Source organism: Mauremys reevesii, linkage group 15 (genome assembly GCF_016161935.1).
Source record: "Mauremys reevesii isolate NIE-2019 linkage group 15, ASM1616193v1, whole genome shotgun sequence".
NCBI classification, from domain to species: Eukaryota; Metazoa; Chordata; order Testudines; family Geoemydidae; genus Mauremys; species Mauremys reevesii.
In genome coordinates this window covers 43,081,145-43,359,002 of record NC_052637.1, presented here as the reverse complement: position 1 = coordinate 43,359,002, position 277,858 = coordinate 43,081,145, and the positions used below count along the sequence as shown (strand labels likewise).

The 277,858-nt window shown below is 51.3% G+C and overlaps 10 protein-coding genes and 1 long non-coding RNA gene across 40 annotated transcripts in view; 7 read left to right on the top strand and 4 right to left on the bottom strand.

Annotated features, from left to right (window-relative positions):
* The window catches only part of CBX2 (chromobox 2), a 15,698-nt gene extending 236 nt beyond the window's left edge, over nucleotides 1-15,462 (top strand). Inside the window, exons 2-7 of one of the 4 annotated variants that reach the window (XM_039500999.1) lie at nucleotides 1-34; nucleotides 1,282-1,347; nucleotides 2,778-2,847; nucleotides 3,393-4,768; nucleotides 9,724-10,469; nucleotides 11,841-15,462. The exon at nucleotides 1-34 is cut by the window's left edge and continues 10 nt beyond it. In XM_039500999.1, coding sequence (XP_039356933.1) covers nucleotides 1-34; nucleotides 1,282-1,347; nucleotides 2,778-2,847; nucleotides 3,393-4,760 — 1,538 coding nt within the window. In that variant the 3' untranslated portion in view covers nucleotides 4,761-4,768; nucleotides 9,724-10,469; nucleotides 11,841-15,462. Of the gene's footprint in view, nucleotides 35-1,281; nucleotides 1,348-2,777; nucleotides 2,848-3,392; nucleotides 9,582-9,698; nucleotides 10,470-11,840 lie in introns of all 4 variants that reach the window. The other 3 variants (XM_039500998.1, XM_039500997.1, XM_039500996.1) reach the window with 3 other exon arrangements.
* On the bottom strand, nucleotides 14,492-18,907 carry CBX8 (chromobox 8). Its single transcript, XM_039501004.1, has 5 exons — nucleotides 18,784-18,907; nucleotides 18,277-18,320; nucleotides 18,028-18,093; nucleotides 17,864-17,930; nucleotides 14,492-17,637 (listed from the first exon to the last, which is right to left on the bottom strand). Exons 1-5 carry the CDS (start codon nucleotides 18,850-18,852, stop codon nucleotides 16,804-16,806), a joined length of 1,080 nt encoding a protein of 359 aa, XP_039356938.1. The 5' UTR covers nucleotides 18,853-18,907; the 3' UTR covers nucleotides 14,492-16,803.
* Nucleotides 18,908-50,008: 31,101 nt separating this feature from the next.
* On the bottom strand, nucleotides 50,009-56,369 carry CBX4 (chromobox 4). 3 transcript variants are annotated; one of them, XM_039501000.1, is made up of 5 exons: nucleotides 56,211-56,369; nucleotides 56,052-56,095; nucleotides 55,152-55,217; nucleotides 53,281-53,347; nucleotides 50,009-52,284 (listed from the first exon to the last, which is right to left on the bottom strand). In XM_039501000.1, the coding sequence occupies exons 1-5, from the start codon at nucleotides 56,277-56,279 to the stop codon at nucleotides 50,950-50,952; spliced, it is 1,581 nt and encodes a 526-aa protein (XP_039356934.1). In that variant the 5' UTR covers nucleotides 56,280-56,369; the 3' UTR covers nucleotides 50,009-50,949. The 3 variants fall into 3 exon arrangements, with proteins under 3 accessions (XP_039356934.1, XP_039356937.1, XP_039356936.1); XM_039501003.1 differs by lacking the exons at nucleotides 55,152-55,217; nucleotides 56,052-56,095; nucleotides 56,211-56,369 and adding an exon at nucleotides 53,774-53,968; XM_039501002.1 differs by lacking the exons at nucleotides 53,281-53,347; nucleotides 55,152-55,217; nucleotides 56,052-56,095; nucleotides 56,211-56,369 and adding an exon at nucleotides 52,776-52,940.
* A 20,828-nt stretch (nucleotides 56,370-77,197) lies between these two features.
* LOC120382979 lies at nucleotides 77,198-82,632 on the top strand. Its single transcript, XR_005588305.1, has 3 exons — nucleotides 77,198-77,295; nucleotides 81,757-81,824; nucleotides 82,369-82,632. It is a non-coding gene; the product is annotated as an uncharacterized LOC120382979 (long non-coding RNA).
* A 19,513-nt stretch (nucleotides 82,633-102,145) lies between these two features.
* TBC1D16 (TBC1 domain family member 16) lies at nucleotides 102,146-144,861 on the bottom strand. Of its 8 annotated transcripts, none has more exons than XM_039501957.1 (12): nucleotides 144,720-144,861; nucleotides 132,710-132,949; nucleotides 130,140-130,770; nucleotides 111,664-111,861; nucleotides 110,674-110,821; nucleotides 109,277-109,444; nucleotides 108,469-108,617; nucleotides 107,915-108,049; nucleotides 106,585-106,771; nucleotides 105,152-105,331; nucleotides 103,792-103,938; nucleotides 102,684-102,929 (listed from the first exon to the last, which is right to left on the bottom strand). In XM_039501957.1, the coding sequence occupies exons 2-12, from the start codon at nucleotides 132,885-132,887 to the stop codon at nucleotides 102,684-102,686; spliced, it is 2,367 nt and encodes a 788-aa protein (XP_039357891.1). In that variant the 5' UTR covers nucleotides 132,888-132,949; nucleotides 144,720-144,861. The 8 variants fall into 8 exon arrangements, with proteins under 8 accessions (XP_039357897.1, XP_039357891.1, XP_039357898.1 ...); XM_039501964.1 differs by having other exon boundaries at nucleotides 109,277-109,441; XM_039501962.1 differs by having other exon boundaries at nucleotides 144,747-144,850.
* A 1,462-nt stretch (nucleotides 144,862-146,323) lies between these two features.
* Nucleotides 146,324-169,933, top strand: CCDC40 (coiled-coil domain containing 40). Of its 3 annotated transcripts, XM_039502420.1 has the most exons (22): nucleotides 146,324-146,405; nucleotides 147,124-147,187; nucleotides 148,490-148,618; nucleotides 150,463-150,579; nucleotides 150,628-150,843; nucleotides 151,316-151,487; nucleotides 152,061-152,248; nucleotides 152,927-153,010; nucleotides 153,097-153,316; nucleotides 154,317-154,474; nucleotides 156,179-156,301; nucleotides 158,116-158,237; nucleotides 160,614-160,857; nucleotides 160,997-161,179; nucleotides 162,779-163,024; nucleotides 163,792-164,005; nucleotides 165,739-165,908; nucleotides 166,258-166,349; nucleotides 167,141-167,261; nucleotides 167,963-168,151; nucleotides 168,918-169,076; nucleotides 169,608-169,933. In XM_039502420.1, exons 1-22 carry the CDS (start codon nucleotides 146,350-146,352, stop codon nucleotides 169,854-169,856), a joined length of 3,516 nt encoding a protein of 1,171 aa, XP_039358354.1. In that variant the 5' UTR covers nucleotides 146,324-146,349; the 3' UTR covers nucleotides 169,857-169,933. The 3 variants fall into 3 exon arrangements, with proteins under 3 accessions (XP_039358354.1, XP_039358353.1, XP_039358352.1); XM_039502419.1 differs by having other exon boundaries at nucleotides 150,463-150,843; nucleotides 156,179-156,292; XM_039502418.1 differs by having other exon boundaries at nucleotides 150,463-150,843.
* Nucleotides 169,934-170,885: 952 nt separating this feature from the next.
* Nucleotides 170,886-189,081, top strand: GAA (alpha glucosidase). Its single transcript, XM_039500848.1, has 20 exons — nucleotides 170,886-170,990; nucleotides 171,575-172,218; nucleotides 172,488-172,633; nucleotides 173,429-173,594; nucleotides 174,420-174,516; nucleotides 174,797-174,916; nucleotides 175,380-175,498; nucleotides 175,742-175,873; nucleotides 176,648-176,758; nucleotides 177,172-177,285; nucleotides 177,464-177,548; nucleotides 178,184-178,301; nucleotides 179,422-179,555; nucleotides 181,153-181,304; nucleotides 183,407-183,555; nucleotides 183,823-183,964; nucleotides 184,320-184,418; nucleotides 186,062-186,226; nucleotides 187,427-187,579; nucleotides 188,936-189,081. The coding sequence occupies exons 2-20, from the start codon at nucleotides 171,631-171,633 to the stop codon at nucleotides 188,993-188,995; spliced, it is 2,850 nt and encodes a 949-aa protein (XP_039356782.1). The 5' UTR covers nucleotides 170,886-170,990; nucleotides 171,575-171,630; the 3' UTR covers nucleotides 188,996-189,081.
* Nucleotides 189,082-190,610: 1,529 nt separating this feature from the next.
* Nucleotides 190,611-214,560, top strand: CARD14 (caspase recruitment domain family member 14). Of its 6 annotated transcripts, none has more exons than XM_039500845.1 (22): nucleotides 190,611-190,796; nucleotides 191,203-191,395; nucleotides 197,942-198,160; nucleotides 198,950-199,087; nucleotides 199,900-200,225; nucleotides 201,789-201,959; nucleotides 202,147-202,266; nucleotides 202,681-202,806; nucleotides 203,500-203,646; nucleotides 204,301-204,426; nucleotides 204,690-204,826; nucleotides 205,168-205,262; nucleotides 205,739-205,772; nucleotides 206,552-206,741; nucleotides 209,327-209,453; nucleotides 209,756-209,993; nucleotides 210,686-210,749; nucleotides 211,152-211,263; nucleotides 211,588-211,761; nucleotides 212,202-212,317; nucleotides 212,882-212,997; nucleotides 213,708-214,560. In XM_039500845.1, exons 2-22 carry the CDS (start codon nucleotides 191,338-191,340, stop codon nucleotides 213,913-213,915), a joined length of 3,042 nt encoding a protein of 1,013 aa, XP_039356779.1. In that variant the 5' UTR covers nucleotides 190,611-190,796; nucleotides 191,203-191,337; the 3' UTR covers nucleotides 213,916-214,560. The 6 variants fall into 6 exon arrangements, with proteins under 6 accessions (XP_039356779.1, XP_039356776.1, XP_039356777.1 ...); XM_039500842.1 differs by having other exon boundaries at nucleotides 205,739-205,850; XM_039500843.1 differs by lacking the exon at nucleotides 191,203-191,395 and having other exon boundaries at nucleotides 205,739-205,850.
* Nucleotides 212,165-221,793, bottom strand: SGSH (N-sulfoglucosamine sulfohydrolase). 2 transcript variants are annotated; one of them, XM_039500854.1, is made up of 8 exons: nucleotides 221,674-221,793; nucleotides 219,526-219,686; nucleotides 219,038-219,143; nucleotides 218,023-218,173; nucleotides 217,430-217,586; nucleotides 217,026-217,107; nucleotides 216,632-216,835; nucleotides 212,165-215,819 (listed from the first exon to the last, which is right to left on the bottom strand). In XM_039500854.1, the coding sequence occupies exons 3-8, from the start codon at nucleotides 219,129-219,131 to the stop codon at nucleotides 215,260-215,262; spliced, it is 1,248 nt and encodes a 415-aa protein (XP_039356788.1). In that variant the 5' UTR covers nucleotides 219,132-219,143; nucleotides 219,526-219,686; nucleotides 221,674-221,793; the 3' UTR covers nucleotides 212,165-215,259. The 2 variants fall into 2 exon arrangements, with proteins under 2 accessions (XP_039356788.1, XP_039356787.1); XM_039500853.1 differs by lacking the exon at nucleotides 221,674-221,793 and adding an exon at nucleotides 221,083-221,208.
* On the top strand, nucleotides 220,488-238,328 carry SLC26A11 (solute carrier family 26 member 11). 9 transcript variants are annotated; one of them, XR_005588358.1, is made up of 19 exons: nucleotides 221,252-221,301; nucleotides 222,746-223,112; nucleotides 224,551-224,743; nucleotides 224,934-225,019; nucleotides 226,227-226,306; nucleotides 227,783-227,925; nucleotides 228,539-228,714; nucleotides 229,102-229,174; nucleotides 229,773-229,823; nucleotides 230,102-230,162; nucleotides 230,659-230,714; nucleotides 230,933-231,073; nucleotides 232,022-232,149; nucleotides 232,465-232,564; nucleotides 233,141-233,274; nucleotides 233,844-233,916; nucleotides 234,336-234,584; nucleotides 236,049-236,165; nucleotides 236,993-238,328. XR_005588358.1 is itself a non-coding variant. In XM_039500850.1 (17 exons), exons 2-17 carry the CDS (start codon nucleotides 222,915-222,917, stop codon nucleotides 234,428-234,430), a joined length of 1,788 nt encoding a protein of 595 aa, XP_039356784.1. In that variant the 5' UTR covers nucleotides 220,488-220,544; nucleotides 222,746-222,914; the 3' UTR covers nucleotides 234,431-236,448. The 9 variants fall into 9 exon arrangements, 4 of the variants coding, with proteins under 4 accessions (XP_039356784.1, XP_039356783.1, XP_039356786.1 ...); XR_005588361.1 differs by lacking the exon at nucleotides 236,049-236,165; XR_005588357.1 differs by having other exon boundaries at nucleotides 234,336-236,165.
* A 6,741-nt stretch (nucleotides 238,329-245,069) lies between these two features.
* The window catches only part of RNF213 (ring finger protein 213), an 83,567-nt gene continuing 50,778 nt past the window's right edge, over nucleotides 245,070-277,858 (top strand). The window contains exons 1-18 of one of the 2 annotated variants that reach the window (XM_039500961.1): nucleotides 245,070-245,239; nucleotides 249,294-249,568; nucleotides 254,577-255,299; nucleotides 256,108-256,292; nucleotides 260,444-260,602; nucleotides 262,254-262,450; nucleotides 263,227-263,516; nucleotides 267,543-267,811; nucleotides 268,812-269,030; nucleotides 270,370-270,568; nucleotides 272,111-272,166; nucleotides 272,456-272,609; nucleotides 273,281-273,439; nucleotides 274,478-274,576; nucleotides 275,837-275,959; nucleotides 276,450-276,633; nucleotides 277,382-277,555; nucleotides 277,778-277,858. The exon at nucleotides 277,778-277,858 is cut by the window's right edge and continues 78 nt beyond it. In XM_039500961.1, coding sequence (XP_039356895.1) covers nucleotides 245,113-245,239; nucleotides 249,294-249,568; nucleotides 254,577-255,299; nucleotides 256,108-256,292; nucleotides 260,444-260,602; nucleotides 262,254-262,450; nucleotides 263,227-263,516; nucleotides 267,543-267,811; nucleotides 268,812-269,030; nucleotides 270,370-270,568; nucleotides 272,111-272,166; nucleotides 272,456-272,609; nucleotides 273,281-273,439; nucleotides 274,478-274,576; nucleotides 275,837-275,959; nucleotides 276,450-276,633; nucleotides 277,382-277,555; nucleotides 277,778-277,858 — 3,673 coding nt within the window. In that variant the 5' untranslated portion in view covers nucleotides 245,070-245,112. Of the gene's footprint in view, nucleotides 245,240-249,293; nucleotides 249,569-254,576; nucleotides 255,300-256,107; nucleotides 256,293-260,443; nucleotides 260,603-262,253; nucleotides 262,451-263,226; nucleotides 263,517-267,542; nucleotides 267,812-268,811; nucleotides 269,031-270,369; nucleotides 270,569-272,110; nucleotides 272,167-272,455; nucleotides 272,610-273,280; nucleotides 273,440-274,477; nucleotides 274,577-275,836; nucleotides 275,960-276,446; nucleotides 276,634-277,381; nucleotides 277,556-277,777 lie in introns of those variants that run through there. The other variant, XM_039500960.1, reaches the window with a different exon arrangement.

Sequence of the window (277,858 nt, the reverse complement as noted above, 5' to 3'; positions counted from 1 at the left end):
AGTATCTGGTGAAGTGGCGAGGCTGGTCCTCCAAGTGAGTGCGGGCGCGGGGGGCCCCGGCCCGGCCCCGGCCCCTTCCCCGCTGCTTCTGTTCGGGCGGCGCCGCCTCCCGGCCCCGGGTCCTTTTGTTTACAAATAGGAGTGTGAGTGTGTCCGTGTGAGTGAGTGTGTGTCCGTGTCCGTGTGTGTGAGTGTGTCCGTGTGAGTGTGTGAGTGTGTCCGTGTGAGAGTGTGTGTGTCCGTGTGTGAGTGTGTCCGTGTGAGTGTGTGAGTGTGTCCGTGTGAGAGTGTGTCCGTGTGTGTCCGTGTGAGTGTGTGAGTGTGTCCGTGTGTGTGTGTGTCCGTGTGTGTCCGTGGGTGTGTGTGAGTGTGTGTCCGAGTGTGTGAGTGTGTGTCCGTGTGAGTGTGTCTGTGTCCGTGTGTGTGAGTGTGTGTCCGTGTGTGTGAGTGTGTGTCCGTGTGAGTGTGTCTGTGTGTGTGAGTGTGTCCATCCCCCCAGGTCCGTCCGGCGCACGCTTCGTGCTGCTGCCCCGGCTCTCGGCCGCCCCCAGGCTGGGGCAGGCGGCTCCGAGCGGGCCCCGCTCCGGTGGGGACGGGCCGCGGGAGCTGCCTGGTGTCCACGCTTCGCCTGCCGGATGAAACCTGAGCTTCCCATTGATGCCGGTGGGGCTGCGCCGTTCCCAGAAAGGGAGGGGATCTGGCAGCCCGGAGGGGACCGGGTCTGTTTACTCCTCCCGCCAGCTGCTCCTGGAAACCCTTTTCCCTCCCGGCTTCTCCTTTCAAGCCCCCTCCCCCAGGCAGCACACACATTGTTATCCCTAATCCTTCGGCTCATCCAGGGCTTGCCCCCGTCAATCAAGGCACTTCACTTTTCTAGACCGTCCCTGTTTTCTGACCCTTGGGCAAGGGAGGGGAGGCTCCCCCCGCCCCCGCAAAAAAAAAAAAATCAAGACTCCCTTTCCAGAGTCACTTCTGGTCGTTTGTTCTCCAGAGCATATTCTGCGGTGCACTCTGATGAGAATGAGGTTTGCATCCTATGTAGTGTTGCCATTTCTGCAGCGATTGTAACAACTCCCACTTTCCCTGCCCGATCATTACTGTAGGGTTATTCGAAGATGTGGCTTTGGATGGGACAGGCGCACTGTTCTCAGAGTCAAATCGATCCCATGGGCTGTCATGTGAGCTTCTTTTGAACAGATGAGATTCCATATATTAGTCCAAACTTTTAAAAAATGCTTTCATGTTGCTACTCTCTATTATGTGTTTACTCTTCTTTACCAGACACAACAGCTGGGAACCTGAAGAGAATATTCTTGATCCAAGACTGCTCCTTGCCTTCCAAAAGAAGTGAGCAAACTAGAAATACTTTTGGTGGTGGTTGTTGGATGAACAATGTCTAATCAATCATTTGGTCTTTGGCTGTCCTGCAAACAACTTACTGAAGAGCTCATCAGGCTAAAATACAATGATACTCTAAACTGACAGTTTAGGTTCATAGACGGCTACCAAGTGTTATAAATGGGATTAATTTGGGGCCCGAGATCAGAATGTCTTTTACATAGATTATGCAGTGTGACCACACTAGCATGTGATACAGACATTTAACTTAGAAATGAGCATGTACTTGACCTCTAATCTAAGGTCTGGGCCACTGGTTGTATTTTTGTGTATGGCTGCATGCACAGGTAGAGGCAGTTTCTAGAATTACAGAAACAAACTTCTTTTGAAAATCCACGGAAAGCATACTTGTTGGAGGAGTGTGATACTTATCCCCTGGCATGATCGGGTGGCGTGGCGGGGCTAGAGAAACGGTGCTCTCTAGAAAGTTCAGTACTCGTATATGGAGCTCAGCTCTGCAATTTGATTGCGTGATTAGTTAAGGTAACTAGAACTCCTTGTGCACTGGGGTGCAGATATAGCCCTCTGGCTACGGTAGTCACAGCGCTGGCCTTTGCCTTTGCGCTAATATAAAACACTAAACTTTCTGATTGGCCTAAATTATAGCTGGTTTCTAAATCCACTTTGTTTTTTAATAAAAAATCTAGGTATTATTGTGGGTGGCACAATGAATAGGGTGCAGCGGTTAAAAAAGTGAGTAAGGTACTCTGGTGTTCAGTCAGCCATCACTTTGCTCTGGAGACACTATTCTTCTAACCTCCTCTCCATCCCATAATTGCCATTCCTATATGGCATCTTGCCTCACAGTCAGAGGGCCCTTTATGGCCTCTTATTGTCACAGGGAATCATCTGGTAGAAGACAGTGATGCCTCTTTGCCACCACACCTTGCTGGGAGCCTGTTTCTAAGAGGTCTCTTTCCTTCATCATATTGGTTTCCTTTGTGGCAGTGCAGAGCTTGGCAACTTCTGCCATGCTGCCAGCTTGGCTGCTATAAGAACTTCACACACAATCTATAGTAACAGACTTTCTATTCCAGTAACCAGCATCTGTTGCTATGGGGTAAATATTCTACATATTCCACTGCTGAGAGAGCTACTCTGTGACTCCCAGAGAGAATTCCTCCTCCCCCCGCCCCGCACTTACAGAATGACCTGGGTGCTTTCCCAAACCCATAACAAACAGTTTGGGTCAGAGTGAAATCTGTATGCTCTCCAGGAAAGAATGCTGTATGTTTGTCACAAGTATAACACTCATGAGTATCCGTTGCTGCTTGGATTAGAACTGGGTTGTGCAGCATTTCAAACAAGGGCTCTGCTGATCAGAGAGGAACTAGGCTGGCTCATGGGTGCAGCATTGTTCTCAATTGGTGTGTTTGCAGGGAACATGAGAAAGAGGTGCAGAATCGGAAGAGGGGCAAACGACCCAGAGGCAGGCCCAGGAAACATGTGGTGAGTAACAGTGGTGATGTATGGGGTGGTGGGGGTGATGCCAGTTCTTGGGACATTCTTTGCCTGAAAGGCCCTTGCAACCTCTTGTGTCATAATGTGGAGTGTTGCTGAAATGGATCATACGTCTTGGGTTTCCGTTGGAGAATGGGGGGCCACAGAGCTGCCAGGAGACACTGTTCTGAGAGCAGAATGTATCCAGGAATGTGTCTTGAGGTTGCATATAAGGGGCAGGGATAGGGGGAGCTTCTCTTTATCCAGACCCTTTGGTAATTGCTTATCAGCAATGATGGGGAGGGAAAAGCGTGAGTCACGTGGAATTTGAGGGCGATATATTAGATCTGGCCTGTGTGCAGTGGGGGCTCTTTAGCCCTTTGCAGAGTTGAGGCCTGCGCACAGGCAGGGACTGGTGCAAGTGATGCAGTGATCTGTGGGGTCACTGGGAACAAATTTGTATCTTGCTGAAGAACTTAGCCGGCAGAACTGAGTGTGGCTATCTTAATTCAGGCTGATGTTCTTCCTGCTCCCTCTTTATTTTTATTTTAAAGGAACCAGAGGTGCCTCCAAAAATCAAGTCAAGTAGCTCCTCATCCTCCACGTCTTCATCTTCTTCCTCCTCTGATGAAGAGGATGAGAGTGACCTGGAGGCAAAGAGAGGTCCCCGGTGCAGAGAGACTCACCCAGTGCCACAGAAGAAAGCTCAGATTCTGGTTGCAAAGCCGGAAATAAAAGACCCTGTCAGGAAGAAGCGTGGGCGGAAACCTCTGCCTCCGGAGCAGAAGGCAGCCAGAAGGACCATGAACCTGGCAAAGGTGCTGAAAACAACCCGAAAGGAGATGGGTGGAGGTTCTAAACTGATGGGGAAATTGCAGCCCCAACACAATGCTCAGGCCTCAGGTATTGCTGTGCTTAAATCGAATGTGAAAGAGCCCCAAAGTGCACTGAGTGGGCTTGGTTCAGGGGGCTTATCTGCTGAGAACCTGCCCAATATACTGAAGGGCCCCTCTGGGAGCCCAAGCCATGGGATCAGCTGGCAGAGTTCTATCGTGCACTACATGAACAGGATGTCCCAAAACCAGAGCTCGGCAGAGGCCCCAGCCCCAGGGAGGCTGGCACTCAAGTCACAGGCATCCACCAAGAGTAGCCTAGGACTGGACTTAAAAATGAGAAACCAGAAAGGAGCTGGGGAGCCTGGGTTGAATGTGCAAGGATCCAAAGCAGCCAAGGCACTCGGCAGTGGTGCTGGAGGGGATCAGAAATCAGGCTTCACTGCTGGGGCTCAGACCCTGCCCAACGGCAGCAAGGCATCTGTGAATTCGCCTGCCCCAGGAAGCCAGCTGACTTCCAATCAGGAGCTGAACCTTCAAGCTTTAAACTTACAGAGTATCAAAAATGGGCCGAATTCAGCAGGTGGCAGCAGCCTCCCTCGGCATGTCTGTGGAACTGTGGCCAAAAGTGCTGGCGCCGCAGCTGTGAATGTGGGGGCAGCCGCTGCCAAGGGCAGCGGGGTGGGCACAGTGCTGAATGCACAAAACACTGGGCTGCCGCCAGGCGTGGACACCTGCAAAAATGAGAAACCAATGCAAAGAGCAGCTGCTGGGGAAAGAGACGTGACAAAAAGTGGTGCCCCATGTGCGCAAGAGGGGCACCCCACAACAGAGAACCACAAGCCGGCAGCCCTGTCTGAAATGAGCACCGGCGAAGAGGAGACCAGCTCCGATTCCGATCGGGATTCTGCCTCGTTTCCTGGTATGGGCCAGAACATGTCAGTCTCCATCCAGACCAGCCAGGACTGGAAACCCACCCGCAGCCTGATCGAACACGTCTTTGTCACAGACGTGACAGCCAACCTGATTACAGTGACCGTCAAGGAGTCTCCCACCAGTGTTGGGTTTTTCAATCTTAGACATTACTGAACCAGGAGGTACGAGGTGGGGGGGATGGGTTCCCATAGTCCCTTCTGATGCCTCTTTCCCATTGGCTTTACCTGATTGTTTCATTGGGTTTTTCTTCAAGTGAATGCCAGATGGCAATGAGATTTGGGGAGGCAAAAATCAGGTGTCCCTGCCCCTATAAGCAATTGGCTATTAAACGTCACCCCGGCTTCCCCCAACAAAGTGTTCTGCCATTGCCGGTCAGCAATGTTCTTGGTGGTTCATTGTATCTGTGGAGGCTTCCTGGAGCCAATAGAGATTTTCTCTGAGGGCTGTGAGGAGTAGGATACAGTGAAACCTGTTAAGAGCTACCAAAGGGCATTCTGTTTTTCTGACCAGATGGCACCAGAGTAAGGCTAATGCAGTGGTTCTCTGGTGGGGATTAAGGCTGGCTGCTGAAAAGTGCTTAGCAAGTGACTGGTAAGCCAGGTTTCTCTATGGTTGGATTTCTTTGCTGTACAACTTGAAATGTCAGAACACCAGGTACCTGCAATACCAGAACATGCAAGTACCTGGACAGTTGGGGAGAGGGCTATGGGATCATGCAATGTAACAGGCTAAAGCTTTTCCTTAAGAAAAAGTGAGGGTTTTTTTTGGGGGGGGGTTCCTTCTAGGCATTAGCACAAGCTCCTGGGACAGTCAAACTCAATCCAAATCAGACAGCCAACTTCTGCAGTGTTCCGCATGCTGCAGGGTTGGGGGTTGCCTGTAGATGTGGGGGTTTTCAGGGGACATTAGTTTAAGCCCAGCTACCCTCCTGGGCTAGGTTGCTCTGAGCGATGAGCATGAAGTGACTGCTAGTTCTCTTGTGATGTTTTGCAAATGAAATGGAAATATTGTTTACATTTTTATACAAAATCCTCCCTTGTTCAGAAGGAAGGTGGGGGCAAGAGGGCATCAGACTAAAACTGTTGCTGCTGCTGGCAAACCCAGACCTGCTGTAGTGGGAATGGGCGGCACAGCCTGCATTCACACCACATCTGGCCCGTTTGGGGTGCACAGCTTGAGCTGGCGGCTGATCAGCAGTGTGAGCGGCTGCTGTGAATTTCTCTGTGTGCGTGAAAGAAGAGAAGTCAGGGATGAGAACCAGTCTGGACGATTTAGTGCTCTCCAAATCCAGGCCTTCTCCTTGTCCCAGTATCATCAACACTTCACCTTGCATCCATCAGCCACTAGTCCTGGCGGAGCTTCTGCAGACACCCCCACGCAGCATGTTTGGGAGCATTAAATCGCATGGTACATGCAAATACTTGTGGCAGGATTTAACTTGCTGCATGCACATGTCCTTCAGGCCTGTGTGTAGGTTTTGCAGCCTTGGGCCTAAAGCCACGTGCTACTTGGAGACCCGCTGTGAAGCTCAAGCACAATTGGAGAAAACTTTTCTCCTAGGTGTGAGGTTTGTAGGTGCCATGAGGCATGGCAGAGCAGGCAGCTTGAGGCTCTGACTTGCCATTAGCCTTGTCTTGATGCTACCACTAGGAATGAGTGAGGGTTAAAACACAGCATTTGTGGGATCCGAATTCCTGCCGAGCTCCTGATGCCAGCAAGCTTTATGAGCACTGTGGAGGCAGCGCATGCGAGGCTCACGCTGGGTGCTGCCAAGTGCCTTCAATTCACATGGATTTCAGTGGAAACCGAGGGTGCTCAAAACCTCCTAGGGTAGGACCCAATGTGGCTGGGGTGAGGACAGCGCTCACCTCACAGCCCCTCAAGCAGCAGTTCCCCACGGACAGCATTTGGCAGGTTCTGGATGGAGCCTCCTTCAGGCAGACAAGGAGACTCTTGGCGAACTCTTTGAATGCAGCCTTTGTGATTGTAGTGATCTGGAACTCTCCTGGGTGTGTGGCAGGGGCAGCCTGGTACCTTCACATGCTATAAGAACATGCCTACAAAAGGCAGCCCTTGAAAGATCTATGCAGCAGGGTGGCCGATGACTGTCTGGGCTGGCGGGTCAGTGTGTTTAGGTGCCGCTTCAAAGTGGATGGGTTCACCTACTGCATCCCTGCCCCAGTGACATGCATCTTACTCAGCCACAGTCTGGAGCACCTGCAATGGGCTACTAAAGGGATGCTGTCAACTCCTAAAGAGCCAAAGGCTGCAGCTCCACTAGGTGAATATAGGCGCACACATATTTCTTCAATTCTGTTTTACTGCTCTGATGTGGTCAGGCATTTAAAATGCTAGTTCCTTTGGGCCTGGGCTGGCTGCTATGCTGGTCTCTCAGGTGGGTAGTGAACGTCAGGGAGGTTTGATAATCTATTGCTGTTGGTACTGCGGTGTCTGGGTTGCTTGCTAGGGAAGGTTCCACTGGATTTTGTATTTAATTCATAAACCTTAATTGGTTTAGGTTTCGTTTTTAACAAACGTAAGCTTGGGTCCAATTTGAGTTGACAAGCCCTTAATCTTATGCAATGGCTCCTGCCTTGAACATAACCCTGGTGGATTAGTCTCCTCAAGTGCGTGGGACAAGAGGTCATGTGGGTCAGACCAGTTTTCTCGGCAGGAGGGTTTGTAAGGAGAGTTGGCTTTGGAGCTCCCTGGTGCCAAAAAGTAACGTCTGTTATTCAGTTGACCTCATAATTCAAATGCAGCCAAACCAACTACTATGACTTTGAGAACTTCAAATTAGCTTGTGGATTCAGAAGTTTTTGCCCCTGTGGTGGCCTTTACCATGTGTTCTGAAGCCCCAGACATGGGAATGCTGGAAGTTCCTTTCCTTCAGTAATGAGCAAGGGGGGTCTGGATATCTTAAAGGCTGTGTCTGGCTGTCTTTCCCACACACCAAATATTTACTACTTGGCCTTTGCAAATCCAGACTAAAGTAACTTACAATGTGCCTTCTGGAATGTTCTGTCCCAGCCTTGCCCATGGTAAAGATTCTGACAGCTGTCTCGCCCTTATGCAAAGCTGGGTTAATCCAGGGTCCTGTGAAAAGCAAGGACATGGGTGAGGGGCAGGGGAGAAGACCCTTCCTCCTCAGCAGGGTGGCACCCAGCATTTATGTGGACCTCCAGTTACACCTGCTTTGGTGATGGTAGCAGCTGGTGTGTATCCAAAGGGAACTGCACCCTCTTTTCTGAGGTTGGCATCTGAACACGGAGAGGAAAGAAGCTGCTTCCAACGGATGAACCGATAAATCCTTAGAATAAGGCTGGTGATGGATTTGTGTAAACAACCTCCTGGGATGGCCATTGAAAAATGGCATTTGATGCTGGTCTGGGGAGGGGCCAGTTGATAAGACGATAGAAAACTGCTTCTCCATCCCTACTCCTATAGTGTCAGTGCCTGTGTTTGTACTTTGGGGCATCAAGAGGGTTGCACTGGTGTAGATCAGGGCTTGGACTGGAGTGACTCATGGTGGGTACTGGTTTGCACAGGTGCTGCATGCCTACCTTTGTTTACAACCAGTGCAAACCACTATCTGTGTACTTACGGTGCAAAGTTCTCCAGCCTAGACAAGCTCTACCTAAGATGTCCCTGTTCAGAATTCCAGTTCTAAATTAAATTGTATTTCACATTTGGTGGCTTGGTCCCACTCAAAGGCATTCTTGCTTTCAGAGTCTGGGTGATGTTTTCTTGGGATTCTTGACTTTTGCCCTGGAAACTTGTAATACAAATGTAAACTGGCTTTTTTTCAGCACCAGCCACTTATAAAACTGGGTTTCCCCCCCCCCTCCTGTAATGGTGGGAACCTGCTTTGCCAATGCTAACATTGTGCCTTTCTGTTAACCAGCTGTTTCAATCCCAAAGTTATAAAGACTGTGAAAGTGATAATCTGGAAACTCCTTACTTTCATCTCATTCTTCCTTCCCCCTTTAATCTGGCATTAAATGTGTTGAGTCCCCTTGAGAGAGAGAGAGAGTGTGTGTGTGTGTGTGAAAGTTTAACTTTGAAATCAGCCTCTCAAAGGCAAATTGTGTGTTTTAATTTAATCTTTTGTGGACTGAAGTTTAAAAAGCTGGTGCTAATTGTGTTTACCACTAAAATTAGTCTTCAGAGTCTACCTTTTTTTAAAAATTGCTGCTATGAGTTTGTGTTTTAGTTGCATGTCAAACAACCAATTAAAGGTTTGTCACTATTTTTAGTCTTAAGGGGGTTCCCAAGGAAATAGTACTGCAGTATTTGTATATTGAATCAGTATTTTATCCTGGCATAATCTGGTGAAGTATAGGGGTTTTTCATTGGACTGGAAAAAGTGGACAATTCAGTCATCTTCCTTAGGAGTTTAGTATATTTTTATATATATATTTTGTACCAAAAAACTGGAGTTCTTGGGAGCTGCTTCTTTTTTGTTTTGCTTCTGAGACTGATATAGATGTGAAGGACTCTAGACCTAAAAAGAAGAGGTTTTACTAAAAGAAACTGAGGAGGTGTGTGTGTGAAAACAATTGTTCTTGTAACCGTGCCAATTACTGCCTGGTTTGCATTTATTATTTTTTATTATTAAAAAAGCCAAATCATTCCTGTATGCCACTTCTGATTGCTTTAAACTACAGCAATTTGTTTGCTCTTTAGAGAACAAGCATTGGATATGTTATTACCTGGGGAATGCTTGAGTTTTTTGTTGGAAACGAGACAGCAGCCCAGCCCGCATGTTAAATAAGGGCTGCCCACCTGAAGACAGGGCCTGCCCATTGAGCTTGCAGTGTGTTCCCGTCAGTGGTTGGGGTTCCTTTGGTGACCCTAGAGTTGGCTTCCTTGCATTTTGTGATGTTTTCTAGTATTTTTGGACACTAATGCTAGTGTAGACTCCAGATCTCTAGGCTGCTTTTAATTTATTTTGCAGGAAAACACTACAAGTTGGTATGTCAGACAACTTTGTATAATGTTTTTATTCATGTTAGTATATCAATAAATATTTTTTTAAACTTTTCAAATTACTGTGCAGCCTGTGATGGACTGTGTAATTGTACTTTTCAGGTGACTGTCTCACAACCTTTTTCAGACATTAAGCTTCATGGCACAGCTGAGACACATCGTATTATATGGACCTTTCCCTGTCCAGGTTACAGACGGAGTCAGTCGCAGACTAGGACTAGAACACAAGAATTGGAATTCAGTCGCCTTGCTCCAACTTCTCCCAGGCAAATCCCCTGGACTTAGCTAAGCATTATACCCTGTAGCTTTCTTTAGTGGGGAACATACCACCTTGATTAGGATGTGGAGAAAGTGTGACAGCTACCTCAGATAAGGAGTTCTGCAAAGAGAGGGAAGGGGAAAATCAGCTTTCCTGTAGCTTAGCTGTCCCTGTATCCCTGTTAGGTCACTGGCACTAGAGGTGATGTTCTGTGGGGAAGGGCTGTAGCAGGAAAAGGAACCTGCAGCCGCATGTGCCAAAGCACCTTCCACCACCCTCCCACTCATGTTGCATCATCCCCAATGCAGCTGGGGCTAAACTGTAGAGCTGCTCTAAGATGTCCCAGCCCTTGCTGGAGTTCAAGGGGAGGGGCCCACAGAGGTTGGCTTGGCATCCTGCACAACAGAAGGTATCAGTGACACGTGCTTTGTAAACCCAAGGAGGGGGGCAAGTGAGGCTCTAACCAATGTGCAGCTTTACATCCTTTTATCAGCATTTTTAGCCCCAGGAGTATGGCCTTTGCTACGCCGTGAATTCCGGGGGAAAGGCCAGTCTCCCCTCAGTTATTCAGCATGTGGAATGCACAAGAGGAGGCGTCTTTGTCCAAGATTTTGGTATGTCCCCCATCCATCATCCCAAGCCTTGTTCTGATCCCTTGTCTCTGATTAAACCCCAACCACCACCCACCTTTGCCAGTCTCTTTTACCAACCCTGACACGGGGCAGCTGCAGCACTTTGGGCCTTCTTAGGCCAGCAAGAGAGAGACAGACCCCAAACTGCCTCCCAGGACCCCCTGTGCTCTTAAAGGGGACCTGAAAAGAAAGGTGAGAGCAGGTACAGCTGCTGAGGGGTTTTATCCTTACAAGTATCAGACCCTGTTTTTGCTGGAGCAGGGAGTGCTAATCTCACGGGACAGCCTGTGTGGAGCTTTGCTAAACTCTCCCTGCAGGGTCTGTTCGCTCACCTGAGCGGGGGAAGCCTCCTGGAGCAAACAGGCACTTTGCTCCCGCCCTTCCGGGGCAGGGGGCGCCCTGACCTTACTCAGCGGCTGTTAGGAAGCACAATTTGGGGGCTGGGGGCGGAACCGCTCTGGCCCCTTTTCCCAGCCATACAAACGCCGGAGGAAGCGGCTGGGCTCGAGTCCCCCCTCCCCTGGCCGCTCGTACGCTGCGCTGGCCGCGCACAGGGCCGGGGCCCCGGGCCAGGGGCTGAGCGGCACTGGACAGTGCTCCGGGGCCCGAGGAGAGCCAGCAGCACCCCGCTGCCCCAGCCCTGGGCCGCGGCAGTACCGCGGGATTCGCGGCTCCCCCAAGTTCCTTTCCCTCTCCGGGGCGTTGGGGGAGCCTGGCCCGCGCATCTCCCACCTGCGCAGCAGCCGGAGGAGCGCGCCCCGCGTGCGCCTTCCTGTGCACCGGGCGGCTCAGCCCAGCCGGCTGCCCCCCGGGGCGGGCGGGGCTGCCGGAGAAGAGCTACTAATGCAGCGCAAGGGCGGAGAAAGCCCGCTGCGCCCCGGAGTGGGGGTAACCCTGGTGGGAGCCGGGGGCTGCCCCTGGCTGGCACCGGGCGCACACTCGGCCTTCTCTTGCACGCGCTGCGCCAGAACCCCTCTTAAAATACCCTGCCCGGGCAGCGCTGACCTTGCGCCGGGCGCAGCAGCCAAGCGAAAATGAAACCAGCCGGGAGCCCGCCGGAGCCCGGCTCAGCGGCAGAGGAGCCTGCGCAGAGAGCCTGGCCGGGCCGGGCTGTCTCTGCCCGGGGTGTGACCTCCAGTTCGCTGGCCGGTGTGGACAGAGTTCGCTCCTTCAGCCTTTGCGGCGTCTGAACGCAAGGCGGGGAGTCCTCTCCCCCCAGGCTGGCGGGGCTCCGCGGGCAGCTCCGGGCCCCGCTCTTCTGCTGGGAGGGGGTTAGGACGGAGTCGCGGCGAGCTCCCACGAAGGAAGGGGGTTGGTAACGCCGGTTTCTTGCTGTTCCTTTAACGTTTCCAGGGCCAGGGTTTGACTCGGCAACGCAGGAAGGAAACCGTCCCAGTCGCTCCCGTTTTGGACACTCTGGCCCGCAGCGTCCAGAGGAGGAAAGACCCGGGGCCCACCCCGAGCTGGCTGCAGGCTGCGAGTCAGGCCTGGTTGGAACCCTTTGCAGGTGACCTGAGCACTCCGGCACGACCAGGCCCCCCTCTCGTTCTCTGCCCCCGGGCACCTCCCCTGCCCAAATCTATCCCCTCCCCAAGGGCCCAGCGACCACTTCCCAGGCCAGTAAACGGCTCTGAAAGGCGAGTCTCCTGCTGGGACCTCCGGGAGAAAAGCCGCATTGTGCGGCCCTCCCCGCCTCGCACCACTGTTCTGCGCCCACATGCTGACAGCTACAATAATAAAGCTTTTCGCTCCTTTCACTCGGCGGAGCAGCAAAGGGAGGTTAATGAGGACACAGCTAAAAGCCCAGCCCAGCCCCTGCTTTTCTCTGGCTCCGCAGGACAGGAAGATTTGAATACAAAGGACAGATTTCTGGGCGCCCCGCGGGGAGCTCGCAGGGGAGGTTTTCAGTCTCTCTTGTGCGTTCCGGGACCCAGGCTTGGGACGCTCAAAGCCAGGCCCCATCCCCCGCGAAAGAGAGGGGGAGGGGAGCCTGGGATACAGACCGGGCAAATCGGCAGGCTGCGCCCTGTATCAGTGCCCTGGCAAAGGGGGGGGGCTGCTGAGCCCCGCACAGGGGCCCGGGAGGCGTCCATGGGCTTGTTTGCACAGTCAGCTTTCCGTGTGCCAGCCGCTTGATGCCCTCCGCCCTGCAGGAGCCCTGTGCGCCGGGCTCCCAGCGCGTACTGAGCGCGAACCCCCGCTGCCCTGGGCCTGGATTGCCTGCGAGGGGCTGGAGAGGAGCCGCCACCCCTTGAGCCCCGAAAGCCACCCTGGAAAGGCGTTTGCCTGGGCTGGCCCCCACCGAGCCAGGCCCTTTGGCTGCCTTCCCCGGCGGGGTTACAGGCACCCAGCGAGGCAGAGCAGTGCCTGCCAGGCGCCCAGTGCGGTGCTGGTTAGACGGGCGGACGCCTGAGCAGCGAGCTCATGGAGCGACCCCCCCAGCTCGGGCAGCCTCCATCTCCCCTGCAAGGCGGCCGGGTGCAGAACCTGCTGCCGGGATCCAGAGGAGAGCTGAAGTGCAGCATCTCCTGCAGGCCCCCAGGCCTCCGCAACAGGGTCTGTGCAGCGCCAGCCACGCAACATACCGCGGTGCTGGCAATTGGTGCGCGGTAATTAGGCAGCCCGGCAGCCCCCCTCTTTTAGGCGTGTTGGTGACACGCCAGAACAATGGCAAAGGGAGCCGCTTCCCGTTAACCGTGGGCTTGGTAAGACAAAGCATCACCCCAGCCCCGGCACAGCCCTCACCTGCAAGCGGGCCCGGGACGGGTTGCACCGTTCACACCCTTGTGATCAACATGTGCAATGGTGCAAATCAGGGAGACCCGGGGGTTGCCCATGCTCAGCCCTGGGAACACACAGCTGCTGCCTGGCCTGGCCCGGGCTGGGCTGGCTCCGGTTCGGTAGCACGGGGCTGAGCTGCGCTGGCAGGCACCGGCGCGTGCGGCAAAGCCAAACGCGCCCTCGGGGAGGAGATTCGGCAGCCGGGGAGCGCCGCAGGCACCGGCAGGGGGCAGCAAACCATCCCGGGTGTAACTGCCCAGCCACGTTCCTGCCCAGCCCCACGCCTGCTGCGGGGAACGAGGCGAGGCAAGCCGGGGATGCTGCGGGCAGGCCAACGCGGTCCCCGCCTTGCAGCTTTGTTCCGGTTCTGAGTCCGGCCCGCTCCGAGCTGCCATTTACACGCGGCTCAGCGCCGGGTGCGCACCGAGACACCTCCCGCCCCCCAGCACCCACGGGGGCAGCCGGGACAAGCACCGCCCTTTGCTCGCTGCTGGGGCTGGTGGGGTGTCGGGCTGCTTTCATCCACGCCCGTCACGCCGAGCGAAGGCAGACCCAGCTGCCCCTTCGGAGTGTCAGCGGGAAACGCCTCCTCCACCAGGAGCCGCCTGGCAATCTGGAAATTAACGTCCGAAACCGATTCGTGCATGCTAATGCCCGGCCGCTAGACTGTTTGCAGCCGGATTATGGACGCGGCTGCAGGGGCAGGAAAGCCCGGGAATCCCGTGCGGAGGGAACCGGCCCCAGGGGCAGGATGGAGCCAGAGCCTAGAGATGCGGGACTGGGGTTTGTCGTGTGGGTGCGAAGCACCAGCCGCTGGTGCTGGGGGAGGGACGCGGGCCCTCCCCGCGGCGGCGAAGTCAGGTCCGGCGGGTGCAAGAGGCCTCCAGCGCCCCGGCAGACAAAGGGCGAGGGAGACGGGGGCTCGTTCAGACGCCAGCGCCTGGGATCGCGCACCCAGGCAGCGGGTGGGAGGTCCGCCCCGGGCACCTTCCCTGCAGAAGCGGGCGCCAGGGCAGGTCCCATTAGGGCAATTCCTGTCTTCTCCCCGCCGCCCAGTAACAGCCAGTACCGGGGGCTTCGGGCTAATGGACGGCGAGCCCACACTCAGCGGCAGGCGGACGGGGACCGAGCCCGCCTTCCCCCGGGAATCACGCGGGGAGAGAGATGTCCCGGCTATAAACAAAGCAAGGTGGAGATTGCAGGGCGGACATAACAAGGACACGTTTCTATTTACAAAGTATATATTTAAACTCACATAAAAAGCAGGTATTATGTAGACATTCACGGTTGGCAGAAGACACGTATTTAAGCTTCACTTCGGAGACTGAGATTTAGCCAGATTTGTTTTTTTACAAGTCTTAGAATTAAATAACACACACACACACACACATCCAATATATATGTCGATATGTACATACACACAGGTATGTCTAGCTTTATATATGTGCGGATCTAGACACATATATATTGATACAGGTCTGGAGTGAAGAATGCCAAATTAAGATCACACCCTGACTTTTAGAATGAGGGGAGAGCTGCACTGTGATCTCTTTAACAAGGGGAGGTATTGTCCAGCCTTCAGATATAGAGGGTGGAGGATAGGTAGATAAATCCACATGGGAACAGACATGTCCCATGTAGGTTTAACCTGAAAACAGCATCAATATTGTTACATTCCTTGCTTCAGTTCTTTGTACAAACTAAGTTTAAAATCTTGGTTTTACAAAATATTATATTAAAAAACACACAAGCAGCTCCCTCTGTACAGCGTAAACAGAGTCCCCTTGTTTATTTTATTGGATGAAGGCGAAAGTCCCAAAGATAGAAGGGAAAGGGGTCTAAAGAGGTAGGAGGTATTATTATGGGCCTAAGAGCAGCAAAGGCTACTCCTGCCCCTTCCTCTTCCCATCAGGCCCCATGTGCTTCCATCCTACCTGCAGTCCTAAGACCTTCACTGAGCCAATCAGAGAAGATGGGAAAGGCCAGGCTCCTTTTTCCCCGGCCCTTGGGGCTGCTGGACAGTTTTGTGCTTTTGAACCAACAAAGGTGCTTAAACCAACATGTTAGGAGTGGAGAGCACCTGTTACACCTTAAAAAACAACCCCAACATCTTCCCCCTTCTCCCATAACAGGCTCAAAAAAAAAAAATAATCAACCTCTCCCTTAACTAGGTAAAGTTGGAATATGGAGTTCAGAGAGAGCAAACACACTTCTAGAATCCCCACTCGCTTTCTGCAAGGTAGCAAAAGATTTCCGGACTACGCTCGTGGATGGAAGCCGCTGCATTTTGTTCAGTCATTAAATCTCACTAAGCCTGGAGCAAAACCAACCCAACCCATTGACATATGCTTCCAAAGAGAAGGGTGCGATCAAATACTAACTGCCACCTGTGTCAGCAGCACCTACTTTGTCCCTAGTAGTAGATCTCCTCTCAGCCATTGTGAAACTGGCATAAGCCAGGGAAAATATTTATTTTCTCTAACCCCCAAGAGTGACTCTGGAATGTGTTGGGGGAGATGTGGACATTACAGAACACTGTATCTGGAGTCTCCCCGCAGTCCAAAGGGAACTGTGGCCTGGAAAAAACGCAACACTCTCTATAATAGCACGAGCCTCTAAATATGGGCAGTGACACTTTATCCTCCCAAACTTTTCTGGCATTTCAGGAATGTAAACAGATTTTTTTTTAAGTGGGTGGGGGAAAGAATCAAGCAAACAGACAAAATGAAAACAGCTTCTCAGCTCAGTTCTGTCTCCCATAACTGCTATGACAATTCTATTAAAGTGCATTTCAGTATCACTCCTTTTAGGAATCTTAAACATACAAACCTCCTCTTCATTTGCAAGAAGAGGTAATTCAAGTTAATACTTCACTAGAACAACTTTCAGTCTTTTTATGGATTTCTGCTTTTTTTGATTTTATACCAACTTTTTTTTTTTTAATTGGAAACAAAACCCAACAATACTGTAAATTCAAGTGCTTATTTCACCTGTCCAGACTGACAGGTCTGGATACAGCACACTTGATTGTACAAGCAACACCTTATATCACAATCAAGAAACCAGGGCATTTTGCCCTGAAAGGGATACAACTTCCCCACGCATCATCAAGAGCATCATATGAAAAAAACATAATTAATAAAACCCCAAAACATAATTAGCTACAAACATCATTCATTATATACACTGGCTCCTGCAACAGATACATGAACTTGTTAGTTCTGTTTTATTGTCCTTCCTAAGAGCAACTGAGCAGTCACTGTTCAGTCTCCATTTAAATAAAACAACTTAGAGTTGAAATATATATATATATATATATATATATAGATATATATATATAGGTATTTTTCTTAAATAACATATTTACATCTAATAGAAAATATAACTCTAGAGATAATCTTTCAATGAAACAGAAAACTAGAGAAAAAAATGCAAGCAGAAAGAATTAAGATAGTTTCTAGGTCCTGTCCTGGGAAAAAAAAAACCACCAAGCTCTAACCAAGCCTTTATCTCTCTGGATCTATCCTGCAAACACTCATCGCTTTTCTTTAAAGAATCCTTGGTCCGTGCTGCTCTCTTTAATTGTAACCGTCAAAAAGTTAGATGTCACATCAGTCACCACCACTTTCTCCAGATTGTTGAGAGATGGGCTCCAGGACTCCTCTTCCGGGTCCCCCAGAATCCTGGAGACAGGGATTCTGGCAATGAGGGAGGGTCTGCCAGACTGAGTCCCCACACTGTCTCGGTACAAGCTTCCCACAGAGCCCTGGTTTGCAGAGCTGTGCATGATCTTAGGGCCGCCAGGGTCCAATCCATCTTGCCTCTTGGGGTCCAAAAAGTCTGACCTGTGCTTGGTGACCCTGGGTGAGTAAGTCTCTGAGGCTCCCAGCTTCATGCCAGCCTCTGCTCTATTGGGGGTGGACATGGCACCAGAGAGGCCAGGCTCCTGCCTCCTGGCCAGCTGGATCACACTGTGTCCTGAGCCAAACTTTGCTACCCCAGGAACGGTCTCCTCTATTTTCCTGGCTTTGAGGTAGTCCCCCATCTTGTCCCCCGGCTCACATAATTTCCTCTTGGAGACATCCAGAGCCTCTGGCAAGTCCTTGTAATGCTCTTTCCTAGGCTTTGGGCCTCTCTTTTTAGGGATCTCTCCAGGTTTATCTTCCATTCTCCCAACCCGGTCCCGGATGCTCTCACCCCTCAAGGTGCTGGGACTGCCCTGGGCGGGCAGAGCTATGTTTCTCAGTCCTTCCCTTGCCCGGGAAGTGGAGCCCAGCTCCTGGGGTGATCTACCAGGATATGGCACCCGGAGCCCCCTGGCAGAGTCACTGCGGAATTCATAGGTTTTGGCTTTTGCTTTTGCCTGTGCCTGCAAAGAAGATAAATCAACTGGTGATTTTATTATCCTGCCATTCGGTTCCATAATTACAACTTCCCAGATAAGCAATGGCCTTTCCACAAGCCTTCCCCATCAGTGCTGGAGCCGGATCCTGCTATTAGCATGCTGGTTCTGATGGTCCCCATTGCAGCATGCAGCCCTCTCCACTCACCAACTGAACAATGTCAATGCACACACTAGGCTCCTGCCTCCTTACCTTTAACAGGAAGGTTTTGGGTTTGGGGCCTCGCTTTTTGGGGCCGTATAGCTCCATTTCTCGTTCCCTAGAGGTATTTAAAAAAAAATTTCAATTCTGCATTGCTACAAAACAGAGCAACGTTTTTATAAGTGTGATGTATATGACTAGCAAAGGCCTTGTACCTTTCCTCAAAGGCTGCAAGCAGCCGGGCATCCAGAATGTTTTCCTCAGGTTCCCAGGTGCTGTACCTATCAGGACATGCACAGAGATTGAGAAACAGTGTCACTTGTGAGGGGGCGGGGGACAAGATATATAAAATTAAAATAAAAAACAGGATCTAGCTTTATTTTCTATTATAATGCAAAATAAATAATAACCACCATCTTCTGAGTATTTGCTAGGCTGCATAATTGTATATATAACCTACTTACTTCTGAGACCAGCCTTTCCATTTCACGAGATATTCCATGCGCCCCTGCAGTTGCACAGAGAGAAAATAAATAGGCATGGGGGAATCAAGATAGATGCATGCAATAAAAATATGCATGTAGCAACATGCATGCAACCAAATAAGCCTGCACCATAGGCATGTCAAATATCTGCAAACGGCCAAATGCACGGAACAAAAAATATGCGTGCAGCAAATCCATGCAACCAAACAGGGATGCAGCAAAATGCATCTGGCAAAAATATGCATGCAGCAAAACGCATGCAGCAAAGCGTGCCTGCAGCATTTTTGTAAAAATGGGCATGCAGGACAAAAAAATAACCAGATGCAATGTGTGCAGTGCAAGTCCAGGGGAAGAGGCAGCTCTGAACTGCTGCTGCAAATGGGAGCAGCTGGGGGAGGGAGCAGGGCTGTCTCCGAGCCGATCTCGGCCTCCCGCAGGCCTGGGGGGCTGCATGCACGGGGGCTGGGGGGCCCAAAAGACACCTACTTTGCGGATGCGGCGCTTGAGCAGGGCCTCGGCCGCGAACACCCGCTCCCCGACGGCTGAAAGCTCCATGTTTACTCGGCCGCTGGCAGCAGAAAAGCAGCAGCCAGCACAGCCCAGACCATAATACTCCGCCCGCTGACGTCAGCCCTTCCCGTGCGCCCCCCCCCCCTTCGCCGTCCCTCCCCCCGCACTTGTTGCTGGCGGAGCCGGTGGAATATTCCGCCTGCACCGCATTGGCCAGGGCCCGGCCCCTCCTCCTCCCCCCCGCAGCCTCCGCCTCTTCTCCCCTCCCCCAGCCGCCCCCCCGCCTCCCTGCTACGTGACCCGCCTTTCAATAGCAGGGGGCGGAGCCAGAGGAGCGACGAGAGACCGGCGGGGGGCGGGGGCACTCTGGGAGGGGGGGGGGCAGAGCGGGCCTCCGCTGTCTGGCTGGGGGGGCGGGGCAGCAGAACCCCCCCCCGCGCACAGCGTCTCCATCCTGCCCCATCTTTCTAAATCACTGTCCCCCACCAGCCCCCGGGCCAGGCAGCCACCGCCGGCCCCTGCCCAGCCCGCAGCCACGGCCCGGCCCAGCTCGAGCGAAAATTCAAACCAACTTCTGTGACATCCCCAGTCACTGTCACCCCCCAGCCCCAGCAGCGCACGGGCACCCTGGCCGGACTCCCCCCCCCCCCCCGGCCCCCGGGGTGCCCCGACCCCCAGCGCTGGGGACTAGGGGGGAATCCAAGCCCCCCCCCCCCCAGCACAGCAGATGCTGCCCGCTGCGGATGAAGTGGCGCCGGGTTCCTGGGGAGTCGGTGGGTCTGTCGGACCCGGGGCCAGACTGCGCATTCTGACTGTCATTGATTTTCGTTTCCAGTGGGTAGATTTGCGCTCCGGGCTTGTGCAGGCCGGCGCGTGCTTCTCAATCAACGCGGCCCCTGTTACCAGCGCGGGGGGGGGGCCTCGGTGACAGCCCCCGGCACGTTGACTGTGCGCGCAGCGGCTGCGTTTCCTGAAAAGCTTCTGCAGCGTTTGTGCAGAGAAAGGAAATTTCAAAGCACAAAGGGCTGAAAGAGTTGAAGCAGCAGCAGAGTCTCGTCTCAGGTCTTTTTGCTGGTGGCTTTGGACTCGCGCGTTGCGGGGACTGTCGTAACCCCACTGGTTGGCGCACCGGGTCCCAGCCCTCCCGATGCACCGGTCGAAGTGTAGCAGCCGCGAGTCCAGGCTGCCCTGCTAGCGAGGTGTAAAAGAACCTACTGCTGAGCAGGGCAGGATGGTGCCTATGGAAAGCTACGTAGGGCGATGATTTCATTTGATCTGGAACTACTACAGGGCACAAACTCTAGAAGAGGACTTGGGATTTAACGTGTTCTCGCCCGGAGGCTTATTCGGAACAGACAAACCAAAACTCTGCGAACTTTGACTTCAGCGTATTGTCTGCGCGAGACGCTTTCATTTCCACATACAATCCATCTAGGGCTGTCTTTGAAATAGTAACACGTGCAAAAACGTGCCGATTGTAACAAAGAATAGTGGGAAATGACCCTGTTCCCTATTACTGATCTGTATTGATCTCTCTGCTCCTTAGGTACTGGACTATCAAAGAAGGCATGAAACAGATAGATTTGTTAGGTGCAGAGACAGAGGGCTGGGAAAAGAGAGAGAAAACTCCATTGTGGGTTAATGTAACAAAGAGAAATTGTATCTTATTAACGAAGTACTCGAAGATTACGTAAAAATCACCTCATTAGACACTATCTGCCAAGAAAGCCGTTAGTTTGGAAGCCAGCAAACGAGCAAAGTTCAGAATCATAAAAAGTCATTCACAGTAACAAATAGTTTGGTAGAGTGGTGCCAGGAGTACAGCTGTTTCTGCTTAAGTTTAAATACTTTCCAACAGTTTGGGTAGTGAAAATAAAGTAAACTTCAGCAGCCTATAATAGGAGTTTCTTGTTTCCTTACTCCAAGAACCTATGGGCTTAATTTCCCCAAGTTTGCTCAAGCAGGCGGGCGAAAGGGGTCTGGGTGGGGGATGGGGTGTCTAAGAGCAGAGGTGAGGATGTAACTAGGGTTTCACTGATTCCTGGAGCGTCAAATGACTTTTTGTATGTACGGCTACGGTAGGGTTATCTGTAAACAGAGCGACGAGGTAATTATTGCTCTCTGCAATCAGTGTTGATCACTGGGTGATTGCTGTAGCGTTCTCGGTTACCGAAGTGTGCCGCAGAATTCTCTCGTTCTCCCTCCCCCAGCCCCTTAAATCACTAATGGCTGTTGAAGAGTTTTGTTGTTTGTTTTGAGATAGTATTTCTCTGTATTTCATCCCTCAGTGATTTTACTGCCACTTACTCCCATAAGTATGTTTGCTTTAGGTGCTTTCAAAAAACGCCAGAAATGCAGGCGCTGCTGAGCTGGGGTCGGGGAGATTCCTGTCAGAAAGATTTTTCTTTCTCAAGTCACTTCCATGCGTCTGTTCAAGCAAAATTAAATCACAGCAGAAGAAACGGATTCGCTCCGATTTCATTTAGATCTGAAGTTGCGAGTTTATTTTACCTCCCTGCCTACGGCACATTTCTGTGCAGAGAGCTGTTCCTTGGGACGCAGGGAGGTGCAAACGTACCCGATCTCTCGTGAACAAACCGGGGGGGGGGGTTAGTCCAGCTGGAGCCTGGAGCGGGAAAATAAATAAAACAACAAACCCCTCAAACCTCCGCAGAGGCCGAATTTGAATGTCTCCCTCCTCCGGCGGGAGCGTCCCAGCCTCTCGCCTCGGCTCAGCGCAGACAGGTCTGGGCGCCGTCACTCACTGCCCCCCTGCCAGGGGACTTCGGACTAATGCAGGCTCCCCCGGAAGTAGGGGGTGCGCCGCCACGTGCACTGTGGGGAGCAGAGCCGGGACTGGCTTCTGGCTTCCCACCCCCCACCCCCAGCCTGGCACAACTGGGGCGCTTTGGGGTCTCTCTTCGGTGGGATTGTCCCTCCCCTTCATCCCATACCGTGGATGCTGGAGTGGAGACCAGACCCGCCCAACACCTGACCGACTTCATGCTTCAACGGCTCGTCTAGCAACGAGCAACTGGGAAACCCCCGGTGAACCCCCCCCCGAGCGGGGAAAGGTCCTGGGAGAATTCGTGTGCGTCTCCTCTCCAGTAAATAAGGTAACTGCTTCCTATTACCTAGGTTCCCATATGGCTGCAATTTGACTGTCTCAGAGAGTGGCGGGTGAAGGTAGAAATAAAACGGTCTCGTGCTGCAATTTTACGAAGAAAAACGCCGGCAGTTCCATTTCGGATTGTTACCCACGTGATACACGAGCTCTTGGCGTGTTTATTGAATGAAATACGGCTGCGGAACACCTGTTTCCCAAGGGGGGGGGGCTCTGGGTTTGCAGTGTAAATAAACTCGCTTGACGCCTCTTCGGGTGCATCAAGCGAGCCGGTGGTGGCAGGCGGTGGCTCCACTCGATCACGAGGGGCTTGTAGCTGCCGAGGCCTGGCGGGGGAGCCGGAGAGGGGGTGCCCGAGCCGCGCGCCAGGCGCAGGTGGGACGGGACGGGATGGGACGGGGAGAGGGGAGTGACCGGTTTGCTCCGGGCTCCCCTGCTGCTGAGCATCCCCCGGGGGCTGCCTGGCGGGTTGGCTCCATCCTCCCTTCGAAACAGCCACCCCCCAGCGGGCCCCGAGCGGAGGGGCCCCGAGCGGAGGGGCTCCTCCCAGCTCCGCGGAACCGGCCCTGGCCGCGTCTCGTGCGTGAGTGGGCGCGGGGCAGAGGGACAGGCTGGGGGTGTCCAGCCACACGACCGAGAACCAACTCGGGGAGGCGCTTTGCTCCGCCCCGGGCATAGCGATCGGCCCCGGGGGAGCGAGCCGAGGAGCAGACTGGCCGGGCCCAGGCGTGGGAGCCCTGGGCTCTCTCTCCCCGACGGGACGCTCTCGCACTGGGCTGTGCCCCGGGGCTGAGCCGGCCGGGTGGTGACTGGGAAACCCACCTACTTGCTCCCGTCGGCGCCGTGGGAAGCCGAGGCGATCAGGCGCCCGGGGGGGCGAGGAAGAGGCGGTTTTAGGGGGAGATGAGGGGCCAGGCACTGGGGGGGGGGACAGGAGCTGGTATTTACCGGCTCTGACAGTTTTTTTTGGGGGGGGGGGTCAGAGGTAGACCAGGGAATCCAGACTGCAGGGCGCATTGACCTGCCCCCCCCCCGCAGCCCCAGGGGCTCAGCGCCTGTCTGCTCGGGGGTTATACGGCCGCCTGTCACCACCACACCTGAGCGCCTTCCATCTAAAGCCAGTAACAGCCCAGTCCCCGGGCTCCGTGGAGCCGCTGGCTCGCCTTCATTTTGGGGGTGCAAACTCGATTGGGGGTAATTGTTTCCTTGTTACAGCGCCGCCAGGGGCTGGTGTTCGTAGGGTGCTGGCGCCAGGCTGTTTGCCACTTGACTACTCACGTTTACTTTCTTTGCCCATTCGCCCCAAAGAGGAGATAATTAATTTGCATCAGTCTCCTCTGTACATCCAACCTCTCTCTCCCGGCCCCCCTTGCTCCTCATCTTCTTTGGACCCTCACCAAAGGCTCTTACGTAAATTAAGCTGTCATGGGATAAGAGGGAAGAGCCTTTCATGGATTGAGAACTGGTTAAAGGACAGGGAACAAAGGGTAGGAATTAATGGTAAATTCTCAGAATGGAGAGGGGTAACTAGTGGTGTTCCCCAAGGGTCAGTCCTAGGACCAATCCTATTCAATTTATTCATAAATGATCTGGAGAAAGGGGTAAACAGTGAGGTGGCCAAGTTTGCAGATGATGCTAAACTGCTCAGGATAGTTGAGACCAAAGCAGAGTGTGAAGAACTTGAAAAAGATCTCACAAAACTAGGTGATTGGGCAACAAAATGGGAAATGAAATTTAATGTGGATAAATGTAAAGTAATGCACATTGGAAAAAATAACCCCAACTATACAGACAATATGATGGGGGCTAATTTAGCTACCACTAATCAGGGAAAAATCTAGGAGTCATCGTGGATAGTTCTCTGAAGATCTCCACGCAGTGTGCAGTGGCAGGTAAAAAAACAAACAGGAAGTTAGGAATCATTAAAAAGGGGATAGAGAATAAACCAGAGAATATATTATTGCCCTTATATAAATCCATGGTACGCCCACATCTCGAATACTGTGTACAGATGTGGTCTCCTCATCTCAAAAAAAAGCTATACTGGCACTAGAAAAGGTTCAGAAAAGGGCAACAAAAATGATTAGGGGTTTGGAGAGGGTCCCATACGAGGAGAAATTAAAGAGGCTAGGACTCTTCAGCTTGGAAAAGAAAGAGGAGACTAAGGGGGGATATGATAGAGGTCTATAAAATCATGAGTGATCTGGAGAAAGTGAATAAGGAAAAGTTATGTACTTGTTCCAATCATATAAGAACTAGGGGTCACCAAATGAAATTAATGGGCAGCAGGTTTAAAACAAATAAAAGGAAGTTCTTCTTCATGCAGCGCACAGTCAAGCTGTGGAACTCCTTAGCTGAGGAGATTGTGAAGGCTGGGACTAGAACTGGGTTTAAAAGAGAACTAGATCAATTCATGGAGGTTAAGTCCATTAATGGCTATTAGCCAGGATGGGTAAGGAATGGTGTCCCTAGCCTCTGTTTGTCAGAGGATGGAGCTGGATGGCAGGAGAGAGATCACTGGATCATTGCCTGTTAGGTTCACTCCCTCTGGGGCACCTGGCATTGGCCACTGTCAGCAGGCAGGACACTGGGCTGGATGGACCTTTGGTCTGACCCCTGTGGCCGTTCTTATGTTCTCCTTGACAAGCTGCTTCAGAGGCTCCCCAAATGTTATGAGCCAAAGGCTGAGGTTTCTAATGAAGGGAATTTAGAAATGAGTGCACTGGATCAGCGCCTGTGTGGACTCTCCTAGACGGCTGGGGAAGGCTCATTTAAACTCTTCAGTGTGGTTTGCACAGGAAACCTGTAGCCCCCACGTCCCCGTCAAAGTGCATGAACACCCGAGTGTACTGAGCGATCATTCCATTCCCAGCGCTGCGGAAAGCAGCAAATCTCGGACCATCTTGAATTTCCTAGACTCCTCGTTAAACATAATGACGGGACACCTCATTTTCCTGGGACCCGGGTTCCCTTCCCACCTCCAGAGGCAAACAACAACAGCGGGCTGGACTTACCTCGCCCTGGCGCCCGGGGATGGGGCGATGGTGGGGTCTCTGGCAGGAGTTAGTGGGGTTGCCAGTAAAACCAACACTTCCTGAGTTCCATCCAGAGCCCTGTTCCTAATCACCCGCCTCCCGAGAGCAAGAAGCGATAGACTGGGGGGGGGGGGTTGTCTCCTCCCTCCTCCCTCCCCCGCAGGAGGGAAGTTCTGGCACAGGCTTGCTCGGTGGGGATCCGCTGACCCTCCGTGGGGTGCGGTGTTTCGGCAGGTATAGGCAGGGTCCCAGGGCAAAAGGACGGGGTCTGAGCCGGGCGGGACGTGTCGGTCCCCAGGCTTTAACCCTCAGGCCCTGGAGACTGTCTCCTGGATAAATCCGCTCCGAGCACCCGGCCAGGGCCGCAGGAAAGGACTGCGAGCTTGCGAGGCAGCGCCGCCCACGCGTGTCACGGGCTCACAGGAGTGACACGCTTGGTTACTAATTCAGGCCAAACGGGTCGTGCGAGCTCCCTGCGCGAGCCCGGAGGGGCGGGCGGGTGACTCTGCACGAAGGGCCGGGGATACTTTCCCCAGCCCGGGCTCCCCGGGTTCCGAGGAGGCCCCCGCGTTAGGCAGCCGATAGACTGATCGAGAGGATCGATCGGGCAAAGCCGGGGCCCCGGAAGGAGCAAACAGTCCCTGGTACCGCCCGGCCAGTCCCACCCTCCCTGCGCCCCTGGGGAGCGGCCGCGGGGATGGAGGGCGCCGCGGGCAGTTCCTCTCCCTCGCAGGGGGCTGGCGGGCCCGGGAGCCCCGCACCCCGCGGAGGGGCTTGGCCGGACGCTCCTGGAAGAAGCCCCCCCGCGCCGCGCCCCGCCCTTTCTGACCCCCCCAGGAATTCCCGCTAAACAAACCCCAGGGGCGCTGCCGGAGCCCCCCCCCTTCGCGGGTACCCGGCACATCCACCCGCGCCCGCCTCCCTCGGTCCGGCTAGAGCAAGGTCCTGGCTTCCGGGAGACCCCCCGCGCCCGCTGGCCCAAGGCCACGGACAGGGTCACCCGGCCACCGGCGGGGCGGGTAGCGATTCCCCTCGATACAACTGGGCAACCGGTGCTTGCGGGTGAGTCAACCGGCCAGGTTCGGGCTGGGGACTACCCCAGCTGTGTCCCGGGGGCCCGCCGCGCACTGGCTCCCTCCCCCTGCCCCAGGGGCTCAGGCGCCGTGACTCCGAGTTTTCCTTTCTGAACCCAGGCTGCAGCCCCCGCTGGAGCGAGCGGCAGGACCCGCTGGAGGCGGCAGGAGCCGGCGGGGATGCAGAGGCAGGTGCCCTAGAGGGGAGACCCCCCACCGGTCCCTGTGCCTGAGGTGGGAAGGGGGCGGGAAGCTGCTCCGGGACAGCTGGCGGGCTGCACCTTTCCAGGGAATAAACAACTAGCTACCCGGAGGCCGGCCGGGCCACCCCGACGGGACCCTCCCACCAGCCAGGCTCCCGCCCAGCAGGGAGTAATTTGCTGACCGCCAACGATTTACTCTCAGCAGCCCGTCAGTCACTGTCCCGGCTCCGGGCCCGGGTGCGGCTGAGACCCCCCCCCCCGCGGGAAGGTGCCCAACACCATAGGCTGGCGGGGGCCGTCTAAGGTGGCGCTCAGCTCCCCTCTTGTGGAAAAATCACAGAGCAAAATATCCACGTTTCACCTCGTCCCTGATCCGAAACCAGCAGGGACTTTACCCCCGAGTGCGCCAGAAGCTGTTCTGCTCCGAATCCCTCTGGGCACCCACTGGGCTCTGATTGGCATCCCCCGGGGCTCTGCTCCGCATTCCACACCAGCTCTGGGCATCCGCTCCGCATACCACTGGTCTCTGCTCCGCATACCACTGGGCTCTGGGCGCCCCCTGGGCTCTGATCCGCATCCTCCTGGGCTCTGCTCTGTATCCCACACCGGCTCTGGGCGCCCCCTGGGCTCTGCTCCGCATCCCACACCGGCTCTGGGCGCCCGCTGGGCTCTGCTCCGCATCCCACACCGGCTCTGGGCGCCCACTGGGCTCCGCCTCCTCCCCCCCGCCACACACGGTGCTGACCATCAATCCGCCATCACTTGCCGTCACAGCCAGCCCAGGTCTGTCGCTGGCGGCGGGGGTCCCTAAGGCAGACCTCTGACGCCCTAACAGACCCAGCCTGAGGGCGCAGCGGCGGCGGTTTCCCACGAGAGAGCGCGATTCCCAGGACTGGGGGGTGGCGCCGTGCCAGGATCCTGGCAAGGGGGGGGCGGGCTTTGCAGCTGGGACAAGCAGCGAAGTGGCAGCAGGAGTCGGTCCCTGAGCCGTGCCACGGTGCGCAGAACAGATCCTGCCAGATCAGCTTCCTCTGCGGGGCGCGTCGGAGAGGGACGGCCCGAGTCCTCTGGGAATCGGCCGAAGGGAAGGGGGCTTTCCACGCGGAAGTCACACGGGAGCAGTAGTGCCGGCTCCACCGGACTGCTCTCCGACAAGCCGGATCCGGCTCTCCGAGACAGCAATACAGGGGAAACGAGCAGCCTCCCCTTCCCCTGCGCGCAGAGAATTTCTCATCTCGGGAAGTTTTGATTTCAACTTTATTTGGTTGTTTTTAAAAAATCGAATTCAGGCGCATATAAGTTTTTCCTGGACCCTTCCCAAGCCCCGCGTGTGTCGGGGTCCGGGAGGTTCCGCAGGGAACTCCCGCCTCGTAGCCGACAGCACATCGGAGCCAAAGGACCCCGTCCTCATCTCCTGGAGTCGCGTAGCACCTGCTCCTAGCCAGGGCGAGCTGGCTTGGTCCCCGTTAGGCCGGGGTGCGCACGACCCTGGACTCCGTGGCGCTTTTCTGGTCGCGCACCGAGACAGTTCGGGCCGGGAGAGCGCGCAAGCTCTTTGGGCTATTGAACCAGCTTGTTTTCTGGACTGTGCCTTTCGGAACCTCCGAGGGGTTTGTCTGAACGTTGATCTCTTACGGACTTTCCTTAAGTTTTGTTCAAATACCCCCCACCCCCCATTTCCCTTCTTCTGGAGTGTGACCCCCCGCAGCTAAGCAGCAACACTCCTGCTTGGCGGCCAGGGGAAAGCGCCTGTTTCTGGGTGATCTGTGTAAAACCGCCGTGCAGCCCGACTGGGAGGATTGCGGGGATTTTCCCGGCAACTCTCCTGGATGCCTGGTTCTGGGATTACTGGTCACGTGTTTGTTTGCAGGGAGCTTTGAGAGCGGCTCTGCCTTTCGAGCAGATCAATGGAGGAGGTGCCGAGACATTCATTTGATTTGGCGCAACCCCCCCCCCCCCCAGTATTTCTGTCGGAGCCGCGCGGCATTTTCCATTGGAGATGGAGGCAAGGCGGCTTCCTTCTCTATAGCCTGTTTCTGTCCCCACCTCCCCTATTGCGCCGTGCTAGGGAATGCGGGATATTCTCCTCTGAGCCGAACGGTTCCTGGCTGTCACTGACCCCAGCTGGGGTTCTCGCCAGACCCGCTTGGTTTTACGTGTAACACAAGCAGACACTCCAGTGTAGCAAGGACCGTGTAGCCAGGTGGAAACTGTTTTTCCAAACTGCTGCAGAAGCAACAAGGCTGCGATTCCCCCCAACCCCCTTCAACATTCGGGCTGTTCAACCAAACCCAGGGAAGCGCGCAGCGTTTGCTTTGGGCTGTGGCTTCTTTTACGGGGGAAGGCAGCGCCCCGAAGTGCAGCAGCCTTTTCAGACACCGGTGTGCACAGGTCTGGGGCAGGCAGGGGCGGTTCTAGAAAATAGGCTGCCCCAGGCAGCGCGGTGTGCTGCGCCGCCCTTCCTCGGTCCCGCGGCAGGTCCACCGGAGCCCCGGGACGAGCGGACCTGCCGCGGGCCCCCTCCGCAGTCATGCCTGCGGCAGGTCCGGTCGTCCACCGGCCCAGCCTGCCGCCCCCTAGATTTGGCCGCCCTAGGAACCAGCTTGGTTTGCTGGTGCCTAGAGCCGCCCCTGGGGGCAGGACTCGCGGTGCTCCTGGGGCTGCGGGACAACAGATTTCAGCAGAGAACTCCGATTTCTAAATAGGAATTGCCCGGCACGATAGACAGACAGACAAATAGCTAGATAGATGGATGGGGTGTAAGGATAGCTAGCTACCTAGATGGAGTGTATGGGGATGCATAGATAGATAGATAGCTAGATACAGGGGGTGTGGGGGGGATAGATACAGACAGACAAACCAGGGGAAACACTCGTTGAAATTCATGCAGCCATTTGGACTCAGAAAGGTGTTTTTGGTCCATGCCCGGACCTGCCGGTCCCCAGGCTCCGCTCCGGTTACTGTTCACACCGGGAACAGGCCGTTTTCCTGGGGAATCCAATATCCCCGATTAATTCCAGGCACCTGCTATAGGTGGCACCGTGCTACTGGAAATGGTGCTTGCCAGACATCCCCGGAGCTGCAGCGCTCCGCACCAGCAGCACAAACGCCTCATTTCCCCTGAAACTTCCTCGCGGCTCCTGCACGCCGGGAAACCGGCCGGGACAGGCGCCCGCTTCCGAGTCCCTCCATGTGCGTCCCAGCCGCCGCTGGGCTCTGAGCTCTCCGGGTTCCCTGCACAGCGGTCAGGGGCGGCTCTAGTAATCCGGCCGCCCCAAGGAGGTCCCGCGGCTTCGGGGGACGTGCCTGCGGAGGGGGCGCTGGTCCCTCGGCTCCAGTGGAGCTTCCCCGGGCATGACTGCGGAGGGTCCGCCGGACCCGCCTGCCGCCCTCCTGGGAAAATGCCGCCCCACGCGCGTGCTTGGCGCGCTGGGGTCTAGAGCCGGCCCTGAGGGCGGTGCTGTCAGCTGCCTCCCCCCTCTGCCCGGGGCGCTGCTGCTCCTCCTGCTTCTTCGCCCGGACCCACGCAGCAGCCCACGGGCCGCGCGGCTCGGATCAGGGACCGAGGATGCGGGCTCCGCAGAGCAGGTTGTGTGCGTGTAACCCGAGAACTGGACCAGGAACGCTCCGGGGTCCCGCTCTCTTACACACGCTGCTCACACCTGTGCCCGCCGGCTGCCGGCCCCGCCTGCGCCCGCGGACGGGTTAAATCTGCGCGCGCGGTGCCGCTCTGCTAGCGCAGCCGGGGCTCTGCAGAGAGGCTGCAAAGGCGCCGCGCCGTGTCCTTCATTAGCTCATTTTTAGCGTGTGCCAAAATCTAACGAGAGTCTCCAGTTATCTCACTCCCCGGGGAGGGCGCTGAACTTTCCAGGCGTCCTGCTAAACACACTCGCACAGAAAACGCTTGTGAGATAAAACTGCCACACTGGGGGGGGGGGGGGCTTTATCTGGCACGCGGCACTGCGGGCATTTCGCACAAAAGCCCGTTTGTTTCCGGGGTTTCTGAATTTGCTGATTATGTCCCTCGAGCTACGAATGTGCCTGGCTTGCAAAGGCTGGCGAAAGGGGCATCTGCCAATCCCGCGTCGGCCAATGAAATCCTGCCTTCGCAGGCGATTCCCACCTCCCCGGCTCAGGGATCTGGATCCATCTTGCCCGACTTACTCGGCTGGGTTGGTTCCAGAATTATTCATTCTCCCAAGGAAATTACTGTTGCGCCTTCAAAAGGGGGTGGGGGGACACACGTCAAAACAGCTTCCCGGGAGGGGGCAGGGCCGGTCCCTGCTCAGGCTGAATGAAAGCCCCACTCGTGGCATGTCAGCAACGTATCTGGGGCGCCAGCTGACGTCACGGCCGGGGAGCTATCAATTGGAATCTGACAGCTGCAATGAGGTGTGACTGGAACGCCTCAGCCCTCCACAGACCTCCCCTTCCTCCGCCCCGCTCCAGCCCCCCCGGCCCACCTCAGCAGCAGTTCGGCTGCGGACCCCTCCCGAGGCCCCACCCCAGCCTGACGCCCTGTACGGCGGAGACATGCCGGGGGTCCAGGCAGTTGCGTCCGGGGAGCGGAAACGAATCCGACTCTCAGAAAAGCCTCTGCCCAGCGTCTGCTTTTGCAAAGCCCCTCAGGTGAATTTCCCTGCAGCCGGGAGGGGACAGCTGCCGCCGTAGCCCCCTGGCCGCCCCATTGAGAGGGTGTCTGTCTCCCAGCCCCCACGGGGAGGGAGTCGCTCGTGCCAAGTAGCCACGTCCCTGCAGCCAGCCCCGCCCTGTCCCGGGTTATTCTTCCCCAGGTAACAAGGTAAACGCCTGGCTCCGATGTGTCCGCTCGGCTGTGACCCCCTCTGCCTTCGGCCCCCTCCCCGCTCGGCCTCAGCCTGCGGCGGCGCCCAAAGACCCGCGACTTCCCTTTTAACAAAAGCAATTCGATGTGAATCACGGTTCATTTGCATTTCACCTAATAAGCAGCCGAGAATTCATCAGGGCTGCAGAGTGGGGACTGCAACATCTGTGGCTGGAAGCCGCTCGGCCTGGCAGCAGCTGCAGCAGCCCAGCGCCTCCCCTGCCTGGGCACCCGGCCCGGCCTCTGGCCGCCGCGGCTGCTGCCTGCCTCGCTTCGGCATCGATCGCTTGCAACTTGCGCTGGGCAAAAAAAGAACAAGGTAGATACTGTATTTAGGTTCATGCCCTTATATGGTGCGGAGCGCGGCGCCCCGCAGACTCGCAGCACCATATAAGGAAGCGGTGCCAGAGCTCCGGGTGAGCTGTTGAGAGATTATTGGTCCGCTGGTATCTCAGCAACCAGCTCTCACGAGTGGAAGAGAGCCAGCAACCCCCCCCCCCTTCCCTTCTCGCTCTGATTTCATCCCTCGCCTTCTCCCTCACCCCAAATTCAGCAGCCACCAAAATGGTGGCGCGCTGGCAGGGCACTGGCAGGGGGCCGGCCCGGGAGACACGCGCCATGTAGACCCGGGTTTCCCAGCACGACAGCCGGCTGCGCTGGGCCCTGACACGGCCCGAGCGCCCCTCTCCTTCCCTTCCCTCCTCCACCCCCGGCGCTTTTCGCCCGGCTCCCTGGCCTGGCCTGCGAGAGCGTAATTAGGACAATTAGCGGGGCGCGCAGACACGCCGCGGAGCGCGACGGAGGGGCCTGGCTTGGAGAGACATAAACGCCCCACTCAATGCAACCCAGTAACAGGCTTCGGGGAGAAGCAGCCCGCTGCGGTCGCTTTCGAAGCGGGACACGATTCCCGCTGCCTCTGCCCCCCGATGGGGGTGGGGCTGTTTGGGGACTCACCCCGACCCTGCGCAACCCGGACTCGCTGGAAGTTGGGGCAGCGCCGGCGTAGCAGGCCCCCTCCCCCGGGTTACAGTGTAGGTCACTAGAGGAGATTTGCTCGTTCGGAACAACAGCGACCGTGGCCGGGACCAGCCCAGAGCCTGGCTCCTGAGGCCCCTGGCTCCGCGCTGGTAACACTGCGCGACCCCAGCTCCGGCCTGGGGCGAGGGCGGGCCAAGGGCTCCGTTTTCTGTCCGTGGGCAAACAGCTGCCAGGGGCTCCCGGCCGCGAGCGGGGGCTGGGGGGAGGCTGAGGCTCTCTCGCTCCCCCAGGTGTTCTCCGCTATCTCCGCGGCTGGCCGCGCAGCGCTCTGTCCGGCGCAGCAGGGCCCTGCGCGCCAAGCCGCGACCCGCTTTACTTCCAATACCCCCATGTCCCGGCCGGCCCGGCGGCGAGGGGCGCCAGTGGACCCTGGGCAAGCGGCGCTGAGCCCCTCGCTCGCCTGGGGCGCGCTGGCAAGGGCCGGCCCGGGACAGGGGGCTCGGCCCTCGAACTCGGGGCTCGAACCCCCGGCCCCGACCTGTGTCCGCGTTTTGTTTTGTTTCCTTTAGCATCCTGCGGCTCAGGCTGGATCCCGCCCCGCGCCCCGGTGGTAAACTGGCAACAGACACATAGACCCTCCTGCCCAGGGTTTGAATCCAGAGATGGACCCACGCGAGAGCACCGCCTCCCCCCCCATGTACAGCACACATGTTCCTGCGCTACATGCGTGTAGTGAGGAGAATACCGTGTGTGTGTGCACGCACCATTCAGGTTTGCACACACCCCCTCTGCTTCCTTCCAGCCCCTTCCAACACTGCCATATACGGGCAGCATTACCTGCTCTTTTTAGCTGTTGACATCAGCCCAAGAGCGAAGCCTTGACACAGCTCTGAGATCTCTTCCCTTGACCTGTTTAGTCCTCCCGGCAGAGGTGCTGGAACAGGGGGGCTGGGGGGCTGCCCCCCCCCGGCTTGACGTGGTTCCAGCATAGACAGGGTGTAGAGTTCGGGTCATGCTCGCAGCTCCCCCCCATACAAGTTGTCCCGGGTGAAACACCAGCCCCGAAGAGGCTCCCAGGGGTTATTCGTTCTTTCTAGCTCAGATAAAGCACCACCCCGGCCGAGTCCTCCTCCAGAGCCAGGAGCACAAATCATTTGCTTGCGGGTGGGGCTGTCTGGTTCGGACCCGGAGGGACCGGCGTCCAGTGGAGCGGGCAGCTTGGCCGGGAGTCCTAGCCAGCAGGTTGGCTGCTCTGAGCTCCCGCAGGGCTGGGGTCGCTCCCGGGAACCCGCAGGCGGGCGCGGAGCCGAATTTTCGTTGTCTTTCCTGTGCATTTTCCAGGAGAGCTCCTCTGAGAGCTGACCCGGTCCCCAACCCCCGATCCCACGCGGTGGCTTGGGTCCGCGGTCCCCTTCCTACTCCAGCGCCTCCCGTAGTTCCTCGTTGTCTTTTCCACCCGACTTTGAAATAAATCGATATCGAATCGCCCCAGTGCTGAGCAAATAGCAGCAACGACCAGCGATTATTGATCAGCCCTGGCCGGAGCTGAGCGCGGCGGGGACCGGCTCTGTCCCAAAGCCAGGCAGCTCTTCGGAGGTGTCAAACCTGGTCCTCGCTGGGGACCTCCTGACCCAGGCACGGCCCGACGCGCAGACACGCCCGGGTCCCCAGGAGATATCTGGGCTTGGGCCATGGAGCAGCACCTGCCCTTCACCTCCACCCGAGCCCCGCGGGGCCAGGCTCCTGTCACGGGTTTTATTAGTAAGGACACGCTCCGGGCACGTGGGGGTTTAGCGCATCAGGCCCCAGGGTCCCAATCCATGCGCGGGAATCATCCACCCGCCACCTGCGGACCCGAGCGAGGAGCGGGAAGCCGGGCAGGGGCACCGGGGCGGGAGACAGGTAAAGCTGCCGGAGTGACTCCCCCCCGGCGGGCTCTCTCGGGGCCGCCCTGCAGCAGCTCTGCCCGCGCCCGGGGCTCCAGCAGCCCCGCTGGGCCGCGGTGGCTCCCCGCTGCCCACGGCTCGCTGTGGGGCTGGGGCTGGGGCCGGGGCCGGGGCAGGTCGGGGGCCGGGCTGTGTTCTTGCTGCTCGCACACATGGCAGGATTCAGCTGGATCAGCCAGGCAGCCATTTTCTGCAGCTGCCTCGAGAACAGAGCCCTGCAGAGGCGGCGAGGGCAGAGGCGGGGAGGCGGCCCCGGGGGGGGGCCTGCTGCCTTGGGGGCCAGCCGCGTGCCGGGGGCCCAGCCCCTCCCCGCCGGGCAGAGGGAGCAGGGGGTGCCCCGCGTGGCGTGCCGGGGCAAGCCCACCTTTCCCCGCCATTTTGTACCGCGCTGGCGTCCCCCCAAAGCGGAGACAAAGCCGGAGCCTTGGGAACGGGGCCCCTCATGTGCGGGGGGTGCCCGCCTGCCACCCCCAATGGCGCAGGGAGCAGCTCCCCCAGAGCTGCCGCGTCTCCTTCCCGCCTGCTCTTGCAGCGGGTCCGGTGCCCTGCCCGGGTGTGAGGGGCCAGGCGCATCCCAAGGCGCCCCCTGCTCCTCAGGGCGTGGGGCTGCTGCGCCCCCAGCCGCTCTTTCCTCGAGCCCCGCCGCCGGGCCGGCCTTGGGAGCCGGCTCTTGCTGGCTGGCAGGTGCCCTTGGGAGCAGACACCAACCACCAGCCCCACCGCGGCTCTGCCACAAACGCAGCCTGCGTGCAGCTTCCTTCCGTGGGGCGGCCCGAGGCGTGCTGGCACTAGGGGAAACACACGGGCCCCTGGGCCATTCGTGCCGCCCAGCCTGGCCTTGCCTCCTGCCCGGAGCAGCCGTGACCTCCGCGCTGGGTTGGCAGCAAACCCAGCCCAGCTGTTCCGGCCCTGCAAGAACCGCGGGTTCTCGAGCCACTGGGGGGCTCGTGTCCCTCCCCCCCAGCCCCCAGCTCCAGCCCCCGGGCGCTGGGGTCCATCTCCCCGAGCCAACGAACACACGGGGTTGTCCTGTTCCACCCTCGGAGAGGGGACGCTGCTGGCCGCCTCCCCTGGGACCGGAGCAGGCTGGGCTGCCCCGCAGCGAGTCACCCCGAGTGGCCAGGCAGGGAAGGGTCCAGCGGGGTCTCCAAGGAAGCGCGTTGCTGCAGGGGGCTGGGTGCGTGGAGCTGAGGCCGCAGCCGCCTCCCTGGAAGCAATAACCCCACCCCAGCCTCTTGGCACCGGACACCCCCGTGCCAGCCGGGTGCCCAGCGGACCCCCCCAGTCCCAGCGCAGCGGGCTGGGCTCTGCGCGCAGGTGCCTTGGCGAGGCCGGGGCCGCGGCGAGTGGGGCTCGGTGTTCTCCGACAATTATTTACAAATCAAGTCTGGGGGGCGCGGGGCTCTTCGGTTCCCAGTGCGCGCAAGGCTGCCCCTGCTGCCCCGCAGGTTCCCACGCTCCCAGCCCGCCAGGCGAGTGACTTGAACCAAGGGGTGATTTTCCCTGAGGATCCAAACCGGCCCATTGCTTCTCTCGTGACCCCCGTCCGGCCGCACGGCGCCGGGTGTGCGAGGGGCTTGTTGGCATGAGACGGGGCGAGGGCAGGGGAGCCTTGGGCCTGAGTCACTCCGCTAGGTTCGGTTTTAGCGCAGCTCCTATGTCCGGACAAACACACGCGCCAGGCGTGGCTGGGAGTAAGTGGCTGCGAGGCAGCTTTTCAATCTGTTGCATTAAACGTGGCCAAAGAGACAGAGGCAGCGGGAGTCAATGGCCCTTGAACGTGCCCGAGATTGTGTGTGAACGAAGTGTCCTGGAGACAACAGACAGGTTTGTGCAGGGTGCAAGAAGCGCCAGATTCATCTCGAACAGAACCAGCGAACACGGGACTGAGGTGCGGTTGCGAGTTTTCTTAATAACATCTGGGTACCAATCACAGGTGAAGGAGGAAGAAAGGAATGGGGGGGGGGGTTTCCTGTAATGCTGCATTGCAGGTCTGAGCGGAGGGCAGAGCCCAGAGGGGGCATGGCAGTGCGGGGGAAGCCCCGCAGTGCTGGGCTGAGCTGGGGAACAGAGCACGAGGAAGGAGGTGGAGAAGGAGGAGCCCCTGTAATGCTGCAGGGCTGAGCTGAGTGCTGGCCGGGCTAAGCCGCGCAGAATAGAGCCGGTCAGAACCTCGGATGGACTCTTCTTCTGCTCGCTTTCGTTTTCCTTCCAGTATTTTTATGAACTTTCCTTTTCCCACTTAAACAGGGTGATCTTTTCTTGGTGATTAGGCCAGTCCTGGTGCTCGACTCCTGGGCATGCCACGTTGAGAGCAGCTGCTGCAGACACCTCACCTAAGCTCTACAGTTCTCCATGTCTGCCGTGTTTTGGTACATCCCCTTCCAGGCTGTTTGATCTTCTACAAATGTCTCTCTCCTTCGGGTAATATAGTCAATCGGAGTCAATGCTGAAAACATTTTGCTACAGCACCAGACATTCCTTTTACATGTTTGACATATATTCATTATCCAGTTAGAATTTGTGCTATCATGTTCTGCACACATTGTATTGTTACAGCTCATTACACCAGGCACAGGGAAAAATGCAAGGCGGTGAAGGCCTATTGTTTGCAAAAGGATATAAAGTACCTATATGGGTTATATCTATGGCTGTGTTCCTAAGTAAAAGATTTTGTGTGGGTAGCCAGAGGCACACAGACCCCCCTGCACCAGTGGGAAATACAGCCACCAGCAGGCTATTCATACAACTTTACTAATCGCTCCTACAGGGAGAGCCAATCTAGGAATAATGGATTTTAGATACAGCAACATGTGACATGCTACAACTGACTAAGCAGGTGACCGTAATATTGTATCCCTTGTCCTTCCCAACTCCATCTCTGCATTGGTTTTTCCAGTTGCTTACTGCATGAATAGACAGTTGGTTCTTAATGTTTGTCCTGTAAAGTGCCTCCCACACTTGTGGGTGTTCCACAGGTAATAAGACTGTGGGTGCACTGAGGAGTTCCCTTGGCCCTTCTGATGTTGTGTAAATATAAAGGTCTATTAATTGCCACCTGCAACAGCAATGGCCTCCTCTGGCCTCTTTGCTTAACCTCCCTCTTCCAGTCTCTACAAAATGCTGCAGAAAGCGGCCTCTTCCTACTGTCAGTCTCTGAATCCCATCACTCACTCCCCTCTTTGAATCCCTACTCTTGGTTTCCATATCGAGTCCAGGCGTCTCCTACCCACCTCGCATGCTCTGACCATGCCTGGCCCCCAGTGCCCTCTACTTCCTTCTTCTCACCCTCCTGATGCCTGGGCTTCACCAAGGCCAGGCTCCATATTGCCCTGTTAGTCTCTTTCGCCCACCACTCTTACCTCCACACCACCCTCCTGCCTCTCACCTTGTGTGTCAGACAAACACCGGTTTTACCCTTCCAATTCTTCCTTCAAACAGACCTCTCCTGCAATGTTAATCTACCAAAAGAGAAGATGTAATGTAACCGCCCTGCCCTGCACCTCCCTCTCCTGGGGAAAGGAGACAGGAACCATCTTCCTGGATGATTTTGCATTTGGTAACTATTGATCAGTGCTTAGATTCTAGAGTGACTGGCACCTTAAGACTTGCTAAAATGGCTAGGCCAGCTCCTGATAATCTGTGCATTGAATGTCTGAAAGGCACCTCCTGTCTTATTTATACTGTAAACTCACTGGGGCATGGGTTGGCCATGCCTACAAGGCTCAGTATCATGGCGGGAGTTCTCCCCTTCTTTCTGGCGACACCGGCACAAACAGCCCTCTAACACTAATGGAGTTACACTCATAGAAGGGAGACAGGATTTTATTTTCATTAGCAGGGTGAGTCATTTCTGGTTGAACAAGCCCAACCCAAATGTAACTCTGCTTCATATTGCAAGTTGGGCCAAGCTTTGGTGTCACCCTAATGAAGCTAAACCCCCGATATATCAGCCATACGTCTGCCTTCCCATCGCTCACTCACTGGCATGACCAATCCCTGCTCTTTAGAAGGATTATGAAATTAGCCAAGTTCCCAGAGGAAGTTACAATTCTGCTCTGGGAGTTTAATATAGTGTTTGTATTTAGTTTGTACATGGATAGAATTGTAATTGGAGTTCTAGGTGGTTTGTTATATTGTGAGATGACTAGAACACTATGGCAGAGATGGGCACTATACATTTTGTTTATTATGTATTTTATTCTTTTACTTGTACATACTACCAATATAGATATTATAGTGTGAGCATCTGCTGCTGCTATATTTAAGGTTGCATAATGGTTTTAATTCTAATCTCCTGTTTTCAGTTGTTCATAACTTTCTGACATTTTCACCTTGTGGGTTGAATTTTCCCAAGCAGTGATACACATCCTGCCTGAAGTGATACTGAGTGCTACTCTCTCTATGCCAGACAAATGTAATTGACAGAAAAAGTACATAGTAAAAATTTCTTACAGAAGCTACTATATATAGAGCATACCGAATACGAGTGAAAATCTACCTGCACATTTTGGACACCTAACTTCACAGTTATGTTAGATGTAGTTGACTGCCTTGTAAGTATACGCTGTGTATATGTGCAGCTAAATTATATTCCCGCCTCAGTCATTGAAGGTCACCTAATGAAAGCTGCGCTTCCAGTCACATATCTAGTACATGGCTGCTGTTGAAATTATTAGAAGATAAAATAATTTATCCTAAAAAGACTCTAAATCAGTAAAGATGTACTGAGCCAGAATGACACGGAAAATAGTATAAGCACATAAAAGAATGGGAAAATGACTACAAGAGTCAGAGCTTTTAAGCCCAGAAGGGACCATTACAATCATCTTGTCTGACCCCCTGCATAGCCTAAGCCATTCACCCAGTGAATTTTCTCATCTAGCCCAAACATGTGCTTGACTTACAGCACATCTTTTATCAAGACATCCAGTCCTGATTTAAAGACTCCAGACAATGGAGCCATTACCACACCCTTTGGAATCCAGCCGTCCATTTCCCTCTCTTCAAAATGGCACCTTATTTCCAGTTCAAATTTTGCTCACCTCAGCATCTAGACCAGTGGTTCTCCAGTGATTTACCCCTGTGGGCCACACATGCAGCTCTCTCTGTGGCACATGAGCCACATCCCCCCAATAGGTGTACTACCTGTATGGCCCTGAGGATGTCACATGAGCCGCAGCTGTGTGCTGATTGGGCCACAAGCAGCCTGCAGGCTGTGGGTTGAGAACCACTGATCTAAATACATGGTATGCCTTTGGCTGCTAAACTAAAGAGCCTTTTAGTATCTGACAGCTTCTCCAGGCGTAGATGATTATAGACTGATCAACCCAATCTCTTAACCTTCTCCTAGTAGGTTGATATTTAGTTTTTCATTGTAAGGTGGGTTTTGCAGACCTCAAAGTCATTCTTGCAGCTCTTCCTTGAATTCTAATTTTTCAATTACACTCTCAATAGTTTATAATCTCTCTACCTCATTATTTAGCATGCTACCGAATCTTAAGATCATCTGCAAACTCTGTCAGCAATGACTTATACTAGGCAATGTGTCTGTGATGTTGTACTATTTCTTAAATAACATGGTTATGTACTTAAAGAGAATATATGCACAAGGGAGCAGAGCATGTGTATACTCTGGGCTGTTTGTGTCACAAGAAAAAAAACAGGCTTAAATTACTAGTCAGAAATCAGAAAAGAAAATGTCGTGGTTTAGATTTATTTGCCAAAGGCTAGGCCAAAAGATGAGAAAGAAAAGACAGTCCTATTCCAATGCTAGTCCCTTTTGAGCCATTGTTGCTGAACCACAAATAGTCATTTGCAGTATAAACAGTGACACTGTCCCATGTTAGGTGTCTTCTTGTTGGTTTTCTCTAGACTGCATCTGGCTAAGTGTTATTTTCATGCCCTGAGAGTTAAAGAGTAGCTAAGTTCAGAGGCTTAGAATCAAACACTCTAGAAAGGGGGGAGTGTCTGTTTCAGGGTAGTTAAATGAACAGCAATAGGAAACCAGATACTATGGAGTGAGTGAAGAATTCTTTTTAAAGTAAATGGAAGAGGAAACCTAGGGAGGGTCCTTCCCACCTGGCTAAGGTTCAGATGGTTCAGGGTCGCTTTGAGCCATTAAACTCATGATGATAAGATAGCCTTTCAGCAGCTATTTGGGGAGATTATGGCATCTACAGAACTGGCAGGTCTTCTCTTTGCTTAAACCAAAGTGAGTCTAATTATCTGATCCACAGCTGGCAGCTTGGTATGCATGAAAAGAAACAGATAAGAGAAGGGAAGCCATCATGGCTGCAACTATAATACACATATAGCAAGGACAATAATGGAATAAAATTCCTGCTGTCAGAATTATTCCCTTGAAATTTGCATGCACAGACCTTGCTTCACTCAACAGAGAATGTGTGGGTGCATTCAAGGGCAGAATTTGGTCCTTTATTTCTAAAGCTCTGGGAAACTGCTGACCCATGTGATAAATTGCATTTATTTTGCACTTTTGACTGCTTCACTGGTCTTGTGCTCCCTAATTTATCTCTGACAGGATTACCTCCAACATCCCAACTTCTGGGCAGCTTTCAAATGGTTTATCATTGTTTTTTTAATTAAAAGAACCTGCCACCTCATTCTCTCCACCCCATGTGTAAGTGTTTTTCTTTCAAGTTACTTTGACTGTAAATACAGAATAGGCAATATTCAATCCTGAACCAGTGAACATTAAGGCGAGTTATCTTGTAACCCATTAGAGATGGAAAACATGCTTCCCACCCTTGGAAAGCTGAAAATGTAGACTTACTACAAACAAGACTAAATTCATTGCCAGCCCTAGGAGGTCATAAAATATTAGACCCTAAACTCATGAGATCCTGGTATACAGACAAGCTATTTTAAAGATTTTTTTAAGCTTAATAAGACCTATTTTTGTTCTTCCTAACACTACTATCATAGGTCTACAGTAACCTGACTTTGCAAGTAAAGGAGTATGAAAAATAGCCCTACAATCTAATGTAGTATAGACCATGCAGAAACAGCCACCCCCAAATCTATTAATTCTCTGAGCTGCATGGTTACCTTCTTATAGTAGCTTATTTCCCAGCATGCATTCTGGGAGATTGGCCCCTTAAATAGGGCAGAGCCAAGCAGCTGCAGCCCTAAACTAGCCATTTTGTGTCTGGTTACTACTTACTGCATGTTCCTCTCCTCTAGCTAGTAAGTACCCTCCTTTACTGCTCAGTTTTTCCTTCTCTTGTTTCCCTAGAAGATGGCATGTTCTCACAGGCACCAATAACAATCCAAAGACTGTATTATCTTTAAAATATGTGGCATAACCATAAGACATGTGGTGGTAGAAAAAGTATATTGATACTTATTTGGGATGAGTTATATGGCTCACTGGGGGATTTCCTCACTTATGAGTGAATGCAACAATTAAGTCTTGTATCACAATAAATCATCACGCCATCTCTTTCCCTACTATACAGCATGTCTGCATAATATGTTCATTATCAGTCACTAGCAGCAGCAACATGAAGGAGAGGCTGAGTTCTACTTTCCATTTTAGTCCCTTCTTTCTCTGTTGCTCATAACTTTCTTATACCGGTTCCTTGTGGGCTGAATTTTGCTATGTTTAGTCTCAATTGAGAAGTGAACTTTTATTTTTAAACTGAGTCATATTAGTTCTTCTATTTTTGAGTTTTGTAAATGGGGAACTAGTTAATTCCTGGCCCTGTTGTCCAGGTGGAGGGTTGCGAGGCGATAACCCCAAAATGGCTGAAGCTGGAAGACCCAAGCATCAGCCACAACCCTGCAAACAGCCCCATGGGGGTTCAAGGATCTCCCAGTTTGGAGCCAGCTGCAGAATCTGGGCTTTGAGTGGTTTTGAAGCCATCACTGAACAAGAATCCAAATGTGTTCAGTGATTTGGAAGTTATGGGGCCCTAGGGTCCAAAGCTGCCCCATTCCCTGGGAGAAGGATTGGGCCTTATGAGATGGGGTTTTACACATGCATATTTATAATTTCTATGTTTTGACACTTTTAAATATGTATTTTTAATCCCAGAATTAAGGCTGGTGACCTCTCAATGGAGGTGGTCTACGGTCTGTTTATAGCCAGATTCTGTACTGGTATAATTAAGTTGATTGGGGTGGAGGGGTGACTTTTTTTTAATCCACACAGCAATACCAGTAGAAGCAGTTACACTGGTATAAAAGTGCCTTATGGTAGGATAGCTTAATTCTGTCCCTGTACAGCAATGAGCTATAGCCAAGAAGCCCACTTCACTGCTATAACTGTGTCCATACTAGGACACTCTGCAGCATTAGTTACTGTAGTACGCCTTTTGGGTGTAGACAAGGCCTCAGTTCACGCCTCCTCAGAAGTGAAAGGAGCTGTAGTTTGCACTGAATTGCCCAAAGGGTGCAGTGTGATTGAGTAGCACTTTTTTCTCCTCCATCCCCTTTTTTACCCTCTTGGAAATCAAGGCAATGAAATTAAATGCCTGGTACTAGCAAGATGCAGGATTAAAGCCATGAAGTAAAGCACTTTAAAGTCAGGACATCTTGAAATTCAAGGTTTCTCCCTCTGGCTCCCAGGGCTACTGTTGTCCCTGCCTGTTTGGCTAAATAGAAACCTTAGTGTTTGTTCCACCCACACCAGGGTGCACGTGCTCCAATTGTCCATGCTGAGAAACGGTTTCTTAAGCAGGGGCCTGACAATTGTGTAGTTGAGGGATGCTGGTCTCCTGACCTCCTGAAGGGAGGCACTGACAGCACCTGCCCAGAGCAGTGTCTGAGCCGCACTGCGCTCACAGAGAGAAGAGCTCCCATGTGTTAGGTGGTGTGCAAGCCAACAGAGAGCAACAGTCCTCGCTTCAAATTACTTACAATCCAGCTAGACACAGGAGAATGGAAGTAGCCTTACCCCATTACAGATGGGAAACTGAGGCACCAACTCAGTGACTTACCCCTGGTCAGGGGTTCTCACCCTTTTTCTTTCTGAGCCCCCTCCCCTCCACTTCCCCCACATGCTATAAAACCTCCACGGCCCACCTGTGTCACAACAACTGATTTTCTGCATAGAAAAGCCAGGGCCAGTGTTAGGCGGGCAGAGAAACTGCTGGGGGCCCCATGAAGCTAAGCTGCTCAGGCTTCACCTTTCTGCCCTGGGCCCCAGCAAGTCTAATGCTGGCCCTGCTTGACAGACCCCCTGAAACCTGCTCGTGGCCCCCCAGGGGGCTCCGGACCCCTGGTTGAGAACCACTGCCCCAGGTCACAAAGAAACAGGAGTTGAACCCAGATTTCCTGAGTGCCAGTCTAAGGCCTGGGCCACAAAATCATCCTTCCTCTCATTGTAAATCAGGACTAGCTTCAGTGAAGCCTGGGGACTTACGGTGGGAGAGCAGATTGGGACCAAAAATCTCCAGTGCCAGCAATGTAGTATCAAGCCTAGTCAAGTGCAGCAGAGAGAATTTGTGAAATGCTCTGCCAGGATGGAGCATGCAAAGTCCCAGCGTGCGGCTTTCGCTGTGCCAGTGTTGCTGAGGTCGTGAGGGTGCTGGGGGCAGTTTAGGCTGTGACCTTCGCTATGGACCCTTCTCTCCCCACAGGCCAAAATTCAATGTCCTTGCATTTGTCCCTGCCTGACACATCTGCTATGCGAGAGGCTGTGAAGCTGGTCTGAATCCAAATGATCTTATCTGTGAAATAGATTGAATATGGCTCTCAGCAAGGAACTCTCAATTGTGTATTTAAGCAGACAGCTCTACCACATGGAGTGAATTGGGACGATGTGGATGCTGTGGGGAGGAGAAGGAAACCTTCTTTGCTGCAATTACCCTTCAAAAAAATGTCTCCAGCACCACCGAGCAGGTCCATGGCACTCTAGCCTTTCTCCTTCTGGTTTCATATGCTGGAGCTCATTGAGATGGCAAACTGCATAGTAAGAAGGCATTGAGGAGCTATCAGTGTGCGTTACAGACAGAAGGTCTCCACAAGGCTCAGGAATATGGCCCACTGGCAACTTTACGTCCACCCTAGAGCAGCCTGAAACCTAATCCATTTCTGGGGATGGTGTTGGGCAATGCAGGAGCAAAAATGAGACCAAAGGCACTTAATGGTCTGACTATGGCCAGGGTGCAATAGTGCACTGGGCCAGGCTCTGCTTGGGATGAACTCCTGAGTGACCGAGAAGGGTTGTTATTAGTGCCAATGCACAGAGCGAAGGTACCCAGAACACTGGCCTTTCCCTGCAGTTGGAGAACACCGTTTACATTCTACTGAAATCCAGTTCACGTAACAATGTAGTTTGGCTGCTGCTGTGTATGGAGTAACTCCTGAGTGCCTGACAGATTACAAACTGCAGGTCCTGAAAATATACTATCCTTCCCCTCTGCATCATCCAGGAACATCTTACTTCCTCCTCGGCTGCTCCGAATAGCAAGGGAAGAGATGAAGCTGATGTACCACACACCAGTTAAGTGAGGAGAGAGTGCCAGTTCCCCAGATCAAGCAGCCAATCCCCATCCCACCTTGAAAGTGGCAGCACTGGACAAAAAAGGCTTCTATGTTCTGTCCATAATTTCCCCTTGGGAGCTCTGCCACTCCCCTGCTGGGTCACAAAGCATTTTACAACCCATCCACCCCCATCTCCTACTGCAGAGTCTAGATTGCGTTCTCTCTCCCCTACTATTTTAATGCTTAGCCTCCCCCAAAACTCGAAGTTTTTTTCCTTACTCTGCATATATGACACATTTCTACTATCTGCCCAAAGGATCCCAACTCACTCCACAAACTTACACTAATATACAAACTCTGTATGGGGATCACTTCATCTGCTACTCAAATGCAGCCACCTCTGGAAAGGCACATGGCAGGTTTTCAACAGGAACAGCAATAGTGCGCAACAGTTTAAAACAGGAAGTGTACCAAATCCTCTTAAAACTACAGTGGGTTGATTTAGCAAGGAATAAAGTAAATACCAGAGACAGAATTTGGCCATGGGAGCAAGATAAGTACTGCGGGCATCTAAGACTAATATGTTCTCAAAGAGGTGGGTAGGGGGAAGTGAAAAGCAGGGCCAGGAAGTGGATTTACAACTCCTCCCTTCTCTGGACCGTGAAAATGCTTCAGCTGCACAAGTCACTGGTGGTGCCTACATTATAAACATAATAGACCTTTTAAAAAGACCCAATGTAGCTAGACAAATTGTCCTTTAAAATAAACAGGTAACACTGGCTGCCAAAAAATTCTACCAAACAACCAACCCCCCCGCCCCTTCACCTGTATATCTAACATAAGTCACTTTTTCTGAAGGAAAATAGAACAGTAACACTACATCCTGTCCAATATCCCATTTGAGGTTCAGTCTGGTGTGTCAGTGACCACCTCTCTCAATTAAACACCTCAGTAATATATATGTAAGTTTGAAGCACTTTATATAGCAAGACATGGATATAAATAAGTACTTCACATACTAAGCAAATCATTTCTTTCCTAAGCACTTGGCATACAGTAAGTAGAGTGCATCTCTTCTACCCAGGCACTGCACATCACACCTTTCACTGCACAAGAAGCTGCAGGAGTTACTTTAATAGTTGGACTGTGTTTAATGTAAGGAGTATCTGGCTATGTGGTTTCCGGGAAATGGTGCCTCAAAGAACCACAGCTACTCTGTCAAAAAGACAACAACATTTTGGGTGCTTCTGTCTCTTCTCTCTACTGGAGCAGTAGTGAGGTCACTGCAATGAGAACAGAGTGCTCCAGGCTCTGAAAGAGCCTTAAATAAGATGCAATTTAGTTTTTAAAAGTCAATAATTGCTTCAGCTAGTTGTATAACTGAACCACTAATAATTTTAAAATTAAAACAGGATATCAAAAGATTCCTCAAGAAGCAGGAAGCTGTCAGCTTGTGCTTGATGGAGTGTCTCTTCAACTTTCCAGATTACTGTACCCCTTTCAGGAGTCTGATTTGTCTTGTGTATCGCAAGTTTCACCTCGCTTAAAAAGTGCTTGCTTACAAAAATCAGAAACAAAAATACAAAAAAAGTGTCAATGCATGATTACTGACAAATCACCTTTTCCTTTTTACCATATAATTACAATAGTTCTATTCCAATCGATTTATTTTTAGGGCTGTCAATTAATCGCAGTTAACTCACGTAATTAACTCAAATTAATCGTGATTAATCGCACTATTAAACAATAAAATACCAATTGAAAAATTAAATATTTTGATGTTTTTCTACATTTTCAAATATATTGATTTCTGTTACAACACAGAATACAAAGTGTACAGTGCTCACTTTATTTTTAATTAAATATTTGCACTGTAACAATTATAAAATAGCATTTTTCAATTCACCTCATATGTACTGTGGTGCAATCTCTTTATCCTGCAAGTGTAATTTACAAATGTAGATTTTTTGTTTGTTACATAACTGCACTCAAAAACAAAACAATGTAAAACTTTCAAGCCTATAAGTCCATTCGGTCCTACTTTTTGTTCAGCCAATCGCTAAGACAAACAAGTTTGTTTACATTTACAAGAGATCCTGCTGCCTGCTTCTTATTTGAAGGGATATATGAATTTTTAGTGCATCTGGCATATAAATATCTTGCGATGCCTGCTACAACTGTGATGTGCGAACACCCGTTCTCACTTTCAGGTGACATTGTAACAAGAAGCACCGGGCAGCATTATCTCCTGCAAATTGCAACCAAATGTGTTTGTCTGAGCTTGATTCAGTGAAGTAGGACTGAGTGGACTTGTAGACTCTAAAGTTTTACATTGTTTTACTTTTGAATGCAGTAATTTTTGGACATAATTCTACATTTGTAAGTTCAACTTTCATGATAAAGAGACTGCACTACAGTACTTGTATTAGGTGACCTGAAAAATACTATTTCTTGGTTTTTACAGTGACATATTTGTATTCTGTGTTGTAATTGAAATCAATATTTGAAAATGTAGAAAACATCCAAAAATATTTAAATAATTGGTGTTATTGTTTAATCACACTTAATTGCGATTTTTTTTTAAATTGCTTGACAGACCTATTTTATGCTTACATTTCAGTGTATAGTATATAGAGCAGTATAAACAATTCATTCTCTGTAGGAAATTTTAGTTTGTGCTGACTTCGCTAGTGCTTTTTATGTAGCCTGTTGTAAAACTAGGCAAATATCTAGGCGAGTTGATGTACCCCCAGGGGTGTGCGTACCCCTGGTTGAGAGCCACTGGCTTAGGACACAGTTTGAAGAAGAGGCTATAGCCTTTGTAATTTCAAGAAGGGCGCATCCCATTTGTCAGGAATCTGGTTGTTTGCATTAAACCAGGGGTTCTCACACTTCAGTGCAATGTGACCTTCTGACAACGAACATTACTTCATGACCCCAGGAGGAGGGACCACAGCCAGAGCTCTGCTGCCCTGGGTGGGGGTAGGGGGATAATCAAAGCCTCAGCTCCACCACCCTGGGCAGGGGGGGTCAAAGCCAAAGCCCAAGGGCTTCAGCCCCAGGCAAGGGGGCCTGTAACCCGAGCCCCGACGCCCAGGGCTTCAGCCCTCAGGCTTCAGCTTCCACCCCAGTGGTGGGACTCAGGCTTCAGCCCTGGGCCCCAGAAAGTCTAATCCAGCCCTGGTGACCCCATTAACACAGGGTCCCAACCCCCAGTTTGAGAACCGCTGCATTAAACCAAAAGGTAAACCAACACATTTGTATTTTCTGCACAAGCTTTGCTAACAGAAAATGCCGGCCTTCAGCCCCCAAGAGCCTCCAGACCCACTCATGCATTTGTCAGCAAAGCAGCACTTCCTCTTGCCCAGGTCACATTCTGTGGCCCTTGAGGTGTGCTGCTACTTGCATAGCAATTTTTGTTTATGAAAAAGTTATTTTTGCAGACAAGCATTAGCTCACTTTATAAGTGAAATAGGTTATTTTCTAACTGCCAGCTGCCTGGGGCTTGGACAGTCAAACTTCATACCAAACCACCCCTAATGAAAGTTTTACAGGCCAAATTGGTTCCCAAATTATATCTGTGCAACCCCAGTGGCTTCAGATTCTACCCTCTGACACCTGTGCAACCCTATTGCCTTTCATGGCTGAGCAGCTGTAACCAATTGCAATTTAAACAATTCTGTTGCCTTGCAAGATTGATTAGAACCCTGTTAGATCTGAGGAGTCAGCACAGCTAGCAGGAGTGAAAATCATCTTTGATGCTGAATAAACACAGGCAGCCGGACGTTTGAGTAAGATGTGGTGCTTTTCTCCCTCCTCCTCTACACAGTGACTTCGCAAAGTCAGACCCACTGAGCATGGGAACGTCCAGAATGCTGCATGTCTAGAGGAACAACAGGCTGAGGTCATGTGTCCTCCTTTATCTCATGCAGGAGCAGAGGCCCAGCTATACTTGGAAACTTACAGAAATAGCCATTCTGGAATAGTTCTTTCCATGTAAAACCCTGTGCGGATGCTTTTATTCCAGAATAATTGTTCCTTTCAAAGAGGATTAAGCTAAAATCTGAAAAAGGTTCTCCATTAAAGACCATCAGCCACACGGGTTATATTGAAACAACCATTCTAGAATAGCTATTTTGTTAATTTCTAGTTAAATAGCATCTCACAGGGAAATTCCAGCATCATTCAGAAGGATATTAATGGCTGGGATTTAAAAAACAGTTTGCTAGTCAACAGTTGCTCTTATTTCCTAGTGTCTATAAATTGTGGATGTCTCAGGGGATGGGTAACTGAAAATAAAGAACCTTTCTCCTCTAGGAGAACAGGCCCAAGTCAGTCCAGATCAGTAGTGGCAAGAAGCAGTTACACTCCATCAGCTGGTGGTGATACAGAAAACTTCAATCTCAGCAGAGAAATTACTATGCTGATTGAATCACCATCTCTGTCCCTCCAGGTAAAAACTAAAGAACACTGATGGAGTGTAGTTTATGGACGCTGAGTTAACTCTCGCGTAACTTAAGTGCATTTTATGCAATCAACCAAAAAGTCTGCTATTTTCAGGCTCTAGGCACACGTACATATAAAAAATGACAATTTAACCTACAAAATCTCCTCCAAAACAGCTGAAGCAATGAAAGCCTAAGTGGATATAGAGGATATCAACAGGGTACTTTTTATAAGCACAAAATTCAAAAGAAAAATTGTTAGATTATTTCTGATACTTCTAAATAGATTTTATGACTATTAATGCCTTGTGGAATGGAAGCTTTACCTGCTCCGTGGACTGGTGATGTATTCAATTATATCAAGTGTCAAAATATTTTCAGAATCATTGTGCTGTAAGCTGTTTTAAAGCGTTACCACTTTGCAATACTCCGTAGAATCCAGTGATTGTGAAGTGAGTTCAAAACCTCTGCAAACTTAGTTAACTTTTTAGATCCACACTATTTGGGCAATTCTGCATAATGAAGTGACAGAACTTAGGTTACAGCATCCAGTAGTGATCTGCCTTTATGGACAGCAGCTGATGATTACAAGAGAAGGTTGGCTGAGCCCTCTTATAGGATCCTCCTTTTTAGATGCTGCGGAGCACCTGCCCTCTCAAAAACCAGGCTCCTGCAAGGTGCTTTGAGGTGGGCACCCACCATCACTATTTGCTTTTGAAAATGGAGGCCCGTAGTTTTAAACAGCTGGGAAAAGCAAAGTGGCCTTCTGCATATGTCGGGCTTCCATGAAGCACAGCCAGAAGGCTGGCATGGAGGGAAGACAATTTCCATTGCCTTAGTGCTGTTTTGTTTTCTCAAAAGATCAAGAAAACAAATGTACGTACAATAAGTTCCTCTTAGGCAACAAGGACTCAACTCTACCTTCTTAATAGTAGAAATATTCTACATGGCTTCAATCTTGCCTAGATAGTTAAGAAAACTACCTCAGTTCTTGCTTTAAATTGACAATACCTGTTTGGGGAAACCCAGCCATGTAAATTCACACCCACAGAGGTCTTTTCAGGACTCTGTATAAGCAGGAACAAATGCACTCCAACTTCCAGTAGTTTTTGTAAAGGTTTATAGTCCTTTGCAATGATTGCATGATACATTTTCTTCCCCCACAATACAGTCCTTAAACCAGGAAGTGCCACTGGCAGCTTAGGCCCCACCTTCTAACAGCTGGTCTTTGCAATCAGATCTATGCTAGCTGCAGAACATCAAATGCACTTTCAACATCTCCATTTAATATTTACATTCAAGCAATTAATAATAGGAAGCTTATAGTTTAGACATTTCTAGTAGCAGCAGTTTCTATAATAGCTTGTTTAGCTTTAGATAATGAACTTATTTTTCACATAGAAACAACACATGTACAGTATCAAAAAATATATACCAGGGAATGGTCCTGCAGCTCATGAAGACAGGTCAAAGGAATGAGACTAACAAATGCTGAATGGTTAAAAAGAACAGAAAATATTTGTTTGATATAGTTTATAAGGGGATCTAGGGACTCCATAAATCTAGGATTTATATTTCATTATATAAATACCTACAAATAAATATATTAGCATGGCCAGAGAGGGACCAGCTTTCAGCTCAAACAATACATTTCAATAACACCACGTACAAACGGGAGCAAGAATCACTCGACAAGTTAGCACTGTTAAAATATAATACTATGTAACTCTGTGAGTAACTGGCCGGCCCCATCCTCATGTGTCCTGATACCTGCAAGTCCTGGGCATGCCCTGGGACTGCAGGGATGGAGCAGCAGTAGAGGATACCCCCAGCATAGCAGGGGCAGAGTCACTGTGTACCACCCACCCCTCCTCTTGGGCAGGGAGGCATCTGGTGGGATTCTCCCTGCATGAGTGCTGCAGTCACCATGGTGGGGAGGGAGATGGGTGTCAGGGCAGTGACAATACCTTAGTGGGGGTCGAGGGGCAGGCAGCTCCAGGATAGTGTCAGGGTCCCTCCCCAGGGGGAGCAGCCTCTGCCCCTTCACACTGTCACATACTCCTTGAAGGTCACGGTCAGGCAGTTCGCGGTCACATCCGTGATAATTATATTTCCAAAGAAGGGCTTGAACTCCTGCAGGGGCTCTGCCTCTCCCTCCCCATCCGCCTCCTGCTGCTGCTGCTGCGGCTCAACTGCCGGCTTCTCCGTCAGCACCAGCGGCACCTCTGGCTTCACCTGCGCCACAGCCAGCTCACACTCACCCCGGGGCTTGACACAGCGCAAGTCTATGGGCTCGTCCAGGTCCGAATCCAGCAGGATGACCTCTGGCTGGGAGGTGGCTGGAAGAGGGTGCTTGGGCCTCTCTGGTGCTTGGGGGCTCAGGCAGGTGGGGGCGCTGATGCTCCGTGAGGTGAGGCGCTTCTTGCCTGGCTCCCTCTCCTCATGCGGCTCGGAGAGGCAGCGCTTCCTGGCGCCTGGGCTGGAGAGATTCAGTCCCATGGGGGCAGGGCTGTGCTCCCGGCTGGGATCCAGGGACCAGGGCACAAGGTTGGGCTTGGTGGTGAGCTGCAGGGGCTGCTCAGGGGGAGGAGGTGCTTCCTTGGCAGGGGGAGCCTTTCTGGGGCTCCCTCCAAGCTCTGTGAGGGGCTGGCCCCCCTCAAGTCCAGCTTTGCTCTTGGGGTCACTGCCTGCCACCCTCTCCTCCCCATGCTTTCGCCAGGCCTCCTGCTTTTCCTCCCCGCCCTTCCTGGGAGTCCTCTCCTCAGTGGTGCGCTTCCTGGGCGCTTCCCCGGACTTGATCTTCACTGCCTGCATGCCATTCTCCATGTACTTGCTCATGACGATCACAATGCGCCCGTTCTTGTTCTTATTCTTGACAATCTTCATTTTGCCCCCAATGCCATTGCTGGTCATGCCATCCCGGGAAGGCGGCCCAGTGCCACTAGACAGGTTCTTCTCGGCTCCATTCTTCCCCTCGGTAGCCAGGTTCTTTACTGGGCTCAGCAGGCTCTTGGCTGGGCTGTGAGCCCACTTGTCTGGATGGGCGACCAAGGAGCTTTTGCTGTGGTCCAAGCAGGCCTGGCTCTGTGGCTCCTTGCTGCTGGGCTGGTAGTGGGGCTCATACATCTTGGGGTCAGGCTGGTAGTGGTGGTGTTTCTTGCTGTTCAGCTGGTAGTAATATTTCCCTTTGCTGTGTGGCTGGTGCTTCATGCTGCTCTCCTTCCCGTTGGGCTGGTACTGGTGGTGCTTCTTGCTGTTGAGTTCGTACTGATGCTGCTGGCTCTTGCCAGAGGAGCTCAGCTCCAGCTTCGGCCTGTTGTCCACAGCAGGGTCCTGTAGTCCAGTGAGGACATTGGAGCGCCGTGCGAACGAAGGGAGCTGCAACACAAAGTCAGCAAGTTTAGCAAGAGCCCATCAAGGGACTGCTTCAGACAAGAGATCAGCACTTCTACAGGAGTCCATGCAACAAGCTTAAGCACACACAGTAAAACGGCGCAGTCACAGCAGCCGGCAGGAAGGGACACTATAGGCCTGAACATATAAAGCTGTGGCCTGTTCCTGACCTAAAGGCTCCATGTTGTTTGAGATTAATTAGAGGAAGTAAAAAGTGCCCTTCAATCAATTGTCCCTATTCGTCAAGGGTAAATCGTAGGTGAAATACACCCAAGGAAAGAGGCCAGATTGCTGAGAAGAGGGGCAGCTAAAAATGCAAACAGCGTCATCACAGCTTAAGAAAGCACTGCGTGTACAGCCACCTTCTTGCCAAAGCAAGTCTTCAGCAAGGCTTGGCATGTAACAGCACTGCATGTTACTGCACCTTCCGTCACATGAGGCAGAAGCTAAGTTTATAACCAGAGACAGATACATACAAATACAATGACAAGATGGGGAATGAGATCTGCCAGGAAAGAAATACCCAGGAACTCCCCTGCAAGGTAGCCACCAGGAAGCGTCTTCCTGCAGCAGTGGGCTCCTTCCTTCTCTTCACTTTTTTGGGGTGTGTCCCAATTTATGCTCATTGTTACACTGAGATATTGTGCATGTTTGATTGAATGATGAAGTCAGATTTGGGATGGGAGGGTGGTTGGTTGTGGAAAGGAGTGGGAGGGGCTTCATCTGGCATTTAAAATTAACAAGGGATTTGTATGTACACACTGATCCTGAGCATGATGAAACCAGCTGAAATTCTCCTCCCTGGAGACAGGAGGAAACAAGGGAGTTTATATTAAAAACAAAACTAAGTGGCTTTAATCAGTCTATTTGGAAAGATTGCCATTTAGAGATTGCATTTACTTCCCTGAGTGTGGCTATTCTCATGCCTGTGCTAAAAATGGGGTTCCTTAGGAAAAGAACATTGTGGCTTATTGAATTCACCTGAACAACCAGCGGCTTCGGTTTTGGTCCTCGTTTGCGGTATCCCATCAGCTGCTCCTGCCTCTCCCTGCAGGAACATAAAAATCAATAGCGATGCAATTACTTTCCTACAGCACGCTGGAGAATTGGGGCGGGGGTCGTTAATTCTCGGTACACATCACTTAGATAGAGGCACATTACAGTAAAGAAGAGAGGGCCAATAGTGTGTATATTTGGGCAAGCAAAGACGTGAGCTGCTGAGGCTTGTACGGGAACTTTTCCGCGAGCCAGCAGGACTTGTCTGTCCTGGGAATAGCCAGCAAGACCAAGGATTTATGCTCAGTCTCCCTCACACACGCACTAAAGACCTCCCAGAAAAAAACAAACAAGACACAGCAAATTCCTCGCTGTGCATCCACATCCTGGGGGGCTCGCTGAGGTTCAACAACCAAGCGCAGATCACAGCGAAAGAAAACGGGATTTCCAGAGAATGCCGGAGCCCAGCTGCCCTCACGCTGTGACAACGGCATCTTATGCAATAGCTGGCAACAAACTTGAGCGCCGGGCAGGGGCAGGGGCAGAGGCAGGGAGCCCGAGCCCCCCCGGCGCAGAAGGCAGGACCCTGGGAGGCCGGGCGAGGTGTGCGCGGCATGTGCCGCCCGGGACCCGCGCAGCGGCGGCGATGCTAATGATCTCATTAGGATTCACAGGACGAGCCCCGCCAGCCGTCACTCAGAATCGCTGCCTTAAAGGCCAATGTCTCCGCGGGGGGAGGGGCCGCTGGGGCTGAATCAGCCAATTGCAGGGGGGGAGGCCGGGGCCCGTCCCCCCTAGAGCGCTGGGCTCCCCGGCTCCGCGGGGCCTGGCCGGATCCTGGGCAGTGCCAGCATCACTGGCTGGCTGCCTGCCCGGGCGGGGGCCTCAAGGTGACCAGCCCCCCCCCCCAGCCCCGTGCGCCGTGGTGGGGGAGGGGCGGGACAAGTATTTGGACCCCCGTGGGAACAGGCCCTGGGCACTGCCCCGCTAGCCCAGGCCGAGAGAGGCTCGCCCGCCCGCGGCTGCAGGGCTGCAGTCAGCGCATCTGCTCCGCGCCAGTGCGCCCGGCTGTGCCTTGGCCGCGGGGTCGTGAACTCCCTCGGCAGCGCCTAGCACTTGGCCCGGCAGGACGCGCCCAGGCAAGGTCGCTCCGGAGCCGGGGAGAGGCGCTTCCCCAGCGCTAGCCGCCTGCCTGCCACGGGCTCGAGTCTACAGTTTGCGCCAAAACACCGCAGGAAATAATGCACCAAAGGCGAGCGAGGAGCAGCAGCAGCGCCGCCTCCACGCGGGGGCGTCCAGTCTCCCCCGGCAGGCGAGCGAGGGGGGCGAGCTGCGGGGACAGGCTGGGGCCGTTAGCCGAGGGTCACGCACCCTGCACCCAGCTGCTCTCCGGTGCACCCAGCGAGCTCGTCCCTTGGAAGGTGCAATCTCCGCCCCGGAGAGAGGTGGTTCTCCTCCCGCCCCGCTATCGCGCACGCGACACCCCCGCCCGGTCCCCGCAGCCGAAATGCCCGGAGCCCGCCCGCGAACCTGCCGAGCTGCGGCCCCGAAGGGGTTAAGTGAAGTTCCGTGACGCATTCACAATTGCACAATGCCAGCGAGCTGCGAGCTGCGCTCCTGCTCGGCTCTGCAAGGGGCCGGGGCCGCCAGTGCCCCGCTCGGCGCAGGGCATTCCGCCTGCAAGGCCCGGCCCCGGGCCGCCCGAGTCCTCCCCCACTAAACCCAGGCCAGGCAGGAAAGTGGCCCCACTGCCACCCGCCCCTTCCCTTCCCTTCCCCCCGAGCCCCCGCAGCGCCTGGGTTCCGCGCCTCCCTCCCCGGCTGCAGGCCGGGTCCGCGCAGGAGCGCAGCGCTCACCTGTTCTGGAACGCGATCAGCAGCCTGGGGTCCAGGATGTTTTCCTCCGGTTCCCACGTGTTATATCTTGCAAGGGGGAGAAGAAGATCCACTGAGCAACCGCCCGGGTCCCCCCCACCCCACGAAGGGAGACGGGGGTGGGGTCTCCCCTTGCCGGAGAGCTGCCAGGGGCCATCTTACAGGTTAGGCACACTGAATCCACGCGCACCTGGACCCACTGCGGAGTGCGCATTTCGAACTCCAGCTACCCGGGGGGGGGAGGGGCGGGGGAGTTTATTTAGCGCCGTTGTTATTCCCGAAGAATTCGAAGCATGTCAGGATGCGATTTCCCAAAGCCCCTGCCCAAGCCCCACTAACACCCGTGGTGCTGATCGGGGTCTAAGCAGCAGAGTCCAAACCCCAGAGCCAATGCCAGCCCCTCCCTGCAAGACTGTCATGCAAACCCCAAATACTCCGCCACCCGCAAAAATCTCCTTCTCTTCGGTGCTCAGAGGCAGGGTTTGCCTCCCCCCCGCCCCGTGGCAGCGCCCCGGTGGCAGCCCCCTGCCTCCTCCTCGGCCAAGATCGGGAGCTTGGGACCGGCGGGGCGTTTTATTTCGTGTTTTAAATTATTTTCCCCCGGCGAGGTTCTGCAATATGGAGCCTGGCTCCCGAGGAGGGAAAGGGGGAAGGAGCCATTTTCTGCTGCACATCAGTCACCGTCTGCCTCTCTCTCCCTCCCCTTGCTCGTGCCGGGCTCCCCGGTCCCCTCTGGCCTCTCCCCAGCCTCTTTTGGAGCATGCACTGGCGGTGGCATTTCCCGGAGCAGAAAGCACCGGGGTGGAGGGGGGGGGCTCTCTGCAGCTCAGGCTGGGCCGGGGATCCTGCTCCTGCCGCCCAGCTCCGCGCCTGGGTACTTACTTGGGGGACCAGCCTCTCCATTTCACCAGGTACTCGACTCTGCCCTGGGGGGGGAGGGAAAAGGGAAGGCGTCAGCTGCAGCCCCGCTGCCTCCGCGGAGCCCCGACCTCCCTCCTGCGCCCCCCGACTCCCCGCTCGCAGCCTCCCGCCCCGCCTCACCTTTCGGATCCGCTTCTTCTCGATGCTCTCCACGGCGAAGACGTGCTCCCCCACCGCGGGCAGCTCCATGCTGGGGAGGGTCCGAGCGCCCGGGCTCGCCGCACTCCGCCTCCTGCGCCCGCAGACACTGAGCTCCAGCCGCCGCGGCACCGCAACTCATGCAAATCCCGGCCGGAGACGTCAGGCGGGCGGGGCCTCCCCGGGCCGGGCTGTCCGTCAAGGGGAGACGGGGCGCGCGGATTGGCGCAGATCTGCCGGGGAGCGCGAGCGGGAGGAGACCGAGAAAGGGGCGGGGTCAGGGGACAGTGCGGGGGGGCTGTTGCGCCGCGGGCGGGGGCAGCGCAGCGCAGCGCAGTCACCGCTGCAGAGCCCCTGCCGGTAACGCGCAGCTGCGCTCAGCCGGGAGCCCCCGCAGCTCGGCGCTGCCCCGTGTCCCGCCGGCTCCGCACCGCGCTTCCAGCAGCGGGCAGCAGAGCGGCCGGGGCAGGTGTCTGCCCCCCGCCCCTTCCGCGGCCAGCGTGGGCTGAGGACCGGCGGGGGTCGGGGGCAGAACTGGGGCAAACGCGAGGCGAGGAGCAGGTCGGCCTGGAGCCCCCCAGGGAGCAGCGGCGGGGCGAGGGGCGGAGCAGGGGGGGTGTTACACGCTTTGGGTAACACTCGATGCAGAAATAATCCCAGCCCCGGGTTCCGTCCGATCCCGCCTCCCCGAGTCCTCCGGCACAGCGGCTCGGGGACACTGCGGCCGGCTGGGCTGCGCGCAGGCTGCGCGCAGAGCGCTTTGAGAGCTGCAGGGAGCGGGGGGCGAGGCGCCGCCGGGGGACCGGGAGAGAGGGCGATGGAAGGGGAGGGCAGCCCAGGGAGAGCGCAGGGCTAGAGACGTGCAGGAGCCGGGAAGATGGAGGGAAGGAATGATGCGAACGAAGGGCGCTATAGAGAAGGCGGGAGGGGACGAGAGGAGGAACCAGAAGTGCTGGGACCCGAAAAGGAAGGGCCGGGAGCTAAACCAGGTTGGCTGGGAGGGGTGGAGGGAGGAGGGCCCCACGTGGTACCGAGAACCTGACTGGGGGGGTGGAGGGGCTGAGAGAGAAAATAGGACTCGGAGAAATGGAGCCGGGGAGTGAGCCGCCGCGAAAGGAGGGGGCAGGAGGGAGGCAGAGCGCAGAGGAGGGCGGCGAGCTGTGGAAGTCGAAGGCCCAGGAGCCCTGGTCTCTCCCCTGCAGCGAGCCCGGGATCCCTGGGCTCTCCTGCACAAAACGGGGGGGTTGCTCTTTGGAGGGTTTAATGGCAACCTCGAAGGGAAGCGATGGGCACAGTCCTGCCCGCAGCTGGGGAGCTCCCGTTGCTGTCCGAGTCCACCGCATCTCTATCGAACAAATTGCCAGCGAAGCCCGGGGCAGCGTCCGCCGAGCAGGGCTGGCAGAGCCGCGCTCAGCACCAGCCGGGTGGGCACCACATGCAACCCGCGGAGCTCCTGGCAAGTGCTGAGGGATCGCAACCCCCGCCCCCTGGCCATCCGTCAGCCGCCTCGCCGCCCCCATGCCGCGGGGTGCAACTCCCTGCTCACCCCGGGACTGGGGAGGAGGGGAGCGAGCGGAGCCGGGGGGAATTCCCCAAGCCCCAGGGGCCTGGAGACAACGGAGCGCTGCAGGGGCTCCGCCCGTTTGCACTGGATCCAGGAAACGCTTCGGAGGGGAGAAACGATTTCCCTGGCCGCGCGTTTGCAGAGTGCGAGGCAGGGTCTAGCTATCTTCCCACGCGCGCCCCGGCGCTCAGAGCAGAGCTAGAATCACAACTTGCTCTCTGCCCTATGGGAAGCCAACGTGCCAGGGCTGGGGCACTGCCGAGCGACCCCTTTCTAGCCCTGCCCTGGGAACCGGGGTGCGGACGGAGCACGGGAAGCTGACCCGGGAATCTCGGGGAAAGGGGCTGTACCGCTCGGCGGGCGGAGGGAAGGCGCATCCTGCGCGCTCCGGCCCTCCAGGCACCGCACAGGACCCGCCCGTTTTCAGCTGCTCGCAGAGCTGTGCATCACTGTGTTCATTTCCCATCTACACGCAAAGGCTCGTGCGGGGCCAGCGGGGACCGGATCGTGAGAAACCAGCCCCGCAGCGCAGCGGTGCCTTCCCGGGTGCACAGCCCCGTGAGAGTGGGACCTGGGCGAGCGCTCCCATCCCCGTGTCACCCACCTGCGCGGCTGCTAGAGAGGCGGTCGGGCTGGGACATTAGCAGAGCCCCGGGCGCCCGGGTGGGACCTGGAAGTGAGGAGACCTGGCCAGAGTCCAGCGTGGAACCTGCGCCGTTGGGGAGAGTTGGCGGGGGGCTGGTCAGTGGACCTCGCCAGGTCCCCCAGCAATGGGCAACAACGTGATTCACCCGGCTGCAGAACAACGCGGGGCAGTTTGGGAACCGGGGTGGCGGGGGGCGGGGGAGAGAATTTCCAGAGCGCCTCTGTGAAATCCCCGCTCGCTGGAGCGCAATGAATCCGGGCCCTTAGGAAACACATCTCCGGACTCGAGTGCTGGGGATCCCGCGTGGGGAGCTCCCCTGGGAGCCGGATTTCTCTGCCCCAGGAGAGCCCTTCCCCCGGACGGAAATACACCGCGCAGGGTGTGTGTAACGCCAGGCCCGGGGCTAGTGCATGGGGCGGAGGGACCGCGGCTTTCGTTGCCCTTCGCCTCCCTTCTTCGCGCGGAAGGCCGGGAGCAGGAGCGGCCCGAGAGGGGTGCGCAGCCGGAGCCTTGGCGGGAGCAAACGGAGGCAGAGAAGAGCCGGTTCTAATAACGAGGGGAAACAATCACATGAGATTTCATCGCAGGGGGAGACTTTTGGTTCTTGTTTCTGTTTAAAGACAATCCCCCACCCCCCACCCCGCCGCGTGTGCGTGGCCGGACAGACTGAGGTGTGAGCGGGAGAGCCCGAGGACGGAGAGTGACAAGCAGTGGCATGCCCCGGGCTGGCGGCAGGGCGCGGCTGGCGAGTAGCGGTGGAGGAAGCGCCCGCTCTGTCCCAGCACAGAGGTTGTTTTTCGGGGAGTCCCGCGGGCTTTCCAGCCAGGGGGCGATTTCCCCACGAGCTTCAGGGTGAAAGCCTCTGCGGATCCAAATCACTCCTCCAAAAGTCCGGGGAAAGCCGGCTTCAGTCTTCCCCTGACACCAGTGGGAGCTGGGCTCGTGGGCCTCTTCCCCTGCCCACCCCACGCACGCGGTCGCGCGTTTCCCCCTTGGGGATACAATGTAGGACGTCGTGGCTCCACCTGAAGCCGAGGCGAAGCTGCGGCCGGGGACTCGCCAGGGAAGGCTCAGAAGAAAGCAGCAAATCAAAGCACGGGGCTGGCAGGTGAATCCTGCAGAGCGAAGCAAGCGCGAGGCAGCCAGGAAAATTACACTTGGCAACAGAGTCTTGCTCTGCGCAGCTTCTGACGTGTCTCGAGGCATTTCTCGGCCTGCCCCTGCCCCCAGCTGCAGGTAACTGGCACGGGCTCGGCTTTGTTCCTTGCGGGGAGCTGCGCCGCCTGCCTGCGCTCCGGGTGGCGTTCCCAGCCACTGGCCCGGGCAGTCGGTTACCGAGGGGGCCCGGCTGCGCGGCTCCCTCCAGCCGCGAGTCGGAGGAGACATTTCCCCGAAAGCGCCGTGCAGCTGGAGTCGGGCGGCACAAAGCAGGATCCCTCCACCCCAGTTAATTAAACTACCCTCCCCACGCGGGTTTTCTCGGCGCGTGGAGGCGCTTTGGGACCCGCGGAGATACCGCACCCGAGCATGATCAGTGAACGATTCAGCAGGAGGCTGAACCCCCCCCCCGCGCTTTAACATGCCCAGGAGGGCGCCCCAGAGCCCGCCCAGAGGTGCCGAAGCTGGAGCTCGGGGGTGGCTGGTGACCGGAGCAGGAAGGTCCTGGAGCTGTCCCCGCTGCCCAGGCCGGACACGCTGCCAGAGGCTCCCCTCAGGTGTGCCGGGGGGCCGGTTCCGAGAGGCCAGTGACCGCGAGGGGAGCTCCAGGGCAGGCGGGGAGACTCCCTTGGGTTATTCAGTCCCAGGGGTCTCTGCCCCGCTCAGCCTCAGGCGGCTCCTGTATTGTGAGGCGGGTTCCTGGGGGCCGAGGGTGCAGGGTCCGCAGTGACTCGGGAGAGCAGAGCAGGGATGGGCTCTGGGCCCCTTTCACAGGGGGAGGGACGGACTCTCCGGACGTCCCAGCACAGGGACTCCCCGCTCACCGCAGGGTTTGTGATGCCAGCCAGGCCGCTGGCGGCCACGTGTGAAGTGCGGTGCCTGGGTCGGAGAGCAGCGGAGCTCCAAGATACTAGGAGACGGGCCATTCGCCCCAGCCCCGCCCGCCCCATTAGCAAGTCCCGGCCGCGGCAATGAAGCGGGCTGGGAGCAGTCAAGGAGTTCTCTGCTCCTGTCTCCAGCCTTCCCGTAGGTGGGGGATCTTCAGCGCGAACCGCGTGTGAGCAGGGGCCGCGAAGCACCGGGCTGGGATGATCTGGACTTGCCCTGGTTCTCCGTGGCAAAGATATAAAAGCGCCCCCATCTCCTAGCCTCCGCCTGCAATTCACAGAGGGGCTTTCAGCCCTGCCTCCTTCCTTACAGAGGTGCGTTTGTTTTGCTAGTGAGTGGGGGGGGGGGAAGGCGATCAAATGCCCATTCATTTTCCAGCTGACAATCGATGAGCACCCTCTCCTGCGCCTGACACCCATCCATCTTCCCTACCGCTCCCGTGCAGGACAGGGAGGGAGGCGCAAAGGAAGAGGACTTTGGCAGCTAGTAGGTGGTAGCTAGCAAAAGCCGGCCAAAGAGGCCAGGATGGAAATAGTAACGATTTAAGGCGAGGGCGAGTCCTTCTGCAGAAGGAAAATGCGCAGGAGCTGCAGCGGCGCACGGAGCGCAAGGGCGGAAGAAGCCGCGCAAACGGAAGAGCGGCGCTGCGGCCCCACAGCAATCTGAGGGAGAAACAGAGGAGTCAAGGGCAGGGGGCGGGCCCGCACATCCAGCTGATCACCTCACCTTCCCCCGGCCCAGGCTCCAGCGCCCCATTGCCGTGCAGTTCGCGGAGTGACTGCTGGGGGCAGGGCTGGAGTGAGTGGAGCGGGGTATAGCTAGCAGGCTTTGCTCCTAGGCAGCTCAAGGCGCTTGTGGTCACCCTTCTCCTCCACCTGGAGCTAGCCAGAAGACTCTCCAATGCGGGGCCTCCATGTGAAACTCAGGTTTCAGAGTAGCAGCCGTGTTAGTCTGTATCTGCAAAAAAAACAGGAGTACTTGTGGCACCTTAAAGACTAACAAATTTATTTAAGCATGAGCTTTCGTGAGCTAAAGCTCACTTCTTCGGATGCATAGAATGGAACACACAGACAGGAGATATTTATACATACAGAGAACAAAAAAAAAAAAAGGTATGTATGCAATGCAAGAGAGAGATCAATTGATCAGAGATCAGCTATAGCTAGCAAAAAAAAAAAAAAAAATAATTTAGAAGTGATAATTAAGATGGCCCATGGAAAGAATAGGAAAATAGATTCAATTGGTATAATGACAATACCATTCCCACCCATTCCTTCCCCAGTCTTTGTTAAAACTGTTTTATGTGTATTCTAGTTTTAATTCAATTTCAGTCAGCTGTCTCTCTTTTTTTTGTTTTTTTTTTGTTTTTTTGTTGCAAAATTGCCACCTTCAAGTCTGTCACTGAGAGTTTAGAAAAAGGTTTTTTTTTTTTTGATGGTTTTTTTGTGTGATTTGATTCCATTTGTTGTTTTTTTGTTTCTTTTTTTTTTTTTTGTCCAACAATGGTGGCAGAGGCATGGGCAGAGGCATGGGCATTATGCATGATGGGATATCATGCAGTGTGTGGATGTGCGTGTGTCTGATGTGATGTGTGATGTGATGATTGATGTGATGTGATGTGGTGATGTGGTGGATATGATGGGACTGGCATCATCGGCAGCTATAGGTGGGTTAGTTAGTTGTTAGGTTGTATGTTTGTTGGTGGTGGCGGTTGTATTGTTGCTGGTGGGCTCAGGTTGGGAGGCTGTCTATGTCTATGTGTCCAGATCTGATGTGAGATCTGTGAGAGTGAGGAGTTCAGGATAATCTTTAAGATGATGGATTTTGGATGATTGCTTGGGTAGGCTGTAGGTAGGGGCTGGTGGTGCTAGTTTATTTTATTTTTCTGTCCCCATGGCTGCTATTGAGAACATCCTCCCACCCCGAGCCCTGGCCAAACAGGGAGTCAAGAGCAGGGTTACAACCAGAGTGCCCTGGCTTGAGAGCAGGGGCCAGGCCAGAGCAAAGCCACCTGAGAGGCAGACATGCGGAGTGGGCTGATCTGGCTGCCAGGGGAGGCTGTAACCCCTTCCTTCAACAGAATTCCTCTCCCTCACCCCAGTCCTGGTCACAAGTGGAGTTATCCCCTCTCCCTACAGCTAGCAAAGGCCAGGTCTCCCTGAAATCCTGGCTGCCTGAATCTACCTGGGGAACAAATGGACAGCGACCAAAGCAGCTGCCTAGTTGAGATGATCTCTAAATAATGCTCTTGTCTTGCAACCTCCAGGAGACTTTCCAGTAGTCACTTAACACAGGGCCTCCGCTGCCCACTCCCTCTCCTGAACAGCAAACTCCCAGACAGGCCTGATTTGCCTCAGCTTTAGAGTAAAATGAATCCCTGCCCCGAGGGAGTGTAGGAGCCATAGACATCGCTTAGGTCCTGAAAGCCTTGTGCTGGCTCTCTACCTAGACTTCAAATTCCAGACTTACACTGGTGTAAATAAGAGCAGATTGAGATCCTCCTCCTAAGTGGGTGAGTAGATTACTCTGCTCCATAGATTTAAGGGGGGAAACAATGAAACACAAAGTGAAGTTTAGTTGGAAGATTTCATTGAGCATTTAGCTGGAAAGAAAATGACAGAACAAAGAAATGGTTCGTCACTTACAGGAGGACTACTTTGTAATGAAAGGCAATGTAAGTGTATAACAAAAGGGAGTGCTGAATGTCACCTGTGTCTGTGCTATCACAGAACCGAGCCAATCAAAAGCAAACCGATATTACAATTTTGATTTCCCTGGAGGTCTGAAGGGGCTTAATGTAAGAATTATTATCCATTGGGAATAGCAGCTGAAATAAAGCACATACTGGAAGGATTATTTATTTATTTATTTATTTTTAACTAAAGAGCAATTTTCCTAAACTATATTTTCATTGACATGTATGCCCCTACAGCTCGTTAACCCCCTTTGACATGCCAACCTTCTGCTATTAGCAAAAAAGACAAGTGGAGCAAAACCAAATGTTTGCAATAAAACTAAGTGCCAAGGGAGTGGAATGCTGTGATGCAACCCCCCCAAATCTGGGTGAACTGGAAAATGTGTTCAAACATGTGCAGTTAGAAACACAGCAGAGAAATTGGGGCATCTCAGCAGTCTGGCCACACTTATCCCAAGCTGATTTCCCAGAACTTTGACTGGCTGGATGTGTTCTGAACAGCTCAGTATTTCTTCTTAAGGCACAACCGGGAACAGACAATAAAAGGGTCCAAAGCTGCCTCTCTCTATTTTTCTAAACACATTAATAAATTTATTCTGCATCTCCATGAAACCTGCCTCAGGTGCAAGATGCAGGCTATTGGCAAACTATAAAGGTGAAAACCACAGTGAGAACCAGCATTAAAAGCATTTTAATAATTCCATTTCTAACAATTCAAATAGTTCACTACCAGATCTGACACTATAGATTTCTGCAGGATGCTCATCTGGTTTCTGTTATGAGGCTGATTGCACACGATTTGACAGTAATGATTATAATAGTGGCGATTTTGTATTTTTTGCCTCACTCAAATAGTGGAGGTTCGTGAACTGATACATCCTTTCCCTTGTAGTTTCTAAAAATGATGCTTATTTCATTCCATAGACAGTGGAACCACATTAAATATCCCAAATAAAGAGAGCTGGCTCTTCTGAATATTTTGAACTGCTGTCTCCTCTTAGCCATGTGCTGGAAATATTGCAAATGTGTGAGAGAAAAAGGTTTTCAAATGTAAAGAAGTGAGAGAGATGTTGCTGCCTTTCAAATACCAGGATAATGGTAATTTAATAAAACATATTTGATTTATTATTTACTATACAGCAACAATGTGAAAATGTATTTGTCTCTAAAATACACCAGCACAAAGAGCTATTCCGATGAGTATTTATCTGTAGAACAGAGTAAATGTACACGTGTGCTCATTTTAAGAAGCTAAGCTTCTGCCCTCAACTCTACTCCAACTAGACAGAAATAGATAGAGAAATTGATTGTAGGATCCCATTTAGATTGTAAACTCCTAGGGCAGGGACTGGTTTGTATTTTATGTTTGTGCAGAGCACAGCACAGTGAGGCTCTGATCCTGATTACGGTCTCTGACTGGTATTGCAATACAAAGAATAGTAGCCAGAGACAGATGGATTTCCTGCAGGTGTTAAGGAATCAGACCAAAATCCACTTTGTTCAAATACTTTAAAGCCATGTTCCTTCCTTCTACCACTGAGCAGCTGTCTATTTGTGTTTAATATTTGAATTATTATTTATAAACATTTATCTTGAAAAAGACCTGGGCATAAGTGATGGATTTTGGGTTGAATTTTGTCTCTCTGAAAGAAAGGATGTACCATCTTCTCTTCCACCTACCATGCCAATATCTTCTGCACACCTGCTATATACTGGCTATCAAGCAGCACTGATTTCATATGCAATCATTTTTCACGTCACTTATTAGACTATATCAACAGCAGCAATTCAAACAGATTCTTTTTAAAACTCTAATCCTCCAATCCCCCAGAGAAGACACCCAGGCTATGGTATGGGTGTTCAGATTTTCTCTCTGTCCTCTACAGAAGGGCTGGTGTTATCTTGGGAACCATATGGTATCACATCAGGTTGAAGAAAAAAACAGGAAGGTACAGTAAAACCTCAGAGTTACAAACACCAGAGTTACAAACTGACTGGTCAACCACACACCTCATTTGGAACCAGAAATACATAATCAGGCAGCAGTATAGAGAAAAGAAAATAAAGCAAATACAATGCAGTTCTATGTTAAACATAAACTACTGAAAAAATAAAGGGAAAGTTTTAAAAAGATTTGACAAGGTAAGGAAACGGTGTCTGTGCTTGTTTCATTTACATTAAGATGGTTAAAAGCAGCATTTTTCTTCAGCATAGTGAAGTTTCAAAGCTGTATAAAGTCAATGTTCAGTTGTAAGCCTTCGAAAGAACAACCATAACATTTTGTTCAGAGTTATGAACATTTCAGAGTTATGAACAACCTCCATTCCTAAGGTGTTCGTAACTCTGAGGTTCTACTGTAATTCATAAATAGCTCCAATACTTCCTCCATGGGACAGTGGGCCTAACCAGCAGGCCTTGGACTCTGCAACCAGCCTTTGTTCTATGTTCTTGGAGGCCTGAGGGAGGGGATATTTCCAGCTCTCACTAGATCCCATTCATTCCCACAAGGAGTCAGGCCTGTGTAGGTGCCTTTTTGCCTTTGTCAGGCCTGGCTTGCCTTTGCTGTTGAAGCCTGGGCCAGTCTGAAACGCGGGTGATAATATCCCCTTTCCTGGGGTCACACACCAGGCTGAAGAGGGAGACAAGGAAAGGATGAGTAGGTAGGCTTAAAAAAAAATCAATAGGATGCCATGAGGTAAGACGCGCACAATGAAACCCTGCTCCAGGTTGCCAAGGCAAATCTGTCAATAGAGTATTGAACAAGCAAATCTGACTTGCAATTATTGTCTCTTTCGAAATACAACCTTTCCCTATGCCTCACAGTTCAAACCCAGTGTTAGCACTGCTGGGCTCAGCTACAGCAAGAGAGAGTTGATTTCACAATGGTGAGAAAAGAGAGAGCTCCTGCTGGAACAACAGCTGGGATTTACTCAAAATCCCATACAGGAACCCAAATCATTTTCTATAAACCAGGGGCGTGTCCCCACCACAGCTCCTTTGGCTAAAGTGACAGCCACCCATCTCCCATGAAATGGGCCTTTTACATAAGCACTTTGCCCTTAGCTTTTACCTTTTGGTGGAGGCACAAAGCATGTTGGAAAATAATCTATTCACCACAACATACCCATGTAGTAGACAAGTATTGTTATACCCATTGTTACAGAGATTAAACTGAGGCACAGAAAGGCCAAAGCATAGTCATGGTCAGAAACATGGACTGTAAAATGATATCTCCTTTCTCAAGAGAGCTGCTTTTTCCTCTCCATTCTTCCTTCTTCACACCCTATAGCCCCTGTCTTGACTGGTGCAACCTCCTCCTTTCTGGCCTTATGATTCTCCCATCACACCCCTTGAGTCTACCCAACATTCTGCAGCTAAAGCCATCTTTCTCCCCTCACTCTGGCCCCATCAAAAGCCCATCCCCCTTCAAGAATCTGTCCACCAGTGGGTGCAACAGTAGGAGCGTGTGTGCTAGCGTAGACCAGCCATTGGCCTTAAACAGCAGATCTAGACGGCACAGGGATACAATGCTGGTGGCTACTAGCACCATGTCCATGCTGGAACTCCCACCATTGTTCATCAGTGGAGTTGCACCAGTGGCAGCAACAGCAGTAAATTATAGGGGGAAAGGGCTAGTGTAGACAAAGCCATTGAGAACTGGGTCAAGTGTGAGCATCATTTGTAAAAGGAAACAACTTCACAAGCTATAAGGAAAGTTTGAAGCTTAAATTGCCTATAAGCCAGACACCTTGGCTTTGGGAGCTACCGGTCAGTTACATTTCAGAGTGGTAGCCGTATCAGCAAAAAGAACAGGCGTACTTGTGGCACCTTAGAGTTTGTTAGTCTCTAACAAGAAGTTTGTTAGTCTCTAAGGTGCCACAAGTACGCCTCGTTCTTTTTGCGGTCAGTTAAAATAAATTCTGTCTTCTTGTACTGGCTTCTCAGTGACATGGGAGAGAAAACTCTCACCCTGGCTGCATGTAAAATCCACAAGAATGAGACATTTGTGGGACGCATACAATGAACTTTTACAGACAGATTAACAAAGCACAATGGAGCTTGCTTTCATGTGGCTGATGAAGAGGCTGGGAGGCAAAACATACATGGTATAATTTGCAAGAGGAGTAATGCAGAATTTACAGATGGGGTGTGGCAGTTTGGAGGACAAAATCTGGCCAGCTAAAGCTCCTAAATCCTCCCAGTTGGTGTGATGTTCTAAAGATTTATTCCTTGTTTTGAGATGACTACATTTCATCTCTTTATTCCTGTTAATTCTCGTACTAGACAACAGGCTACTTGGGAGGAGCAGAGAAATGACAGCTCAGCTCTCTGAAGCAGGGAGTCAATGCAGGAGACTTGGGTCCTGGTAGGAAGTAAGTGTGAGAGAGACAGACTTATAAAATTGACAAATTTTGTACATGATTGAATGCAAATGCAAGAAGTCTAAACACTAAGATGGGTGAACTTGAGGGCCTGGTATTAAATGAGGATATTGATATAACAGGCAGCACAGAACCTTGGTGGAATGATGACAATCAAGAGACACAATAATAACAGGGTACAAAATATATAGGAATGACAGAGTAGGTCACGCTGATGGGTCAGTGGCACTATATGTGAAAGAGAGCACAGTGTCAAATATAGTAAAAATCTTAAATGAATAAAACTGTACCATAGAATCTCGATGGACAGAAATTCCATGGTTGAATAATAACAATATAGCAGCAGGAATATACTGCCGACCGCCTGACCAGAATGGTGACAGTGATTGTGAAAGGCCCAGGAAGATTAGAAAGGCTACAATACCAGAAAACCCAATAATAATGGGGGATTTCAACTACCCCTATATTGACTTGGAACATGTCACCTCAGGACGGAATGCAGAGATAACATTTCTAGACACCATTAATGACTGATTCTTGGAGCAGCTAGTCCTGGAACCCATGAGTGGAGAGGCAATTCTTGAGTTAGTCCTAAGTGGTACACAGGATGTGGTCCAAGAGGAGAATTTAAACAGCTAGGTGATAACGACCATAATGTAATTAAATTTAACATCCTTCTCGGGGGGAAAATACCAAAGAAACCCACCACAGTAGCATTTAACTTAAAAAAGGAGAACTACACAAAAATAAGGAGGATTGTTAAATGAGTGAAATGCCTGCAAGCTGCATGGCAAGTTTTTAAAAACACCATAATAGAGGCTCAAACTATATCCATACCTCAAATTGAAAAAAAAAAAAGGCAAGAGGACCAAAAATAATGCCACCATGGCTAATCAACAGAGTAAAAGAGGCAGTTAGAGGCAAAAAGACAAATTTGGAAGTCAAATTCGACTGAGGACTATAGAAAGGATCATGAACTCTGGCAAGTCAAGTGTAAAAGTATAACTGGGCAGGCCAAAAAATAATTTGAAGAGCAACTAGCAAAAGACAGGAAAACAAACAGCAACATTTTTAAAAATACATCAGAAGCAGAAAGGCTGCCAAACAATCAGTGGGACTACTGAACGATCAAGATGCCTAAAGGAGCATTCAAGGAAGACAAGGTTGCTGCAGAGAAGCTAAATGAATTATTTGCATCAGTTTTCATTGCAGAGGTGAGGGAGATCCTCACAACTAAGCCATTCTTTTTAGTTGACAAATCTGAGGAACTGACCCAGACTGAGGTATTGAAACAAATCAATAAATTAAACAATAATAAGTCAACAGGACCAGATGGAATTCACTCAAGAGTTCTGAAGGAACTCAAATATGAAATCGCAGAACTACTAACTGTGGTTGTAACCTACCACTTAAATTAGTCTATGTACCAGGTGACTGGCAGATGGTAACGTAACAACAATTTTTAAAAGAGGCTCCAGAGGTGATCCTGGCAATTACAGGCCAGTAACCCTAACTTCAGTACCAGCCACATTGGTTGAAAACTATAATAAAGAATAGACTTATCATATACATCAGTGGTCCCCAACCTTTTTCGTCTGGCGGGCGCTGGACGACAAGCCACCGAGGACCATGGCCGGCGGATGAGCATCCATCGAAATGCCGCCGAGAAGCAGCAACATCAATAGCTGTCGCCACCAAAATGCCGCAGACAAGCATCATCATCTACAGGCGTCACTGCCTAAATGCCGCCGAAAATCAGCAGCATTTCGGTGGTCATGCCTCTGGATGACACTGCTTCTCAGCGGCATTTCGGCGGATGCTCCTCCGCCGGACAGTACACGGGCGCACATAGATGCCCTGACGGGCACCATGGCACCCACAGGCACTGGGTTGGGGACCACTAATATACATAGATGAACATGATATGCTGGGCAAGAGTCAACACAGATTTTGCAAAAGGAAATCATGCCTCAGCAATCCATTAGAATTCGCTGAGGGGGTCAACAAGCGTATGGACAAGGGTGATCCAATGGATACAGTGGACTTTCAGAAAACCTTTGACAAGGTGTTTCACCAAAGGCTCTTAAGTAAAGTAAGCAGTCATGGGATAAAAGGGAAGATCCTCTTCTGGATTAATAATTGGTTGAAAGATAGGAAACAAAGGATAGGAGGTCAGTTTTCACAGTGGAGAGGATCTGTACTGGGATCAATGCAGTTCAACATATTCACAAATGATCTGGAAAAGGGAGTAAACATTGAGATGGCAAAGTTTGCTGATGACACAAAATTACTCAAGATAGTTAAGTCCAAACTGACTGTGACGAGTTACACAAGAATCTCACAAAACTGGGTGACTGGGCAACAAAATGGCTTCTGAAACAAGGTGTTGGTAAATGCAAAGTAATGCACATTGGAAAACATAATCACAACTATACAGACAAAATGATGGGGGTCTAAATTCACTGTTACCACTCAAGAAAGAGATCTTGGTGTCACTGTGGCTAGTTCTCGGAAAACATCCACTCAATGTGCAGCAGCAATCAAAAAAGCGAACAGAATGTTAGAACCATTAGGAAAGGGATGGATAATAAGACAGGAACTATCATAATGCCTCTATATAAATTCATGGTACGCCCACATCTTGAATACTGAGTGCAGTTCTGGTTGCCCCATCTCAAAAAAGATATATTAGAATTGGAAAAAGTAAAAAGAAGGTCAACAAAAGTACAGAGAAGGGCATAAAGTACAGAGTCTGGAACATCTTCCATATGAGGAGAGAATAAAAAGCGTGGGATGATACAGCTTTGAAAAGAGACAACTAAGGGGTGAGATGATAAAGGTGGCCTATACAATCATGACTAGTGTGCAGAAAGTGACTTGAAAGTGTAATTTACCCATTCACATAACACAAGAACCTGTGGTTACCAAATGAAATTAATAATCAGCAGGTTTAAAAAAATACGGCAGTACTTCTACACACCACGCATAGTCACCCTGTGGAACTTGTTGCCAGGAGATGTCATGAAGGCAGGGGTGCTGGAACAAATTTTATAGTGCAGGTGCTGAAAACTGTTGAACCAAACTGTAGACTCTGTATATGATGGAAACCACTTCAAGCCAGGTGTGGCAGCACCCCAGCACCCCTAGTTCCAGCATCTCTGCATGAAGGCCAAACATATAACTGGGTTCAAAAAAGAACTATAGGTTCATAGAGGATCGGCCCATCAATGGCTATTAGCCAAGATGATAATGGATGCAACCCTATGCTCTGGATGTCCCTAAACCTCTAACTGCCAGAAGTTCAGAGTGTATGCCAGAGGATGGATCACTTGATAAAAATTGCCCTGTTCTGTTCACTCCCTCTGAAGCATCTGGCACCAGCCACTGTTGGAGACAGGATCCTGGATTAGATGGACCATTGGTCTGACCTAGTATGGCCGTTCTTATGTTCTTAAATTCTGTTCATCTTGGGAGACCCATGCACATGTGGATGGGGGAAGAGAGAGTATCTTCTTTTGGGAGACTCAAGTGAGAATAATTCCCATTCCCCGAAAGCTCTGGGTCATGTTTCTCTATCCTTCCATTCCTAACTAGGGGGGAAGAGGAGTCATTAAAGGGCCCCAGAGAAGCTCTGTCTTTAATCTTCTTAGACACCTGGCAATGAAATCAGGAAAAGGGCAGGAAAATCAGATCTGGGACACATGATGGTCTGGTTATGGACTCAGGCTTTGACTCTCCTCACATCCTGCAGTATTACCTCCATTGACTTCAGTGGAGTCACTCCCGACTTACCCTGGGGTATGTGAGAGGAAGAGCAGGCCCATGATCCATTACCAGAATGCCAGGTCTGTAGGAGGAACATGGGGACCACTCCAGCAAAGCAGAGCAATGGGACACTAAGCAATGATGAAAAAGTGCTCTCACATAAAGGGGAATCTTTCCCTACTATGGAGGTTGGGGAGAGAAAGTATAAGTCTGAGGAGCTACGGGAATTCTCTTTCCCTACATGTCATAAGGAGTGGGAAGCTGGCTTGTCTGTGGGAGCTGAAAGCCTCCTGGCTTCTGCTCTCTCCCTTCTGCACCTTCCTTGATGTCTCTCTGGATATAAAGCAGCCTTAGAGAGAGGGGTGGGTGCTGGGCTCTGATATGCTGTTTATCACTTAAGCTGATACAGTTTGTTGCCAGCTGAGTATAATTATGAGATTTTCTTCTACAGAAACCCATCTGTACACGTCTCCTGCAGACACTGCACAGGCAGCAGCAGCAGGAAGCCAGTCAGCTGCTCAGTGAGTTGTGAAAGGGTTGGGGTGTTTTGCACAGGGTTTTCCAATCATCTCCATCCACTGGAATCACAAAGATTTCCATCAAAAAATAAACATGGTGCCAACGCTTACTAGAAGCCCAGAAAGCTCCACTTTCTAGCCATGCTCTAAAATCAGACAAGGGGCTGCTAGCGTCAGATTTAATTTTGGACACAAAACACTGAGCAGAACATAGTCAACAAAGGTTCATCAGCAACAAAAGCCACACCACTGGGTGGGGGGCTGGCTCCCATCTGGCCCCAAAGGAACTGGAGATGGCAACTGGATTTCCTTCCCCTTCAAGTCATCCTCCCCTTCCCCTATTCCCTTGTGTAGGTGCAGAGCAGGCACCAATATGCTGGCTCAGCCCTTGGCTGCCCGCTGTGTTAACCCTGAGGGATCTGGGAAAGAAATTGAAATGATCCCTTTGGGATTGTGAAATGCTTCATTCTCTCCACCAGTTTAAGGCTTAGAAAGTAAAATCCCCCTTGTCTTTCCTTGTCACTTGCTAGGACTTTCTCCCTCACCCAGCTCACTTTCCCCTGGCAGCCTCTCCATAATCAGTTATGGTGGCAGGCAGAAATGTTCTTGTCCTTTAGGGGCCAGGCTGAGAACACTCAACACATTTCTCATCGAAAGGGAAGGGTCAAAGGCAGCAAGGCAAAAACTTTCACCATAGCATCAAACACCAAAGTCCTGCTTCTTATCACACACTATTTTCCAAAATAAATTGACAAACTACTCCTAAGAAAGGTAGTCAAAGCACAGACCTCCTAGGTCTTCATCATATTCCATGCAGGCAAACTAAGATATTCCATCTAGTACAAACAAAGCCTTGATCTTGCAAACATATCCACACAGGTCTAATTGCAGGCGCAGGGTCTACAATATACTGAAGATTCATTCCTATCAATGACAGCTAATAATATTTCCAAATAGGGTTTTGTAGCTCTTAATAACTGTGCATACACAACACCAAAGGTGACTTTTGTCCTTTGAAAGAAGAAAGGTGTTACTTTCACACTTTGGTACCCAGAACTCAAAAGAGATTGAGCTGATTTTATACAAACTTTCTTTTAAAATGTCACCTTTGGGCTGATACTGAACATAGGAAACTTCAGCCCCCCCCAAGAAACAGTCTAAAGAACGAAAGACCCATCTCAACCTTGCCTATAATGATTGCTGCTGTTACAACTGCTGTGAAACTTGGACCCACCTCTCCCACTCTTGCTCAAGCAAGCACTTTTAAAGTGTATCCTCCTGAAATACTCCTAGATCCGGAGACCCACTCAGCTCTGCCTATGCAGCTCATTCCTGACTTGCAGCAGACCTGGGCCTCTCCTGAGCAGAGACTGCTAATCTCGCTGAATTTTGCAGTTGTTCTACAATACAGGTAAACATTTCTTGGGAGTAGGCCAAACCCCTACGTTCATTTCTCCTGGGACATGAGAGCCCTGTGAAAACTGGTGCCTAAGTCTATCTAGTGTCTCATTAAAACTCAGGGACCTGATGACCAGGGAGATCATTCCCACAAGTCCCTCTTGCCTTCCAATACCAGCAAATCAGCATAGTTGTTGCTGTGGGCTCCTCCTCGAGGTAGCATGCTTTAGGAAATCATGGCAGGTGAATTACAGTGGGGTGCTCAGTGTGTTATCCAGTGAGGTAGGTCTCGGTGCCTGTGAGCCTCCAGGCAGGGCGCACAGGAATGCAGCTTAGCAGAAGTGCCTCCATGTCATGTGCACAAACTTCTAAAGCTTCCCACCCACACAAGCAAATCCTCCCTCAAAGGCAGGTGAAGGATTAGACTTCGAGTCCTCAGTCAATCCCAGGCCTGACCCAGTTGTAAGGGAGCCAAGATGGTTGATTAAGCTATTGAAGTGCAGATATTTATTTATTTATTTTTACTAAGACTAAAAATAAAGCGGAAAAGCCTGTGCTTAGCCAGGGAGACGCGCAGCAGACTTGGGAGTGGGATGGGAACAGGAGATGGCTGGGAAGGGGGGAGGGAGGCACAACAATAGCATAAGAGATTCACTCCCAGCAGGGGCCACAGGCAGTAGCGGGGAGAGTGGGGGCCCGCTGGGGGACACCAAGGCTCACTCAGTCCTAGAACTGAAGAGTGGAGCTTCCTCCAGGGACGTACACCATCTAGGGGCACCAGCCATCACCCTCCCCTAGCCGTGGACATGCTCTTCAGGATAGGGATGATCTCTTCCTATGGGCTTGTACAGCACCTAGCACAATAGGCAGGGCCGTAACTGGGGTGGGGCAAGTGGGGCAGCCGCAGGGGCAGAAAAATAACAAAAAATCCCAAACCCTGAAGAAGGCACAAATATGCTTGCTCACCCCAGGTGCTAAAATGCCTAATTACGTTTGTGAAACAGGGCACTGATTATGGTTGGGGCCCCAGGAATATAAATACACAATAAAATACACAACTGGCCTGCACAACAGATACAGTTGCAACTGCCAGGTAGGGGAGAAAATAGTCCTTGGGCTGTAGCTGACAAGTCATATATCAGATACAGCACTAGTAACATTCTGCCACCCAGAGCAGGACCTAATCTTCCCATTGATGGGACCTCACACTGCTGAGATAACAGAAACACAAACAAATTATTATTATGGGGTTGGACTGAGCCAGTTCTGGATGAGGAAACGTCCATGGGACACATTGGTGCTGCAGGAAGTGGTTGGCTGAGTCAGTTGGTGCCTACAAATGCCAATGCCCCAGCATAGTGCTGGGGCACTGACTGTACTAGGGTTGCCATCTCTTGGAAAAGTTGCAAACCTGGGGCCTGAGCACCTCTTGTGGTCATCAGCAATTCCCAGTCCTTTAAGAGCTGATGTATTAGCACTTGTGGCTTGGCCCAACTGTATCTCACGGAATTCTATGCAGAGCCTCTGTATTCTCCCTGCAGTTTCAATTCTTCTTTACTCTCTTCCCTTCATTGTCATGCTACGTGGCTACATGATTAATAAAGAGGTATCACACTCCATCTCAGAGGTGAAGTGGTCCCTGAGCATTGTTTTTTTTAGCAGTTTTTCCAGTCCCTAAAACACCTGAGGATCCTTCTGCATGAAAGGTGCAGAGGAAATGTAAGACAGTTCATAATTACAGAGAGTGGACTGCTCCGGTGTACCGGGTGAGGTGGTGGGAAGTCATATGGCATGCAATAAGCTGGGCTGCTCTATGGTGTTAGATTGTAGGAGGGGACGTTAAAGAAAGCTGATTTCCAGGCTTGGGCTCAGATTCAGGTTCAAGTTCTGCCCTTGATCCAGGCACACAATGTCAATGGGCATGAGTGGAAGATTCTGGGATGGATTCCAATTGCCCTAAAAGATAGTGATTGTAGGGTTCTCGCTAATGGAATTAGAGGGTGTTGCCTCATTCACAAGACAGAAACATTTGGTGTTATTAAAAAATGCTGCTGCCCAGTTTCAGAATTCTTTGGGTCATGCCATCTACTTCCAATAGGGGGTGCCAGGGAGGCACAAACCTCACAGTCCATGTAAATGTAGGGGCAGGGGAGTTCCCTGCATGTACACATTCTTTTCTCTTTGCAGAGAGAGGGAGGAAGCAAGCACTCTGGTTTGTGGTGAGGCAGTTTCTCTCGTCCTTGCACCTGAATCAGTCAGCAATGCAGCTCCCCACCAGCCTTTCCTTTCAGCATTCTGCTGAGACGCAGCCCAGCCAGCTTCCTTCCGCTGACTTTGCTCTCTCAAGCATCACATTCACAGGTTCAGCCAGTGCCTGTGCACGGCTGATTGCAACATGACTTCACCAGCCCAGTAACTGCCCTGAAGCTTTATCCTCTCAGTGGATTACACCAAGTATTTATGTTTTCAGAGGTTTTGGAAAGATTCATTGGGTGCATTGGCGGCCCTCTGTGCATCACACTGTCGCTAGAAAGTTCTCTCTTATCAAGCTGCTTAGCCCAGCTCCATTAACTCTATTAGACAGTGTAAGTGTTGGGAGTGGGTGGTGGGTTTCTATTTTTGTAGTGGAACATGGGAGATTCTGGCCTCAACACTCCTCCCCTAAACCAGCATTAGGGGTTGGTTAAAACAGAATCTGGAAGTTACAGTTTAATTCCCACACTTCCTCCTACGTGAGGGATGCATGTTCTTTTAGGAAGCTGGTAAACAGCCGACTGTCCACAATGCACCTCCCATGACAGTTCATTCTGGCACTGGAAGCATCTCATCTGCAGTTAGAAGTGTGATTTGCACACCATTTAAATCCACTAACTAATCAGTTAATAATCTCCAAATCTAATGTCTATGGGTTAAGTATGATGCCAGCCAGTACATGGCTCTACTCCTTCTGCTAGAAGAGCCCAGGAACAGACAAAAATATGCTACATTATTGCAACTAATGATCTAGACAACACCTGTTTAACTGATTAGTCTAGAGCCAGCTGCACGGAAATCCAGAATGAGAATGACTAGTGAGAAGCATGCTGGTCTCTGAGCTGGTTAGACTGGATGCTTTCATCTTTGTCCCTCCTTGAAATACCAGTCTTTGTTTATATAAAAGTTAAGCATTTGCTAAGGGAATCCAGGTAGGTGCTTTGTGATTCTGCAGCACACAACAATGGTGATCTAGCCCCTTCCCACCCTGGAGCTGACAGTCTGCATAAGATGCCTCGAAATCAAACAAAGGGTTCTTGCACATTAAGTATTAAGGTGGAGAGTCTGTAGAAGGAAAAAGCTTAAATTTAAACAGGTAAAAACCACAAGGGGAGGGGGAAAGCTAAACCAGACACACCTCGCAAATAAAGAGTGCTCCTAGCCTAGTGGTGCGGTGGCTGAGTGGTTAAGGTGCTTGACTACAATTCTGAAGAGTGTGGGTTTGCATCTCACACTGACAGGCCACCTCCAGTTCAGCAAGCTGCAAACTGGGTACCTGCTCCATTGGGTTGCGGCAGTCAAATGTGGGCAGATGTGATGCTGGCCACATCACTCCCTTGCATACCATTGGCTAGGAAATCCATGTGCTTTAATTGCATCAGCCTGATGAGCCATTGGCTCTGGGGAACTTTGATACCTCAGTGGAGATCAGCAACTGGGCCAAAACTGCCTGTTAAACTCTGCTTGGGCTCTCTGGAAATCCATCAGACTAGGTATCCTTCAGGATCTGCAACTTCTCTTCTCTTGGTTTTCATTCCTACGGATATCTGTATGGAAACAGTGTCTCTTAGGAGTTCATTTGCTCCTCCAGCTTAGGTCAGAATCCTCTGTGCTTGACATCAAAAGTGGTTTCTCTGACGCTGGTGATGATGTCACAAGCAGAGGGAATTTGCCTAAACAAAGATATTATTTCCATGTGAATGTCCCAGAGAAGAACAAACCAGGGAAGAGAGGCGGGTGGAAAAGAGGAGAGAGGAACATGATTATCTCACAACAGAGCAATGTTATGGTTTCCATGAGGTACCTGCTGTAAAAAGGGTTTAGTGCAGGGGTAGGCAACCTATGGCATGGGTGCCGAAGGCAGCACGCGAGCTGATTTTCAGTGGCACTCACACTGCCTGGGTCCTGGCCACCGGTCCGGGGGGCTCTGCATTTTAATTTAATTTTAAATGAAGCTTCTTAAACGTTTTAAAAACCTTATTTACTTTACATACAACAATAGTTTAGTTATATATTATAGACTTAGAGAAAGAGACCTTCTAAAAATGTTAAAATGTATGACTGGCACGCAAAACCTTAAATTAGACTTGGCCCAGCACTTCTGAAAGGTTGCCGACCCCTGGTTTAGTGAGTCTGTAATGGCTGGATATCACTGGCACTTGAAACACCGTGATGGGTGCCCTGGAATAGAGAGATCAGACATCCCTAATTCCCTGCAAGGCTGGGAACACCCTGGAGAGGGATACCTGAGAAAAGTCCTGGAGCTGGACAGTGCATAGCAGATAATTTAGCTTTAGGCAGGGGAAGTTTGTGCGAAAACCCAAGGATTTTGGTTTTAAAAAGGAAAGAGATGCTTGTCCTAGAGTGAGTGGAAGGGTCCCTCCAATTCAATGGAAGCTTAGTCTGAAGTGTTCAGTGACAAAGGGCTGGGCTGGGGGGTTGTTCCATGGAAAGCTTCTAGACCATCTCTTTTCAGTTCTCATTTTGTCGTGAGTACATATGCCCTGGTCAGCTATTTTTAGGCTGTCGTTTGCTGTTCTGGTTTCCCCAGGGGATGCTGAGCAGGTTCTGGGAACTCCAGCTGTCTCTCAGGCAGTGAGCGAGATACCTCATTTCCTGGGGTCTCCTCATCTGCTAATTTTACACTCACCCCAATTCTGCCCCTTCCAGCACTGAAAGCAATCACAGAGGTCCCCCCAACAATCAATCTCCCCATACCTCCCCCTCCTGCTGCAGCACTAGGGCTCTGGAAATGGGCAAGACTAACTCCTCCAGCCATGCCACTGTTAGAGGACCTGATGTGGACCCCAGATTGGGTGTGCCTGCCCCTGCTCCAGCAGATGACTTCAGGATATAACCTGAAATAGACCTGGAACTTTGGGTGAAGAGGAACTCAGTTAACTGCTGGGATTTTTGCTACATTCCTGGTAGTTTTGTTGTTTGCTCCATCTTTAGAAACAGATGTAAAAACGGAGGTTTTCAGTTGGATTCTTCTCTTGTTGCAGTAGATGGAGCAGGCAATCAAGCCAGGCTTTTCCCCATTCCTTTTCACTCCCTCTCCTGCTCCAAGGACCACACCATGCTGAACATTTGCAAGAGCAGACCGATGAACTCAGGAAAACTAATGTTAGGACTTCAATAGAGGCCTTTGGTGCACTTCTGTCGCAGCATCGATCAGGGGAAGAATTTTCTCAGTAGAACATCAATATTCCCCCAGTTAGACTCAGTCAAATCTTGTCGGTGGAAAATAACTCCAACTCCAACCCATTAGCTGAGAGCCCTCAGGCAGATTTGTAAAGAAGCCACCCTACAAGAGTGGGGGACTTTCGTTGTATGCAGTGATCTTTGGCCTTCACTAATGAGTGATAAACCACACTAACTTTGAGATGGGTGAGCAGAACCAAACCTCAGACAGCTAGTGGCATGTAACGAACCCTCCAGGGGGGGTGTCTCCTGGTTTCATAAGAATGGCCATATTGGGTAAGACCAATGGTCCCTTTAGCCTAGAAGCCTGTTTTCCAACAGCTGCCAGGTGCTTCAGAGGGAATGAATAGAACAGGGCACTTTATCGAGCGATCCATCCCGTCAGCCAGTTCTAGCTTCTGGCAGTCAGAGGTTTAGGTTCACATAGAGCATTAGGTTGCATCCATAACTACCCTGGCTAATAGCAATTGATGGAGCTAGCCTCCATGCATTTCCAGGTGCAGATCCTCACACTTCAAGAAACTAGCACTGGAGAAGGTATTTGTTTCCTGTTTTTTTTGTTTTGTTTTGCCAAATGTTCAAAGTGACTAGTTTGTACTACACACTAAATGGAAACACTCTGTCTTGTCTCATATATTGTCCAATAGTTTAGGATTCCCCAGCTAGAGGCAGCCAACCTTGAACTCCTTCTGAGCTCTTAGGCATTGTGGGTGGTGTTCTGTGCCACTGGAAAGGTAATTACCCTTGAATCTGTGATAAGGTCTAATATTTGACCTATGACCATGATACCATGAGATATTAATCTTCTCCTAGCAACCAACAGCCAGACAAGTAAAAAGGAACAGCTTTTGTAGATTTGTCAGAATTTCCATAATTTACAAAGATAAACTCACTGAGCAGAATATTTTGATTTGCAACTGATTATTTTGATGTATTGACTGTGGCAGTCAAGAAATGCTCTAGGTGAATGCACAATTTCAGATAAACACAACTTTTTCACATAGCCGTGCCTCAGAAAGGGTAGCTCCATTGCATCGATTAGAGTTGGGCTTTTGTTACTTGAAAATTGCCAACTATTCTTTTCAGACAGCATAAAAGGAAGGAAACAAAGTTGTGCCACAGAAGGCGATCCTGTTCCTGGAGTTGCCTGGGATTGGGGTTTCTAATAGTGTAGTTAACACATTCCCCAATCCTAGAGACAGAACCAATCATCCCCTTGCTGCTCAGCTTCTCTGCCTCTTGGACTGTGTGGAGAACTGATGGGGACATGATCAAATCGTGCTGCATTACAATTATTCCAGTGCCTCCTGGCATGACCTTTTACTGCTTGTTCATTTGGATTAATGTGAGTGAAGAGAATGGGCATTTGTGCCTTTGCTGCACCATGCCTCTGCTCTCAGGCCATGCCGTGTCACTCCAGAGGCAAAGTGTGGCATTAGATTTGTCCAGGGACTCTGCAGCTTTGGAAGAGTGAAGAGGCACTGTGCCTTTAATCACTAAATCGCTGTGATGGAGCTGATTAGCAGGTGCTGTGAGCATGATCTCACTAGCAAACAAGTGCAGGAAAGGAGAGAAAGGCAGCTATGCAGAGACTCTCTAATGCTTCCTGTACATCCTGCATGTCACCACGGATGAGAACGGAACTAGGTGCCTTGTGGTACAGCAGCTCTCCCAGGTGAGAAAGGGTGAGATGGCTGTCAGAGTGGGAACCTTGCAGAATTAGCCAGAGCCAGGAAACATCTCACTTTGCCCGAGCCACAAGAAGTTGCCCTGAGCCGTCCCCAGCCGGAAATCACTCTTTGCAGGTCTTATATTGTGGTGTTTAGAAATAGCAGAGCAGGATGGAATAAGCAGAAAGGGGGAAGGGTCTCTCTTCAACACGCCTCAGCAGCATACCTCTGCAATGGCCCATGGTTGGGCCACTGCTGCGTTAGGACCATAAAAGGCAAGAGGTGGGGGAGGGACTGGCGCTAAGCTAAGGTCCTGAAATACAACATGTAGAACAAGAGGAGTTACTGATAGAGGACATCTAGTGGAGTTTAATAGCAACTGCATCAATCTGCCCAAGAGCAGGTTTAGAGAGACAAGGTGGGTGAGGCAATATCTTTTACTGGACCAACTCCCAGTGGTGGGAGAGACAAGGGGCACAGAGCTCTTCCTCAGGGCCTGGGACCTGTCAGCACGAAAGCTGGTCTCTCTCACTGCCAGGAATTCGTCTAATAAAAGATAGGGCCTGCCTCACCCACCTTGTGTCTCTAATATCCAGGGACTGACATGGCTACAACAACACTGCATACATGCCCAGCACTCCACAAAGCTGTTGTTCATCATGGAAACAGCCTGGTTGTTAAAGAGTAAACTTAAATCAGAAGGATACTGTGCCCAAGTGTGGTGTCGTTCAGCCAAGGATCTCAAAGCACTTTGCAAGTATTATATAAGCCTCCCTCTTGTCCCTGAGGCAGGAGGGGGTGTGCACTGTTATTCCCATTTTACAGAGGGGAAAGCAGAGGTACAGAGCACTTATGTGACTTGCCCAGAAATCACACTTAAAGGAAGTCACAAAGCTAGGAAGAGAACCCAGCTTCCCTGACGCAGTTCCCTGCACTTGTCCCACTTCCACATCCCAGGCTTACACAGGTGAGGCCAGAGTGATAGCAAGATGCCAAACCCATGACCTACTGTGAGGAAATAGCTAGTGTGTGCATGCAGCAGAGCACAACAACTGGAATCTAACTGGAGTTCACTAAAGCACTCTCATTTCTCAAAGTAATTCAGATTGGCTTGAGGAGGGGCCCTGTCATGGAAGGGCTGTTACAAAGGGAAATGGGTATTCAACACTACTAAGTATTGATTTGGGAGAGTTGGCTGTTGAGAAGCTGTATGGATCAGCATTACCTTTATAGAAAAGTCCTACACAATTTAACAGAAGATGATAAACCTTAGTATAGGTTCTTTTACCCATCCTCTGGCATTAGAGAATTACATACCTTCAATAGAATTCTACAAAATAGTTTAAAAAAATATGGACAGGATCTCATTCTCTACTGAACTCTGTAGGATCCTGTTACATTTCCAAAGAAGGCAATTGGATTAATTTCTTGTATGTTCTACAGGACCCATAAAAGGTAGGCCTGCTCTCATTTAATATCTTCACTGGTATGGGAGTGGTCTCATACAGCACACTATGGATATTGTCTGCTGGTACTCAATTGGTATTTGTTGCAAACACCAAAATAGAAATAACAGAAAGATAACCTGGGAAAGAAATAACAAAATGGGCTGCAGTCTGGGAAAATGCTTTTAATCCATGTGGGGAGAATAATCTGAAATTCAAAAACTGATTGGGAAGGAGAAATGTAGGGAGCAGGAAATGGAATGGCTGTGAAAGATAAAGGCAGGGGTTTGGAGGGTGATATGTTTGTAGATACTATGGGGATGAGCATGGTGCACATGCTTACAAATCACAGATATTAATTAGGTGCTGCCGTAAGACAAATAAAAGGCCCAGACTAGGTCAGGGCTTCAGTCTGTATGGACACATCCTGCCTTATCTAAAAGACAGAAAAGAAACCAAAAGGCAGTACAATTTTGGGCTGAAGAGACGGGAAGGAATAGTCCCTGGGCATGTGGCTTTGGTTTAACCTCCTGGATTGTGGTGCTCTTTTCTAGGTGTCCAAAGACCCGAAAGATATTGACAAACTGGAGAGAATCCAGAAAAGAGCAACAGAGATGAGTAGATACATGTGATTTATGGGGAAAGCTCTGACTAGCTACATTCCTATTGCTTGGCTAGCTGATGACTAAGGATGGGGATTGGGGAAATGAGAGTAGTCTAAAAGTATGTGAGGAAGAACAACTGCAGGGAAGAAAAGGAATTCTTTAGGGTGGTGCAGGGGTGGGTACCAGTAGGCGCAATGGGATTAAAATTCAGGCTGAACATGAGGAAAAGCTTCCTGTTGGTGCAGTGAATCAGGCTATCTCCTCCAAAAGCAGGGTGGGAAACCCATTGCCTGGGACATTTTTAATGGGCCTGACAAAAGACTAGAAAGTGTTCTTTAGGAAGTGATCCTGCCCTAGCCCAAGGAGAGAGACCCCAATCAGAGTCATTTCCCATCTCTCACGTCTATGGGTCTATGAACTGTACCTGACACCAGTTCCCCGTCCAAATGAGTAGTTACTTTTACAAACTATTTGCCTTATTCTCTGGGACCCAGCCTGAACATCGCACGCTGGACATATCCAATGAACATTGGGTACTAATCTGTATACCTACAGGGCCTCCTAACTCTTCATTTTGAGTGCCCTGTTTTTTGGCAATGGAAATGTTTAATATCCCAAGGAGGCACTAAAACCAATTACAGCAGTTTTAGATCTGGGCCTAAACAAGCAAATGGCGTCCTCGTAAACTGCTCCCTGCCAGTATCTAACATCTCCCGGGCCCAGATGAGCAGGTGAATTCATCTTTCTGCCTGTGCCAGCTCAGCCTTTCCTGCCTCCGCTGAGGGCTCAGGGCTGATTCATCTCTTTCCTGGGCTTCTGCTTACGCAGTGTCACACTGTTTACGTCGCTGCCCGAATGGCCAGCCTGCTAAATTAAGCCCAGCAACAACATAGGCTGTTGATTATCCCATTATATTTCCATAGGGCCTGACTTCCTAAATGAGTCTTTAACGGGCAGCAGTGCTGGCCACAAGACTGACTCAGTGAAAAGATCCCCTTGCTCCTCTCTGCTCCCTCGGTGCCTCCTGAGTCAGACCTGCCTGGTGCACTGGCAAGACAGCCCCTTGCACCGAGTGGGCAGCTGCTCCGGTGAGTCTGCGCTAGGGGGACCAGACAGCAAGTGTGAAAAATCGGGACAGGGGGTGGGGGGTAATAGGAGCCTATGTAAGAAAAAGCTCCAAAAATTGGGACTGTCCCTATAAAATCGGGACATCTGGTCACCCTAACGCATATTGGATCGTGCCTCATGCCCCAGCAAGGCTCAGATCCCTCCAGCTCTGGCAGATGCCGGGTGGAGGTAAATCCCCAGCTCTGCTCTGGTAGGTGCTGAGCGGCCTATGGGGGGAAACCCCCTCTTTCCTCCAGCAGACTCTGGGGCTGTCCCATCCATTTCCTGGAGGCCGGGGCTCTGCTCACGGGCTGCTAGTTCGCCCTGGCTTCCCCCACGCATCTGCCCTTGTCTCTCTGCCCCTGGAGGGGACGCTACCCCTCCCCCCAAACTGGGCCAGGGCTGAGGCTCCCCTCCCCCTCGCTCCGGCCAACTGCCACTTCCAACTGCCACGGAAGCTTCAGGTGCCAACATTCCACCTGCTGCCTCCTCATAAAGTGGGAACCCTGCACTGCACCTGAGCAGGGCACCGCATTGCCCCCTCCTGAACCAGGCTACGTCCCTGCAGACAAGTCACCTCACCTGGGAGGCGTTAGGCCATTTCTCCTCTGACGTAGACCCCGGTTCGAGCTGGCCTGTGCAGGCTCCATCCCAGCTCTCCCTGGCACGGTGGCAACATCACCCGTTTACAGTTGACGGTTTCCCTCCCTGTGACACAAATTTCATCCTTGTTCATTCTGAATCAATTAAATTTTATTGCCTGAGCTGCTGAAGAGCAGTTTTTCAAGAACAAAAAGGTCAGGGTGTGCAGGTCTAATCGATTCTCCTCCCGCTCTGCTCTCCTGGCAAGGGGCTGGGGGACCGTGCCCTCCACCACAGCGCTTTCATTGCCCTCATGATGCCCCATTAGTGGAGTATTTTAGGTGCCCCAGAGTGTCCTTGTAACATAACATGATGGCAATCTGGAGGGAGGGCTGAGCCATGGCCCACTGACAGCCATTCACACCTAGTTCCATGACAATAACTAGGCTCAGGCGAATGAATTGGCCAAACAAATGACAGGCAGACTCCAACCCTGGGATGACTGCTGTGGGGAAGGTGGGGGTAGCAGGGAAAAAAGGTGGGAACAGAAGAGGCCAGGGGCTGGGAATATGCTCAGCAGTCATTCCTCACTAGGCTATGGGCTGACATCTGGCCCAAGAGGGGAGGGTCTGAAGTCAGGGCCAGCTGACAATGGTGTGGTGGCCTGCAGTAAATGAGTCTGTCTCAGTCCCATTCCTACTGGAGGCAAAAGTTGGGCAGAAACAGACCAACCTTCTCACGGCTCGCCCTGCACTGGCAGGACCCTGTGTGGAGTAAGCTTGCTTTCCTGGGGCCCATTGTGGACATAGAGGACTTCACACTCTCACCCTCTTGAGTTAGGCCCTCTCATCGGTGCTAAACAGGAACAGGCTCCTTTGGCCTTTGAAGCTAGAATTTGCAGCCCAGGCCTCAATCTCTGCACCTGTGGCGGGCAGGGAAGGGTGTGAGCTACGTTGCTCTTATGCACCCTTCACCCACACAGCCTCACGGCTGGAGAGCAGGGAGCAGAGAATAAGGTGCATGGGGGTGGGGATAACTGATTATTCAGATGAGCCGGAGAGGTTCAGTGCCACTTCTTGCCCATGTGCCCCAACTCTCCTCCAAGTCCCCCGATTCCAATACTCCACAAAGCTTCCCAGTTCCTTCCCACTCCCCTGCCCGGGTGCTGCAGCCTGTGTGTGTTATGGGGCTGGCTCACCTGCACATCTGCCTGCCTGCCTGCCTGCCACAGTGGCTGAATTCCCTTGCCTCGCTCTGGGGCTGCTTTTTAACCCTTCCTCTCAACAGCGGACAACACAGAGACAGCAACGTTGAATGAATGGGGCAGGGGGTGAAGGAGTGAGGCTTGCAGCATGTGTCAGTGCCTCCTTGACTTCATCAAGCAGCAGCTGGTGCCCAAGAGGAGAGTGGGAGTGGGTGGGGAGTAAAGAGAATGGGGGGAGAGAATTATCTTTCCAGCCTGAGGAAGCAGCTCCTTTGTCCCACTCATTTGGGACACCTGCATCAATCCCTCCCCCAGGAAATCAAGTTATGGGGATCCCGTACTGATCAGCCACCAGTGCTAGGCAGACTGGAGCCTTGCCTTCAACTCAGTGCCTCTTCCAATGAGCCTGGGTGGCCTTTGAGCATTGCTCTGTGCAAGGAGCAGGCAGCTTAGTGATTAAATGCCAGTTGAGGCCCAGCAGGGGCTGCTCTGTCTGGCAGCACAGGGCCCTGCTGTCAGGTCTGGGGCCAGCACAGAGCTGGGGTACTTCCATGTCTTGGCTGGAATGGAGCCCCTCCTCAGCTCAGCCTGCAGTAAGTCATCACCACAGCTACGCCAGACCTGCTAAATGCCCTTCTGTGGCTCAGGCTGCAGGAGTGCAAGGTGACTAGAACGGGGGCAGATTTACTACTCCTGGCAGAAGGCCTGAAGGCCAGGCTGGGTTTGGGCAGTTACCAGGGTACCAGTTGCTGCTGTATGCTTGCAAACACAAAGCCTTCTCCAAAGTCTGGGAATCTTGGTTTCCTGACCTGGGGGCTGGGGTGGTGGAGCCAGCTTGAGGACTGGCCAGTGCAGGTGGCAGGACGGACGCAGCACATGCCCACCCTGTGTGTTCTGTCTGGTTGCTGTGGGCAGAGGCGTGGCCCCCTAGTGCACAGAGTCCAGCAGCTGCAGAGGCAATGGGGGGGCCCACCCTTACACCTGCCCACCTAAAGAGCCATACATAAATACAGCCTAGCATTCGTTTCCCACTGACTCCCCCTGCTGGCCAGGTGCAGCATTACACAGGTTCCCCATAGCTCCGCCATGCCCCACAGCGTAAGTGCCTAGCGCTCTGACCCTTGCCTGCAGCCTGGGTGTCCAGCTCCACCCTGAACCAACTGCTGTCACTTGGGGGATTTGCTCTGAGAAAGCATTTGCAGTAATTGACTAACCTTGTCCTTCCCAAGGCCCCCTAGGAGTCTCCGTCTCCCAAACAATACATTAGGTCTGACTCGGACACCAGCAGTGAATTCCCTACCTGCCCTCCACTGGCACCTGTAGAGGCAGCTCCTGCACTCTCACTGCCCAGGCCAGGGGCAAGATCAGCAGAAGGGGCAGGAACTCACAAAGAGGAGAGGGAGGGATTTCTCCCTGCCCTGAGGGGTTGGAAATGGGAGGGGGTGGGGCTGCCTAGGCAGGCAGCTGGACAGGGTTCTGCCCTTGGAAGGGGAAGAAGCTGGATGCAGCCTTATATTTTACTTCCCATAGGGCCCTGCACACACTAGGGCCTGGTCTGGGTCCACATGCTGTTACATAGCACCCACACCCCGAGGCAGGCTGCTCCCTCCTGTCATGGTGTGTGTGCTTTACATATTTCCTAGAAGGGCAGAAAGGGGAAAGGGTCAGTGCCCCGCCGACCCTCCCAATTGCTTATTTAATTAGACAGCAGTAACAGCACAGCCCCCGTAACTCACGGCTGCCATTGCGTCATTGAGCAGGCCCCAGTCAGAGCCCTGGGAGACCCAGCATCAATGCTTCCATCCTGGCTCCTTGCCAGCTACCCCTCCCCATCCCCACTGTCCTATTAGCTGAAATACAAGCAAGAGGCTGGCTCGCACTGGAACAAAGGTGTGCACCCCTCCCACCACGTACAAACTGCTACCTCCACACACATAGCAACCAAAGGCTCCCAGGGCTTCCAACACTGGCTTGCGGCCCCTCCGAGAACTGTACTTGCATCAACAGCTCCCTGGAGGAGGGGGCGCAGGAGAAGCTATGGCAGCAGCTGGTCACTGGAACATGGGGGATGTTACATTGAGCAAATAGGGAGACTTGTTGCCTCATTCCCCGCCCCCCCACCAGTGCCATTTAAACTACCCAGGGAACTAACGTTTAGATGAACCACAGCTATGCCCACCTTGTCATCAGTGACCCTCTCTCCAGAGCCAACTGCGAGATTAGCTGGCTGGCATTGATGCAGCTTAAGGCTAAGCCAGGCTTCTCGGGTACTCACAGGCCATGTCTACATGGGACAGCAGGAATGTGAAGACGAGCTTTCTCTCTAGGTCATCCTAGCATTGGCAGGCTGCTTGGGCCATCCCTGCCCCGCTGCTCACAGACAGAGTCAGACACTACAACTTCATGCTAGCTGGTGATAGTCCCTCTCTGCTGGGGGACAGGGGCCCATCTGCGCTTGGGCTGGGGAAAGTGGGCACATTTCTGCCCCTCTCAAAGGGTTGTAAGTCAGTAATGGCTTTGGGGCTTGTAGCACATGCTGAGGTCACAGAGGGAGTGAAAGGGTGAAGCATATTAAACTTTAAGTGGCCTGTAAGTTGAAAAGAGGCAAGAGCGCAGGAGCTGGCTGCCAGGTCTGTGTCAGCCTGTAAATGCCCAGTTTAGAGAGTCCCTTTCTGAATGAGCACTAGACGCCCAGAGCATGTTGCGGAGCTACTTTGCTCCTCAGCCTGGGTAAGAGCCCTTTCATAGACTCTCAGGGTGGGAAGGGACCTCAGGAGGTATCTAGTCCCACCCCCTGCTCAAAGCAGGACCAATCCCCACACAGATTTTTGCCCCAGATCCCCAAATGGCCCCCTCAATGATTGAATTCACAATCCTGGGTTTAGCAGACCAATGCTCAAACCACTGAGCTATCCCTCCTCCCCCTAAAATATATACATGGAGATATACCTATCTCCTAGAACTGGAAGGGACCCTAAAAGGTCATTGAGTCCAGCCTGCTGCCTTCACTAGCAGGACCAAGTACTGACTGTGCCCTAGATCCCTAAGTGGCCCCCTCAAGGATTAAACTCACAACCCTGGGTTTAGCAGGCTAATGCTCAAACCATTGAGCTATCCCTCCCCCCCACCTCCCTTTGGCTTGTGGTGTCTCATGCCCATCCCCCCAAGTGGTCTTTACTGCCCTGTGGTGAGCTGCAGTCACACACACACACACAGCCCTGCCTGGAAACATTTGAGGGCAGACAGCAACTTTGCTCACTGTTTGCTCACAGCAGGCAGCAGTTACATCCCTGTGGCTTTTCCTTCTTTTGTGTTAGACTTGCTTTGGGGATCTAGATACTGGGGCAAAAGGCACCTAGGGCTATTTATAGACAAAGCATTAAGACACTCAAATCTAAGGAAGACATCATCTTATGTAGGCAGCAACAGCAGAATGACAACTGCTCCCCCAAAACTCAGAGGAATTAAGAGCATAAGAACGGCCACACTGGTCAGACCAATGGTCCATCTAGCCCAGTGTCCTGTCTTCTGACAGTGGCCAATGCCAGGTGCTCCAGAGGGAATGAACAGAACAGGTGATCATCAAGTGATCCATCCCCTGTCGCCCATTCCCAGCTTCTGGCAAACAGGGGCTAGGGACACCATCCCTGCCCATCCTGGCTAATAGTCATGGATGGACCGATCCTCCATGAACTAGGCTGGTTCTTTTTAAAACCCTGTTATAGTCTTGGCCTTCACAACATCCTCTGGCAAGGAGTTCCACAGGTTGACTCTGCATTGTGTGAAGAAATACTTCCTTTTGTTTGTTTTAAATCTACTGCCTGTTAATTTCATGTGGTGACCCCTCATTCTTGTGCTATGAGAAGGAGTAAATAACACTTCCACTAGCAGCCTCTAATACAGTAAAATGTTCCCCACCCAGCCCTTAGAGGTATCGGCTGGGACAGGGCACGGGCAATCAAGCAGATCTATGCTCACAGCCTCCTTGTCAAGGATGCACATTTAAAGACAGAGTTCATGGTGCATTTCATTGTCCAGGCAGTGGCCTAGCGGGCTCCAGGGCTGGTGGGTGGTGAGGACCCAGGGGAGAACAGTTACCAAGTTATTGGCTTTCAGAGTATAAGCCCTTGTTGGGTGGAACAGGCTCTCACCTGTTGACAGCCCCCCGTTTCTGAGACTGCACTTGCACGCTGTGGTTTGTGCAGTGAGTGATCAGCCATAATTCACCTCTCCAACAGAAACACAGTTCTGCATAGTGTCACAGCAGTGCTGCTTTGCTACCTTTGTTCCTATCAGGAGCTGGAAGATATTGCAACAGCAGCAACAAGCGCTAGACACCCAGGAGAGGTGGATTAAAAAAAACAACAGTCCCAAAGAACCAACTGCAGAGATCAGCTGGGCCTTGAGAGCCCTTTCTTCTCAGACCTACCCACTCCCTATATGCCAAGTAGCCTCCAAACGTGGGGAAGGCAGAGTTTGCTTGCAGGTTTGGATCAAATGGTGCACAGGTTCTCAGTTGGGGTGGAGGGGCATGAACAGATTTCCAGGATTGTAGGGTTTTTCCTCACACTCGTCTGTCCCCCTTCCATGCCAGACCCTGCCAGGAATATGTTCCCCTTTGCAAGTACCTTCCTCTCACTTCACTGGACACTTCCCACGCTCTCTACTGGCACCCCAGCTAACACTTTACGGTCAAGTATCAGAGAGGTAGCTGTGTTAGTCTGGTTCTGTAAAAGCAGCAAAGAATCCTGTGGCACCTTATAGACTAACAGACATTAGTCATCCGACGAAGTGGGTATTCACCCACGAAAGCTCATGCTGCAAAACGTCTGTTAGTCTATAAGGCGCCACAGGATTCTTTACAGTCAGAAAACAAGATTTACAATGCTGGGGCCCACAGTGTTTTTTGAGCATATGAACTAAAATAATTCTTGCAGTTTTTGCCCTGGCAACCAACCAGCCACCCTCCTTCATCCCTGGGGACCCAAGTGTCCCAGCATCATCTCCCAAAAGCCAGCGCAGGCCCTTCTTCAGCAGGATGAGCATGGGCTGAGGAAAGCAATGCCCAGGTCTGGGCTAGAAAGAAGCAGGCCCTGGGGTTAACCTGCGCTGGGGGAAGGATGGAGCAGCCTGGCAGGGCCCCAGGCTTTATGGGTCAAGGAATAAATTTAAGAGAAGAAGAGCATAGTGCTTCTATTTCCACACACCGCTAAGTAACCAGCAGTGATGGGGCAAATACAATGAGGACAAGACCATCATAAGAGCCTGTCTTTGGTGCACAGTGGCCAACACATAGTAGCAACTTGCCTCTGACACCCGAATACACCAGTCATTGGACAGGAAAGGGTTAAAATCCAGTCCCAGGGGCTTCCTGTTCTCTGCTTGCCACAAAGGACAAAGTGTTGCTAGATACAAAAAAAAAGTGAGGGACAGTTAATGACTTCAAAGCGGCTCCAGTCCTCGCTTTGTTCCTTAAAACAAAACCACCAGGCTGGATTTAGCCATGAGGTCACTAACTGATCCAACGTGTTTCACTTTGGAATGGACATGCTTGGCCACATTATAAAGAGAAAAAGGAAAACACTGGGGAAAAATAGTTTCAAAAATGCCCTGAGAGGTTTTTCCCCTCCCCTCCCTTTGGGTTCAGGGCTGGGGCACGTGCAGGGACGGCAGCCTCGGGAAAGGAGGAGAAAAGAAAAGGAAGAGGGGAGATAGCAGGCAGTTTGGATCCATTTCCGTCGGAACCGCAGGACCTCAGAGCCGCAAGAAAACACTTGTTATTAATGTCTATCCAACTGGGAGAGAGGGCAGGGACCAGTTTGTACAAGGCCCAGTGCATTGTTGACTTCAGTGGGTTTTGGATTAAGCTCTTACTGTGCATAATGGGGGTGCTGGAGTTAGGATGAAATTGATAAAAACTCCATTGAAGCAAAAATCTGAGAATAGGGTTTTGACACAAGGAGAATCCTCCAACTCTACCATTAGCACAATAATGGAGGGAGACACAGGGCGCAGAGTTGGCCAAGGTTTGGTGTAATTCAAGGAACCCTCATAAACCCATTTTTACCTTTGAAGAGAATGTTTTTGCCTCAGTGAACTGGCAAGCAGAGCAAACGGCTGGCTGGACAGATGGCAAGTTCCCCTGGCAAAGGGTTAGCAAGGGCTGGGCACAAGAGACTCACTGCAACTCGGACCCAAGTACAGAGCGGAGGAGAGAGTCAGAACAGACCTTACCCTCCCTGAGCGGGGGGATGCTCTCTGAGCCCCATAGCTGGGTTTGCATAAGCAACGCAGTTCAACAGCCCATCTCTCTAGCTGCCAGAAAGGAGAAACACTGCCTGGGTTCCAAAGGGGCCTGGAGAAGAAACCTCAGCACTGGTGCTGTCACAGACCTTTTTGCATAAAAGGCAGTAAAAGTCCAGTCAGTCATTTGCAGGCACCTCTGCTTACTCCTTCCCTCCTTTCAGGCTCTGCAGGGGCAAGCACATCTTAAGGCAAGTGGAGAAAGGTTCACCTGTCAGACAAGTCCTATTTATATTCTCAGCCAGTTAGTGAGGCACCACACAGCAGAAACTATCCCATTTCCTCAGTCACTGGGGGAGGGGAGGAAGCTGGTCTTGAAGGCCAGGTGAGGCACGGAGAGGTGACAGTGCAGCCTGGCAGTAATTCTGGGCGCATGCTCAGAGCTGCTTGCTGCTCCTGCTCAGTTAGTTCGGCTGAGACACTGGGGAGCTCAGCACAACCCTTTCTGTCCCATCAGCTCTCGGACACGGAACTTAGTTATTTCAACTAGATTTGTCTAAACAATGCCATCGACTCCCACCGAGAACACAAATAAAGCTTGCGAACGAGTTACCTTAACAGCCAAGATCTACGGGCCTCAGCTTATTTTATTTTTATTTTGTAAACCATCCTCCTGGTCCCTGCAGGCCTTTGAAAGGCGGAAACACAAGAATTTCATGTACAAAGGGAGCCAGCGCTGGCCATGAAATGGAGACATTCATTTATCAGGAAGCAGCTTTTTCCATGAGGAGGACCTGGCCAGCATAGGCCTGGGAGCCAGGGACCCCTAAATCCTAGCTCAAGTCATAGACTCTCTGCCTCAGTTTCTCTCGTTGTAGAATGGAAACAAGAATACCTACTTCCCAAGTGCCCTGGGAGGGATTGTTAATATCTGTAAAGCACTAAAGTACCTAATAAATGTTATCAGTGCCCAATAAATCTCACTAGCTGAACGTCTTGTTGGGTGCAAGATAGCCACCTTTGGAGTCTCACCAGCTCTATTGTGCAGCAGCTGTAACTCCTTTGGCCTTTTCCATCATCACCAAAACTTTCCCCAGCTACTTGAGACACCGAGAAAAGCACTTGGCACAAGGAAGAGAAGAGGAACTAGTTTATGGCTCCTGAAAGGCAAAACTGGGCACACTCGTTATGCTGCCTCCTTCTCAACATCATTCTAGCTGGTACACAACACAAAGCAGGAAGAACCAAGGATTGTTGTGCTGTGCACTTCACCTCCTATAGACTAAACACTGTCTCTGTGGAGCTCTGTGGAATTCCTCTGCTGACAGCGGTGATAGGCCAGGAGGTTTTTGTGAATTTCTCTTGCCCTTAACTTCATTCAGGAAAAATTGCTTATAAATGCTGCCAACTTCACTATGTCCATCTTATTAGATTTGCTTAAATTGGCTTTATCATTGTGGTCATTAATATTTATTTGGAGCACACCTGACATTATTAGATTAGTAACAGGCCCCAGGGAAAGCCGACAGCTCAACCTTTTCAATTTAACCACGAACAGACACGGAGTTTCAAAAGCTAATTTTCCCTTTGTCAAGAAGGCCTCATGCAAGGACAGTCACTTGGTTAATTCTGTTTGAAAATGCATATTTATTGGAGGGGTTGACTGTACTTTGGGGAGTAATTCTAGCTCTACAAGTGCAACAAAACATGTAAGAGTTTACATAGTATGCGTCCAAAATAGCAACTGGACAGGTTGAGTTCCAGGGTTCCCCCGCAACACACACAATTTGATGTTTTTTGCCACTTACACATTACACAACCAGTGAGAGCCCCAGTTGGTTCAACCCAAGGAGTTTTGTAACAAAGCTAATTAGTAGAGCTGTGTCTTGGAGAAGATACTCTGCTGCTTCAAAGAAACAAAATGCAGTGGTTTGTGGGAGGCAAATGGAAAGAGCCTGTTTTATACACCCTCCCCATGAGTCCAACTGATGTGTTATCTCAAAGGAGAACTGCAAAACTCAGGTGTTTAAATACTGGCAACAACTTGCAGAAACAAAGGGAAATTCATTCAGCTCCCTAATTTACCTGCCAAGTCGGGGGTTCAGGATCCCATGCAAACAGTGGAGGCCATGGCAAGCACCTGTAGCTCTGGAGGATGCATTTTCTTGCATTGCTTTAGGCATCCACAATGTCCTAATCCATCTGAGGGGAGACAAAGCACTCCCTACACAGGGCCATTAGCCCTGCTGGATCAGATGAGGGTAGGGATCTGTCTAGCTGCGGATCCTCTCCAACAGTAAACAGATGCTTCCAAGAAGCCAGAAACCCTCCCATGCTCTGGGCAATTACAGACTCGCCTGCCCATGGAGGAAGTTCCTTCCTAACCCCATTAGTTAGAGGCTAGTTAAGGCCCTGAAGTAGGAGGGTTTCTCTTCTATTTCAAACCCCTCTCCCCCATCTAATGTAACTTGGGCATTCTCATTCTCCATACAAGTATCCAGGCCTTTTATAACTTACTAAGCTTTTATCCTTAAAATCTTGTTGCAGGGAGTTTCACTGGATATTGTTTAGAAAAATATTCCCTACTATCATTTTAAGCTTATTCCTTTTATATCACTGAATGCTCCCAGGCAAGTGAAGTAAACACTAGCTTCCCAGTATTTTGTTTACAAGCGTAATCAAGCTTGTTCCTGGATCGGAAACCCCGGCCCTCCACAAAACTTTACAGGTCACCTAGAAGAAATTACCCCAGATAACTTCCTAGCATGTTAAAGCATCTCACATCAAAACCAAACCAACCTGTTGGTTTCATTAGTAAGACTTGTTTTATAACAACCTTATTCAAATATTTCCTTATAAAAGCAAACAATTATCCAAGCAAACCCTCTCCTTCTGCTCCTGGGTGGGCACGCTCTGAGGTAATGGGGCTGGATGCAGCCACTTGGAACCGCTGAAGTCTCTGGATATGTCCTAAAATAGAAAATCATCTTTTTTAAAGGCCTATACAGGGAACAGAGACAGACAGACACCGGTTCCATTTTTCTCGCTGAGATCCCACACAAGCCACATTAACCCATGTGCCTGTCTGGCACCCTTTCATAAGTTTACTTCCAGAAATACCAACCGAGATGCTGGTGCTTGCTGCTCCCAACGCGTTTCTGCCATGCTGTAAGAGGGGGGTGAGGTGATCCTTTGCATAAAGATAAAACACCCGCTGCCCCAAATATAGTTTGTTTTTCATTTTTAAAAATCTCTTTCACCTAATCTGAATGGAAGTTACCCGGATGTGGAATCTCCTGTTGGTTCCCCTATGAATTCAACCCATTCATACGTTTGTTTTAGGCGGACAGAGTTGCGATCTCATAATAACCCTCCTGTGGAGTGAGTGCTGCTATAATGAACTCTACACATGCTTGCAACGCGAATGGTGCTAGGCTAGCCCTCGAGAACAGAAAGGTTTTAAAAAGAAAAATGGACTTCGATCACATAGGGCCTGTCTAGAATCTGATCCGTGAGCAGTAATGTCAGGGACCTGGTTATGGACTGGCTCAGAGATTTAACACATTAAGGCATGTGCACCAAGATCTCAGCTGGACTCACTACAAGCTGGATCTGTATTGGAACCTTACTACGTTAACAAAAGAAACCCCATGCAATGTAGAGCACAAGAGCCCGGTTCCCATACTGACGCTATGTAACGAATGCATGTCTGCAATAAAGCGTGTGAGAGAATGTGTGTCTGCATCTGTGTGTGTTTCAATGGATATCTCAAATCATGTTCATTGTTCAGACTGTTTTTGTCTCTTCGATTGCCCCAGTCTAAGGGAAGCACAAAGAGCAAAGCAAAATTCTTTGAGGGAGCAATGGTCAGCAGCCTCAGCTTCCCACACAGTGCACAAGAACATCTAACCAAGAGGGCTGCCAGCTCCCTGAAATGGTGGCACGAGGAATAAGCAGTGATCTGGGCAGAGAACAGGAACTCTGAAAGGACTCTGCATTTCGTTTAGAAAATTTCAGTCCACAGGAAAAAGAAAGGCCAAATGCAACCTTTGCCCCCAAAGGGAATATATCTGGCACACTGTAGAAAATGAGGCTCAGAAGCAGCTGAGGCCTGGTGGAGGCCAGAGCCCAGATCTCAGGCATATGATTCGTGCAGATTTCAAAGCAAAGGGAGCCTGACCCTCAGCAACAGCAACTTAGTTTGTGCCTAGAAAGAGCTTTGCTCCCTGTACTAACTAGGACAAACTGAACAAGAACAGGTGGCGATTTTCACATGTTTTCATTATGCTGGAGCTATCAGACCACAAAATAAGATCGTTCCCCTTTTCTGCATCCATTTTAGCTCAGGTGGAGAACATGCACCAAAGCCAACAAGTGGACACATATCCTTTTAGTACGAGCCATTGAAACCCATCCCTTCATTGGCATGGAATATGGTCCAACGTACAGCAATTCAGGTGGGAACTTGCCTAGGGTTTCAGGCTAGAAAGGCAGCCCTGGGACTACAGCCAGCCTGGCACAAGCTGGTACAACTTCCCAGTGATGTCAATAGGAGTGATGCCCACTTGCCCTCGGGCAAACCGGCCCATGGACTCCTTTGGAAGTGTCACTGGAAAGAGGCGATTCCCTGGCTAATTATAACCAAGGCAAGCATCCTGCTGTGCTGCACCTTATTAGGTGTAACAGCTGCTGGAGTGTAATTTATTGCAGATTTGCTACCTAGCAATAAAACAAGTATATAGAAATAGCCAAAAACATAGCCAGTCAGCTTGTCTGCGATTCCTGAGACAGAAAACAAGCAGCCCAGCCAATCTGGGTGTGCAGCCAGCATGTGTGTTCCCAGGTAGCTAAGCTTTCTGCACTAGTGGAGCAGCCAGTGCAGGGCAGGATTCAGCAAGACATGGACTCACAGCACAGTCCTCCCCAGGCTATCAGTCATCCCCCTAGGCTCTCTGGGGACTAGTATACCACCCCTCGATCCTGCTGTCACTTTTCCTCCTGAACAACAGTCAAAATGAGTCTCAAACAAGAACCTCACACTCAATAGTCAAATGCCATTTTCTGAATGGCCTCACTCTCCAGACCAAGGGTTTTCAGCAGCCTCTGCACCACTCACCATCTCCCTCTTATGGCAGCAGCTCATTAAGGTACATGCACCAAGATCTCAACTGGACTCCTGCCCCCATCCCTGTGCCCAACCGCTACTTGGATGAGGTTTTTACCACCTAGGAGCAAAAATTTAATTTTAAAAAGTTTCTGATGAAAAATGGGTCATTTATCTTTACACTTTCCCCTGGAGCATGTGCTAGTACTGCATGAGACCCAGAAAGGGCCCATAAACCAAAGCCGGACTGACAAGTCTATTATCATGGCCCAGGCAGAGATTAATCAGCCAGCCTAAGGAAGGGCGAAAGGGATGTGAAGTTTTAAAGTCTGAGCTGGGTAATCACTCAGGTGAGGGGCTTTGTTCTTTCAAACTGTAAATTTTTCACTTGACAGATAGTTTTATGTTGTTAAAGAGACACTGTGTCCTAACACACGCCCCACTAGCCCTCGTGATGGAATCAAACAAATCTCTCCCTGCCTCTCTCCAATGCTAACTTCGAATCTGTGAGCCTTCGGCAACAGTTCAGTTCAATATGGCCCGTGCTTCACGCTAGAGCTACAAGGGGCCATTTCACTGATCTTTCATATCATGCCCTGGTTCGAGCGGGCCCAGCTGCTCCAGAGTACATGAGTGTGCCTCCCCCTTGCCTCAGAGTACCCACAAGTAGCGCAGTCATCGCTGGGGAGGGACAGGCCAGCACAGCACGTTCTCAGCACTGGCAGGTATGTGTGCCATACGCACTAGTCTACCTAGCTTTCCAGGTGCAGGGAGATCATGTTCCCTGCCGGGATTATGAAGCATAATGTTATTGCTGTTAGGAGTGCTGGGGGGGTTCATTTTTCTTTCCCTTTTCTATACACCTCCCACACCAAGAGGGGGGAGGATATGTGAGCTCAAGGCACAGTTTAAAGAGGCTTACAGTGTTTACCTTTGCCAGAGCCCATTTTTGACTTGCAGCCCATGCTACTGAACTGTGGCTAATGCACTGGAGCAGGGAAGTGATCCAGGTATGGTAAATAATAGGCAAATAGCCACATATACCAACTGGATTCCAGCAAGCAGGAGAGCAAAGAGTCCCAAGGATGGGAACGAACCCCAAGGGCCTGCGCTCAGCCACTGCTTGGTTTTTAAATAGAGATTTTGAAGGTTTCTTTTAATACTTTGCAATGTCTGTTGCTAGGGCACTGAGTGTTTTACAAAGGAAAGGTGGGACCATTATCCTCATTGGACAGAATGGGAAATGATTTTGGGTGATTCACACAGCAAGTCAGTGGCAGAGCCAGAAGAACCCAGGAGCCCTGATTCCCAGCCCAGCACCCAATCTACTAGCTGAGGATGCCTCCTTTTTCACTCTGTAGCATGCACACAAGCATTGCTCCCTACTCCTTGCACATCACCTGCTGCTAGGGTGACCAGATGTCCTGATTTTATAGGGACAGTCCTGATTTTTGGGTCTTTTTCTTATATAGGCTCTTATTATCCCCACCTCCTGATTTTTGACACTTGCTATCTGGTCAGCCTACTTGCTGCCCAAGCAGCTTCTAGATTGCTGCTCTCCCCAGCCTCCCATCACGGCAATGCTCCAAATCTTCCTTCTTAAAATTGCAGCTTTGAAAGGTTTCCGTTCAGCTCAGCTCTGTTATCTCTCGTTCCATGCCACTTCAGAAGCATGGGAGATTTCCAGCAGATCAAGCTAGTTCAAGACTGGGCTGATGCCAGATATTTCCCCTGACAGTTCAGGAGTGGGGTGGTGCCAATCTCTACTATATAAACCCTAACAGGTGTGTGGTACTGCTGCAGGGCAGCTTCTGGGGACTGTAGCTTTCTTGGCTTTTGGACCCCCTCACCCCCCACAGAGGCAGGTAGTAGGAGGAGGAGAAGCTAGATTAGCCACTTTCAGAACAGAAATGTGCCTCTTTGTAGTGAACCAAAATAGGGCCACTCCCCCACACAATGTAATCCAAGGGCTCCCCCACTGCCAGGGTGGTTAACAAGCCAGCTCCTTCCATAACATGCCTCTCATTTGTAAGCAACTTGTCATCACACTCAGGGCTGCTACAAAGAGATCCCTTAAGTCTCCATTTAGCAGGAGAGCCAGATTCAGATGGAGCCCACAGGTGGGATAGAGACTAAAATGTCCATGCAACACAAGTGTGAGTTGGGTTATTTCATCTCCTCTACACCAGAGGGATTCACTGTCACATCCTGGCTGAGCACATGACAGGAGCTGGGACTCCTCACACGGCTTGCCCTCTGGCCTCAGCCAGCCCTTACTAGCGCCTGCATTGGCCCTGTCCCATACACTCGCAGTGCGCTCTATTCTCCCAAGCTGCTTGCACGGTGGAGTTCTAAGGCTGTACAACGCATTGTGAAAGAGCAGGGACAGTGCCAGCAGCACAGCATACCGGAGCACCATGCCTGCAGACCCTGGAGCTGGGTGTTGTTTACCATTATACTGAAATGGGACGGAACCATTATGAATGCAGGAGAGCTGCACAATTACAAGTTTCAGCCTATGTAATATGCAAGTCCCTGCACTTTGGTTAGCTGCTGCCCTCACGAGCCACCACCCATGCTGCCTGCAAACAGGGTAACCTGAGCACCTCTGCCAGGGCAACACTTCCCATCACTACAGAGTTCACATCTTGCACTGAGAGTTTATGGGTGTTCTGTGAATTCACCCATAATGGTAGCCAGAGCTAATGAACACCTTGACCTTGTTAACCCAGGATATGTTTATTACCTGGCAAACAGGAAGCAGCCCAAGTTAGCATCTCGGTAATAGTCTCCTTATTACTCTGAGTATTGTTGGGTTTTTCTCTCCTTATACTGAAATAGTGAAACTCTATCAGCAATGGTCAAGTTGTGGACAACATGCAGCAAAGGGACACCTGAAGATTCAATCTGTTAATGAGGCCAGCAGGTAACAGCAGGAATGGAAATTCTCTTGGGCAGGTAACACACACTACTTGTTTAATTACATTCCTCCACACAGATGTCACTTAAGTGTGTGTGTGGGGGATTTTTTTTTTCAAATCAGCTCTTTGCATGTGCTAGAAAATTCCATCAGAGTGTGAACCAAACGACCCTGAATCATTTCCACTGCTGAATGGCCTTTTAATGGTGGAAAGGGGAAACTATCATTTTAAAATATTATCTACTTCGTCTCTTCCCATTACCTGTTATTGGCTGGGAACAACAATTCCTGCAGCAAAACCTGCTCTGGGTCTTTGGTAGGTGTGTCCTGTGATAGCTTCAGGTTTCTGTGTTAGTGAGTAAATCAGGCTTTCGCTTTGTTGTGCCAAGTGGCAGGTATCTAGAGCTCCTGCCCATGCTACCCAGTCACTAGCAGCTCACAACACCAGCTGACGCCCCCACACTTTTTGAACCTTGGCTAAAACTGTACATGCATAAGTGCCCAGCTGTGCTTCATGTTATTCATAAAGTGGTGTAATAGGAAATGCAGACAGCAGGTGGAGCTCTATTCCTATTCCCTCAATAGGAAACAGCAGTCTTGTTTGTGCTGGGAAGCTGGCGGGCTGGCAGATGGCTCCCTGGTACTAGTCTGCATACGGCATTTATGAAGTTAAATCAGTCACCACCACTTGCAGCTAAACGAACATCCCGAAATCACAGCTGAAGGGCAACATACACGATGCTTGTCTAGCACAGCCTGCCACCCACGTTAACGCTGGCCCTGCACCCAAGTCCCTCTTCTGAGCAGTTGGGGGATCAGTCCAGACCACAGCGAACTGCCTAGCCCTACCAGACTCTGCAGTGCCTCTCAGAGAAGGTGCAGCATCAGGTCTGACTGCACCCCATCCACAGAAGCCAGAGTCGAACCTTTACTATTTCTTTGAAGCGTCTGCAAAGTTTTGGAGAACTCCCTGCTTCACAGCAGAGCAGCCCACCAGCCTCTGCCTGTGGAGACGGCCCTTATATATCAAATGAGGGTAGCAGCCATGAGCACGCAACAGGCTTTTTGCATATTACACAGAGACTGAAACTTGTAATTGTGCAGCTCTCCTGCGTTCATAAGGGCAATAAGCCTCGTAAGCGGGCCGTGTTGGGATCACTAGTGTATAACACTAGCGTGGGCTTTGTGGCTGTTTTAATGAAGGCACCGACCTCACCCAAAAAGAGTGGCAGCAGTTCAGGCAGGTGAGCAACAAGTGTGGCTGAATATTCCCAGCTGCTTCAGCACAGCCAAGCCTTCCCAGCAGCGGTACAGCCTGCTTAGGATTTAGTCCTCTCCCTCCCCTTACAAAGGCAGTCACACACTGGACATTTACTGGCTACGTGTAAGATTCTAAACTGCAGCCCTGCTCCCCAGACGTCAGCGAGCACACCTGGGAACTGTTGCTGCCCCAAGCAGGATTCAAACAGGATCTCTGCAGCAAACACAATGGAAAGAATTGCTTGTCATGTGGGTGTGTCCTGCTGCAGCCCCACAGGGACCCAGCCTGGAGGATAGGGAGCTTGTCACGCCTGTGTCAATATGCATCACAAAATAAATTAACGTAGGGAACCCCCCCCACACAACAGGCAAAGCCTAGAAATCAAAATGGTCTCCCTGTTCCGCACCCTGCCAGACCACTTACCAGCCCAGCTCACTGACACAGCAGAGACTGTGTGCTACAACGGAGGGGAAGAGATAGCAACTGGGAAAAGAGTCAAAAGCCTACAGACCGAGGTACGCAAGTAGTGATGTGCTTGGAAGGCGGGAGCCCCATGTAACCTGTCCCCACACCGGGACTCTCTTTACACTCCCAGGCTAGGCACTCTCCTGTGTGTCTTTGGCACACATTTCTACAGAGGCCACATTGTAACCCCCAGTACGTACTTTTGGAAGTCCAGTGGATTTGCTAAGGACCTCCCAGGTGCCCCGCTCCATCCCAGTATCTCCAGCTGACACACAGATTTTGGAGAGTGGGACTGGAGAAACTTGCTCCCCACTCAAAAACTGAATTGAAAACTGGCGGCAGAGACGGATCTGAGCACAGGCGGCTGCACTGCGGTTTGTTTCACATTTCACTCTGAAGAAACAGAGTATCTCACGTGCACCAGCTGGTGTGCAAACCGCCCACCTAGAGAGGGTGTTGCAGCCCACAGTGACGACCGGGATATGGACATAAAACACTTGGGGGGCTCAGAAGTACATCAGCCCACCTGGAAACCTGCAGATACCTGGGGCCAGACACATTGGAAACAGATGTTTAAAAAACAATGTCTCTAGTCTGCAACTATCAGAACGAGGAAGAAGTTTTGCTGAAGAATGTGATGGACAAGGAAGTGAACCCTTGGAAAGATGACTGTGACATACTCAGAATATGGACAAACAGTGCTTGCAAGACCTACAGCAGTGCGGATTCAGGACAGATGGAAGATCACTCAAGTTTGCCTTTGCATACTCTATAAAAGAAAGATCTCTGGGTGACTGGTCCCACAACACTGACCAATGAAATGCCTACCCCACGATCCCAAAAGTTTGCAATTTTATTTTTTGGCAGATATATTCAAAGTGATCATCATGGATTTAAACAGAAGCCACTGAGTTGTGCGTTTTGGTTGAAGCAAAGTATGTATGTTCAGGATGGAGGGATGTCCGGGTGAGGTCTCACCAGGGCTCTGCTCTTGCTACTCTTCCCACAAATGTTGCTGGTTGCACTCGGTTCTCTCTAGCATTCTGGTTTCCTAGCAGTGAGTGAGAAAGTTCTTGGCTGCTAGTGATTCTGATCCAATGGGCAGAGCCTTGGGAATCTATAAATACTTCACATTCTGCACATAAAACCAAACCCAACAAAGAGACACACAGACACTGTTCCTGGTTTAAGTTTCATTTGGGTTCCAGGACTCAGTGCAATGGAATTTGCTTCCTGTTGTGAAGTATCTCCATTCTCCTCCCATCTGCCTTCTCAGGAGTCTTGATCAACTTCCACTTCATTTTTTCTTTCAATGTACTCAACCTCGCCTTTCCAACCGAGCCCATTTCTCCCGCTGCCACACCACCTTCAGCGGGAGCTATTTGCGGAAAGTGAAGACCTCCCGTGTTTTCAGTCCCCTCTTGCCTTCAGTTCCTGGTTTGGGAGAAGGCACTTCCACCATCCCCCCGTAAGGGCAGCTCTCAGATTCAGGGTGGTGTCCAGAACACTCCACAGCAGGGATATAGCCACTGTCCCACATGCCAGTCCCACACAGCTTACACAGGTCATGCAGGCTACAGGGGATCCGGGGTAACAGGCGAAACTGATAAAGCAAACTCCTAGCCTGGCATGGGAGAGAAGAAGGATATAACCCGTTAGAAATACAGCCAGAGCTTGGGCTGCCCAATGGCCCATCCTGTGTAACACTCACATAAAGCTACACTGGAAGTGTTAAGTATTTTCAAGATCTACAATAACCCGGCCATGAGAGGAACACAAATCCTAGGCTCATGCATGAAAGCTAAATGAGGCTTAGGGAGAGTTTCCAGCCTGGGAATTCAGGATTTGTCAGCAGCACCAGGCTCCTGGCCCCGGATGCTGAAATATTGTCATTAACCACAGAACTGCAGTGCCAAGACTCCCTCATACTGCCTGCCACCCTGCCTCAGCCCTGCGGGGAAGGATGCTAAGGTAAGAAGGAACTTCAGACTCCCCAGCTTATTTACTCCCCAACCTTTCTGCTGAAGCTGCCAACAGCGGGGGGGAGGAGGAGGAGGGTAATTAGTCCCAATTGTGTTGCTGTTTACTGATCACTAGGAACTGCCCTGACCCCATTCTCCCTGCCTCCACCCATCAGTGTCATGTGATCTGCAGTCACTCCTGGACTGGGAGCCAGGACACCAAGATGAGCAGCAGGGCCCCCATTTCTACCCCCTTGAGTTTGTGTTAATTACGCTCTCTTGTACAGGGCTGGTGCCTCGCAGACCCCCTGAAACGATCACTGGCCTCCCAAACAAGTGCAGCCTAAGGATGGACTCCAAGCTAACCCCACCATCCCACCCTCAACATCTGCAAGTACTGCAGGGCGAGCGAGTGGAAGGACATTAGGGAACAGGAGAGAGCTGTAGTGTTAACCCCTGGTGCTCCCAAAAGGCTGGCGTCTCTGTGGCTGCTGGTTCAGCTGACGTCAGCACGTTGGCATTTACCTTCCTGAGTACAAGTTCCCCATTCATGTGCATGGCCAGGTTACCGAAATGCAGCAGCATCTGGTCAGTGGCCAGCTGCTGCTCAATGACGTCATCGCCGTAAATCACCACGATGGCCACACAGATAAAGAGGTGGAAATAGTCCGTCTGCGAGGAGAAAGCAGGAGTTAGGGATTACAGGAGAGGAAAGCAGAGGACTGGCTAGACTACAGCTCCCGCCAGCTCCACACGGAGAGATGCCTCTTTCTCAAAGGAGCATCGTTTGCTCTCATGCTTGCTCCAGTTCCGGCTGGGGCACATCCAAATGGGGGAGCAGTCGGAGGATCCTGCACTGTAACTGAGTCACTCACGTCTGCTACCTTCAAAGGACAGAGGCGAAGTTTGGACCACGCTTTGTAGAAGTGCCCAGCTGGACATACCATCCAGGGGCCTGATCGTCAGAGGAGGGGTGCTCTGCCCCTTCTGATGAGTCAGGCCCCTTTGCAGTGTCTCGAGTTAAGCACCTGGAAGCTCAGGCATCCAAAATCACTAGTCGTTTGTACAAGTTTGGGCCTTAATGCTCACTTATTTTCTGCACAGAGGGAAGGAGGAAGAATACAACACGGACCACTGAGAGGTAATACAGGGGTGACAGTCACATGACTGCACCAGCCAACCGGCACCCAACAAGCCCCACAGTCCTGATGCTAGGAGTGAGTCGTGTGGAGTTGTCACCACTCTGTCACCGCTTGCCTGGCGAGTTCTCTTCCAGACGGCACGTGACAGTCCAGGAGGGCAGATACTCCCCTAACCCCCCCTCCCTCTCACATGCACGCCCTGCCCCTCCCCCCGGCAAGTAAATACAGTCATGCAGCCTGCTGAAGAAACCAGTCCAGCTGTCAGTGTCCTCGCTCCCAGGACAGGGACAGAGAGGAGCTCAGTTTCATGCTCTCCCTGCCACTTGGTCCTCTGGCTAGTCTTGCAGGAAGCCAGGAACCAGGCTTTGCAAGTCCTCAGAGCCGCAATTCAGGACTGCAGCTGAACTTTCAGTGAAGCAGCGACCCTTCAAACGGATCAGTTGTGACAGCAGCAGGACCAGCCCACGAACAGAGTAATGAGCCAATCAGGCTGCAATCTGCATTAATTTAAGTTACTTTTGAGGCAAGCGGCAGGGGCGCAACCCCACAGATTGTCAGGACTGGAAAATCATGCTTGAAGTGTGTCACAGTCAGAAGGGGGACGGGGAGTGGAAGGGAGGCTGGATACCTGCAGCCACACCTCCACTGGCTCCTTTTCTGCACAGCGTCTAGCACGCCAGCAGTACTCAGCAAAGGGACCACTCCTGCCCATTATGTCCTGCCCCCATCCTCTGTGCTCTAACCTGATAGTGAGCCCAGCATGCTTCCCACATGCGCAAAGCCTCAGCATCCGGAAACTCGCGTTTAAAACAGAGGAGCATCCACCGATGACAGAAAAGCATCTGCAAGCCATCCTCCCCCAGGGAGACGAGGTGCTGATAGAAGCGCAGGTGCATGAGACGCAACAGCTCTCTTAGGTACATCTGAAAACACATGTTGTCACTCAGCGGAGCCACCACCTCACGGGCCTGGACACTCCCTGGCACCCCCACCCCGTGAGCACAGCAGCAGCTTGCGCCTTCCCACTGGAGTCACTGGAACCGGGCCCCATCCTTTCCCCTCCACGTTTGCTGTTACAGGCCAGACTTGCTTATGCTGTCAGTGGAGTCAGGGCCCTGAGGCCACTGTGGAAGTTTAGGAAGGAAGAGCAGAGAGAGAAGAAAATCTCCATGACAGGTTTTATCTTAAGGTATCTTTATCATTATCTTAATGATGCTAATGAAAAGGAAGCCTGGGAGCTGGGCTGAGGCAGGGACCTTGGAGCTGGAAACCCAGGAAGGAGGGGCTGGTTTTGGCAGCTTCTTTTAGCTGAGACTAAATGCTGAGAAAGTTACTTTGCAAAATTAACCCATTCAGCATGTTAGCGAAGCCTGGAGCTTCAGTAACAAGTCACATGTCCCCAGTAACTTTCAGAGAAGTTTGGCACAGTGAGATGGAAGTTGAATGGTGCCATGGTGACCAGGACGTCACTCCTTGGGTTTGGGAGAGAAATGGTGGGACTGCCCAGGATGCTAACCAGAAAGGATTCAGCATTCCCTCTGCAGTCAGAGGTGTCCGGAGGCTCTCGTTCTCAAAATGAACCATTATATAGATTAGGCCCAACATCTAGATTTTTGTAAAATAAAATAATAATAAAAATAAAAAAGGTTTTTATACAACCTTCAAGTTAAAAGAAATGTTTTCCTGGCAGATTTAAAACAAGTTGCCAGTGAGAAAGTTTGCAATTTGCACTGAATCTTTCTTCTGCCATGTTTGAAACCTGAATGCTGCAGAATTATGCTACCATCCCGGAACCAGGAAGTGAAGCTGACTGGTGGGTTTCCATTGTCCAAGCTGAGTGAAGTGCAAAGTGTAAGCGACCAGTAGCCCCACAGCAGAGTATGTTAGAGTGTAAAAGATAAATTAAGAACCATTTATGGTTTACAGGGAATCTGGGATTTTAAAACTGTTTTTTAGCTGACAACGTCCTGTTAATAGTTGCCACTAACTCAGCTCAGTTCACCCAGGGTGCCTGTTACCCTCTGTGCATTTACTCTCCCTGGAATATAGCTTGGCATGCTGGGAGCCACAGTAGCTGCCTAGCTAATGGGCTTTGTGTATTTGTTTTATGGTATTTTTTGAGGCGGCTCGGAGGACGTTCAGGAAGGGAACAAAGAGCCCACTGCTCAGAGCTCACCAGTTGTTTCTCCATATCTTCATCCCGGGGAGAACTGATGAAGATAGTGTTCTGCATCAAACCCACGAAGCACCAGAAAGTGTCTGACTCATCCAGGACCTCTGCCAGAATGGGGGCAACCAGGTCGGACATCCCCTGGGAGTAGCCAATGGTAGGGTTATACACTGCATAGTTCAGCAAGATTCTCCTAGAGGAGACATTCAATAGGAAAGGGTGAGATCCAGGGGGTGCCAGTCACAGCTGACCTCCGTCACCCTCCCCTATCTACCCCCCACCCCACAAATGGAGTCAGACAAGATATAAAAGATCAATGAATCTCTTGCCGTTTAAGGACACAACTGGAATCTGGAAAACAAGTGACCTTAGCAGCGCTAGAAGACATGGCATCCCATACAGACGCATCTAATGGTGTCCGGGGGGGTGCTATTCTAGTGAAAGCACCATGTCTAGGGCACAGACCTAGGGGATTAGGTTATCTTGGGCTGGTTCAGAAGAGGTCTCTGGTTAGCGGACAGGGATTCTGAATGGCACACAGTAATCGGAGATCAGAAATGACCCCCATTTCCCAAGCTGGGGGCTGGTGACATTAGAAAGGCGGAACAGAGGAGAGGTGCATTCAGGATGGGGAAAGCAACATGAAGTGGCTCAGCTGTGAAAGCACTCCTGGCCTGGCTCCGAGAAAACTCCAGCAGACAGAGACCCCTTGCCCCACGCAGCTGTGGGGTGACAGAGACTGGGAGTACATGAGAGCATACGTGTGGAGCAACAATGTGTGAGAGAGGTGGTCAGAACAGGAGCTGAAGTGGTAAAGAACAGAGGAACCCGGGGGGCAAGGGTGCCCCCATGCCCATCTGCGATGCTCAGTTCCACTGTGTTCAGGGGTGGCATACACAGGGCCACATGCCCATGCTCAGGTACTAGAGTGCTCGGCCTTCCACCTTGTCAGTGAGAAGCTGGGCACTGCACACAACCTGCCACCCACAAAAATCCAATCTCCTGTCACACTCCAGCAGCAGCAACTCAATTCCCAGGCTGCCTTCACCTTTCAGCTCCCACCTCTTGGTTTCTCTGTCCAAATGACAGAGAAACCAAGAAAGCCAGAAAGAGGTGGGGAGGGGAGGGGAAGCAGGGACGGGGCCGAATGGGGCCCCATGTGCATTACTGGAGGTAGGTTGCCCTACGCATGATATCCCTTAGCACTCCCAAGGCAGGTGCTTCGAAGCTGCTCCCCCTAGGCTACTGAGCTCCTTACAGAGTTTTCCCTATATTCAGTAGGATTCCTTGCTTAGAGTGCTGGGGAAAGATATTGTCCAGCTTAAAGCAGCATCACCTCATGGTTTCCACATTTGGGTTGTCCTCGCCGCGGAAGAACTGGTTGCTGCGGTCAGTCCTCACCACGTCTTTGTCAACCGTGAACTGCACATTACACCAAAACTCTTTGTGTTCATCTGGAGTCATCGAAAGCCTGAAAATTAAGCAGCGACTGAGTGCACCGGACAGCCACAAGTGAACAAGGAACGAAGGGCCCAATCTGGAAAGACTCTGGGCATTACATTGGGGGCAGAGACCAGACCCTCCCTCTCCAGACATCTCTCACCACTGCCAAGTCTGCCTGGAGCAGCTGCTCATCTGAGCAATGCCCAGGCAATTACAACTGCCACTTTGGGCAAGCTTGTGTCAAAGAATTCGAATGACCTGACACAAACGAGATGGCACCAGCTCCATGTGCTCAGAAAGTGAACCATGGCAGAGAAGTTCCCTTTACCCATCACTCTTAGTCATGCCTCCCTAGCAGGGCAGGGATGTCATTCAGTATTGGTACATTTTTTATCAGGATCAGAGAGATGAGATGAGGAGAGTAAGGTGGGGCCTCTCCCTGGTCACCTCTTCTGCTGGATCTCAAAGTATTCCCTCCTCTTCTGAACCCTCAGCGCCTCCCTCTCCTCCGACGTGGACTCGTGGCTGTAGTACCGCAGCATGAAGGGCCAGACCTCACCTCGGATAGACACATCAATCCCGCCAAAGAAAATGGCCTGGAGGAAGGTGCAAAAGTGGCAACAAATACACTTTTTAGATTTCCAAATACTGCGTCGAGAAACCACCAGCCCTCGCACTGAGGAGAGAGCAGCAAAGCTGCCAGACAAGTGATGCCTTGATTCAAACTCCTGCAATTTGCACATGTTTAGAGGGAAAGCATTGGCCTTCTATTCCCATACGAGACACAAATCGGGCTCATTTCAATGTCAATACCCCACCCCTGGAGCAGCTCTACGATTAACGTGTCGCTCTCATGTCATGGCTTAATCCCCAATCCTGGAGATACTGCATTTCTCTGCACACTTTTCTCTAAGGAGTTGGACACAGTACTCCCCCAAACCCTTTACACAGGGGCCTTGATTGCTCTCTTTGGTTTGTTCACACTGCATTGTACAAGCATGTCTGGGATTGGACACTAGTCCACTTATTCCAGCAGGCAGAAGGCAGAGGCAGGACAGCAAACCCCCTCTGCTCAGAAAGATGTTCCATTATTTTGCCTCAAGCTGACCTGATTGCAGTCCCAGCGAGATCTCCAACCAAGCACCATAAATAATAGTCTCATAGTATAAAGACAACCAGCGCCTGCCACAGCACGAAGCAAACTGCTTCAGCTTCTACCTGGGCCTTTTCCTCGAAGAAAAGAGCAAGCCCCCACCTTGCGCAGCTTGTACTCCTCTTCCACCTGTCCAGATTCATTCAGGTGATTGAGCCAGGCAGTGACATCGAGACGCTTGTACGTGTTCTCCTCTGGATGTGTCTCGGAGGACGGCAGCTTGGGGCGGCGGATTGAGAACTGCATGCATGTCTTCTCATCAGTAAGCTGCTGAATGGGAGACAGAACAGCAGCAAAGATCCTAAACCAACTGCTTTTAAAGCAGGAGACCCAGTTAGCACAGCTCCCTTAGGATCAAGAGCCAAGGCCCAACGTTCAGGAGGGAGGGGAAGGTTTCTGTAGAACACCAGCCATTAAAACAGCAAGAGTAATTGGAGCCATTAAAAATCAGAGCGCCACAAAACAGCTTCCCTTAGAAAATCAGTTTCTTTCCACTCCTCCCCCAACCATATCCCGAATTAATGCTGCTTACAGCAAAACTTCACTCTGCCAGGAATGGCTGCGATAAATTACATATGATTGGCCAGACAAAGGACTGCTGTTAGGCAAGCCAGAGCTGCACTGCCAGGCTCTCGCTAAGGGCACTCATGATCCCAGTGCGAAACTGCAGCTGACATTTAATTTAAAAATCAAAGGTTGCTCACTGCAAAAGTGAGCCCATGCTACTGTAATAAGGAAAGCAGCAGGGGGCTCAGTGAGAAGGAAGGAATTTAAAAATCACTTTCTAATAAGCACATACACTATCTTAAACGGATAATTAAAGAGCTCTTATCACATTTGTATGTAGATTGAGCAAAATATGGCAAGGTGACTTGTCAAAACATTATTTTCAAATTCAGCGTGCCAGGCTTCACAAAATGGATGGGAGATGCACGAACTGCCGATCGAATACTGCTGATTTCTCAGCCATCTAGCGGCCTAACACCACCAGCCCCTCTAGCTATGGCCTCTAGCAAAGCAGACACCTAAGCAAGCCTTTTGGATAATCATTCCCCCTCTCCACAGGAGTAGCAGGAATGTGAGAGAACAGACAGGTGCATCAGAGAGTGGCCATTTGGTCTGCACTTTTTAAATAATAAATAATAATTGAGATATACCTATCTCATAGAACTGGAAGGGACTCCGAAAGGTCATCAAGTCCAGCCCCTGCCTTCACTAGCAGGACCAAGTACTGATTTTGCCCCAGATCCCTAAGTGGCCCCCTCAAGGACTGAACTCATAACCCTGGGTTTAGCAGGCCAGTGCTCAAACCACTGAGCTATCCCTCCCCCTTTCATCTCCTAAAATTGTCCAAGTACGCCAGAAAACAACAATGGGTTTGTTGCATTAATACACCACTTTAATCTGCCCTAGCCCACCCCTGCCTGAAAATGGAGGTCTCACAGATAGACCCTCCATCTTTTGGGACATCTCTGCCTCACTAGGCTTTGCTCAGTTACCTGGTCTTTGAGATGGGTCTCCGTGCAGTATTTCCATTGCTGAAACACCTCAGACAGTTTATCCAGGCCACCATGGTGAAAGTGGAAGATCTTGTATTGACTCTCCCTGCTAGCAACAACCAACTGCCCACTGGTGCATGCCTCATCGCTGAAGGGCAATCAAAGGGGGGAGAACAATGCACATTTAAGAGCTGGTTTTATGCCCATGGAGAACTTGGGGTGAGGGTGGACAGCAGGCTAGACTAGAAAACAACACAGAGAAATGAGAGAGAAGAACAAACACACCCAGTTGCCTCTTGCTGACGGAGGCACAATGTTTCTGCAGCATAGGGAATGAGGTTTCATGTGGCCCCAGTGACAGCAGGGGATGTTCTGTGCCGTCGCCCCTTAAAGAGTGACTCTGTCTACACGCGGTAGCATTGCTCCCAACCCTTCCTGTTCCAGTTCAAAACACTTTGACTACATAAAGGAACTAAATTCCTGCCAGGTGCTAGGGGACAGAACCCAGTCTAGCAACACTCGGATAGTATGCACAGAGCTGGTTCCTAGGGATGGGGGAACTCTTGCAAATGACACCCTTTGAGGGTCCAACACAAAGGGCTTGGGGAGAGGAAAGCCATGTAGAAGAGGGAAGGGAAGTGAGAGCACAGAGGAGATGCGGGAGGGGAGGTGCTGAAGAGACAGCTGTTCCCTCACTCTCAAGCTATTCTTGATCTTCTGTAGACAGGTACGACCAGCACTGGGCACCTTCAAAGATTTCCTAAAGGGCCAGAAAGGATTCTGCATGGAGGGAAGCTAGTTCAGCAGGCTGCCACTTGGATTCAGATGGAGAACACTGCTGGAGAAAGACTCCAGAAGAAACTTTCTGAAACAATTGGTCTCCAGACAACCTAGCTCCCACTACCCTGACAAGTCACACACACACACACGTGTCACTGTGACGGGCGGAGGCAACAACAAGGATAGAAGATCTAGAACTACATTTCTTACCTAAAGAAAAGGCGAAGGGACCTCATTTGTCCAAGGTCCACTCTGAAGACCCCACAGATCTGCTCTAGGGCAAACACCTTCTGCTGTTCATCCCATCTGGTGTTCTGAGCTTGCCTGTTATTCTCCTGGAATTGGGCACTGGTGTCAAGGCTGGAAGTGGAGCTGTTTGAGCAGGTCATGTGATTGTCACATGTCTCCCTACACAACAGAGAGGATGTTAACCAGAGATCTAAGTTCTGCAATCACTTGACAGTAACTTCAGTCTCTCCTGGCACACAACTTGCTTTTGCTAACAGAGCTACGAAGTGAGAACACTATGCAGTTCTGAGAAATCACTAAGTGTTACTCCAAACAGAATGGATTTTAAAATGCATCATCCAGAAGACCACTCCCAGGAGAGCCACCCTACTTACAGCCAGCACTCAAAGAGCATGTAGGCTTTGGAAGATGGTGGAGACTGTCCATGTCTCCCAGGAATACAGCAGTATTGAATGGCAAAATTAAGATAGAGGCTTAACCTTTTGAGCTGGAGGCAGTTCAAACCCCTCGGAGGGAAACCCTGCCCGTTCTCTGCGGAGAAGCAGATGTCTATCGTAGCATGATAGGGGCAGTTTGTAGAGCCAATCCAGGGGCACTTTTCGCCCCTCCCCACCATGTGTCATGGAACTCAGATCTGCAAGCGCCCCTCATACCACTGTGCATGGCGGCTGATGGCTCCCCTGTTTTTCCATCCCGGGTAACAGGGGCACAGATGCTTGGCAGGCAACTGCAGCAGCTGCACTAGCATAGAGTGGATAAGGGATGAGGGGGAAGGACATTTTGCCCCACAGCCCTAGAGAATTCCTCAGTGTCCAGCTGCTCAGGGCCCTGACTGGGACAGGATCTGTGGGCACACTGAGAAGGCATCACTGACTGGAGACCTCATTTGTTATGTTTTCTCTGTAGCCAGAATGATGAAGGAAAATAAAAGTAACAAATGCATACAAGTCTGGGGCAGTGATGTACAAGGGGCCCCCCAAGCCTAGTTTCATGCATGCAGACTTTGGAAAATGGTTTCCACATCCATGCTTGAATCTTTGGCTAGTGAAGTGGCTAGTGAAGCCCTTGAACCCAATACCTAGTGGAGAAAGCGAGTCACACTATGCTTTCTCACAAGCTAAGAGGCTAGCTGGGGCAACAATATATTTGGCCTAAAGGATAGCCTGGGTTTAGATTAACTATCCCCCACCCCCAACCAAGCCCAGCCCCAAAGAAAAACATCACTGCTCTGGGAATTAAGTGAATCTGAAGCTGTGACCCCTTGGCTCTTAAAAAGGCCAATACATCTGAACAGTCTTTGAGGGAGCCCTGAATGGGTTCCACTGTGAAATCATGGTTTGCAAAACAAGGCAAGTGGCAGGTATAAAGCCAGCCCCCTGCCATGCCACTTAATGCAATGTTTTCTAATCCGCTTATCTAACAATGTAGGCGCTGAACGCTGAAAAAATCACACACTCAGCATGCCTCTGCAGTACATCCCATCAGTCAGCTTCCCAAGCTCAGCTCCACTGCTCCTTACACAGGGGCCATCAGACAACCAACCACCAATGGTTCAGGTCGCTGCATTCCAATGCACAGGTCTTTGGACATCTCAGTTAGTTGTGGGTTAAATTTTGAACAGAGTCCTAATGAGCAGCCTGGTTCAACTGTATGGCTCGAAACCTCAGTGCCCACACACGGGAAATAAATCCACAGCTTCTTCGCTCGTCTTGTATTTAAATAAGGCTACAGAATAAAACCTGTTCTATCTTAGCCAGACAAGTGAGCTTTCCTACTTAGTTCATGTATGTTCTGCAGCTCAATACTCTTGGAGAGAGGGTTCCAAACAAAAGTAACATCTGTCCCAATCTGGGGTTTTGCAATCTTAGGACAAGACGCGGCAATATCATAATGTGAGCAGAGATAACATGTCTTCACTGAAGTAAATAGGACAAATGCACCAACCCTGAAAGAAGTCACTTTTCAGGAGCTAGCACTGTTCCTGAGAAAGGCATCTGGCTCCTTCCAGTGTTACCTTAAAAGTAGAGACAGTCACCTTTGCTGCAAGCAGCTTTCCCTGATTTAATAGTATTTGGTGTTATTTTATGTTATATATCTGTGGCATGGACTGCTTCCCAGAAACACAATACCACACATTAATGCAAAGAAGTCCTGGCATAAGGCACCCTGCACTGGAGTGCCTGCAACAAGCAGCTGGTGTTTATGAAGCAACTCAGTTAAAGCCACAGCTGATTACATAGGCTTTTCCTGGAAGAAATGAGACAAAGCAGTTTAAAAACTAAGCAGAGCTTACCATGTGGTCTGAAACCCTTGCAAAGATTAACTGGTCAGTAAGACAAGAAGATGGAACCTGCTACTATGAAGACACTTTCCAGTGTGGCTTTCTTATTGCAGAAGCAACAACCCCCAACATTCAAACCCATCGGTATCAAAGGATCAACGCTTAGTACTCCAATGCGGAGATGCAGCATTTACTATTCGTACTGGGCATCCCGTTTGCTCCTAAACTGGAGAAACGTCACAAGTCACATACAAAAAGCATGGCACTGCCAATTGCAGTTACCTGTACTATTCAAAACCTGCTGTGACAGAGATCCAATTAACTGCTCCCAAACTTAGCACCTGGAGACCTTCGTTGCAAATATAGCTATTGGCACCACCACATTTTCTGGCACTGTTTCTGAGAGACAGTGTTTACAAATAGCAATTAGTCACTGGTTTTTAGAAGGCATTTCAGCTGGAAACAACTTTGAACATGCAACCAACTTCAGTAAAGGAGACCTGAAGCAGAGAGCATGTGTGGATTTACCACCTCTGGACTACAAAAACGAAACGAGCAACAACTTAGAGCAGGGGTAGGCAACCTATGGCACGTGTGCTGAAGGCGGCACGCAAGCTGATTTTCAGTGGCACTTACATTGCCCAGGTCCTGGCCACCGGTCCGGGGGCTCTGCATTCTAATTTAATTTTAAATGAAGCTTCTTAGACATTTTAAAAACCTTATTTACTTTACATACAACAATAGTTTAGTTATATATTATAGACTTATAGAAAGAGACCTTCTAAAAAACATTAAAATGTATTACCAGCACGCAAAACCTTAAATTAGAGTGAATAAATGAAGACTCGGCACAGCACTTCGGAAAGGTTGCCGACCCCTGACTTAGAGCCTCAACATGCAGCAAAAGTGTGCAGTCAAGAGAGACTCTGAAATGTTTGTACTGTTTTAGAATACGAACTGTAATGAGGAGACATACTCACACACGGCCCCCTTCTACGAAGAGAGAACAGAGGAGCTGGGAAATGCACACATTAATAGACATGACAGGACAGATGAAGTACTGTATAAAAAATACCAAAAATATTCAACAACGATTCAGATTATACATGACTAGTAATTGAGAAAAAACAATTCCATGGTTTTTGTTTAGAAGCATAAATGCTGTCCCCTTTGTACATCCCAGTGATGAATGCATCTGAAAAGACGTCTCAGCTTTGTAACATAATTTTAACAGTGATCTAATGCTCAGACTGCTTTTTTCCTTTGCAGTGACTGAATATTAGAGGTACAGTAAGTGTTAGTTTAGCTTGGTTTTTGGGAGTCATCTATAACTACCCCACAAAAGCCATGGACGTCAGTAGAGAATTTCCAGATTTGTTAGGTATGAGCCTTGCACCAGACTGCCCTCTTCAAGAACAGCACAAGCAAGTAGCTGAAGAAACATTCCAGGGAGATACTAGCTTATAGGATCCAATAATTATAGAGAGACACTTGATTTGCAACACACTGCAGTCAAAACAAGTCACAACCAGCGCTATGGTCCCTGAGATGTAAGCGACTTGGAGAAAAACCAAACACTTTTGCAGCAGCATTCGCAAAACCTAGGAAACCCATTGGAACAGACACATTCGTGATTTCACTTAAGCTTCTTCTCCTTCCTTGAGTCTCTTTGCTCCTTTGCCTCAAAACAAGCCTCCTTCTTGTTAGTTAGAAATACCAGGTGGTGATGCACTGCCACAAGTATTTTCTCTTGAGTAATTAGTGATTAACTGCATACACATTCCACTCATTTCTGTGTCAAAAACCCTTACAGAGAGACTATGCAAGGCAACCACCCAGTCCAAAGCTATGCGTGAGCTAGTTTTGGGCACATGATGTCAGCAGAACATACCACTACTCACCGTCCTGTAAAACACTCAGACACCGACAGCACAGTGTGATAAAAAGACAGATTTATTTCTGTTGTGCTAACACCCGAAGTTCCTAACCAGGATCAGGGCCCCACTGTGCAAGGCCTTGCACAAACACACAGTTCATAAGCTCTTTGAGGCAGGGGCTAACTTGAAGGTGTAACAAGCGTAACAGAGAGGGAAGGGTGACAGAGGTTACAGTAATATGATTGTGTGGTTACAGAGGCTGACACAATGCTCCACTGGATTCCAATCTATTCTCTTGTTACGACCAGTCTCTGGATGGCTGGTTTCTTGTAGGTGTCCAACCCATCCCCACCCCTCTAGCCTGAAACTTTCCTTGTGGAGTGTCAGCTCCAAACATGAGGGGAGTATCATGACAGATGAGTGTCTGGTGGCAGGTCTGAGTAAAACCACCTCCACCAAGAGCCCCAATTCCCACCAAGGTGTCTGGTGGCTCTGTCTCCCGGCTCCCCTCTCCCTTCCCAGCCTGCTCTCTAGGTCCTTCTAATGAGGTGAAGAATCTCGTGGCAGTATCACTGGCTGCAGTGTCTATGGTACATATAGTTGCAAATCAGCCAGCTACTAGTAATAGCCCTACGACATCCTGAACCAACTTCCAAAGACTGGCTGTAGTAAGTAACTCTCAAGCCCAGGTAAAATGGGAACCCAAGAGCAATTTTTCTGATAAAACGTGTCTTTTATGAATGATACAGTGGCAAGTTGGTGAAAATCATTAATGAAATTATAAATGCAAGATATGCAGTGGGGACAGATTAGTAATCAGAAATGAAACAGACCTGACTTCATACTTTTGCTTGTTGGGAACAGTACTCAGAGGAAGGACTCCAGAACTCTGATGGGCACACTGTTCTGGGAATGCTAAAACAACTGTCACAAAACTCTCTCACTGAAACAGCGCCACAAGATGGTGTCTCCACAATTTTTTTAAAATTCATTCAGTCCTGCTTGGCAGGGAGTAGTAACTAGGTTAAAACCTGCACTAAGGTCATCCTTAGGCTGATAAGATCTGCAACAGATCCAAAAAGCTTTGCATAATCTTAAAACACTTGTGCAGATTCAGTTCACACTGATCTCTGCAAATGGTTAAAATATTTTATTTACTGCGATTTCTTAACTTTATGTCAAAATAAACATACATAGACACACAAGGACACGCATGTGGGGAAACAGCAGACTGTCAGTCTCTCACTCACTAGGTAAATCCGCATTGTCTTTGGTAGAGAGACTTCATAAGACATCACAGCAAAGTGCTCAAATGCCAACATGGATTTTCTGAAACCTTGTTCCATAAGCTTTCCATTGATCTGTTTGCTTTCGAAACATAAATTTCCCCACACTGAACTGCGCTAAATGCTATTTAGTAGCTAATTAACTTTCTGTGCTGGAAACCTCCTGTAATTGCACTTCTTTCACCTTTTTAGCCTGTGTCCTCGAGGGAGCTGAAGCTGTCCTATGGCATTTGTTCTGCTCAGGCCTAGCTTACAAGCGTAAGTTCTTTCCTGACAAGAGAGGCTGCCAATCACAGCTGCAGAGGTCATCAGAGACCAAGTTGGAGCACTACACTACTGACAAACGGGCTTTGCTTAGCGCAGCGTAAAGGGAAAATAAATGATTATGAAAAATAATTTTACCCATTGAAACTCAGTGCTAGGGAGTGGATTCAACAACACTTTAAAAAGCTGTGTTATTATTAACATGAGCTGTTTGTATTTTGACTTCATTGGCATCTGCTCCTCACTAAACAGGAAGAAAAATGGAGAATGATGCCTTGCAACTAGCACTTGTGTAAGTGGCGATCACTTCATCTGCAGACCACAGGAGAAGGCAGCAGCTTTTACAGTCTCCCTTCCCTTTCCTCTAGGCTAGGTCTACACTGGCAATTGAGCGACAAAAGGTTTGTCATTCAGAGGTGCTAAACCCTCCCTGACCCGCAAAGGACAATGGCAAGTGTCAGTGTGAACAGCGTGTTGTCGGCAGGAGCGCTCTCCTCTCCATGACACAAACGCCACTCGTTGGGGGTGGAAGTATTTTGTCAGCAAAAGTGCCAACAAACAGCGGCTACACTGCCTGACTTTTAGCGACACAGCCATGTAGTGTAGACAAAGCCTAGCAGTAAGATCAGGGATGGGGTTTTGCCTTAGTGTTAAACACCATGAACACAAGCATGACAGCATGTTAGTGCTGTGCAGCAAAAAGGACTAAAGGAAACCTGACTGTGCCACTCTGCCTTTTGATCAGCACAATATGTTTGTTCCTGAGGAGCAAAGATCAAACAGTTTGGTTTGGTCTAAGTGCATGTTTCTCTCCAGCAGCTTTTCCTCTCTGAACACCCAGAATGCCCAGAGCTTGGGAGAACACACATTGCAGCCAGTGCTTTCTCACCCAGAATCTTTTTATGTAAAAGCAAATCTGCAAGGCTGAGAAAGCAGCTCCCTCCACAGCAGTACAGGGGTGCTCCTTTCCTGCCCGAGCTCAATAGAAACAGTTGAGCAAGAGGGCTAACTACACTGGAGGCTTTGTTGCCTACTGATTCTTATCGTGATGAAATAGTAGTGACCTGGAGGGAAGCGGAGCGGTTTGGGCTGGCAATCAGGGCATTCTGAGACCAGCCGGGTGATCTTCAAGAGGGCTCCTAGCTACTATACAATAAACAAAAGGAAGGCAAAAATTGACAATTCTTGAGTTAATGGTTTTGAATTTAAATGGGAAGGAAAAGCCATCAGGAGTTTGTAGTGGATCCAATCAAATTGCAGAATTTATTATACACATACACACTCTTAAACACAAGTTATCTCTTCCAAAGATCAGACTGATAAACAGGTGAAGCCTGCTTAGGTAAAACCAAAGCAAAGACTTTCTCCATGGTGGGTAACAGCGGCAGGGCTAACAGTTTGATGCTTAGGAATAAAAAACACACAGTACCTGAAAAACCAAACATAACAAATCATTTATGCCATTCAGTGATGTAAACTTTACCTTTGTTTTAAAGGAAAGTATTTCAAAAGCTGAATGACAGATTTTGACAACATTTCATACAGAGCAGGGGCACCTCAGGCCAGGGCTTTAACTCATTCATAAATTAATCAAAATGTAACACAAAGTTCCTGAGATGGAAAAAGTGATTTCTCAGCAAAGCCCAAAGAAGAATGTTTACCTTTCAGCCCACAGCAGCCTGGAAAAGGGGAGTGTTCTTCGGATTTTATTTTTTTTTATATATCAATGGATTATTCTGGTGTTGGTTTTTTTCCACAGTTCCATCCAGGCAAAAATAAAACTGTCAACTAATTATGCTAATTACAAACAAGCCTTCAAAAACCCAGCCCCTTGAAAGTCCCGAAGATTATCTTTGTTCTTATATTCTTGGCTCCAAGCAATGAAATGGGAATTCAGAAGGACTTTCTACTGACAGACCAACTCTCCAGGCTCTATGCTGCTTGCTGCTACCCAGAAGTTAGCACAGCCAGCATCACCCAGAGAGAATCTTACTGCCATTACAAAACTATGTTAGAGACTTCCCAGGGGGAAAAGTTTCTCCGAGGTGGCAGAAAAAGGGCTGGGGGGAGAGAACAGCTGACTAAAAGGTTGCTGTGGAGGGCTATTGTAAGTGCTTAATATTGTTATTATTGCAAGGACTAGCCAAGGTGATAGCTACATAGATTCCTTTGCATACCACTGCAGCTGTACATTTAGAAAGAACCCTTGTTGTTCTGACTGAGGTAAAGCAATCCTCCCTCACAAGACAGAGGACCCGCAAGACCAGTTTATCTCCAGTCTGGATTAGGGTCTCTGGGTGTTACCATAACACAACTAACAAACAATCATAATGCCACCAATTACCTGGAAAAATTCATTTTATTGTAAGGCCTCTTACAACAAGCTGGTACAGCTGTCCTTTCCTCTAATCCCACCTAGCAGGCTCGGCTTCTCAAAGCACATCCTTGTGGGATCCAATAGCACCACATGGTTTCCCCTCCTCCTATGGGCAACTGCGAACATGGCCCCATTGGATCCCTCAAGGGGGTCCAATTTTGCTCCTTTTGCTGTCAAGCATGGATCTGCTTTATTAAGGGGTACTCTACACACAGTTTTTGTACTGCTCTATCAGTTTAGAAACAGATACAGTTAAAGTGGTGCAGTTCCCTAGTGTGGATGAAGTTATAGCAGTATGCAAGTGCTTATAACTTATTCTCATAATGACAATGTGGTTCTAAGCCAGTATAGTTATAGCAGCACAAAAGCTGTATGTAGACAAGCCTGAAGTTTCATTAGCTAAAGTGGGATACCACCTATGACTCCTACAGACTAGCTGTTTGTTGAAGAAAGCACCCATGGAGTGAATGGCTTGGAGTCCAGAAGAACTGCACATCTCCCTGAGCCTGTGAGAGGAAGTGGGAATGTTCTTGCTGTGTTCTTTGAATAATGAGTGGGGAGTATTGACCTGGGAAGGTTGCAGGGGAGTTTTGCTGGAACTGCCTTTGGGGAAGGGAGGATACCTGAGCATGTAACCTGAGAACCCAGGAGGGGGTTGGAGGCCAGGTAACACCTCTGCCCGGGAAACTGGACAAGGGACACAAAGGCTGGGGGAGGAGCCGGGGGGAGGCTGAGTGAGAGGCTGGAGGGAGTTTCAGTTTGGAGCTGGCTGGGAAATGGAGAGGGGTGCCCCGATGGGGCTTGGGCTTCCCAACGGGGCTGTGGCCTCCCTGGGGCCCCCAGATGGACCTAACTAAAGGGGGGTCCTGTTGTCTATACCGGCAAGAATTGTTTTGGACTGTGTTCCTGTCGCCTAAATAAACCTTCTGTTTTACTGGCTGGCTGAGAGTCACGGTGAATCACAGGTAGCCGGGGGTGCAGGAACTTGACTCCCCCACACTCTGTGACAGCCTGTTCAGATGTTTACAGGAAACCACCATCTCTTTTGCCCCCGGGCAATGCAGGAAAAGCAAAGCTCCTTAAGTGGTTCTCACTTCCTAGGATATGCCAAACATGTGGGAAAGGCACCTGTCGCTCAGAGAACATGGGGCTTTAGAACACAAATACTGGGACTCAACATTTCAGTTGTACTATGGAATTGAATAATTTGGTCATTTGTTCACGTAACGCTGTCTGGCCAAAGTGGCGGTTTCTACTCAGGACCGGAATAGCAGCAGGTGCCGCACATCAGACGTGAGGAGAAAGAGCTGCACTTTAAGACCAGTACACGATACTCATTCAAAATGCACCCTGGTACCTAAATGCATATCTAACACTTCTAAAAGCCAGGACCTTTAGATGTGTCATGTGTGTCCTCCCACTGTGCCTTACAGGAGAGAAAGGAAGCAAATTTTTTCCCCTTGTCCTTGATCTGAAGGCAGCCAGATGCTCCAGATCTCTCAGTCCTGGTTTCTCAGAAGGGGAAAGGTCAGAGGCCACGTCCCCCAAGATGTGGTTCTGCAGCAGCAGCACCATGCTAGGCACCTTACGCAAGGTTTTCTTTGATCCACCAAGAGATGGTGTGTGCAGGTGTCTTCCTGATGGAGAGGCAGGGCCAGCTTTCTGCATGAGTTTGAAGGTGGATGTGAGCAGCAGTGATGGTTACACAGACAGTGGGACATGACGTACCTCCAGCTGCTGAGAACAAAGGTAAGCAGCAGGCTGGAAAGTAGCTAAAACCTGGAGCCTAATTCTGACAGGCGCCTGCTTGGCCCCACTCTAGTGACACGCATCATTTTCTTGCTTCTCAAATGATCATTACTGGTTACATTTCCGTGTATGAGAAAAGCAGGCGTGGGGAGGAGCTGAGCAGATCCTCGTCCTCTGGGGCACGTCTTAGGCAGAAGCCGGTTCACCTTGCTTTGGCCACCCATAGCTGTGCTGGGAAAAGGCTGCCATCTGCTGGTCACACAAAGCTGACTTCTACAGCTAGCCTACAGGGGCAGTATTTGTTTTTTAAAAGGGCCATTAAAAATAAAGCGCTAGTTTTCATTATTTTAGGCACAGGCTGGCATTTGCTGCCAAACTCTGGGCAGGCAGGCAGGCATTATAGTGCAGGACAACAGATCGACATCCCCCCGAGAACTCGCCAGCATGCTTGTGCATTCGACCCTCTGGCACTGGCGATGGGCACTTTGAATTCCCTCCACCCATCAGGGCTAACCGCCAAGGCCAAGGGAACTTTAGAGCCAAAGGCTGGGGCACAGTCTGGTTGGTTTCCAGAGATGCCCTCGGTGAGTCAAGTGTCTCCTTGGGAACTGCCTCTCAACGGAGTCTTTGGGACAAAGATGGCAGAGGGAAAACACAAAGGGGCTGAAAACCTGGTCTCCACACAATCTGCTCATTCAAAGCAAGTGCGTTAATTGTGAAGAGACAAAGTTAACTTTCAAAGCAAGAGTTAGAGCTATTTTTAAACGAGCTGCTGACATCTCCGGAAAAGCATGCCAGGCAGGCCGCTGGCATCTCCTCAGGATTCTCGTCTTCTTGCCCGATGCTTTATTAAGGCTTTTGGCATGTGCACAGGACCTGTATTTCTTAGGAGCTCACCTGCTCTTTCTGCATATTCCTCAACTAAAGTCTCAAGCTAAGAGTCCCGCCCCCTCTCTCAATGTTCAGTTAGAAATTGTCAATCTATTCTCTTCCGCAGAAATCCAGCAGCAAATCCAAGTGAAGAACGGCCTGCCCACATTAATCCTCCTGCTGTTTAAATATTGATACAGGGCAAGATGGAGCCTTCTAGCTTTTTACTCTCTTGGATTTGTCCCACCTTCTTGGTGTCACTGCCTGGAGCACAACCACCTGACTACACAGCCTGCTAACTGCTGCAGGTTAGCCAGTGGGGAGGCAGTGTTGCCTAGTGGCTAGAACACTGGGCTGGGACTTGGGAGATCTGGGTTATACTTCCAGCTCTGCCGCTCACCTTCTGGGTGACTGGTGGCAAGTCATGTCACCTCCCCGTCCCTCAGTTTCCCATCTGTAAAACAGGGATAATGAGACTGACCTTTTTAAAGGGTTCTGAGACCTATGGAGGAAATATGCTAGAAGAGCAGGTATTATTATTAGCCAAACTCTTCCAAGCACTTGACTCTGTTCAACAGCTCTCCAAGCTGTTTCTTACACCTAGGTCCCCAAATCAAAGGACGGGAAAAACAAAAAGGCTGTAATTTCAGTGGAGCAACAGCTTCTGGATATTTCTGCAGGGGTCCTGAGTGGGGATGGAGCTACTTCTTCAGACAGAGGTTTTACTTAAAAACTACAGCAAGTTCGGGGGTGACATGCTGGGGAGTGAGAAGTGCCCAAAGCAGGGGAAGCTTGGCAGCCAGCTGCCCTTCCCCACAGGCTCATCCCCAAGGCTTACGTCCTTAGAAGGGAAGACAGCATGACACAAGATGCTGCAATAGGTTGCAGGAGGGTGTGAATACAGAGATCAGTTCCCACAATTGTAAGAAAGAATTTAATCACTTCTGCTGTAGCAGTGATGCTGGGGCGCCAATCCAGGAAGATGAAGCCCAGTCCCCTGCAGACTTCAGAGATTCTGCCAGTTCTCATTCATTTCAGCTCATTTGTCCTGTAATTTTTGCTTTTGCTTTATTCTGCAGAGGCCTGAACAGCAACAAGCCTCTCAGGTGAGCTGCCAAAACAACATGATGCAACACTGTGCACTCTGTTACCACCAGCTCCAGCAGCTGTCCTCAGTCACTAGGCAGCTCCCCCTGCTCACCAAATAATGTATTGATTAAATCCCAGGGAAGAGGCTTAACAACAGGATGTGCAACAAATCTGTAAAAATTGCATCAAACAGGACTCCCGAGGAGCCTTTTCCTTGTGTTGTGTGTTCCCCCTAGACTGTCTGAGAGAAGAGTTTTGTTTCCTCTCTGAACTTATGTCTGTCTAGGACCACCAAAACGAAGCTACAGCACAGTTCTACTATGAAAACTGGCTGTGTAAAAATGGCAGCTTCTTACAGATGTAATCTGATGTGTGTGTATCAGAGTCAGATCTGCTGCTTTCAGTGGCTAACATATAATACTAGATATTTTTGCCTGTCCTGCACAGCAAACACAGCTATGGAAGTGTGAGCAGGAGTATATTGCGGCTCATGCATCAGCAGAATTGGTAACTGAGTTCTAATTGCACAGCTAATTGTTGCCTTTAATTCCACCCATGCAATCCACTGGAGACAATTCCATGATATGTCCACTCCATTTTTATGTCAGTGGGAGAACTGAGGCCAACAACTGTCCCCACAACCAGTTTCAAGTTCCTTTGCAAACTCCAGTGACTGCAGCTGATCACAAATGTGGAAATTTTCTAGTAGTGCTGCCATCCATTACTAGGGGAAACTGCTGTTAACTGGGAGTTATTGTGGCAAAGCACAGAAAATCCTGGTTACAATACACAGCACAAAATCCAGTAACAACTCAACAGCCCAGATCTGGCCTAACCGTCAGTTAAAGCAACACTGAGAACTTTGGCTAAAACACATTGTATAGAAGAGTCAAATGTGGCTCACCCCCTAGGATGAAGCGAGGTATAATAAACCCATCTTTATTGCCAAGGAAATGGAGGCTAAGTAACTTGCCCATGGCCACACAATAAGTCGGGGGCAGAGCTCAGATCAGAACCCAGGAGTCCTGACTCAGTTCCCTTTGAAAGATGAGACAACATTCGCTGACATCTAACCCAGGAATAATGTTGGAGTGGCAGGGGATGAGGAACAGGGGAGGAAAGGAAGAAGAGAACTAGTTAAAAACAATTATTTCCAATGCTGCCACCACCAAATGAAGTCCCTTAAAGAACTATCCTTATTTTTGGCAGCTCCTGCACTGAAGATCTCCCTGTAGGCATGTGAATACGGAGAGCGCTGGCAGTCTGAGCAGAGAGCACCTCACACAAGAGTAGATGCCAGACTCCACCAAAAGGGAGCTGAGAATGTGTACAGAAATGATTTCACTCTCCACTTCACTATTAGCCTTAGGAATTTTGAAACTCAGGTGAAAGCATCAACCACCACATGGGATTCCTGACAGCCCTGCAAACTCAGAAGCAAACAGTTTATTTAACACTGGGCACTTTGCCTAATTTACAGTCATTTAAAAATGACCAGTGTTTAAAGGTTCACACTGAAGCTAAAATGCCTCTAACCTATTCCTCTCCCTCCCCACCCCCATTCCGCACACACCAGCATGTTACTGTAGGGTCTTCCTTAGCATGACGCTGTGTGTTATCACAGGGACACTTCAGGCTGCATGCTTTAAGGTTGCTGCATTTGAAAGATGCACTGCGCTCATGTGAAACGTGTTCTGCCCAGCCTCTGCAATGACTTGGAGATTCCGTCTCTTCTGTTAAATCTTCACTCAGTGAAACCTTGTGAAGCCATCCTTGCACAGAATGCATCCAGCAATGTTATACATGCTCAGACTCCCTCACTCCCACCCTCTCTGGTTTTCATCAATTGTAAGGCCCAAATGTATCACTGTGATCTCCCAGTCCAATTCCCTGTACAACACAGGCCAGAGACCCTCGCCCAGTAATTCCTGCACAGGCCATAGACTTTTACTCAATAATTATGGCATCACACCCATCACTTCTGGATGAGCAAGTGTTTTGCCTAGTTCACTGGAGTTCTAAGGGCACCAACTTCTTATTCCTAACCCCTCACCTAAACAATATCTCATTCCTCTCAGTCACTGGCTGCTGTGGGGGGCCTCTGATTGGACAGAACCTGTGAAATGCATCCCTTTGGCTTTCTGAAGTGATCTCAGGAAAGGCACAGAATCTTCATGAAAACAACACAAAACCAAGGGAAGAAAAAAAAAAAGATAACGGGAGACCTTTATTCCTCTTCAGAAAAGAATGAGTCTGCCAACAATGGGAATTTTATCTACACTCTCATTCCGACTCAGATAGGGAACAGCAAACAGAGGAAATTCAGAAACAAGGAGCCCATTTTCATGCATGTGACTCTAGGAACAAAAACAGGGAGCAAATGCAGGAAGCACACAGGAGAATGCTGCCTCACAAGAGTTTCAAAAAGTTTCCCATGGAAAATTTCAGTTAGCAGTTTTCAGGGAGTGTGCTTTAAGACAGTGTCACAGTGAGGAGCAAGGTGCCATACGAACTGATGGATTAGACAGAAGCCTGTCAACCCCAAACAATGAAATATCCATGTTTTATTGATCTGCTGCAGGTCACCTGCCAGTGCCGCCTGCACTGCCAAAGGCTTCTTAAATCAGTGCCAGATACGGAAACATGCCTGTTTCAGCAGTATCTTTAAAAGGTCTCCCCTGCTTTTTTTGAACGAACGGGAGAAGTACTTCTGGTTAGCCACCAGATGGCTCACATGAGCTAAATTAACTGACAGGCCCTGTAAGAAATGCTGTGGCCATTCAGAGGTAAAACAAAGTTAAAATAAATCATGTTTTTTTCCTTATTACTATCTCTGCCTGAGATTACTAATGCTGAACGAATTTTAAAACTCTGACTTTTCACTATTTATTTTTTGAATTTCAGTTGGGAAGCGAAATTTTAACTGTTTGTGGTCTCTGTCTAGTCAATTTCACTCTCAAATTCTAGAGCCCTAGCAAAATGCTGCTCTGTTTAGAAAACACAGTCTTGTGGCTAAGGCACTGGATTGGGATTTCTGAGATGTGGGCTCACAGTTTGGGTGCAACACGATCTCATTGTACTTCTGTCCCCATCTACTTCAATCTGTGAGATTAGGTCAATAATTGTTGGAAGACACATACTGTAGTGATGACTGTTACAGAAGAGCATATACATTAAACAGGTAAAATTGCAGAAATATTTTTTGTTTTTAAAACTTTCCACTGAACTGAGAAGTATTAACGGATGCACTTTCATTGCACTTAGGTTTTGTGAGAACCTGCTTTTAAGAAGCCTACATTTTAGGCCAAATTCAACCCGAGATTTGGCCTGGGCAACCTTACAACATGACTTTTTTTGCAACAGTTCTATGTAATACCAGGAGCAGAGATGTCATCACCAAGTGACTACAAGCACTGAAAATAAGTGCAAATTCCTCATAGGTTTATGCAGACATTGTCCTGACAGAAAACCGCTTTCTAAAAGAGAAACTGGAATGTCATCTTAGTAGCGTCACTTCTTTCAAAGGAGCAGAGCCAGTTCCTATATGGCTCCAGCTGACAGCTGTAGGCTTTGTTTAAAAACGTCTAAGACTAACTGAGGTGTTTCCATTTTTTAAGATCCACCAGGACTATGGAACTTTAACCACCACCGCTATCCCCCGTGGAAGAAAATGCAATAACGCATGTAAAATCCTACACATTGCAGCACTGTGCTAGTGTGAGAGAACTTGAACATGAAAATAACTGGAAACCTCCTGATAACAAGTGCAGCCAACAAATCTATTTTCATCATTCAAGCTGAGTGAAGGACATGGAGTAAACGTACAGAACGAAGTTAAATTATTTTTAAAATGGTGATATTTAATAATCCAACGTGTTGTGTGTGTTATTAATAGGGCAAGTGTTTTTCAAAATAAGTTGAACAGCTTCACTTTAATCCCAAATACTGTATGTAGCGTAAGAAATCCAACAATGTGCTGACTGTCAAAAGGGGCAAGGGACAGTGTAGGATACCATGTTAAGATGCACACGTTTTCAGACTAACACTGTTCTTCCATGTGACCTGAAGAACCGTGCTAAATCTGCTCTGGGCATGTCATGTGCCTGCATGCAGTACAACCCTATGGCCACATGAAGGTGCCCTCACCAGCAGGATGGATAACACATATGCCAAACAGCTGCATGTAGCTGCACTATTCTGGAGCTTTTATTTAATCACATTCCATTGATCCAATCTACAGCTCCATCCTGGACAACCTTGGAGATCTGCAGTTACTTACGGTACAGACCAAATGCAGAGTGCGCATGAACTGCTCAGAGCACTGGATCTTTATGCAGCGGCTCTGGGAGGGCAGCTAGACTTATAAAGGAAGTGCCACGTCAATTGTAAGCCCTGGCTGTTTTCAGGGTTTCAGATCATCCCATAAAGGAAAGTGGCAAAATCCATCCAACCTACAAGTTTGCATAAATTCTGGGCATTTTTGAGACACAAAGGATGACGTGAACCCAGTTTCCAGGGCAGTTTTAAATCACAGCAGTATCCTTACATTAGCCTAGTTGTGCCTAGAGACTGTGGCACATACAGCCCCACCACGGCTGAAGGGTGGGGGTGACTACAGAGAATACAGGCCAGACAGACATGAAATATTGTCCAGTGCTAGTGTAACGTACAGCAAGGATGCAGGGGCATTCAAGTCATTAATTCATTGCCAAGGTGTCCTCCTCATCCCCAAACAGAGCCTACTGCAGGCACTCCCGAAGAGGACCGGATCCCATCTACATCAACATTTCTCAAATGCGACCACCGTGACTGCATGCGGCCACCAGGACTTTTCGTCCACCCATGACAGCCTCCTGGGCAGTGATGGGGGGGAAGCACTGGCCTCTCCCCCTCCCTCCTTGTTGCTCCTGGATGCAGCGCCCTGCACTGCCTCTGGAGAGAGGTGGGGCACAACGCTGCAGGAGAATGTGAGTTCTTCTCCACCTTGGAGGAGGGGGTTTGGGTGGCAGGTTCCAGCAGCGAGACTTCAGGAGCCTGGCCGAGTGGCCTCAGGTTCCGACCAGGGGGCAGCGGGTACTGACCCTCTTCTTCCCCCCAACCCCCGGCTCTGGCCACACGACCCTGGCTTCCGGCTGCGAGGCCTCAGCCTCTGGCCCCTGATTCCACCCCCCAGGCTCCAGCCACGCAGTGGCAGGTGCTGGCCACAGGCACCGACCCCCAGTCCCAGCTGCATGGCAACGGGCTCCAAACATGGGGCTTTGGGCACCAACCCCTGGCTCCGGCCGCAGGTTCTGACCCCTGGCTCCGGCCGCGGAGCTTCAGTCAGCCTCTGGCCCCAGACTCCAGCCACATGGCCCCAGCCCCTGGTACTGATCCCCTGCCCCAGCTGTGCGGCAGCAGGCGCTGACCCCCAGCTCTGGTCCTGGGCTCTGGCCACGTGGTGGTGGGAACTGGCCTTGGGTGCTGACCCCTCGCCCTGGCCACACAGCAGTGAGCGCTGCCTCCAGCCACGCACTCCTGGACTCCGGCACCCAGCTCCAGGTTCTTGCCATGCAACAGCAGGCACCAGCCCTGGGCGCTGACCCACTTCTCCAGCTGTGGCTCCGATCCCTGGCTCCAGCCACGCACTCCTGGGCTCTGGCACCTAGCTCCGTGTTCTGGCTGTGGGCACTGAGCCCCAGTCCTGGCCGCATGGCAGCAGACATCAGGCTCTGGCTCTGGCCACACAGTGGGGCTCGTCACCCACCCCCATCACCCCAGGTCCCCGCTGCCTGCCCCGGCCCTGCATCCATCCCACCAGGCCCTCGCTGCCTCCCCTTCTGCACCCCCTATCCAGGGTTTAATGGGTCCTGGGGCTTGCTGAGAAAAGCGATTAACTAACATGTAAGTATCACTTAACTAGCAAATCCCCTGTGAAAAGTGATACTTGATTGTTTGTTAATATCACTTTTCATAGCCTCCCAGTGTACACCAGGTGTGCTGTGATATTACCAAATATACAAATATCACTTTTCTCAGCAAGCCCCAGGACCCACTAAGCCTTGGGGGGGGGGGGAGGGGGGAGAGGAAGAAGGGGGAGGCAGCACTATTTTTGTTATCAAATCTGCCAAAAAAAACCTAAAATATACATTGCAATGACTTGGATGTGAATCTGTGCATATTTAATTGTTTTTCCTAAAGTTAATGAAGTATTTTAGGAAAGCATCAGTGCAGCCGCCGGTGAGAGCTGGTGGCTGCACTCTGAGGCCACCAAAAAATTTGCTGTGAGAACCCCTTACCATAGCGACACACCCACTAAAAGTACCCGCGGCAGACAGGCAGGTTCACGCTCCAGGTGACTCAGTGCGAGCCTGCAGAATGAGTTTATGGGCACAGAAGGGTGGTAGAGCCTGAAGGGTTCCAATGAGCAGAATGGGGACTGGCCAACTCAGGGCATTTCCCCAAAGGCTTTTCAAGTTAGATTTCAAGGAAGGGAATAAAACAATGAGAAGGCAGATTAAAGCGAACCCAATGTGAGAGCAGCTAAACTGAGCTCAATGCCGCTTTTAAGCGCATTAGCTTCCTTATGTTCTTAAGCCGTCAGCCTCCTTTCTCCTCCACCCCACCCCACCCACCAGGAAGCTGTAAAAATGTGACAAACTCACCTGCTTTCATTATCCAGAAACACAGAGCTGCTGCCTTCCCCAAGGGCTTCGCTGATGGGAGACAGGCAGAACGGGGAGGAGAAGGCATCAGAATCAGAGTCAAAAGTACTATCCCTGCTCACATCATCAGCAGACAGCTCCAAGGAGCCCTCGTCCTCCCCCTGCTCGAGCCTGCAATCCAGCCCTTCGTCTGTCCCCTCCACTGACAACTCCGATCTGTTCTGCTCCTCCTGAGAGCTGATTGTCGATAAGATTCCTGAGTCACTGTGGGCAGGCTGTGTGGAGTTGTGGGTACCATCAGTTGCCAGGCAACATTGAGACAGCTTCTCCCCTTCTTCAGAAGGGAAGCCGAGGTGAGCCACATCTCTGACAAGCTGAGACACAGCCAAGATCTCGTCGTCTTTCGGAACTACTGCTCGTTTCTCATCGGTCGGGGAAGCCTGCTGGACGGTGCCAAACCCCTGAGTGTGGCGGCCACGCTTGCGGGGAGCTTTACGGACCGGGGAGCTCTCAGGGGTGATATAGCGCAGGGCTTCTTCATCCTGCCTCTGAATACGAGAGTTTGGGACCCAGGCAAGGATAAGCGTGGTACCAAGTAGCTCATCTTTCTCCATGTACAAGCATAAATAGCCTTCAAGAGAGCACAGGACCAACCAGTTAGGACTTAAACTGTATTCTCAGGACATTTATCAGCCACTTTTAGCCCCTGTCCCCCTCCATTGCCAATACAGCTGGGCTAAAGCAATCCAGTCATTTGGCAGATTTCTCCTCTCTCTGCACACAGACTGTGAAATTCTCAAATATTCATTATTTGCAAATAATCCCTTTGAATCTGCAAATGGCTTATGAATAAGAACATAAGAATGGACATACTGGGTTGGACCAAAGGTCCATCTAGCCCAGTGTCCTGTCTGCCGACAGTGCCCAGTGCCAGATGCCCCAGAGGGAATGAACAGAACAGGTGATCATCAAGTGAGCCATCCCATGACTCATTCCCAGCTTTTGGCACAGCCATTGATGGACCTGTCCTCCATGAACTTATCTAGTTCTTTTTTGAAGCCTGTTTAGTCTTGGCCTTCACAACATCCTCTAGCAAAGAGTTCCACAGGTTGACTCTGCGTTGTGTGAAGAAATGCTTCCTTTTGTTTATCTTAAACCTGCTGCCTACTAATTTCATTTGGTGACCCCTAGTTCTTGTGTTATGAGGAGGAGTAAATAACACTTCCTGATTGGACCAGTTATGCAACTAATCAAGAGCGAATTTTGAATTACAGACTTTCATGTCAGATTTGCACTGTTGTTTAATTATCCCCTGTAGCAGGGATAATTAAGGGAGCCGGGGAGCTCCGGCCTAGGAAAGCCTCAGGCTGCAGGCCTGATAAGGCCCATTAGGCACTGGGTTGCAGGGGGTAGCCTATGGGTAGGCAGAGGCAGCAGGTCCGATGAGTGGCTTACACTGCAGTCCGTCCCAGTGAGTGGGGGCTAGACGGAGACTGGCAGTAGCCTAACCCTGAGGCGAAGTGGGGATAGTGGGTGGGGGTTCCCCTGGGAGGGGGAGACCCAGAACTGTGGGGTTACTGCCAGGGGGCAGCACCCCAGATAACGGGGCACTGGGTCCCGGGAGGGACACGGGGCCCAGAGTGAGGTAAGGTGGATCATTGGCCTGCAGAGGGTGCTTCGGAGGCTGGAGAGCTAATTCCCGGAAGAAACCAGCAGGAGGTGCCACAGGGGTGAGTCCACATCCCTACATCCCCATTCTATGTGGGCGCTAAACACAGGTTCCTCTTGAGTATTTGCCCTAGCAGAGCTAGGGCACTAGAAGGTTCCTGGAAAGCCAACCCAAAATAGTCACACAAACAAGTCTAATGCAAACCAATATTTGCAAAATAATTATTTTGCAATATTAAGCCAGTAGCGGGTGTCCATTTACAAGGATACACAGGGTCCCACTAGCAGACAAGAATGGGGAGAAAGCCGCATTTGTCTTAAAGAAAAGCCCTATATCGACTCCATGAAGCCAATATCAGAGTTTTCCTTGTCCCCGGACGCTTGAAGGGGCTGCTTGTTCCATCAGGGCAGTGTGATGGCACTTGGCATCCCAGAGTGCAGCTGAGGGAGGGATGGACCAAGTGTTACACATTAAATGACAACTTGGACCCTCTCTGGAGATCTCAAAGCACTTTACAGACATTAACGATAACCCTAATTACCCAACTGCCCCGGGAACCAAGGCAAGTATCATTTGCCTTGGTTTATAGCTGGGGACACTGAAGCCCCGAGAGGTGATGTGATCAGTGCACAGTCACACAAGGAGACAGTGGCAGAGCTAGGAATCCCACTGCTCCATCCCTGCTCAAACCACCAAACAGCTCCTTGGAAAACAACAGATACATTGATGAGAACAAGTGGCGGCTCAGCTCAGCGGATGCCTTTCCTCAGTCCCTCAGCTCCCACGGTAACACCCCTGAAGTGCTCAGACTCAGAGGCATGCCAACCCCGTGCAGACATGGACACACAGACGCTCCCAGAGACAAAAAGAAGAGTGAGCAGCAAGTGCAGCACCCCATCACCTGGGTGATGCTCCCCGACACCTGGCAACACCTCAGCAGGGTGGACGCATACATTGTTCTTGGAGTAGATAATCTCCCCATCCAGTATAGAAGACGAACCACTGCCACCACCGGGGTTTAAGGTCAGGAGGTCAGAGGCTTTTGAAGAGGCACGTCGGAGGAGTCGCCCCAGAGACATTGCCAGGGGAATGTTTCCATTATCCGTCAACTTCTATCAGGAGCCAAATTCAGACAAAAGATCTGCCAAGAGGGAAGAAATAGCATTAGGAGAAATGCAACATGACACCGACAGGAGCAAGAACTTCCTGCTGCAGAGAACCACCACCAACCGAGGACAACACTGCTACCCTCACAGAGAGGCAAGGTTCCCATCAGCTGCTAACCTCATCCCCACAACTCATCCATGAATTTCCAATCACTCAGAATCAGTCTTATCATCCCCACTTCACAGATGGGGAAAACTGAGGCACAGAGAAGGGAAGAGACTTGGCCGTGCCACAACAGGTCAGACTGACATGGTGCTTAAGCCACGGCACCAGCTGGTGAACCATGCACCCTAGGCTGCCCCACACTGGTGGAGCTCCACTGGTGTTAGCAAGTGAGAAACCAGAGACGCATGCCTGGTGTAGGCAGGGCCTGCACTACAGTGTTGGAGACCAAGGTTTAAGTCCTGGTCCTGGGCTCTTGCTCCCTGGGGGGGGTGAGAAGAGCTAAGTATTGTTATTATACTGGGGGAGGGAAGGTGAAGGAGCAACTCATGTCATTCAAAAACCCCAACTACGTGTGACCCGGAGGGCTTAGAAAATTGTCTGATATGTTTCTCCTATGACGGCCATGTGGCTGGCCGGGGAATCCTGCAGGGTCTGCCCAAAATCAAAGTAAACAAAGCTGTGACATGAAGTGAACCAACACGAGGCAGGGAAATGAAAGTGGAGGCAGAAGCCCCATCCTTAGCGTCAGAGCCTCTGCCTGATCCCTTGATGGTGGTACAGCTTAAAAGGCCATTTGCCTGGATTTCCTGACTTTTGGCATAACCTTGGCATTATTTAAACAGGGCTTTTGGGGGGTGGGAAGAGGGAGAAAATATTCAGCACATAGCAGGCAAATGGATTCTGGAACAGAATATGGAACGCCATCCCTGGGCCACGTGGGGGGTGGCTCATCCGTCAATAGGTAACTTAAGCTAGCTGTGGAATATGATCCCCCTGTAACCACCAAGTAAGCGTTGTACTGAAAATGAGACGCGTTCTTGTGTGGCGTTGTCAATGAGAAGCCAGATCCTGAATGCAGATGGGATGCTCAGGCTATACATAATTAAACAGCTAGGCCAGGAAGAGCGCTGGATGTGCTGAAACGCGGAGCGGAGCAGGCACAAAGCAATCCCAGGAACAACCCGAAACACAAAGGCAGGGCAGAAATTGCTCTCCACGAGGCAGAGCTCCAGCTTCCGTTCCACCTGAAGTACAGGCTGTTGAGATGAGTTCCTGTCTGCAGCCTGTAAAACTTGCCCATACCGGTATTGCCCTGGCCTCTTCTTTTGCCATTCAGTGTTGAACGCATTCTAAGACAATATGCATTTCCTCACCTTCTGGGGGCGGAGCCAGACTTTAAGGCACCTGCTCCCCTACTTGGTGCAAACTTTGCTTGTGCCAATCAGAAACGAACACAAACAGGTTTTGGGCCCCGTCCCCTATGACACGTCTATGATGTCATAGTTGGTACTTTATAGGCCTGCCTGCCATGCGCAGGCAGGGAGAGGAGAAAGAAAAACGAATCCTGTGTATCCTGTGTACACCCGTAATCGAGCCTGATCACCTCGAAGCCTCTCTCTCAGCTCACGTGTTTCAAACAGAGTTTCTACGTTTGCCGGTCGTTATGCGTTGGTTTGTATTTGTAAGTATCGGTTATTACTAAATGCTGCATCTGTGTTTATAAATATTGTTAGTAGATATTTTAGTCATTGTGTGTTTTAAGTTTCATTAACTCTATTAGCTAATCATACGCTGCTCCCTTACCCCTTGTAATTATCCCCAATAAAACTTTAAATTGATTAATTTTAGTTGTGTGTGTGCGTCTGCAGTTTGCATCGTGGCCCACACTCTCCTTGCATCCCTTACCAATATAGTCTGTTGCCACGTGCAGCCTGGTAAATAACAGGCCTGCATTTTCTTTCGCCCCTGCGTGTACGTGGCAATCCACACAGGGGAAAGCAGCTACCGCCGTGAAGTTCTCTCCGAGACAAAGCTGTTCCTTTCTGTTGACTCCTCTTTATTCCCTAATGGACAGGCCAACCTGACCCAGCACGCACTAGAGATTTCCATGGGCCCAGGTGCAGACCTGGAGAGATCAGCTAGTGCATTCCACATGCCAGCAGAACAAGCAGAGGATGTAGCCAGGAACAGAAAGAAGAAAAAGTTACAGGTCAGTGAGAACCCCTCCACCTCCCTTACTCGCAGAGAGGCTCTGTGCACTAGAAACACCACTGGGGCCGGAAGAGTTCACAGCACCTAATACTGAACAGCCCTCACCCTTCTGAGCACAGCTTCACTGGTTAATACCTTAAAAAGCACTTTACCTGAAAAAGAAGGCATAGAAGCTGGCCTGTCTACAATGATTTAACCGACCATGCCTGCTGGAGACTCCAGTCCAAATCCCACCGGGGCCAGCAGGAGCGGGGAGAGCTGCCAAGATCAAACTGGGGGCTTAGTGGCCACGCAGGAGACTGATGTCCAATTCCCAGTCTGGGTAGACAAGGCAGCAGAGTAGTGGGATGCTACATGGGCATCACCAGTGAAGCTGGTTTATTGAAAGAAGTGAACAAAAGGGAGCAGCTTGTTCTCTGCACTGGAAACACAGAGGCAAAAGAAAAACTAGCATTTCTCAAACGGGAGGGTAAACGCCGCAGGGAAGGAAAAACTGTTTTCCAGTTTCTAAGAGCTTGTCCCAAGAGACAGTAAACAAGGCTCCGAAGAGTAGCTAACGGTGCCTTTTTTACAGGAAAAGCATAAGCCTTAAACGCAAGTTTCTTGGCTTGTTTTTGCTGGAATCAGCACCTCAGCAAAGGCAGTTTGTACCCATCAGTCATCAATGGGACTTGAGCGAGTTGGCTCGACCCTGCTCCGTGCTGAGCCCACGTGGCTCTGAAGGGGATCCGTTTGCAAGCCCTTCTTTACTTTGTCCTCTCACTCCTGACCCTAGTGCTCCACACGCCTTCAGAAACACACCTGTCAGGCACAAGCCTCAAAGAGACACCACAGCCTGGGGCTCTCAGGACTGAGTCTTCTCCAGGCTGTCTTAGAACACAGCACTGTAGGCTCAGACTCTGTATAGGTGGGAGAGCCTTTGGCAACAATCGTAAACAAAATATAGTCCCTCCCCAGCCCAGAATAGGAAGCAGAGGGATGTCTGGAGCAATTTCCCCTACTGTCTCTGTAGGAAGTTACAAAATAACATTTCAACACAAGACACTGAGGGAATTCACAGCAATGGCGATTGGCAACACTGAACAACCTGCCTGTTTATCACAGGACCAGAAGAGCCAACACCTCTGGAGTGGAGACACTTAACCTGCATCACAGCAATGCAATAGTCCGCACAGCTTGTATCCTGTCTGGGGGCAGATAGGCTGCCCCTCGCCGCATGTACTACGCAGAGAATGGACTTTAGCTGCATCAGTCATCTCACCAAAACCTTAAATACCATTTGAAAGATTCAGAACCTGTTTGAGTGAGACGTGAGTTCAAGGCAGAGGCAGCTATGATTCAGTGAAAGCATCTGAGAAATAAAGGGAGAAGACTACCGCTGGAGGCAACAGACACAGAGATGCTACTTCTCCACGCGCAGAGCAGGAGCTCCCATTCAGCACCACTGCAGCTCTCAAGGGGCCCCCCAGGAACCGTGGAAGAGGCCCAGGCCTTCTCCCAATGAAAAGCAGCAGCAGCTGCATTTCGTTCACTTCCATCTAGCTCAGAAAGAATAAAGCATCAAGCAAAGATGAAAAGTTGCTCCCTGGGAAGTGAAAAGGATCTAAAACCGAAAGAGCTGCTTTGATCCTAGGCTGCAGCTATTGCTCCAGCTCTGTCTCTGCACACAGGAGTCTGCTGGGAGTGAAAGTCTCGAGAACGTGAAGCACTGGCTCCCAAGGAAATCTGGGCTGGTGCACTGGGCATGCATTGCAGAAGTGCTGCATTTCAGATACAGCGAGTGGATGGTTCAGGGGACTGGGAAGGGGAGAGAGATTATTTCACTTCCAGGTTGCTGGCTCAATTCTAGTCCACTCTGGCAGTGATCAAGCGTTATCCACTGGCTGTTCCATGTCCTACAGGAAATGAGGTTGGGGAGTCTCAGTCTCATTCCCAGCAGACAGGTGCTGCCATCACCAAAATTAACACTCAGCAAAGAGGTCTAGGACTGAATGCACCATGGAGACTGACCTCTCTTCCCCTTGGGAGGGTCTGCCCTCAATGACGGGGTTGTACAGTACTGCTGCTCCTTGCCTTGCACAATCCTGGGGACGCAAAGATAAATTCCATCTCCAGGGTTGGCAAGTCAACATTAGAGTTGTACCGACTTAAAAAAAAAAAAAGTACATTTCAGATTAAACTTGTGATTTATGTGACTGTGGGGATTATTCCAACATAGCAGCAGCTAACACTCCAACAGGAACCAGATCACCCACCCTGCCCTCTGGAAGCTGGAGAACTGAGTTAGCTGATAAGCCCTCACTGCCTGCCAATTTTGTATTAAGTACACACAGAAAAGATTTGCTTGCTACACTCAGCAACTATTGTCAGACCCCTTTGCTGCAGCTGCTGGGGCCATTCATGCAGCCATTGGTTCCTTTCTTAGCCAATCCCGGGGTTCCCCAGCTAGCAGAGAGCCCCAGAGAAACATCATGCAGCCAGCAGTCATTCAGCTGCTAACCCCCTGAATCCTACTTCTGTTGTCCTCTTCACCAGAAGCCAAGCACAGCTGCAGCCAGCAGTCTCTCAGATAGCTCTGACAGCCAGCCGCCTTGTTTAGAAAGGCCCTTCCCCTTTCATAAACTTAAAGAACAAGATCCTGTTGAGGGTTGGCAGATCACACCCTCAACTTGGCAGATATTCCTGGACCAACCTCTGCTGGCTCTATATGCACAAGCTTTCAGTTCTGATAAAGAAGAGAAGTGCAGGGTTTCTGCCTGGCCCTGGCAGCGGGTTCAGCATGTATTTTTGGGGTTGTGCAGTATCATACAGCAACAACAACAATGCTTTACTGACACAAGGTGACAAAGCTCCTTATCACAGAGCTTACAGTCTAGATAGACAAATTCAGACCAAACTTGGGAGCAGGGAGGCAGCAGCTTGAAAGCCAAGTTGCTGAACAGTTCTGTGCACAGCAATGGATCTTGTTGGATCCAAGGGGTGATTGTTAATCAAGGAAAACACCACAATACTTAAAAGTAATACGAGCTAAACAACAGGGTTTGGAAATGAGACCAGGCTGTCCTGTGGCTAAACAGGATAAACCAGCACTAGAGTCACACGTGGATCAGATTATCTACCTATCAATCTACTTATAAATGAATTTTGCATTTTCCTATCAAGGGACTCTCTTCCAATCGACTTGAATTTGACTTTAATACTATGTCAGCACAACATCTTATTCCATAAGAGAGATCCCAGGGCTACTGCAGAGATTATCCTCTCACATGCCCAGGGAGAGGGCAGTGTTAGTTTGTGTTGCACAAAGGCAACACCGAGAATGCAGACTGACCCAGCGACCACAAACAGGAACCCGGGAACTCTGACCACCACCCTATTCCCAGCTTGTGTGTATGACCTTGAGCAAGTCACTATCATTCTCTGACCCTCGGGGTCCCCCTGTGTCAAATGGGGATAACACTGACATTTACTCCCCCTTTGTGCTTGGAGATCTATGTGTGAAAAAAGCAGATTACTAGCAATTTGCTTGAGCTATTTAAAACTAGACTAGCCAACGCTACGGAAAGCTATACCATAGAGAACCATCTGAATGAGTCCTGGATTGTGGGGAGAATCAACTAAGCCCCCCCCACCAATCTTTAATTTCTATCTATTGGCGGCAGCAGCAGTATGCCAACTACACAGTTAAGGAGAAGGGCAGGAGTTGTTATTAGCAGAGTGAAATCCTGGCCTCAGTGATGTCAAGAGCAAAGCTCCAAATGACTTCAGTGTGGCCAAGACGTCACCTGAAGTGACAAAGCATCTCAGCCCAGAAGAAAGAAGGGGTAAGAGGTTCAGCACCCTACTTGGGCAGGCCCAGCATCCGAGGTCTGAGAGTCAGCTGCAAGAGCAGGGAGAAGCTACCACCAGAGCCCATTCTTAACTCCCTGCTCCACCTGCCTTGGCACAAAAAGCAAACATTAAAATACCCCACTCCTCCTGCATCAGAGCTGAATCTTCTGATACCAGCACAGTAACTGAATCACCATTTGTAACGCATGCTCCTCTCCACACATGCACAGGCCCTCCGCCCCAGGCTGGGCATCATTTCATATACTGAACTCTGCAGCACTCGTACAATGTGCTGTAATGTTTGATGGCTTCTTTTTTTTAAGTGCCTGCCAGCCATATCCTTATAACTGCTCCAGTACTGGTCTTCTGTCCTAACCATTCACATCTAAAAAATTCCAGCAGTGTGTTCTGATCACTAGACGAATAAGCCAATTTCAAAGCTCTTCCCCTAATGCTACGCACATCAGACCAGAGGTCAGAAACCAAGAGTAACTGTTTGAAAGTCATATTCTTATCACATGACAGGCTGCGAGAAGACAGGGACAGGCCTAGCAAGATCCTACTCCCCTAGTGAACAGAGAAGACAATTTTTCCCACCCAGGTTGTCTCTCACATGTTAGACTGTTCACACAGTGAGATGCTGAATGAATGGAATCAAAGATCTTTGTCAAACCCTTCAGAGGTCAAAATCAGCCCTATATTAAGCCCTCCGATTTTGAAGGAGTTACCCAAAACTACATTAGATCTGAATCTGACCCTAAGCTAATTACTAGGACAATCTTCCTCACACCCCAAATTGGAGCGCAGTAAGGGAACCTGCATCCTAGCTACAGAAATTCACCATCAGCAGAGTAACCAACTAGCAGCACATTCTTCAGGCACTCAAACATTAATGCCGTTTGGGAGAGGACCGCATACACAGATGGACTCTTCTCATCACCAGTCGTAATCACTGAACGTATAGAGCAGCCCAAGAGCTCAGGGCAAAACCAATTAATCGCATGACCCAAACGCTAAGAGGTCTATCAGAATGACTTCACTGGGGGAGAGGGACCCTACACAGAGGTTGACAGATGTGCATTCACTCATTTTTGATAAGTGGAGAGAGAAACTCAGAAGCCACTTTCCTGTCCACCTTCAGTCCGTCTTGACCAAATAGACTTGCTACTTCCTCTCAACTTCCTGCAGCTAAACATCTCAAAGACACAAGTGCCTTCCTTAGGCAAGATGAGCATCCTGAGAACGTTTTCCTCCCTGATTCAGGCCTCCCACTTGTCTTCCTTCCTCCCACTGTCTGTAACCTTGGCTTGATTCTTAATGTTTCTTCCACACCTATAAAATACTCAGCGCTTATGCTCAAAGCATTTCTCAAACATTAATCTACACAACCCCCCTTGGATGGAGGCAAGCTTCACCCCCATTTTACAGATGGGGAAACTGAGGCATAGAGGCAAACTCATGAACTCAAGGAAGTATTAGAAGCAGAATTAAAACTCAGGAGCTCCTGGTTGCTAGTCCCATGTTCAGATCACAGTGCCTTGTATGGTTACATACTACTCTCCATGTTTCCTGTGCACACTGTGCACTTGATTCCACCCAAGCTGAAATTCTCCTCCATGCCTCCATCTTCCCCTGCCTAAGCTATTGCAATTAATTTTGTTTTAAAACACTCTCTCCACATCCAGACTCCAGTAGGCAAAGAACACTGCTACATGCTTTCTCACGCCGACAAACAAGAGTGGCCGTAATGAATGATGTTCTCGCAACTCCACTGGCTGTCCTCTCCTTTCGGGAGACCGGTCAAAACTGCCACCCTCCACAGCCTTACTTCTCTCTTCACACAATCTCAGCACAGTGGGTGCAACAGCCTTCTCCTCTGCTGCATCGGCCTCTCTGGATCTGGCCATCTCATCAACTCTCCACTTTCAACTGTCATCTCTTATCCCTGCCCCGCCTCCCAAACCCTTGCCTACCCCTCTTAATTTCTCTCTTCCTTGGCTATTACTTTTTCATTTTATAACTATTCTAGGTAGAGCTATAGAGTATTTGGGAATGCAGTCTGCAAGAAAGACACTATAAAGCATTATACCGTAGGAATGAGCTAGGTTTAGTCCTTACAAACATCTCCTTCCTGAAGGAAATTCTCCCAAGTAGAGCACAAATGCTTGGTCAAAAGCCACAGTTTAGATAAACTTCACTGATTCAAACCAGAGACATTTGAAACAATGTGGGTTTAACACAACTGTTATCTTTCCCTTCCACCATTATTTTAACCTATTTGTTTGTGCTAGCAGCTAGAGTTTGCCCAGACATTCAGGCGGCATGGCCCCTGCCCTGAAGAGCTCACAGTCTGAGAAAAGACACACAGGTAGGCGGAGGATAGGGGAAGGGGAGTTAGTTTACTGAGTGCCAACAGTAAGATGAGCAGTATATCCACACACAGTCCCTGCCCCAAGAAGCTTGCAAACTACATGGATTTTTTGTGATACTAGACTGAAGCACTTATATTAATTTGTAATATTTATTCCTTAAAACAATCTTTGTATCTTAGCAGACGATAAAATTGCAGCAACTGAGTGTGCTCACTGCCTATCACGCTGACCAGTACTGTCTCGTACTCCCTCATCTGTATCCATCTGTTATCTTGCCTTAGATTGTAAGCTCTTTGGCGCAGGAACCATTTTTTGTTGTGTGTTAGTACAGCACCTAACACAACAGAGTCCTGGTCCACAACCAGGGCTTCTAGGCACTACGGTAATAAAAGTATAATAAAGTCAAGTCACAAGTACTGTGACTATTCAGAGGAAAACGATATTGTTCAAATTAACTTAAAAGGGAATTTCAGTGATTGGGCAGTTGTTAGTTACTACTCCAAACTGCCATGGGAGAGGGTCTAAGTACTATTCCCAGTTCAGCTTCTGCTAAGAATGCAGGGACAGCACATTCTACTTGTGTGCGCAGAATTCATGTCCCCCCAGATTTCTTTGCTTCTCTGCAGAAAAATGACTTCTGAAAGGGAAGCCGTGAGAACGGTCATGTGCCCCTCCCTGGCAGCACAGATAGGTCAGTTTGAGCACCTGGAGCAGCTGGTAGAAGTGTAAATCACTGACGGGGGGGGGGGAAGTCATGCATGTGAGAGAAAGTGACAGTCCCTCTCGCTCACTATTGCGGCACGCTCAGCATGGAGGGGCAGGGCTTCAGGGTGTTTCTGAGGAGGTAGGAGTGGGGCAGGCTCTGTCTCCTCAGGCAGAACAGAATACACTCCTGGGGGAATTCTGCACCACTGCGCAATGCAGAATTTTGCAGAAATGAACATGCGTGCAGAATTTCCTTTCCCCCACAGAAATAGGCTGCAGTGCTGCTAGTCGCCACTAGGGGCCACTGGACCCGACAGAGCCCAGCTCACACATAGAAGACACTGCTGGGGGGGGAGAGGGGAGCCAGAGGGATCCTGGCAACTGCAGTTCCCAGCACACTCTGAGGGAAGGAGAGGGCGGACGCAGGAAACTCCATGCAAGCCTGGGACCCAACATCAGGCTGTTTCTCCTGGATCACTGGGCTCTGGGGTGGAGGGGGGCAGGTGTCTGACCCCTGGGCTGGGCTGGGCTGGGTGGGGGGGGGGAAGGAAGGGGCAGAGAAACAGGAGCTGGGTTGTCACAGGGATTTCTTTAACTCTCTGCTCCTGGGGGAATTTGTGTGTGTCTATATTGTTACAGACGTACTAGCTAACAGATATTTTGAAAAAAATTACCAAAATTATTGAAACTGGCATGATTATGTAGTGTTATTTTTACAAATAAAATTTGCAGAATTTTAAAATATTGTGTACAGAATTTTTGGCACAGAATGGCCCCAGGAGTAACATTCCCATCTTTTGAGGGCAGCAAAAGGGACAGGAAGGCATCTTGCTAAGTTATCCTGAGACCATGGGGCTGACTCCGGAATAGCGTTGATGGATTCCCAGTGGAGTGTATCAGCTAGCCACTGGGAGAACAGCAAATGTGAAGTGTGGGGGACAGAGTGGGGAGTGGAAGGAGAAAGAACAGGATAAAAATGGTCACATTCAAGGTCCCAGGTGGAACTGAGTGCTCACTTCGTGTCCCTTCCCATTGCCTTTTCCACTAAGAACAAATGGGGGTATGAGAACAAAAACCATGCAATTAATATGCATTTTGACATCTGGCTTCTGAGCCCAGGGACCTAAATGTACATTAAAAAGATTTAAAAATGCTGACGCCGCATGTTACAGTTACAAGATTAATGTTTTAGAGACTCTGGAGCTAACATTCATTATTCATCACATACAAATTACAATAATAAAATAATCATCATCATCCCCTCCTTCAGCACTGATGGCATTGCTATATTAAAAAAACAAGTGGGCAGAAAAAACTGCTAGTTTATTAGGTACAATGTAACATTTTCATCTACAGTTAGAATCAAACCTTTCACAGCAGTCATGTCATGTTAGTGTAGACATAATAAAGACAAGTTTTAAAAAGAATGGGTGAGAAATTCATACACACAGAAATAACTAGAAATTAATTAACAGAATTGTATCCTCAGAAAAATTGGCTCTCCAGGCCCTGGCACCTGTTATATATTGCCAGCTAATTTGGGAGCACAGACTCTCCCATTTAACCACTCAGAGATGGGACAAAGTCCCAAATTCATTCCAACCCAAAGTTTTTCTATTTTCAAATAGAACTGTTTTAATTATTAACTTATTATCTGAGCTTGTAAAAAATGGAATTTTACAAATTTCCTGGTACCTGGTAGGTACCCGAGATTGTTTCTAGGAATCTTAATTGCTTACTCTGAAGGGGAAAAAAAGCCCAAATCCACACATAGCAAAAAGAGAAGCAGACAAGGAAACAATCCTAAGTACAGTATACAATGTGCACCTGAAAACGGAGCAGACAGACAAGCAAGTGTTCAGAAACCCCCAGGGCAGAGACCACATGAAGTGGAGGGTAGGAAGATAGACTCAGTAGGATTAAAAGAACCACAAGAAGAATCTCAGTGGGATTTAAGAAGTAAGCACATGACAAACCCAAGCCACATATATTAGAACATTAGCCCCAGAGCCTAAGCACCCGTTAAACACACATTCCTTGGGCTCCTTAATGGCAAAAGGAAGACAGGAGCTGAGATCAGCTGGCTCAGGCATACCGGTACTTATGGGCAGGACAGTTTATACAGGGTTGCAAGTGAGATCCAAAATACGACTCCCTTTGTGCAGCCACCAGTATCCCCCAAAGTGCAAACCTCACCCCTATCCAGGCTACAGCTCCCCTCCTCCTGCAGCCCCCCATCCAGGATACATCCCCACCACCCATCCAGGATACAGCCCCTCTTGCAGCCTCCCACCTCCAAGATACAGCCCCCCCCGCTGCAGCCTCCCATCCGGATACATGCCCCCGCCCCATCCAGGATGCAGCCCCTCCTGCAGCCCCCCCTCCTGCAGCCTCCCATCCGGATACATGCCCCCGCCCCCGCCCCCACCCCATCCAGGATGCAGCCCCTCCTGCAGCCCCCCCTCCTGCAGCCTCCCATCCAGGATACATGCCCCCGGCCCCACCCCATCCAGGATGCAGCCCCTCCTGCAGCCTCCCATCCAGGATACATGCCCCCACCCCCACAGTGCAACCCCCTCCTCCGAGACACAACCACCCCCAGCGTAAGCCCCCGCTCCAGGATGCGGGCCCGGCAGGCAGCCCCTCACCAGCACAGCCCGCCCCAGGTGGCAGCCTCACCCCCGCACTGGGTTGCTCGAGACCCACCCCGGCCCTAGGCACAAGGGCCGGGACCAGCTGCTCCCTCCTGCTGCCTCCGCCGCCGCGTTCAGCAACGTGAGGCGAGGCCGGGCCGGGCCGGGGCGGGCGGAGAGGGTGGGGGAGGGGCATCGGGGGCGTGGACACGGGAAGCCCCGCCCCCCGGCACGCAGCCCCGCCCCCTCCCGAACCGGCGCGAGGAAATGGGGCGTGCTCCGCTCGGGCGTCACCGGGCTCCGTCCCGCAGGGCTCAGCGAGAAACGGGGACCTGGAGGCACACGCGCCCCCCCTCCTACTTCCGGTGTCTGTTCCACTTCCGCGTCAACGAGACAGCCCCTACCGCGGGCAAGAGGGACCCCGCTTTCCCCGCCCCGGGACTAGGGTCCCATGGCAGGGAGGAGGCCCCCGGTACTTCGGAGCGGCCCCTAGGCAGCTCCAGCTGGGCCCGTCCAGGGGCCTCGACTTCCGGGGGCGCCTGGGCAGGGGCGTGGAGCAGTTCGTGTAGTGGGGGGGCTGGGAGACATTGAACCAACTAAACCCTGTATATGATAGAAACCACTTAAAGCCAGGGGGGCAGCAGCACCCCTAGTTCCAGCCCTATTGTGCCCAGCTCCCTCGGTGCACCCTGCCCGCCTCAGCCCCACGCCTGTATGTCACCCTACTGAAAGCTGCCACGGGGGTTCCCGGGGGCCCTGGGCCAGCCCCACCCCAATGACGGGCACAAGAAGCCACAGCCTCAGCGCTGGGCAGATCCCCAGCTCCCAGCATGGGGGTCCCAGGAGTGGCAGCGTGGGGCAGGGTTCATCTGGCTTTCTGCATGCTCCCAACAAGTGAGGCACCTTTAACACTGATGGCAGAGAGGTGCTATAGGGGAAAAATGTATTATCATCAAGTAATGCAGGCAGAGATGCCAGAGCAATTTTTATTGTGTGTATCATGTATGCTGAGAGCCATTGAACCAAACTGGGGGTGCAGCAGCACCCCTAGTTCCTGCACCTATGAATGAGGGGACATCTTTTGGCACAGGTCACTCAGTTTCAGTGATGTGCTACTCTGAAACCTATCAGTTTCAGTGATGTCAATCCAGATATTTTGGGGGGGGAGGGGGAGGAATTCTGGTCCCCTCCCACCCAGCACAGAGTCCGTTACAGTCCATACTCTTCCCCCCTACTCCTCCTGCAGGGACCCTGGGTCTCCTTGATCCGGGAATCTCCCCTCTCATCTACGAAGTGCAGAAGCTGGTGCCATGAAGAGTCCAGCTAACAGCTGAGCTGCACTGTACAGGAGCACGGAGACCCTGGGCACCAGGCCCCAGCGCCACGTGGCCTGGCTGCTGCTCCCCGTGTACACGGGGTGGCGGGGTCACCTTTGGATGGTGTTGCAACCATGCAGCGGAGCGGGCTGGCTCTGCTGGGGACACTCTGCGCCCATTGATGACTTTGCACTAAAATTTTAACAAATTGAATCCCCCCCCCCGCACCGCGGGACTCTCCCCTCCCCAGCAGGGGCGTGGGCGGGGGGGGGGGGGGGGACGAGGCGACCCGAACCCGCTACCCGCCCTGGGGAAGGGATGGTTCAGTCCGGCTTCCCCCTCCCCCGTGGTACCTCCCGGATGTTGATGGTGTCGCCTGGCAACGGGAAGATGGAGCCGGTGGAGCCGGGCAGCGGGTGAGCAACAGGGACGAGCCCCAAATGGCCCCGCGCGGGGAGGACCTGTGCCGGGCCCCCTCCCCCCCCGATCCTCCCCCCTGCTCCCCCCAGCCCCTCATCATCCGCCCCCCTGCCCCCTCCGGCCCCTCATCATCCTCCCCCTCCTCTCTCCCTGCCCCTTCCAGCCCCTCATCATCCTCCCAACCCTCATCGTCCTCCCCCCTCCTTCCTCCCAACCCTCATCATCCTCCCAACCCTCATCGTCCTCCCCCAACTTCCTCCAGCCCCTCATCCCCCACCCCATGGAGAAAAGAGCCAGCGAGGGAAAGGGACAAGGAAGGAGGATCCTTCCCTTCCCTTTCCAGACCAGCCCCAGCCCCCAAATCCTACCTCTCTTCCAGACTCTGTCTTCTCCAGCTGCACCAGCATTCCATCTGTGTTCAGTCCATGTCCGTTTCTGGTTCTCAGGCACTTGCACAAGGCTGCAGTTACTGTGTTGCAAACACAGAAAATCCAAGTAATAAACTGTCTTCACTCACACTTGAAACAGACCATGCAAGTGTTCCTGATGGCCTTAGGTTCTGTATGTTTACAAACTCCTGCATTTGGTTCTGATCCCTGTTAATGCTCCAGGAGGTGGCACTAGTACAATATTTGACCTAAAGCCAAGCTTTTCATTTTTCTACGTTGTTATTCTGCTTAAAATTGTTCAATAATTTTGTTCAATTTAATTAAGCCCTGAATCAGGTGCTGGACAAATTTCAGAAGAGGAGGAGGAGCTGCATCCAGAAGGCAATGGGGTAAAGTTGCAAATATGAAGGACTTTATGCACCTTTGGAATTAGAATCACATGGGAATTAGTGCATATTTTGGTGCCCAGATACTATGTGGGTGGGTTCACTAGAAATGCAACTAATATTGAAATATTGTCAAGTATCAGAGGGGTAGCCGTGTTAGTCTGGATCTGTAAAAGCAGCAAAGAGTCCTGTGACACCTTATAGACTAACAGACGTTTTGCAGCATGAGCTTTCGTGGGTGAATACCACCTACTTGCATCCGACGAAGTGGGTATTCACCCACGAAAGCTCATGCTGCAAAACGTCTGTTAGTCTATAAGGTGCCACAGGATTCTTTGCTGCTTTTATTGAAATATTGGATTTCCTAAGAAATTTTGAAACAAAACATTCAAAAAACAAAAACTTCAAAACACGGAAAGAAACATTTCCTCACGAAATGTTAGAGATCAGAGTGCCTTTGTCCTGAAAAGGATTAGCTAGAATATTCAGATCAGATTTTGGAAAAAAATTAACTATAAGTATAGTTTAGTACCGGCATACGTTACTGAGGGAGAATCCCCATTGGAGGATTTTAAGAACAGGTTAGACAAACAACTGTCGGTGTAGTCTAGGTCCTGCCATAGGGCAGGGGTTAAACTAGATGACCTCTCAAGGTCCCTTCCAGCCTTACATTTCTGTGATTCTTTTGGGATTTTTTTTGTACCCATCACTTTACTAATGAGGATGTACAAAAGATGTGTGGGAACACATTTACTTTGGAGCCAGAAAAGCATTAAAATAGTTAAGATACTAAAAATATCCTCTAAATTTTCAAAAATTGTGAATACAGAAACTTCCTCCATCTGAGAAATTGTGGTGATCTATTGGTATAATATGTTTAATATTCAGAGTGGTCTCCTCCTAAAGAAAATTCTAACATTTTTTGGGAAATATTGTATCTGCAAACAAGTCAATTCATAATCTTAAGCAAGACAAAACACAGAATGAGACTTCACAGATTTTGAGTTATGGACTTTGATGCTGAATTTTTATAATCATTTCAAGTTGCTTTTGGGTTAGGGATTTTCTTTTTGTGCTACATTTTAAAACAACCAAGCCATTTTTAAAAATCTCTGTAGTGTCTGGGAGGAATTTAAGGGTTTACTACCACATCTCTAGCAACTGCAGCACTAGCAGATGCTTCAATATTAAGAGCATTTCCTTACCCTAGATGTAAAGTGCTGTGTAGTAGTAGTACAGTTCATAATGGGGAACTTTGATTGGAGACAGTCAGTTGTTACAATGTTGTTTTCTGCTGTATGCTAGGTGGTGCAACCAGAGAGTAGCCGTACCAGAAAGGAAGAGGCAGATGGTGATTCAGCAGAGGAGCCAGGAATGGAACCCAGCCCAGCAGAGCACAATGCACCTGAGTCCTCAGAGCTTCTGGCAGTAGAGGTGGATGTTTATGAATTCTTCCTAGGAAAGCATGGTATCTACAGAACAATCAATCCAATGCTTTGACATCACAAATCATTAACAAAGCAATTCCAGTGTAGCAAAAAATTGAGAAATTATTGCCATCTTATCGGGGACATGAAAGGGAGGCCACGGGAAGCTTAATTTGGCTACATTCCAGTTTCCAGGAGAGTCTTGTAAAATGTAGCTCTTACTCATCTCTGACACAGCACTTTTCATCTGTAGATCTTGGAGCACTTTTAAAGGAAAGATAAACACCATTATCCCCAATTTATCAATGGGGAAACTGGTTGTAGGACTTGGCCCTAAGAGTCGTATTCTGGTATTATGGAAATCTGAGTGCTCATTACTGTAATACAGTAATTAAAGAATTTACGTCCACAATCCACGTTCAAAATAGGAGACATTGATTATTTGAAGTACAACAGGCTCATTGCATATATATAGCTTACAATGTTACAAACATACATAATAAATTGACTGCAACAAAATAAATTGAAATATGAATTTATTGGGGGAGATAGAATGTACAGATTATTCATATTTATATTCTGGGCTAAACAATATTCCACACTAGACATTTTACTGGGCTGTCTCAGTTCACATAAGAATCCTCCTATTTGTTTTCTCTTATTTTCAAAACCACTCCAAGAACTTTATTTTCAGAAGTACTGAGCATCTTTGAGGCCAGCGAAAGTCAATGTAAGCTGCAGGCACTAAGCAGTTATGAAAATCAGGCCCTAACTGTTTAAGTAGGATATCTGTTTGTAAGAGTAATTAGGTTGCATCTATCCAAGGCTCTAAGTACCCTAATACATAATTAATAGTACAACAAAATCCCAGCAGTGCTAAAATAATCATTCAAACAGGAACTCAGCTAGCCAGCCACCTACAAAACATTCCTTCATAGTTCTGGGAAGAATATCCTCTCCGAAACAACCTGTCAGACAGGTGTCTTTTTCAGTGGGCCCAGATGGTCACCATGTTTGGGCTATTTTGGACCAAGGGGGGAGCAAGTTCCATAGTCCTGAACACTCAAAGAAAATGCCCTGCCAGCTGTCACCTCTTCATAACCAGAGGGATCCAGCTTGGGCTCCCTGCTGATCACAGCTGCTGTGGAAGTTTGGCCCAAGAAGAGAGGCGATCCCTCAGACAGACTGGTCCCAAGCTATTTAGGGCTTTATAAGTCATAACCCACACCTGAAATTCCACCCGGAGATCAACAGGCAGCCAGTGGAAATCCTGGAGCACCAGTGTCACTTGCTTCCAGCAAGATGCCCCACTTGGTAAGTGAGCCACTGTGTTCTGCACCAGCTTCAGTCTAGGATGGCTCTAAGGTGTATCCTCGGATATAGCACACTGTAATAGTCTCGTTTTGCGATAACAAAGGTTAACAATCTGAGACATAATGGTAATTTCTAATTACATTAATAGAATCCTACGATATTAGAACCTAGTGACTTACAGCATTAGTTAAAAGGAACAGTCTGAAAAGAGACAGACAGAAAACAAAGCGATTCGTTTGGGTATAATGTGACTTTGAAAACTACCTTCTTCGGTAAAATCTAAAGAGAGATTTTTCACTTCTGAGTTACAAATATGGGAAATTAAAAGTTTCTCATGGAAATTTGGACAGGGCCTTAGCCACTGTAGTCCTAGCAGGAGCTGCTGTTATACTAGATGTGGTCAGATTAGATTCATTTCCTGTGCACTGACACTGCAAAGCAGCTGTAAAGCACTGTAGTAATAGTCCTTAGTAAAGAACATGGACCATTATAATATTGTTTTGTTGTTTTCTACTTTCTGGTTTTGATCTGTGCTAGGGAATGCAGCCAGAGAACAGTGATGACAAGGAAGAGGGAGAGGCTGTGCCTACAGAGGACCCAGGAGAGAGACTCATCCCAAAAGAGAAAGAGATCTCAGGGACCACGGAGCAGGAGGTCATGGGGGCCACGGAGCAGGAGGTCATGGGGGCCACGGAGCAGGAGATGTCGGGGGCCACGGAGCAGGAGATGTCGGGGGCCAAGGAGCAGGAGGTCATGGGGGCCACGGAGCAGGAGGTCTCAGGAACCACAGAGCAGGAGGTTGCGGGGGCCACGGAGCAGGAGGTTGCGGGGGCCACGGAGAAGGAAGTCACGGGGGCCATGGAGAAGGAGGTTGCAGGGGCCATGGAGCAGGTGGTCTCTGAGGTCACCTTTGGAGAGGTGATTGGTTATGAATTTAAACTAGGGGAGCGTCTCATTCACAAAACCTACAATCCAGTGTTTGTGACATTACATTCCCAAATTGCTGAAGCAATTCTAATACTGTAAACACACACCACTGGATGAATCATGCAAGAGAGAGGCTAATTGGAAAGGAGACAATTGGTAACTAGCCATGGTGGATAAAAAACTCTTGACAAAATTCAAGGGGTTAGTTCATTATTGCATGCATTGCTAAAGTGCCCAACACCACGAGTGATACAGCCTTGCTGGCATATCAGTGGGATAACTTTAGAGCCTTTTAATTGCTTTCCAGCTTCCTCAGGAAGCAGCAAGACTGTTTTTATAGCTGACTATTTTTCTACATTGTTTCTCTCTTGTGATGACAAAGATAAGTAGAATTTTAGTAGCAAACTGTTCAATTAAGATCCTTTCACAGTCCTGATTTTATATGATGGCCTTTATGTCCCAGGAAAAATCCGAAGAGGTTTCCTCAGACCAAGTGGAAGTGGATAATCTTCCTCCCAAACTGCCTGACATGGAGCAGCCAGTGGTAGACAGCTGGACCAGATCCCGCACGTCCTCAGGAGCTAGCACCCAGAGGTCTGCATTATCAGTGCACATGGAGATTCATGCTGAGTCAGGTATCAGTCAGTGTCTTACTAATCGTACTATTCTTGCAGCCAGCTTTCAAATACAGTATCCAGTTTTTTCTCCTCTCCCAATAAATGTGAATCTAGTTGGACATACACTACCGAATCTTAAGGCTTGTCTACACAGGGAACTCAGAAAAAATTAATTTGAATTAACTAAAAGTGTGAATTTAAAGTGTATTAATTAAATAACATTAAGCCTCATGTGGACACTCTTATTTAGAATTAAAGTGGTCTTAATTTGGTTTATTTTAATTCACACTTTAAATTCACACCTTTAATTCAGATTAATTTTTCTGTGTGTCTCCATTTAGACAAGCCTTAATCCTTATGTTTAGCCTCTGTATGATGCTACTACTAAGCCTGTTCTTAAATCTTTTCCATAATAACTTTCCTCCTCACTGTTAGAATTACTGTATATTTTTATTATGATTTATTTTCTGTGTGCTAGTGACATTGTGAGGCAATCTAAAATTCCAAAGAAAGCTGGCTCTGTTAGGTACTTTTTCCCACATCAGGACATCTGCTAATCTTAAAATACCTTTAAATGCATTGAATTCTCAGGTGACATTGGGGTAGGCATCTCCTCTCCGTATTCAGACTCTGTGTTTCAGCAGTTTAACCAGCACCTCAGCAGGCTTGGCAGTGAGGAAGAGAATGAAAGTCTACATTATGCAGATGAGCAAGCTGAAATAGAGGGCAGTGAGGAAACAGAGGAGGAAACACAGCTGATTGTCTTGGACCCGGAACATGTAAGAAAAGTCCAAATTCAAGACTTGTCACCGGTATTGAGGGTTCCATGAAAACTGGGAGGCAATTGGGCCGTGGTTTAGCTGCATTCTAGGTTAAATATGTTATACATCCTGTTTAAAGTTCTGACTCCTGTATGGTATCTGCTCCCTCTGTAGTAAATTAGAGTCGCAGGTTAGAGCAATGGGAAAATCTGGTGAACTTCAGTTCTCATGAAAATGAAGGATCTATACCTGGTGGGCAAGTGCTGTGCAAGCTTCCCTCGCACAGCTCTGCCATTCATTTTACTTCTGACCTCCAAAGACTCTGGGCCTCTCCTAAACAGAAACGACTAGTGATGCCAACCTAGGTGGTAGTTTTATGATATGAACAAATGTCCACTAGGCTCAAGGCTGAGTCTGCGTAACCCATTTCACTTGCAGTCTGCTCAGGACAGGAACCCAAGTATCCAGAGGTGAAAATGCAGTGTTATACCTAGGGTGACCAGACAGCAAATATAAAAAATCGGGACAGGGGTTGGGGGTAATAGGAGCCTATATAAGAAAAAGACCCAAAAATGGGGACTGTCCCTATAAAATCGGGACATCTGTTCACCCTAGTTATACCAGACTCATATTCCTTGATAACTTATTCATGCAGGTGTTATAAGGATGCTATCATCATCTTCCTTCCCTCTCTAGCCCCTGATGAGAAGATTCCAAGCTGCCTTAAAGCATTACCTTAGTAAACAGATGGAAAAAGTGACCATGGAGCTTCGGGAGCTGGTATAGTAGTTTTCCGTGGATTTCCCACAGCATTCCAGCCCTGTCCAAATTGGTGTGAATTGACCCATCTCCTCTTGTGTCTGCAGACGGTGGCCACAAAACAGGGTAAGATGCAGAGGGAGGAGCTGGGAATGGTCCTTTATGGGGTCCAGCAGCAGCTGGCCCGGCTGCAGATGGAACTGGAGAAGAACCAGGACCGATATTCTCAGATAGCCATGGTGCGTCGGCAGCTCGAGGAGGAGCTGCAGGACATCAGACATTTGTACAAGAAAACATGTCAGAGCACTGAAGATGAACGCAAGAAAGGTGACTAAGGTGCTCTTGCTTAGTCTTTCCTTATTCTAGTCACGTAAGGACAAACGAGGTTGAGCGTAAGTCAAACAATGGCTTGAAGAACATCAGCCCAAGCATTCAGGAATGGCTCGCTGACTGAAAAGATCAACCCAAGCATACCCTCCATCTTTGTCATAAGACAAATGCTTTTCTGTCCCTTTAAGGGGTTCCTTTGAACAAAGGCCATTCCTGGCAAATAGGCTTTCATAGATTCTAAGGCCACATTGTGATCATCTAACCTGATCTCCTGTATAGCACAGTCCAGAGAACTTCCCCAAAAGAATTCCTAGAGCAGATCTCTTAGAACATAAGAATGGCCACACATCCATCTTGCCCAGTATCCTGTCTTTCGACAGTGGCCAATGCCAGGTGCCCCAGAGGGAATGAACAGAACAGGTAATCATCAGGTGATCCATACTTGATCAAGTGATCTGTTCCATCATTCCCATTATCAGAAAAACATCCATTCTTGATTTAAAAATTGCCAGTGAGGGAGAATTAACCAGGACATTTGGTAAGCTGTTCCAATGGCTTTCCAATATTCAACACAACTCATTTCCCACCATTTGGCTATTTATACTTGTCTGAGGCCTCTGCCTGGGACTGTTGAGGCTTTGGTGAAGATTGCAGATCCTTAGTTGATTAGGCAGCCTGGTGCATCAGATGATGGTCTTCTGCATGGCAACCCCTTACAGTCAAGGAAATGAACTTAGCTGGGCTATTTCAATATTGTAGAGGTACAGGATATACTGGGAATTGAGGGTACTTACCAGGTCTCTTGGGCAATTTCTCCCCAGGAATTCTGCTCCAGGAACTGATGTCCATGCCCACCTCAGAGAGGGTCATATGACTTGGGTGGATTTTTTAGGGGTTTTGCTCTGTCCACATCCTAATTTCTTTCTCTTTTAGCTCTGGTATGGTACATGCTGCAGAAATCCTCTTCTGTAACTAACCTTTCCACCTATCTCCCCAGTTTCTGTAATGCAGACCGAGGTGGAAAACCTGGCCCTGCGTCTGTTCTATATGCAGAACATGGACCAGGATGTGCGCGACGACATCTGTGTGATGAAACGGGCAGTGAAGAAGGCTGAGGCAGACAGGAACCAGGCTGAGGTGGAGAAGAAAAAACAGGTATAGGGCAAATATCAAGTCTGTCAAAGAGGCTGTGAATTATGTCATTGGAGTTCAGAGTCCCTTGGGGAAATGCTGTCTTGTCATACAGAATGCTAAAAGAACATATTCTAGGAAGATTGGTACAAAATGTGGTCTGCCCTCTTCCACTCTTAGATGGTATTTGTTTGTAAATACCAGGTAGTTCCTTAGATGTGTGTTTTCTAAATCAAATCATTCATAAGAACATCAGAATGGCCACACTGGGTCAGACCAAAGGTCCATCTAGCCCAGTATCCTGTCTGCCGACAGTGGCCAATGCCAGGTGCCCCAGAGGGAATGAACAGAACAGGGAATCATCAAGTGATCCATCCCCTGTCGCCCATGCCCAGCTTCTGGCAAACAGAGGCATCCCTGCGCATCCTGGCTAATAGCCATTCATAGACCTATCCTCCAGGAACTTATCTAGTTCTTTTTTGACCCCTGTTATAGCCTTAGCCTTCACAACATCCTCTGGCAAGGAGTTCCACAGGTTGACTGTGCATTATGTGAAGAAATACTTCCTTTTGTTTGTTTTAAACCTGCTACCTGTTAATTTCATGTGGTGACCTCTAGTTCTTGTTTTATAAGAAGGAGTAAATAACACTTCCTTATTTACCTTCTCCACACCAGTCATGATTGTATAGACCTCTGTCATATTCCCCCACTTAGTCGTCTCTTTTCCAAGCTGAAAAGTCCCAGTTTCATTAATCTCTCCTAATATGGCAACTGTTCCATACCTCAGTCATTTTTTGTTGCCCTTTTCTGAACCTTTTCCAATTCCAATATATCTTTTTTGAGATGGGGCGACTACATCTGCACACAGTATTCAAGGTGTGGCGTCCCATGGATTTACATAGAGGCAGTATGATATTTTCTCTCTTATTATTTATCCCTTTCCTAATGATTCCCAACATTCTGTTCGCCTATTTTTCCCTCTAAATTAAAAAAAAATATCCCAGAAACCTTCCTGACAGCAAAAAAATAAAATAAAAAAACAGCACAGCTTCTTTGAGCAACTCTATAGTAACAACCCAGTATCCAGACATGCAAAGGAGGAAGGTGAGGTTTAGTGAGGAGACACCTTATTTTCAAGCCCCAGGGGGATTATTCTGAACAATGATGAGTTTAGAAAAGTGATTTTGCAACATAAAATATAGCTGGCCCGTTCATTTTAACTCATGCTCCCTCTGCTGGTTAGATGGCTGCCTCTTGCAGCAGAATAAATATTGTAGGAGTATGTGAACAGTGGCAATGGGGTGTGGATTTTTGATAGCTATTTAGAGGGCATTTTCTTCTAAATTATTACCTTTTAAGATAGTCAGATGCCATGGTGACGGGCACAGTATAATAACCTAGATAGATAGAAGTTAGGTGACATTTTGGACCTGATGCTCTTCCTTGATATGAGACTGGCTAATATAAATGGACCAAATGAAAATGAATCCTCTGCAGAGTGGTGCAATGTACTGAGCAATCTTGACCACTCAGCAGAGATGGAGATGACTGTAGTCACATGGCACTGCACACACTAGTGAGGATGGTGAAGATCTGATAGCCACCACATCTAATGCAACACCCTCACTTGACCCTGCTTCCCCCATGGGATTCTGGCTGAATTCATGTTGTCAGGGGTGGGATTGTTTGCAGTATTTGTGCTGATCTGTTGTAGTCTGATTTCTGTAGGATCTGCTTGTAGACCGCTTAACAAGGAAGTTCAATGAACTGCAGGAGCAGATTGGTCTGTATGAAGCTCAATTTATTGCCCAGGCTGAAGACACAAAAATAACACGAAAAGCAGTGAGTGAGGTAGGAGATGACAATATCTTTCATGTGTGGTTAATATTACATTTTGTGATGAGCCAGAGTCCTCCACCCTGCGCGTAACACAGTACACACACCCTGGGTTTGAGTCCAAAATCTCACACCCCTGCCCTTTGTGTGAATAAAGGGTTTCCTATGTTCTTAAGAACAACAACAAATAAAACTTATCCTGAGTTGGCTGTTGGTAGGGTTTCCCCCCCGCAAGATCTCCTGTCTCACCCACTTAGTTCCTTTACCTTGGAGGGAGACACACACCCCTTCTGTGCTCCTGGATTGGAGCTAAGCAGACTCATCAGGTGTGACTGATAGGATGAGTCTTCAGCAGAGTAACTCCATGCCAGGTCCAATCTCTGACATCCATCTAATTACATATCTTTCTCCAGTACATCAAAGTAGCACAATATCCAAGTATTACATAGTAATTATATTTAGCTTTACACCTAGGTGTTACCACAATGTAAATAATAGCTGTATAGTGCTACCTTCACAATACGCTGCACAGATGCACTGACCCAACTGTGCTAGCACAATACACCTTTTCTAGTCTGGATTTTCATGTTAAATCTGTAGCTTAATACATTACCATTTACAGGACATTGTAAATTGTATCCCATAAGACACACAGGATGTGAGACAAGGCTGAGTTAATGTTGCTGTTGGGGCCTTGACATTTGCATTTCCTTTCCTTTCTGCAATTTTTGTCTGTGACCTTAATGTTGCAAAAAATGTTCATGTACATAATGATATAAATTGCACTTTTGGTTACAGTGAAGTCGTTAGAGTAACTGAAACAAGATTCAGAGTGGTAGCCGTGTTAGTCTGTATCAGCAAAAAGAACAAAGAGTACTTGTGGCACCTTAGAGACTAACAAATTTATTTAGGCATAAGCTTTCGTGGGCTAAAACCCGCTTCATTGGATGCATGCAGTGGAAAATACAGTAGGAAGATATATATACACAGAGAACATGAAACAATGGGGGTTGCCATACCAACTCTAACAAGACTAATCAATTAAGGTGGGCTATTATCAGCAGGAGAAAAAAAACTTTTGTAGTGATAATCAAGATGGCCCGTTTCAAACAGCTGACAAGAAGGTGTGAGTAACAGTAGGGGAAAAATTGGCATGGGGAAATAGTTTTTAGTTTGTGTAATGGCTGGACACCATTAAATTAGGCTTGAATAAAGACCGGGAGTGGATAGGTCATTATACAAACTAAAAACTATTTCCCCATGCTAATTTTTCCCCTACTGTTACTCACACCTTCTTGTCAGCTGTTTGAAACGGGCCATCCTGATTATCACTACAAAAGTTTTTTTTCTCCTGCTGATAATAGCCCACCTTAATTGATTAGTCTTGTTAGAGTTGGTATGGCAACCCCCATTTTTTCATGTTCTCTGTGTGTGTGTGTATATATATATATATATATATATATATATATATATATCTCTTCCTACTGTATTTTCCACTGCATGCATCCAATGAAGTGGGTTTTAGCCCACGAAAGCTTATGCCCAAATAAATTTGTTTGTCTCTAAGGTGCCACAAGTACTCCTGTTCTTTTTGCTGAAAACAAGATGTAAGCCAATGCGTTTAATTCACTTACTCTACAAGGGTAAAGGTACAAAGAGCCAAAGAAAGAGCAGGAGATATAGGAAAACAAGAGAAGACAAAGCATGAATATTTTGAGCTGTTTCTTCCCAGCTGTATTGTGAAATAAAGTGGGCAATGAGGATAGAATGCAGGTGTGAGACCCCAGCCCAGTGTTGATTCAGTATTTCAGAGTGGTGTCTCTCTGCAGGCTTGTATGGAGATACAAACTATTAACATGGAGAAGAAGCAACTGATGCATCAGTGGGATAGCAGTTTGACTGGGATGAAGCGACGAGATGAAGCCTACTCTGCCATGCAGGAGGCACTAAGGTATAGCATCTGAAAGTGGGCCAACAAAAAGAATAGCGACACTTTGGATGGGAGTTGTTCTAAGAGAGAAAAGAATGCTGTCAAGGTTATTGTTAATATAGCGTTGTATGTACAGTGCACACTAAACGAAGAATAAATCTGTTGTTCTGAAGAGCTTAGAAAGGCAAAGGGTCATTATGGTCAGGAGCATCATTTTTTGTTAGTGTTTTCTCCCTTCACAGCATGATCTTCCTTCAGAGGGATGAAATAGATAACTAGGCAGAGTTCTCTGGTTTGCATTTCAGTCTATCCCGTGCGGGACTTCCCAGGACAAAAGAAGAGACATCAGGAAAGATTTACCTAGATAATTTGCCGTCATGATTTGGTGACATTCGGCAAGAATCCATTCCTCAGGAAATCCCGGCCTTTGGTGCTGAAGGGAATGTGCATTCTTTCGTTAGCCCTAAAACTTGCCCAATGGAGCATGAATCAGCAAAATACTTTTCTACTCTGATTTCCTGAGGAGAATAGGGAGAAGAACTGAAATAAATTCATTTTCTATAGACACATTTCCTTTTGACTTTTGGTTTCTCCATCCATCTGCCAAGAGCTCTGTGTTGTCACATTCACACTGCAGGAAGGGAGACATGCTGACACTGTCTGCTTTCCCTTAATCTCTACATCAGGGTTGGGAGAAGGATGTTTCCATTGTCAAACACCCACTTCTGCCAGCCACTTGTAAGGCTCCATCATGACTATGATGTTGGTTATTCCGCTAGTTTCAGTAGCTTGGTACCTGTGTAATGAAATGTGCCTGCGTGGCAGTGGACAGGTGATGGCAAGGAAATGACGGCTGAACTTGGGAAACACAGAGGGCTTCTGAAGTGGAATACGTTATGTCCCCAACTCAGGGTACTCAGATACCATCCTGAGGGGGCAGTATTAAAACATGGAATGGAAGTGGAAATAAAATGGAATTTGTTGCTGAGTATTTGGATCCTATTAAGATTGAAAGGTCAGCCAGCTGTAACCCAGCTGTTCATCCAGCAGCTAAGTGCTCAGCAGCTAGGTGAAGGTAGAGAGGAACTTTGTGAAACATTAGTTTATTTATCACAAGCCTGTGGGTGACTACTGGGATTGCAAGCAGTTTGTTGTAACTGCAGAGATGTATGACTTGCATCCATATGACTGTGGAGGGGGAAATTAGTGAGGAATTCAACAGAAGATCAGGACAGACGAGAGAAATACTGTCACTGAGTTAATTACTTCCAGGCACTCATCAGCTGGATAGAACCCACCCAGAAACATAATATATTTTTCACACAGTAGGTGGTAAAGTATTTCATAAAATGTACTAAATGTATATTAAAATACTCCTGATGATATACAAAATATGTTTAAACTGTGACAAAATTGGTTAGTTTTCATGCAGTCAGCTAGGTGCAATCTGTAGTAAATGTGTATGATGTCTGTCTCACAATCACACACTGCTGTTTCCTGTGAGAATACAGCTTTGCTGAAGCAGTTCACTCTAAGCAGAGAAGAAAAACGCTCGCTTCTCAGCTGCTGCAATCTGTGATTCCCACCTCCTCCAACTCCCCATAAGTGAGAGAGCTGCCTGCTTCTCTGCATATACTGGCATCTTCTTTGCTTTCTCTCTCCTTAGTGTAACTTCCCAGCATGGTGACCCATCCACTCCCAGTGTATCCAGGCTGTGGTCTCCTTCACCCTTCCCATAAGGACATCTTCTGGAATGTACTCTATTGGCAAAGAAATGACATGATGCCACCAATAACAGTTGGGTCATCACAGCATGGGCTTGGTGGAAAGAGGGGGGGAAATATTATGAAAAAGAGCATACCTGTTCCAATACAAATGGGTACCTGAGGACCTGAAAGGACCCCTTCCCCAACAGAACCTAGGTTATGCCTGCCCTTTTGGTCAGGCAGGACTGAAGGCAGTTCCTCACCTCAGTGTCCCTTCTGGGCCAATTGGAGCATGGTGCTGGAGAGCCATGCAGGGAGCTTCTGTCCTCTCACTCCTAGAGCTGGTGCCCCAGTGGTTCTGTGTTCCCATCTGAACTGGCCCTGGGAGTTTTGGGCTGAGATCAGGCCCTGAGGACTCATACCCTGAACTGCATTGTAACAGGACTGGGAGATCTAGAGCACAAGCAGCTATTCAAAATTATCCAAAAAATTAGGTGCATTAGTTTTATTTTCAGTAGGGTGATTTTAATGAACACAGATAGTCCCAGTGCTGAATGAACTTGTCTGATTTTCTTGTTCTTCGCTAACTCATTTCTGCAGCAGCCTGTTTGAAAGCAGGAGTTTGGAGTTGACTATCCAGTGCATAAATCAATCCCCATGACACTCTCCTGTCTTCTCCTTGCCCTTGCAGGCAGTCCAAGCACCAGCTCAAGTCCTTAGAGACAGAGATCCAAGTCTACAAGAAGTCAGTGACGAAGGAGGAAGAACGGAACGAGCTGCTTGCCAGCATCTTGAACCGCTCGGAGAATGATGGCAACATGAGCAAGAAGCTGATTGCCCAGTGCACGGCCAAACAGGATGCCCTGAAAGTTGAATACAGCACCTACACCCGCACGCTGCATGAGACAGAGCAAGCCCTCAGCAGGGCCAACTTGGTGAGACCAGATACCCATGGACAAGAGGCTCTTTTAATCAGACATTGATATTTTGTCACCTGCAGATTTCCATTCACTTTCCCCAAATCCCAACAGCCCGCGCTTTTGAACAGCCCTGTTTCCGTGTCTTTCCTCTCAGGACCGAGCTGCTCGGATGAATGAGCTGCAAGCCACCAGTAAGGAAATAGAGAAAGAGACTGAAGCCAGACAGGAGTTGGAGAATCAGATCATGGCAAAGCTGCAGGATCAGCTGATGTCCAGCAAAGCAGCAAAATATTTTTCGCAACTGGCTGCTAAACTTCATAAGAGAAAGCTGGATCTGGTATGGCATCTGCTTCTGTGTGACTGATGGTAGCTGACGTTCAGGAGAGAGAGACACATTCTGTGTTTATTCCCTCCAGGATACTACAAGCATGGCCCAAAGGCCATTGCCACCAGTAGATAGCCGCCCCTGCCAAAAAAAAAAAGGGACCCCCATCTAAAGCACACTCCATCACATTCCCTGTGTTCCTAGTGCTCCAGCTACTGCCAGGAGGACACATTCCCTGTGTTCCTAGTGCTCCAGCTACTGTCCTGGACTGTAGCATTCTAGCCAGATTCTATCTTGGGTCATTCCCTTTGCCTTATTAAATTTCTCGTACAGTTTAAAATGGCTGGGATTCTTCTTTACTTACAGTCCTAAGCTGTTGCATTATGTTGCCATGTGCTGTTAAATTGCTGTTTCACCCTACAAGTGGCTGTATTTCAGTGGCGGGTGAAGTGACTCCCTTGTAAACTGTAGGCTGAGTTGGTAAAACTCTTTAGGACTCTTCAGGATGAGAGGTACTATAGAAATATGAGATATCTCTGTTACTGTTAAGTTTTCAGGTCTTCTGGAAAGGGCAGGGGACATGCTTATTAAGCATAAAAGTAGAAGGGCCTGCCAAGCAAAATGCAGCTTCTCTGAATTCCCCTCCAGGTACAGATGTGCCTGAGAGCTCTTCCCTCCCCAGCTGCCTTTTGAGGATCATGTTGCAGGGTTTCCGAATATAATTTAGCCAAAGAAATATTACTGCCATCTTGTACAGCAGGTACTGGCTTCATGTTCGGCTTAGAGAATGGCACAGAGTGATGCATCCTGGGTATGTTTAGACTCAGGGCTGCATGCTCTTATATGTGGAAAGGAATACAGCAGACCCACTCTCTAAATGAAGTGAACCAGAGGCGGCCAAAGCACAGAGCATGAAACTTTACGATCTGGCTGCCTTCATCAGCATACAGAGGTGCAGCTCACAGAGACTACAAGTTCCAGCAAGAATTGTGCCATCCTGAGTTGAGTGACCTAGTGGTCACATCAAGAATGTAGCAGCGAGTGCTCAGACTTGTGTTTCTATGGGCCCTGTTTCTCTGTTCAGTATTAAGGCGACTTCACTGCACTCCATTTTCTATAAATCAGGTGCAATCCTTGGGCTCCTGGCAAGCTGTTAATGCAGCCTTTGATTGTGAAACATGCAGGCAACTCCGAGATGGATCTTCTGTAGTTATTTGCATCTCTGTATCTGTTTGGCCAGATGTAACTGAGGCATATAGGTTGGGAAAATAACTTCAGGGGTGATGATGGTGATGATAAAACTTTGCCTTCTGTAGCATCTTCCCTTAAAGGACTTCAGGATTACTGCCTCCCATCATCCCTAGGAAGTAGGTAAATATCATTATCCCCATTGTACTGATGGGGCAAGAGAGGCACAGAGAGGTTAAGTAACTAGCCCAAAGCCCCATAGCACATTTGACAGAGCTGGAAATAGACTCCGGTCTTCTGACTCCTAGTCCTGTTCTTTACATACTAGATGTGCTCCTCTCTTAGCCATCTTTCGTTGCCAGGATTGCAGACCGGTGGATTACTGCTGAATGACAATGCTTTTCTTGTTGATGATGTTATTAGGAGCTGCATTTTTCCAAAGTTGAGAATGACACAGCCCAGGTCATTCTGGACACAACTCACACCAACTGCAGGCTCGCTATGCTCCAAAAGACATTCTCCGAGCTGGACAAGGAAATGAAAAATATCAACGACCTGATCAATCGCAGTGAGAATGAGATCGCCAAGCGCAATCTCCTTATCGAGCGCAAGCAGGGGGTTGTCAACCTGTTCAACAAGAAAATGGAGATGATGATTTCCCAGTTGGGGGTACGTCCCTTATGCTTAATCCCCCAAACCTGATTTCATTCTTTGATGATATTACAAGTTTGGTTCATAAAGGTAACTGCGTAGTAGAGGTAATAGACACGGGTGAGGTAATGAGAGGAGGTGTCTATCCTGTACAATGCACTCAGAATGCCTGTCGTGCTGATTTTTGTGTTACTATCTGTATCCCTAAAAAACTATCAAAGAAGCAGCCCTGGCCAAGACCTCTCCTGGGAGGCCAGACTAAATGTAAATGGAGATAACCCCAGTTCTGGCTGGTGAATTCTGCTGCTTATGTGAGCAAGTCTCAGTTTGGACTCATGATTAGTTTTAATGGAAAAATTAAATCCCAGCTTCACGATGTGTCATTTTAAGAAATAATCCAACAATTGATTAAGAGCAAATCTATGGGATGAGGATTTTTCTTGGTGCATTTAGGGACTTCCATTCAGCGTGTGCACGTACAATCTAAACACAAGAAAGGGGGTGGAGGAGGGTAAAGATGAGGAAAGCTATACACAGTTCTCTCTGCCTATGCATGACAGAAACGAATTCTGTACAACCAGAAAGCAACACCCAAACCTGTTCACATGATCCCAGAACTCAGATAGCAGCACTGCTGATGCAGCCCTGAGCTGGAAAAGCATTTGGATACCAACATGCAAAATGAGCATTTCAGGCCCCCGTGTGCTGAGAGCTCCAGAAGGTCTAGGGATGCCACTGTACGTAGCCTCTCTGTCTGACTAATCCCAAACTTCTTTCCTTTATAGGGCCAAGAACTGGGACCCTTGGAAGTTGAGATCAACAGGCTGACCAAGCAAATAGATGAATACAACTCAGAGGTGATGACACTGCAGAAGTACTGGCTCAGGCTGCAGAAAGAGCTGGTCAAACTGACCCACGAGCAGGAAGAGCAGCTGGCTTCCCTGGATATGTTGAAGAAACAGATCACCATCATGCAACAAAAGAAAGTGCGCACTGAAAGTAAGTGTTTCCCTCAATCTTCCTGGCGATGTTAATCAACTAGCAGGCACGCACTGCCAGAGAACAAAGGGAGAGAAGGTTCAATAACTTGTAATATTAGAACCCCTCAACAAAGAACATCTCCAGTATCTGCAAGCATAGTGCCACATATGAGCAATACAGTGTATCCCGGGGTGTACACTGGGGCTACAAGCCAGGCACCTTCTGCCACTCAAGCAGTCTGGTATCCCTGCTAAGGGCCGGATCTTGCAGCCTGTGCTTATGTAAGAGGAAGGGTTGCAGGATCGCACCCCAAGTGACCATCCTGATATGTTACTGTTCTTAGGAAATAGAGTCATAAAGGTTAAGGCCAGAAGGGACTACCAGATCATCTAGTCTGACTTCTGGTGTATCACAGGCCACCAGCACCACCCAGCACCTGCACACTAGACCCAGCAACCAAATTAGACCAAAGTATCGCGGCTTCCAAGAGACTAGATTATTATGTGCCACAGGCAGAGAACAGGAGGGACCGAGGTGCACCAGTGCCCTAGGCCCCAACAACGTCAAAGAAGTGAGATATGTGAGGGGTTACCCCCACTCTGGGGAGCAACCTGATGTACTGGGGTACCACTGAGCCTCTCAGTGGTTTGAGCATTGGCCTGCTAAACCCAGGGTTGTGAGTTCAATCCTTGAGGGGGCCACTTAGGGATCTGGGGCAAAAATTGGTCCTGCTAGTGAAGGCAGGGGGCTGGACTCAATGACCTTTCAAGGTCCCTTCCAGTTCTAGGAGATTGGTATATCTCCAATTATTACTATTACTATTACTTTCCCACAGTTGAATCCTGGCCCTCAGGTGTTTCCAGGTATGGTGTTGCAGGGAGAGTGAGGTCCCCTCATGATGTCATTGTCCCCCTTTTATATCTTCACCCCACTTGGAGGAAAGCTCCTTTGCTGTGACCTGGGTCAGACAGTTCCCCTTGTGCAGTGCTATCTCGGAGAGGTTTCTATTGCACACAGTTCCTGGGGTAATCCCTGCACTCGTGTGCATTTCCTCAGTGAGCCAGTAACATTGTTTGGCCTTTTCACTGTTGTACCTGAAAGGCTTCTTGGGGGTGTTTTCAGCCTCAGGATTTGTTTCAGTAACACATACATAGCCAAACGTCCTAACTTCACACACAACAATAGCACATAAAATCCAACGAGATGTTACTATCTAGAAGATGAAGACTTTTAGAACAAGACGTCACAAGACATAATTTGTACGAAACAGACCCCAATGACATGACAGTGGTGAATATTGGGGAGTGGGGGTGTCACAAGATATAGCCAGATAATCCTGGCAAGTGACCCACATCCAGACACTGCAGAGGAAGGTGAAAAACCTGCAAGGGCACTGCCAATCCGACCTGGGGGAAATTCCTTCCTGACTCCACATATGGGGATCAGTTAGACCTTCAGCATGTTTGTTACCTTTTGTCTGTCTAACAGATGGCTGGTACGTGCCCAACCCTGAGATTATAGCAGTTCTAGCATCCCAGTCCTCCTTTCATCATAACCATTTGCAAAACATGGATTTGATTTGGGCTTTATGGAAAGGCTTGTGGCTTTGTCAGTGTCCATGGAGACTTTCAGAGTGGGTAGCTACAAGTGCAGCTTTGTCTACACTGTCAGAACTCCCCCACCTCCCAGTGCCCTGGTGAGTGCTCTCTGCTTTCACTTTTAAAAATCTTTTCCATCTCTTTCCTGGAAAGATGAAATCCAGCAGGAGAAGAACGAACAGAAAGACATTGAACGCCACATGAGGAATATGGCCAATGACTTGATGAAATTCAACATGTTAATCAACAAGAACAGCCACAACTCGGAGGAGCTGCAGCATGGCAACACCATCATGGAGAACGAGTTTGTCCGCTCGCTCAAGGTAGAGAAGGCGTTGCTCCTCGTCTCCAAGACACAGCCTGACACACGGCAATCTTGCTGAGCTCCCACTGGCACTGCGTTGCAGGAGACAGTCCGAGATTGCTAACTGCTGCCCCTATGGCACAAAACACTGTAGCCAGATGGCAATGTACAGCTATCTGGCTGTCCCAATTACGTTTCTGTGCAGAGACAATGATTCCCTTTACATAGCCAAGGAGGGTTTGAAATTCTACCTGTGTTGTGGGGAGGGTTGTCAGCCAAAAGGGGCAGGAAGATCAGAGGCAAGCAGTGAGCCTGCCAGCGCCTCTCAGTCTGACACAGTGATGTTGATTTCTGCTTCCTAACTCTAGGCAGCAGAGAGAGAGTCAATTGAGATGCAGGAGAAGCTGGACCGACTGCATGAGGAGAAAGAGAGACTCCTAAACAGCCTGGTGGAAGCAGAGTGAGACCCAGACCCCTTGTTTTATGCCAGTGTTTGAACTCTCTTGTCATGCAACTGCATTATCCTTCCTGCCCTAATGCTGTAGGGGAAAATGCATTCTGTCCCATCCTGTCAGATTGACATGCTCCTTTCCTGGCTCCCCTTTACCTTGGATGGGAAGGTGGGACGAGTTCTGTAACTTTTTGTAACCCAGAAGGTTAAGGGGCTATCATTTATTTTTTGCAGGCCAGGTACAGTCACGGTAACTGCTCCATCCTGTTGCACCAGCAGCCTGTTTCCGTAGATGAATGAGAAGCAATGGGGTCTCCACTCTCATTCAGTGTTTGGCCTCTAGTCAGCAGAAGGCTGCCAGTGTTGAGTGTGTGGGGGAGAGGGGAAAACCCAGTATGCAGTGGTGTGATGTAAGCCCAGTGGCTGTCCAAAGGAAGGTAGCTACATAATCCAAAATTCTCAAACTTGGGACTTCACAGTAGGCCCCTAAATAAAGGGCCTGATTTTTCAGAGCTGCTGAGTTAACAAATGTTGGCATTAATCCTCTATGCTGCAATCCCAACCCCGACTTCTACCATTATCATGGCACTTCTGACCTGCAGAACCCTGACGGACTCTCACATTGAGGGCACCAATGGGTCATGTTCCATACAGTGAACTCTTAGTTTCCTGCTGGACTGTTGAGCTTTGGACTCAGAATGGGGGTCCATAGTGTGACATCACATATACAAGGGAATCAAGCGGCAGGGTGACCCCTTCTTTTTCATACAAAGGCATCCCCTCCCATTCTGTCCTTGAAGGCATCAGATCATGCTATGGGAGAAAAAGATCCAGCTGGCCAAGGAGATGCGTGCTGCAGTGGACTCAGAGACAGGGCAAGGCGAGATCCGAGCCATGAAAACAGAGATCCATAGGATGCAGGTGAGCCAAGCTGGGAGGGGGAAGAGGAGATTCACAAGGAGATTACCCAGCCTTGCAGGAGATGCTGAAACATCAAACAGTAGATAGGAGATAAGGTGGGGAAGGATTGTCTCCAAGGATCCTGGCAGTGTCAGGGATAGGTGTCTTCCTGTGACCTGTCCAGCAATTGAACTAGCTCAGCATGCTGTTACACCTCTTTACATGTTCCTTGGGTTAGCCTAGCAATGGGGGAGCTCAGCAAAAGGTAGACCTGACTGGGAAGGAAACTTACAGGATAGTGTTTCTCTTACAGGATGGTGGCCCAGTACGTAACCAAAGCAGCACTTATGGAATACTACATCCACCAATGCACTGATTCAGAGAAGTGTTTCTCTCTCTGTGAAGGCAACCTCCTCTCCCACCCACAGGATACTTCTACCCTCCTTCCCTTATTACTGCGTTTAGACTAATTGATTGCATTGAAATCTTTAGAAGATTGTGTTGGGCAAGCGGACAGGGAGTCAGTTATTAGTCTGATGCCCCCAGATCCATGCTGTGCAAACCTGGCTCATGATTTTGTTGAAAGATTTGGGCTGTCAAGGCCAGTGTGTCAAATGTGTCCTGTCTCGGCAGCTGGAATTTGTCACACTGAAAGTCTTCTATCAGATGTAATTTGTGCCCACTGGGGATCTTCAGAGTTTCTCTCTCCTCACACATGGCAGGTCCGCTACAGCCAGCTGACAAAGCAGCAGGAGAAGATGATTCGAGATATGGAGGCTGCTGTCTCCCGCAGAGAGACCATCATGATTCGGGGGGAGGGTCAGAGCAAAATGGATAAGAAACATTTCACCAAGAGCGACTTCCACCACAAGACACAGGAGCTGCGGAAGAAGATCAAGGAAACCCAAAAGGTGAGCAGGTAGAGAGGGGCTTTGTAATTAGAAACATGTCAGATACTGCTTGACATCAGCTTTGCTTTATGACCTACTACCAGACTATGCAAAGAGGATGTCATGCAAGGTTCACTGAGCCAACCTTTCTCCCAGATGGCAAGGAGAGTGCTGTGGACATGTGTCAGTGGGGAAGAGGACCCTGGGGATAGGCCATGGTGAAACTCATGTTGGTCTCCAGGATTCTGTGGTATTCCTCACGTAGCTCTGATGATCATCTGCTTTTTGCTATTGCCTGAAGGGGGATCACGTGCCAGACCCACTAACCTTCTGTCTTAGAAGAACTTGATGGGACTTTTATTCAAACCCCTCAACACTGCTCCTCATTCCCCAGTTATCCCATTTTCTTTAATCGCTTGGGATTGGGATACAAAGTGCTTGGAAGGAAAGTGCTTGGTGCATATTCTGTGCCATCTGCCTCTCTTCATGGTAGTGTAAAGAAAAGTGCAGTAATGTGCCCCCAGGCATGGAGACACACTCACTGCATAGCAATGCAATGAAACACCAGTGGACTGTCACCTTTCCTGGCACAACATTAGAACGCCCAGTGTGCCTAATGGGCATCTAGCAGTGTGAGTGCCTGAGCCTTCAGGCCACAAAGTATACTTACTAAAGGAAGTACAGCCTTTAAATGTCCAAGAAAGGGGGAAGCTCTCAGGTGATAATTTGGCAATGGAGTTAGCATGCAGAGGCAGAATCTCAAGTTTCCTTCCCTTCCTTTCATTAGAATGCTCAAGACTGCAACAGAACCATCACAGAGCTGGAGAACACCCAGAAATCTCTCAGCATCAGCCTTCTGGAAAAGCAGCAGCAGCTCTCCAGTTTGCAGGCTGAGGCAGATGTCCTTGATGCAGACATAGAGCGGCTTCAGGACCAGAAACGTTGGGTAAGGTGTCTTTAATACATAGGCACTGCATGTATTATTGTCCTGTGCTGCCAGCCCACACAGCCTTCCTACCTCATCCCAAACCACATGTACCCAGCTCAGGCTGGATATTTGAGCACCATCATGTTCATGTTCCGCTCTAGAACTGGAAGGCTCAACAATAAGAACAAAGTTCATCTGTGTGGGAGACAGAACTTTCTCTGGGATTGGTGTGACTCGACTGACCTCCCTTGCCTTTTAAAATTCATAGAATTGCTCTGTCTTTGCAAGATTTCCCTTCTATGCATGTGTCTGATTTGGAGGTTCCCTAAGCTATGTTGTGATCATTTATATATATAACACTCAACATCGGGGATGCCCATTTGAGTAGTTACAACAGGACTTCACTGAGCTGTCCCTCTTAATAATCCCCTGTTTCAAGCTGGGATAATTAAATGGGGGACGAAAAGTGACTAAGTCCTTCTTACTCTCCTAGCTCCCTTTCGTTCAGTCAGATGTCTTTAATGCAGTTTTCATTGTTGCTCGTCTAAGAACCTTTCAGAAATCGTGGCCTATCAGAATCGTCAGAAGCATCTGCAGGCAGTGAAGGACGGGAAGTATACTCCACTCTGCCGCACCCAGCAAGCCCTGCAGAAGGAGCAGCGGAAACAGCAGGACCGGCTGCACACCATTAATGTCATCATCCATCAGATTCAGCAGGAGTATCCTCAGTACCAGAGGGTGCTGTGCGGGCTCAGCCAGGCCCTGGACTCCAGGCTTGGATCACAGGAAGCAGAATAGATAGAAGCACAGAGCCAGATCTGAATAAAGTATCTTTTGACAAATATTTTCACAAATAAATACAGTATAAGCTTTTACTGCTCTTGTCACTCTCTGGGATGCTGGAGGCTGAGTAACAGAAAAATGAGTAGCAGTTGGAATCTGCTTCTGAGATCTTGGGTTCCAGCCATGCGTGCCCTGCTCCAATCTCCGGCTTTTCTGTCTGCTCCAAGACAACAGGCTGGTTTAGCTCCAACCACTCAGATAATTGTGTATTGTGTTAGAACATGGGAAGGAGGTGCAAGTCCACCTTTAGGGGTTAAGTCGCACAGTCTTCTCCATGGACAGAGGGATGGGTCCTAGAGCACTTTCTGCCAAATCTGGGGAGCTCACCAGATTTGAGCAGCATCGAAGTTGAAGATGGACTATGGATGCCTCTGGAATGGGAAGATGCGTGCAGACAGGGCATGAATGAAATGGAAAATCCTCTAATCTTGTTCATACTTCTCTTCTCTACAGAATACTGTTCTTTAGTGAATTGCCAACAGTCTTTCCCATCAGTGTGAGCACCTCACTTAAGAGCTCCAATTGCAAAAACAAATCCACCTGGCTTTGCTTAGTGGTAGTGCCCCTAACTTAGGGAGCTTATACAAGGTGAAATCCTGGGGTATGGCCTCTGCCGATCAGAATAAGCAGAGGGACATCACAGGGGAAATGCACATTTTTCTAAGCAGCCTGGACTTGTGTTTAACAGCTGCTTATTTCATAAGCCTGTGTAGGAAAAAGAGGAAAGCGCCCTGCATCTTCATCGATTTCAGATTTCCTTTGCATTTCATTTCATTTCAGTGGGTTGCTTGGCATCTCTTCTGTGTTGTGTTTGTTTTATTGACTTGCTGCTCGGCTGTGAGAAATCGCTACCGCTCTGGGCCTCAGTTTCCCCTTTGACAACGTGCTTTTGAGCTCCGCGCGTGGGAACGGCTACCCGGGGCAGCGAGCTCGCGGGTGTACGTGACTTGCGTGTAATCAGCGCAAGGCCCCCCCGCCCCCGCCGTGAGACCGCCCGGGCCGGAGCCACCCCCTCACGTGACTCGTGGCCGGGGACCAGCTGACTGGCTGCTCACGTGATCCCGCCGCTGCAGCTGGGAGCGGAGCCAGGTACGGGGCTGTGGGAGGCGGGGTCCCCCCAGCCGGGCTCGGGGCGGGGGAGCGGGGGTGTCTCCCCCCCGCCCCCCCGCCGGGGATGGGGCTCGGGGATGGGGCTGCCCTGCCGGGCATGCGGTGCCCATGTCGCCTCCCTGGTGCACTTGGAGCCGGGACCCCTGGTGCGGGGCCCTCGGCAGCAGCCACACGGGGTCAGACCAAAGGTCCATCCACCCAGTGTCCTGCCTGCCGACAGTGGCCAGTGCCAGGTGCCCCAGAGGGAGTGAACCTAACAGGCAATGATCAAGTGATCTCTCTCCTGCCATCCATCTCCATCCTCTGACGAACAGAGGCTAGGGACACCCTTCCTTACCCAGCCTGGCTAATAGCCAGTAATGGACTTAACCTCCATGGATTTATCCAGTTCTCTTCTAAACCCTGTTCTAGTCCTAGCGTCACAAGCTCCTCCGGCAAGGAGTTCCCCAGGTTGTGGGCTGTGTGAAGATGTGGTGGGGCTTGATTGTTCTGTTCACTCAGAGGCTCCCACTAGACCTTCATGTGTAAAAACTGACCGCGGGCTTCTCCCTGTCCCCGTCTAGCTGCTGCCTAGGCAGGCTCTCCTGTGCAGGAGGAGCACTTGCCCACCAGCCCCGCAATGCCCCCAGTGAGACTGAAGGAGGCAGAGAATTTCCACATCTGCCACAAGGCTTCCTGCACCGTGCTGCAGTTGTCTGTCATCAGTATTGCCGCCCTGCTCGCAACAGTTGCCCTACACCCCATATTCAATGTCCATGAAGTCAGTGTGGCTGCTGCGAGCCTCCGAGACCCCCCGGGGCCAGAGACAACCCACAGATCCGGTAGTGCTAATGGAGAAGGGCGGACGTGGTATCAGAGGTGGGCAGAGCAACTGGAGACCCCAGGCACTGCTGCATCAGGGCCCTTGCACTGTGACATCTCTCCGGATGGCCGATTTGACTGTGCACCTGATAAACTTCTCTCCAGGGCAGAGTGTGAGGCTCGCGGCTGCTGCTACGTTCCGGTTTCCGCTAGGGGCCCTGCGATTTGGCAGCCCTGGTGTTTCTTCCCACCCAGCTACCCCAGTTACAAGGTGGAGAACCTGAGTGCCACAGAGACAGGTTACACTGCCAGCCTGACCCGCACTGTTCCCACCTTCTTCCCAGAAGACATAATGGTTCTGCGGCTGGACGTGGTGTTTGAGACGGAGGGCAGGCTCCACTTCACGGTCAGTAGGTGCATTAGCCAGCCACAATGGGGCTCGGGCCGCAGGAGTCACTAGCTGTGGTGCTGAGTGAGGGGTGTGCGCAGACCACTGAGTTTCTGCCTAGAGCCCGTAGGCATTACTTCCCTTGCTGAGCAGTTCTTGGAGCTGGGTTTTCTGCCTTCAGGGTGACTGGTCGCCTACAAGCCGTTGGGTCAACCTCATAGTTTACTGTAATGAAATGTCACTTGCTCCAGCCTGTAAAGCTCTCTCGGTCTCTCCCTTTCTTACAGCTCAGGGATCCAGCAAACAAACGCTATGAAGTGCCACTTGAAACCCCAAAAGCGAGAGGCCAAATCACCTCTAAACTGTACAGTGTGCAGGTCTCAGCTGAGCCCTTTGGCCTGATGGTATTCAGGGAATCCAGCGGGCAGGCTCTGTAAGTGCTTCCACCCTCCTGAAACAGAATATTCCCCTCTGACTCACCCCCTTCCGGAGCCTGGGCCCAGCCACTGCCAAAGGTGGGGATGGGGCTACAAGTGGGAAGTGTCATTACTGCCCAGCTATAATCAGAGTAACCTCTTGTTGCACCCTCTCTCCACCCCTCTCAGACATCTGGTCCTTGGCTTTGTGTTGTCGCTACCTCACTTGATTTACTCTCCCTCGAGAGACAGACAGGCAGCTGCAGCTGTACCTGCCTCTTATGCCACAGCTGCCCTGGGAAGAAGCAGTTCCACTGGCATCAGGAACTGGCCAGGCCCACAGGGCAGTTATCTGGGTTTTGTGAACCAGGTGCCAGGGTGAAGTGATGGAAGCAGAGGCAGCATCTTGCTGTCAGTGAGTTTCCTGTTTTCATCGTACCTGAATCCATAGCTTGTGTTGACCAAGGCACCAGGTGACTCAATGCCTTGCTCGGGGTGAAGCAGTGATTCTAGGCCTCAGCTGGGGTTTGGGGCCCTGGCTCCCCACTCCCTTGCTGCTCCCCCTGCAGTCTGGGGAAAAGACTGCACTTTCTGTGATCTCACACGATTCCAGCTGGAAGCTTTCGTTTTCTCCTTTCCCGAGGAGCTGCCATTTCCCTGGCTTAGAGGCTCCTTCCTCTGCCTGGTATCTAGCATGTGAGGGCTTGAAGGTCTGTCTGGGTGGAAGAGCTGCTTCTAAGCAAGCTTTCCTAGCTCAGCTCCCTGTGGGATTTGCTGTCTGCCTTCAGGGAGTCTCCATTTCTCTCTGGCAGGTTGAACACCACAGTTGCTCCCCTCTTCTTTGCTGACCAGTTCCTCCAGATCTCCACCTCCCTGCCATCCCATTTCATCTCGGGCTTGGGGGAGCACCTGACCTCACTCGCCCTCAATGTCAATTGGACCAAAGTCACCCTTTGGAATCGGGACATGGCGCCCACGGTAAGGGATAATTACTCAGCTTTGCATGCAGGGCCTGGCAGGAAGGATGGAGGCCCATTGTGAGTGTCCCTGCGATGTTAACATGGGCTGTCAGCTCCATGTGTTTCTCTCGACCCCAGTTCCAGGGCTCTGACTCTCAAATGAACGTGGCGCTTTTTGAGGTTTCTCACGAGCTCTCTGGGCGAGGGCTCGGCGCCCAGCCTGGCAGTGGGATGCTGGTGCCGTTGTTCCCAGAGTTAGGGTTCAGGGGACCTGGGTTCAGCTCTCGGACACTCAGGAGTGTCTCTTCTCCTGCAAATGCAGCTGAGCTTGGCCCCATTACAGCCGGTTGGGGGCCCCTGGCTCCAGTCCCTTGGGAGATCTCTCCTGGGCAAGCTCATTTCTCTGGGCCAACTACCAGCAACCCAGGTGTGTACAATAGGGACCCAGGGGACTGTCCCGCGTGTCCCAAGCTCCCTGAGTCTCCCCCTGCCGCCAGGGCTAAGAGCGTTTTACAGCCAGCAGGGAGAGTTTGGGGCTGTAGGAGAACAAGCCGCATCACCGCAGAGCTCGCTCGTGTTTCTATAAATCCCCATTGCTGCCTGCTACTAAAGAGCAGCAAGAATCCGAGGCAGGATGTGTGGCTGGCGCCACGGGAGCTCCCAGCAGTGGTGCCCTGACTATGTGAATGCCCAGCAGGTCAGCCCTGAAAATCGGGGATGAGCAGCTACCCAGCTGTGTACCCAGCTCTGCGCCGGCTGGGAGGATGGGCCGGCTGCTGCACTGCTTCCTGTTGCCTTGCCTTGCCCGAGTATCACTGACAATTCACGCTCTGCTGTCCTTTAGCCTTACGTCAATCTCTATGGCTCTCACCCCTTCTACCTGGTGATGGAGGATGGCGGCTTGGCCCATGGAGTCTTCCTGCTGAACAGCAACGCGATGGGTACGTGCCTTGCTACCAGCCACTCCTGCCTTTATTGTGAACGGCTTGGATTCAGGGACTGCATTTCCTCCTGTGTCACGGGCGGTGTCATTACACCTGCCCATGGCTAGTGCGGATGAGCAGAGTCATCCAGCAGAGACTTGTGGAAGTGGCTCCACGTATGGTTGGCTGCCGGTCTCGGCAGCTTTTGTGGTTGTAGGGGGAAGGCCCATGTTGGACGTGGCTGGAGCGATGCTCCCGGGCTGTGTTCTCAGCCAGCTTGCTCCTGTTTGCCTTGCAGATGTGGTGCTGCAGCCGAGCCCAGCCCTGACTTGGAGAACAACAGGCGGCATTCTGGATTTCTATGTCTTCCTGGGCCCTGACCCCAAGAGCGTGGTCCGGCAGTACCTGGATGTCATCGGTAGGGTGTTCGGCGGAGCCGCCCTCCTGCTCCGCTAGCCTCTGGGAGAGGGACTGGCCTTGCCCTGATGCGGCTTTTGTTGGGAGCAAACAGTCGAGCTGCGAGTCCCCTGGCTGGGCTGGGCACACGAGCGGCTTCGCAGCTGGTGAACAGTTTGCTTCCTCCTTTGCCCAGTGCATCAGGACTGTCCGTGCTGGGGCCTCGGCGTCTAAAGCCAAGTCCGGCTCCGCCCCGACAGCTGTTCTCCCGAGCACACTGGGGAGGGCAGGGGGCCCCGTCATTGGCTCTGAAGGCCTCTGTGTCCCTTCTGCTGCCTGCTGCTGGTGGAGGCAGGTGCCAGTGGGTGGCCGTCAGTCAGGACCCTGCTCTCAGGGTAGCCGGAGAGGAGGCTGCCGAGTGAATTGGGTTTAATCCGTTTCCACATCTCTGGGCTACTCTCTAATCTGCTTCCTCCTAACTTCAGGGTACCCGTTCATGCCCCCCTACTGGGGCCTGGGATTCCACTTGTGCCGCTGGGGCTACTCCTCCACCGCTGCGACCCGGCAGGCTGTGAAGAACATGACAGCAGCACAGTTCCCCTTGGTAGGTCTGGTTCTCTCCTGGGACAGGCTGCGTCCCCTGGCAGCAGCACCTCTTGCTATGGAGCCATGAAATGAGCCAACCCTGAGCCAGCTCAAGGCAACCAACGCAGGTGCTGAGCCAGACAGCAAGGGGGTGGGGAGTAGGGTGACGGTGCCGAGTGGCCATGGTGGGTGGGTCGTCAGGCTGTGTGTGGCTGGGGGTTGTCCCAGTCCCTCTCTGACACTGGGGTCTCGGCCTTTGCAGGATGTGCAATGGAACGACCTAGATTATACAGATGCCAAGAGAGACTTCACCTTCGACAAGAACAACTTCAGGGACTATGCGGACATGGTGCGGGAGTTCCACCAAAGCGGCCGGAGGTACGTCATGATCGTGGTAAGTGAAGCCCTGAACGCCAGCCCCCTGTTCTCTTACCTCTGGATGGTTGGCCTCCGGACTCTGCGCTTTGCCCCGTCATCCCGTGTCCTCCCTTTGCCACCTTCCCCTTCAGTGTTGGGGATCTGGGAATCAAACATGCCGCAGCCTGACTGGTGACTTGAGTTTGGCTGCCAGGGCTCAGGCTGGCGCATCACCAACCCAAACGATTATTGGTGGTGGTTGAATGCCCCTGGAGAGGGGACCAGTGGAACCTCAGAATATGGAGTAAACCAGCTCCGAAATACCGCTTCGTCTCCCCATGCCCTGTAGAGAGAGTCCGTTTCCCTGGCTGCTTGTTCTGGTCCGTGGTCCTGGGGGGGGAGGGTTGGTTGTAGCTGGCAGGAGTTAGCTTTGGTTGTTGGTCTGATCCTGTTTCTGAAGACCAGGCCGAGGCAAGGAAAGCCGACTGAGGGAATGTGGGTTGTGCTTTGCTTGCAGAGAAGTTGCCGATGCGGCATGTGAGTCGCGCAGTGACCCTGGTAAAGCAAAGAACTTGGTAACCTCCCTGAAACCTGCTGCTCAGCAGTTCCGTGAGTTCAGTTTGCACCACGTCCTCAGGCTCCATCCTGTCTCGCCCTTCGGCGGCGCTATGCAGTAGCCAAGGGTTGGGTTCCGCCCGAGGACCTACGCACAGGCTCTGGGGAATCGCATTCGTCTCTCTCCGAGAGCGTGATGTTTCTCTCCTTCTCCTTCTCATCGATCAGTGAGCTGCTCATGTTTCTTCCCCATCAGGATCCAGCAATCAGCAGCTCGGGGCCCCCCGGCAGCTACAAACCCTACGATGATGGGCTGAAGCGAGGGGTGTTCATCCGAAATGCAACGGGGAAGCCTCTGGTTGGGAAAGTGAGTCCTGGGCCTGGAGCAGGAGATGAGTCAGTGTCGGAGCTGAAACCAGGGGGTTTCCGGGGGTGGATGAAGATGTTAAAGCCCAGAGCCCATGTCCCACTGGTGTCAAACCTCCCAGTCTGTGTTCTGGGTTGAGTGGAGCCCTGGTCACCTCCCAGTGTCCCCAGCCAAAGCAGAGACCTTCTTCCCCAGGGAGGAGGAGTCTTCCTCTCTCCAAACTCCTGGGAAGTGTCCCCTGCCATCACCAGAGGCCCTTGACCCTGCCCCACCGCCTCTTCCACTCTCCTTAGCATGTGCATGGGTCACTGAGGCCAGCAGCCATCGAGCAGAGAGGGAGAGGGCTGGAGACTGTCTAGATGGCCAGAGTCATGCTGACAAGTGTGGCTCCAGTGGTGTCCTTTGCCTCCCAGGTATGGCCTGGCCCGACCGTCTTCCCAGACTTCACTAACCCAGAGACTCACCGGTGGTGGCACGACATGGTGAAGGAGTTCCATGACCAGGTGCCCTTCGACGGCATGTGGATTGTGAGTGGCTTCCCTCTCTCTGCCCTGCTGGGACCCAGGGCACCTGGAGCAGGATGGGGATTTGGAGCTGGAGCCCTGGGGGAGGGTGGGGGGTGTGGTGCTGGATCCACAATACTTCTGATTCCCTGCACAACTGCCACCATCCTGGTCCAGAGACGAGAGTCCTTTCTCTTGCCAGGACATGAACGAGCCATCTAACTTTGTGGCGGGCTCCTTGGACGGCTGCCCAAACAACAAACTGGAAAACCCACCCTATGTGCCAGGTAAGGAACTGCGGGCAAAGAGCCTTCTGCTGGCAAATGCGGGGGCAAGAGAACCAGTGGGACAAGAGGGCCCTGAGTCCCTGCACCCCAGCAGCGGCTGGCCTTGCTATCGAACGACTGTCCTGGAGGCATCCAGGCACGCAGCCCACTGCTCTCCGGCGCTGCACCAAGCCTGTGTGTGAAGGAGACGCGGGCGGCCTTTGCAGAAGAGCAGGGGAGCAGCTGGAGGCTGCACGATGAAGCAAACCTGGTTCGGGTCTCGGGGAGGCTGAGCTGGGAGACTCGCAGAGTTCAGGCTGGTTCCTGTTCTCTCTGCTCAGGCAGCTGGAGGCTGAGTCCAGAGACCTGCTCCTGCTCCCGCTGTAGCCCTAGGCGTGCTGATGGTCAATTCCCCTTTCCCTGGTGGCGACATGCCCGACTGCAGGAGAACGGGGCACCAGAGAAGCCTTCAGCTGCCCTCAGGAGTTGCCAGGAGCCCGCTGGGCCTGAGGCCGCAGGGCGCTGGCACCCCTGAAGTGGCATGGGGGCTGAGGACTCATGCTGAGTGTGACAGGGCGTGTTCCCTGCAGGTACAGGACTGCTCCGCCCAGGCTGCACGGAGCCCTGGGACTCACCCGTTCCCTCTCTCCTTGCAGGTGTCCTGGGGGGCAGCCTGCGGGCAGGGACTATCTGTGCCTCCAGCCAGCAGTACCTGTCCTCGCACTACAACCTCCACAGTCTGTACGGGCTGACGGAGGCCATCGCGTCCCACGAGTACGTCCGGCACTGACCACAGGCTCCTGAAGAGGGGACAACGCAGCGGGCGCCGGGCGGCTGGCTCCTAGGAATCTGCTCAGTGCTGGGGGCCAGCCTTGGGAAACCTCGGGGAGGGGGGCTCTCGGGGCTGCTGCTGCAGGGCTGACTGCAGGTGCGACTGGTTCGAGCTGCGGCCTTTCACTGACGGGAGGCTGTGGCAGCCAGCCGTGATATGCCCCCAGCTGGCCCAGGAGAGACGCTTCACTGCAGCTTTGTGCAAGTGGCCAGATGCATTATGGGTGCTTCCCCATCCCACGGCAGTGCCAGCTGCTGGCCACTCCTGGATGCGGAAGCAGACTGTAGCCCGTTGCTCTGGCCTTGCGTGGCAGGAGGCTAGGTGGGCGGAGATGTGGCAGGAGCTGTTCCCAGCCCTCTGGCCTCCTGGTCTGTTTATTGGGAGAGTTTCCCCCAGTGTCTGAAGTCCTCATTTTAACTGCTCAGGTTTTCTGCTGATCTGCTTCCCCTGCAGCCGGCCTTAGATATGCCCAAGCCCCTCTGCTCCCCCTGGCATGACAGGCCCAGAAATGTCCTGTGCAGTCTGAGTTACCAACACTAGGGGGGCATGTTAACTGCTTCAAGCTTCTCGATCTCCTGAGTGCCAGAGCTGGGGGCCGTGGAGAAGAGCGTTGGCTGTGGCTGAGCTGACGTGCGTCCGCTGGAGCCAGCGGGCTCAGGCTGCGCCCTCCTACAGGGCTGTGACCCTGCGTGCAGGGCTGAGGAGCTGTCAGCTGAATTCCTGAGATGGACAGAAGGGAGTGAGAAGGGCCCAGCTTGCGCAGGGTCCCCCTGGCCAGCATCCCCTGCCCGGGGTAAGGCTGGCTCCAGTGTCTTAGGCTGAGAGCTGTTGGCAGGCACTCCTGGGTTCCCCGATGCGTGGGCAGGTTTAGAAGAGGTGATTCCATTGCACGCCCTACGCAGGGCGTCTGCCTCAGTGTGTCTTCATTGGCAGGGGCTTGTGCTGTAGGTGGCCGAATCCCTGTCCCCCGCCGGCTGAGCCGCGCTGGGAGGGGACGGATGCTTGTGCTGAGCTGGGGAGACTCCTGCTACTGGCCTGACTCATCTGTTTCCTTTCCCCAAGTGCGCTGGTCAGGGTGCGAGGGAAGCGCCCTTTCGTGATCTCGCGGTCAACCTTTGCGGGTCACGGCCGCTTCGCCGGCCACTGGACTGGGGACGTCAGGAGCAGCTGGGAGCAGCTGTATTACTCTATCCCAGGTATCCCCGTCACTGTTCAGGTGTCCTGTGCCACAGCCCTGTCCTGATCCCTCTAGGCCCCTTCCCTTCCCCGCCATGTCAGCTAACCCCCTTGGACAGCGTCTGGGAGCCCCTGCTCCTCCTGCCCTGTGCAGTGAGCTCTGCAGTAATTTAATGACTGGACGTTGCCTAGCACCAATCTCTAGGTGCCTTCCTGCTGCATTTCAGGTGCAGTCATCCATGCCCAGTAAACCTCCGCAGGGCGCACCACTCCAAAGCATAACCCTGTCGCGCCACCCCCTGCAATCAGCCTGCCTGCCCCAGGAAGGCTGGGGGAAATGGAGGATACTTGTGACATGCCCTGGGGCTCGGCAGATGGGGCTGTGTCAGGCCAAGAGAACCAGTGAGGCCAAGCCGAGGCCTCTTGCACCCTTCGAGCAGGGAGTGTGGTTTAATCACCTCTGCAATTTAGCTCTGCTGTGGCAGGTAAGTCCCAGGGGAAGCCTGTCTCCTAGAATACAGGGTCCAGGCTGCCTGGGTTCATAAATCTGCACTGGTCACTGGGATTTCCTAGCACTGATGTGGGCCCGAGAACCTTCCTCTCTGGGGTCTGCTGCATTGGGTCATGTGCTGTCTTTACTCCTTCCCCTCGCACCCCCGGTCCGGGGTGGTGTCCCTGCTCCATTCGCTCTGCTCCCATTGAACTGGGCAGCCTGCCCCGGTGACGCATGGTGGAGCGGCTGGGGCTTGCCGCTAACCTAGCAATGGTGGAGCCCACCGAGGACTCTCCCAAGCAGGATGTGTTCCCAGAGCCAGGGAGGGGATGGGGTTAAAGGGGCCCTGGCCATCCCGGCTCCTCCCAGGCCAAGATGTGATGTGTCCCTTTGGAGAGTCGCTGCAGCATGGTAGATCCCCTCTATCTTGTTCAGGGAAGGAGGATGTGGAAGGAGCTGTGTGTCCCAGAGCTGGGTCAGCGAGAGGATGTGTGTAATGGATACCATCGGGCCTGATGTTTGCCCTGGGCATGGTGAACTGGGGCTGTATGCCGAGAACCCAGCTGCAGGGAATTTGCCTGATGAAAGGTTTTTCCTCTGAGGCTGCAGGGAGGAGAGGAACTGCTCGGTATTGCCAGTTCCTCTCCTTACTCTGGCCCCCCCGTAATCCTCATCTCTCCCTCTGCCCCATGATGTGTCTCATGCTAGAGGCAGCCAGCCCAGAGACCCAGCATGTTGTCTCCTGCGGCACAGCCTTCTGCTAGAGCAGTGAGCCTGGGGCCCTGTCTGCAGCTTCTCCATCTCCTCCTCTGTCTTCCCCTGGCCCCTCCCTAGGACTGCGGGTCTCTCCCCAGCAGCCCCACCGTCAGACCAGCCAGATGGGCAGTTCCCACTCTTGATCTTCCTTGGGTTACTAGACTGGCAGCTGGAGAGCTGCATGGTGGCTGAGAGCAGCCACTTCCCATAGCTGATGTGCCACGACCACAGGTGTCCCCCGGGCCCGAGTCAGCGCCAGTCCCCCTGTGGGAAGGGGGAGAGATGGGCATTTGCACCAGTCCCCTCCAGCCTGCCCGGGGTCCCGGTGTTCTCCATGCTTCAGAGACTGTGTTTCCCCCCTCTCCCAGGGGTGCTGCTCTTCAACCTGTACGGGGTGCCGCTGGTGGGGGCGGACGTCTGCGGCTTTCTGGGTGACACCTCTGAGGAGCTGTGCGTACGCTGGACCCAGCTGGGCGCCTTCTATCCCTTCATGCGGAACCACAACGACCACGGCAACAAGGTGAGGGCAGGCAGGAGCCTGGTGCCTGCGCAGGGAGCGCCGGAGGGAATCTCACGGCCAAGCTGGACTCCTCTGGCAAAGCCCAGTTCTTCCTTCTCAGCCGGTGGTGATTCCAGGGGGCTGGAGGAGTGTGGGGGGGGGGAGCTGGAGGGTTGTGATCAGGGAGGGGGACAGAACAGAGTCCTGGCAAGGTGTGTGTGGCCTAAAGAAGGCCTGGAGGGACGGGGCGCAGGTCTGTGCCCTGCGTGGCTGCTCTGCTGGATAACGGCGCCCGGAAGGGCTCCTCCACGGAGCGTTTCCACGCTAGCCTCACGTTCAGTGTTGGGAAGCCGATGGGGACTGATGCTGATCTCAGGACTGGGACTCAGGAGATCTGGGTCCCACCGCTGGCCTGGTCACTGACGTGCTGTGACCTTTGAGGCCCTGCCACTCTCCTGGGCCTCGATTCCGCACTGGGACCATAGGGCAGCTCGGGCCTCTGCCCCTCGTTACCTGCACACAATTCTGTTACTCGCGCTCTCTAGCGGCACCCACCCCCACCCTGGTCCTAGGGCTCAGGGTGTCACCTTACACTCTAGGGAACCCCCCCACGTACACCCTGGTCCTAGGGCTCAGGGTGTCACCTTAACTCTAGGGAACCCCCCCCACGTACACCCTGGTCCTAGGGCTCAGGGTGTCACCTTACACTCTAGGGAACCCCCCCCACGTACACCCTGGTCCTAGGGCTCAGGGTGTCCCTTTACACTCTAGGGAACCCCCCCACGTACACCCTGGTCCTAGGGCGCAGGGTGTCACCTTAACTCTAGGGAACCCCCCCTTCACGTACACCCTGGTCCTAGGGCTCAGGGTGTCACCTTACACTCTAGGGAACCCCCCCACGTACACCCTGGTCCTAGGGCGCAGGGTGTCACCTTAACTCTAGGGAACCCCCCCTCCACGTACACCCTGGTCCTAGGGCTCAGGGTGTCCCCTTAAACTCTAGGGAACCCCCACGTACACCCTGGTCCTAGGGCTCAGGGTGTCACCTTACACTCTAGGAACCCCCACACACACCCTGGTCCTAGGGCTCAGGGTGTCCCCTTACACTCTAGGGAACCCCCCCCACACACACACACCCCGGTCCTAGGGCGCAGGGTGTCACCTTACACTCTAGGGAACCCCCCCCCACACACACACACACCCCGGTCCTAGGGCGCAGGGTGTCCCCTTACACTCTAGGGAACCCCCCTCCCCATACACCCTGGTCCTAGGGCTCAGGGTGTCACCTTACACTCTGTGGGTTTGCAGGGTCTTTTACCAGTGAAAGAGCCTTACACGGTGTTATTCTGCTCACCCTCTATTACCATTCCCAAAGCAGACTGCACACGCTACCTGCGCAGTGCTCACCACTCCCAATAAGGCAGATGAACTGTGCCCTGCTGGCCAGTCAGGCTCAAGTCTTCCGGGGACTCCAGCTTCTGCATGGTGCTAGCAGGGTGTCGAGGTCTGGCAGCTCCGATCCTGGGCTGTGTCCTGATCTTGGAAGTTCCCAAGACCTTCCTTTTGGACCCGTTTATATAGTGAAACTTGAGTCCTGCTTAGCTCTACCTTAACCAATCCTTTTACTACAATTGTACTAACCAATCCTAACAAAATTCTCTAACCAATCCTACCCCAGCACCTTAATTCATTTACACCTAGCAAAATGAATTATGTAACAGACAAACAAAGAAGCAGACAGACCATACAGACAAACCATAGATAGTGGGGACAAAACAATGAAGAAATGAGGATTTCACAACCACAACTATTGAGAAGTGATTTCTTGCCGGACAGGATGCTGTCAGACTAAGTTTCCTTTAACCACCTTAAGATCTGTTTCTGTATCTGGTGATAGTGGGTGCTGGTTCCTAACAGCCGGATATTCCATTGTTTTAATGTAATTTAGGTGGGATGTGAGGTGGTGACTTCCTGCTTCTCAGCTCATGGCTGCTGCTCTCCTAACATGGCTGCAGACAAAGGCCTTGGGCTTTACAATATGGCTACAGGAAAAGGCCTGATCCTCACAGTGGGATCTGCCTGCACCCTCCTAGTTTCTCAGCTGGACTCCTCCTCTCTCGTAGCCCCAGGAGCCGTACGCCTTCAGCCCTGCAGCCCAGGAGGCCATGAGGAAGGCCCTCTTCCTGCGATACTCGCTGCTGCCGTATCTCTACACCCTCTTCCACAAGGCCCACTCGGCGGGGGAGACGGTAGCACGACCCCTCTTCCTGGAGTGAGCATCCTACTGGGCCCACAGCAGGGAGGATGGGTTGGTCTGGGTGTCTGATCAGGGGCTGGGGGCATGGCATGGGGATTGGCACATGCCAGCATTCAGTCCAGTGCATGGGTTGGCGTAGCACAGCTGCGACTGTTCCAGTCGTGTGTCCCGTCTCTCCCCCCCGCAAGCAGGAGGTGCCTGGGCGGCGGGGGCGGGGGGCGGCTCTGAAGGTACAGCGTACTTGGTGTTAGAATACAGGCTTCACCCGGATCCATTCTGCAGGTTCCCCGCAGACCCGAACACCCTGAGTGTTGACCGCCAGTTCATGTGGGGGGCAGGGCTCCTAGTCACGCCAGTGCTAGAGGCAGGGAAGACCAAAGTCAGCGGCTACTTCCCCGTAGAGACTTGGTATAACCTGATGGCAGTAAGTACGCGGTACAGCCGGTGCTCTTTGGAATAACGTGGGTTCTTGGCCTTCCACCAGCAAACAGCCGTCGCTGTAAGCTAGGTCTGGTCTGGTCTGGTCTGGTCTCCTCTCCGTTCCTAAATGCGCAGCTCCCCCGTCGCATCCCAGCAGGTGTCTGTTAATGCAGTTCCTCGTTGGCCTGGCTTTCCCTGCATGCTGCTGGCTTCCTGGGAACCTCCATCCCCACACGAATGCCGGGTACCTCCCTGTTCATAGCGTTTGCAAGGCCTCTGATATTTGGCTTGATTGGGCGTAGCTGATGAGCTGTGCCATGGGGTGTAATGACTTCCTCTCTCTATCTGTTGCTCTTCAGGGCTCCGTGATCCACAGCAAGGGCCAATGGGTCCTCTTACCAGCTCCACTGGACACCATTAACGTCCATGTGCGGGCAGGACACATCCTACCTCTGCAAGTGAGTCTCTCTTGAACCATTGCCATGTGGCACAAGTAACCATTTCCCCCTCCAGCGTAATCTCGGTTCCCCCAATCCCTTTGCTGAGGCAACAGTCACAGGTGGTGTGACTTCCATCACATGGTTGCACCTCGTGGCTGAGGTTTTCTGGCGAAGGTGCATGCAGCTTCGAGCATCAATCAGCTTATGAACTGCAGGGTTGGGGATGTTTGCAGAAGATGAGGGAGCAGAATGGTGTCAGAGAAACGGCCTTACAGGTGGAGGGATTCTTATGAGAAGGTTAAGAATTAAGTCTGAGGAGTCCTGCTATACATCACAGCATGCAAGAAATGGAAGGGAGAAAAGGGAGGAATTATTTAGTATCATAAAGGGCAGTGAGGCGAAAATAGCCAAGGCTTCCTTGCTAAAATGAACCTTAATGAAATAGTTAAGCTTTTGCATGGCAGTCATCCTTAGGTTTCAGAGTCAACACCCTGTTGAGCTTTATGGGGCAGCTAACAACTCTCAGCTGTTGTTTCAATCTGTCTTCACTCAGGCTTTCTGTTTCTTATTTCCAAAACTCTTTGCAACCACAAGGGCTAGAAACACCTAACTCTGAATTGAAAGCTTAGGTTCTGGGGCTGATTCCATGGTGGCAGAGTGCATGAGGCCTGAGCGTAACTGGGGCTAAGAGAGAAGGGATGGAAGATGGATGACAAAAGACGGGGCATCTGCAAAAGGTTCCAGAGTGGGGACAGAATGTCCCCAGGGCTTTTTTTTTTGTTGAATTGATGGGACAGTGGGCTCTGGCCTGGGAATGCTGTTCGGGTCCATTCGCTGTCACGCTGCTTGTTGGTACCAGAGTGGAGAAAATCGAAGTTATTCAGGGCACCTGGCACACTTGGCAATATGACAGTGCCAGCTTCTAAAATGTACCCCGAGGAAAGGGCATGTTAGCTGCTTAGCCTGTCCCCAGCTCAGGGTAGAGACGCTGCTTCATGTCAGCCATGTGACAAGCTGCAGGTTGCAGAATAAGCTGCGCAAACACAGATCTTGAGTTACCTGCACAAGCGTGAGTTGCTAAATGGGCCGGGAATGCGATTCAATAGGTTCTTGCTGCGTGGGCTGTGCCTGCTGCCTGGGGCAGGGTGTGTCCGCCCAAGGGCGAACCTGCAGGCTATCGGCCTCGCTGGGGGATTCAGCTTCTTAGCGACACCCATCCTGGCCAGTGTGTCATGGTTTCAGGACTGGGCGCCCATCCTGCTGGTGAGCAGCACCCCCCTCCTTTCTGAGGCTGAAACTCTGAACTCCTCCAGAGGGGCAATGCCGTGGGGATGCAGTTTGGGTCGTGCCCCAAGGACTCCTGCCTACCAAATTGCTAAGCACATTGGCCCTGATCTTCAGGCCTGCCCTGCTTCCGTAGGCTGGCAGTGGCTGTGATGTCCGGGGGAAGCGGGTTAGCTGTTATAAACTGGGGCTGCTGCTACACTGGCCCCGTCTGGAGAGTCAGGTGCATTGGGGTCAGGCAGTGAGGGACCTCGCACCAGCGGGTGACTGGCAGGAGACGTACGTTTATATCAGGGCCCTGGCCGGCAGCTGCCTGAGGCCACCCCCGGGAAGTACTTTGCATAGAACCCCTCTAACTGCCGGCTGCATCTCCCTAGGAGCCTGGCTTCACGACCACGGAGAGCCGGAAGAAGGGCATGACCCTGGTAGTGGCCCTGACAGTGGCTGGGGTTGCCAGAGGCGACCTGTTCTGGGATGACGGTGAGAGCCTGCTGACATTTGAGAAGGGCGACTACACTCAGATCCTCTTCCTGGCCACGAACGTGAGTCTGGTGGGGGAGTTGGGGAGGGATGCTAAGAGTGACAGCTGCCCTGTGCTGGGGGGTGCGGATGGTGCCCTGCCGCTAGCGAGAACCAGGGAGTTTTCCAGGGCCTCCAGGGCTGTACTGCAGAGGTGCGGCCTGGTGAGACGGAAGTGCTGGATCCTGAGCCTTGGCTTGCCTGCTGGGAGCTGGGCTTTCTGCACACGGGTTGCTGCAGTCTAGTCTCCTGGGCAAACGAGATTGGACAGTTGGAACCTCCCAGCTGTACCTGGAAAGAGTGGGGGGCCTGTTCCCAGCAGGGCTGTCCTTTCCGAAGCACTCAGCACAGCGAAGCAGAAGGTGGTTTCTCTCGAGTTTTCCCGGAGTGCGAGTGCCCTTGCTGGTCCCCTCTCCCCGACCCGGGTGCTGAGCCTCACTGGCTGTCCTGGCAACGCGGCTGCTGAATGGCACATCAGGGCACGGGCACTGCCTGTCTCCTCACTCTGGTGAAGGACTCTGCCACTCCCTAATGGCTGCAGAGCCCAGAACAGTCTGAGCCCGGTGGTGCTGTCTCTGCCCCGAGGCTAGAAAAATCAAAGGAAGCCACTGAGGCTGGACTCAGGTCTGGGATTTTCCCACAGCCGGCGGCAGGCTCTGTGGACGTGGCTACTTTAGACCTTGGCTTCCATTTCTGGCCAGCACCATAGGTTAGTGAGACGCCTGGAAAGTACCTGGTGACAGAGCTTCCTTCTGCTTGGCTTGTCCCTGTGCCCTGGGATGTCCCCGTCCAGGAGAACGAGACCCCCTTCAGCAAGCTGTATAAATAGGGTATCTTGTGTACAAGGTGTCTGGCTGCACACTGTGTGACGGGGGGAACAGAGCAACGTTACCCCAGTGCGAGATCTCGTATGGCGTAGCTGCTGAGACTGCCCCTCTCTCTCGGGGTGGGTGTGGGCCTGCCTCCCTCCCCCAGGAGGGTCTGTGCCCAGGAGACGGCGGAGCCTGCACGGATCAGGGCATGGTCAGCTCCTCCTGCCTGACTCTCCAGGGAAACTGGCCTGGGTTTGATGTCACGCTGTCACCTGGGCAGGAGACCCACCAGCTCCACCTCAGGACTTTGCTGTAGCGTCAGAGGGAAGGAGCAGGTGGGCTGAGGAGGGAGCCTGGCTGGAGGGGGAATGTCAGCTGGCTTGGAGACCTTACCTGGAGGAACTGTTGCAGGGTGTGCTGCTGAGTGAGTTGGTGCGGGTGAACAGCCAGGTGGACGGGCTGGTGCTGCAGGAGGTGACAGTGCTGGGTGTCCCCAGCCCGCCCCAGAGGGTTCTAGCTAACGGCATCCCTGTCTCCGATTTCTCCTACAACGCAGACACCAAGGTAAAGACACCTGCGCTTCCCGCCTCATTGCTTTTGTGCTTATTCTGAGGGCTGCAAAATAGACGTCTCATTTCTGTCCTTGGGAAGGGGAGGCTGCCTGCTCTGGCGGGGACCCCAGGGAGAACAGTCACAGAGGAGCATCCTGCCCGGGCAGCTGGTGCTGGAGCTGCTGCTGGCGGGAGAGGGACAAGGAGAGAGGCCAGCCTGGATTCTGAGGGTGCAGTAGGGGAGAGTCGTTTAAAAGTGGCCTGGAGAATAGACCAATCCAGGGCCCCTCCAGCTCTGAATCCCTGGATTCTCTGGGGGAGGGGAGGGGCCTGGAAAGGGTGGAAGAGACGTGGAGACCCCAGGGAGCATGTGGCAGAATCCGTCTTGATGCTGTGTCATTACTGGGGGTCACCCTTGCTGCTGCTGTTTGCTGTGGGAGTGGTGGGCTGTGGGGATCCTCGTGGGGGGTTGTCACGGAGTGTGGGGGGAGACAAGGCCCTGCACCCCCGGCTTCCTGTGATTCACCATGAGTCTCAGCCAGCCAGGAAAACAGGTTTATTTAGACGACAGGAACACAGTCCAAGACAGGTCTTGCAGGTACAGACAACAGGACCCCCTCAGTTAGGTCCATCTTGGGGGCCGGGGGGGGGGGCGGGGAAGGGAGGCCAGAGCCCCATTGAGAGGCCACAGCCCATCTGGGCTCCCCTCCATTTTCCCAGCCAGCTCCAAACTAAAACTCCCTCCAGCCATCTGTCTCAGCCTCCCCCGTCAGCTCCTCCCCCTGTCTTTTTTCCAGTTTCCCCGGACAGAGGTGTCACCTGGCCTCCAACCCCCCTCCTGGTTCTCATGTTACATGCTCAGGTATCCTCCCTCAAGGAAAGTCTCCCATCCCCCAGTGCAGCCAGTCCCAGCAAAACTCCCCTGCAACCTTCCCAGGTCAATACTCTGCACTCAGTAATCAGAGAACACAGCAAGAACATTCCCACTTCCTCACAGGGGGCCTGGAGAGCTGAGTGGGGATGAGATCAAGGGCTCTCTGGGAATCACTTTGAAGATCTCGGCAGCGAATGAGATTCCTTCTCTAGGGTGTCTGTTTAACGGGGCTGGAAATGTGCCACAGGGAGAGTTCTCTAGAACTCTATAGGACGTTTACACCCCTTGCACCCCAAAGATAGAGCATCTCCAGGATTCTCCCACAAGGCAGTGTTTGGGGTGTGCCCACATGGGGGCAGAGGGTATTCACATTGCCCTGATGCAGTTGTTGTGGATGGAGAGCAGGTCCCCAAACAAGCTGTTACCAGCCACCCCGTCCCCGGAGGCTGTGATGTTGTGTTGTCGCTGACACTGAGCTCCCCTTTGTCTCCTCAGATCCTGATTATCCCACTCACTCTCCCAATGGGGGAGCAGTTCATGGTCACCTGGTCCTGAGTCACGATGGGACGCCTGCCTGTTTCTGCTCCTCTGCACTCTGGTGAAAGAAACAAGTCGTCAGTAAATGCAATGCAATTGCTCCATGCTGCCTTCCCTGTGTCCTGTGACCTGTGGGGGTGGAGGGATGAGGTCAGGGGAAGCGAGCTGCATTTCTAGCTTAACTCAGGTGTTCTGGGGTTGAGAGTTGGTGGTTCTTGGGTGCTTAGGTGAAGGCCGTGGATCTGCAGAACCAGCCGAGAGCTCCTTTCCACAGCCGTCCCCAGTAGTGCTGCACAGGTGTATTGGCTGCTTCTGCACCGGGGACCTGATCCAGCTACTGTTTAAGCCAATGGCCGAACTCCCATTCACTTCAGTGGAGCAGGGCTGGGCCCTAGAGTGGGAGGGGAACCAAACTTCAAATCACTTCCCAAGTGGGCGGCACAGGCACTAGGGGAAGGAATCGGAGTGCTCAGCGTCCACAAAGACAATCTGTTGCCGTGTCTAAAGCCATTAACCTTCCCGAGGCTCAAGCATGTTGTGGGAGCAAGGCAGCTGCATTTGGCAGTGACTGTGTCCCCTGTGGTGATAGCAGAGCTGGGACCCTTGCACTGTGCCAGATGGGTGTGCAGCTTGGGGCTTGCTGGGTGCAGGCAGAGGGTCTGTCTCCTGGTCTGAAAGCAAAGGAGACACCTTGGTTTAAGGCTTGAGAGCTGCAGGGCCTGCCACAGAATGTGCTTGTGAGGATGCTTGCTGGGGTGCAGTGGTTCTCAACCTATTTACCAGTGTGGGCTGCATCCGGTACTACCTGTATGGCCCTGAGGATGTCACGTGGGCCGCAGCCGTGTGCTGAGTGGGCTGCAGGTTGAGAACCGCTGCTGGGGTGAATGGGGGCGCGGGGGGGAGACGTGCCTTCCCCTGCTGTGTCTGTGCGTTGGGCATGCCCTGGATGTGGGGCGTTGTCCGCCTGGCCTACAGAAGCACAGAGGGACGGGCTGTGGGTGGTCTCGTCACTGTGCAGTGGAGCTTCCTGCTCTTCTGGGGGGATTTATTGCCAATAAAGGCCACTGTGAATGTTCTTTTGACCTTGGCTCGTGTGGACTTGGAGTGCAGAGTAAGATGGTTCATTGGTGCCAGAAGGTGACTTGGTCCCCAGGCTCCCTGGTGGCAGATGCTTGGCTTCTCCCCAGGACTGTCCTCTCGTAGCTGGCCCCACAGCTGACATTTTTTTCAACTTACCCAAGGTGCCTATTGTGAATCGCTGTCCCATGCTCACAGTGGGAGGGAGCCCTGTCTGCCCACCAGGAGAACCGCTTCCCAGCCCCCGGCTGCTGGCAGCAGAGGCGCCCACTCTGGGCTCCGCAAGCTGCCTCTTTCCCCCTGCAGACTACCAAGTTACACACCCCACGTTGTTACACTCGCGGGCCCCGGGCCCTGTCTTCCGGGACACCCGCAGTGTGCACTGGTCCGCTGCCTCCATGGAAGCAGTGCAGCTCAGCTTTCTGTTTTCGCCTCAGTTCAGCACTCTCCTTCGCACTAGGCGCTTAGATGGGGTTATAGTAAAGCCAGATAGGAGTGCATTTCACAAAGCTTGGGATAAAGATTTAAATAAAAGCAAGTGTGAGGGTTTGGCAACGGAAGGTTACAGGTAAAAGATAAACATAAATGCCGTCTGTAGCCCAGGCTTGTTAACGGTTTCCTTTCCTGCCTGGGAAGGTGTTTCTCGCTGAATGGTCCGTTTCTGCAGCGCTTGTCCAGTCCAGAGAGCTGACACACAGAGGGACACTAGGATCAAAAGCCCAGAGGATGCTTCGCTCTGACGGTGAGGAACTGGAATTCATCACTTACGTAAATCCCCCAGCTCACTGCATTCCTGACCCACATCCATCCAGAGTCTGCACTGAACTTTGTGTTGCAGCTGGCAGCACCGTGCATTGATATTTCAAAGCCAAATGTGGATCAGGCTCTAAGCTCCTAATGTCAAGTATCAGAGGGGGAGCCGTGTTAGTCTGGATCTGTAAAAGCAGCAAAGAATCCTGTGGCACCTTATAGACTAACAGACGTTTTGCAGCATGAGCTTTCGTGGGTGAATACATGATGCATGCATCCGACGAAGTGGGTATTCACCCACGAATGCTCATGCTCCAAAACGTCTGTTAGTCTATAAGGTGCCACAGGACTCTTTGCTGCTTTTAAGCTCCTAATGTTTGGCTAAATATTCCCTTAAGCTCTCCCCTGTGCTGTAGGAGCCGTACCGTGGTTCCTGTTCATTTGTCAGAGGAGACATTGTGCTCAGCACAGTGCAGACGGAGAGAAAAACCAGTCCCTACCCCAAGGGCCTTAGAGTCTACAAGACAAACACCATGGGTTGCAGAGGATGGAAGTTGCCGGGACATGGGGTTCTTCGCTGGGAGGGTGAAGGTACAGTGCTGGGTGTGTGTGTGTAATAATGGAGATGAATTTGCATCATGATTTGTAGCTAGGTAATACACATGAGGTCACTGAACTCACAGCAGCCACTGTGCCGTCTGTTCCCAAAATCCTTCCTGTGCAGCCAGTCAACTTCTTGCCATTTGCCCTTGTGCAGAAGCACTAAAGAATGTAAAGAAAACTGACCACCTTTCTCTGGGGCTTCTTGGCTCCCGGCCCTAGCTTTTCAGAGATTATACCCCTGCTGCAGAGTTCTGTTTTCACTCAAAATCCCTAGAGACGGGGTCATAGTATTCTCATACCCGGTCGGAGAGAGGAGAACGCCCCTATTACCTTCGTCCCTCCGATAGGGCGAGGGCAAAGATGGCTCCAGCCAAGCTGTCGGAAATGCTGTACTGAGGTGGGGAAGGGAGGCTGGAGTGAAGCCCAGTGAATCTTTTATTGGCCCAGAGTAAAATCTGCTGCAAAACAGACCTTGTTCCCCAGAAGCAATTCCACTGGACCCTGCCCGGGAGCCCATGCTCCCCAGGTAACAGTCTGTCCTAAATGACTCTGCCAGGGCACGGGGACAGGCAGGACTATTCTGGTCTGTTTTGATGGGAAGATACCGCTAAGAAACACTTGCTCTGGATCCCTTCTGGCAGGTTTCAATGAGCAACTCTAGGTGCCTATGTTATTCTTGGGTCGCTGGCACAGATTCCACCCTGGCATGGTGCCAGATCTTCTTTTGTCTGTCGCAACCCTGGATTTCCAGTAAGTAACTCGACCTGCCCTTCTACGCCATGGAGGAGGAGCAACTCTCGGCAGTTCCAGATGATGCCAAGTGGGATTTCCCCACCTGCCCGGCATTCTTGGTGTCCTGGCAAGTCTGGTTGGAATGGGCTGTCCTCACCCTCACTTGTTCTTCACGATGGGCTGCTTTGGTTAAGCCCATTCTCTACGGCACGGGAGTGAGGGAAACGATTTGCTTCCTGTGCATTGGGCAGTGCTTGGTGCAGTCAGTTTCACTGTGGTGTCGCTGGTCGGATGCACTTCCTGTCTCATGCCATGGCAGTGCGACACCATGGGCAGGCTCTTACCTGGGCTGTTTACCTCCAGCAGCAGCAGAGCTGAGCTGGGTGTGCACAGACCAGCACCAGCCAGCAGGTTGGGTGGTGATGCTCTCCGGCATTGTACATGGCAGCGGGGAGGGGAAGGGGCCGGTAACAGCTGATGCCCCAGAATCCTACGGCAAGGGAGCTCTGCCCCAAAATAGGATTTTTTTGCAAGTAGTCAGTTAAAAAAAAAAAATCACGGGGAGAGTCCCATCCCCGAAGCCGTGTGATGAGATGCTTCCGGCCGTGTCCCAGTAATGCCAGAGGGGGAACGGTGTCGCCTGGGCCAAGTTCAGAGCTTGCTGGATACAAGGGGGACGGGGGTGGGGGTGGGGAAGTCTTTCCCATAGGAATGAGTCTGAGCTGGTGAACAGGCCCATAAGTATGTGTGACACGCACTGTAGCGGAATGGGAGAAGTGGGGACCCCACCTGAAACTCCATTGAGCTGTGACCCTGAACGTAGCCCTGGGAGTCCCGTACGTGGCTGCTGCCCCAGTGCCTGCGGGGCTGGGGCTAGATGAACTGCAGTGTCAGGTGAGGACAGTTGTGGAACCTGGCTGAACTTCCTGTTTTAAAATCCCAGCCAGCGCAGGCCTTGCTGCTGCTCCAGCATCATCTGCCTGCTGTAATCCCTGGGGAGATAACCTGCCATCTGTAACAGGTGCAGCAAAGCCGACGCTCCTGTCCTTAACCCTGGGAGTGCTGCATCTTCCACGCTAACAGCCAGAGGCTCGGTGCTCAAAGAGTTATTTTCTTCCCCACCCTTCCTCGCTTGTGGTGTGCAGCTGGTCGGCAGGCGAGGACGGGGACAGGGACTGAGAGAGCTTCCCCGGCTCTGTTAGCTACACCTCCTGCCTGAGCTGCTGGATCTAGGCATATGAATAGCTCCAGTCTTCCCACCAAGGTGCATCATCCCCACCTGATGCCTGTCGTCCCCGAAGCTCACTTGCCATGGTGCTGCCTATTCTCTTAGCGATGGGAGGTCCAGCACAAGTTCCTTCTCTGCCCTTGACTGATCAAAGCAGTCAAGTCCTCTGCTCATTTCACCCCTGCCCCTCGCTGATAAATTAAACAGCAGCAGTCTTGGGGGGAGGGAGCCGTAGGGGGGCCCCGTTAGCTCTCTGCCATGCTAGACAGGGACTGTTTATCCCTGCTGTTAGTTCCTAATCCAACCTCTATCAGCTTGTCTGGGAGGAAACAAGCTCTGCTTGCTGGCTGCCTCTGAATAGGCAAATGCCTCATCTCCCTTGGAGAACCCAGCCCTCTTGACAAACCTGCTTTGCAGCCGATTGTTCCTCCAGTATCACTTGCTGCCACGGCCCCAGAGCCTAAACACCCAGGGCTCAGCGCGGTCGCGGACACCCAGCTGAGGACAGGTAGGGCTGCCAGCACCTTGGCTTCTGCTTCTGCTCTCTTGGAGCTAAGGTGGGAAGGCGGCTGGTTAACAGGGCCAGTTTGCTCTGAGAGGAGGCTGGGGGCAAAGGTCACAGGGCTTGCAGTGGCTGGAGTGGCAGAGTTGGTCCAGGAGCCAAGGGACACTCCCTTACTGGGGCCAGAGCATCCCACCTGGGAGAAGAGACCCTTCCCCTTCAGTCCCACAGCACTTAACACTGGCAGTGACCCGGGAATTGGGCATCGCTCTCCCATTGTAGGGGGCGTGGGGTGAAATGAAGGCCCGGAGAGGCTGATTTACCCAAGATCAGTCAGTGATTCAGGGGCAGAGCTGAATACAGCTCTGCTGTCCTGGCTCCCAGTCCTGGTGGTCTCGTGCGTTCCAGTGTTCAGGGAACTAACCTCCTTACCTAGCAGCTCCGGCTCGGTGTCTCACTGCGCCGAGATCTCAGGGCTCGCGAGGGGAGAGTCCCTTGGCACCAGTGTCATCCCTGTAGCACCCAGCCTGAGCCACGATCCCTTTGACACTCAGCCCTCCCCGCCGCTTCTGTTCTAACTTGAGCATCTCCAAGCCCATCCCGCCTTGGAGAGCTCGAGCTTGAAGTCTTTAAACCCTGATTTGAGGATGACAGTAACTCGGCCAGAGGCTGGGTGAGGTTCTGTGGCCTGCGCTGTGCCGGGGGTCAGCCTAGATGATCACAAAGGTCCCTTCACAAGTCTGAGAGTTGGAGCCTGCTGATTTCCTGGTTGCCTTGAGGAGACACTGAGTCTTTCCTGCCATGCAGCGCGTCAGCGTTTGACTCCTGCAACGGGTCATTGGGAAACACGGGTCATTGACTAAACATGTTTAAAGGGGTCTGGCTTGGGAGGGGCGGGGGTTGATTGATGTTTGTAAAGTGCTCAGTAAGCCCTGTGTGCAACCCCCGTCCACCTGAGCGTGTGGGCAGGCGCCCAGGTACCGGCACGTCCGTACGTAAGGAGACACTCAGCCGCAGATCATTTGATGTCCTCTCCTCATGACACCCCCAGCCTGAAGACTGCTGGTTGCTGAGCAAAACAAAGGATGACGCCAGGGCCTCTTGGCATGCCTCCTACCAGCTGCTGGGCCCTGGAACCCAGCCTCCAAGGCAGCTGCTGCCAGGAGCTAGCAGAGACTCCCACAGTTATTCCTGGAATGAGGAACCAGGCGGAGGCCAAGTTTGGAGCCCTGCTGCTGCCCTACGGGTGTCTCCCAAGGCCAAGTGTGAGTTTAAAGAGCTAAAGGCCTGGGTGAAAGCAGGGGAGGCCACCTCCTTACGGCTGCTCAGCCCGTGTGGGCATTGCTAGCTTGAAAGGTGCCCTGCACAGGCTAGGGGGAAGGCCGGGTGTGTGCCCCTGCGTGGCCCTGCGAGCTAGTGGGAAGGTCGGGGCTGGCCTGCCCTGGCTTTGCTGGAGGACTGTTTGGGAGCCGCAGGAGATGAGCATTGTGAGCTCTTAACGTTATGCAGAGGCGAGGCGGGGAGGGGGGGGGTCTCTTTTCAGCCTTGTGCTCCTGGGGCACTGAGGGTGAGGCGGCGTCACCAGCGCGTGCAGTGACTGTTCTGGTATCGGGGCGAAGGCCCAGTCATGCGCACGACTGCCAGTAACACCTTTACCTCCAAGTGCTTCACACAGGGGCCTGCCTACAAAAACTCCTCACTCGAATGCCTGGCAGAGCGTGGCTGCCCTCAGCAGCTCCTTTGGACAGGAAGAGAAATGGCCTATTGGCTAGAGCCATGGAGGGAGGCAGGACGTGAGATCTAACTTCTCCTGGCCCTTGCTCTGCACCCTCACGGTCCGGGCACAGCCTCCCCCTTGGCCTGCTCTCCCAGGCCTCCTGCTTTCCCTGCACTGCGCCGCATGGGGCCAAGGAAGCCCTGAGTGGGTCTCTTCCCCCCGCCCCCCTTGGCTCAGCTCTCCCAGGCAGGGAGCAGGGAGCCAGCTCGGAGCAGGGGGCAGTTCCCAGGGTTCAGAGGGGGGTGAGCAGGTTCTGCTTCCTCCACCCTCTCCATCATCCCGCAACGCAGCCCCCGAGGCCTTCGGGGGGGGCCCAGGCTGCCCCAGGGCGAGCGCCTCTGCACCAGCAGCCAGGGCTGGGCTGGGCTCATCGTCCCCCTGGCGGGCACCAGCCCCGGGGCTCCTTGTCTGCCCTGCTACAGGTACCAGCCAAGGCTCCTGTGCTTAAAGGTTTTTGTGTCCCTGCTCCTGAGGAGAAGCGTTTCCCTCCCCCCTGGACTTTGTGCCCCTCTGAGCCCAGGGGACAATCACCAGCTGGGACCCAGCCATGCCCTGGGCGAGGGACCCGCGCACTGGAGCAGCAGCTTCTCTAGCACTGCAGAGCCGTGTTCCTGCTCCGCACGATCCCAGCCCGGCACTGCTGGCTGCAGGAGGGGAAGAGGGAAGCCAGACTGGTGTGTTCGTTCCATCTCCTGTGACCCAGGGGTGGGCAGGGACCTTTCCCCCGGGGGAGCGAGGTGCTCACGGCCTGGGCCGGGGTTGGCTCCCCACCCAGCACATGCAGTGACGCCAGGTCCCCCCAGACAGAGAAGAAACAGGTCAGGTCAGGTTCTTATACTGTGCTTGTTGCTGCAGGAGCTGAGACGAGAGCCCCAGTGGGTCGGGCCCCTGGGAAAGGGCTCAGGGCCCTGGGGCTGAGACCGGGGGTAGGGGGCCATGGGGCGTGAGGACAGGAATGCAGGGTTCTGGTGACGGGCTCAGGGCCCCTTTTCCTGACGCTCCGGGGGATGCTGCTTTTCTCCTTTTAAAGAGCCTCGCTTTCCTCTGGCGTCGCTGCTCCCTCCCTGCTGAAAGTAACTGGGCCAGAACTGCTGGAAAGATGGGAACCGGGGGCAGACCCTTGGGCAGATGAGGATTGCTGGGTATTTTATGGTTATCTGGAGCCTCCCATCTTGACAGGACTAAGAATGGAGGTGCCTTGGGGCTGGGGCCGGGACTGTGCCCGCCTCCCCGGTTTATAGATAGGGATGAGCCTGCAGTTGGCTCTAATCATAGCCAATAGGCTATCCAGTGCTGTGCAGCCTGTGCATGTCAGAATCACTTCACCTGCCGCTGGCAGGCAGCTGCCTCTGGGGTGGTGCATGGTAGCTGCTACACACTGCAGAGCAGCAGTGCATCACTGGAATTATCAGTAATGTTAGAAATGATTAATATTAACATGGGAACCCACCAGACACTAATTTAACCACAAACGCCTTAAAGTTCAAAGGCCAAATGGTATTTTATACAATTACTCTAGCCCTGCCCACGAGCCTAAAAAGCAGCAGTCCCTACACCCAGCCCCAGTAACAGTGTGCACAGGCGTGTGCTCAGTGTGCTGACAAACAGGCTGACTTAGGGAAAACCGTCCCATCCTGGCGTGCTCCAGCACAAACCCCCCCCCAGATTCCGAACGCGTTTTATACCCTTCAGCGAACAAATGCTGCCACAGCCCATTGCCACGTTAGCCAACAACCAGCTCCAGTTCCAATTTCAGTCCAGATTTACACCCTTCTTCTCCCAAGACCTTTTCTCCTTATCTCTGCCCCTCCTTCTTGCCGACCAACAGCTTTGCACCGCACCTGGTTAACATGGGCTTTACGGGTCAGATAAGGCTGGTGGGGGGGTGGGAAGGGCCGTGCTGGCTCATTTTAAGACAGATTCTTTTTGTCTTGTTTAAAACCATCTGTGGTCACCCCTGCCAGTCAGAGGCCTTCCTTTTAGAACCTTCCTCTTCTCTCTTTAGTCAGTCTTTGACCCAGACGTCCTTCCTTCGTCATTCCTTCTGGCCTTAGATCTCGCCATCGTCAAGGCTTCCTGCCATGTGCAACACAGAGATTCACGCTAACCCTAATTCTCCAGTTCCATAGTTATTCCACATTGTCCCAAATCACCATGAAGAATCTTGTCTTCCCAGCGACCGCTGATAGGTAACCCGTACTGTGCCGTCCAGGGCTGGGCCTGGTCTTTCACCACCATCTCTCTTCTCTTCCTCCCGCTTTTCTCTCACCTCCATCCCTCCTCTGCCCCTGGTAGGCCCTGCTATGGCAGCCTCTTGCCAGGCAGACACGGAGCTCCGGGACCTGGATGAGGAGCAGCTCTGGGAGATTCTGGAGAGCCATCGCTACCGGATCGTGCGCAGCACCTGCCCGAACCGGCTTACCCCCTACCTGCGCCAGGCCAAGGTCCTGGACCAGCTGGATGAGGAGGAGGTTCTGCATGGCCCCCAGTTCACCAACAGCGCCATGAGAGTGGGTGAGTGTCCGGGACAAGGGCTCTTCCCCGAGGGCCCATGTCACTGCCGCGGCCTGAGGGCCCCATCTTGGAGCTGCTGCTTGTGGACAAGGGCTGGCTGGGATCCCCTCCAGAGCTGCTAAGCGCTGACCCTTACCCCGCGGCTCAGACCGGCCGTTCCTGCATGTGCCACCTCTTCCAGCTTCCCACGGGGAGCAAGAGGCTGGGGCCAGCCCTGGGACCTGGGGCTGCTGCCTGGCAGTGCACTTCCCGCAGCACGGGGCTTGCGGAGAGGCCGCCTGGGTGCACAACGGTGCCTGCTGCCCTCACATATTGCCAGCAGCCCCCGTGCGGCGCCCCAGGGTGTTACCTCTCGCCCCGGCAGGCAGCGCTGGGGACAAGGCTCTCGGCCTGGTCCATGTTTACACACATTCCCCGTTTCTGGGGAGCTCACAGCTTGCTCTGCTGTATCTTGCTATGGAGACGTGCCCGGCTGGTGCCTGCGGGCAGACCTGGGATGAGAATCCTCCCCCCCCCAGCCCCACCCATGTGCACCTGGCCTCAATCTATTACTTTTGTTTCTCTTTACGCTGTGTCAGGTGACTAATGAACGTGGGCCGCGCAGAGCGGGTTTGATACAGACCTGGGGAGAGCTGCAGAGCCAGGCAGGGCCATTGGCCCAGCCAGGCACCCGCCGGAGCCGAAAACGGGGCCTGTGCGGGGATGTGTCCCCACATCTGGCTCCAGGGGCACTCTGGGTCCTGCTAGGCCTGTGGTCAGCGGGCCTGTGTTTTCCTAACCCATCTCTAGGTCACATGTTGGATCTTCTGAAAACCCGGGGGAAGAACGGAGCCCTGGCCTTCCTGGAAAGCCTGAAACTTCACAACCCCGACACCTACACCCTGATAACTGGCCTGGAACCCTCCATTGACCTCAACAACTTCAGTGGTAAGTCGGCCCCCACTGCCAGAGCTGTCTCTGAGCCAGGCCAGCTGTGAGGGGAACCCCCAGCCACGAGCCCTCACTGCAGGGCAGCACGAGAGGACAGCGTGAGACTGTTTCCTAACTCGCTAGTTGCTATTGTTCTGCCCGGGTCCGGGGACTGGAGCTGGGTCGTTCCACCAGCGCGTGGCAGTCGTGATTACGACATTGCTGGAACACAGGCCACAATCTCGCCATGTGGAGGGCATGAGGTGGAATACCGGGGAGGAGCTGTAACCTGTGTCCATAAAATGCCCTGGCTACTATTGCAATGCTACTGGCAGAGCAAACTGGCCCCAGCCCACGGACCAGGGCAGAGCCGAGGGGTGAGCTATGGGCGTCTCTGGGACAGGCACCGTCAGTTCATTACACGCACGGACAGCACCCAGCACGACGGGGCACCAAGCCTTGAGTGAGGCCTGTAGGCTCTACCACAGCAAAAATCATCGACGACAACGTTCCACGGCCATCGTAAATCACCTTGCTTATCCGCTAGGGAAGGGACGTCCCTCCGCTCTCCCTGCCCTGGGGAGCACCGGGGAGGGGACGGGCAGAGCCCTGGGAGGGCATTGGGCTGCCTCTAGGAAGTGGGAGCGCCTGTGAAATGTATACAGCGACTAGTGAGCTGGGGCCCTGTCCCTGCTGCTGATCCGGGGTGAGCAGGGGGCTGGGGCTCAGAGCCTGCTCGGAAGCGCTTGGCATGCAGGACTCTAGAGCATGGGCTGGGGAGGGCTCTCAGCTGATTCGTGCAGGCCGGAGCTGATCTCCCCTCACCGCAGGCCTGATTGAGACCTCCAAGCTGACCGAGTGCCTGGCAAAGGCCGTGAACAGCTTGCAGGAGGAGCTGACCCAGGAGAAGCACCAGAAGGTGTCTCTGCTGCACCACTGCCGCCAGCTGAAGGACCACGTGTCCCAGCTGGAGGCCCAGAACAAGTGTCTGCGGGGCATCGAGGCTGAGCACAACCGCATGAAGCGGGAGGTCAGCTCCCACTTCCACGAGGTGCTGAAGCTGAAGGACGAGATGTACAACCTGTCCATGCACTACACCAACGCCCTGCAGGAGAAGGACCTGGCCATCACGCGGAGCCAGGGCCTGCAAGAGGAGGTGAGTACAACCCCGGGCCTCGGGGACGTCGTCACAGCACCAGTGCCCAGGGCAGCACGTGCCTGCCATGGACGTCCCACCAGGGACGTCTGGCCCCGCTGGCTGGGTTCGCTTCTCACCCAACAGCCCTTACTGCTATCCGGCCCTCAGTGCCCTTCCTCCCCCAGGACTGGCACATCGACTGCCCCCAACAGTCCTGCAGCTCAATAGCTGGCTTCCCTGAAGGGGGTGGGCCCGGCGGGCCGGGGTGCTGGGGTAGGGAACCCCCTGGGGCCTGTAGGGCTCATCCTCGTTAACTCCAGGTTGTGAGTTTCTGTCGGTCTCAGTATCCAGACCCAGTCGTCCCCTTCGTACCAGAGCCCCTGCCAAGCCATTCACGACAGCACAGCGTATGCCTCCTTGTCCCCCAGGGACCTAGCAGGCAGGGCTGGCGGGATCCTAGATCTCCATCCCCAGCCTGTCGAGTGCTGCCTGAGAGGACAGATGGGCCAGCAGCCCGGGCCATGCACACTCTGCCCCATCTCTGTGGTGTATGAGGAAGGCCTGGGGGCAGTGGATGCACCATACGAGGGTGACACTGACTTGCCCACCCAGGCCCCCAGAGGGTGTGAACTGGGATTCCCTTTTCTCCTTGCCTGGGTGCATTGTAGGGGTTCAGTCACTCTGCTCTGGCTCCCAGGGGTCCAGGTGGAGCATGTTCCTTACTGGCATTCCACAGGTGGCTCTTGGATGTGTTGGACCTTTCACATGAGTTACACCTTCGATCCTTGGGAAATTAATACAAAATTGAACAAAGCAAAAGGGCTGGGCTTTCGCTCCCCCACTAGGGTTCACAACCCTCCAGGATTGTCTTGGAGCCTCCAGGAATTAAAGAACAACCTTTAATTAGAGACTATGTCATGTGATGAAACCTCCAGGAATACATCCAACCAAAACTGGCAAGCCTCCCCCAGAGTGGTGCCAAGGGCCCTTCAAACAGTCTGGAGAGGTGGGATCCCCCGACTATGTTCTGCTCATCGAATCTGAAATCACCTTAGTAACAGAAGTGCTGACAAACCCCCAAGGAGTTGTGTTGACATTTCTGGCTCAGAGTTGAGAATTGTTTTTCGTCCCTGCATCAGCACTTTATAAACATGTCCCATGTCCAAGAGAGAAGACAGCCGTCTAGAACAAAGGGTGGGGTACATGCTCTAAAATGAAGTAGGGTAGGGCTGTGTTCTAGAGTGAATGATCTCGTCTCTGTTACAGAGCTAATCTAGAATCCTGGGTTCTAGAGCAAGCCGTGTGCCACATTCTAGAACACGGTCCCACGTTCCAAAGTCATGGTCGGGGGGTTCTGTTCTAGAGCAAAACAGACCAATCTCATCCTTTCAGCAGTCTTCTCAGCTCGGTGTAAACACTCAAGTCGGGGTTCTAGAACATGGCCCACAGTTGTGTTCCCAAAAAAGGCAGCCGTTCCCACTCTAGATGCTGGGTTCTAGATTAAACGCCGGGCGTAGTGTAGCTGGCACGACGCAGCTGAGTGTAACGTTAGGGACCTGTGCTCTCTTTGTCCTCTGGCAGCTGTATCTGATGAAGCAGGAGCTGCAGCGAGCCAGGGTGGAGTCTTACTGTGAGAGGGAGAGGTCCCTGCGCATGCCCAGTGATCTGCAGCCACAGGCGGATGAGCTGCTGCAGCTGAGGGAGGAAAACGAGAAGCTCCGGTCACTGGTGGTGCTGGAGACTTTCAGCCTGGTAAAGCCTCCCCCTTCCCAACTCCCTCCTGTGGACAGTCCGAGAGCCACGGGGTGCCTGGTGGGACCAGGGTTTGCTGGGGAGGCAGATCCCCTAGTTCTAGCCGGGATGCACAAAGCTGCCTGGGCAGCAGCCTCGTTCGTGACCTTGGGGTGGCCCCGCTAACCAGTTGGTGTTGCTTGGCCAGGTGCAGAAGGATATCCTGGAGCAGAACCTGGATGAGGCTCTGGAGGGCAAACAGGAGCTCCTTGATCGAATCCACTCACTGAGGGACCAGGCAGTGATCGCTGAGAATCAGCGCAAGCAGGTCAGAGCTGCCAGGCCTGAGGAACTGGGGTACTTATTGGTAACAGGTGCTGGAGGGGGGAGGAATCACGCCTAAAACGAGGAGTGGATCAACGACAAACCCAAGGTTTATGGAGCAGAGCAGTGTCTCACAACCTCCTTCTCCACACCATGGGGTGTCGTCTTCTGGCTGGCCTTCCTAGCCTAATGCCTGGCCCCACTAACCACATGGGTGAAAGTCCTGCCTCACCACACAGCATGGAAATCTGGCCAAGCTTCCCTATGCAGGAGGGATTTTTTGTGGAGTGTGGGTAACCTTGGGAGACCAGATCCAGGATCTGTCTCCCTCAGGGCTGGACAAGTGTTCTTGGGGGCTTTCACCTGTCCCCTTTGCTGACTCCCTGCTGCCCGCTTGACTCTCTGTGTCTCCCTTCAGTATTGGGAGGAGAAGGAGCACACCCTGATTGAGTGCCACAAAATGAAGGTGGAGTGTGAGATCTACAAGGAGAAAATCAGTGCCTTGCAGGGGCAAGTGGCCGAGCTGCAGAAGGAGCGAGATCAGGTACCCAGGGGTCCCTGCCTGGCTGGCTGCATGTATATCCCCTGCTCAGGGGGTGTCTCCCTCTGGGTCTGCCCACTACACAGCTGGGCTCCTTAGCTCAAGCTGTAGTGGCTGGTGCTGTCAGCGCTGCAGGTCCCTGGTTCAGACCCTGGTGCTGAATAAGGCGGCTGCACGCGCACAGGCTGATTTTGGGGGTGTCATGCAGGGGGTCAGACCACATGGTCCCAGTGGTCTTTGCTGGCCTTGGGATTGATCAATCCACAGTGAATGGAGATTCTGCAGCTCGCTGGGCTTGTGGCTGTTTGGAGCCCAGTGGCCACGAGGCCTCTCCCTCGTGCCGTGGGGCTGTGCTTCAGCTGGCTAGCCCGGGTGCCCGTTGTTTGTAGCTATGGCCTCCTTCCCCTTCCCCCATCTCTCCGTGAAGTCACAGAATCACAGATTATTAGGGTTGGAAGGGACAACCCCCTGCTCAAAGCAGGACCAATCCCCACTTTCCTAAATGGCCCCCTCAAGGATTGAACTCACATCCGTGGGTTTAGCAGGCCAATGCTCGTGCAGCCCTGAGCCGGTCTCTCGCGCTCTCTGCCCTGACTACACCGTCAGTGTCTGCCCCTCTGCCCCGGCTGTGCCTCGCCCAGGGATCACCGGCACTTTGCTCCAAACCTCCCGTCCCTGACGTGTTTGTCCCCCCAGGCATACGGCGCGAGGGACGCGGCCCAGCTGGAGATCTCCCAGAACCTGCTGGAGAAGGATTCCCTCCGCAGGAAAGTGTTTGAGCTGACGGACCAGATCTGTGAGCTGAGGAAGCAGCAGGCAGAGCTGGGCAGCAGGGTGCACGGGGTGAGAGGCTGGGGCCCTGGCACAGCAGCTGGTCCTATGCCCATCCCAGAGGCCAGATCACAGCTTTTTGGCCACCAGCCAAGACCCCCGCAGGAGATGGGCACAAGCTGGGATCCCCATGTCAGCCCGTCTGGTAACACCTGTCCTGCACCCTCTTCCTGCCTGGGAAGCGGCCCTCATGGGCGGTGGGTGAATAACAGGCTTGGGGAGGCTAGCCCCTGGCCTGGCCCACCCCTTCCACCTGAGGCCCCACCCCCTGCCGCCCCACTTCCACCCCCAAGCACCCCCTTGCCATGGGTCACCCGGGTGCCTCCAGCCCCAGCCCCGGAGCACTGGGCCGGCGGGCAGGCAGTGCGTAGCCCTGCCCCCTGAGCACCCAGCGGATGGCATGCGGCGTCCCGCTCAGCCCAGGAGCACTCGGTTGTGTGGCTCCAGCACAGGGGGTCCCCCCAGCGCTGGGCAGCCCCGTCCCAGCTGCCCTATCTCCAGCCGCCGCAGGCTTCCCTTCCCAGAGGAGGAGCAGCCTGCCTGGGCAGCAGGAGGGGGCCTTGGGGCGGAGCGTGGGCAGGGCCACGTGGGGCTGTTTGGGGAGGCACAGCCGCCCATGGCCGCCCTCTCTGACCCCATTCTCTGTGCCGTTTGCTTGCTCGGCAGGTGAAGGGGGACAGTCTCGCTAGCCTGGAGCCGGAGGAGCAGTGGCCAAAGAGGAAGCAGCGGCTGGTGCGCATGCATGCCATCTGCCCCGGGGACGAGAGCCAGGGCAGCCTCAGTGTGTCCGAGGTGCGGGACCCTTCTTGCCGTCCCCAGCCCCTTGTCTTCCCACGCAGCCCTGGGGAGGCTCCTTTCCCCCCGGCAGTTCCCCTCGCGGCATGATGACAGCCAGAGGGCAGGGCCCACCAAGCCCTACTGCTGAGGGGAGGGCAGGACCTGCCTTGTTCTGGCCACAGCTCCGTGGGCATGAGCCTGGCACGTGGGGCACGGGCGTGGGAATGAACAGCGAGGTTAGCAATGGCCAGCCACGCTAATGGCTCCCTCCCTTGCAGCTGTGCTCAGATTTCAGCGTGAGGACGAGCCACGAGCTGCCAGAGAGCTTCCGGTCGTGCAGCCCCATCCCGCCCTGTAAGCTCTCCCTGCAGAGGAGAGCCACGCAGGAGTGCCTAGAGAGCTCCCTCTCCACGAGGTACTTCCCCATCTCTTCCAGCCTCTGCAGGGTGGCACCATCGCCTGGTACACGCCGCAGCCCTGGTTTGCACTGCTCCTAGCAGCACGCCGCTTGCTGGGTGGGGCGTGGGGCACAGGGTTGCTCATGCTGCAGGGCCTTCTGCTTGGCATTGCCCCCATGCGCCAGGCTATATGTTCCGTTAACCACTAGCCAGGGCTGTTTGAAACCAGCCTGCTCGGGCCGCGCGGCTCCCCGTCTCTCCAGCTGTGCACCTGGGTAGCGGGATGCTGTGGGAGGGGCACGTTCTTCGCTTGTGCACAAGCTGACCTGCCTCGTCCCCCCTCTCCTGTCCCCTGCAGCAGCTCCCAGGAGTTCCTGGAGGTGGATTTCAGTCTCATGGCAGGGGAGAAGGCGGAGTCGTCCGACTTGGAGTATGAGATGGTGGAGAAGGACGGTGGGTGTTTCCTTTCCCTACTGGCAACAAGCCGCTGAGAGCAAACTCTGTTGTCTGTTTGCATCACCCGGGGCATGACCCAAGTGCCTTGATTCTATGGGGAGCTGAGGGTCTCGTGACTTCGCCCTGTCTGTCACCCCAGCCCTTCCCCCCACTGATGCACTAATAGGGCCACCATGACCCGAAGTCTGGGATCCTCTGCTGCAGAGCAGGCCCTCCCAGCCCAGGTGCCATCACCACAAGGGGCCCGGCAGATGGATGCAGGTGGCTCCGGGGGCTGTATCTGTGCTGGGTGACAGCTGATCTCTGGGCTCACCAGCCAAATGTGTGTGGTGCTAGCAATGGACCCTGCTTCCTGCCCAGGCTGCCAGCCACAGAGAGGTGCGGGGGGAGGGGAGCTACTGAGGGAAGGGGCCTCTTCATCCTCCGTTGCTTGTGCCTTTGCCTCCACTGGTTCAAACTGTCCTTCATTTCAGAGGGCAATGCCCGGCCGCTCGCCTTAGACGAGAGGTACGTCGCGCTGCCCGCGGATTTCTGTCCCCCATTAGGGAGCGCTCTGTGCCCTACAGGAGCCTGGCATAAAGCAGGGTGAGGGCCTCATCTCTGGGATCCTGGTGAGAACTCCTAGGCCTCCAGCTCCGAGGACGCAGCTGTCCCTGGGCAGAGCTGTTTGTTTTCTCACACTGAGCTCTCCTCCAGCAGCTCTGGGGTAGAAATCCAGGAGTGCTGCTCTCCCTCTGTTCAGCAGAGGGTCTGCTGCTGCCTTTCATCCAGTTCAAAGCGGACTAGATCGCGGGGCTCTGACAAACTGTAAGTGCACGTCAGCTGGGTGCACACGAGCCGCCAGACCAAGCACGCAGGCTAATGCGGGGAGATTCACGCCCAAGCTTGCTGCGGTCCCATTGTTCCTGAGCGAGGACTGGCGAAGGCAGGAATCCCATAGTCACTTGGCCGCTGCCCACGGGCCACACCCACCTCTCCTCCACACATAGCCACGCCACTGACAGAGGGGGGGTGGGGGCTGACCCCCGGCAAACCTTGGCACCTATGAAGCTTTGCCTCTGGCTATCGCTGGTTCCTTGCTACACCTTGCCCTGTGTTTAGCACGGGGGGGGGGGGTAGCTGAGCTTCCAGGGTCACCTCTTGCGATAGCAGCTGGGCCCTTAGTGTGAACCCCCGACAAGGTAGTAACCGTGGGGGAAGTGGGGTAGTGCAGGGTGGAGGAGGGCTTGCTTGGAACTGGCTCTGTTTCCGCTGCCTCACATGAAGTGTCTCCCTTCCCTCCCCAGCACACCCATTCGCCGGCGGCCCGCACGGCGGATCCTGAGCCGCATCACCACCATTGCCTTCCACGGCAATGCCCTGCTGGAGCAGATCAGCATCATCGGAGGCAACCAGACGGGCATCTTCATTCACAGGGTCACTCCCGGCTCAGTTGCAGACGAGATGTCTCTGTCCCCAGGCAATCAGATCATGGTGGTAAGGGGCTTGACGTCGCCTCTCTGCCTGTCTGTGCCCGCCCACCCACCCGCCCCGTATCTCTCCCTTTCAGCCTGTCTGTGCCCGCCCCATATCTCTCCCTGTCAGCCTGTGTCTGTGCCCACCCACCCTGTATCTCTCCCTCTCTGCCTGTGTCTGTGCCCACCTGCCCCGTATCTCTCCCTCTCAGCCTGTCTGTGCCCACCCGCCTCGTATCTCTCCCTCTCAGCCTGTCTGTGCCCACCTGTCCCGTATCTCTCCCTCTCAGCCTGTCTGTGCCAGCCCACCTGCCCCATATCTCTCCCTCTCAGCCTGTCTGTGCCCACCCGCCCGCCCCGTATCTCTCCCTCTCAGCCTGTCTGTGCCCACCCACCCACCCGTATCTCTCCCTCGCCGCCGGTCTGTGCCCCGCCGCCCCGGATCTCGCCCTCACAGCCTGTCTGTGCCCACCTGCCCCGTATCTCTCCCTCTCTGCCTGTGTCTGTGCCCACCCGCCCCGTATCTCTCCCTCTCAGCCTGTGTCTGTGCCTGCCCGCCCCGTATCTCTCCCTCTCAGCCTGTGTCTGTGCCCACCTGCCCCCGTCTCTCCTCCTCTCTGTGTCTGTGCCCGCCCGCCCGTATCTCTCCCTCTCAGCCTGTCTGTGTGCCCCCCCCCCGCCCCTATCTCCCCTCTCAGCCTGTCTGTGCCCTCTCAGCCTGTCTGTGCCCACCTGCCCCGTATCTCTCCCTCTCAGCCTGTGTCTGTGCCCACCTGCCCCGTATCTCTCCCTCTCTGCCTGTGTCTGTGCCCGCCCGCCCCGTATCTCTCCCTCTCAGCCTGTCTGTGCCTGCCCGCCCGTATCTCTCCCTCTCTGCCTGTGTCTGTGCCTGCCCGCCCCGTATCTCTTCCTCTCAGCCTGTCTGTGCCCACCCACCCACCCCGTATCTCTCCCTCTCGGCCTGTCTGTGCCCGCCCGCCCTGCATCTCTCCCTCTCAGCCTGTGTCTGTGCCCACCCGCCCGTATCTCTCCCTCTCAGCCTGTCTGTGCCCACCCACCCCGTATCTCTCCCTCTCAGCCTGTGTCTGTGCCCGCCCTCCCCGTATCTCTCCCTCTCAGCCTGTCTCTCCTTATTCCCTCACACTTGTCTGCAGTCACATCGCCCTGAACTAAGGCCCAGAACGAATGCCCTGGCCTGGCATCCCCCGGGCACTGAGTTGTTGTAACTGTTGCTCTTCAGATGAGCGGCCAAGCAAGGTCCTGACTGATGGGCTCTCGCTAGACCCCAGCGGGTGCCTGGTGTCCTGGCTGAATTCCAGCTCAGACGGCCACGCTCCCAGACTCAGAAAGACGTAGGGCTGGAAGAACCCTCAGGAGCCATGTAGTGAGGCAGGGCCAGGGTCACCTCACCCATCCCTGCAGGGGTCTGGCTAACCTGTTCTGACAAACCTCCAATGACAGGAGCTCCTCAGCCTCCCTTGGAAGCCGGTGCCAGTGCTGAGCTGTCCTTAGAGCTGGAGTCTTTCCCAACAGCCAACCTAACTCTCCCTTGCTGCAGATTAAGCGAATTACTCCGTGTCCTACTTGCAGTGGCCAAGGAGAGCAGTCGATCCCTTTCTCTGCCACACAGCCCTTAACACAGCTGCAGACTGGTATCAGGGCCCCCCCGGCTTCTTTTCTCAGGACTAAACAAGCCCAGGGTTTTCACCTTTCCTCATAGGTCAGCCTCATAGGTCAGTTGCTCTCCTCTGGGCTCTCTCCAGTTTGTCCACGTTTCTTAAAGCGAGATGTCCAGAGCTGGACCCAGCACTCCAGCCGAGGTCTCCCCATTCGTCCTCTCTCACGTGCCCTGCGGTTCCGATGCAGCAAGGAGATCGCTTTCCACTCTTGCCCTAAGGAGCTGGGTCGTGCTGCTGGGCAGCTGCCAAGTTCCCCTCCTGGCAGGGACTGCTCCAGGCCCCAGCACGCCAAGCGTGTCCCGGGAGGTGCTCTGCTGGTCGCCGCAAGGGCAGCAGGCAGGGTGCCTTCGGTGGCATGCCTGCGGAGGGGCCGCTGGTCCCGCGGCTTCGACGGACCTCCCGCAGGCGTGCTGCCGAATCCGCGGGACTGGGGACCTCCCGCAGGCAAGCCGCTGAAGGCAGCCTGCCTGCCGTGCTTGGGGCGGCACAATACCGAGAGCCACCCCTGCCTCCTGGGGTGGCTGCATTTTGGTGGGGGGAAGCAAGTGTGATATGCCAGAAGCTCGCAAGTGCCTGTTCACTGCGCCTGAGGGGCTGGTGTCCAGACCCCAGCTACCAGACTGATTGGACCCCGTATATCTGCTGCCTGCCTTGCAGCTGGGCTGCCTTGTGCCTAATGGCACTGGCTGCATGCAAGTGTCCTGCTGGCCCAGTTGTCCTTCCAATTCACTCCTGAATAGCCAGGTCTCTGCTTCCACCCCTCATGACCCTGCGTCCCCGGCCCCACCGCTCCGGGGAGCTGGGGAGCAGATGGGGAGAGTTCATTCTCCCCGAATGTGCGTCTCTCCCGGACGGGGCTGCGGGCCCCCAGGTGAGCGGTCTCTTTGCTGAGCCCACCTTGTCTCGCTGCACCTGCTGCCCCCTGCAGGTGGATTATGAAGTCACAGACCCAGCATTCAAGGCCATCCTGGAAGATGCAACCCTGGAGGAGGCACTTTGGGTCCTGAGGAGGGTGAATGGCTTCTGCTGCCTGTCTGTCAGAATGAACATGGAGGGTAAGTCCCTCTCGTGCCCTCCTCAGACTGCATCCATCCACCCTCGCTGGCTCCTCCAGCCACGTGCAGTGGGGAAGGGCTGCAGCCTTCTGCCAAGGGGCCCCTGGAGGCAACTGCTGCTCATTGGCACATCCCCCTCCCATCTCCCTGCTTCAGTCCCCTGCACGGTCCACCCCGTGATCCCTTCCAGTCTGCCCCAGTCCCTCCTGCTGCATCCGCACGTCCTCCCAGACCCACTGCATCCCCTCCTCGCTGCACACTCCCCTGCCCCCGCCCTGCTGCCCTCCTCTCTTGCTCTCCAGGTTACAAGAGGCTGGTGACTGACCTAGAGAACAAGGTGGTGACCTCGGGTGATTCGTTCTACATCCGGGCCAACCTGGCCCTGGAAGGGAAGGCAGCGGGGGAGCTGCCGGTGCAGTGCAATGACATCCTCCATGTCACAGACACCGTGTTCCAGGGCGAGAGCCAGTGGAGTGCCTGCCGGGTGAATCCCTACAGCATGAAGGACATGGATGCAGGCATCGTCCCCAACTACTACCAGTGAGTGGCCTGTGCAGCTGTGCCGGGGGCAGCCTGCTCCTAGAGCTGCTGCCTGCACAATCCCCTTCATGCAGCACAGTCCTGCCAGGGAGTGGCATGGTCCCATGCAGCAAAGAGCATTTCCCTGGCCTGGCACAGCCGCTGACAGTGACAGATGTGCCCATGTGGTACCAGCCTAGCACGGCTTTTGATAGCTCAGGCAAGGCTGGGCACAGCTCCTCTTGGGCATTGCAAGGTGTGGCACAGGCCCCAGATAATGTACCTCCCCCTGCCCCCCAGCCTCCACCCACAAGAGCAGGGGCATCCTGGGCTCATCAGACAGACGTGTCCCAGCACTGGGGGGCTGCAGCCCATCGAAACCTCCAAGATGCCTGCAGTCTTGTCCCCCAGATTAATATTCCTGCTGCTTTTGCAGCGGCCTCAGGGTATTTAGTGCCCCTTTCTGGCATGGCACAGACAGGCCCATGTTCTGCCAGGCTCCTTTCCAGCCCAGGCAGCTTTCTGCTTGTGTCCTGGACTCTTTGATGCTTTTCTTTGGCTCCAAGTCAGTGGCCCTTTTATGGCCTTGAGTTTGTGGCTGCAGGAGCCCGGCCTGCATGGGAAGGGTTCGCTGGCTGAGATACCTGCCCCCTTGCCTGGGGCTAGCTAATCCCATCTCTAACAAACCACGCTCTGCTTCTCCTGCTCTCTAGGGCTCAGCAACGGCTCATCGGCCTTATCCGGGACATGGCCCAGCAGACCATGTCTGCTCGTAAGGTAACAGAACTTTCGGCGCAGGGGACCTGGCCTGGAGGCCTGTGTGTCCAGAATCCCTGGGGAGATATTCCCTTTCTGTGCCCTGGCCTCTGAGCAGGGCCCTGCAGCCATGGGAGAGGGGAATGGAACAGGCGTCTCAGCACTGAACGCCATGTTGTGGGCTTGGGGCAGCCCAGGAGTGGAGGTTCATTCTGCACGGTGGGCTGGGTGGTATCCAGGGGGCCGTCACTTGGCATACGGTGAACAACCATTTGGTGCATCCGTCAGACCAGTTTACAGGAAGTCAGACAGCTGCTGAACGTTGGCTGAGCCGGTGTCAGGGCTGGCACCTCACCGGTGGTGGGAGGGGGCTGCCCTGCCTCCCTGGGGTCTAACTCAAGGCCTCTCCTCTCTCACCTGCAGGCTTCAGGGGGGCAGCCAAAGCTGGTGCGGATCATCAGCACAGACAAGAGCAAGATCAACCCTCTGTGGTCGTCCATCGACTGTAACGTCTACGATCCCAGCAAGGCGGACGGTGCGTTCAGTTAGCTAGAGCTGTGGGAGAGCCCAGAGCCTGCCTCCTGGGGCCAGCGCTAGCCCCCCTAGAAATCCAGCCGAGAGCCACCAGGCGGCTGATGAACAAGGGCACAGGCTAGATGGTTCTTGCTGTTGCACTCAGCTGGGTTCAGGGCTCCACAGTGCTGCCCGCTGCGTTCCCTTGGCTGGTGCCAGGCCCCTGCCAGCTGCCATGAATCCGCCTCCCCAGCGTAGCCCCAGCCCTGCAGCTGCCTGGCAGCAACAGGGGTTCCAGTGCCCTGGGTTCACCTGCCCGCCCTGCTGTCCCTTTGTGCCTGCCCAGCCTGCCCCCGGATCTGCCTGCAGGCAGGGAGCTGCTTCACGCTGATGCCGTACACGCTGGTGAGACCCCACAAGCTGGCCCAGCTGCGCCCTGTTCTCTTTGTGCCCACGCTGCTGGGGAAGATCCTGAGCGACAAGCTGTGCCTCACCAAGGGCTTTGAAAAATGCCCATCAGGTACGTCCCTGCTGCATCCTCTCACCACTGGACATCCTGCCGGGGCCATGCTGGGTGCAGGCGCCAACCTGCTGCCATGGCCATGCTGGGCGCAGGCTCCCATCCCTCGTGCTCATGCAGGGGCATGGATCCAGGTGCCAGGGCTGGCAGCAGTCAGGGCTTGCTCCCTGCTCCCTCCATGCCCTGCCACTGAAGCCCCTTGATCTCCCCACATCTGGGTAGAGCACGTCAGTGCTGCAAGTTCACATCCCCGGTGCCCTCACGCTGTCACAGGAGCCAGCGCTGCTTTGCTGGGTGAGTCTCTCCCCCGGCGAGACCACTCCCCAGAGGCCCACGCTGCCTGAGGTGGCATGGTGGGGGGGAGACCCCATGAGGCCACTCCCGGTGAATCAGACTTGGTTACTTCACTTGGCACCTTCCCTACTTTCCCCTCCGCCCAGGACTCCTGTGTGAGGCTGAATGCGCAGCCCAGAATGGAACCTTGGTCCGGGGAAAGCGGGAGCTGGACAGTCGCTGCTGTGTCCCACACCAGGCGCTTCAGCTGCTGCTGGAGAAGGTAACAGGTGTGGGGCTGGGGGCAGGCTGGGACACTGGGCCAGCAGGAGGGACTGAGATGGGTGCTCTGGGCTCTGACTATTGGAGCCTTCCCTGACCGGGAAGCCAGCAGCGTGGAGCTGGGAAGGACAGGAGGAGAGTGAAGGGTTTCTGGTCTCGAACCTGCAGCAGGTCAGTTGATGTTTTACCTGCAACCCCTCAAAGGCCGCCCAGGGAGAGCTGCAGGGCCGCAGGTAGGAGGGGCACCTGCCAGGTCTGGGTTAGGAGCAGATGGGACAGAGGCACCTACAGACACTGCACCGAGACCTGCCAAACCTCCCCGCTACCCCACCGTGCATCTGCGTCTGTTAATCCCAGTGCCTGCAGCTCCCACGCTGGGGAGCAGAGGGTGAATCTGTATCCAGAGCGCAGCAATGGACTCTGTGATGCTCCCTGGCCACAGACTCTTTGGCTCTTGCCAGGGCCTGTTGGGTCACCAGCAACACCAGCCCTGGCCAGCGCCTGTCCCTTCCCACGGTGAGCCCTTGGTGTCAGCCCCTCTCGTTCTCTCCCCGGCTCCCTCTAGGACGTGCACAGCCTGCTGGACGTGGGGCTGGAGTGCGTGCGAGCCCTGCACGCCGCGGGGATCTATCCCATCCTCCTCCTCGTCTCCATCAGCGAGAAGAACGCCAAGAAGCTCAAGTACGTACCACGTATCACTCTGGGCGGAGACGGGCTCCGGGCCCCCCCAGGGCAAACGGCTCCTGCTCACCGGAGACTGCTGGAGCTCTGGGGAATGGGGCCTGGGCCTGCCCTCCCCTGGGTGCCTCGTGCCACGGCTGCAGCAGCTGAATGCCTGCGTGTACCCAGTGGAGGGGACGGGAATGAGCCACAGGGTGCCCCCGTGGTTGGCTGCACTAGTGATTGATGTAAAGACAGTGCAATAGCACCCAGCAGCCTGGCCGGGGTGAGCCCTTCCCCACTGTATGGCGGAGGGAATGTTTGTGCCCACACCAGGGGCCTCGAACAATAACCCTGTGGCCTCCACAGCCCCGTGTCAAGGCACTTCCCCGGGGCAGGTATCGTCCAACCTGAGCACAGAAGGTAAAATGCTCATGCTCAGGTGGTTCGTCAGTGCCAGAGCTGGGACTGGAACCCAGGAGTCCGGGCTCCCAGCTGCCCACTACGTGTATTGCACAGTCACTAAGCCACGCTTCCCAGCAGGAGGCAGACCTGGAACCCAGGAGTCCTGACTCCATCCCCTTCTCTAGCCCCTGGACAAACAGTGAAATCCTGGCTCTAAAGTCCACGAGAGTTTTTCAACCACTGCCTCTTCCGCGGGTAGCCGGCTTTGTGCTGGTCACCCGGCTCAGGGCGTCCCCTCACGGAGTCTCCCGCGGGCTCTGTTTCAGGAAGGCACTGCAGCGTCTCGGAGCGACAGAGGAGCAGCTTCTGGACTGTGTGCGGCGAGAGGAGGCCCAGCTGGAGAAAGTGCCCTGCCTGTACGGCACCGTCGCCCCCGACACCTGGAGCGACCTGGATGCGCTTGTCAGCGCTGTGCGAGCAGCCGTCACCAACGAGCAGAAGAAGATCGTGTGGCTAGAACAAGATCTTCACTGATCGCCCTGGACACAGGGTGGGGCAGGGGGAACCGTCACCGTGGCAACTCTGCAAATGGCACCTGTTTAAACCAAGAGTTTGGTTTGGGGTGTGGGGAGGGGGAGGGTTGAAAGACCCTCTTACCTAACGGGTTAATGGACTTTGCAGCGCTGGGTGAGCCCCCCCGGCCTGCCCAGCAGGCCTCTGCCCCGTCAGCAGAGAAACACAGTAACTCTGGTTCAGAGAGAGAGGCTGCTTTTAATGCCACCCCTGTCATGGTGTGAAAGAGCAGCTGGCTGGGGTGAGCCGGGGCTGCCTTTGAACCGTGTCCCTGGGCGGGTCCCCGGGGTGGGCAGGGCACCTCTGCCTGGTGCCTGGGCCACCTCCACCTGTTCTCCCCGCCTGGCTCTAGCTGCTCGGATGTGCAGTCACCAGCCCACCTGCGCAGGGAGGGAACAGCAACTCCCGCAGGCCTTGCCACGTCCCCTGCCTGGCTGCCCCCACGGGTCTGCCTCGTTGTACTGGGTATCCCAGCTGCCTCTGGATCTCTGCGCACCCTGCTCCCAGAGCCCTGGGGATAGCAGGGAGCCAGGCCTGAACAGGGTGTGCTCGTTCCAGGGACTGTAAATTCTGTAGTTTGCTAAATTAAACCTTCTCATTACTGTGTGTTCAGACCCCTCCTGGCCCTCCCTGAGCTGGTGACACCAAATCCAATGTACTGGCCCTATGGAGAGGGGGCTCTCAGCTCCTCCATGGCTTGCTGGAGACTCCCTGGCAAATGGGGCAAAAGCCCCGATGTGGGGAGCTCCCAGCAGCACCAGTCCCAACCTCTGGCTGCAGGAGGTGCTGTTGGAGCCACTGCAGGAAGAGCTGCAGTGAGAAGTGGCTTCAGCAGGAGATCGGCGCAGAGGATAGGTTGTGAGTAAGCCAAGGACGTTCTCCCAGCGACTTTACTGAGATCATGTATTTGACAGCTTTCTGGTTGGCTGCAGTCCAGCGCTGCCTGCTGATACCCCACTGAGGAGGAAAATGTCCCGTTTGAGCTTCAGGGGCAGATGCTGTTTTGACACACAAAGCACACGCCAGCTGTGTGAATGGGGAAGTGGGACTAGCCCATCTCTGGTTGCTGCCCCACCTTGTGCTAGACGGAGGGTAGCTGGAGCTCTGGAGTAGCTGCGGGGTTGCTCTGTGGACCCCGGAGCCCGAGGGCTGCATGTTTAGGCACTTGATGTCTCATTAAGCAGACGAGCTAGCTGTTCCCATGGGGGTTCTGGGGATTTGGGGAGGAGCTGAGGGCCAAGCAGGACCTGGGGCTGGGTTGGTGTAAGGAATGCAGGCAGGACTCCAGCAAGGTGAGGTGGTGACTCACAGTTCATTGTAAAGTGGCTGGCACTGGGGGCTCAGTTTCTCCTCTAAGACGCCGTCTGGGGCACACACCCAAGGGTCATTAGTGTCCCACTGCCACTTCAACAGGTGGGCTTTGAGCAGCTCCAAGACCTCAGCGTACTGGGAGTCGGAGGCCAGGTTCCGGCTCTCGGTGGGATCGCTGCTCCGGTCGAACAGCTCCCAGCGGTCCCTGTAGTAGTACTGGTGCAGGGTCTTGTTCCAATGGGTCGGCTGCCTGGCTCTGGTCCGGTTGAGCAGGTCCTGGAAGGTTGGCGAGACGTAGAAGTCCTGGTCGATAGGGAAAGGCGTCCTGAAGTGGAGGTTGTGGATCAAGCGGAAGTGCTGGTGCTGGATAGCCCGCATGGGGTAGTACATGGTGACCTCGTGGTGGCTCTGGCTGCTGAAGACGGTGATCCAAGGCTGCTCTGACACCAGGGCTGGCAGGAGCGATTTCCCGGTGAGCTGCACTGTCTTGGTGCCGAAGATGCTGTAGCTGGGATAGGGGACGGCGAACCAGTCCAAGATGGTGGGTGTGAGATCTGGAGAGGGGAAAAGAGGGCGACGGCTGCAACTGGCAAGAGGATTGGGGCAGAACAGTCCCTGAAGAGAGACTCGGTCCCTGAGAGAGGAGGGGGCAGAACCCAGCGGGAGGGTGGAGGTCGTCCCGGGAATTGCAGCTGGGCCCTGTGGAAGTGACAGGTGCTCCCTGCCATTCCTATGGGGCCGCCAGGGAGAGTCAGTCACCGGCACGAGCCGCTGGAGGACAGGGCTCCTGGGCCTCCCTTTCCTCTCTTTCCACACTCAGCCTCACACCTTTGCTGGGCTCCCCTTGTGCGGGGAGCAGCCTCCTGCTTCCTGCCCCGATGCCCTTTTCGCCTTCACACCCACTTCCTCCAGGCATCCCTCCCGCACTGATCCGCCCACCTTGCTGCAGCCCCGAGCCATTGTCCCCCGTTGGTTTGTGAGCCCTCTGGAGCTGGGGCCAGCCCTGTACATCCAGGGGGTTGCCCACCTATCCCACAATCCCCTCTCCCCAGGGGCGGGGCACCTTCATGCTCTCAGAGTCCAGCCTCCTCCTTCTGGCCCCAGACTGGTTCCCGTGGCATTGGGGATTGCACGGCTCCCTCTTTCGGAGAGACAAGCGACTCCATCCAGCGGGGAGAGAGTCGCCTTTTGGGCTGTGGAGCCAGTGCTTCACCTCAGCCATGCCCGTGGGCTCAGAGCACGGGCAGGGGAGACGACACATGGTTTGGCATCGCTCTACACAGCACTGTATGGGGGCCCCCCCACCCAACTCCCCTAACGGCCCCAGCCCCTGCCTAGGCCCCAGAGAGGACGTGACCGCGCTTACCCAACAGGCTGGCATAGGCCTGGCTGACCTGCCCCCAGCGCTCGGTGTGTTCGGGGGAGGAGACCAGCAGCGGCTCAGCAGTGCCCGACCAGTACAGGTTGGTCCTGCCGCTGGGGAAGGGGATGCCGTTGTCGGAGGTGTAAATCACCAGCGTGGTGTTGTGCAAGCCAGCGCTGCGCAGCTCCTCCAGGACCAGCCCGATCCCTGCGTGCAGAGAGAAGAGCAGAGCTGTGCAGCTGCTGGGGGGCACCTGAACTTCCACCCAGCAGGAAGGCTGCCTCCATCCCAGCCCCCCACCCCAGCAGAGGGCGGATTTTCTCCTCTCACCCAGCAAGACCCTGCAGTGGGGGCTCAGGCCCCCACATCCTGCTGCCCGACCACAGCTGGTACTTGCCTTGGTCCATGCGCCCGATTGTTGTGTACTGGGCGGCCAGGTCAGCGCGAGCGGCTGGAGTGTCTGGAACGAAGTACGGGAGCTGCGGGGGGAGGAAACGCAGCAGCTACTAAGCGCTGGGGGCTCCAAGAGCCGTGGGGAGGGGACACAGGAGGTGGCAGAGCTGAACTGAGGACAGACCCCCTGCCAGTGACTGTGGCTCCATCTCCATGCTCAGGGCTGCTCCCCTCCTAACCCCACACATCCCCCCGTAACTCCTTGGGGGGTCGGGGGTGGGGGGGGAAGAAGGACCAGGGTCACCCCAAGTCACCCCACAGCTTTGCCTGCAGAAACCTCTTTCCCCGCTCTGCCGCCCAGCTCTGGCCTGGAGCGTGGGGAGCTGGTTCCCAACGGCCCTGTCCTACCTGCACGTGCTCTGGGCTGTACGGCTGGGGCTTCCAGTCGGGGATCCAGCCCATGCCGCTCTCGCCATTGCCGAACTTCTCACAGAAGGCCCCGTACTGGGGCTGGGAGTGGCCGCAGCGATGGGGATCGTGGAAGGCGACGTACAAGAAGAATGGCCTGGAAATCCCAAGAGGAGAGCTTGTGACTGCGGTGCTCGGGAGAGGCTGACGCACGGGCCGAGCAGGAAAGGGCTGCTCAAGCATGGCCTGAGGCCTCCCACGGACCCCAATCCTAACCCTAGCTCTGGGCCACCATCCAGACCCAGTGAGAACGCTAGCTCCCGGCCACCAACTGGCTCCAACCAACGCCTGGGGCTACCTGCACAGAGAAACGTCAGCTCCTTTCACCTGTGATGAATTGGGACTTGAAGACAAGCCCTCAGAGCTGCAAAGCTGGTTCCCATAGAGCCCCCGAGGGTCCCCACGCTGAGCTGGTAACCTGATGGAAGGTGCTGACCGCTGCATCTCCCTGTAACTCATCAGGACCAGGGTGCTAGGAGGCAAGGTTGCTCAGTCCCAGAGAGAATCCTGCGGCGGGGTGTGCAAGGCCTCACCTCTCGTCCTGGCTCTGCAGGAATTTCCGGACAAGCCGTTTGATCCGGGTGATGTTTCTGCCCACCTGCAGCACAGAGCTGTTCTCCTCAGTGTACGCGAAATCAAAGGGATACACCGTCTCCGGCCCAACGTGCTTCTTGCCAATTATCCCTGCAGGAGAACGAGTCCTGGCACATCAGGAGCAAGCATGTGAGCAGGCAATTAGAGCAGAGGATGCTGCTTTGGTCTTTCCATGCTCCCCCAGGGCGGGGTTAGGAGTTGCTTGGGGCAGCAGGGAAACACTGGCTTGCACAACCACATTAGGCCTATAGATGCCACTGGCGTCTCTAGATACAGAAGTGAAAGTGACGGGTCCAGGCAGAAATGCAGAGTCAAGGCCCCAACTGGGGGGGGAGGGGGGGGGCGGGAGCAGGGTCGATAAAAGTTGACGAATTAAAAAAAAAAGAATTTTTTAAATTTAAATTAAATCCAGGTTTAATTTAAAAAACAGACCTATTTAAAATTCAATTTGATATTGACAACCTATGTTAAGGCCTAAACTTATTGTCTATTAAAATAATTTAAATTAAGTTTAAAAAGTAGTATTTAGCAATACATGTTTGCATCCTTCTGGTTAGCAAAACGAAGCACCCAATGTAGTATAAAGGCTCCCTATTTAGCTGCAAATCAACAGGCTTGAATGGTTACCAACCAATGAGAATCAACCTTTCTTTAGGAAAACAAGAGAAGGACAAATGCAAAGCAAGGTTAAAATTGCGATTTAAATCACGGTTTCCTGCTTGCTGATTTAAATCATGTCTAAATCGGTGATGTCAATCACATTGATTTAGAGTGTGTGTGTGTGTGTGTGTGTGTGTGAGAATGAAACTTGTCTAGTGGGGCAGTATCTTAGGCACACGTTTAGCTGCCCACCTCTCACAAGCGTGGATGGGGTTCAGTGAGACGGATGTGGGAAGGGGACGGGCTTTGCACACTCTCCCACTCCCCTCTCTTCCCAGCACCCTGGCTGTTTACCTGTCCGGATATGTGCCTGGCTGAGCAGCAGGGGAAGACTCTGCACCTTGTCAAAGGAGTTGAAATGGTGCACGTCCTGGTGCAGCCCATACATCCCATTTTGGTGCTGCAAAACAGAGACCAACAATGAGACAAATTGGCCAGGCCCGCACATCCCTGCCCCGGCCGCCCTGCGGAGCCAAACCACGGCCGTCTTCAGGTGCCACGGGCAGAGCGTGTGCTACCACTGAGGCACCAGACACTGCGACTGGGCAATAGGCCATCAAGGGAAGTGGGGGAAGCCCCATCACTTGAGCCATGGACAAAGCCCCAGAGCAGGGAGTGTAGGGAATCAGCCTTGATGGGGCTAGGGAAGGACTAGTTGAGCTATGGGGCTGGATGCCTTACAGATGCCGATAGCCAGGCGCTATCGATGGGCCCAGCAAGCGCCTGAGGCAGCAGACCCACACCTGCTCCCCTGCCCAGCGCGTGGCTCGGGAAGGCCCTACCTGGGGTAAGCCGGTCAGGATGCTGGCCCTGCTGGGGGAGCAGCTGCTGACGGAGGTGAAGGCGTTCCGGAAGACGAGGCTGCGCCCGGCCAAGGCGTCCAGGTTTGGGGTGCTGATGGCGGAGTTGTTGTACACGCCGCTCTCAAAGCCGCCATCGTCCGCTGTGCAGCAGGGAGAAGCAGGGCAGGGTGTGAGCTCAGGGCCCATGTGGGGAGGCCAAAGTGCAGGGGCTCTGTGGGGATCTGTAACTGGCACTAGAAGGGGGGGGTATTTGTCCCCCCACGGCTGGTCCACAGGAGAGGTTAATGAGTCTGCTACAGGTGCCAGCGGGGAGACTGTCCTCTAGCTCACGGGCCGATGCTCATGCATCCAGGGCCGGCTTTAGGAAGCGCAGGGCCCGATTGGAACAGTTTCGACGGGGCCCTGGCAGGGATGACTAAAAAAAAAAAGAAAAGAAAAAAAAAAAAAAAAAAAAAAAAAAAACAAAAAAAAAAAAAACTTGTACTCTGCGGGTTCAGCTCTAGTCTTCAGCAGAGGTCCTTCACTGTCCTCCAGGTCTTCTGTGGCACTGAAGCTGCCTGCTGCTGAACTGCTGCTGAAGTGAAGAGGAGTGAAGGCGCTGCCGCTGAGGATCGCGCGCTGCGAGTAAAAAAAAAAAAAAGAGCCTCCCTCCAAGGAGGGCCAGCCACACAACCCCCCCCCACCCCCAGCGGCTCTGCCACTGGGCACTGGGCCCCGGGGCCGGGGGGAATTGGGAATTGCCCGTGGGTGGGGCCTAAAGCCTGCCTGTATCTGTTCTGCGAGCTGGAGTTCAAACCCTGCCATGGGCCCTGCAGTGTTGGTGACACACACCCCAGGCCGCAGCAGCGCAGGAGTTGTCGTGAACCAGGCTGCAGAGCCCCGCACTGTACAGGCTCCCAGCTGCTCAGGCAGTTCCTGTCCCAGGGGCTGCAGCGGGGACGGGCAGTTAGTCCGAGCAGTGACTCTGGAATCCTCTTCTTGCAGCTGCTCCCATGGGGGTGAGTCACCGCTAATCATTTCGTGGCCACTAGGAGCTTCTCTAGGGGTCTGGAGGAGTCTGGTCTTGGGGCTGGTTGCTGTTCCCAGGGTCTGGGTACCAGGAGAGTCTAACTTTGGGTGGCAGATCCCCGTGCCCAGTCCAGGAGCCATCCCTGGTGCCAGGGTGCCCGGTCCGGCGACGGGCCCCGCTCCCCAGGGGCCGGGAGCTGGCCCCGCTCCCCAGGTGCCCGGTCCGGGGGCGGGCCCAGGACCCAGCGGGGTGCCCGGTCCGGGAGCTGGCCCCGCTCCCCAGGTGCCCGGTCCGGGAGCTGGCCCAGCGGGGTGCCCGGTCCGGGGGCGGACCCAGCGGGGTGCCCGGTCCGGGGGCGGGCCCCGCTCCCCAGGTGCCCGGTCCGGGGGCGGACCCAGGACCCAGCGGGGTGCCCGGTCCGGGGGCGGGCCCCGCTCCCCAGGTGCCCGGTCCGGGAGCTGGCCCCGCTCCCCAGGTGCCCGGTCCGGGAGCTGGCCCCGGTCCTGCAGCCCCCGGGCCGCACTCACCCACGAGGAGCAGCACGTTGCGGGCTCGGCGGGCCCAGCCCAGCGGCAGCGCCAGCAGCAGCAGCAGCGCCCAGCGCAGGCCCATGGCGACCTGCAGCCCGGGCCCCACCCGCAGGGCCGCCCGCCAGCCGGGGATACCGCCCCCTCGTCGGCTCCGCCCCGGGCGCGTCACGCCAGCCGGGCCGGGGTGCGGGCGGACGGGGGTGGCGGCTGGCGCGGGTGAGTGCGGGGCCCGGGGTCCCTTGGCCGGGCAGCGCGGGGGGGACAAGCAAGGCAGGGGCAGCCAGAGCTCTCCAGGGCCTCTCCTGCCCCCCCCATCACCCCCCCCCTCCGGGCAGTTGTGTACCGCAGAGGAGCCCCTGCCCCTGGCAGGGCTGCCGGGGGGGGGGCAAGTGGGGCCCCCGGGAGAATAGCGTATTCTATAGTATTGGAACTCTCTTTTATGGAAGGGGCCCCCGAAATTGCTTTGCCCCTGGCCCCCTGAATCCTCTGGGCAGCCCTGGGCTCCCGGCTCCAGGTGCTGGAACTAGGGGTGCTGCTGCTCCCCCCTCCCCTGGCTTGAGGTGGTTTCCATCCTAGAGAGGGTTTTACCTTGTGGTTCAATGGCTCTCAGCACCGTTTGGCCTTCACAACGGCCCCGGCAAAGAGTTCCAGGGCGGAGGGCCTGTGCTGTGGAGCAGCAGCGCTTCCTTTTGTTTTAAACCTGCTGCCTGTTCATTTCATCAGGTGACTCCTGGTCCTTGTGTTATGTGGAGGGATAAATAACACTGGGCAGTATCATAGCCAATGAAGTTAATCTGAGGTGTGATTATTGCTAGTTGAAAACTTTTCACTTTCTCCATCACAACGTTCAGGATTTTATAGCTCTCCATCGTATCCCCCCTTAGTCGCCTCTTTTCTCAGCTGTCCAGTCCTAGTCCTTTTGATCGCGGCTCCTATGGATGCTGTTCCAGACCCCTGATCATTTTTGTTGCCCTTCTCTGTACCTTTTCCGGTTCTAATGTATCTTTGTTGATATTCCTGTGTGAAATGAGGTTTGTTGTGTCCCTCATGGTGGGTCTTTGTCGCCTTGGCCCTGCACAGGGGGAGAGGCGTGTGCCGCCTGTCCCTGCCGCCGATCCGGCTCGCCCTGACTGTTCGTCCTCTGTTCTCAGCCCTTGGCTTTGGAATATAATCAGAGCAAACTAGCCCCTGCTGGGCCACTTACTGCCCAGATCCATGTGCTGGGCATTTCGGGGAGGGGGGGGGGCTGCTTTCTTTGCAGCCCTGTGTAAAAACTCTCTATTTCCGTCTCTTTGCCAACCAACGAGAGAGAGAGAGAAACCAGTTGAGCAGCACTCTGCCCATGCCAGTCCCTTGGGACCCACTCCCTGCCCTGGAGTGCTGCTGGCCAGTGACCCTCTGGGATACTGTTCCAGGAGAGGGAGCCAGAGCCCATTCTAGGGGGCAGAAAAATTCCACCCAGCAAGTTCTCTGCACTTGCCCCCGGGGCCAAGGCTCTGCCTTAGGAGACCTCACCAGGTGAATGGAGGAGGTGGAGGCATCCCTCAGTCTGGGCCTTGATAGGAGACCAGAAGGAGAGGAATCCGTCGGTTGGTGCAGACAGTGCCCCAAGCATCCCTCCCTGGCCTAGGCCGAGTCTCTGAACCTCCTTCCCACGCAGGTATGTTGGAGAACCAGAGAACTCCACTGAACAGAGCTGCTGAGGACACTGTCTTCTCCTGGTCACCATGTCCCCTGAGACCGCTGCAGGGGATTCTAGCGGTGCCCTGACAGACCCAGCTGGGCCTGGAGCGTGTTACACACTGGCCTGAATCCCCAAGAAAGCTGCTATGGCAGAGCGGGACCGAGAGGCCCCCCAGAGATGCTGCTCCTACCACACGGTGCAGAGGAGGCTCCCTGTCCTCAGGTGGCTGCCCCACTATTCTCTGGGGTGGCTGCAGCTCGATCTCATCGCTGGCGTGACCGTGGGCCTGACTGTCGTGCCGCAAGCGCTGGCCTATGCCGAGGTGGCCGGCCTGCCAGTTCAGGTGCGTTGCTCGATTCTAGCCCTGGAGGGTTGTGCCAGGGGTGGGTGGAGGCAGCTGTTGCGAGTTCCTTTGCAGAATCACCTCGAGGCAACCAATAAGTATTGTTTCCCCTCCTCTCAGGGCCGGCTCCAGCCTTTTTTTGTCGTCCCAAGCGGCAAAGCGAAAAAAATAAAATAAAAAAATATTAAGCCGATCGGCGGCACTTCGGCGGCAGCTCAGTCGTGCCGCTCCATTCTTCAGCGGCAATTCCATGGCGAGTCCTTCGCTCCCTCTCGTCCTCTTCGGCGGCACTTTGGCAGCAGCTCAAAGAGGAAGAGAGGGACTGAGGGACCTGCTGCCGAATTGCTGCCAAAGACCCGGACGTGCCGCCCCAAGCACCTGCTTGCTGGGCTGGTGCCTGGAGCCAGCCCTGCCTCCTCTGTTCATACAGGCACCCCAATGCCTCACTGCTGGGGACATTGAGCAGGACATCCCTTGCCTGTCCCTGGCCTAGGCGTGTGCTGATCTGATCAATGCAGGCTCCTCACCCGGCCTTACATACGCCCAAGCTTAGAGCTCACTCTTTCCATATGTGAGTAAATCCATAGTGTCCTCTTATAGCACGTACCCCCAATGCCACTACAGCCTGGATGTTCCCCAGCTGCAGTAGCTAAATGTACTGTGGTATTGGAGGAGTTTCCCAGTCACAGCGCGGAGGATATTATAAATACTGCCACACAGTAAACCTCAAGTTTTTGATGGTGGCCACTGCAAAAATGCAGAGTTCTGAGCATTATAAAGGGGGCACTGTTCACAGTGGGGGTGATTACAGTGCAGGGGGGAGGTTGCATATCCTGGCAGAAGGCTGAAGTTTGTAACAGCTGGGGACTGGGTGGGTGTTAGCGAGGCAGTAACACATGGCAAGGTGAGTGGTTGTGGCAGGGCACTAGGGTGACCAGATTGCAAGTGTGAAAAATCGGGATGGGGTGGGGGGTAATAGGTGCCTATATAAGAAAAAGTCCCAAATATCAGGACTGTCCCTATAAAATGGGGGCATCTGGTCACCCTACAGGGCACATTGGGGGACTGAAGGCAGGCAGCCTCCTGGGACCGTCCATGTTCCTCTTTCAGAAAGTGTGTGGGACAGATATCGGGGTGACGAATGTGCTACAGGTTTCAGAGTAGCAGCCGTGTTAGTCTGTATCCGCAAAAAGAACAGGAGTCCTTGTGGCACCTTAGAGACTAACACATTTATTTCAGCATGAGCTTTCGTGAGCTACAGCTACAGACATTTCTTCTGAAGATTACCCAATACTTTCCCCTGAGATACTTCCATGGCCAGACCCTTTGTTAACCAATCCCAGCCATCCTTTCCGAATGCCCAGTTCCTGGCGTGATCAGAGCAGGTGCCCAGGTTGCTGTGATTCTGGTGCTGAAGGCTCTGTTTGTTCCTGTGCAGTACGGTCTCTATTCCTCCTTCATGGGCTGCTTTGTCTACTGCCTGCTGGGGACCTCAAAAGATGTGACGCTGGGTCCAACGGCCATTATGTCGCTGCTGGTCTCTTCCTATGTGTTCCATGACCCTGCCTATGCCATCCTGCTGACCTTCCTGTCAGGCTGTATCCAGCTAGCCATGGGTCTCCTGCACCTCGGTGAGATGCTGCGGCCATGTTGGGCCTTGTTTTTGTATGACGTTTCTCATTCTAGCAACTTGTCCCTGCAAGAGATGTCTCTGCTGTTGTCCAGCTCTGACTTGTAAAACCTTGCACTCTGCATGTGTGTGCATGCTGCAGTCTGTACCTAGGATAGCAGCTTCCTTATAGCAATTTCCATCCTTTGCAGGTTTCCTACTGGACTTCGTTTCCTGCCCCGTCATTAAAGGGTTTACCTTGGCGGCTTCGGTCACCATTAGCTTCAACCAGGTCAAGGTAGGTCCTTCTCCTGCATGTAGCCTTTTCCATTTCTTTAGTTTAACTTGTGCAGTGGCCTAATGCAGCCTTGCAAAGTTGTCATAAAAATTCACCGGCCCAGGTGCACGGTCTGCTTAGCTCAGCACAGTGATGTCAGTGGAAACATGAAGGATAATTCACTTGCCTCTCAGACAAACAAGCAAACAAAGAGTTGCGTCAGATGAGTGCACTGGAAGGATTTTGCAAGGTTGATGTGATGGGGGTGAGTGTCCTGCACTGCCATGCTGGTGACCCATAGTGGGTTCCTCGCTCATTCCCTCCCAGAGCCGAGAGCATGCTCAGTGCGGGGCAAGTGGAGGTGATGTTCTGCCCATTGCCTGGGCTTCCTGGTAATTACGCTGTGTGGACAAAGCTAAACCAAGCCGTATGCTTCCCTTGTAAATACACTGTCCTCCTCTCTGCTGACGACAGGGGTTATGGGGGTGCTGCGGGGACAGTCTACCATCTGACTGCAGATTTTTCTCTGAGGGGAGGTGAGGGGGGCTGGGATTGGCTGTGAGGTTTGACTGGTCCATGGCTTGGCCAATCCTCTTCATTCCGTGTGGTGATTTTAGGTATTGCCACATTTCCTTTGTGGTTGACCGTAATCAGAGAGGGATGTGGGTCAGCATATGCTTTGCAAGGCGCCAGACAACAGAAAACATCAGCTAATCTCTTATGGTTTCATCAAGTGCTCTTTCTGGGAGGAACCTCTGAGCTCTTTTAGCCACATTCACCGTCAGCCTCTGGTGACATGTGAGAACTCGAGAGGCGGCAGCTGGACAGTCATGGGTCAAGGAAAACACCCCAGTTTGAATACCACATTGGGAGAGCCTGTCTGCTTGCATGGGAAGCAGGACTCTGTCTCCATGGGACTGGAGCTGCCTCAGCACCAGGCATCTGGGAGACTGGGAACTGTCTCCCCATTGAGCCTCCAAAGTTTCCTAGGGCTGGGGGAAGGATCTGGAGAAAATTCCTTGGCCAGAGGTTTGCACACAGCTATGTGGTCTGGTCCCTGATGAAAGCTCCCAGGTAGCAGACACAAAAGACACTGCGTGGGCCAGTGCCATGGGGAAGGGGAGGGGCCAATGCCGTGCTGTTTGGTCTGGCATTGGGGTACCTGTCAGGTGCATTTGGGAGTTGGGGCTGTGCTGGGCTTTCACGGGGCCTTTGTTTGTTTGCACAGAACATCCTGGGGCTGCACAACATTCCACGACAGTTTTTCCTGCAGGTGTATCACACCTTCCAAAGAATCGGGGAGACCAGGTCAGCAGACATCTCTGTGCTCTTCCTAGGTCATTCCTTCCACCAGCGTCCTGGCGTGGCTGGTTGGAGGTGGGGGGAAGGCAGGGCTGGGAGAGGCATGTGACTATAAGGGGCAGCTGCCTGCTGCATCGTCCGTCAGATCACACCAGGCACAAGCAGACTGCCCAGTGCCCTGTGCCAACACGAAGCTGTACTCCATGGATTGCTTTGGGGCGTGGGGACATATGGGGTCGGCCTGACTGTTCGTGGCCTCCCCAGTTGCCGGAAAGGGGGATGGAGCTGTGAATTGTCTCCCTCTCCAGTCCCACCGCTAGAGCAGGGCATTGGGCCCATCGGCGAGCGGCCAGTCCGAAAGTGCTGAGCACCAAGCAGTTACTTGCATGGTTCCCAGTTCAAGCCAGTCCTGGGAGCGTCTGTGCCTCACGCTGCCTCCCTGACCCTGGGCAGCCCAAGCTTGCGAGCTCGGTTGTCTCTGTGCCTCACCTTGCCCTGCCCTGCCTCTGTTAGCAGCCCCTGTGGCGAGGAAATTACTGAGTGTAATGGGCCCATGCTACTCACTGCTCAGCAGCGCCTCCTCGTGGCTCATCTGGGGAATTAGCTCACCACTCTGCACCCCATCCTGCAGTCGCTCAGCACCTTGACACATTCACTCGCTCTGCAGTCCCCATCTTGCTGGTCAGGAGCCGCAGTGGCTTAGCCCTCCAGCCAAGCCCACCTTCCAGGGTTCACCAGGGTCTCTCCCTATCCATTGTGCTGACTGCACCGCTCCCACAGTGCTTTGTACGGGAACCCAGGCCTCCCCTCTGCACCGGTTCCAGTCCGGGGCCCCTCGACCTAGCAGCTCAGGTCTGTTCTCTCAGCCCTCACTGCCCCTTCCCTGGGCTGCTTCCTCCCCCAGAATCAGGGAGCAGGGCTGCAGGCTTCCTCGCTGCAGCCCCTGCCTCTGTGGCCAGCTCCCTGGCTTTAGAGCAGCCCCGTTTGTTCCTGCCCGTGTGAGCGTCAGCCGCAGTTAAGTCTCCTTGGGTCCTAGCTCCTCTCCAGGAGCAGCCAAAGGCTAATTGGCCTCTCTTGCTTCTGTTAACCTCCCAGGGCTCATGTGGGGTGAATGCCCCGTCACACAGGTTTGCCTGTGACTCCACACCCTGGCACAGCCCTGTCTAATACGTTTTGGGCCCGGAGGCCAGAGTACATACCCTTTGCAGCAGTGCGGTGAGGGGCTGAAATGGGGGCAGGGAATGGTTGCCCCTGGCCAGTTCCGGTTGGAAGTGGATCCTGCTCCACTGATTCCTGTCGGGTTTCTGACCTGGGTCCTTCTCCCTGTTCCCTGAGAATTGATCTGATTGCGGCAGAGACGAGTCTCCTGGCTCAGAACTGGAGCCTTGGCTGGGCTGGGCCCTCCCCCTCCCCACGACAGAAAAGCTTTGCAGCAGTGCTCGCAGTCTGTTGCGACACGTCCCGGATTTGGTCTGTTTGCAGGGCCGGGGATGCTCTCTTGGGGCTGGTCTGCCTGGCAATGCTTGTGGGGCTCAGGGCGATGAAAGGCCACATCCCCAGGATCCATCAGGTGGAGCTGTTGTCCGTCAGGATCAGTCGTCTTATCCTCTGGGCCACAGCAACAGGTTAGTTGACTGCCGTGCCCAGCTCTGACTGACGTCAGCTTCCTCCTGGCAGCACCCGTAAGGTCCTGGAGTTAGCCCAGGGTCAGAGGGTGATGAGGAGAAATGAGGACCCTGCGAAGAGGAGGAAACAGTGGGAGGGTTGTGTGCCTGCAGCAAATACCTGCTGGGAGAGTGCTCTGGCCCAGGCTGGCTCTTGGGGGATGTGCTGGGCCGTGGGGCCGTTCACCACTAGGCCAGAATCTGGCCTGCGTTGGCAGGGCCCACAAATTGTTCCGATAGGATGGTTGCTTGGGGGCCCTTGTGTGAGATGGGTCTGTCCCCTGGAGGGGCAACGGTCCTAACCACTGTCCTGACTGGCAGTGCCTGGCCCCTGGTGGGCACCCCCCACAGAGAGGGCCAGGACTGGAGACTGGACACCCCTGGCACGGTGGGTCTCTCCAGGGCAGGGCTGAGGCCCGCTGGTGGGAGGGTCGTTCTGCTGCTGCCCATGCTCTTGTGGACAGCAGGCGTCCACCTTGGCTGGAACGAGTCCCCAGTGCATGTCTCTCCCCGTGCCCATCCCCAGTGGGCTCGGAGCGATGCCTTCACCGCGGTAATTTCCTCTCTGATGTAGCTCGCAATGCACTCGTGGTCCTGTTTGCGGGCCTGGTCGCCTACTCCTTCCAGGTGATGGGCTCCCAGCCGTTCACCCTCACTGGGGAGACGCCCCAGGGGCTGCCTCCCTTCCAGCTGCCGCTGTTCTCCAAGGTCGAAACCAACAGCACTGTGCCCTTCAGCGAGATGGTGCAGGTGAGTGGTGCTGGGGTGGTGGAAGCAGATGGGTGCTTCCCAGGGTGGTGCTCTAATTCTGTACCGTACCTTTAAATGGCTGAGCAAGCTCGAGAGAGGTGGGATTCCGATGGGAATTGGAGGTTCTCCCCTTTGCTCCTTTCCCTCCAGTTGGGGAGCAGACAGGGCTGGATGCATGGAGCCTCGGGGTGACCTGCCCTTCGGCACGTATGTGCACAGGGCTGGGGGAGCCTCGCCCGGCTGAGCTGCATCATGGGAGGTTTCCTCTTGAGACTCGTGCTTCCTGCTGCCCTCAGAGATGGGGGACAGTGCAGAGGGCACCATCTGTTGCGTCTGCAGCGCTCTCTGCCATGATATACATGCTGGCCTCTTCCATCCCCTCCCCAGGACCTGGGAGCTGGACTGGCTGTGGTGCCGCTCATGGGTCTGCTGGAGAGCGTCGCTATTGCCAAGGCCTTCGGTATGGTGTTGGGTCTGCCGTGCTGCGTTCTGGGCTCCCAGAGCCTTCGCCCCTCACATGGGAAAGGGTCTCGAGTCAGCTGCCACTGGATGGCGGTGGGGAAGGACCCTGGGGTGGACCTTCCACGTGTCAAAGAATAGCACAGGGGATGCAGGAAGGAAGTGCCTGGGGACTGTCCCCTGGAGTGTGGGGTCAGTGGGGTCAGGGGCGGGGGGATCACATGGAACATTCCCCCACAACTGGGCATTTCCCCCTGTAGTTTATTGCCCTGGTGAGGCAGCCCATGGGGAATGGGGTAGGGAGGTTCCCCACGCCCCAGGCTGTCCAGGCTTTGCACGGCCAAGACAGGAGCTCAGTGTTGGTAAGGCCTGTTACTGCTCTCCAGGTACGGGGAGACCTGGAGAGCGAAGGTGGTGAAATGAGCCACTCCCCAGGGGTCCCGTGGGCCTGTGACTCAGGTCATTCCCCCGCAAAGGCTGACTCGCCCCTCCATGCGCCTTGCTGCCCCTGCGCCCCCTGGGTGCTGGCACAGGATTCGTGGGAAGCTCTGGGATAAAGGGGTGGGGAGTTCTGCCCAGTCACCTCCTTCTTCTTTCAGCCTCGCAGAACAATTACAGAATCGACCCCAATCAGGAGCTGCTGGCGATGGGTAAGAGCTCAGCCCGTGGGACGGGGGATTGCCAGGACGTGCTGTGCGTGTTGTGGGCAGCCTCTCTCCAGCCGGCTGGGGTGGGGTTGGGAGTTCAGCCTGGGGACTGAATCTGCTGTGGACCCTCGTCTGCTGATTGGAAGGCGCCTTGGTGGTGGCTGCCCCTCACTGAGCTGATGGGACGGAGGGCCTGCTCTGCCCCCCCCTCCCCCGGCACCATCTTGACTCCCCTCCTGACTGCACCGTTCACAACATCCCTTCTCCCCCCCCCACAACAGGCCTCACCAACCTCCTGGGCTCCTTCGTCTCCTCCTACCCCGTCACCGGCAGCTTTGGGCGGTGAGTAGCACCACTGAGGCTGGTTGAGGCAGGGCACGGGGGGTCCTTGGTAATGGGCTGGGTGAGCCCAGTCAGGGCCTGGGTTCGGAGCCCAGCCAGTAGAGAGGGGCCCTTTTCCCTCCTGCCCCGTGGCCCCTCGGTCAGCAGCAGTGCCTGGACCCTCAGGGTTTGCTTTTGTTCCTACCCGGGTGATGTATAAAGTGGGGAGGGGTGGGGGGGGATGGGCCTTCCCCGGTGTACTGCATGCCCTGGGGAGGGGCTAGTCTCTGGACAGACAGCAGCTCAGAGCGGGGCCTGTCCCCAGTCCCCCCTCGTAGGACTCGGAGTCCATCCAGCAGCTCCCCCATCGCACTGGGGAGCCAGCACTGACCCCTCCCCCCCATTCTGCTCTCCTCACTGGACTCTGCAGTCAGGGCAGCTGGAAGGAGCTGGCCTTTGTGCCTTCTGCCCGGAGCATTGGCACGGCCTGTAACGGTGCATTTGGTTTGTGTTCCAGGACAGCGGTGAATGCACAGACAGGCGTGTGCACCCCGGCAGGGGGGCTGATAACAGGTAAGTGCCCCGCTCTCACCCAGGGACTCCCTTGGTGCTTCCCCTGCCATTCCAAGGGCCAATTCTGGGCCCGGCCCGCCCCAGGGTTTTACATCCTGTTCTCACCCCTGTGAGGCTGGGCTGAGTGTGTGTACGGGGAGGGAGGCTGGGGTGACTGTGCCCTGCCGTGGGTCGGGATCGGGTGTCCGTGTTTCACCATCTGCCTTGTGTCTCCCCAGGGACCCTGGTCCTGCTCTCTCTGGCCTACCTGACCTCGCTCTTCTATTACATTCCCAAAGCCGCTCTGGCTGCTGTCATCATTTGCGCCGTGGCCCCTATGTTTGACGCCAGGATCTTCAGAACACTGTGGCGGGTTAAACGTATGGGCACCAGCAACCCGCTTTGCTCGCTGGCTGGGGGGCTCCGAATTCCTGCTCTTTGCATGGTTTCAGTACAGGGGGACGTTCGAAGGGATCCAGCACCACCTGCAGGCCGTTATTGGCGATACTCTGAAAAGGGTGGGATTTGGTATAACCTCCACCTGGTTAAAATATCCGTGAGGTAATATCGGTCATTGGACCAACTTCTGTGGGGGAGAGAGAAGCTTCCGAGCAACACAGAGCTCTTCTTCTCCGGCAAGGTGTTCCTCTGCCGGACCCGTGCCAGTTACGCAGGGATCTGAGAGTGCCACTTGACTGTGTGTGCACCACACCTGGATGTAACGTAGTTCCCTCCCTCCCCGAACGCTCTGTGCCCTGGTGTACAGAAAGGCGACACCTGGGGGTGCCCTGGACCAAGAGGGGACAGTTTACATGATAATATTCAGCGCGGAGGTAGCACTTCACATTTCCAGGCTGCTGTAACACATCCATGTGTCCCAGCCTGGGGATTCTGGCCGGGTGTTGTCCCGCTCACTGACCCAGCTCCAGACTCTGCCCTTCTTTGAGATGAGGCCTTTGAGTATCCCACCCCCCACCCTTCCCCTCTCACCATCTCTGGTAGCCCTCGTGTGGTGCTTGCCCAGATGTTGGGATTGAAGCACACAGGCAGCCCCTAGATGTTCGGATGTTGTGTTAGCACCGAACCCTGGCTTCCTGCCCCCCAATCTGAACCCTTTCCCGCCACCAGCAGCCTCCAGCCTGTGATGGACCATGCGCAGAAGCATCTCTGCTCCCTCTCTACAGATGCGAACGGGCTTCTCTTCCCTCGTCCATACCCCTTCCCCTGGCTCCATGGGCTGCTGGCTGACTCCAGGGGCTTCACAGAACAGCTGCTGAGTGGGAGGGTAAACGGATGGGACGAGGCAATGACTGGGGTCTCACTCTCAGGGCTGGACCTTGTGCCGCTGTGTGTGACGTTCCTGCTCTGCTTCTGGGAGGTTCAGTACGGCATCGTCGCCGGCATTCTGGTCTCCGGCGTTCTCCTGCTCTATCCCATTGCCAGGCCCCGGATCAAGGTGCGGCTCAGACCTCCTTGGGTGGGGTTCAGCTTCAGTGGGGTTCCCGGAGATGTGGGAGGATGTCACTATTGCCATAGGCATCTACACACACACACGCACACACGGCTGTCTGTGTCGGGCTGGGGGGGAGTCATGGGTGTGTGGTGAGAGACGGGGTAAAGGGCCCTTTGGTGTGAGGGACAATGGCTGGCTGTGTTACCTACCCGCCCGCCTCCACTGTGAGGGGGATACTGGCTCTGGGCTGAGAATTGGAGCATGTGACGTTACCCAGCGCAACCACCTCTCATCCTTCCCCTCTTGGTTCTCCTGCAGCTTTCGGAGCAGGAGGTGCTTCTCATGCAGCCTGCGAGTGGTCTGCACTTCCCCGCTGTTGAGTCCCTCGGAGATGCCATGCACAGATGGGCTCTGGCAGGTACGTTGCAGTCTAGCCTGTTACAAGCCAAACACACCCTTGTTTCGATGCTGTAGCTTGTGGACAGCGCTGGCCTCACTGCTGCAGCCTCTGAATATAAATGGGTCCAGAACGGCTGCTCCGCAGTGGGGGCTTTGTCAGCCTTGGCGCTCCTGATTCCCCAAATTCAGATCAACTCCTCAGGCAAATGCCCGTGAAGCTGATCCTGAACCTCCTGTGATCAGCCAGCTGGCCCCTGAGAGCCCTCTCCCTGCGGCTTGTAGGGAAGAGATTTTGGGGAAAGCCTTAGTTGGAATTGGACTGGGATTCACTCTGCCTGGGCAGGACCCATTGATGCAGCTATCAAGGCTTTATTCTCCACTCTCTCTCAGGCTTGTCTGGCCTTCAGCAGGCTCGCAGTGTAAAGGGCTGGCTGGCTGGGGCAGGACCGGCAGAGGCTTCGCTAAACTCGTGCCAACTCTCCAAACTGCCAGGCCCAGAAAGATCGATTCCTGCTTTAAGTTTCCTGCCTAGGTGGCTGGCGAATGTTCTGCTGGAAATGTCAGTGAGGTGACCACATGGTATTCTCGCCCTCAGTGTCTCCGCCACGCTGTGTCATCCTGGACTGCACCCATGTCAGCAGCATGGATTATACCGCGGTGATGGGGTTGGCAGACCTGCTGCAGGAGTTCAAGAAAAGGGGCGTCACCCTGACCTTCTCTGGCTTGCAGGTGTGTCTGGAAAGGGGGAGCAGGGAGGCTCTGGCTGTCAGGTTGGACCAGGGACATGGGCACTGCAGCTGCTTCCAAAACCAATGGACTGGTCACCAGATTAGCTCAACCGAATTTCCTTCCCCGGACTAGAACTTGGGGCTACACTTGCAATTTGCCAAGAACTCGAAGTCTGCACCTAACTTGCCACTAACGCAGCTGGTGTCAGTGCCCATCATCTCAGATGCAAAAGCGTGGCCCAGCATGCATTGCGGCCTGGCTGCTCAGGTCAGGATGGAGCATGGCATCTTGAGACCTGCTGTCCTCATGGGCTGCACCTGCCCACTCAAGAGGGGGGAGGCTGCTGCTACAGTGGCTGCAGAATCGGGGGTTCACTCATATGGATCAAGAGGTGGGGAGGGGCTGCAGCTGTCATCTGTGCTGCTCCTACCTAGGGGTTGACTCAGCCCAGTCTCCCTTCCTGAGCCTCCCAGGACACACGTCTGGAAGTCTTTGCTGTCGCTGTGAGCAATGGAAGCTGGAATGTCACAACCACACTCATCCTGTCCCCTTGTCCTCTCCTCTCTCAGGGCCACGTTCTCCAAGTCTTGCTGTCTGCAGATCTGGAGGGATTCCAACATTTCCCCAGCATGGAGGAGGCGGGTAAGTGAGGCCAGGACCCTACGCTCTGTAGGGCTGGGAAAGGCTAATCTGCCTCTGGCGTGGGACCAGCAACACGCCGTAACCTCCAGAGAAATGCTCCAAGTGTTCAGACTAGGAGCTGCTGACTTGGGCTCCGGGGAGACTGTTGAATTGAATCCCTCTGGTGGTTATCAGAGGAAGCGCTTATGGGGTTAGATAGATCTGGAGACCCCCAGAAAAGTGTGTGTGTGTGTGTGTGTGCACGCGTGCACTGGCTGCCCTAAGAGAGACTCCTTCTATTTCTTCAGAGCAGGAATTCAGCCTCTGGAAAGTTAAATGCCCCTGAGTCTGTCAGGGCATCTCAGCGGAGCCTAGACCTTTGCTTTAAATGTCCCTGTTTTGCCTTCCTCTCCCCTTCCCCACCCCTGCGTCTCCTGCAGAGAAGGGCCATGGAGCAGAGCTGGATGGCAGGCGCCGAGTCCTGCTTCACAGCGCCAGCGAGAACATGCTGCCAGCATCAGGGCTCATCCAGTGAGGATGGGCAGCCCGCCCAGGTGCCGGAGGGTCTCCTTGCCTGAGACTGGCACCTCCTGGATGCTCTGGAGAATGGACACGTGCCACCCCCTCACCCCTGCCCTGGGTAGTTCCTAGTGCACTTTAAGGCAATACAGCCGTGGCGATGCTAACTGGTGAGGGGACAAAACCAGGTCTCGCCCCTTTGGGCTTGTTTCTCCATTGCTGGGTCCCGGGGAGCACTGAGCCATCTGACGTTGTGGGAGCCGGTTGCTAGCTGGTGGTGGGAAGCGTAGTGTTTCCGGGGGATGGCACTGCCCCCACAGGGGAAGGGGACATTGCCTTCCAGGGCCCCTTGTACTCCCCTTGGTTTGTTTCCACTGAATCGCCCTGGCTTTTGGGGAAGGTGGTGGTGGCAGCGGGATTGGGTGGAGGGTGTCTGAACATCAGGGGACAATCGGAGCAGGGACGGGCAGTGGAGAACCCAGCCAAGCCTCCGACGGTCTGTGCAGGCTGCCTGGGGAGTACGGGCATTACGGATGCTGGGCCAGATTGAGACCTGTCGAGTCCGGCTGGGCTCTCTGGCCAGAGCTGAGCTCGGGAGCTTAGTGAGGGCTCTAGCACTTTAGTGACATTATGGACAAGGGAATGATAGTCCAGAAAGGGAATTATGGGAGCGATGTGGTCTGCAAAGGGGTGGAGGGAGCGCAGCAGCGTCTGGGTGGGAGATCTGGGCTTTGGAGGAGGTGCTTGGGGCGGGGGCACCAGGACTCAGATGCCTCAGTTTAAAGGTGGCTTTTAGCTGTCACCAGCAATAGGAAACAAACTGCCCCCTCCCCACCCCCATGCACTGCACCCTCTGCAGTGCTCATCACCCCACCTGCCTGATATCACACCCCCACACCACCCTGGTTCCAGACACAACTCCGCACATTCCTGAGTCCACAGGCATTGCACACTGGATCGCCCCAAGGTCCGTCCAGACGAGCATCCCGTCTCCAGAAGCGGCCAGTACCAGATGCTTCAGAGGCAGGTGTGAGAAATCCTGCAGGAGGAAGATGTGGGATAATCTGCCCCCCTTTGAAAATCTCCTGACTCCTCATGGAGGTTGGCTGGTGGAGGTTCTCTTCCCAAACTCCGCTTTTAGTATTTATTATTACAACTCTGCATCTTGTTATTCACATAAATGTCCAACGCCCCTTTGACTTCTAGCCTTTCCCTCTTAATGCAGCGTTTCAAGGATACAGTAGTTGTCCTCTGTGACCAAGGACATGTCTCGGCCACCAGCGTTGGGGCTGAGCTGGGACGCTGCTATGCTGCACTAGCACGGCTTTGAAACTGCTCTCTAATGCTTCAGAATCTGATTTCCTTTGAAAAGAAGCAAGCCTCTAGCTGCTACGGTTGGGGGAAAACCTCACAAATGTGAAATTAGTGCAAAGAGCCTGAAACACTAGCTCGGAGAGGGGAACTGCTCTGCTCAGCTGGGAGGGGCCAGTGAGGATAATTGAAATGTCACCATTGTTAACTATTCCAGTCCCCGTGTAAGGAAGGAGGTGGAGGGACACCGCTCTGCACAATGCTCTGGGGGTGAATTGTGGTGCATTGGGGAGAGTCGGCCACTTCTTATTATTCTTCCCCAGTCCAGAACAGAGCCGAGCCCAAGGAGCCTCTGGGCACGTGCAAGCCGGAGGAGCCCAGCTGACATTTTAAATGTTCACACAATCTGCTGTGCATGCTGCCTCGTTCTGGCCACTCACGTAGGTGCAGCTTATTATTTGGGTGCAGCTTTCCCTCCCTTTCCCAGCCTGCAGCCAGCCCAAGTGCTGCTGACTCAGGTCTGAAGGACAATGGAGCTATGGGGGAGGGGAGGGATGGGATGGCTTTAGTTTTGCAGAGGTGAACTTGCTTCCTCCGGCCCGGCCCCGGGTCCTGACTGGGTGCAGCTGCCCCCATGAAATACACATTATGCAATGAAAACAGTTACACCCTGGCTGGGTGCACAATCCTCCTTCCCTCTCAGCTGAACTCCCCCCCCCCCCTCCCCATTTCAAAAGAAAAGTCATTAAGCCAGGGATAAGTCTAGCGCTCTACTCCAGTATCCATCAAGGTCTGTACCAGCTATGGGCAGATCTATTCCTGTGCCAGACTTGGCTACAGTCTCAGGGGCACTGACCTCTCGGCCTCTGGCTACCGTAGAGTGTGGCCGGAGAGGGGGCAGCTGGACTATTTTGCTGCTGTGCAGTTCAAAGCTTTTGTTACACACTGACCTGATTCCCCCCTACCTGGCACCCGGTGCTGTCACTGGCATTTGTGCAAAGCAGGTGTGCGATGCCACCGAATCAGAATTCTCCACTCAGACCAGCAGTTGCATGTGCTGTGCCATGGATCAGGTGTAAATTACAACACTCAGCAGTGGGGAGTCAGGCCCACTGCTTACAGAGGATGAAACCTTTCTGAACTAGCATCTGCTCTGTGTTTCCTAGGGGAACGCTCTGTACCATGAACAGTAAAACTGCGATTACCAATGACTCAGTCTGTGGCTCTTCCATTCCTTTGAGAAATGGTTTCTCTTTTCGATTTGCAGGAATGACTAAACCCCAGGCACTGCCTGTGACTCAGGAGTCCTTACAGGCAAGAGATGGAGGGTACCCAGTTACGAGTCCGTACCCCGGGACTTGCCAAGACATGGCACGTCTCCCCTGTGATCGATAGTTCCGCGAAGGGGGCCGTGTGCAGTCTGTGCCGAAAGCTAAGAACTCGCTGGCTGTCATGGTTATTGGGGGAAGTATGGATGGAAAATATCGTAGGCGTGATGGAACGTGGGATGTTGTGCTCCAACGCTGCTGGAGGTGAAGCTGCTCACCTAGGCTGAGGTGGTTCTGGGAGCGAACTCAGTGAAGAGGGAGGACAGCTGACATCTCTCAGCCCAGCCAAGCTTTTACAGTCTAGACAAGGGGCAGGCTCTGGCCCTTTACAGAGCACAAAAGGGGGAACATTGGGGCAAACGGAAGGTGACAAAATGCCCCAGGTTAGGAAGAGAGACAAATGGTCTGGAACTGTGAAACAGAAACAGAAGGCCCCAGATGGCATCCATTATGGAGGGGACACTCCGCCAGGGTGGGTGTTGTAAGAAACGTCGACGCCAGCTCTCTCGACTGGCCAAGCGCTGTATGGACTGCCCACTGGGTGAGAATTACTTCATTAGACAGGAAAGGAACTCACTCATAAGTAGCGGCTCTAGATTGCAGGTTAGATTTTTCTTTTATCTGTAACCAGGAGTTTTCAATCCTTAGACTTGCTTCTATGTGACTCTCTGTCTTAAGCTTTGTCAGAGAAACGTGTATATCAGCTAAGTGCCGGGTGCTAAGGAGAGTGTTGAGCGGAGGCAAAGTGAGGGAACTGTGGGACGCTGCTTCCACGGAGGCAGCAAATCTGTGTGCACTGTGTCCAGAAGTCGAGGGCCTGGGCACTCAAGTGTAAGGAAATGGGGTGTACAGATGGGTCAGAGGGACCTGAACCCCAGGACCAGAGCTTAACTGTGGGGACTATTTCCAGAGATTGAGCCACAGTTTAATTCTACTCTGGCCCCTGACTTGCTTAGGGAGCCTAAGGGTTGGCGTGTGCATATTGCCAGCCTGCAGAGGGGAAGAGTGGTCCTTGTGCAGGTTTGCTTTGAGGATGAGGACTGATAAGTTAGGTATAGAGAGATCGCTTTGTGGAAAGTGTCTCCCCTCCCGTCTTGTATCATTTTCCTGTCTGAGCTCACGTGAGAGCGTTGTGATTGTCTGGTTTCACCCTGCTGTTGTTATTGGGGTCTTTAGTGCACTGCATGAGGGACACCACATTTGCTGTGATGCTCGGAGGACCTTTCCCAGACCTGGAGAAGAGCTCTGAGTGGCTCCAACGCCTCTCTCTCTCTCTCTCACCAACAGGAGTTGATCCAATAAAAGATATGACCTCCCCTACCTTGTCCCTCTCATATCCTGGGACCGACATGCCTACAACAACCCTGCACACAGCACGGCCTGAGCAGGCAGCAGAGAAATGAAACTGAAAGCAGAGTGAGTTGTAAGTCTCAGAGGCGCCCCCTGGTGAGAACTTCTTTCATTTCTCCCTTCAGCAGGGAAGGATTTTGCAGCTTTCCCTGTTCCCCAAGGGCTGCAGAGGCAGAATAGGACTGGCTGTATCTGCCTGCAGTGGGGGTTGTTTTTATGGATATTTCTAGGGTAGAGGAATACTGGGGTGTGTGGCTGTTAGATGCACCCAACTGTACCAGCTACAATTAACACACCTCCAGCAGGGAAAGGAGGTCTCAGAACCATTCCCCACAGCATGCCCCCTGCCCTGGTTGCATATTACTGACTGCCACTCCCAGAGATGGCATTTCGATGTGCCTGCAGGGCTGCTCAGCCCATCAGCGAGCAAGCATAGGCTGGCATGAGCTGCATTCCAGTCAGAGAGAAGGGCCCTGAGCTCTTTGGAGGTGATAAGAGAAAGAAATCAGCTATCTCCTCCCCCAGGCAAATGCAGCTAGACACTGGGGAAGGTCAGGGCCATGCAGCAGGGATGGGTAGGATGCCAGAAGGCACCGCCTGGCCTGGGAGATATGGAGATACGTCTGAGTACATCTACATCACAAATGATGCTTTACTCAAACTAGCACAGGTAACCATAGTAGAGAAGACATGACAGCATGGACTCCAAAGGGCCTCAGTGGACGAGATGTGCAGCCTGACCAAGAAGCTATTCAAAACCTTTTGTCTCCTTACACCCCCGAAGATCTCAAAGCTTTTCACATTCTTTAATGTACTTATCACACCTCCCCTCAGTTTACAGATGGGAAAGACACAGGGAGGTCCAGGGTCACACACACACTCTGTGGCAGAGCAGGGAATAAGGTTTAGCCTTATTACAATAATCTGCAACCCATTAACCCCCCCCCCACACACTGTTCTATGACTGCAGAGGTGTTAATGGGTCATTTCACATGGAATGGTCCCTTAGACTATCTGCTAACCACTTATGTTAAACCACCTGTTGCAGCAGCTGTGACACTCCGAGGCCTGGTCTACACTAGGGACTTACATGGGTAGAGCGATCTCTCTCAGGAGTAAATCCACCCTCGAGGATGGACAGGGAACAAAGGGTAGGAATTAATGGTAAATTCTCAGAATGGAGAGGGGTAACTAGTGGTGTTCCCCAAGGGTCAGTCCTAGGACCAATCCTATTCAATTTATTCATAAATGATCTGGAGAAAGGGGTAAACAGTGAGGTGGCAAAGTTTGCAGATGACACTAAACTACTCAAGATAGTTAAGACCAAAGCAGATTGTGAAGAACTTCAAAAAGATCTCACAAAACTAAGTGATTGGGCAACAAAATGGCAAATGAAATTTAATGTGGATAAATGTAAAGTAATGCACATTGGAAAAAATAACCCCAACTATACATACAACATGATGGGGGCTAATTTGTCAGGAAAAGATCTTGGAGTTATCGTGGATAGTTCTCTGAAGATGTCAGAGGCGGTCAAAAAGCAAACAGGATGTTAGGAATAATTAAAGGGGATAGAGAATAAGACTGAGAATATATTATTGCCCTTATATAAATCATCTCGAATACTGTGTACAGATGTGGTCTCTCACCTCAAACAAGATATTCTAGCACTAGAAAAGGTTCAGAAAAGAGCAACTAAAATGATTAGGGGTTTAGAGAGGGTCCCATATGAGGAAAGATTAAAGAGGCTAGGACTCTTCAGTTTGGAAAAGAGGAGACTAAGGGGGGACATGATAGAGGTATATAAAATCATGAGTGATGTTGAGAAAGTGGATAAGGAAAAGTTATTTACTTATTCCCATAATACAAGAACTAGGGGTCACCAAATGAAATTAATAGGCAGCAGGTTTAAAACAAATAAAGGAAGTTCTTCTTCACGCACAGTCAACTTGTGGAACTCCTTACCTGAGGAGGTTGTGAAGGCTAGGACTATAACAATGTTTAAAAGGGGACTGGATAAATTCATGGTGGCTAAGTCCATAAATGGCTATTAGCCAGGATGGGTAAGAATGGTGTCCCTAGCCTCTGTTCGTCAGAGGATGGAGATGGATGGCAGGAGAGAGATCACTTGATCATTGCCTGTTAGGTTCACTCCCTCAGGGGCACCTGGCATTGGCCACTGTCGTAGACAGATACTGGGCTAGATGGACCTTTGGTCTGACCCGGTACGGCCTTTCTTATGTTCTTATGTTCTTATGTTCTTATGAGGGAAGTTCTGTACTAGAAACACAGTGGTAGGGCTCTGTCGCGCAGGGATGTGAAATGGCCACACCTCTGAGTGATGCAGTTGTACCGATCTAATCCCCAGTGTGCACAGCGCTATGTCGACAGGCTGGCTTCTTCTGCGGACCTACCTATTGTCTCTCGCAGAGGCTGATTAACTGGCGTCTTCACTGAAGCCCTTTGTGCTGCTGCAGCATTTGAAGTGTAGCTCTGCCCTGAGAGCTGTATCTGTACTGCGCGAACCTGCAGTGGGGAGGGGGATTATCTCTGTCAGTGGCTCTCAACCTTTCCAGACTATGGTACCCCTTTCTGGAGTCCGATTTGTCTTGTGCACCCCCAGGTTTCAACTCACTTAAAAACTACTTGCTTACAAAATCAGACATAAACATACAAAAAAGTGTCACAGCGCACTATTAGTGAAAACCTATTGCCTTTCTCATTTTTACCATTCAGTTATAAAATAAATCAACCAAAATATAAAGGTACTTACATTTCAGTGTGTAGTATACAGAGCAGTATAAACAAATAATTGTATAAAATTTCAGTTTGTATCGACTTTGCTACTGCTTTTCATGTAGCTTGTTGTAGCTAGGCAGGTATCTGGATAAGCTGATGCACCCCCTGGCATATCTGTGGGTACCCCCAGGGGTACACAAACCCCTGGTTGAGAACCACTGGTCTATGCTGATGGGAGATGCCCTCTTGTAGCCATCCGGTGTCTACACTGAAATGCTGTGGCAGCACCACTGTTGTGATTTAAGTGTAGGACATACTCTCAATCCCTTTCCCAGGCCTGGAGAAGAGCTCTGTGTGGACAGAAATTGGCCCAATAAAAGCTATTACCTCCCGCCCTTTGTCTCATACATAAGTGTTAGCAGGCTCAGGGCCTTGGACAAAACATAAATACACAACTGTCTATGGGCAGCGCTTGCTGTGGGACTGACCCCCCGACTCCCACTCGTGTGTCTAGGCCCTGGGCACAGCACCGCGTCCCTCCCCTCTCTCCCCCTGGGGGCCAGACACTCAGCCGAGGCGAAACGCTTCCCCTTGACAGGCGGGGTGGGGGCTCCTCGTGCCCAGCCCGCTCTGCCCTGCCCTGCCCTGTTAGCGCGAGTGCTTCTGCCGAAGGAGCCGCTGCCCTGTGCCGCGCAGGGACCTTTCCCACCCCCAGCTGTAGCAGCGGCGCCCTGGGGAGCCAGCCCCGCCCGGCCGTTCCGCGCTGCCTGAGGGGGCGTGTAGCGGTCCCCGGCAGCCCGGGGTGCCCGGCCCGAGCGGGCAGCGGCCCCGGCCCGGGTGACGTTTGGAAAGCGAAACTCGCCGGCTCTCCGGCGACGCCCACTCGCAGAAACAGAAACTTTGCCGGGTCCCCGGGCAGCGGCAGCCGGCGCGGAGCTCAGGTGAGCGGCCCCAGCTCGGGGCTCGGCCGGGCTCAGCACTGGGGGGCAGGAGCCCGGGGGGGGGCAGCCCGACACCCCGGTTCCAGCCCCGGGAGCTCGGCCGGGCTCAGCACTGGGGGGCAGGAGCCCGACACCCCGGTTCCAGCCCCGGGAGCTGGCGGGGCTCGCGGGGGGGCTATCGCTGGCGGGGGAGGGGGGGCTTTGCAGAGGGCACGGACCCGCCCCCTCTCCGCTGCCTCGCCAGGGGCCCGCCTGGGGCGGGTTCCCCGCCCCCCTGCACGGCCGGGACGGGCCCGCCTGTGGGGGGCGCTGCGTGCACCCCGGGGCTCCCCTGCCCGGCGGGCGGGGCTGGGTGATGCGGCTAGAGGGGGCGTGGCCGGGGAGCGGCAGGGTCCGGCCGCTGCTCTCCCACGGGCCGGGACAGGCTCCGCCGCGGTTCCCCTTCGCCCCCGGGGCCAGGCGGCTGGGGACAGCTACGATCAATCACAACCCGGTGCACCCTGGGGCTTGTAGTCCGGAAACGACTCCTTCCGCCTCGCGCTGTCCCGGGGAAGCAATTTGCATACAGCGAGCGTTCCCTGCCTTGCCATTGGCCGAGCGGCGGGGCTCATTAGCATGGGCGCTCGGAGATAGGGAGGACGCTCTCTTTATGTGCCTGGCGGGCGCGGGAGGGGCTGCGAGCCGATCTGCATGCTGGCCCCGCCCCCGCCCCCTCAGGCAGGAGAGGCTGCAGGTAAGGGGCTGGTGGGGCGGGGCGGCGCATCCCATGGGGGGCTGAGGGGAGTGTGGGGGGCTCCCTCCTCTGTGCAGGGCTGGCTGGGGGGGCCACCCCCACCCCCCTGCCCCAGAGGGGCGCTGCCAGCAGCACGGTGACCCTGCTGCCCTGGGCTGGGGGCGTCTCAGCTGGGGGGGCCCTTTGTAACCCCACCTGGCCAGGGCAGGTATTGTGGCCCCTTGGCCAAGTGTCATGGCCCTGGGCTTCCCCTGCGTGCGGCCCTCCTCGTTCCAGCGTGTATCTGCCCTGTTGTCCCACCCTCCCACCTCGGGGCCTCGCAGGTGCAGCCGTGCCCCCTACGTGCCTCCTGCCAAGTTCCCTTGCCTACAGTTTAGGCCACGCTTGTGGTTATCATTCTTCTTCTGCTTTATTATTTGCAGCACAGTAACATGCCTGAAGCCCCAGTCCCATGGTGCTGGGTGAGAGAGGGACACACAGACACACACGTTAGGGCTGGATTTTCAATTTAAGAAATCAGCTGTCCTTTAGGCACCAAAATAAATAGGGGTGCTGAGCATCTTTGAAAATCTGGCTCTTACTAAGGCAAGAGGCAACCAATGAATACAGTAAGCAACTGTGCAGTTTGGATACTTCCTTATCCCTTTTTTAGTCAGAGCCTTCTTTACCTGTGATCCTCCAGAAAGAGAGTATACCAGATTCAGATCTCAGTACTGGTGAGGCCTACAGCTCCCCGAAAAAGTGACTCCATCAGTGTGGTTTCTAATGATTTTTTTTCTTATACTTTTTTTTTTTAAAGAAGAAAAATTAGCTTCAGCCCAGAGTTTCCTGTCAGTTTTTGTGGTTTTATAATTACATTTCCTAGCTTTTAGAACATTTTTCTCTCCCATGTTGCTGTTTTGCAAAAATAATGTAAACAGGCAAAACTGACTCTACAGCAAATGTCATCAAAGGCAAATAAGCAAAGTGAAGGGGAAATGAGGTTGTGGGGAGGAAGCTCTGTGTGTTTTGCAGTTTGTTTGTTTTGTGCACAATGATCTTGTTACCACATGCACACAAAGGAAAGGAAATAGTGGGTTACATTTTACAAATCTGTATTTGTGTTAAGTCTGTATGCACACATTCTGTGAATGATTTAGGCTCTTAAGACAGTTTTCATTAATTTATTTTGCTTGAAATATTTGCACTTGCTTTTTTAAATAAATGATCTTAACAACTGAAGTCTCTGTTGCTTGTGAGGTGTGGGAAGCAAGTAATTTTATGCCCAAGTAATGGTTTGTGAGGCCTTGAAACATTGCCTATCTGACCTCTGTTGCTTTCACAGTTTCTCAGTGTCCTGAGGGTGAAATTTAGCAAGGCCCAGGGTCACTAATAATCAATGTTTTGCTGTCTCTCTTAACCATTTGGGTGTGTCTCTCTTCCTGCTTTGAAACAGGCGGCATAAAACTTTTCCCTGAGGCATCAGTGTGCCAGTATGAAGTGCCCTAAATGTGACTACATTTCTCAAGATGCTTCTCCCAACTTCTGCAGCAGCTGTGGGTTCAGGCTGGTCCCCCACATCAGCACACAGAGTAAGGAAAAAGGTAGGAGGATGGGGGTAACTTGGGTTTACTGCTTGTCTGACTGTAGGATATTGCAAAGAGGCAAAGTTATTTGACATGTACACATGATGACATGCAGATAGTACCGAAGCAGCAGAGGTGCTCTAAACTGGATGTAGCCTGCGTCCCCGAATCAGACATTGCCTGTGGGATCCCGTACCCCATATGGTTGGTATACCAGATCTGAGCAGAGTTGGCAGATAGATCGGAGAAGGTGGGGTCCACTGGAACATGCTCAGGCCTTGCCACTTTGAGCCCAAGCCACCAAACAGGGAGGGGTGAGAACATCCTTGTCCTAGTAGCTAGGAGGTAGGGCTGGAAGAAGTCACTGGGCTTCCACTGGTGGGGTGGCTCACATGGTGTGGGGATCCCTGCTGGAAGAACCTGACCCTGGTCCTGGTCCCAAAGCAAGAGAAGTACAGAGTGGGAGGGAAGGGGGGGTAACTCAAATTTGGCCCTGAGGTGACCTCCCCCCATTGCTGCACAAACCAGATTGATTGGGGGTTGAGTGCCACTCCAGAACAAGGACACAGACAGAACTATGGACCACCTGGGAGGGTTTGAGCCAATGAGCGGGTGGAGGAGGCAGGGGGGCGGGGACGGACAAGCCCAGGAACTGGGAAAACTTGTAGAGAGAACAAAGAAAGAGCAGCGGGAAAAGTAGCAGCGCTGAGCTGGGGCAGAGAGACACCGGGATGGACGCAGGCAGAGCTGAACTAGGAGCTGCCCGGAGGAGAGACAAAAGGAGACTGTTAGGGACGCACAAGCTGGAGTTTCCAGGCCAGCTGATACCAAGCAGCAAGCAGCAGAGAGCACGGACAGGTTGGACTGACCCAAGGGTGGTGTGGTTGCAAGGCAGAGAGTTTGTGCATGTCTGGCTAGGTGTGGGGGTAGGGATGGGCTGCGCGCTGTATCAGGGCAAGGGAGTTTGTGTAACCCCTGCTAGAGATCCTGACCTGGGAATGCTCCTGGCTTTGCTGGGTTAGAGAAAAGTGTTGTGCTTTTGTAAGACATGGTACTTGTTTCAAGGGTTACCTCTGATCTCCTGGAGAGGGGTTGGAGTCTGTGCAGAGGTGTGTGGCTGGGACCTGTTCCCCAACCCTGGTAATCCCCCACCTGACAATGGGCAGGGTGAGAATCAAGTTGCCTGCCTTGTCTCTACCTTTATAGATGTCATTATTATTGTTACTTTTTACTGCGGTTGCACCCTTAGATGTGTGTTGTGTTGGGCACTGTGCAAACAAAATATATATTTTTTAATTGTTTTTTGCTGTTTCCTGCTTTAAGATTGATAGAGGAGGCCTGAAACATTCGTGCCAGAAGCTGGGAATGGGTGACAAGGGATAGATCACTTGATGATCACCTGTTCTGTTCATTCCCTCTGGGGCACCTGGCACTGGCCATTGTTAGAAGACAGGGTTCTGGGCTAGATGATCCATTGGTCTGACCCAGTATGGCCGTTCTTATGTTCTTTTTGTTTTTATTTCTGAAATTTTCTGATTGCTTTTTACTTTAGAAATATCTGGAGTGTTAAGGCTGCTCTTCATTGGTTTGGCAGGAATACACAAAGAGCTCTAATGCCTTACACTGAATGGGTGGCAGGTGTTGAATCTTTAAGCAGTTTCCTTTTCCAAATGTTAAATAATCACTGAAATTAAATAGGTGCTAATAAAACACATACTATTTTGAGCAGTCTAATTGAAAATCCCTTCTCTCTCAACTGCTCAGCTTTCAGTCCGGAGCAAATGTATCTCACCTCTGCACTAGTTGTCTGGTTATCATCATAGTGTAAAATAGTAATGGGGTTTAATTCAGGCCTCAGCCAAATGGCTTATCAATGTTTTCATTCAAATCTTCCTGCTTTAAGGTTGTTTAGATGTCATGGCACTTTGACGAGACAAAACCAATTCAGTGTATGTTTTATGAATTGTACTGAGAAGACACACAGGGAAATGTAAAGCTAACTTCTCTACAACACTAAACAATGCAATAATTAAATTGAAGTTACAGTGGAGATCAGATGAATGAATCAAGGAATTAACAGCATAAATTAAAATCAATAATTCAGTAAGAAAGTAGATTGAGACCGCTGCTTGCTCATTTATCTGGACTTTTTGAGGTTGCAGTTTGAGCTGCTAATACCCCTCAGTCTCTTGCCTGAGATCTCCCAAGTGAATCAGGGTATTGCAGCTTCGCACCGCAGCTGCATTGCGCAATCCTGGTAGAGCACGATCAAGCTTAACCTTTGGTTCACTTTTGGGGCCTTCTCTCCAACGGACTTTTCTGAGGCCACAATCCTGTTTTTCTCCTGAGCAGACGAGAGCAGGGAAACGACAGGAGATGACTCCATCAAAACCGTTACAACTCCTTATCTGGATTAACAGTTAGGGACTGACAAATGGGTCTCTGGACCTTAAGGCCTAGCCACTTCCTTGGACCTGACTTGTAGCCCATTGCCTTTTGACCTACATAATTGTCAGTGCCCCTTACTCATTCAAACCTCACATTTCAGCAAGGACACTTAGGGCAAGTCTGCACTATAAAATTAAGTCAACTGAAGTTACGTTGACTTACAGCCCCACAGTAATTAAATTGCTTTTGCATGTCCACGCTATGCTCCTTGTGTCAGTAGTGCGCGTCCTCATCAGGAGCGCTTGCACCGATTTAACGGTTAGTGTGGGGCATTGCTGGATGTCTTCTGAAAGGCAGCAACAGTCGATGTCAGCAACACAGCGTCTACACTGACACTGCGTCAACCTAACGACGTCCGCCTAGGCGCTGGGCCTCTTGTGGAGGTGGCGTTATTAAGTCGGTATAGTGGGCCAGTTACATTGGTGGGAACTGCTCTTCAGTGTAGATACTTACAGAGTTAGGTCAACATAAGCTGCTTTACATCAGCCTAACTGTAGCACAGGCCAGGCTGTAGGGCCGCACAACCCACAGTAAGAAATTACCGAACTGTCCCCTATGGTTTAACAAGGTGAAGTGAGTGAAAGGTTGTCTTGCTCTAACAAAGTCCAAAGACAAAACTGTTTCAAAGCTTCTTTTGAGATCCTGTTAATATAAAAACAATGAGGAGTCCGGTGGCACCTTAAAGACATCTCAACAGACCTGTTAGTCTTTAAGGTTCCACTGACTCCTTGTTGGTTTTTGTGGCTACAGACTAACACGGCTGCCCCTGATACTTGTTAGTATAAAGTCATTACAAAATAGATTAGATTTCAGTTGATACTTACACTACTATAGAGGCAGGTGCCCTACAGAACAAGCCTTTCAGCCGAGACAGAGGCACAGGACTTGTTTGGGATGTAAAACACAAGTGGAATGTTTCTCAGGTCCTTTCGGGCCCCCTTCACGCATCACGAAGAAGCGAACAAGGGCGCAACTGTGATTTCTATCCCACCTCCTTTGCAGGCCACCTCCTGTATTACATTTGTTGTTTAAACCCCCATTTTACTTGTAGATTTTTTTGCATTGTACTTGTTTCCTTGTTGTTGTTTTTTTGGGGGAGGGGGAGGAGATTTTATGCTTTGACTCTTGTGATTTATTTACTTTCTTCGTGTTCTCTGTGGGGCTAGATAAGCTCTTGGGCTTTGTTGGCTTTGCCTTTCATACCCACGTGCGCACACCAAGGCCCTGTTCACTTCACACTCCACAAATCTGCCCTGAGGATTATGCAGGAGGAAGCTGGTAACATCTGTGATACAATGGTGAATGCACCACTCAAGATGATGCTGCATAAAGCCATGGCACGTATGGGAAGCCAAAAGTGGGTGGTGGTGGGGATTTCTGGAACAAAAAGAAAGGAGCTGAGAGCAGTTGAAGATGATTAGAATGATGCTAACAAAGGCAGGTAAAAAAATGTGAAAAATACACAAGTTAATGATACCCTGAGCACAAAAGCACTATGAAACACAGCTGCTATAAGCAAGTATCTGGCAGTATAGGTCACAGTGTTGATTTACTACTTGTCCACTACCAGAATCAGTTCCTCCCCTGGAACCTGCAGCGCTCATGCTGTGGCAGCATCTGTGTGGTGGGATGGCAGGTGTGGGCAAAGGAGAGCTCTGAAGAGTTTTCTTGTGCCATGTATCTGACCCTATCATCCACACGCAGATTGGTTTGATTGCAAATCATGGCATGTTTCATCAGATATGTTTCTGACTTTCTTATGGACCTTTTCCCCTTCCTGTGCCTCCTGTGACAGATTTGGAGCTGCTCTGTGAAAATTGATGGACACTGTATGCTGGCCTGGTTATTGGGATGTCTGCTGTATGAATGTATTCCATTAACTCAGTAGGGGGCTCTCTGACATGTTGGCAGGAAGGAGGAGAATGGCTGGAGAAAGATAGCCACCTCTCAGCCAACACTTAAGAGTCATTAAGGGATAATGCTGGAACTATTAGCTTGAAGGTGCAGCCAGCCCTGTAACTCTGATGCTTTTGACAGGGGAGGAGGGCATATTTCTGCACTGAACAGAGGAAGGGATGCTTTGAGATTTCAGCCTCGGCGCTGAAATATACTTTCAGGACCAGCCCTCTCTAATCTCCTTTCTGGCAGTATAAGTTCAGCAGCTTGTGCTGTTTTGGTAACGTGATGCACGTGGTCTGAGAGTGGGGCTTCCAGTTGAGTCACTTTCACTGGCCCTTCTCTCTTAACCTTGGTTTAGGGCTGAGAATTGCTCCTTTCCTCCCTTCTGAGGTTATTTCCAGTGTTCTCTTCAGAAAGGGGTGTGGAAGCAATGTTCATGTCTCAGTCAATGCATTTAATCAGCATTTGTGATTTCCCTTCTTCCTTTCCCCCACTCCGGTTGAGAATTACATTTTGTCTCCTCCTTGTTTCCTCACTGTAAAATTAATAGAGAACTTTCTCTCAGTTGTAGGAAGTGGAGATGTAAAGCCAGCTCCAGTCCCTGAGTGGGAAGTGGAGAGTGGGAGAGAACTGAAGGTAGAGGGCGCCTTCTCAGTGCCAGCTGCTGATGGACAACCACTGACCAAAGAAACACAGGGAAAGCCAGGAGAGCTGCTGTCACACAGCTTGGGGACTCAAAGCGGTGTCTCAAAGAAGAAAGTGAGTATGTCGGAATGCGCTGGTGCAGCCTATGTACTGTGCAGAGACCTTGAGGAAACTTCCCATTTCCCTGCAGTATTGGAGTGAGTAAGGACACCAGGTGCCAAGCAGCATGATCCAAGCAAATAACTCCTCTGCTTTCTCTCTCATTTACAGAATGAGGCACCTATTACTAATGCTTTTTGCTCAGGGTCTGGAACCACTAACTGCATTTTTTTTAAAGGAAATCTGATACATATTTTAATATCATAGATTTTGTAGTAAATGGTGTCTCAGCATATGTCGCTGAGATACTGAATCATACAGCTTCCCCTAACTATGTTTCCAGCAATAATAGAATCAATAAATGATACAGGAAAGCTTCAGGATTAGAAATCTGGCTGTCCCAAGTCGATAGCTGCTTGTTAGGGGATTTGTCAGCCAATGCTGCTACGTTAGGCTGGGTCTGCACTAGAAACCTTTGCCAGTATAATAATGTTGCGTAGGGATATGATCTTTCTGATATGTGTGTACCAACAAAAGCCCTAGGGTAGACATGGTTATGCCAGCCAACAATGCTTTTGACGCTGTAGCTTACTTTTTTCAGGGAACTGGTGTAAGAAGCTATACCAGCAATAGCACTCTTTGCTGGTATTGTATAGCAAAACCTTTCTCATGTGGACAAGTCCTTTAATGTCTGATTCTCATATTGCTGAAAACTTTAAATGCTTGGGAAAACAGATTCTCAGAGTTACTTGGATTTCAAATCCTCTTTTATCACAACTTATAGCAGAGGACTTAAAAAAAATTGTTCCAAGCTGCCTCTTTCTTTAATGGTGACTTCATAACGCTGACAGCTTTATTAAATTCCAGAATATTCTAATTGAGATCCCCAAGACATTTAAAGAAAAAACCCAACATGCCTCTGTCTTCAGTTTTGTGTGAGTTAACAAAATCTCTCGTGAACATAGTAGCTGTAAAGTTTCTATCATCATCAGAATTTTTCTAGATTCTAATTAATATTTTATGGTAACTTATCTCATTCAAAGAATTGGAGCTTCATGTGGTAAACATTGCCTCACAATTATTACACAACAAACAATACTTACACAACAGTAGACAATAAACCATTGTGTGAAATGTCATACACCAGAATATATGTGGAGGGATGAACAGGGAACTTATTTTGTACTATAATTTTGGCAGAAATACCTACAGTTATGCATTTTTGTCACTGGCATAGTACGTTCCCTAATTTTATTGTGGTGTGGTCGGTGTGTGTTTGGGTGTTTTGGGTTTTGTTGTTGTTTTTAAAGCTGTAACTTCCAGCAGTGTGATTTTTGTATGTAGATAAGTGAAGATGACAACAGCTAAACAAATTTCACTGAGACTTGTGAACTGCCCACTTAAAACCTGGGCTTTTTGTGATGGTCGGAGAGCAATACACTCGCAGGGTGAAATTCATCCAATGCGGAGTGTAGCCCATAGGGCTAGCCTGCTGGTTTGCTTTATTCTATCCTGCCTGTTAGTTACTGGTTTGCTCGTTTGGTTGTATTTTGTTTGGTTTACTCTGTTGTGTTTGGCTGTAACGCAAGGAGCCCACAGGTCTGTATCCTGTATGATTGGTTTCAGCAATCTTGCATCTGAAGAAGTGGGTATTCACCCACGAAAGCTCATGCTGCAGAACGTCTGTTAGTCTATAAGGTGCCACAGAATTCTTTGTTGGTTTCAGCAAGTTAGCATATGTATGGTGAAGTAGGCTTGTGACCTTTGGCATAGATAAATGGCCTAACAGTCACCCCTTAGGCCTGGTCTACAGTGTGTGCGCGTGCGCGCGCATGTGTCTAAGTTACGCAACTTCAGCTACGTGAATAACGTAGCTGAAGTCAACGTACTTAGATCCACTTACCGCGGTGTCTTCACTGCAGTAAAGTCAATGGCTGACGCTCTCCCATCAACTCTAGACTAGACGCGATAAATCGACCCCTGCTGGATCAGTTGCTGCCCATAATGTAGACAAGCTCTTAGACATGTCTACTGAAGAGTAGGAGTCGGAACTCAGTGGTAAACAGTGACCACAGGGAACATTGCAGGAACGTGGATGTAACAACCATAAACCAGTTCAGGCAAGAAGTGGCAGGTCTGAGAATGAGCTAATTGGCATTAATATGTATAAATATGTTAGGCTACAGAATAAGTGCACCCCAATATTATGTGGGTGAGGAAGTTAGACTTGGGCCTGGAAGGTTGGGCATTGGCATGAATATTCATGATAGTGCTCAGGCCCTATAAAGGGCAAACCACCACCTGGAATTATTATTCTGTTACTTTTTCCTCTTCTTTTGAGTTTTAGCCTTTTCCTTTATCTTTGAGTCTTTCAGCTGTTGATTGTTAACTTAGCTACTCAGCATTTGACCCTTCAGTTCTATTAGTCACCATCAGTCTTGGGCACGGAGCAGTCTGGACCGTCGGACCCATTTGGCAAAAGAATGGCCATACTGGGTCAAACCAGAGGTCCATCTAGCCCAGTATCCCATCTTCAGACAGTGGCCAATGCCAGGTGCTCCAAAGGGAATGAACAGAACAGGTGATCATCAAGTGATCCATCCCCTGTCGCCCATTCCCAGCTTCTGGCAAACACAGGCTAGGGACACCATCTCTGTTAACACCCCTGTAGTCATAGGATAAAATGGGATGTTAGTTACAGATTGTTTTACCATAATAAGCCATAAATCCATGGGAGCGACATGTCTACAACAACGCTGCATACACGTATTTCCATTGTCACTTTGGTTCCTGTAGGGACTGCGGTGCCAGATTCCTTGCACAGTCTCTCCTTCTCCAGTGTCGCATGTTGGTAAGCGAAGTGGTAGTTGGAGAGGGTATGCTTTCTCCCCGCCCCCAAGTCTCACGCACTCACCGGATAATGTTCATAAGGAGCAGCAGGAGGAAAATCTGACTTGTTTCAAGTAGGGAAAATAGAGAAATAATTTTATTAAAAATTGCCCGTGCCATAAACTAAAAATGCAAGCTGCAAATAAACACTGCAGTGTAAAGTACTGCTCACCCTACCCTGACAGATAAATATTGATTAGCGATTATATCTCACTTCCTGATCTCTCTGAAAGTGAAGCCATTTTTCAACAGACAGCAAAAACTGCAAGCGGTGTAGTCTGGAGTGAGTTGGATGATGCTAATCCCCTTTCCAGAAAGAGGAGAAAGGAGAAACCAGTCCAGTTTGAGGATAGCAGCCCATCTCCTACAAGTCCACAGCAGGTAGCTCTCATGAGTAGTTCCTCTACCCGGAGCAGCCTAAGCAAGCGCATCGCCCTGAAGCCCCAGTTACTAGCACAGGTGTCTGTTCTGGGTCCGCAGTTGGATGCCAGCCTGAAGTGATTAAACTTAATAACTGCTGTCAGCAGCTCCTGAATGGTCCCTGCCTGACGCATTGGGCAGAGCCAGTGTCTCTGTAATCCCTGTGTATACGGAGTTCTGAATCTGGAACCAGTCTCTGGTCACAATCTCTGTGCTGGCAAATGAGGTGGATGGATTTGTTGTTTCTCTCCTTTCATCACATAGCTCGAAGTCTTTCCCGCCTCCAGCTTAACAGGGTGCTTTGTAGTAGCTGTCCATGTCTGTCCACATTCACCATTGCTCTCCCGCTGTTCTTTGTGCTTGGTTACCTGCGACCCGGCTGTATGCTCATCGGAGTGACAATCTGAAGCATGAGGTGGGAAGACCTTTTGGTTTTTTTTCCCACCTGCCTGAGTTTAAAACCAGCAAATACGGTGAATCTGGCCTGGGTTTGATAATTTTGACTGGCAGGTGGGTGAGAAAGCCAGCCAATCAGTTTTGGAAGAGGCCGTAAGAGGCTTCTCAGCCAGGAAGAGCCTGGCTTCAGGGAAACCCACAGATATCACACACTTACTTCCAGCTAGTGTGTCCTTTCCATTGCTCCAAGCACTTTCATCTCACCAGAACCATTCTTGTGTGTTGTGAAACAGCCTTTTATTTCGTGTTCTCAGTCGGGGGCATTGAACAGAATGTGCAAAATTCTTTAGTTTGATACTTGTGAGAGTGACACTGCTACTTTGCGGTAGCAGCAGTTAAAACTGTTCTAAGAATTTTTGTATCAGATTTGGTAATAGGTAATAAGGTAATAATTGGAGATATACCAATCTCCTAGAACTGGAAGGGACCTTGAAAAGTCATCTAGTCCAGCCCCCTGCCTTCACTAGCAGGACCAATTTTTGCCCCAGATCCCTAAGTGGCCTCCTCAAGGATTGAACTCACAACCCTGGGTTTAGCAGGCCAGTGCTCAAACCACTGAGCTATCCCTCCCCCCCAGGAGGGGGAGGAGGGAGGGGAGGGATAGGTTTCTTTATCAGTAAGAGGGTGGGGGGGAAGGCTTTCCTGCCTACACACAGCCCCCTCCTTACATTGCCTGGACCCTCGATTTCACCTTCCCCGAGGAGTGAAATACTCTAGTAAATACAACCAGCTGTAATGATGGAGCAAGTGAGAAGCTGGCAGGAAGGCTTAGACAGTGTCCTTTTCACAGCATCATAATATTATACATTTTATACAGAACTTTTCATTCTGACGGTTTTCCCCCAAAGACCTTTACCAACCATAGATACAGGACTCCCTTCCTCATTCATGAAATGTAGCAGCCTCTGAGCTGGATTATATATAAAACAGCGATTCTGTACCTGCAAGAGTGTAGGACATAAAGTCAGGAAGAGTAGTAGCCACTTAAAATAGCAGTGCTTAGGTCAAATGCAGTTACCTAGTTTAGAATTTGGTTAGGACTCGCTTAGTTTTAAGTAGCTCACACAAAGCATTTTCCTTCTCTCTGAACTAAGGTAGGATTTTATTTTTCCCCCTCCTGTTTCCCTTTGCCTTTAAAATCAGAAAGTGATGGCATAAGCAAGGATGTTTTAGGGGCTGGGGTTGGAGTATGACAGAGACGGACCAGTTATTCTGTCTCCACCTACGAGGGACACAGGGATTGAGGACATACCAACTATGTTAAGGGAAGCAGTGAATACAGGATTTCCCCACTATGAGTAAGCGAGGATGTGTGTGTGTTTTTTACTTCCCTACATAGAAAAAGAGAAAGAGGAATAAGAGTAAGAAGAATCCTTCCGACTCTGAGATGCAGGACTCTTTGACCTCTGTAAGTTCAGCACCTTGTAGTCTGGACTCTTCTTTGAGCTCAGAATTGGCTGGTGCAAAAAATCCAACACAAGAAAGCCAAATCCAAGAGAATGAAGTGGCCAAAGCAGAGGCTGAGTCATCTCCCTGTAACAACGAAAGTCAGATTAAAAGTGACCATTCCTTATGCCCCTTGGGAAGTGAGGGTCAAAGTCCAGAGACGATTGTGGAAGACAATCCCAGCAGCAGTGACACCAGGCACCAGTCAGTGCAGAATGGTACCAATGATGAGCTTGCTCAGTCTGCAGGCTCCAGAGCTGCAGAAGAGAAGATGGAAGATGAAAGTTCCCCAAGTGATGGACAGATGGCCAGAGAAAATAAGGGATCCGACAAGAAAGAAAGAGAGAGCAGCCCCGCTGAAGTTGACCAGCCTTCAGGAAATAGATCAGATACCCAGACATCAGGGGGAGCCAGCGATGCACTGGCTTCCAAAGAGGGAGAGAGTGTGTCCTTAGGGTTTTGCTCCAATATGGAAGCACCTGCAAGTAAGGATTCAAATTCTGATGCAAACCATCAAAGTCAGAAGAAGAAAGTCTCCTTTCCTGAAGCTGAAACAACACGGAGCAGGAAAGTCGAACAAGAGAGCAAGCAGCAAGCAAGTGCTCCAGTTTCAAAGGTAAACTGCCAAATAACCATGTAATTATGTTGGAATAAGTTTCCTTCTTTTGAACTTTGAAATGGTTACTGCAGTAAAATGAAGCCTGTTCGTTTCTGCCACCCCAGTCGAACAACCCGAGGAAGTAGGGGGCGCTTTGCAGCATCTTGCCAGTCTGTTTGCACAGGTGTGTCTCACATCTGTGAACTCCTCTGTTCACCTTTGGTTAGTTCCAGGGGTGGAAGAGTTGCCCTTAGTACAAGACTAGCTATACTACGGTAGTCCAAGTGCCTCTCCATTGCTGGGTGATTTACTAACCCATCTTGGGGTTAAGTCTCCTCCCCTCTCCAAAGCCCCCCATTGGGTTCAGCTTGATCTCTGAGCAGAACTTTATTCAGTGAAATGAGTGTAATTTTCGGCATTGCTCTTGTCAGTTTTCTCTCTGTTGTTAATGAAGTGGGTACAGCTGTTAAATGGCTCAGAATCCCTGTCAGTTTTTCCCCACAGAACCTGAAAAACACGTTGTATTGAACTTTATCTCATGATCAGAGCACTCTTGCAGCTCTGGCTGTTAGTTGGTCAGAAGATTCACCCTCGTTTCCTCTGGCCCTGGGGAGTGACAAACTGACCAGTCTGTGGAACTGAACCCAGCCCTGGTGCAGAACACTAAACGCAGGCCCAACTGAATCAGTTTTGAATTGGGTTGTTTGACATGCAACATCATATTTTAGATATCGCATGCTACCTTGAACAAATCCGGTTGGTTTCTATTAACGTCGTGTCTTTGAAATTCACTGCTTTTGATTCATTCTATGCGTTTGTGTCACAGAACATGGAAGCGGAAACCAAAGGAACCCCAAGAAAGGGGACACCTGAAGAAATGGAAAAGACAAATCAAACAAAGGCGATTGAAGCTCCTAAAAAAGATTATGCATCAGCTGTTTCAGGCAATAATAAGAAGGACAAGAAGCAGCAGAAAAATCAGGAAGCCAATGCAAATAGAATTAAGCCAAGGTAGAGTATACCCTCTTTTAAAGAGCTGTTGAAAGTAATGAGGACCAGCCAGTAGCTGCTATTGGGTAATTGTAGATGGGTTCTCTTCCATTTCAGCATAGACTAGGCTTAAAATAAAAGCTTCCTAGTGTTTTAATTATTCACAACTTTGCAAGCCAAGTGGCTGATTTTGGGGAGGGTGGGGGGTGTCTGCTTTTGCACTTCATGGAGTTACGCCAAGGCAGGGCTGGCTCCAGGCACCAGCTGAGCAAGCTCATGCTTGGGGCGGCAGATTCTATGGGGCGGCATTCTGCCCAAACCTAGGGCGGCACGGCCGCTTATTATTATTATTATTTTTTTTTTTTGTTCGCTGCTCTGGCTGGGAGGGGAGCGCCCTGCAGCAAACTTGGAAGGATGCGGGCTGCCCTGCCCTCCCTGCCGACTGGAGCGGAGTGGAGCCCTCCCGGCAGGCGGCACAACGGTTGGGGCTGCGAGGCGAGCGCCCTGCTGAAGCACTGTCTGCCCCCCTTCTTTCTCTCTCCCCCGCTCCCTCCCCCGCCCCTCCACTAGATCGGGCGGCACTCTGCAGCACAGGGAGTCCCCTGGCTCCGGCCACCCTGTAGGTTTTTTTGTTTTGTTTTTCCCCTGATTTTCCATCTGCGCCATTGTTTCTCCGCCCACCCCCCGCTTTGCCACTCCAGCCGCGCCGTGTTCTCCCCCCCCCCCTTTGCCGCTCCAGCCGTGTCATTTTTTTTCTCCCCTGCTTTGCTGCTCCGGTGACCCTGCCCCCCTCCTTTTTTGCTTGTGGTGGCAAAAACGCCAGAACCGGCCCTGCACCGAGGGGAGGGGTTCTCCCATTGCTGTAGGTGATCCTCCTCCGTTACAGGCGGTAGCTAGGTCGACAGAAGAATTCTCTTGTCAAACTAGCACTGTCTATTATGGGGACTTAGGTCAGCTTAACTACCTTGCTCAGAGTGACATAGCTGGGTCAGTCTATTTTTCTGTTGTAGACCAGCCCTTAGATTCAGTGAGGTGGAAAGATACGAGAAGGTTGTTCCAGATGGGAGAAACTACAGAGGAAGGGTTCTCTCACCAGCAGTGGTGAGATTACAGGGAGGAGGCAGTTGCTAGATGAGCAGAGTTAGCAGGAAGGTGATTAGAGAGAGACAGGATCTGTGAGGTAGGCAGGAAGTGGTCCATGAAGAGAGTCTTAAATAAGCAGGGCAGTTTTTCAAGTGGATTTTTCAATTAAACCAATAGGGAGCCCTTGAAGTTGCTTGAGGAGTGATGTTCTGTGGTCGGATTTCTTGGTACATGAAAAGGAATGGGCAGTAGCATTATTCTTCACATGCAAGAATCTGGACAGCTGGGACTTGAGGTGTCCAGATAGAAGGGATTGCACTTGTCAGGGTGAGAGTGGATGAAGGCACCAGTGACTCTTTCCTTACAGGCAGTCAAAGCTGTGGCAAACAGCAACATTGTCGTGGTTCGGTGGTTGGCAGATTGCAGAGAGCAAGAGATGAGGGAAAGAGAAATATGTCAGGGTCAAGAATGATGCAGAGCAATGTAGGGATATAGCTGTATGTTTATGACACCTCCTAAGGGTAGCATGAAATCCCTCCTTTATCTATAAGGGGTTAAGAAGCTCAGATAACCTGGTTGGCACCTGACCAAAAGGACCAATAAGGAAGGAAGATACTTTCAAATCTGGGGGGGATGGGGAGGGAGGTTTTGTTTGTGCTCTTTGTTTGTTCTCTCTCTGGATGAGAGAGGGACCAGGCAGGAAAAACATCTTCTAAAAACCTACCTGAAATGAGCATCTAAGATTACAAAAAATTGTAAGTAAAGGCAAGGAATGTGTTAGATTATCTTTTGTTTTAGCTTGTGAATTTTCCCTATGCTAAGAGGGAGTTTTATTCCTGTTTCTTGTAACTTTGAAGCTAAGCCTAGAGGGGAATCCTCTGTATTAACATTTTTTTTATTACCCTGTAAAGTTACCTTCCATCCTGATTTTGTAGATGTGATTCTTTTACCTTTTAATAAAATTCTTCTTTTAAGAACCTGATTGATTTTCAGTGTCCTAAAAACCCAGGGATTTGGTCTGTGCTCACATTGTACCAATTGGTGAGGATATTATTCTCAAGCCTCCCCAGGAAAGGGGATGAAAGGGTTTGGGGGAATATTTTGGGGAAACAGGAACTCTAAGTGGCCCTTTTCCTGAATCTTTGTTTAAATCACTTGGTGGTGGCAGCAATACCGTCCAAGGACAAGGAAAGGATTTGTGCCTTGAGAAAGTTTTAACCTAAGCTGGTAGAAATAAGTGTAGGGAGTCTTTCATGTGGGTCCTTTGAAGGGGTCAACAAACATGTGGACAAGGGGGATCCGGTGGACATAGTGTACTTAGATTTCCAGAAAGCCTTTGACAAGGTCCCTCACCAAAGGCTGTTACGTAAATTAAGCTGTCATGGGATAAAAGGAAAGGTCCTTTCATGGATTGAGAACTGGTTAAAGGACAGGGAACAAAGAGTAGGAATTAATGGTAAATTCTCAGAATGGAGAGGGGTAACTAGTGGTGTTCCCCAAGGGTCAGTCCTAGGACCAATCCTATTCAATTTATTCATAAATGATCTGGAGAAAGGGTAAACAGTGAAGTGGCAAAGTTTGCAGATGATACTAAACTACTCAAGATAGTTAAGACCAAAGCAGATTGTGAAGAACTTCAAAAAGATCTCACAAAACTAAGTGATTGGGCAACAAAATGACAAATGAAATTTAATGTGGATAAATGTAAAGTAATGCACATTGGAAAAAATAACCCCAACTATACATACAACATGATGGGGGCTAATTTAGCTACAACGAGTCAGAAAAAAGATCTTGGATAGTTCTCTGAAGATGTCCACACAGTGTGCAGAGGCGGTCAAAAAAGCAAACAGGATGTTAGGAATCATTAAAAAGGGGATAGAGAATAAGACTGAGAATATATTATTGCCCTTATATAAATCCATGGTACGCCCACATCTCGAATACTGTGTACAGATGTGGTCTCCTCACCTCAAAAAAGATATTCTAGCACTAGAAAAGGTTCAGAAAAGAGCAACTAAAATGATTAGAGGTTTAGAGAGGGTCCCATATGAGGAAAGATTAAAGAGGCTAGGACTCTTCAGTTTGGAAAAGAGAAGACTAAGGGGGGACATGATAGAGGTATATAAAATCATGAGTGATGTTGAGAAAGTGGATAAGGAAAAGTTATTTACTTATTCCCATAATACAAGAACTAGGGGTCACCAAATGAAATTAATAGGCAGCAGGTTTAAAACAAATAAAAGGAAGTTCTTCTTCACGCAGCGCACAGTCAACTTGTGGAACTCCTTACCAGAGGAGGTTGTGAAGGCTAGGACTATAACAATGTTTAAAAGGGGACTGGATAAATTCATGGTGGCTAAGTCCATAAATGGCTATTACCCAGGATGGGTAAGAATGGTGTCCCTAGCCTCTGTTAGTCAGAGGATGGAGATGGATGGCAGGAGAGAGATCACTTGATCATTGCCTGTTAGGTTCACTCCCTCAGGGGCACCTGGCATTGGCCACTGTCGGTAGACAGATACTGGGCTAGATGGACCTTTGGTCTGACCCGGTACGGCCTTTCTTATGTTCTTATGTCCTCACTTCTGTACCCCAGAGTTCAGAATGGGGAGGGAACCCTGACCGGAGGTATATGAGGTGGGGTTTTTTTTGTTTTTTTTTGTTTTTGTTTTTTGAGTGTGCTGCTTCATCAGAAGTGGTCTTGCTGTATTTCATGGGAGCAATATTTTGCATCCAAAATGTTGGTGTATATAATCGCTGGTGTGTAATCAGAGGTTACATCCCAGACTGTTTCCCATCAGACAGTTACTAGTTAGGTTACAGGAGTGTGTTCTCTGTCAAATAGAAAGTTTCTTTCCTAATTTTTAATCTTTGTATGTGATGCTCACTTTGCTAGGAGAATACTATGTATTGGCCTTCATATCTGGCCAGGTGGGAAGGAGTTTGCACTGAAACTGGTATTAATGCAACTCATGGAGTTGCTACAAATATGCAAGCAAACAGCTGTTGGCTTTCATGCATTCATTTTGTTAAATTACACTAAATATTTAAATAGTATTTTAACTTTATTTTCTCTGTCATTACAGTCAGGTGAATCTTGGAGAGGGTGTCACAGTGTATTTCCATGCAATATTGTCTAAAGACTTTAAGCTAGATCCTAATCAGCATAAAGTGTTCATCAGGGCACAAGGCATTTCAGGATATGTGAATTGGAAGGATAACATCTGTGAGTTGACCTGCACAAAGTAAGTACTTTTCTGTAAGTTCCAACACTGCTTAATTTTAATTCGGGCCTCTTATTTGAACTACTTGCCTCACAATAACCAGAATGCGACAGACATAGTTGTGGTATTTTGTCTCTGCCCTGGCTGTTGTAATTTTTCTTCTGCAGCCCTGTTTGGACTAGGAAAAAAAGGTACTTTTAAATGTCAAATTAGCTAATGTGACACCCCTTCACACTTAGTGTAGAGACAGTTTAACATCTTCACAGTCATGTTAGTTGGTGTTAAACTGTGTCTACACTTGATGGGGATGTTTCAGGTTAAATTAGCCGAATCACATTTGCTAACTCGACTTACAAAAAACATCTTTTTTCTTAGTCTAGAGAGGGCCTGTGATCCCTTATCTGAAATAAGGCTTGGCTACATTCATGCAGGATAATAACAGGGGCTCGTCTCTGAAAATGTGGACCTAGCTAATATTTCATTTAGTACTTTGGAAAGTATGTGGGCGTTTTTTGTTGTTTTTCCCCCCTTTGAACCTCAGTGTGGTGGTTTTATTTTCATGGACATGGGGCCTTTGAGCATGGTGAGACCAAAACCATGTGTATATCATTATTGTGGAGGCACCTGGTAGTGATTCTATAGCTAAGGTTGCCTTTTAAAATGGGCCATAAAATATTGGGTTTTCCCTAAAAAGTAGGTGGCCAGTCAGTTTGGAATTTCAGTTAGTTAATTAGGTCCTTTGAATTTTCCCATGGAGTTGCCAGCCTTCTATCACCACCTTTAACCATCCTCCTGCACACAAGCCTTTATCAAACTACCCTCTCACAACACTATCACCTAGTCGTCCTCTTCCATCCCCCAATCTGTGACTACTAGTGTTAAAGAAAAATAATGTAGGGGTGAGTGGTGAAAGGGGCAGAGTTAAGGTTGTGGTATATGGTAGTTGTGGTAATGATAAGGTGTGTGTTTAAAGAGCTCATGATATATACTGTTAAGTGCTTTATCTTTGTGTGTGTGAGAAAACAAGAAAGAAAGAACCCTAACTACTTCACAGTGATGTTTGTTGTTTACTTGTATGACCATATCTCCTAGGAGCCCTGGTCGGGGACCAGGACCCCAGTGTGCTAGGTGTTGTGCAAACACAGAACAAAAACAGTCCCTGCACTGAGAGCTTGTCTGTATATGTGGGAGCCACAGTCGAGGAGCGAGAGAAACCAGCACCATAGAACGTAAAAGAAATATGTTGATTATGGGTCAATCCAGAAGTATTTGCTAGGCGAGTGAATGTTTATATACCTAACATAAATAATAATAATAGCCCACTGGATGGTTGAGTGGTACACACAAAACTGCACTGTGCTCTGATGATTCTGAGGCCCTTATTTGGGAAAAGGGAGCAAATCTGAGCTGTCTGGTTGTCGCATTTAATTTCTGTTGCTGGGACCTGTGCATGTGCTCTTTGGCTGAGTTCAGAGTTGTGCCCTCCTCAGCCGTTTAGTTGGGTATTGGGGCAAAATATCAAACCTATAATGAAGAGGGGGATCATTTTAAGTCTTTCCTCTCTTTATAAAAAATGGCAGTTGGGGAGGATAGTAAGTACTAGAGCAACCACTGTCTGACTTGCCTATTGTCTGAGCTTGCTGCCGCTGTTAAGCTGTTTTGTATTGAACAGGGACCTGGGAGAGCATGGACTCCTCATTGAGGGTTGTGTGACTATTTCCAAGGACAACATGAATAAACCATTTCCCTACAAATACTTTATTTCACGTGGCAAGAACAGAGATTATGAATTAATTTACAAACCTAGCCCAGAAGGCGTGATTGTGAATCGCTTTTTATTCATACCATCCAATTCTCTCAGCTCAGGAGGTAAGGTGACTTCCACAGTGTGTGACTGTTTAGTCTTCATCATAATTATGCATGTTTTAGATCTCTCTTATTTGCCAGATAATGCTGATGTTAATCAGCCTTATCAGTGACACCAGGCAAAAAAACCATGTGAGAAAGCTTGGGGTATTGTGTAGAAATATGGAAGGACAGACTTTGATGAAATCATCTAAGATAAATCATTTATCTTTAATGGCCTCTGATTCACACATTTAACACATGTATATCTGTATGTCAGGCATCTTAATGCACCCGGTCCTGGTGAGAGCATCCGCGAAATGCCACAGCGGCATTTTGATGGCATCATTTTGGCGGATGCTCCACCGCTGCAGTGGTCCTTCGGCTGGCGCCCGCCAGCCAAAAAAGTTGGGGACCACTGCTGTATGTATGTCATATTTATTGAAAGGTAATTGCTAGTCTGTGCTGCTGCCTTTGAAGTGCCAACATTCCAATAAAAAGTTGTCACGCCAGATGTGACAGACTTGGTTCCTGGAAGAGCTTAGAATCTAAATGGAGATGTCAAAGAAAGGGTGGGAAGGGAAACATACACACAGAGGGGAAGTGACCTGTGGCCAAGCTTGGAACAGAACTCAGATCTCCTTCATCCCACTCCAGTGTCCTGTGCTGGTCTGCTGCCAGGTATGTGAGGCAGCAGAGACACTGAAACACCTGCTTCTTGTCTTATAAGTTAAATGTGTTTTTAAAAAAACAGACCAAAAAAACCCCAACAAAAATATATATATATTTTTAATTATTAGATTGGCACCAGTATGATGATATAGTATGTACTAAACCCCATGATGGTTTGGTGAGCCGCATTATGAGTTGGGTTGGATGGGATGATCGGAAGAAAAATGTTGAGAGAGGGAAGCAGATAGCAGCAAAAATTATGCTAGAGACTATCTTCAGCATCCTCACCACATGGACCGATATCAACATGAAGAACTTTCGCAGCCAGTTGCATCAGTTTTACATAGTGACTACGAAGCCAATGGTGTATGAGAGACAGCCGAAGGAATGGACATCGCTAGAGTTTGGAGAAAAGCAGGTATTCTAATTACATTTGGCAGCGTATTGGGGAAGAGGTTGAAATTCAGTTATTAAATAAGCAATTTTAACTTTGCTATTGAGGTCCTTAATCTGTTTTGCTTCCTCTGATGGAAGTAATGGATAATTTTCTGTTGTGTGATGGGTGAGTTGTTTCTATTTGCTGTTGCATGAAGTACTACTCTCTGAATTTTTGGCCTTAGTTGCAGTATGAGGTTTAATGCACCAATACTTGCTCACCAAATGGAGCCAGAGCATGGGGTGTGGTACTTGCTGGGATGGTTTTAACAATGTTAATATTTAAATTATCACTGCGCACCTGAGTTAACACCCCACTGAGATAAACCGTACGACTCTTATCTCAGAGCTGTTGTCCCAGGCTCTTTGTAGACCTGGACATCTCTGTGTCGATTACACTTGACTCACGTTTGTGCGGTCATCTTTGCAACCATAACAGCTAGATACTTTTTTTTAAATTAAATTTTGAGATCCTGGAGCACAAAATATTGGCTTCAGAGAGGTGCCAGTATTGCATATAGACATGTCCTGACTATTTCCTGAGTAAAAATATTGGTAAAAATTTTTTTTTAAGTCTTTGCTACCATATCTCTCTTTGGCACACTAGGTTTTTCTTGTATTTTTTTTTTTAGCAAAAGCTCTGACCACTCTTTATGAGGATATTGTATCCCCCCATTTTTGACTGACTGAGCTAGAGATTGGGGGATTCCTTCTGGACTCCATAATCTGCCACCAGAAGTCTTCATAGAATACTTCACCATCTCCTTAGGGTTTAAAGCTCTCCCTCCTCCTCAGATCCGGGCGGGAGGGGCGGGGCGGGAGGGAGTCACTACTCTAACCTTTACTTTTTTTTTTTTTTTGAGTTGTTTAAGAGTTTTTTTTTTTTTAAAATTTTTTTTTCTTTTTCCCCTTCCCTGTCTTTCCCTCCCTCCTCCCCCATCTCCCAGCCAATCCAAAAAATTTGAGAATATGGAAAAAAAATCTATTTTGGGAATTTTTTTCATTTTTATTCTATCTTTTTCTTTTTTTTTTTTTTCCCCCTAGATGTGGGGATGTGGAGAGCTTGCTTTTCCCTTCCATTTTTTTTTTTTTTTTTTTTTGTCAGAGAGGTTGACAGCAACAATTCCTCTCTCTGAACTAAATTAAATATGTACACTTATCCTAAAGGCAGACCAAGGCTTGAAGGGTTTTTCCATGCCCAGTGAAGCAATATTTCAAGTCAGACTTGAGGGCCTGGTATTAAATGAGGATATTGATATAACAGGTATCAAAGAAACTTGGTGGAATGATGACAATCAATGGGACACAGTATACCAGGATACAAAGTATATAGGAATAATAGAGTAGGTTGGGTTCGTGGGGGTGTTGCACTATATGTGAGAGAGACCATAGAGTCAAATATAATAAACATCTTAAATGAATCAAACTGTTCCATAGATTCTGTATGGATAGAAATTCCATGGTTGAATAATCAGAGTAGAGCAACAGGAATATACCAGTGACCACTTGACCAAGATGGAGACAATGGCTGTGAAAAGTCCAGGGAGATTAGAGCAGCTACAAAAACAGAAAACCCAATAATAATGGGTTTATTATAATATCTCCATATTGACTGGGATTATGTCCCCAATACGTCTGTTAGTCTATAAGGTGCCACAGGACTCTTTGCTGCTTTTACAGATCCAGACTAACACGGTTACCCCTCTGATACTAAAATTTCTAGACACTATTAATGACTGGCTGCTCCTTAGAGCAGCTAGTCCTGGGACCCTCAAGGGGAGAGGCAGTTCTTGATTTAGTCCTAAGTGGTACACAGGGTTTGGTCCAAGATCTGACTATAACTGAACCGCTTGTAATAATGAGCACATTGTAATTAAATTTAACATCCTTGTAGGGGGGGAGACACCAAAGAAACCCACCACAGGAGCATTTAACTTCAGAGAGGAGAGCTACACAAAAAGGAGGAAGTTAGTTAAATGGAAATTAAAAGGAACAGTCACGAGTGAAATGCCTGCAGGCTGCATGGAAACTTTTTAAAAATACCATAATAGAAGCTCAAACTATATGCAAACCCCAAATGAAAAAACAGTAAGAGGACCAAAAAAATGCCACCATGGCTAAGCAAAAAAGTGAAAGAGGAGCTTAGAGACAAAAATGCATCCTTTAAAAATTAGAAGTCAAATCTTACTGAGGAAAATAGAAAGGAGTATAAACTCTGGCAAGTCAAGTGTAAAAATATAGGCCAAAAAAGAATTTGAAGAGCACTAGTAAAAGACCTGAGGCCTGATCTATATTTCACAGTTAGGTTGACATAAGGCAGCTTATATCGACCTGATTGTCAGTGTTCACACTACAGCCTTGTCTTGCCAATGTAAGTGCCCTATTACACTGACATAACTCCACCTTCACGAGAGTTGTAGGACTTATGTTGGTGTAGTTAGGGTGACGCGGTGTCTGTGTTGACAAGACAGCCAACAGCTGATCTGTCTATTTCACAGCTCCATGCTCCCATGTTAGAGCCCAGCTGCCCCAAGCTCCCCACTCCCAGCCGAGCTACTGCCCAGAAGCTCCCTGCTCAAGTAGCCGAGAAGCCTGGGCAGCTGCCGGGAGCAGGGAGGTGAGAGCTGGGGAGGTGTGTGTGTGTGTGTGTGTGTGTGTGTGTGTGTGTTGGGAGGTGCTGGGCTCCCAGTGGGCAACTTTGTGGAGGGCTCTCAGCACCCCACACTGTCCCTCTTCAGTCGGTGAGGACGCGTACCACCAACCCAAGGAGGGTAGTGTGGACATCAGCCACCACAGTAATTACTGCGGTGGCTGTAAATTGATCTAACATAGGTTGACTTAGGGCTGTAGTGTAGACATGTCCTAATACTACCATCAAAGTGTGTTTTTAAGTACATCAGAAGCAGGTGATGCAGTGGTTATATTCTATTTGGACCTTTGGGAAGTCTTTGACAAGGTCCCACACCAAAGCAAAATAAACAGTCATGGGATAAGAAGGAAGGTCCTCTCATGGATAGTAAATACTAAACACAGGGTAGGAATAAGAACATAGAAGGGCCAGACCAAAGGTCCATCTAGCCCAGTGTCCTGTCTGCCGACAGTGGCCCATGCCAGGTGCCCCAGAGGGAATGAACAGAACAGGGAATCATCAAGTGATCCATCCCCTGTTGCCCATTCCCAGCTTCTGGCAAACAGAGGCTAAGGACACTATCCCTGCCCATCCTGGCTAATAGGTCCATCAATAGTTATCTTCTGTGAATTTATCTAGTTCTTTTTTTGAACCCTGTTTATAGTCTTGGCCTTCACAACATCCACCTGCTAGGAGTTTCACAGGTTGACTGTGCGTTGTGTGAAAAAAATACTTCCTTTTGTTTGTTTTAAACCTGCTGCTGTATAACTGGGTTCAAAAAATAATTTGATACGTTCATGGAGCATAGGTCTATTAATGACTATTAGCTAAGATGATCAGGGATGCAGCCCTATGTCTGGGTGTTCCTAAACCTCTGACTGCCAGAAAGGTGGACTGGAAAACAGGATGGATCACTCAATAATTGCCCTGTTCTGTTCACTCCTTCTGAAGCATCTGGCACCGGCTACTGTTGACAGACAGGATATGGGGCTAGAGGGACCATTGGTCTGACTCAGTGTGGCCATTCTTCTGTTCTGAGACATAGAAACATTGAGTGGTGCCTTTAGGAGCAACAGACTCTGGAAGGTTCAGTTCTGGTGGTGTGGAAGATGGCTTTATCTAACCAGTGTCACTTCGGCATCCATCTACAATGGGCAGGCATGATGAAAATCCAAACACTCCTTTCTAGCATCATAAGCAGCAATAAATAGACCTTTGCCCTGCAATAAGCCAATCGTCATTGATACCATTGGATACCGTTCCGATAGCTATCTGAGGAATAGTGGGAAAGAGATAGAAATGACCCCTTTAAAAAAAAAAAAAAAGTTGATCAGTGCAGTTGGATTATGTGCCTTTTTTCCCCCTTCCTCTTTGTTTTAGGTGAAGGAGTTACTGGTGAACTACTTGAGAAAAGTAGCTCGGCCATTGCTTGATCAGAACAGCGCTAACGCTCCACCCAAGGATGTGACCGTGAAGAGCCGATTGGGGCTGGGGCTGATCAGTGTTATACTGGGTGAACACTATGCACTTCCAACACACAAAGAGGACCTGAGTCGGGTATGCAGCCTCCTGTGTTTGGAGCAGAAGTCACAAGAAGTCCTACTCCACGAAATGAATCATAACAAGGAAGTGTTTTCAGTGGTTTCATGGTAGGTATTTTATCAGTTTTGGGGTGTGTAAGGTGAGAGTGTGGCATTTAGTGGATGTGTGGAATGACTAAACTTATGAAAATGGTTGCCTCTGGTTAAAAGTATTAACTATGTATATTCCTCTTGCACTTTTCTTATCTATATTGGATGGGACTGAAGTGTGCATCAGTCAGCAAGGTATGCAGAACAGTCATGCTGTGATATTTTTAATAAAAACAAAAACTGGTTTGCTAATTCCCTCAGAGTTTTTATAAATCCTCTCAATCAGCTTGGGTCTTTTTTGTGTGTGGAAGATGTTTTGGGGGCATGAGGAGGTTGGAGATAGAGTGGCTATATGCATTGATAAACACGATGGCATGCCCAACTCCCAAATCCATCCAGAGTTTGGTTGCAGAATGGAGGAAATTTGGCACAGACTAACATCATTCTACAGATGGCCTGAAGATGGTTTGGAAGTTTATTTGTTACCATCTGATTTGGTTCTCAGGGGCTGTTTCCTCCCTCTTCCCATTTCTCAGCATTTGTTGTCTGTGAAAGTCCTTTGATAGATAGTCAAAAGACTCATTTATTTATTAACTGCCTTCTGCAGGATGGTATACTCAACCCGTCTTCAGACATTTCCGTCTAAGGAGCCTGCTATCCCAGTGCCTTCAAGCTGGCACTTACTGCATGAGATGTTTCAAATACTTAGTGATCACGGACATGTGTATTAAAACATTGCCTCTGTTTTTCAATTGTAATATTGGGATAGGAGGTGTCAGTTTCCACAACTATAGTCCTATCGGCAGATTTTGTGAAGTGAGAGACAAGGTTACAGCCTCTTTCCAGTCCTTCACTTGTACGTCCCTTCTGAGGAGGTGGTTGCAAGCTGATGGAATAAAATGTCATTTGTAAATTAACTTGCTCAGGCAGCGCCTCTGATATTTTTACTTTTGTGCCCAAAACTGTGTGACAAACATACTAGCCATTCCTAACACGGGTGATCTCTTATCCGTTCTAGCATGAAACAGTACTTGAGCCACTTGTGCCAGAGATGCATCGATGAGCAAGTTGACCAGTGGGTGTGTATCCTCCCTGTTCTGCACTTTTTCACTGCTTCCTTTGACCTTGATGAAGACATGAGGGTGGATAGTCACCTTAAATCTGAAGAGATCTGGGCAGGACTGGAAGGTCTTCCATTCATTGAGTTCAGGAAGAAACAGGAGGAGTCTTATAAGAAGTGAGTTTTCCAGAGTTACTTTGTTTTTGAAGTGCTTTACAACTGATGACGTCACCATTGCTTAAAACTGTTGGATGCTTAGCTAAACACTTGACTACATCACCGTCAGTGGTTTGGGGTATATGAATACATCTTTTATTCTTCTTAATGTTTTAGGCTGAAAGTCCATGAGTGCACTTTACCAAATGGGGAATATAGGAGAAGGCAGAGTATCTGCATTGCATGCATGCATTGAACTGAATGTTGTAAGCTTGGTGACTCTGATATCTAATAGTGCCTGTCTGGAGAAATCCTGATTTTTCTTAAGTTCTTCTGTCAAGGTTGCTTTAAATCTCATGATCTATAAAAACATAATCTATAAAATAGAAGTCTTAATTTCTCAGAGGATTTCTTTATCTTAGTGCTTAACTCAAGCATCACAAATGTACATTCTTAACAATTTCAGATACTTTTTGGTGAGTTCTAATTAAATAAGCTTAAAAGAAAGAACTGTGCATGAGTCCTTTTGACATTTTGATGTGTAAGATGTTGAATGTAACTGCAGTGCATGCTGGAATTGTGTGTTTTTCTGGTGGGTTTTGTTTGTTTTGTTTTTCCAGTGCTGCTAGCAAAAGCATGGTGTCTGACAGTGCATAATAGTGTAAAGAGGGAGCTGCTGCTGTGAAATCTCCAAGAAAGGGCAGGAGGAGCTGCACTCCATCCTGCCAAGGGGATGAAACCGGCACTATCCCTCTTGAATTGGGTGCCAGAGTGGTCAATCCAGGCTCTGAGCAGACTTTCCCTGCTAGTGTGAAACATTTTAAACAGCATTTAACTTATTTCATGTAAACCACTAGTAGCCAGATTCTGTCTCCCCCTCCCTCCTTTGGGCCCTGTATATTGCTCTAGTGCCGTAAAGGAGTGAGAAGGGCCCCCAAGGGAATTCTTTGATGTGGGAGCAATATGGGTCTGATGTACGCAGCCCAGGGCTGCAGTCCTTTCTCAGCTCCCAGCACAGGGGTGTTCCTAGAGTGGGAGTGGGGAATGGCTGGACCGTTCTGTGCTCCAGCAGTTCTGGGCTGTGGAGCAGCCCAGAAGTATTCAGTAAGGCTGCCATAAGTTAGAGCCGCTTCCCAGGGTCCCAGCACAGAATCTGGCTCAAATATAAAAGTACCTGGTTTTGGAGAGCGTGTGTATGAATAGAGTGTCCTTCTAATTCTCCCTGACATCAGGTTTGAGTGCAGGAGGCACCAGAGTCCAAAGGAGACGTCGTCTCTTTTTGTTAGTTTTCCATGTGCTATCCCAGTCTTCTGTATAACTCGCAGCCCTCCTCCCCCTTGTTCTTTTTCTGCCTGTCCAGAAGGGCCCTGCTGCAGCTGATGAAAGGAAAGAAGCACTTGATGGAAGTGGACCCAACACTAGTCAGGTCGTGGATCAGCCTGCTGCCTCTGGGGGACTTGGCAGAATTTTTGACTGATTTATCTGTTGAGCTGTTGGACTGTCTTCTAGGAATTTATCACAGGTTGCAGAACACCAGCATTACATGGCACAGTTGTGAGGTTTGTCTTCTGACTATTTTAACCAAGTAATGGTGAAGTCAATGGCATCAGTGAGAGTTGGATGCCTAACCTGCTTAGGAGCTTTTGAAAATCTCACTAGGCTGCTATTTTCAACTTTTGGCACCTAAATATCTTTGAAAATCTGCCCCTAACTGCTTTATTGGGAGTCATTTCTGGATTATATGGACTGGGACATAAAAAGGTTGGAGAAGATTATTTTCTTAGAGTACTGAATTTCCTCTCCAGGCCTTATGACTTGAATTGGATACTGAGAATCTAGCTAGAGTGTGGAACAAATCAATTTTTGATGTATTATTCTGCATCTGTCTGAAAAATGTTGACCTGTAGTTTAAATGAATATATGTTGCTCACTGCAAGATTGGTAATTTTTGCATTTGACATGCCACCTTTTGGTGTGTGTTTTTATTTATTTTTTATTTTTATTCCATGTCAATGCTGATTACAGTACATCTGTATTCATATAAAACAGGACAGTGGATAAGATAGTGTAGAAAACGTACGTTTACAGATGTGAATGATGTGGTGTTTATGCAAATCTATTTAGCCTTGGCAGAAATAATAATAATCTGGACCTTCTGTGGAGTTGCAAAATGACTGAGAATATGGCTGCAATTTGTGAATATTAATTTGCAGGATTTTTTAAAATGATTGTTGCAGAAACCAGCGAAGTTAGGGATAGTCCCTAGATACAACTTTTCATTAGTAGCTCTCAGACTGCTTTGCAGGTGGAGAAACTGAGGCACGAAGAGGAGGAAATGATAAAAGCTTTAGAAACCTGACTTATGAGGAAAGTTGAAAAAACGGAGAGTGTTTAGCCTTGAGAAAAGAAGACTGAGGAACAACCTGATAATAGTCTTCCAGTATATTAAGGGCTGTTCTAAAGAGGACCGTGCTCAATTGTTCTCCATGTCCACTGAAGGCAGGACAAGTAGTTTTGGGCTTAATCTGCAGCAAGGGAGATTTGGGTTAGATATTAGGGAAAACTTGCTAACTATAAGGGCAATTGAGCTCTGGAACAGGCTCCCAAGGGAGGTTGTGGAGTCCCCGTCATTGGAAGCTTTTCAAACTAGGTTGGACAGACCCCTGGTCTTGGTGTTCTTAGTCCTGCCACAGTGCAGGGGGCTGGACTCGATGACTTCTTGAGGTCCCTCCCAGCCCTACATTTCAGCCAGCAGGCCAGGGGCAGAACCAGCAGTAGAACTCAGGTCTCTGCAGTCCCAGTCCAGTGCTCTAGCCTCTAGGCCATACTGCCTCAGGGTCATTCCTACCCCTGCTTTGTAGTTCAGAGGAAAAGATGAAGTTTATTGTCACACATTTGAAAAGGTTCATGACAACTACTAAATCTACTCCTTCCTCCTGTTGGATTTACCATATGGGTGTAATTCAAAAGTCAGGGGCCAACATTTTCAGAAGTGATGATTAATCTTGGTGGCTCAGGTTTTGTATGCTGAACATGAAAAACCTAAAGGGACCTGATTTGCAGAAAGTGGATGCTTAGAATGTTGTGTCTGTCTTCCCTAGATGGTAGAGAAACTTTTAGAAACGCTGTTGCATGTCCTGGATCGTAACCAGCACAGGTAAATGAAAGACTTCAGTACACTCTTCTTGATGCCTAATTCCCCTTTTGCCTTTGACACTGCACTATCCTCCCCTTCAGTGTGAGGTTCTGTCCGGAACAGTTTAGCTCTCTTACCTAACCGTAAGTTGCCCATAAACCCCCCTGGTTCTTCTGTTTTTGGGGGGGGGGGGGGTTGTTTTTTTTAATTCTCCTTCTCTTTGGTAACCTGAAAGGATTTGAAATGCCCCTTGTGCTTCAGAAATACTGCACTGAGAAATTTGTTTCATTTCTTTATTCTCCTTAATTAGGATGCTGCAAGTGAACTCTTGGAAATCCTGCTTGCATATCTGCCTAAAACTTCATCAGACGATTTGCCTGAGAACAAAAGAGTTAAAATATTACAAGTTACCTGCTACTAATGCTGAGGTCATTTCAAGGATTGCCAGATTAGAACCTTTGGATGTGAGTGCTAGATAAATAATAGTATTTGTTGTTTAGAATAGATGTGGGACGATGGCTGTATTTTTCTATTGTTTTCTAAAGCTCATTTTGATTGATGTAAATTGTCTCTACTAAAAAAACCAAACAAACCTGTAATATAACTACTTTCCAGAATGACACACAACCATGTAATTACTTTGATTCTTCTGAGATCCATTTGCATAATTTGTTTTTAAAGTATAAACTACTGAACTTAGGGACTAGTTTTATATTTCTTTAGCTTTTTTCTCTAAAATATCACTTTCTAAACTGCCTTTTGATCCATATCATTTCTCTCTCTCTCTCTATCTATCAAATAATATTTTATGTTGCTTTATGAGCCTTGGTTTCATTCTCTCAGTCTAGTTAGGGACATTGCAGAGGTAGTCTCATAGTGTGATTTTTCTTCTCACTTTTTCTCCCCATCCCATGCTGTCGCCTAAGTTCCATCAGACCAAGGAAGGAGACCAGTGAGCACTCTCAAACGTGGCTCTTCCAATCCTCTTCTCTCTTGTACCCCACAAGCAACAGGGTTTTGTTGTTGGGGTGGTGCTTTAAAGGGTTATATTTTAGACCTATAATGCATTATGCTGAAGTCAGTGGTATATTGCTTTGCTGCTTAAAACAGTTGTTTTTTCTTTCCTGTGTAACAGGGTTCAAGAGACGAAACCATGCAGAAGACTCAAGGGATAGACATATTCCAAAGAGCTCTGGTGGCCACCAGAAGCTGGTTTCGAGAGGTGTTAAAGCAGTATTTACTGCGAGGACATACTGATTCAGTTGTGACATTCAGTTTTCCTGATGAACTTACGGTTTGTATTCTTGAACGTAGCACTTTGGTACATCCCTCCCTGGATGACACATTGGGTTATGTTGGTTAGTTACACCAACTTTTTGGTGGATGCGATTGTTGCATCATTGAGAGGGTATAGAGCAGTGGCATCCGAACTTTTCAGGCTGAGGGCTGAAGATATGCTTTCAGAAATGTCAAGGGACACCAATCAGTACATTGGCCAGATTCTCTGCCTTGGTGCACTCTGTTTGTGCTGCTCCAGGAAGCAAAAGCTACCCACAGTTAGCCCAGATGGGAATTCCTCTGGCATGGGGGAATTCTCTGGTCACAGAGCCAGTGTGATCTGCTTCCTGCCTCTCTGCTGAAGAGGTGTGTCGGAGGCAGGGAGAGGGAGTAGCTAGACTGTGTTGTGCTCTGGCTATCCTCTGGTGGCTTATGGTGTCTAGGGAACGCTTGTCAGCTGGCACAAGTTAAAGCAGCTCCCCACGCTGCCCTAACCTGAGCTGGGGCAGAGAATTGGGGAGTTGTAACTGGGTGCTGCTTTAGTTTCTCCTCTTCACCTCTCCTGAGTGGCTCTGTAGGGGAGAGGGCAGCCATGCTGGGTGCTCTCTAGCCTCCTGCAAAACCATTCAAGCTCCTGTCTTGCTCTCTTGGGGCATCTCACAGCCTTTCAGGTGAACAAACAACAGAGCAACAAGTTACAGCTCCCTGATTCTTTGCCCTTGACAACAGTCAGCTTCAGCTACAACAGGGAAGGGACAGCAGCTGTTCAGAGCATGCCTGGCTCCCACCAGAGCTGTTCCTGCAGCTTCAGGAGACGTAGGGTGTTGTGATGAGACTGACTCAGACCCTTACGGTTAAAAATGGTAGGATGCAGCTGCGGGAGCATAGCCTCAATTCATAATCAAATATACGTTTTCTTAAGAGTTGCCTTGGAGGGCCACAGGTTGGACATTGCTGGTATAGAAGATGAGTGACCTTTTTCTAATCACTCTGATTTCTTTCCTGGACTGCTTTTAGTTTTAATTGCACTCTGTTCCCCTTTTTCATTTTTTAGGTATGGAACCAGTTTGTGAGGATAAGCTTTCCTGATGAACGCTTCGCTGAGGAGTGGAAGAAAACTCTACTTTCAGACATGGAAGGGAGAATTAAACAGGTACCAAGAAACTGGAGATTTCATTCATTACACATGCGTGTTTCTAAAGCTCAAGGGATAATAGCTAGAATCTATTGAACCAACCCTTGCATATTGCTACTAGAACCTAAATGGGCTGAAAACATTCTGCTCTTTGCATTGACTTGTTCATATGACTATAACCACTTCTGAGTCAAAGGAAATTGGAAAATTTGGACAGGCTAAATATTTTATTTAGTTCTGTCAAAATGAGGTGTAAAATATTTTTGTATCTACTATTATTATTATTATTATTTTATTTGTATAATGGTAGCACATAGGAGCCCTGTTGTGCTAGGCACTGAAAAGAGACATACCAGGAGGAAGAGACAGTCCCTGCTCTGAAAAATTTACAATCTAAATAGGTAAAATCACTGCGCTAGGCAGGAAGTAATGGCTGCAGTTTTTTCACTCATCATGGTGTTCTGAGAGCTCATGGTTAGAAATATTTCTGTTAATAGTAGTTTAAAAAAAATGTTAATTACAAGGGACATTTTCAACCCACCTGTTGACCAACTTGCGTGACTCTGTGGGATAGGATGAGCTGGTTCCTGGGTTTAATATTAATTTTAAAACTCCAGAGAATTTACGGACAGCATTTTGTGTGGCTACTGAACATCAAAAGCTGTTCTTTCCTGTGAGCCAACCTTCCCACAAAACTGAAACTTGATTATAATCTTTTGTTTGGTCCTGTACTGTTGGGGTCCTGAATGCTACTGTTCCACCAAGAGGCTCCTTCCTGCCAGTCTTCAGAAATGTCAAGTTTAATTAAAACTTTATTTTTAAATTTCCATTTTTACGCAGTGCAGCAGTGGTGGTTTCAGCATGTGAATCTTGTGGATGCTTCACTGAAAAAAAACGGGAATTTTTCTCCCAAGCTCCTAAACACTTAAAGCTGTTGAGTTTTATGTGGAACTGATACTTACCCAGAAACCTGCTTTGGAGGGATGGAAACAGATTTAATAATTAAATATCAGTATATAATGAAAACGGCCAAATACTACTTTATCTCTCTTTCTTCATGTCACACCTCTCTGCTACATGTCACATCTAGCCAACAGGAAATAGTGCAGTGCTGGTGCCTGAGTTTACTCCTATTGGGAGCAGAGTAAATAAATAGAAAATTGACCTTTTCATCTTTTTTATTATTATTTATTATTATGGCCTCAAAATATTCCCCTCCCTCTTCATATTTTTAAAACATGAAATCAGTGTGAGAAATTTTCTGTTCTTTCCCAACAGGAACGGCCAGTTCGACAAATTGCAGCCTATTGCCATCACCACGACAAATTTGAAACACTAGACCATTCCATTGGCAAATCTTTTGAAAACTGTGCCATGGAAGCAGTTAATGCTGCATGCCAGGTAATATATGTTCTCTCAAGTGGAAATCTCAGATACAGGTACACCTGAAAACCTCCTGAACATATGACCTGCTAGCTGTCAGTGGTGTTGGTTGAGACCTGAATAAAATTGTATGTTGAACTGATGTTTGAACAATTGGTTTAGAAAAGCAAAATGTTGAGAAGAAATCAGGGATGTAAGGGATGTGTGTGAAAAGAGACCAAGGAAGAAATACTTTTAACCCTTTCACTGGTGTTTGCCATCACAGCCTCTTTGCCATCCACTGTGCCAGCCACTTGAAAGGCAACATACTTGGAATGTAAGTCAGCAAAGGAGGTGCTTTTTATCCCCTATATCCAGTATATGACCCAGCACCCAAGTGATTCAGCTGGACTGTACGTTAGGCCCTGGAACCCTACTAAATGACACAGCCCCTTAGGAATGTGTAAAGTGGACAAATGCAGTTTACTCACGTCCTTGTACATCCCCCATCCCTTTGTGTCTTAAGCAGTCTGAGAGTAATCTGCTTGATCTGGTGTCTTCCTACAACCTGGACAAATTTGGCAAGCTCGTGTCAGCTGTTATCACGAAATCATGGCCAAGCAGCAAGAGTGGGGAACCTACGGATGACTTTGATGAGGTTTTGCATCATCTGCTTGTGTGGTCTGACATCAAGCATCTTTTCAACTTCAATGGTACAGTTTTATGTGAAGTTTGTATTGGAGGACTGTGAAAGAGATGTTCCCACTCTTTTCTCCATGGTACATAGTAGCAAATGGAGGGAGGATTGAGATTGAGTTGATATAATAAATCTTAATAGTTGAGATTTGGATGTTGGAGAGCAAAAGTTAATGAACTGTCTAAATTTCATAGGAAAACCCTTTGTGTAACCAGGAAGTATTCTATGTTAACCCCAGTGGAGTCTTGTCCGGGATTTGTACTGTAAGAGGGAATCACAGGGTCTATGGATAAAGGAAATTCTACTGTAGTTTAGGTTTTCTAACAGTGGGTTTGGGGAGGAGATGAAAATTTGAGACTTTTATTGTAAATGAGAAACGCACAAGACAGTTGCTTCAGGTCCTCAAGTGGGGCTTTTCTATTTCTCCCCAGGGATGTCATCCTAGGAATGAGGGTTGGATTTTTGCACTGTGCTGTCTGTCAGTGGAGGATGTATCAAGATGTCTCAGTTTAGATCCATGGGTATTTGTGGGTGACCACGCTTTAAAAAGGGTGAATGATGTCTATCACTAGTATGGTGGTACTGGTGCAACACGACAAGAGTACAGACTTTACAGTTAGATCATGGAGAATTGAAGAGAATTGAATTGTGAAGAGAATTGAAGAGTGTGTTTCTTTTCCATATAGCAATAGTTTCCTCCTCTTTCCTAGTTCTGGGCTTTTAGAGGCAAGATTCAGGATTTAAATCCTGTGTTTCTCTGATAGGAGCAGGTGGGAAGATCCTGGAACAACTTACTGATGCCGCCAAGAAGTTAATGGCTGTGGCTGACTCTGTGTTCACAAACGTTGCTGAAAACCTCCTGAATGGACGTATCCTAGTAAAACATTTGGAGCTTATTATAAAGCACAAGAAACAGTTTATTTGCATATGGGAATTACGTAAGTGTGCATGTCTGTGTGTTTAAGGGGGGATGGGCTCTAGGCTGACTCTGATAATTCTGGAGGGTTTTTTATATGGTGCTCCCAACTCCATGTTTTCATTACTGATGTGCAGCAGCAGCATCACCTACTGAAGTGCATCATTTTTGGAGGAGATGAGTACTCTCCTTCTGCCCCACAGTATGGGATTTTCTTGGTGATTATTGACAATTTTGATTTCAGAGCATAAGCATCTCTCATCCCAAGAGAAAAAGCAGCAGCAGAATGATCTGGAAAAAGTTCTAGTGTGGAGGAAGGAAGAAA

What these genes read in the sequence shown, in the direction of transcription:
- CBX8 (XM_039501004.1), bottom strand. Translation starts at nt 18,852, where the DNA reads ATGGAGCTTTCAGCCGTCGGGGAGCGGGTGTTCGCGGCCGAGGCCCTG. An exon ending in TGGAAAGGCTGGTCTCAGAA is followed by an intron (nt 18,094 to 18,276) that starts GTAAGTAGGTTA and finishes ATGTCCTGATAG; the next exon opens with GTACAGCACCTGGGAACCTG. An exon ending in CTTGCAGCCTTTGAGGAAAG is followed by an intron (nt 17,931 to 18,027) that starts GTACAAGGCCTT and finishes AAATACCTCTAG; the next exon opens with GGAACGAGAAATGGAGCTAT.
- CBX4 (XM_039501000.1), bottom strand. Translation starts at nt 56,279, where the DNA reads ATGGAGCTGCCCGCGGTGGGGGAGCACGTCTTCGCCGTGGAGAGCATC. An exon ending in AGAAGAAGCGGATCCGAAAG is followed by an intron (nt 56,096 to 56,210) that starts GTGAGGCGGGGC and finishes CTCCCCCCCCAG; the next exon opens with GGCAGAGTCGAGTACCTGGT. An exon ending in CTGATCGCGTTCCAGAACAG is followed by an intron (nt 53,348 to 55,151) that starts GTGAGCGCTGCG and finishes ATGTTCCTGCAG; the next exon opens with GGAGAGGCAGGAGCAGCTGA.
- TBC1D16 (XM_039501957.1), bottom strand. Translation starts at nt 132,887, where the DNA reads ATGTCTCTGGGGCGACTCCTCCGACGTGCCTCTTCAAAAGCCTCTGAC. An exon ending in TGTCGGGGAGCATCACCCAG is followed by an intron (nt 130,771 to 132,709) that starts GTGATGGGGTGC and finishes GCTCTCTTGAAG; the next exon opens with GCTATTTATGCTTGTACATG. An exon ending in TTTGAGATCCAGCAGAAGAG is followed by an intron (nt 108,050 to 108,468) that starts GTGACCAGGGAG and finishes CTTAATTTTCAG; the next exon opens with GCTTTCGATGACTCCAGATG.
- CCDC40 (XM_039502418.1), top strand. Translation starts at nt 146,350, where the DNA reads ATGTTGATGGTGTCGCCTGGCAACGGGAAGATGGAGCCGGTGGAGCCG. An exon ending in ATAAGAGAAAGCTGGATCTG is followed by an intron (nt 161,180 to 162,778) that starts GTATGGCATCTG and finishes TGATGTTATTAG; the next exon opens with GAGCTGCATTTTTCCAAAGT. An exon ending in AGTTTGTCCGCTCGCTCAAG is followed by an intron (nt 165,909 to 166,257) that starts GTAGAGAAGGCG and finishes TCCTAACTCTAG; the next exon opens with GCAGCAGAGAGAGAGTCAAT.
- GAA (XM_039500848.1), top strand. Translation starts at nt 171,631, where the DNA reads ATGCCCCCAGTGAGACTGAAGGAGGCAGAGAATTTCCACATCTGCCAC. An exon ending in GCTGTATTACTCTATCCCAG is followed by an intron (nt 179,556 to 181,152) that starts GTATCCCCGTCA and finishes CCCCTCTCCCAG; the next exon opens with GGGTGCTGCTCTTCAACCTG. An exon ending in GACACATCCTACCTCTGCAA is followed by an intron (nt 184,419 to 186,061) that starts GTGAGTCTCTCT and finishes GCATCTCCCTAG; the next exon opens with GAGCCTGGCTTCACGACCAC.
- CARD14 (XM_039500842.1), top strand. Translation starts at nt 191,338, where the DNA reads ATGGGTTGCAGAGGATGGAAGTTGCCGGGACATGGGGTTCTTCGCTGG. An exon ending in TGCTGGAGACTTTCAGCCTG is followed by an intron (nt 201,960 to 202,146) that starts GTAAAGCCTCCC and finishes TTGCTTGGCCAG; the next exon opens with GTGCAGAAGGATATCCTGGA. An exon ending in TGGGCAGCAGGGTGCACGGG is followed by an intron (nt 203,647 to 204,300) that starts GTGAGAGGCTGG and finishes CTTGCTCGGCAG; the next exon opens with GTGAAGGGGGACAGTCTCGC.
- SGSH (XM_039500853.1), bottom strand. Translation starts at nt 221,167, where the DNA reads ATGGGCCTGCGCTGGGCGCTGCTGCTGCTGCTGGCGCTGCCGCTGGGC. An exon ending in TCCTGACCGGCTTACCCCAG is followed by an intron (nt 219,144 to 219,525) that starts GTAGGGCCTTCC and finishes TCTGTTTTGCAG; the next exon opens with CACCAAAATGGGATGTATGG. An exon ending in CCAGGCACATATCCGGACAG is followed by an intron (nt 218,174 to 219,037) that starts GTAAACAGCCAG and finishes GTTCTCCTGCAG; the next exon opens with GGATAATTGGCAAGAAGCAC.
- SLC26A11 (XM_039500850.1), top strand. Translation starts at nt 222,915, where the DNA reads ATGGCAGAGCGGGACCGAGAGGCCCCCCAGAGATGCTGCTCCTACCAC. An exon ending in TGGCCGGCCTGCCAGTTCAG is followed by an intron (nt 223,113 to 224,550) that starts GTGCGTTGCTCG and finishes GTTCCTGTGCAG; the next exon opens with TACGGTCTCTATTCCTCCTT. An exon ending in CCTCTGGGCCACAGCAACAG is followed by an intron (nt 227,926 to 228,538) that starts GTTAGTTGACTG and finishes TCTCTGATGTAG; the next exon opens with CTCGCAATGCACTCGTGGTC.